Below are 264,489 nucleotides of genomic sequence, written 5' to 3'. Positions count from 1 at the left end.
TGCTGGGGATTCAGCAATGAACAAGACAAACACAACCCCTACCTACCTGAAGCTTGCCCCTAGAGCCAAGGAGACAGATACTCAGTAATTACACAATTTTTCTGTTACCACCTTCATAAATATAAGAAAGAAGTACAAGATGCTGTGAGATTGTAAGAAGGGAACCAGATGTGGTCTGTGGTTCAGGGAAGGCCTAACAGATGAGTTAGAATTTGCCTAAGTGCCATAGATGAAGTGGAGGAAGGTACCAGTCAGAGGAAATGTCTTACCTAAAGGTTTTATGATGAGAGAAATGTAAGGCCAGAGAAGCAGGGCAGAGTGTCCCAGTGGAGACTGGTGAGATTGACAAGGCCTGTGGCCCAAGAAGGGTTCTGACTTTTATCCCAAGAGAGATGGGAAACCTTGGAAAGCTTTGCTTTCACCGTAAGGAAACAAGGAGAGACTGGCGGAGGCCGTCTTTGGGTTAAGGAGATTCACCATGTTGCTCTCTTTCAAGTCACAGGGCATTTAGCCCTCATAATAAAAGATTTCCTGCATAGATGTCTGCCTCACTGATACCTGATCCATGTTCTACAAATCCAAAGAGCTTATAAAGAAATACTACATCAAAATCCCCTCTAAGGACTTGAGAAGTAGGATGTCTTGTTAGATTATGCTACTTAACCTGAGACCTGCTAGGATTATCTTAGTTACCTAAGAGGTGTGGATTCTAGTATCAGGCTGTCCTCTCCACAGTTAAACTAACCTCCTGATGGTTGTGTGACCTTGGGCAAATTATGTTACCTCTCAGTCATCTGCGAATAGGGATTAAATGACAGTATCTACCCAAGAGGATTGCTGTGGGGGTTAAAGGAGTTAATGTGTGTTTGGCTCCCAGAAAGGTACCTGCCTACTACATGACAAGAGCTCAGAAGTAGTAGCTGTTGTTACCATGATGCTCATACGTGAATTTTAAACAAGTTTTATCATAGAATTATGGGAGACTAAAATACACTTCAAGGTCAAGCTGTGCCTCATGTTTCTTTGATGATTCAAGCCCTGAAATACACAGAATAGTGAAGGTGTTCATGTCGACCCTGTAGTGTATCCCAAAAGGTGTTTTTTAGAATAGTTCCCTTAGTCACCATATCTTACTTGATTGGCTTCCATAGGGTTAGGAAAAATTTGGTAATTTCAAATCTCTTATTGTTTAGAAAGCCAGATCAACAGAAGTTTACTAGGCAAACTTATGCATGTAGCTTAAATGTATCTTAAATACTTATGATAATACGCAAGTACTTAATCATAAATTTATATTTGGAAAGTTTCTGAAAAATTAGTATACCAGATTAACCATCTCTGACAGGAGATCTGGGCCATATCTTTATTTTGAGCATTGAGACAGTGTCACAGGTCTGCCTCTCAGTAGGTATTTACTCAGTGATCAGCACAAAGAGGACAGGGATCATCAGACATTCTGCACTGGTAAGGGCCCTCTTATTGGAACTAACCACAAACCATCCCTGACTAGCCTTAGCAGAGAAAAGGACTTGGTCAAAGATTTTAGGTCCATCTTCATGAAATACCCAGGCCCTATCAGAACTAAGAACTAAAAGGCTCAAATGTCTTCATGTCTGTCTCTGCCTTTGTGTGTGTGTATGTGTGTGTGTGTGTTGGTTTCATTGATCTTTTGCTTGCACATCAACTTTCTTCACCTGGTCACTGACAGCCTCAATGTCCACAGTTTTGGTCACTAAAGAAAGCCGACTCTCTTTTTAAGTCCCTGTTACCAAAGTCTTAGGCAAGGACTCTGGGATCGCAATGCCCAGCTGGATCAAGTGTTCATCCCTGGAATTATCAAACAGCCAGGAACAGGTCACCATGCACTGACATGGCAGCTCGGGGAGGGGGCTACGAAGCTGAACGGTTGTCTTAGAACACCCTAACCTTCGTAAGTGGGTCCAATGCATGAAAGAGAAAAATCTCACATGGTTTAAACTTGAACAGTTACTAAGTAGTGTGAATGTCCATTATAAAGCACTTCACCCCATGTCGGACTTCCTTATCCCGTGAGTAAGGTGTCACCTGTGCCCTTAAGAAAAGTACGTATCATTTGTGTGCACAGGGGTGGCTGTGTACCATGAGAGCACATGAGGATCGGTACAGACCGACCACACACATGAGAGCTGCATGCATCTGGGGCCTGAGGCTAAGTGCCTGCCATCTGTGCATATAAAGGTAGGTAAGTGCCATCTATATACATAAGAGAAGGCTATGACATCATGCATGTCAGGAGAGCACATCTGTATCTTTTGTGGGCCCAGAAGGGTCTTATATCTTTCCTCCACTGGATATGCACCAATCACCTGCTACATAATAATTGTAATGCAAATTATTCCAGTGCCTATGAAGCACCAAACTGAAGCTGAATGGGTATTTGTTTTTGTCTTTTGTTGTTGGCTTATGTAAAATCTATAGGACACCGGTTTCCATCACAGCAGTGGGATGGGCTTTGGAGACAGACGATAGTGATGTTGGCATTGTATTGGACGTAGCTAAAGCTGTGTTCCTCATCTGTAGAGAAGGTGGGCAGTACACACCTCATAGAGTTGCTTTAACGATTAAGTAAACTGACATGGAAAGAAGCTAGCAAGGTGTCTGGCACATGGGAAGCACAAAAATAATTTGTCCTTCCAAAAAGCATTTGCTACCTAGGACCCAATTCTTGGTTTCTTTTCTAAGAGAGAGCATGTGACATGTTCATGCTGAGCAGGGGAAGGAGCAGAGGGAGAGGGAGAGAGAGAATCCCAAGCAGGCTCCCCGTTCAGCTCTGAGCCCGACGCAGGACTGACCTCATGACCCTGAGATCGTGACCCGAGCCGAAATCAAGAGTCGGACACTTAATCAAGTGAGCCACCCAGGCACCCCGTTGTTTTCTTTTTCTTTGCAAGGCTTCTGGGGAAACATCTGGGATTGGGAGAGACAAGCACTATTTAGCAGTCTTTATGAAGACAGGGACCTTTCCCCCCCCACCGCTGTGAGTGACCCCATTTCTTCAGCCCCGGGGAGCTGCTTTGAGGCCTGGAGGATTTGTGTTTTTGTAAACATCAGGAATCTGCCCCCTTGGCCAGGGGGATCAACTCTGCAAAGAAGCCGAAGTAGCGCTTGTGCCGAAGGGCCTGTCTTCAAGAGATCTTGATGGTGGTCAAGGGACCGCGTTAGTGGTGCAGGGCCTCATGGTGGGGCTCCAGGAGCTGGCCAAGAAATACTTGGTGAGGGCGGTTGGAGACTTGTTCTCCTGCTGTTAAAGAGACCCGAACAAACCTACAGGTGGCAAGACTTGGGGAAACTTGAGAGCCAAAACAGAACATTTTCTCTTGCTTTATCTTGGCTAAACTACCAGTGAAACCAAGGGTACAGCAGCCAGAACAGCTTGTGGGGTCAGAGCATGTCTAGGGCAGAGAGGAAAGAGGAAAGGAAGTGGGACATGATGGAGAAAAGCTAGAAATGCCCAGTACTCCTGCCTGCTGGCCTAGTGGCCACTCCTTCCCTTTTCCACGTACCCAGATCCTCCCCACCCCTCAAGCCCCAGGCCACTCTCAGTTTTGCTAACTCTTCCAATTCCTACTGGCTCTCTTCTTTCTTCTCCGTGGCATAGGATTTAACATTAAAATGCACACTGTGGCGTTTTTTGCTATTCTCCTGTCTGCTATACTCTGTTTTGATTTTATAGGAAAAGAAGGTTCTGTTTTATGCACATAACACTGTGCCAGGTACTTATGAGGGATTAGAAAATGCATCGGGGGGGGGGCAGTGAGGGTATCTGTCCTAAATGGGGACCTGGAAACCGGGGCGGGGGGGTAACACTACGACATCTACTGCAGTCCCCTCTTCCATGGCTTGAGGCCACTTATTACTTACAATAAATTAGTCCCACTTGTGAAGAGCTTCTCTAGGATTCTGAATGGTCCCATTTCCTGGAAAGATTTGCTGCCACCAACCTCAAGGCTACATCCATATTTGTCACTGGCCTCCCCTACCACCCAAGCTAGAGTTTCCATACCATTGGCTAGCACCTCTTCTGGTCTAAGTAGCTCACCCGCCGAACGGACGCACACCTTCCACCTTGAGAAATCTGTACTCTTCATTACCATGTCCTTTTAAGCCCTGGCTACCATGTTTGTCATTTGCCATCAAGATTTGGCAGAGGATCATTAATGCAAAAGAAACACAGGACGAATAAGCCAGAAACTAATGAGATTGGTCATCTACAAGGGTGGATGGAATTGGAAAGAAGGTAGAGTAGATGAGGGGGAGAGTAAATGTACCTTTTTGAATAGCTCTGACTCTGAGGACCATGGTCAAGTTTCACACACCCCAGAAATAAATAGATAGTTGACGCCAACCAGGATGTGGGAGGGACCCAAAGTAAAATACAAATAGTAACCAATGAACCTAACTGCACTACAAATGAACAACATAACCACACTGTGGCTAACCTGAATTTCTAACCTGAATAACTTTAGAAAATAGCATTTGGATTGGATAAGGGTAATGGCAAAAATAACTGGACACAATTAATATGCACTAGTTACTGATTTTTTTTTAAAGGGATAGGGTAGCAATTGCACAACTATTTTATGTACATGCTAGGACCAAGCAAACAAGTAAATACATTTGGATAATGAGATCGAGTTTCTCATTGTTGGAGAAAGAAGTTACAAATAAGAGGAAAGGAAGGCTAGAATCAATCCTGTGGTGTTGGGTTGGAATCTGAGATTAGTAGGATGAATTCATGATTCGTAGTATATACACAGATGGATAGAAAGAGAAATAAATACAGATATGTGTAGGTGTGTGTGAGAATGTACTTATGTGTGTTCTCTAGCCTTGTCCACTGAGAGGACCCGAAAGCAAAAACAGCCCAGTAGTAATGATGCCCCCTAGGGACCAAATCATGGTTTCTAAATATCTTCCTTCAGTGAGCGGAACTAGGGTTCGTTGGTTAAAGTGGTTGATTCCAGAATTGGGCAGGAAAACACAAAAAGAATCTGGCACATCTCCTGGTGCCAGGAAGTAAAGAAAGGCTCAAAAACTGATGGAGACACATCACAAGAACTTAGGAGTTAATTTGAAGGAGTTCCCAATGGCCAAATCTGGGACAACCAAGTAACTGAATAAATAATAGTAATGAATTATAAGTTGCAGAATAAAATAAATAGCTATGAGTTAATATTGACATACGTAAATAATTTGAATAACCAAATAAATCACAGAAAAGAAACAGCTCTTCCTCATAACAAATTTCAATTACTAAATGTGGGAAGAATTATTGAAATAGCAAATCACCTTTAGACAAGCACCACTGTAATAACTGGTGGGAATGAATCATCAATGCAGGTTAAAATCAATGGGTGAAAATGAGAAACAGGATGTTTGCATATTCTCAAAGTATCTCCTCACAAGATACTTACTAATAACATAACTGACTGGTACTCTTAAAAAATGGTCAGGGGTGCCTGGGTCGCTCAGTCAGTTAAGCAACCGACTTTCAATCTCAGCTCACGTCTTTTTTTTTTTTTTTTTTAAGATTTTACTTATTTATTTGAGAGAGAGTATGAGAGGGGAGAAGGTCAGAGGGAGAAGCAGACTCCCCGTGGAGCTGGAAGCCCGATGAACAACTCCATCCGGAGACTCTGGGATCATGACCTGAGCCCAAGGCAGTCAACTAACTAACCGAGCCACCCAGGTACCCTCAGCTCACGTCTTGATTTCAGGGTCATGAGTTCAAGCCCCGTTTGTGCTCCGTGCTGTGCCAGGAGCCTACTTAAAAAAAGAAATAAAAGAAGAAGACGACGACGACGAAGTAGTAGTAGTAGTAGTAGTAGTAGTAGTAGTAGTAGTAGTAGTTAAGGTCATGAAAGACAAAGAAAAGCTGAAAAATTGTCCCAGATTAGAGGAAACTAAGGAGCATTACAGCGAAAGGCAACAAGGAATGCTAGATTGAATTTTAGACCAGAAAAAAGACATTAGTGGGGTCACTGGAGAAAACTGAACTGGGTCTATAGATTTACTGCTACTACCAGGTCAATGTTAATTTTCTATTTCTGACCACTGTTCCGTGATCAGATCAGCTTTTGCTGGGGATTTGGGAGTAAGAAACAGCCAGGGTGCGCAAGAGACTGGCGCCCCTCCCTCATCCCCTGTACTGCCCACGGCATTGCTTAGGCAGATACCATTGGTTATCATTGGCAGGAAGGAGCCAATGGCTAACAAGAGGTAAGACTTCCCAAACACAACAGACAGCAAGAAAAATTTCCCTGATTAGCAGCGATTAGCCTGCCCCACAGCTCTCATAGAAGTTAGCAAGTTACTTCCCTGTGGGGTGGGAACCTGCTACGTAGAGGTTATTTAACTTTGACTTCCAGGTCAAAAACAAAGGAAATGACTGACAAAATTGATCACATAAATATTTAAAACTTCTAGCTATAAAAACATATAAATAAAATTAGTAACAAATGAGAAAATAGAGAAATATTTGCAATATATAAAAGGTATCAATTTCCTTATCATATAAGAAACTTAAAAATCAATAGTCAGGGGCGCCTGGTTGGCTCAGTCGGTTAAGCAGCTGACTGCTGATCTCAACCCAGGTCTTGATCTCAGGGTCTTGAGTTCAAGTCCCACATTGGGGTCCATGCTCCACGTGGAGCCTACTTAAAAAAAAGAGAGAATCAATAATCTGAAGATGAACGCCACAGTGTTAACAAGGATATCAACAGGAGTTTCACAAGAAATACTAATGACCTGAGACATGAAAAAATATCTTTTATTAAACAAATGCAAATCAATTCAATGAGATGCCATTTTATATTTTGATTATAAATAATCAAAAAACATGTTAATAAATGGTAATAGCAAGAAGATAAATTGGTCAGGGGGAAAGCAATTTCATAGAATCTTTCTGGAAGGCCATTTGGTCATTTGCAATAAAAACCCTAGAAGTGTGTGCATCCTTTGACCTAGTCATTTCAATTCAATCATTTATTCTGAGAAGATCATCACACATGCAGGCAAAGATACAAGGAAGTACATTATATCATTGTTAACAATAGCAGATAAAGAATTGATCTAAATGTCCATTTTAATTAGCCCCAACCAGTGGTGACCAAATTCTCAAAACTCAGCAAGAAGAAATGAAGGTGATGCTTGGTAGAAAAGATATGCCTAACATGGGTAATTGCTTAAAGGAACAGGATGATGACTTGAACTATTACTGGGTTTTGTCTGTTGTTGTTGTTGTTGTTTCAGTCACCTTTCTTTCTTTTGTCTTTTTTCCCTTGAGGAACTGAATGCCTGTTTGTATGGATTGTGCTGTAATTTGACCATTAGTGCACAGAACTCTATCCATCCCCACCTGATCTCAGGTGTTGATTAAAAATGTTCTCCTCTGGGCTGTCTGTTGTTTGAAGAAAATCAAGATTAATTACTTGTGTTCCTTCTTTCAAAGAGAGATACACACTTTGCTTTGGAAGAGATACATATGTTGTAAATTCTATATGATACTATGTTCCCATTTATTGAATTAGTTTATACATACATGTTACATATAGTTTATATATATATAGTTATATATAGGTGCAGACTCTCAAGTAAGAATTTTATACTTCTAAGTCAATTTGACGTTATAAAGATGAATCGTATTAGATTCGTTCTTCTGTATAAATTAAACTGATTGATACCTAGTCTTATATAAGTGTTTTTATTCTTAACAAGGATTTATACAGTGAAATACATGTGAGTTATATATGCATTCTAATGAGAAAATTTTTATTAGAAAAAGTTGAATAACTTTATAATAACAAAATACTATATTTAATAAAGTCTTTTGTATTTCTAGAAAGCATATGTTTCCTTATATTATCTGAAGTACTGTATTTGAATGTTGTAGGGTTGGAAACTTATAAAAAACAGAATTATAAATACTATAGAAAGTCACAAAAAGTCACCAATGGGTGGAAGCAACCCAAAAATCCATTGGTGGGTAAATGGATAAACAAAATGTGTTATATCTACACAGTAGAGTACTCTGAAGCCTTAAAAAGAAAGAAATCAATCAGAGTCAATCAGAGAAAGACCGTTATGGTAAGATTTCACTTATATGTGGAATTTAAGAAACAAAACAGAGGAGCATAGGGAAGGGAGGGGAAAAATAAAACCAGACAAAATCAGAGAGGGAGACCCTTAATCACAGGAAACAAACCGAGGAATTCTGGGCAGGAGGGGGTTCAGGGCATGGGGTAACTGGATGACGGGCATTAAGGAGGGCACGTGATATAATTAGCAGTGGGTGTTATACAAGACTGATGAAACACTGAACTCTACCTCTGAAACTAATAATACAGTACATGTTAAGTAGTTGAATTTAAATAAAAAATAATAATAAAAAGAAGTAAAAAGAAAGGAAATCCTATAAACATGCTATGTGGATGGAACTTGGAAATATGACACTAAGTGAAACAAGCCAGTCACAAATGACAGAATCTGAACAATTCCATTCTGTGAGGTACCTAAAGGACTCCAGTTCACAGATGCAGGACATAGGGTGGGGGGAGGAGAAGAAAGAGTAATTGTGTGATGGGTATGGGTTCTAGCTCTGCAAGAGAAAACATTCTGGAGATCTGTTTCAAAACAATGTAAATGCACTTTATCTCTACTAAGCTGTACATTTAAAAATGGTCAAGATGGTACATTTTATGATAGGTGTTTTTTCACCACGATAAAAATAAACAGCCTTCTTTAGTTACAAAAAAAAAAGAAAAGAAAAGAAAAGAAAAAATCACAGATGATGCTGACTTTCCAGGCTATTACAGGAGCTATTGACTCTCTTATTTTAAAATCTATAGACCATCTGCTATGTGCTAGGCATTTTGCTCCATGTCAGTGTTAGATGGTGATTAGGAAATGATCCCTGCTCTCAAGAGTTTTCAGTCTAGGGGTGCCTGGGTGACTCAGTGGGTTAAAGCCTCTGCCTTCGGCTCAGGTCATGATCTTGGGATCCTGGGGTCGAGCCCCGCATCGGGCTCTCTGCTCAGCGGGGAGCCTGTTTCCCTTCCTCTCTCTCTGCCTGCCTCTCTGCCTACTTGTGATCTCTCTGTCAAATAAATAAAATCTTTAAAAAAAAAGAATATTTTTTTTAAAAAAAGAGTTTTCAGTCTAGTTGGAGACAGGGAGAAATACGCAGTGTGATATGGTAAGTCCCACATAGTAGGGAGAAAGCGCCAGGTGCCAGGGAAACACAAGGAAGGGGGCCTCATCTGGTCTTGGAGTGGTGCAGGTCAGGAAACGCTTCCCGTCTTCTCGCTGGAGTCCAGGCAGTAAGTATGAGCGAGCCAGACAAAGGTGCAAAACGAAAGACCAGGGGAGGCACAGAAAGCCAGTCATGGACATTGAGAAGCAAGGTGTGAGCAGAGCCTGGGGTTGGAGAGGGCTGAAGAGATTAAGGAAACTGACAGCGGAGGCCTTGCCAAGGAGTTTGGATCTTATCTGAGATCAATAAGAAGTCATGAAAGCTGTTCAAGGAGAGGAAGGATGTGTCCAAATTCGCAACTTCAAAGGATTGTTCCGGCTGCTACAGTGAGAAACAGATTGAAGGAGAGCATGATCAGAGGCAAGAATATTAGTAAAGATTTAACAGGTGACAGGCGACCTTGGCAGCAGACTGAGAAACGAGTGGGCGGAGAAGAAATGATGAGTTTAGACAACTTTTTCTACAAGTGTGGCTTTGAGCAAGAGGAGATAACAGGATAGCTGCAGAAAGTGTGGAGTGAAAGTGTGTGTGTGTGTGTGGGTGTGTGTGGGTGAGAGGGACAGGCATGTGTAAACACAGATAGGGAGGATGGACAGGAGCAATTCCCTAAGGGGAATGGAGGGCATAGGACCACATCTTGCTTAATAGAGCCTGGGAGGGGGAGGAAAGGACTGTCCTCCCATTTTAACAAGAGGAGGCGAGGAAAGATTAGATTTAGGTGCAAGTTTGTAAGTTTGCCGTTAGGAAGTTGAGAAGTTCTCATATTATGGTTTGTTTTTGCAAATTAGAAGGAAAGTTCATCCCAAAGGAGTCAATGGAGAGATGGTGGTTTACAGAGATGTTTAAGTGGGAAATTAGAGCTAACAAGAATTTAGGAAAGAGAATTGACTCTGGAAAAGTGTAACGTCAGAGCATTATGGGGCCCAGAGGAAGCTGGAGGCAATAATTCTGTCCAGTGTATTTTCGTGGTCATTGCTAGGAAGGCTAGCACCAAAAGTTATTTCTGCAGAATCTACATGCTCCGCCTGGCCTGAGTTTTTTAAGACTCAGAAGACCTTAGAAGGTACCCTCTGAACTCACCACAGGCCCAGGGAAAAATACTGAACAGGCACTAGTCCTACCCAAAAAATCAAAATATACCCTTAAGTCATAGCTATTAAAGCAGTGGCATATTCATCCAAGACCAGACAAACAGACCAGGGGAACAGAATAGAAAACCCCAAAGCAGAAGTTACATGTGGGAATTTAGAAGATGCAAATGGCCCTTTAAGTTCCTGGGGGGAAAAAAGAATCAGTCAACAGATGGGAGAGTGACGACTGGCTGTTTGTTAGATGTCTACCACACACTACTCACGAAAGAAGTTCTGGATGAGTTAAGGATCTAAGTGTTAGAAAAGACTTCTTCAATCATCACAGTAAAGCATTTTCCTATATACATGGATCAGGGAAGTTTCTCCTAAATAATTCATGAGACCTAGAATTTAAAAAGAAAATATCAGCAGATTTGACCATGTACAAATTAAAAAAAACAAAAAAGAAATTGCATAACTGAGAAAAGAAAAATTTAAGCTAAAGGGTTAAAGAATGAGCTGCAAATGGGGACAAAATATTTATAACATATATAACTCATAGAGGATGACTGTTAATATAGGAGCTTCTACAAACCAAATCCACTACTCTGTATTTGTCACTTTTATTATAAATTAAGGGTCTATATATGTGCAGATTTATTCCCAGACTCCCTGTTCTGTGCCCTTGGTCTGTTTGTCTATCTACCCTTGAGCTAATACCACAATGACATATTATGTTGACATAGTAATATCTTTATATCTGGTACTGTGAATCCTCCAAATTTGTTCTTCAAAATAAAAAGTGAAAAAAATAGTGATATGTTCTTTTGCTTAAATTTGATGGGTACATATTCTGATACTCATTATGCCAAAGATTAATTTATAGCTGCTCAGTGTTTTATTTTTTTTAAAGATTTTATTTATTTATTTGACAGACAGAGCTCCCAAGTAGGCAGAGAGGCAGGCAGAGAGAGGGGGGAAGGAGGCTCCCCGCTGAGCAGAGAGCCCAATGTGGGGCTTGATCCCAGGACCTTGGGATCATGGCCTGAGCTGAAGGCAGACGCTTAACCACTGAGCCACCCAGGCGCCCCAGCTGCTCAGTGTTTTAAAAACGCCAAAATAGGGGCGCCTGGGTGGCTCAGCCATTAAGCGTCTGCCTTCAGCTCAGGTCATGATCCCAGGATCCTGGGATCAACCCCCACATCAAGCTCCCTCTTGATATGAGGGAGAAGCTGCTTCTCCCTCTCACACTCCCCTTGCTTTCCCTGTCTCTCTCTCTCTGTCAAATAAATAAAATCTTTAAGAAATAAAAAAATTGAAAATAAAAAACACCAAAATAGAAAATAAACACCAAAATCAAACGCTTTTATGCGCCTAGTGACAGCACTGAAATTTGGAAAGCTGAAAGTTAGAAATATAAGGGGAAGAAAGCACAAAACCTCATTTTTAGTGGGATATTTTAATATACCTCTTTTTTTTTTTTTGACAGGTCAAGCAGATAAATATTTCAAAGGCATGGCATTGAAAGGGCCTACATGGTGAAACAGACAAAACCTTCAAAGCTGCCATTAAAATATGTTCAAAGAACTAAAGGAATTCATACTTAAGGAATTAAAAGAGAGGATGATAGCAATGTCTCATCCAATAGAGAACAGCAGTGAGGAATAAAATTACTTAAACAGCAACACAGGGGCGCCTGGATGGCTCAGTGGGTTAAGCTTCTGCCTTAGGCTCAAGTCATGGTCTCAGGGTCCTGGGATTGAGACCCACATGGGGCTCTCTGCTTAATGGGGAGCCTGCTTCCCCCTCTCTCTCTGCCTGCCTCTCTGCCTACCTGTGATCTCTCTGTCAAATAAATAAAATCTTAAAAAAAAATAAATAGTAACACAGATATTCTGGAGTTGAAAAGTACAATAATCAAAATGAAAACTTCACTAGAGAGACAGATTCAACAGGAGATTGAACTGGCAGAAACAACTTGTTGAAAATAAAGACAGATCAACATCCATCTACAGAGAGTAAAAAAGTAATAATAAAGAAGAAAACAAAAAAATAACAGAGCCTTGGAAAAAAGTAAGATTCTATTATATGCACCAAAATATACATAAAGGAATTAGCTGGAAGAGAAGAAAGGAACATTAAAAGTATTTGAAAAGAGGCGCCAGGGTGGCTCAGTGGGTTGAGCCTCTGCCTTTGGCTCAGGTCATGACCCCAGGCCTCTCATCAGGTTCTCTGCTCAGCGGGGAACCTGCTTGCCCCTCTCTCTCTGCCTGCCTCTCTGCCTGCTTGTGATCTCTGTCTGTCAAGTAAATAAGCAAATAATCTTAAAAAAAAAAAAAGAGTTCACCATCTTTATTTAAAAAAAAAAAGTATTTGATAAAGGCACATCAATCTATCAGCCAAGAAGCTCGAGAAACTCCCAAGTATGATGACCAAAGAGATCCACACCCAGACACATCATAGTAAAAATGTTGCAAGACAAAGACAAAGATAAAATCATTAAGGCAGCGAAAGAAAACGACTCATCGCATACAAGGATTCTGCCGGAAGATTAACAGCTAACTTTTAATCAGAAAGAATGGAAGCCAGAGATAAGTGGGATGACACAGTCAAAGTGCGGAAGGTGAAGTATTGTCAAACCAATAATCTCATATCCACTAAAATTATCTTTAAAAAACGAAGGCCAAATAAAGATATTCTGAGATATACAAAACATGAGACAATTTGTTGATAAGCCCACCTGCCTGACAAAAAAACATTCAGGCAGAAAGTAGGTGACCTCAGACAGTAATTTGAATGCTCAGTCACGCACACACACACACGCGCACACACGCGCGCACACACACACACAGAGCTTCGGTAAAGCTAATTATGTAGTAATTGCAAAAGACAGCACATAATTACATATTTCTTTTCCTGTTTTCCCTAAACTGATTTATAAAGCAATGTGTATATAATTGTATTGTTGGGTCTATAATAAATAGACATGCAATATATTTGACAATAACTTTACATAGAAGGAAAGTAGGAGCAAAGCTATGTGGGGGTAAGGAAAGGACACAAGGTGGTGATCTGAATCTGCAGGAATAAATGAAGAGAACCGGAAAGGGTCAACAAGAAGGTACTGTAACAACTCTAAAAATATACACAGTTGACCCTTGAACAATGCCAGGGCTAAGGGACATGGACACGCCCATACAGTTGAAAATCTGCATATAATATTGATTCCCCCAAAACTTAGCTGCTACTATCCTACTGTTGGCCAGAAGCCTTACTGATCACATGCACCATTGGCTAACACCCATTTTGTATGTTCAATGTATTATCTGCTATATTCTTACAATAAAGGTAGCTAGAGAAAAGGAAGTGTTGTTCAGAAAATCATAAGGAAGAGAAAATACGTTTGCAGGACTGTACAGTAAAAATATCCACATAAAAGTGGACTCATGCAATTGAAACCCATGTTGTTCAAGGGTCAAGTGTACTTGCTTTCCCTTCTTCTCTGCTCCTTGAAAATACGTGAGACTACATAATGCATTAATCGTAACAATGCATTATTGAGTTTTTAACACATAGAGGAGTGATATTTATAACAATAATAGCATAAAGAGGGGACAGAATGGAGTTTTTTAGGATTAAAGTGCCCTTTACTGGGACTAAGTCATTATAAACCTGAAGTAGATTTCAACATTAGATTAAAATTAGAATATAGTGGTGGTTGTACAGCCTTGTGAATAGACCAGAAAACTTCAAATTGTATGCCTCAAAATCAGTGAATTGTATGAAATGTGAATTGTGTCTTTTATTTTTAAAAGACATGAAAGTTCTACATAGGAATATCTAACTGATTTAACGCATCAATTGTGTTAGTGCTGTATGGCTCAAAGAACACGCATTCTTTTCAAACATGCATGAAGCCTTCACACACACACAAATTTACATTAGGCAATAAAGGACATGTGAATATATTCCAAAAAAGTAGAACGTCTATTGTCTGCCATGCAATAAAGCTAGATATTAAATAAGAGGATCAACAAAACAACTGAATAACTTACGAATCAAGAGAAAAGTTGTCTTGAAAAAAATCTTTTGGGTATAATAAATCTTTCAGATATAATAAAAATGGCAATTTCAGTTATGCTCAGAAAATAATTATGAGAACAGCATATAATAAAAATCGAGGATACAGCCAAAGCTTTAGTTACTCAAGAGAATTTATAGTTTTAGGCTCCAGTTCAAGATTAGTCTTGACTTATTGGAAAAGAATAAATGGGCCATCATTCAGTTCTGGGAAGTAAAAGGGGATTTCTTTATCCAAAGCCTGATATTTACAAAGTTGCTCAAAGGATCCAAGATAATCATAACATGAGAGTATGAATGGCCATGGATGATGAATTTGCCATGGTCGAAATTAATTCTCCCTTACACATCTCCTGAGCCAACAGGGGAGTGATTTCGCCTTTCGTGTGACTCTCTCGAGGGGTGAGTCCTTTGGGACAATGGACTAGCATCCATGTACAATAAATCCAACCTGGTGTGAGATTGCAAAAAAAGGGGGGGGGCAGATTTCACAGTCTGTGAAAGTCTATTGATTGCTTGTATCACAAGCAAAGGGCGAGTTTCGGACAGGTGACCAACCGAGGAAGGGAAATTGCAGGATAGAGGAAACTGACATGCAACAGAATGAGTTTAAAGCAAAGGGAAACTCTTGGGAAAATGAGTAAAGTGACTCTGTCATCGCACTGTCACAGTCTAAGGGACAATCCACAGAGTATCATCATGCACCATAAACAGAACCTCGCCCTTCAACACCTGACCATTCTTTGTTTGTTTTAAGAACTGTGCGTGAGGGCGCCTAGGTGGCTCAGTTGGTTGGGCGACTGCCTTCGGCTCAGGTCATGATCCCGGACTTCCAGGATCGAGTCCCGCATTGGGCTCCCAGCTCCTTGGGGAGTCTGCTACTCCCTCTGATCTTCTCCTCTCTCATGCTCTCTCTCACTCATTCTCTCTCAAAAAAAAAAAAAAAAAAAAAAAAAGAACTGTGCATGATTATGGTTCCACCACAGGTTTTCTGAAACAGAAAGCAAAATTGACTTTCCTGAACTATAAAAGAAAATATAAACGAAATGCTTGTTTAATATTCCAGGCAAACCCTCGATCATAGCTTTTTTTCACTCTATTATGAAATTTTGGTTCCTGTTTTCAGGAATTTTAGATTCATCCCAATCTTTAGTAGGGATTGGCTTGGGTGGCATGTGATACTCTTTATCCTAGGATAATGAAGACCTCCCACAAATTAACCTTTCCTCCGCAATGGGTTGTGTAGTGTGAATTTCTTTTTCAGATTGTTGTCAAAGTGCAGGCAAGAAGCTGGGGCACTTTGGGAATAGCCCCCCATCAGAACGGCTTGGTGCTGGGGCCACGGGCCGGTGGGCAGGAGTGAGGGGGTCCTTCGTGGTCCACGGTGCACTGGAAAATGGAAGATCAGCCCTAGACCATCCCCAGCGCCATTGACAGCGTGGCCTGTGTCGGACACGCAGGTCCAAACACCGATTTCCCTTGAATCATCAATGATCTTCCCGTGGGAGTCCATATTTTGACCCTACCCAGCTTCTGCATTAATATTGCCTTACTGCTCAGCTCTCTCTCACCTTACACGGGCATCCTCCTCGGGCGAGACCACGGATCACAGCCGATCGTAGGAAACACGGCTAGAAGATGCCCCATTGGCAACAGCACCCAAACCCCACAGGGAAAAGCTCTCTTGCCTTTAGAAACCACTCAGTTCACACATGAGAATTATCACGGAGCTGACTCCCAGTGTCAGGATCCAAAGTTTGGACTGACACACAGTTCTTTTCCTTGGAGCCGTGAATTCCAAACTTCTGTGCCAAAGAAAAGATACGTCTGATAGTCCCCGTGGCATGCTGTGGCCTGTCCTAATACTTCTTTTTGCAGTCGTACTCCAGACCTACATACCACCACTCAACTTTGACTCGGATGGAATTTATGGTGTTATTTTTTAACCTGGTGGACCAGGTCTTTTCAGGGGGTAAACTGCAAGGGTTTGGCTCTCCACTGTGAGAGACATATGGCTGCCACATTCTAGCTTTTTAGGTTTTAAGGTCGTTTTTTTTTTCTCTTATTCTATGTTTAAAGCTTATCAATGCATGGAAAAATCAAGTATTTTTTAGGTTAACTGCAAATATGAGTCATAAACGCTGCATTCCTTTTTTGATGCACACTCTAATGCAGTCAGTTAGCTCCAAGTGAATGCCACTGGGCATGGGGGGATCTCTCCAATGGCCAAGAGTCACTGGCCTTCGACTTCCCGTGTATCATAAACTGGGAGGAACCCACCTCTCAGCCTCATCAGGTTCAGTCACCCACGGATCTCTGAGCTGTACCATCCTTGGGACCTCCCCCGCTTGCTTTCCCCAGCTGTGGGATTTTCTAATCTAATTGGGGGTACAAAAAACCACTCACACGATTGGATAACCCAACTTGTGTATTTTTGCTTCAAGGTACTACCTCAGGATTTTAAATGTTTTACATGAGATATTGAATATTTAATACATGATTAAATTGATGAGTCACTAACAAACATAACTTGATTTCCCTATGGGGGTGCGCCTTCCCTTCTTGTAATTCACCCAGCACATATATCTGTCATGACCCAAAAGGGTGTGTGCAATTATTTCAGTGTGGGAGAATTTCAGATGATTAGTTACAACCTCAATGTTTTGAAGGTGTGACTGTTGTGGGCAAAGCCAGATCATTAATTAGATTTGAACAGTCTGTGTGCCCCATGTCTGTCCTTGAAATTAACTGAACCTCTTCCAGCAAGAAAAAAGGAGAAGAAGAAGAAAGGATTACTTATGTCCTTTGGAACATAAATCAAAAAAACTTTAAAATGTTTCAATAATTCTTAAAATGTCTGTAATTGCCCTAGTTCCCTGTGCTTAAAGGGATTTATTAAGAATTATTTTCCCATGACAACTTAAAATAAAATAAAATAAAAAACAAAAAACCCTGAGTTGAAAAAAAGGGACTGGGAATAATTGGCTTTGATGAATTCAAATTACAGTTGCACACTGTAGTTATGGGTGCAGGAAGGTTAAAGGGGTAGATGTGTCCAGAAAATATACTCTGGGAATTAACACGTGACACTGTGCAAGGTAATGAAGAGTGCTGGGGCGTGCAGCCTTCATTCACCCAATAAATGGGTCATCCCAGGCTTCATTCTTTGATGGTTTCAGGACCGGGCAGAGTGATGTGGTTTTGCAGATAAGATCTTGTGCTCTGGGCCAAAATATAGGAAAGCCTCTCCCTGCATCATCCCACAGAGCAAGATGGGCAGGGTCCCCAGCGCCCTGGCGTTGCCCTCCTTACCGCCCGAGCCCTGTTCAGCCTGGGGGCCTGAGCTCGCTCATGACTCCATGACTCCTGGCGGCTTCAGGAAACTTCAGAGGAGAACAGAATTCTTAGGTAAGAATCAGGCACACTCCGACTGATGGACTAAGTGAACACCCGTTTCCTAAAAGGAGACTTCACCCTCTGATTCAGTGATGGGTGTTCCTAGAATGGTTTTTCTCATGAACTATACCCATCCACGTTAAGTTCTAGATAAAGGGTAAAGGGAAAAACACACCTTTCCTGTCAAGACTGGACAAGAAATTTAGGACTATGTCACCTGCAAAGGGGTTTGTGGGAAGATCTTGTAGGCTTCCGGACTTGGGAGGGGTTGAACCTGTTCTCAAGGGCCTGTATCACTGACTCATCCCAGGAGCAGCCAATCAAGATGAGGTCCTTTGGTTTGACCTCTATCCACCATCATCATTGCTGCCTACCCGTGGCCTGCCATCTTTGTGTTGCTCACACAAGACCCAAGGTGCTGGCCACTGGCTCCACACTTGCTTGTGCCATGCCTCCTCACACCCCACCAGAATCTAGGAGAGGAAGGATTTGCCTCCCTGGTTTCCACAGAGGCTGGGGGAGGGGGGCGGGCAGGATACAGCGGCCTACAGTCACCCCTGTGCCGAGACCGCACAGTGGGGAAAGGTCACTTCTCACAAAGACTTGAGGTGCCACTGTGAGGGGCAGATAGAAGCTGAGCTCCAAACTCAACCCATGGCCCTGTCTGGCCGAGAAGGCAAAGGGGCACACCATGAGTAGGGCCAAGAGCCCAGCCCATGAGGGTTCCTCTCTCTTCGGAACTCCCCTAGCATCCATGTGGGTCTCACTCCTCTGTTCACATGGTCTCCCTGGGGTTCATGAGTGCCTCCCAGTGAGATGGCAGGCTTCTTAGAGCAATCTCCAAGGAAGCCAGCACAGGGCTAAGAACATAACAATTACTCAAAACATATGTGTTGACTAAGAATACGAAACCAATGACATATGTGGATATCACGTGGAATGGCATTGGGTGCTTTTCTGGAGAGCTAGCCAGCATCTGGGGGTAGACCCTGGGGCTGAGATCATGTAAAATCTGTGTGACCTTGGGCCAGGTCGTTCTCCTTTTGGGGCCTCAGTCTCATCTATGGTTGTGGGTGGTAACGCTATCTTGAAGTGTTGTTGGGGGAAATTAGAGGTCTGGCACACACCGGGCATCTTCTACACGGTTTTACCAATCATAATGGGACATGTACTTTTCATATGCGGTTCCTCACACAGACACTTCATGCCATGATTAAAGACAAATGTGTCGTGTCTTTGAGTTCGTCTTCAGAAAATCTTCAATTAACCCCAAAGTTGCTTGACATCACAGAGGATGTATTTTTACATATGTAACCTTTTTTTAATTTCCAGAATTTTTATGACCTTCATATTAGATCAATATTTGTTAATAATAATGTATTTTAAGCAGCGTTATGAAAAGGTAGGGTAGTGCAACCTGATCCCATCTCTGGAAAATGTTAGCATATCCTTTGGATGACAGCAAGGACTGGGTTTTTTTTTTTTCACCAAAGTAAAATTGACACACATGTTAGTTTCAGGGGTACAATGTAGTGATTGGACGGGTCCCTACATTATACTATTCTTGCCCCAGGTGTAGCTACCTTCTGTGACCATACAACACGATTACAAGACCATTGGCTCACCTCCCTACGTTGTACCTTTCACCCCTGTAACTGATTCATCCCAAAACTGGAAGCCTGTACCCACCCCCTTCCTTCACCCATTTTGCCCACCCCCTCTCCTTCCCTCTGGCCACCATCAGTTTGTTCTCTGTATGTACGGGTCTAGTTCTATTTTCAGGAAAGACTTTGTAATCAAAGTTTTCAGTTCAAGATGAGGCAAGAATAGGAGGCTTGGCATTTGGTTAATGAAGGTACCGAATTTCCAAATTGTCCACAAGCATTTATTGAGTGCTTGTTATGTGCAAGGCTTGATCCTAGGCGTTTAGTATGTACCAGGGAACAAACCGGAAGGAGATCTTTGCCTTCCTGGGGTCACATTCCTCCCTGTACTAAAAGGTGATAAATCTTGGTGGTGGGGGAAGAGTATAAGGAGGAAAGGCTGTGGCACTGAGTACATTTAAGTAGGATGGTCAAGGTGGGCCTTGATGTGTGGGATCAGATTTGTAGAGTAATTAAGATAATCAACTCCCCAACCCCAATGTGCCAAGACAACACAATTATCTAGAATGGCTGTCTATAGGTGTCGCATTACCCTGGGAGCTGCCAGGTTCATTTTTCCTCTTAGGACGCACTATTGTAGATATAATCACAGTCATTCTTTAGGGAAATGTCTTCTCCCTTCCTCCCAGCCCTGCTTTGCAAGGATTATATGCGGATGTGTGCTCAGAGAGGCAGTCTGACTAAGGAAAAATTCAGTCCCTGTCTCTTGACATGAAATTTGTTCCTTCAGGGAGATTTTTTTTTTTAATTTGAAGTTTAAGTAAAAGCCACCCAAATGACATACTAAATGAACTGTGTCTTAAAAGGGACCTACCGGTCCATTATGTGTCTGAGCAAGAGTGAGAGGGACACATCTGGGAGTAGAGCGTGTTCTCTCCTGTGGGCTCCGGAAGCACCATACTTACTTCTTTTTTTTTTTTTTTTAAGATTTTATTTATTCATTTGACAGACAGAGATCACAAGTAGGCAGAGAGGCAGGCAGAGACAGAGACAGGGGGAAGCAGGCTCTCCACCGAGCAGAGATCCTGCTGCAGGGCTCAATGTGGGGCTCGATCCCAGGACCCTGGGACCATGACCTGAGCCAAAGGCAGAGGCTTTAACCCACTGAGCCACCCAGGTGCCCCACCCTACCCTTGACCCCTGCCAGGATTTTGTTCTCCTTAACCTGGAAAAGCAAAAGACTTGTGGCCTTGGGCCAACGAGGCACGTGTGTAGGAGGAAATCCCCACCAGCGATTCCTGGGTTTTTCATAAAACTGAGATTGTCCGAAAATAATTCTGGTTTTGATACAGAATTGAATGAAAGAGCCAGATACTTCCAGAATCACATGAGGAACACAGATGCCAAATTTTAAGCATTCCAAAGGTAACTCAATTCTTTTTTTCCTGTTATATCAAAACTAGAGACCACAGCTCCCAGCGCTCAGCTCTGCCCTGCGGGGTCCGGAAGAGGCGGGGAAGAGAGGGCTTTGGGAATGGGACTGCAAACTAATGCCTAAATTCAGCTGAATAATCAGTTGGGAATAAGGTATCTAAACCCTTAAGAGGGATCCATGCTGAAAATTAGTTTTAGTTCCTTTGGGGATGAAGGCACTGCCTGGGTAAATTTGTTGAACTCTATTCTTGTCTTGTTTACCCAGGCTCTTTTCTCTCCTGAATCCTTTCTCAATGCTGTCATAAAAAGTAGTCCCCTTCCCTAAGCTCCTCTTTCTAAGAACAGTCAACTTAACGTTTCTTTGTCCATGGGGGTGGTAGTCTCTGGGGAGAAATTTCCCAAACCTGCCGAGGAACTGAATTCAGAGTGGGATCAGCAGCTAGGAGAGAATACTGCCAATTTGTCCTCGCGGCCTCCTGCCTGACATGGACAGAAAACAGGGACATGGTCTTTGTCCTGATAAAAGTGGTTTTTAAAATCTGTTGCAGAGGGGCTCCTGGGTGGCTCAGTGGGTTAAAGTCTCTGCCTTCAGCTCAGGTCATGATCCCAGGGTCCTGGGATCGAGCCCTGCATTGAGCCCCACATCAGGCTCTCTGCTTCCTCCTCTCTCTCTCTCTGGCTGCCTCTCTGCCTACTTGTGATCTCTGTCTGTCCAATAAATAAAATCTTTAAAAGCAACAATTTAAAAAAATAAATAAAAAATAAAATAAAATCTCTTGCAGAGCTGGCTCAGGTTGGGTTAGGGGCTTTATCCTTATTACTGGGCTAATATACCAAGGAAAACTGCACAGACTTAAGTGCCAACTCAATGGAATTGCGCCAGGCGAGCACCCAGCTCAAGGGACAGAAGCCCCCCTCGTGTTTCCCAATCCCCAGTCACTTTTCTTCTCTCTCCTGAAACACCTGAGCCATCCAGTTGCCCCTAAAGACAGGGTCTTTAAAGAGGTAATTAAATAGTCATCAGAGTGGCCTGGGATCCACTATAACTGTCCTTATAAGAAGAGGAAATTAGGGTCCCTGGGTGGCTCAGTTGGTTAAGCGACCGCCTTCAGCTCAGGTCATGATCCTGGAGTCCCAGGATCGAGTCCCACATTGGGCTCCCTGCTCAGCAGGGAGTCTGCTTCTCCCTCTGACCCTCCCCGCTTCGGGCTCTCTCTCATTCTCTCTCTCTCCAATACATAAATAAAATGGTTTAAAAATTAAAAAAAAAAAAGAAGAGGAAATTAGGACACTGATATACACAGAGGAAGACCATCTGAAGACACAGGGAGATGATGGGTCCCCGCAAGCCAAGGAGAGAGGCCTTAGTAAGAAACCAACCCAGCCGACACCTTGATGTTGAACTTCCAGCCTCCAGAATTGTGAGGAAATAAATTTCTGCTGTTTAAGCCGCTCAGCCTGTGGTGTTGTGTTAGAGCAGCCCTACCAAATGGATATACTCCATTCTACATCCTACCATGTCGTATCGTCAGTCATTGTTATTTTAGCCATTCAGTGAGAATCGGGGGTTTACAGAAACAATTCATTACCCTGTTAGTTTGCGTTTCCCTGATACCTGATGAAACGGAGCCACCATTGCCAACATGTGGGGGTTTGGGCATTGTTTTTTTATTATTGATTTCTAGCTTAATTCTATTATAGCAAGAAAACACATCCTGTATGATTTCAGTCCTCTAAAATTTGGCCCACAATATGGCCAATTTCGGTAAATGTTACCACATTCTTTAAAAGAACGTGTACTCTCCGGATGTCAGGAACAATATTTTATAGACATCAATTAGATTAATTTGTTAATCCCATTGGCATGTTACATATTCTTATTGGTTCTGTGTGTCCTCTCAGTTAATGAGAGACATGTGCTAAAATGTTCCCACTACGAATGTGAATCACCTTTTAATTCCATTTCATTTGCTTTATACATGGTGAGGCTATGAGACTAGATGCATACAAATTTAAATTGTCATATCTCCTTGGTGACTGACTCTTTTCTCATTAATCCTCTTTTGCCCTTGTAACGCATTCTGTCTTAACACAGATTTTGTCCGATATTAATAGAACTGCACCAAATTTGTTTTGGGTGTTGTTCACAGTGTCCATATTTCCCATCTTTTTATTTTTAATTTTTCTGGATCTGGATGGAAGGTGTGTCTCTTGTAAGCAGCATTTTTGGGCGCTCTGTTTTTCAATCTGATCAGCTTCATCTTTCAACTGGAAAACGTAATTCTTTTACATATTTTGCAATTAACAATACATAAAGATTAAAACCTACTATCTTAGTATTGGTCCCCCCATTCATTCCACTCCTCTACACTCATCTTTTCAACTTTTCAATCTTCTTTTTGATGAATCCAGCCATTTAATCAATCCTTCTTCCCTTCCACTAACTTGTCAGATACATATAATTTGACTCTTCAACCTCCAAAGATAACAGTGTGCATCTTCTGTTTACTAGAGTCTAATATAAATTCATTCACTTATATTTTTTCCTGGATGATTAAAAATAAATTTTGAAGTTTGAACTCCCTTGTTTTCTGTAGTACTTTCTTTGCCTCACCTAAACCCCCTTGGCATTTACCATTTCCATGCCCATTGGCTCAATGTACAACTTCCAGCACCCATGACTTAACCTGGCCTGAGGGTTTTTTTGGATGCTGGGGGCAGAGGAGACTAAAAGTGCCAGGAAATTTTAAATTCCCTGAAGTAATCCTCAACCAATTACTGACCGGAGAAAAGTGAGCAACTATCCTAGCTCTCTTGCCCCTGAAGTGGAATTAACTCAGGGGTGCCTATTATTTTTTTTTAAAGATTTTATTTATTTGATAAAGAGAGACACAGTGAGAGAGGGAATACAAGCAGGGGGAGTGGGTGAGGGAGAAGCAGGCTTCCCACCGAGCGAGCAGAGAGTCTGATATGGGGCTCGATCCCAGGACGCTGGGATCATGACCCGAGCCGAAGGCAGAGGCTTAACCCACTGAGCCACCCAGGTGCCCAGGGGTGCCTATTCTCCTCTGGTCCTAGAGTTTCCAAGCACGATTAAGCTCCGATTACACACAGTGATGAATGACTGGGTTATGCACATTTCCTTGTTTTTTTTTCCCTTCCCACCTCACTTCCCCAGTCCCACAGTGACATTACCAGGCTAAACTTCCCGAATCAAATATTTGAACTCAGATCTTTGTTTCAGGTCTGCTCTGATAATTTCCCCTCCCACCTTTCATGGTCTTGTGGCCATATGTTTTTATTCTACGTGTATATAAAACTCATCAGTCATTATTATTTTGTCTTATGCAGTCAGTGTCCACTTAGACGTAAACACGCATCTTCTCTCTCTGCTGCTTTTGATCCTTCCTGAATTTCCACCCTTAACTCTGGGACTATTTTTCTCGTGCTTCTTGAGTTTTTCACCTTTTACCATTCGTACTACAGTGAGTATACGTGTGATTAATTCTCTCTAAACATTTGTCTGAACATTTCTTATGGTTGTTTGTCTAAACATTTATTCACTTCACCTTCATTTTGAAAGCATATTTTCACGGGATATGGAATTCTACATTGGCAATTATTTTCTTTCAGTGTGTTAAAGATATTATTTTGGGGTTTCCCCACCCCTGGTTTTTATTCTTTCAATCAAAAACTAAGCTGTCGGGGGCACCTGGGTGGCACAGTTGGTTAAGCGTCTGACTCCTGATTTCAGCTCAGGTTGTGATCTCAACGTTGTGAGATCAAGCCCCGTGTTGGGCTTTGTGCTGGGCATGGAGCCTGCCTAAGATTCTCTCTCTCTCTCTTTCTCTCTCTCCCTCTGCCCCTAACCCCTCCTTAAAACAAAACAAAACTGTCAATTTGGAAGATAATATGTCCTTTCTTTTCTCTAGATACTTTCCAGGTTTCTCATCATCTTTAATTTGAGCATTTTCACTATGATGTGCCCGGGTGTGGCTCGCTTTGCAAATAGTGACTTGAAATCCATTCTCTCATGCCTCTTGCTCTGGGACCCCAATTATATGATGTTAAACATTTTCAATATGTCTTTGACATCATTTTCTGTTTTCCCTCTTTCCCTATTTCTGCCCCTTGTCAACTTGGCACCCACGGCATCCCTTAAACCAAGTGAATCTTCAAATAAAAGCAATCATAATTCCACCTAACATGATACAACCGCTCTCCATACCACTGAAAACACATTAACCCCTTTCCCAGAAGAGGGGGTAAAGTCCTTGAGGGATGTTGACTCTTCTTGATATCCTGTAACTTAAATACTACGATTTCAAACGAACACTACTTAAATAGTATAATAGAAAGTCAATACACTTCACGTTACATTAAAGAGAATAAGAGGGAGGAAAAACAAAGACATTTGCTACGCACACGTACACACAGTCACGCACACATGTATTCATAATAAAATCAGGAGGAAATACTCGCGACGGTGACAGCCCTCCTTTCTGTAACCAGCTCTCTGGTTTTAACGGGTGTTTGTAACTACCTTCTTCTGCTATTGTTTTTATACTACCTTTGCCTTCAGCAAGCACCTCAACTGGTCCTGATTCTTTACCTGGTGGGGTGACCTGAACCCTATTTCTGAAGGCTCTGGGCCATTAGTAGTCTTCCTGGATTGGGCTGTAGTTTTCCACTGAACTTTTAATCACAGGGCATGGTAATGCTAAGAGATGCCCTAAGGGATCTCCTTTATTCCAGACATACCCTTCCTTACCTCCCTGGTGGAGTACAGCCCAACTTCCCCTTGGTGATTGGGACCAGTCACCCCAGCCAACACAGTAACTCCTTTCTTTGCCTGTTGATTCAGAAGAACAAGGAGCCCAAAGTGGCCAGGTGGCAGTCCTAACATCCAGGTCAATGGAATCATTGTGTGTCCCGGTAGAAGCTTTCCCCCCTTCGGAACGAAGACCTCTGGGCCGGCCGAGCATGCCTGTACGGAGCAGGAAACAAACATTTCACTAGTAGGTCACCAGGGGTAATACAAAGTGGTGCCACTCCCATTTCCTCCTCCCGATTCCTGGACCCGTGACTCCTGGCCGTGGGAGAAACAGCACCCTATACAGGATGCTGATTCCAAGTACTTACACTCTTCTGGAGAACCTTGCCCCGGCCCTGTGAGATTTGCCATCTAGCTGGTGCTGTGACTGAGTCTTCAAAGGCCATTCTACATTCTGTCAAACCAGCTACTTCAAGATGGTGGGAAAGCATGGCAAGGCCAGTGAAATCCACCAGCATGGGCCCATCGCTGCACTTAGGTTGCTGTGCAGTGAGTTCCTAGATCAGAAGCAGTGTTGTGTGAGATGCCGCTTTGGGGGAAGCATGGTGCCCGGGGAGAGAAAAGCCATATTCCCAGAGAAAATGTCTACTCCAGTAAGATTTTATTTATTTATTTGAGGGAGAGAGAGAGAGAGAGCGTGAGCAGGGGGAGGAGCAGAGGGAAAGGGACAAGCAGACTCAGGGCTCCACGTGGGGCTTGATCCCATGACACTGAGATCATGACCTGAACTGAAATCAAGAGTCTGACACTTAACCGACTGTGCCACCCAGGGGCCCCCACACCAGTAAGAACAAAACACGGCCTCTTCCATGTTGGAAGTAGTTCGGTGAAATCAACCCTCCATCAGGCAGCCAGCTGACCACCCTGGAGGGGAGGGTGGTAGTACTGCCCATCTCTGCTGCTGGCAGACTGGGCACTCGGGGGCAGCCATGGCCAGTTTGGCCTTAGTGTGTGGGAACCCACGTTGCTGAGCCCAGGCATAACAAATTAACCCCAAAGTTTGCAGCTTAAAACAAGAAACACTTATGATCTCACCATTTCTGTGGGTGTGGAATCTACATGTGGTTTAGCTAGGTAGATCTGCCTCAAGATTACCTCCTGAATTCAGACTGTCAGCTATGATGGTGGCCTCATCTGAAGGCTCAACTGGGAGAAGATCAAAGTCTAGTGGGAGATTGTTCATGGGATTCAGATCCTTGAGTTGTTGGACTAAGACTCCCCTTAGTTCCTTGCGGTATAAGCCTCCCCACTGTGCAATTCACAATATGGCACCAGCTCCCCTCCCAGTGAGAAAGTAAGAGGGAGCGAGAATCTGGGAGGGAAGCCAGTTTTTTGCAACCTAATATCAGAAGTGACATTTTTATCACTTTTGTCACATTTTATTCATTAGAAGTGAGTCATGAGGTTCAGTCCATACTTGGGAGAGGAGAGGTGACTAACCAGAAGCATGAATACCAGAAAGCAAAAAGGACTGAGGACCATCTTAGTCCCTACCTACTATATATGTCTTCTTTTGTCTCTGGCTTCTTTTGCACAATATTATTTTTGTGAAATTTGTTCATATTGTTTGTCTGATTATGGATAATTCATTCTTATCACGGCATATAGTCTTTCACTGGTTTATCCACTCAGTGGTTGGGGGCATTTGGTAGCTTTCAGCTTGGTTGCAAAGAGTGCTGTTAGGAAATATTTTAGTACGTAACTTTAGGTGAACATTTGTGGGTATTTCTGATGGGTATATAGGTAGGAGGAGAATTGTTGGGCCATAGATATGCACATGTTTGGCTATACCAGATATGGTCAAGCTATTTTCCCAAAGTGGTTGTCATAAAGGATATTGAAGAGGTTGGGCATCTTTTCATAAGTTTATTGAACACTTGGATATCACCTTTTAGGATTGTCTTTTGCCCGCTTTTCTGTTAAGTTGTCTGGGTGTTTCTTAGTGGTTTGGTGATCTTCACATCGTCTGTGTGAGTCTGTCTGCTGTACTGATGGCATGTATCTTTCCTCACTTGTGTGTGTTACCACTCTCCTGATACTGTCTTTGTTTCAAATTTTAATATAGTCAACTTTCTCAAATTATTTTCTCTTACAGTTATTACTTTTTATGCCCATGCCTACTCTGAGGTCATAAAAATATTCTCTTACAGTTTCCTTTAAAAGCGTCATTGTTGGGATGCCTAGGTGGCTCAGTGGGTTAAGCTTCTGCCTTTAGCTTGGGTCATGATCTCAGGGTCCTGGGATCGAGCTCCGCATCGGGCTCTCTGCTCAGCGAGGAGCCTGCTTCCTCCACTCTCTCTCTCTGCCTGCCTGTCTGCCTACTTGTGATCTCTCTGTGTCAAATAAATAAATAAAATCTTTTTTTAAAAAGCGTCATTGTTTTACATTTGCATTTAGATAAGCAATCGGTTTGAATTTGATTTTCACGTAGGTAAGATAGAAGGGGAAAATTTTTTTTTTTCTGTACAGGTATCTGATTTGCCCAACATCATTTGTTGAAAAGATCATTCTCCCTGGGGAGCCTGGGTGGCTCAGTCAGTTAAGCATCTGCCTTCAGCTCAGGTCATGACCCTAGGGTCCTGGGATGGAGCGCAGCATCTGAAGGGAGTCTGCTTCTCCCTCTCCCTCTCCATCTGCCCCTTCCTGCCACTTGTGCTCTTGCTTAGTCTCTCTCTCTCTCTCTCTAAAATAAATAAATAAAATCTCTTCTTTAAAAAAGAAGGGATAATCCTTCTTTCCTCACTGCACTACTCCATAACCTTTATCATAAATCATTTGATGGTATGTGTGGCTGTTTCTGGATCCTACATACTTTTCCACTGGTTCATTTGTCCTTGTGCCAATACCACACTGTCTTAATTACTGTAGCTTTAGATAGGATGCAGGGCTCCATCTCAGGACCCTGGGATCAGGACCTGAGTCAAAGGCAGATGCTTAACCGAATGAGCCACCCAGATACCACTTAAGTTATACCTTTAATTTCTTTTTCTAGAAAGAAAATTATACCTTTAATTTCTTTTCCTAGCTAGGACCTCAATCAGTTTTTTAAAAGTTCATTTCTGATATTCACAATATATGGATCCCTTAAGGATCTGCTTATACTACTTCCTTATACTACTATTTTTTTCTTTCATTTTAAAATTTTATTTACTATTGTCTATTTTTCTATATGCAATCTAATTTGGTTATAACGCATAGGCATCCTGGTGATATTAGACTGAATACAAGTTACTATGTATGACAAATAATGTAAATAATTTGGCGCTGTGGTGAATGTTATCATCCTTCAAAAAGGGTTTAATTTTTCCTCCTGACAGGCAAGTAGATAAGAGCTAATTACCTTAATCTAGATTGGGATTGAAAGACGTCTTAAGTGTGTGTTCAGTTTTTTTGAGAGGGGTGTCTGTTTCCAGTTTACCCTTTTTGAATGTAGTGCCTCCTGGATTTTAAGTGACAGTTTAAATTTTTGGTTTCCCAGATTCCTAGTCACTGATTTCTGTTGGGCAGCCCACCTTCATATGATCTTGAATCAAGAAGTGCTTCAAAGAGCAAAGGACTACAGAATGTTGGGCTCATCTCAGCCTTCTTCCTCCTCCCTAGGACTCTGACCCACGTTATCAGAAATGGAAAATGACTGATGCAATTAATTTTTTAGGTATATGCTCAGTATGCTTACTACAAATAGAACAGCAAAGAGTATAAAGTAAGATGGTGGCCATATGCCCACAAATCAAAATCACCTATTAAATTACATTTATTATAGACATGATGCACACCTATTGAAATATGAATATAATGCAGAAATTTATAATGCAAAAAGTGAAAATTTTCTGCCCCTTTATCTGAGCTCTTCCTCCACAGGGGTAATTACTGATTTAATCTGGGTTATGGGAGTACATGTTTGCACATAGTGTTCTCAATTTTTAAAATGAGAATATACCATTCTGTAACCTTATTTTCAATTAACAATATGTCCTGGACATACTTTCATGTCCTTATAGACTGATCAACTTCGTATCTTTTAACAACTATACAGTGTTTTCGGGTAATGAGGTTATCATAACTGATTAGAACATTTACTGATAGACATTTATGATATTTCTGATATTTTGCTCCTACAAACAATGCTGCGGTGAGTATCTTTGAACACATACAATTGCTATGATGTGTGTGCTTGTGTGTGTGTAATTGTATTTTTTTCTGTAGAATAGATGTCTAGAAGTGGTATGTGTGGGTCAAAAGGTACATAATTATATTTAGATAGGTAATGGCAAATTTGCCTATAAGATTCCTATTATCTTTTAAATTACCTTTGTTTGTCATAATGAGAATATACCAGGTAACTGGGTCACCAGAAAGGACTGCAGATTCTTTTGTTCTTCTATCAGTTTTGGTCTAGACAAGGATTAGCAAACTATGGCCTGTGGGTCAAATGTGGCCTGCACCCTGTTTTTGCAGACCCATGAGCTAAGAATAATTTTTATATATTAAGTTTTTGTAAATAAATAAATAAATAAATAAATAAGAAGAGTATGCAACAGAGACCGTCTGTGGCACATGAAGATGGCCCATGGTGGGAAAAGTTTACTGACCACTGGTCTAGTCCATGAAGTAGTGACTGAACAGAACATCACTTACCACATAGGAGAATCCCACTGCCACAACCACTGCTTACAAAAGAACAGTCGAACGTAAGGATGGCAACTTCGAGATATGTTATATTTTAATGTATAAATATATAATGTATATAATTTATAAAATACTATATATAATTTATAAATAAATTAATAGGAAAGTATAACCCGATTTGCCAGAAGAAAGTTACTTGCATGTTGAGTCCAAGCATTTATTGGTGACATAGAGTGAAATAAACTTGGGATTAAACATGGGTGGTGTGGATTTTCTACTCTTCTGGACCTTGGCTCCACTCTTTGTTGCCTTTTTAAAAATTTTTCAAAGAAATTTTGATTGTGGTAAAATGCACATACAGAATTTACCATGTTTGCCCTTTTAAAGTGTATCATTCAGTAGTGGTAAGTACACTCACATTGTTGGGCAACAGATCTCCGAAGTCTTTTCATCTTGCAACACAGAAACTCTACACCTATTAAACAATCGCTTTCCACCCCTGCCTCCCCATAGCCCCTGCCCACCAACCCTTCTACTTTCTGTCTCTCTAAATTTGACCACTCTAGGTTCCTCGTATAGGCAACACCATACATCGTTTGTCTTTTTGCGACTGGCTTATTTCACTTAGCATGATGGCCTCAAGTGTCATCCAGGTTATAACACGTGTCAGCATTTCCTTCTTTTTTAAGGCTGAGTAATACTCCACTGTATGGATCGAAACACATCCTGAATTCCCATTGGTCCATCGATGGAGATGTGACTTGCTTCTGCCTATTGGCTACTGTGAATCATGTTGCTATGAATATGGGTGTAGAAATATCTCTTTGAGGCCCTGCTTTCAATTCTTTCGATGCTGTGCCCGGAAGTAGCATTGATGCATCATGTGACAATTCTATTTTTAATTTTTTGAGGAACCATCGTTCTGCTTTTCGCAGCAGCTGCACCACCTGACATTCCCACCAGCCATGTGTCAGGGCTCCAAGCTCACTACATCCTCGATGACGCTTGCTGTCTTGCTTTTTAAAAATGGCCATGGCCACCCAAGTAGGCAAGCCTGGACGTTCTAACACTCACATCTGATTTGGGACGGGTAGAACTATAACCTGTAAATCTTTTCAGAGGGTTCTGAAAGTAGCCATCGTGAGTGGTTGGGATCAGGAGAAGGTCACAGAGCAGCTAGTGTCAGAGAACCCGAAAGAGACAGCCAGAGCCATGGCTGCCCAGATGAGGGAAGGCTGGTGGAGCCACACCCAAAAAACCGTGCTTAGCGAGGGCTGCTTTCTACCACAAGTATGTAGGGAAAAGGCTGACGGGGTGTAAAGAGGAACCGAAGTTATTAAAAGAATGGAGGAATTGGCCCATAGCAAAGACGAAAGCTCCAAGGGGGAGTTTGGGTCATTGGTGTTCCCTGTTTACAAACACACGATGGGCAAAACCAGCAGGGAATTCTTTCTTGAAGAAAAGAAAGACGTTAAGGAGAGGGGGAAATATCCTCGTGTGAGATCACAAAGCCTTCAAAAGAAGAATCTGGGTTCAATATTAGATGAAAATACTAAGATAAAGCTGTCCCAGAAAGTGAGGAAGTGCTATTTTTGGAAATCCCTCTGCTGAAAGTAGTTTTGTCTTATTGGAGGGAAAGTCAGTCTCTCTACAGGTCAGTCAAATCACTGAAGAATGTTCCATCTCCGGCTTCTTGAATCTATATTTTTTAAACTTTGTCATTCAAAGCAAAGAGTTCCCTGTTCCGAATTAAGTTCAGAAAACCCTCAAATTCCAAACTCAGCATGTCTGAAATCAAACTCATACATTTCCTCCCGTCCCACTCTACCTCTTTAAAAACTCCCACTGGCCACAAGGCTTTCCCTGCCCAGGTGAGGCACCTCCACTCCTCCTCCTCACCTACCCAGTTGGGTGGCTCCTTCCAAATGGCTTTCTGAATCTGCCTCCTGCCTTCCTTCTCCCCTGCCCCAGATCTGATCCTGGCCAAGCCTGATCTATATATAGAGTGGCAGTGACTCCCCCTGCCCATGAAGATTGCCCTAAGCCTCCACCCTCACACCCTCCACGTCCACGCCCACCTCCAGCACTCCCATGCCCCAAACCTGTCCACCACTCACGGCTTCCCAAAGAATAACTCGAAAACCTTAAGATGGTCTTCAAGGCGAATTAACCTCTACCCCCTAAACCACCACCACTTCCAGGACTCACCCCAGGTGTTTTTAAAAAGTTACACGATTGGTAAAATGATATTCTAATAGCAACAAACATTCAAGGCAAAGATCTCCCACAATGCCATCAGCTCTCTAAACCACTATTTCTACACATTCTTGTCCATAGGCTCAGTCCGTGTTGGCAGGTTCGTAGTCATGTCCCTAGAGTTTTCTATCTTCCTATTTTACTTAACATGCCATTGGGAACAATTCTCCATTTTGTTACAACCTTTTTCTAATCTCCCCTTTGATTTCTGATATTGCAAAAAGTTGCTAAAATACCATCTCGGGGGTAAATATACTTCCAGGCTGGTCATTTTATACCTATAAGAGAGATTCTTAATAGTGTCGTTTCTGGGTCAAGAGGGACATGCATGTTCATTTTAATAGACGTTGCCAGATTATTTCCCAGGAGCATTGCTGCAATTCATGATTCTACCAACGACGTGTGAGAGTGTCTGGTTTCATACATTCTCGCCAGCCACTCTTTTATTTGTCCCAACTTCATGAACTTAGAGGAAAGAAGGGTACCTCGGTTTCTGCACATGCTTATTTGCTCTCTGACCTTCTCGTCCTGCGGAAATCCCGTTAGATCCCTTGCTTATTTTTCTTTTGGATTTTTTTGTGTTTTTCCTCCCAAGTTGAGGATCTTCCCACTTGGGGATCTTCACTTTTCATCCACCATGTGTATTCCAGGGACTTTTCCAGCATAGATCTCTGGGGCCCCTTTTAGTCCTAAGTCAGGAAACTAAATACCCCTCATCATGTCACGGGAGAATGCGTCTGATCTGCTGCTTCCTTGGGCACCTTGTTCCATTGTCCATCTCCTCCTCAATGGGTGAATTTCCCGCAAAATGGAGTGATGAGTAAGTCCTTGCTGGTGTGAAAGGCCGGAGGTAAAAAGGCTAGGGGGTGGGGGGTGGAGCTCTAGATTGACACCATGTGTCATTAGAGGGATGGAGAGGAGCCGGACCAGGCAGGAACTCGTAGGATTTATTTTAAGAGTAAGGGGAAGCTATGAGCTGGATTGTGTTTAGGGGAGGATGTCTGTAGCCGCTGGATGGAAGATGCATCGTAAGGAAGCAGGACAGGAAGCAAGGAGCCCAGCTGGGGGATGTTGTGGTCCGTGGGAGAGTCCGTGGTTTGGACTAAGGTAGTGGCCCTGAGCATAAGGAGAGCTTGATACATTAACGCTGAGTCATAATGATATGGTCCGTAGATGATGCTACGAGATCAGACATGGAGCAGGAAGAGATAAGGAGGCGTAGGGATCGACTCTGGGATTTGGGCTTAAGTAAGTGGAGAGAAGGAGCAGAATGTGGGGGGATGGGGGGTGCTCAGAGGGAAAACAAGGTCCAGTCTTAGACCCGACAACTCTGAGATCCATGGACAGGCAAGATGATAGAAGATGGAACTCCGACTTGGCACCGGGCTGGAGGCTCAGATCTGCAATTAAACAGCAAACGTGGTGTTGAACACCAGGGGAGAATCTGAGGTCGCCCAGGAAAAGAGCGTAAAGCAGGAAGGTGGGGCTACTGCTGCCCGAACCTCAGAGACGAGGAGCCGATCAAGGAGACGGAGAAGCAGCGGATGGAAGCCGAAAGAAGAAAGTGCTCCCACGCAAGAGGCCAGAGATGCTGTCGGGAAGGGAAAGCAGGTGAGGGCCGCGAGGGCTGACCGCAGAGCGCGGCTGGAAGGCACCTGCCCAGAGCCGTTTCAGGGACACACCTGCTCTGCGGGGTGTGCACTGGGCTGCGTGGGCAAACTGATGACAGGCGAGGAAGGAGAGTGGAGACCCCTTTGTCAAGAAACTACTTGGGAAGAAAGAATTGAGAAATAGGGAGGTGGGTGGAGAGGGTGCGGAGTCGAGAGAGAGGCGCTTGGTTTCCTTCAGTGGGGAGAAGAGCGCGTGGCTGAGTGCTCACGGACGGGCTCCTGCCGGGGAGCGGGGGTCCAGAGTAGGAGAAAAGGCCTGGACCTGGGCAGGAGGAGGCCACCTGCCTGGTCACAATGGAGGGGAGGAGGGCGAGACAGGCGGGTGAGGGGGTCCTATCCAGTGAGACTAGAGTGGGGTGCTGGCACAGTTAAGACACAGGAAGGGGAGCAAGAGGGGAATGGAGAGAGAAGGGGGTTTCGGAGAGAAGCATTTATAGAGCAGACGAATGGACATGGCCCTTAGGTTGCTAAGAAGAGCCAAGAAAGAGCCCATCTCATGAAATTCAGAATACCGAAAACGAAGATAAAATCCCCGAAAACAGAGACAGAGGAGAGGGATTACTGGAGTCCCCACACAGGAGTGACCATCGTATCAGCCTTGTGTCTCACTGGCAACACTGGTCACTATGAGACAATGGAACACTACATGGATCGTTCTGGAAAAACTGGTTTTTAAACCTAGAACTCTATACCAAGTATGAGTAGCACCCAAATGGAAGACATTAAACTAAAGACATCTTCAGGTCACCTAAAGATTCATAAAGTCACTCCCAGACAGCCCTGAAAATTTGCTAGAAGATGAATTCCAGCAAGTCAGAAAATGAATCCACGAGAAAGATACGTGATACTAAAACCAGTGATAAGCAAAGAATCAGGGGATAGAGGGTGTGCTTATAATTAAATATAAATAATTTTAAAAATTTAAAGATTTTATTTATTTATTTATTTATTTATTTATTTATTTATTTATTTATTTTAGAGAGATAGAGAACATAAGTGGGGGAAGGGATAGAGGGAGAGGGAGAAACAGACACCCCGCTGAGCAGGGAGCCCGATACGGGACTCGATCCCAGGACCCTGGGATCATGACCAGAGCCAAAGGTAGACGCTTCACAGACTGAGGCACCCAGGTGCCTGTAATGAAATATAAATAATTGCTGGCTATTTTTTTGTTTTTAGGACAGTCTGAAACTCAAGCTCAGATCAGTTAACATAAAAGATGGTGGGGAAGAGAGGGAGGAAGGAAGTGAAAGTTCACTAAGTTCTTCATCTTGTTCGGGGGGAGGATATAGATAGTGATAGAAAATGTGAGTTAGAAAATGTAATCATAATCCTGGAAGAAGAGAAGATGTATAAATTCTGTATATTTCAAATTCCCAGAGGGAAAAGAATGAGACAAAGGAAATTCTATTCACTCAGAGCAACGAAAAGTTTTTCTTAATGAAAAAAAAAGAAAAAATATATATATTTCTATTCAGAAATATAAAGATAAAACCCAAAAGAAGATGGTATAAACCGTTCTAAACATATCTCATCGAGGAACGTGGATGAGTGACTTATTACAAAAACATAAGACAGGGGCGCCTGGGTGGCTCAGTGGGTTAAAGCCTCTGCCTTCAGCTCAGGTCATGGTCTCAGGGTCCCAGAATCAAGTCCTGGGATTGAGTCCCGCATTGGGCTCTCTGCTCAGCAGGGAGCCTGCTTCCTCCTCTCTCCCTGCCTGCCTCTCTGTCTACTTGTGATCTCTATCAAATAAATAAATAAAATCTTTAAAAAAAAAAAACATAAGGGGCGCCTGGGTGGCTCAGTGGGTTGAAGCCTCTGCCTTCAGCTCAGATCATGATCCCGGGGTCCTGGGATTGAGCCCCGAGTCGGGCTCTCTGCTTGGCGGGAGGCCTGCTTCCTCCTCTCTCTCTGCCTGCCTCTCTGCCTACTTGTGATCTCTCTCTGTCAAATAAATAAATAAAATCTTTTAATAAATAAATAAATAAATAAAAATTAAAAATTAAAAAAAAAACATAAGACAGTTTCTGAGCCAGGTTGCCTTCTCTTTTCCATCCCAATTGGACGGTATTGAGGAACACTGCTAAGCCTATTTTTATTAATAAATAAACCAATGACTATGGCTGCAAAATAAATTATCCCAAAACTCAGTGGCATGAAGCAACCCTTTATTTTGCTCATAGGTTGTGTGAAGCAGGCACTGGGGACAGGACACAGCGGAGATGGCCTGCCTTTGCTCCTAATGTTTGAGCCTCCGTTGGAAGACTTGAAAGCTGGGTTGGCAGTCGGTGCGGGCTGTGGCCTGGGAACTCCCTTGCCCCTCGTGTGGGCCTCTCCTTGTGGGCTGAGGCTGGGCCTCTCCATGTGGCCTGGGCTTCCTCACACGAGGGCTGAGTTCCAAGGGAAGCATCCCAACAGGAAAAGAGCCAGCAGGAAGCGGGAAGGGACACAGCATCACTTCTGTCTGTTAGAGATGAGTCTCTGAGGCCAGCTCGTGTTCTAAGGTGGGGAAATTAGACTCCACCTCTCGTGAGAGAAGGGTCAAAGAATTTGGGGACGTGTTTTTCACAGTGGAATTGTTTATGATAAAATTTTAAATGTTCTATATAAACAAACTTTGGTTTTTTGAAGATGTTATTTATTTATTTTTGTGAGATAGAGAGAATGTACACAAGTGGGGGGGGGGTTGGGCAGAGGTGGGAGCAGACTCCCTGCTGAGCAGGGATTCCCAATAAGGGACTCGATCCCAGGACCCTGGGGTCATGACATGAGCTGCAGCAGACGCTTAACTGACTGAGCCAACCAGGTGCCCTCTATATAAACAAACTGTAAAACTAATTTTGTAGGGGCACCTGGATGGCTCAGTGGGTTAAGCCTCTGCCTTTGGCTCAGGTCATGATCTCAGGGTCTGGGAATCGAGCCCCGCATCAGGCTCTCTGCTCAGCGGGGAACCTGCTTCCCCCTCCCCCTCTGCCTGCCTCTCGGCCTACTTGTGATCTCTCTCTCTCTGTGTCAAATAAATAAATAAAATCTTTAAAAAAACCAAACTTTAATTTTGTAGCAAAACAGAGATAACATACAGTTAGCTGTACAGACAGATATTTAAACATTAGTCTTACTGATTTGTCATTAACAAACTCTTTGTGAGGTTTTGCAAGTTTCCTTTTCTCCGGCTCCAGATCAGGCAAATCGATGAGATCTGCAATCAAGAAAATCTAACTCTTTGTTATTTACAAGAGATAACGACGAAATAAAATCCAAGGATAAATGAAAGGGATAAAAAATATTTTAGAGGGTTGTGAAAAAACATACCAGATCTCTTAAGAAAAATAATTCAGAGTGAAAAAACATTAGGGAATTCAAATTCATTAACCTTACAAGTAATCAGGAAAACAGAAGTTAAAGCAACAATGAGATATCAAACAAATATTTTTTTAAAAAACTCTCTAATTTTTATTTATTTATTTGACAGAGAGAGAGATCACAAGCAGGGGGGGAAGCAGGCTCCCCACTGAGCAGAGAGCCCCATGTGGGGCTCGATCCCAGGACCCTGGGATCATGACCTGAGCTGAAGGCAGAGGCTTTAACCTACTGAGCCACCCAGGCACCCCAAACAAATAAAATTTTAAAGTACCAGCAATGTCCATGGTTTGCGTGGGTGTAGAGAAGGGAATATATATACATTCACTATTGGTGGGCAGGTGAAAATGTTCAGCTTTTTTAGAGGACAGTTGGCAGTATCTGCCAAATTTCAGACCCCATACCTTTCAACCCAACAATTCCCCTATTGTGTGTTCAGCCTACCTCCGTCTTTACTGATGCAATACTTTACAGGAGGATCTACACATAATGACATGGAAGGATTTCCAAAACACAGTGTTAAATGAAAAAAAACAAGCATCAGAACAATACATACAGCATGAATCCTCTTATTTTTTTAAATTCCAGAACTAAATTATGAATATACATCTTGTTTATGTTCATGCATGTGCAAAGACAAAGAAACACGTGAACAAATATTTGCATTAAGCTGATAACAGTGGGGGCGCCTGGGTGGCTCAGTGGGTTAAGCGTCTGCCTTCGGCTCAGGTCAAGATCTCAGGGTCCTGGGATCGAGCCCCACATCGGGCTCTCTGCTCGGCGGGGATCCTGCTTCCCCCTCTCTCTCTGCCTACTTGTGATCTCTCTCTCTCTGTGTCAAATAAATAAATAGATAGATAGATAGATAAATAAAATCTTTTTTAAAAGCTAATAACAGCGACTTCCTCTTAGGACTGCAATAGGACTTAGAATTTGGGGTTCGATGGCAATTTGGTGTTTTGTCCCTTTACATCCTGCTCTATTTGGAGTGTCGTAAGTGTGAAATATACATATATTAGCTGTATAATTTTCAAAATTGTAAAATATTATAAAAAAAATAAAACGAACTTTTCCCTTGTTTTGTAATGTTATCGGTAACTGCTTTGTTGAGACGTAATTCCCCTGGCACACAATTCAGCCATTTAAAATGTGCAATTTGGTGATTCTTACATTCACAGAGTTGTGCCACCATCCTCACAATTATAGAACATTTTCTTAAGCCTCAAAAAAGGCCACATATCCTTTAGCTACTACTTCCAACACCATCCTCCCATCTTCCGTGTCCTAGGTAACCACTAATCTATTTCGTGTCTCCATACATTTGCCTATTCTGCACACTTCGTATAAATGGAATTCTATAATATGTGGTCTCTTGTAACTGGCTTCTTTCCCTTAGCATAATGTTTTCTCCTTTTTTAAGATTTTATTTATTTATTTGATAGAGAGAAAGATCATGAGCAGGCGGGAGTTGTAGAGGGACAATCAGACTCCCCACTGAGCAGAGAGCTCAATGCGGGGCTCGATCCCAGGACCCTGAGATCAGGACCTGAGCTGAAGCAGAGGCTTAACTCACTGAGCCATCCAGGTGCCCCTAGTCTAATGTTGTCCAAGTTCATCTGTACTGTAACATTAATAATACTTCATTCTTTTTATGGCCAAATAGTAGTCCATCCTGTGAACAGACCACATTTTGTTTATCCATTCAGCAGGTGAACATTTTGGCTGGTTCCACCTTTGGGTTATTATAAATAATGCCACTGTAAACATTTGTGGACAGGTTTTTGTGTGGATGTATGTTTTTAATTCTCTTTTTTAAATTATTTATTATTATTTTTAAAGATTTCATTTATTTGACAGAGAGAGATCACAAGTAGGCAGAGAGGCAGGCAGAGAGAGAGAGGGGGAAGCAGGCTCCCCGCTGAACAGAGAGCCCGATGCAGGGTTCAATCCCAGGACCCTGAGATCATGACCTGAGCTGAAGGCAGACACTTAACAACTGAGCCACCCAGGCTCAGTTTTTAATTCTGTTTTTAATTCTCTTAAGTATATACAAAAGTATGAAGTTGCTGATCAAGGGGCAGACCTATGTTTAACTTTGTGAAAAACTGCCAAGGCTTTCTCATTGGCTGCATCATTTTACATTCCCCCTGAGCAGTGTATGAGTGTTCCAACTTCTCAGTGTTCACACTAACAGGGGTGCTTGGGTGGCTCAGTCAGTTAAGCATCTGCCTTCAGCTCAGGTCATGGTCTTGGGGTCCTGGGATTGAGTCCCTCACAGAGCTCCCTGCTCAGCCGGGAGTCTGCTTCTCCCTCTTCCTCTGCCTCTCCCCCTTCTCATGCACTCTTTCTCTCAAATAAATAAATAAAATATCCTTTTTAAAAATTTTATTTGATTTTTTTCAATGTTCTAAGAAGAAATAAAATCTCTTTAAAAAAAAATTCTCGCCAACACTTATTATCTGCCTTTTAGATTTTAGCCATCCTAATCTTCTTGAGATCTGGTTTCGCATTGAGGTTTTTATTTGTATTTCTCTGGTAATTAATAATATTGGACATCTTTTCATGTACATATTGGCCATTTGTATAACTTCTTTAGAGATATGTTTATTCAGATCATTAACCCATTTTTAATGTATTAATTTATTGTTGAGTTATAAGAGTTTTGTATGTATTCTAGATACAAGTCCCTTGTCAGATATACGATTTGCACATATTTTCTCCATCATGTATGCTATCTTTTCACTTTCTTAATAGGGTCATTTAAAGCACAATTTTTAAAATTTCAATGAAGTCGGGTGCCTTGGTGGTTTAGTCCCAGGATCCTGGGATCACGACCTGAGCCAAAAGCAGAGACTCAGGTCGTGATCCCAGGATCCTGGGTTTGAGCCCTGCATTGGGCTCTCTGCTCTGCAGGAAGCCTGCTTCTCCCTCCCCTACTCCCCCTTCTTGTGTTCCTTCTCTCGCTGTGTCTCTCTCTGTCAAATAAATAAAATCTTTAAGAAATAAAAGTAAAATAAATAAAATTTTGATGAAGTCAAATTTATCATTTTTTGTTGTTGTTGCTTGTGTTTTTAGTGTCATATCTGAGAAATCATTACCTAATCCAAGGTCATGAAGATTCACCCCTGTGTTTTGTTTTCCTTTTAGAGTTTTTGCTCTTTCATTTAGGTGTTTGATCCGTTCTGAGTTAATATTTGTATATGGTATGAGGTAGGGGTACAACTTCATTCTCTTGCATAGATATCCAACTGTCCTATCACCATTTGTTGAAGAGACTGTTCTTTCCCCCACTGAACAGTCTTGTCACACCCTTGTCAAAAATCAATTTACCGGGGCGCCTGGGTGGCTCAGTGGGTTAAAGCCTCTGCCTTCAGCTCAGGTCATGGGATCGAGCCCCGCATCTGGCTCTCTGCTCAGCGGGAGCCTGCTTCCTCCTCTCTCTCTCTTTCTCTGCCTACTTGTGATCTCTGTCTGTCAAATAAATAAATAAAAATCTTTAAAAAAATCAATTTACCATAGATACTTGGCCTTATTTCTAGTTCTCAGTTTTATTTTATTGATCTATCAGTCCTCATGCCATGACCACACTGTCTCAATTACTTTTGCTTTATAGTAAGTTTCAAAATCAGACAATGTAACTCCTCCAAATATTATTTTTCTTTTCAGGATTGTTTTGGCTACTCTAGGTTCCTTGAGTTTCGTATACCTCAAGGATCAGTGCATCAGCTTCTACAAAGAAGCCAGCCGAGATTCTGAGAGGGGTTGTATTGAATAAAACAAACTTCTAAATGGTGTATTAATTACTATGTTGCTATTATTATTTTATGGAAAATGGGAATAGGGTAGCATTCACCAAGTGGGTTCATAACACAACTTCGAGAGTTAGTAGATATCAGTGTGTGTCATCATCTAGATCCAGAATTGCTGAATTCTCCCTATAGTGCTTCTGAAGGAACCTTTCAAAGCAATACTTCCTTCTCATCTATCTTCTCCTCTCCCAGTTTAAGCCTCCAGCATTTCTAGTCTGCATTACTGAAGCATCTTCTAAGAGTCACTCTGCCCTTACTCTGGTCTCCTCTAACCCATCCTCCAGCTTGAAGTCAGGATCTCAGAAATGATCCTCATGATCCTCCTTCCTCCTTCCCCCGCCCCCGCCCCAGCTCTCCCCTTTTGAAAAACACCTCAATGACTATCCATGGCCATAAAGATAAAGCTCAAATTCCTTAACATACGTATAAGGCTCTTCTAAGTCTGGCTTCTACTCATCTGCTTCTTATCTTCAATCCCTCCTCAGTAATTCCAACCCAACTCTATATTTCAGGCATGCCAAAAATCTATGGTTCCAGAATACACCAGGTGCTCTTATGCCTTCCTCACGGGCACACACATGACCTTTGTCTGGAATGCCTTTCCCTCTCATCTCTCTGGAAATCTATGATGATGGTGATGATGATGATAAAACAGGCATGTATTTAGCATTAAAATCTAAACCATAAGAAGTATATGAAATTGAAAATAAAAGATCTCCTACTTTCTTTTTTTTTTAATTTATTATTTGACAGATAGAGATCACAAGTAGGCAGAGAGGCAGGCAGAGAGAGAGGAGGAAGCAGGCTCCCTGCTGAGCAGAGAGCCCGATGTGGGGCTCGATCCCAGGATCCCGGGATCATGACCTGAGCCAAAGGCAGAGGCTTTAACCCACTGAGCCACCCAGGTGCCCCAAGATCTCCTACTTTCAACCTTCAGTCACATCATTTTGTTCTACCAAGTTTTACTTTATGTATTTTGAGGGTCTATTTTCAGGTGCATACACATTGATGACAATCATATCTTCATAATGTATTGATCTTTATATCATCATGGAAAGCCCCCTTTTCTGATAATATTCTTTGCCTTTGATACTATTTTATGGATGTTTTTGTAACTCTACCTATAACTTTATCGCTCTAATCTTATGTTTAAAATTTACATGATACATCTTTTCCCACCCATTGAATTTTCAACCTGAGTCTTTCTATTTAAAGTGCATTGCTTCTAGACAGCATGTAATTGGGCCTTGCATTTTTATTCATTCTGACAGCCTCTGCCTTTTAATTAAAATACTAATCCTTTTTATTTAATATAATGATTTATATAGTTAGATTTAAGTCTATAATTTCACATTTGTTTTCTGTTCACCCCTCCTGTTTCTTTTTCTGTTTCTGTTCCTTCCTTTTAAGTAACTGAGTATGTTTTAGAAATTCCATTTTAACTTGTTTCATAGCTGTATTTTTTGAGGGTTTTTTTTTTTAGTTATTGCTCTAGGATTACAAGATACATCCTTAATTTTTCATTGTCTGCTACGAGTTTATATTGCACCACTTCACATAAAATGTAGAAAGCTTGCAATCATATAGGTCCATTTATAGCCCCTAAACTTTATGCTATAATTGTTATAATTATTACATCCACATACATTATAAACCCCATAATACCATGTTATATTTTTTGCTTTAAATAATTATTTATATTTTAGAGAAATTGAGGATAAAACTATATTTTATAGTTCTCCACGTATTTATCATCTCCAATGATGTTCATTTCATCTTACAGATCTGGGTTTCCGTCTGGTTTCACTTTCCTTGGGTGTGACAGACTTTCTTTGACATTTCTTGTAGTACATGTCTGTTGCTGAGAAATTCTCTTACCTTTTCTTTTATCTAAAAATGTCTTTATTTCACCTTTATTCTTGAAAGATATATTCATAGATACAGGTTTCTGGGTTGACTTATTTTGCCTACCAGTATTTTAAAGATGTTCCACTGCCTTCTAGCCTCCTTTGTTTCTGATAGAAGTCCAAGGTTGTTTGAATGTTTGTTCCCCTGTATGAAATGTGTCATCTTATCTGACTACTTTCAAGATTTTGTTTTCATCCAGTTTTCAGCCATTTGACTGCAATGTCCTAGGTATGTTGTTGTTTTCAGGATCCCACTTTGGAGTTTTCTGAGCTTTTTGAATCTGCAAATGTATACCTTTATCAAATCTAGCCATTTCTTTAAACTATTTCTTCAAACATTTTCTGTCCCATTTTTTTCTCTCTTCTCCTTCTAGGACTCCAATTACATGTATTACATGTATGTTAAATCTTCTGGTATTTAATCACAGGTCTTTGAGGCACTCCTCATTTTTTTCCCAGTCTTTTTAAAAAATGTGATCTTCGGGATGGATAACTTTTATTGATTTTTTCTTCAATTTCACTGAGTCTTTCCTTTGTCATTTCTTTTCTTCTCTTAAAACCCTCCAGTGGATTTTAAAATTTCTAATGCTGAATTTTCCATTTCTAATATTGACTTTTTATTTCTAGAATTTCTATTTGATTCTTCTTTATAATTTATATTCTGTTGAGATTTTCTATCATTCTGTGTATGGACAAACATGTTTTTCTGTATATCCTTGGGCATAGTTACAATAGCCACATTAAAATCCTTGTCTGCTATTCTGGGGGTGACTAAATGGCTCAGTTGGGTAAGTGTCCAACTCTAGATGTCAGCTCAGGTCTTGATCTGAGTAGTTGGGTAGTGAGTTCAAGCTCTTGCTGGGAATGGAGCCTACTTAGAAAAATAAATAAAAACAAGTAAATAAATAATTAATATAAAAATAAGATCCTTTTCTACTATTCCAGTAACCGAATCATACTGGAGTTGGTCTCCAATGGTTGTTGTTTTTGTTTTGTTTTGTTTTGTTTTGAATGACTGATGTTTTCCTGTTTCTTGGTATGTTAGAGAGTTTTGATTATATCCTAGACATTGTGAATGATACATTGTAGAATCTCTGGATTCTGTTATGTTCCCTTGGGGCAAAAAAAATTGATTTAGATTTTAGCTTTGTGGTAAATCTGACTAAATTCACACTGTAAATTTTGTCTCCTCTTTGGTGGGTGGCCTTAGCTGACTGCTTGGTGTCTGTCCCATGCCTGTGCAACTTTGGAGTCAACCAGAGATTTGGGTAGAGTTTATGCACAGAATTTGGGTACCACCCATCCATTCTTGGATCCCTTTCCCTACTTTCCAGTGACTGTTGTTGTCATAAATTGTGTCCTCGGGTTCATCAAGCCAATAATATTACAGACTTCCTATCAGAATTTTAGCTGCCTTGCGTGCACAGATTGGGGCCTGCCTTTAGGCTAACTCCTTCTTTAAAAGAAAGAAACTCTCTCCATAATGTTCTTCTCTTCTAAATGTCAACCTTCCTCCAGCATCTGCCTGCTTTTTTCGTTCTCCAGTATCTCTAGTAATTGATTTCATATCTCCAGTAGTTGATTTTTAGATTTTTTGTCCAGAGCTTGTAGTTAGATATATTATTTTATTTTTGTTGACTGATTGTAAAGAAGTCTATGGCCAGGGGAAAAAAAAAAGTGCAGGAATCCCTGATCTCATTGCAAAAGGGATTTTGATGTTTAGTACTTATAATAAGGAATTTTCTAACACCCCACATTGGTCTTATTTTGTACCTTTACTGGGAAAGTTGATCCTCAACATTTAAGTGCTCTTAATGGCTTATTGTATTTAGTCCTCACAACTCCTCTGTTGGGCAAAGACGGCTTTATTGCCTCCATTTTAGAGATGATAAAACTGAGCAAGAAAGCTTAAGCTGCTTGTCGAAGTCACTGTGCATGAATGGCATTCAAACCAGCAACTTATTCCACTGTTGTTCTTCTCCATCTGGCTATGAGACATGGCTCGGAAAGAGGGCAAGGTACCAGGACCAAGCCATAGCTGGAGAGAGAAGGTGGGAAGAGCCATCTGCGACTTTGATCTTGGCCCAGTTCTCGTTAGTCATCCAAGGCAGAGACTTATCCCAGCTGGGCATAACCAACAGAATCCACACTAACTAGCTAGAGAGAATGAAATTAAAGAAGAGTTCAAGAAAATATTAGGAAGTTGGCAATATCTCTAGAAGGACCAGAGGATCCAGAATAGAGACTGTGTGGCCAGCTTCCATGCCCATAGCCCCCTGGACACTCTTGGTCGTTCTCCCAGAGTGAAGTCCAATGGCACCTGTTCCTTCACGCCTCTCAGTCCATGCCCATGAATCTTATCAGTGTGTACGTTGTCAACTCTTCTTCACGGGCTTCATCCCAGCTGTGAGAGGGCGGTTCTGGCTTCTGCGTGGGGAGGTGGGACATCCCCAGATGTTGGAAGGGTGTTCTAATGGTGCTGGGGAACCAAAGAATTCAATCAATGTGCACATTCCATGTCAGTGAGCCATTGGGCAGGTCCCGTGTGACCTGCTTTTCTTATAATAATTTCTCCCAGTAAGAGGCCAGAACAACCCCTTTCTATGCTGCCTGACTTTGAGTTTCCCTCGTTCAGAGAAAAGCCAAACTCTGTAAGCAGACAGTTTTATAGGAGCATGACTCATGCTGGTTTTTGTTTAACTGTTATTGTACCTTGACTATGATAAAATGCCTGCATTTGGAATGTAAGCTGGAGTTTCTAATTGATTATAATAAAAATCAGATTCTAAAGATACACTTGTTGAAAGGCTCCTTTTGCTCAGGGTCACTTCTAATTATCAACCAAGTGGACGAGGCTTTGTAACAGCATTCCCCTGGTTCCCAAGACTCTGTGCTGGGATCTGGGCCGTGGGGGGTTATCTAGCCAAAGGGGAGTGTCTGGACAGCTTAGTGGCTTATGTGCTTTCCAAGTGACCTTTGGAATTTTGACTGAAAATGGCAGAGACGGAACCAATTGGAGCGATGGGAAGGGATAACCCTGCCCCGCCCACAGGCCCTGAACTGCTTAAATCAATATGGACAGGAAGGCAGCTCCATATTTGGGGTAAATTAGTTCATGTTGCATGAAAGAATTTTACTGTAACTGATTGGTTTATAGATTTTCTGGGGGACAGCAATGAAAATAAAGTACTGTTTGAGCTGTAGCGGTCATTTAGTTCTGTTCAATTTTGTAAAAGCTAAGTTAAACTCCCTTTTTTTTTTTTTAAAGATTTTATTTATTTATTTGTCAGAGAGAGTGAGCACAGGCAGACAGAGAGGCAGGCAGAGGCAGAGGGAGAAGCAGGCTCCCTGCTGAGCAAGGAGCCCGATGTGGGACTCGATCCCAGAACCCTGGGATCATGACCTGAGCCGAAGGCAGCCGCTTAACCAACTGAGCCACCCAGGTGTCCCTAAACTCCCTTCTTATTATCCCAAAACTACTGTTTTGGGGGAATATTCAGCAATCATGTTTTGCAATTTTTGGAGCAATCCCAATTCCTCATTATGTAATTGTTGTTTAATTCTTTTATATATCTTAATGTATAATAAAAATTTCTCACCCACTTGCAAGTCCTTCTCTAGTCTCCCTGTTTACGTGTCCTTCCTGAGATGTTCTAGGCCTAGATGAGCCTGTATGGAGACTCTCCCCCTTCTTTTTACACAAATGGGGACATATTATACACATTCTCTGCACTGTATATGTAAATGTATATATTCATATCCATGTTATATGCGCATTTTATATGGATCATTATGTATGCATGTATGTATTTTATGTGTATATGTATTATATGTATGTATAAATGAATGTATCAGCGCTTTCTCATATGTGCTCATACAGATTCTCATCCTTTTCAACTGAGACATAGAGGTTTTTCTTTTTTTAAAAAAAAGATTTTATTTATTTATTTGACAGACAGAGATGACAAGTAGGCAGAGAGGCAGGCAGAGAGAGGAGGGAGAAGAAGGCTCCCCGCTGAGCAGAGAGCCTAATGTGGGGCTCAATCCCAGCACCCTGGGAACATGACCTGAGCCAAAGGCAGAGGCTTTAACCCACTGAGCCACCCAGGCACCCCTGAGACACAGAGGTTAATTAACCAGCTGTCTGTCGTCACTTAACCAGTCTCCTATTATTTTTTTTTTAGATTTATTTATTTATTTGAGAGAGAGAGAGAGAGAGCAGCACGAGCAGGAGGAGGGGCAGAGGGAGAGAAAGAGAAATCCTCAAGCAGACAACCCACTGAGCACGGAGCCCATGGTGAGGCTGGATCCCAGGACACTAAGATCATGACCTAGGCTGAAATCAAGAGTCAGACAGACGCTTAATCGACTGAGCCACGCAGGCACCCCAACCACTCTTCTGTTAATGGACAGACATTCTGTCGTTTCCAGCCTTTTGCAATTATAAACAGTGTTTTGGTCAATATCCGTGTATGTAACATATATGTACATATGAGAGTTAATGGGATTAAATTTCTATAAATGGAATTGTTAAGTGAAAGGAAATGACACTTTCAAATTAGACAGGCATTTTTAAGTTGTCCTCAAAGAGTTTGGATCAATATATAATCCTACCTGTTTGCTCCATGTAGCTGAACAGCAAACTATCCAATGTTTTTCTCTCTTCTCATATTATCCAATGTTTTCCCCAACTGACTGGTGTAGCTTTAATTTGTGTATCTTTTATTCAGAGAATTTGTATTTTTAAACACGTTTTAAGATGCATTTGCATTTGCTGGTTTTTTTAAGTTGATAAACTCTCTGTATATGCCCATTTTCTTTTGGACTGGGATTCTTTGTCACATGGATTTATGGAAGTTTATATACAAATACGTGCACTTTTCTCATTTAAGATAAGGCTGACTTGGGAAACACAGAACTAAACATGATTCAGGGTCTGTGACTAGGTATGGTTCTCCGTATGAGCAAATTCACAGATCACACCACAATTTATGCTTAGAGCACATGTCTGGATTTCTCAATTTGGAAAATAAGGCCATTAAAAAGCATTTTGAAGTTATTTACAAAACTCTGCAATCCATTATGGCATTATATGTTTGTAGAGTAAATTAAGGTGACTTTAAAACCTTTTATAGTTTATAAAACTATAAAAATTATAAAACTGTAAAATTAGGGCAACTTAAAATATTTTTATAGTTTATAAAACTATAAAAGTAATAAATACATACTCCTCTGTTTAAAAAGTCCCATATACACAAGTGTATAAACAAAAAGAACAAGTTCTCTCCCGTCCTACAAAGGAGGAACCACTGTTAACAGCTCCTTGTGTATCTCTCCTGACTTCTTTCTGTACACGGACTATATATAGATATTTAAATAATTTTTCCCCCGGAGAAGTAGAGGCGGCATACTATTCCCAACCTTGCTTTTTTTTTTCAGGTAAGGATTAATCCTGGGTGCCAAGAAGGGTAACCTCTGCAAATCCTTTTTTTTTTTTAAGATTTTATTTATTTATTTGACAGACAGAGATCACAAGTAGGCAGAGAGAGAGGAGGAAGCAGGCTCCTTGCTGAGCAGAGAGCCTGATGCAGGGCTCCATCCCAGGACCCTGGGATCATGACCTGAGCCCAAGACAGAGGCTTTAACCCACTGAACCATCCAGGCGCCCCTCTGCAACTCCTTTTTTAACTCCAGAAGCTGACAGTACCTTACTGCAGCCCAGAGCTGATCTCAGCCTTCTTGGGGAATCATCTAGTGGACTACGGCAGAGGGGGTCTTTGGAGAGCCTGGGTAGCCCCACCATGTGCAGCTCGCTTCTCCTGTTAATTCAGTGTCTGTTTTACCCACAGTGCAGAGAGGCTCAGACTTGGAGGGAAACGGAGTAATAACCACAAGGAAAGAGGACTAAAGGTTGAAGCCTTCATGAGCCGGCCCCTAAAATCTCTCTCTTTGATTTTCAAAAGATTTCATTTCTCACCTCGTTTAAGGGTTTGTCTGTTTGTTTGTGTTTAAAGATGCACCTAGGGGCGCCTGGGTGGCTCAGTGGGTTAAAGCCTCTGCCTTTGGCTCAGGTCATGATCCCAGGGTCCTGGGATCGAGTCCCGCATTGGGCTCTCTGCTCAGCGGGGAGCCTGCTTCCCTTCCTCTCTCTCTGCCTGCCTCTCTGCCTACTTGTGATCTCTGTATGTCAAATAAATAAATAAAATCTTTAAAAGAAATGGGGTCAAAGATGTAGGTGCAGGGGAGAGCGGAGGGGAAGGGTACCCCATCTCCTGGGCTGTGGGATTCTGTCGGATCTACACGCTGAAGTCGGGGCTGCCTTCCATGTGAGCCCACAGGGGGGAAGGTCCGATCTTCCAGGTGGATCTGATGTCCGCTCATGCCCCAAGGATGATGCCTTGCTCTCCTGGGGCACCCTCCCCAAAGCACCGTGCAGACAGAGCGTGCCTCAGGAACCAAGGCACAGGGGTGATGGAGGGCTGAGCATTTGCACTACACAAAGGAGCCCAGTCCAGGAGGACTCCACGCACCGAGCCTTGTGTCCTGGCTGGGCTGCATCTCTCCAGAGAAAGGGGCCCTTTTCCCTCCTGGCAAAGGTACTTTCTGCTTGGCCACGCCCCTGGGGGCCACATCTGCCTGAGGGGCTTCTTTTGAGTTAGTGCAGAGGCCCCGTGCAGACTCTCCAGGCCCTGACAGTCTTGCCTGGCAGGCCTTCAAGATGCTCTAGATGGGCCTGCCCTGGGGGGAGCCCTGACTTAGGGGGCCAGGTCTTCCCAAGCATCTTCGGGGACCCCTGCTGCCCTCCTAGTCTTGGGAAGGAACCGAGTTCTGGGAGGGTGACCGGGTAGCAGTTTTCTTGAATAGAATCCATTCTGTGTTCATTGGACAAATATTTGAGGCTCTCCCATATGCCAAGGCCTGTTCTAGCTCTGGAAATAGGCAGAACAGGACAGACAAGGTCCTGTCTTTGTGGAGCAGGCATTCTAGTGAGGGGGGAGGGGAGCCAGACAGGGCACAAGTAAAATAAGTAAACAAGACCATTTTCCAGAGAGTGAGAGGAGGAAACGAGAACACACAGTGGCCTCAGGAGGGACGGGGGGGAGTGTTGGCTCGGGCGCCACTCGTACCTCAGAGGAATCTCTTGGAGAAGGTGAGACACGGATGGATGACGGGAAAGGATTGGCTCCAACGTCAGGGAGCAAAGTGCAATGCCCAGAGGCTGGGAGATGCTCAGCTTGGCAAACAGGGTAGTGGGGAGCCAGGAGGGAGTCTGGAGCATAAGGAGAGGAGGAGAGAGCCAATTTCTGCAGGAGCTCGGGGCTAGGTTGAGACATTCATTGCTGTCTTCTCCCACATGCCGTGGGAGGGCACAGGGGTTGGCCGAGGTGAGTGACACAAACCAAGTGCCTGTTTAATGGGGCATTTGGGCTGCTTTGGGCGAGGTTGGGAGAGCTGGAGGTCAAGGAGGCAGGGAGGGCAGCAGGGAGACCAGTTATAGGCTACCGCTGTGGGACCGGTGCAGAGGTGGGAACCAGGATAATCGGAGGGAGGCAGAGACAAGGGGTGGACTGGGGACGCGGGTTGAAGCCTTGTGCTGGGAATCTACTCCCACCCAACAAAGGACCCTTCCAGTGGGGGATGGCACAAGGGTGGGAAGAGAAGGGGATTGTTGGCTCTCCGGGCACCACCATGTCCCGGAGATTCAAATTCTAAATGTAAACCCGGCCTTCTAGGACATGACAGAGATGTATTTGTCAAGACAGAAAGGTAGAACATATTGGATCTAAGAGTTTGTTCCTCTGACTGATAAGTTTTAGTGTTTAAACAGATGGTACGTGGGCTACCATTCGATTTCTTGTCCCGGATCCCACAAAAATGTGGAGTGGGCCTGCCCACCTCATCCACTGTTTGCTTTCTGGAGTGTTCTCTGAATGTGGGTGGGGAGTTCTGGGGTCCATCATCTACCAAGGGCATTTTCTAACAAAATAGAATACGAGACTTGCCCCCTAATTTGCTAAATAAACAACATTAAGGCAATGGATAGAATTCTCTGAATTTAAAATTTTTTTTTAAAGATTTTACTTATTATTTGTCAGAGAGAGAGAGGGTACAAGCAGAGGGAGGGCACAAGAAAACTGCAGGCAGAGGGAGAAGCAGGCTCCCCGTTGAGCAAGGAGCCCAATGTGGGACTCCATCCCAGAACCCTGGGATCATGACCCGAGCCGAGGGCAGCCGCTTAACCGACTGAGCCACCCAGGCATCCCTGAATTTTAAATTTCAGCTCAGTTTTATCTTTCTAAAATTTTTGGTGCCTGCTAATGTTTATCTGCCAGCAGTTGCAAGCAAATGAGGTAAACAAACAAGGAGGGGAAAAAACATACACACATCACAGTCAAAGAAAATTAAGAGAAAACTGGAAACCGGCTGATTCTCATGAACCTGACAGTGTAGATCTTCTACAGATCAGAATCCTCCCAGTTATGATTTCACATGGTATACATATAATCTAGTTACCTTTCCTAACAGCTCCATAATTTCTAGCTCCTGCTGATGCAGTCAGTTATGCCTCGTGTGACTTCTGCGTGCTTTGCCCTAGAACAAGCCGAGAAATGCATGCGTGCACGGAAGTAAGACGGAGGCTCAGAGACATTCAACTTGCCCAAGGTCACCCAGCTAGGAAGAGGTGAGGGAGGGACTATAACAGGTCTGAAGGATCCCCCATATCACCAGGCCTCCTGCTGGGACAGGGTGTATATAATCTAATGAGGGATAAAAATGGTTTCTCCAAGTGCCCAGAGACTGTTGGTAAAAAACAGTAGACTTTTGCTTGAGTGTCCCTTGAGTTCATACACCGTACCTGCCAATATCTAAAACATAAAACGAATTAGTGTAAAACTCATTCACCAGTGCATTTGTCCATGAAGTAAATTTGTCCATAGAGTAAATTGCGCTGTGTTTTGCGTGTCTACGTTTTAGGAAGATCTTTGGGGGGTATTTTACTGAATCGCTGTGTTAGACATATTGTATGAGATACTCATGGCCCCTAGTCAGAGCACAAATTGTCCTGGAAAGTGTAGCTCTTGTCTTCTGTCTTATCTTCATTAGTCCTCATAATTATCTTAATTAGTCCTGCTTCGAGTGACCGATCTTATATCCATTAAGCTGTTGATAAAAGAAATCAGAAGGGTTGGGTTCCAGTCTCACTCTTCAGAATCTGATTAAGTTTCACACTTATATATGAATTCTTTTGTGTGTGTTACATTAGGAAGCTTGGCTCAGAGTCAACCCAAAACTTCCCAGGGCTCTGTTTGTCTTCTCGGAATGGTCAGCAATGTGAATGACCCTGGACTCGGGCTCCATCCCAAAGCACCCAACACTCAGCACCACAATACGTGGAGGGAAAGGCTGTCCTCACCCCACCCGACCTTATGTCCCCCAGCTCCGCAGAGCCTCCCTCCTCTTGTGCGCTCACTGGAGCACAGTTCACACCTATGAAATGCATTTTCACCTCTGTTGCTGATTTTCTCCCTTGTACAAAGGACAGTCAGGGACAGAGCCTCTTCTCTCCCCTGGCCCCTGCGGGGGCGGAAGTCAGGCAGGGTGAGCCTGCGGCCTGGGTCCCTGTCCCCCTGGGGCTCCCTGCTGAGCGTATCCAGGCCAAAGCACACTGGAGAGTTCTCCTTCAGGTTTCTCCTCGGGAATTGCCCAGTGTCATCAATTAAGACAAAAAAGAATAGTAGGAGGGCCTGGGTGGCTCAGTGGGTTAAGCCTCTGCCTTCGGCCCAGGTCATGATCTCAGGGTCCTGGGATCGAGCCCCGCATCAGGCTCTGCTCAGCAGGGAGCCTGCTTCCCCTCTTCTCTCTGCTTGCTGCTCTGCCTACTTGTGAACTCTCTCTCTCTCTGTCAAATAAATAAATAAAATCTTAAAAAAAAAAAAAAAGCAGTAAAGGTGGTCAGAAGATTTCCATGCAGCTCTTATTACTGGTTCTGTCTCGATTCAGCACGAGCCACAAGGCTCGTCTCCCTCCTGAGTGATTCCAGCCAAGCTCTGACTGCACACACGTCCTATGAGGCCACAAACCCCCGCCCGCCGTGGGCACCTCCCGTGGAAAGCGACTCCACCCACCGCGGGGTCTCACCCAGGAGCTGTAGCCAGGTTTTGTCAGGGCTCGGAGAGCTCCAAGACTCCTGCTCCAGGCTCCTGGACGCTCCCACAGCTCAGCCCCACAGACCCACCCAGAGACCACGACTGGCTTTCTCCTGTCCCCACATGTTCTCTTGCAACAGGGAAATCTAGAATACGGCCAGGTAGATCCTGACGACCGTTCCTGGGCGACTGTCCTCTTCTCCAGAGCCACAAAGCAGACAGGTAGGTGTCTGGCAGGGGAGGAGACCCTGCGACCCTGAGGAGTTTTGGGTGCAGCCCCTCTATTTTCCCTGCATTGCATATGTTGGGGGATGGTAGCCCCAGCCAGAAGCCAAGCTTTCAGCTCCCACCCCGGACTCTAAGTCCTGACATTCAAAAGCATCCTTTCCTGCACCCCCCTGGGGCCTCGGGGCCTCGGATCTCCACGGTTTTTCCTGTGGTCCGCCCTCCCTTCTCTAACTCCTACCACAGTCTCCTTTCAGGCGCCCAAACTGGATCACAGTGCTCACCTGCTAAGAGCTGAACAGCAAAAGCTTTTGAAATAGGCTCTGTCCTGACCAGAAGCGGCCTTGGCCGTGAACCCAGCCCTGTCTGTGGATCCAGCCTTATCTAGGCCCCTCCCCAGCCATCCCTGCACTCCAGCCCGCCACACATCTTGTCCTTTGTCACCAGAGCATGCCATGCACTCGCAGCCTCTCCACCTTTGCACCTGCCATTCTGTCTGCCCATCCGTCCAGCAAATCCCTGCTCATCCTTCAAGGTGCAGCTCAAAGGTCTACTTCTGCATGAAGCCCTCTCTAACCACCTGTCTTAGCTCGGGCTGCCATCCCCAAATACCACAGACAGGGGGGGTTTTAACAACAGACATTGATTTTTCTCACAGTTCCGGAAGCTGGAAGTCTGAGATCAGGGGGCCGGCATGGTCAGGTTCTGGTGGGAGCTCTGTTCCTGACTTGTACACTCTGTCTTCTCTCTGCCCTCACGTGGCAGAGGGAGGAAGGGAGGTGGGGGGGGGGGGGGACAAAGAGAGAGAAAGAGAAATATCTCCTTCTTTTCCTCTTCTTATAGGGCCATGACTCCTATCAGATTAGGACCCCAACCTTATGACATCCTAAAAACCGCATCACAGAATACAGTCATATTGGGGGTTAGGGTTTTAACCTATGAATTTGGGGGGGGCACAGTTTAGCCCAGGGTAACTCCCCAGACAAAGGTAGTTGCTGCCTCCCCTCAGAGACCCATATTCACCAGGGGAGGGTGTCTCTTTCTTAGAGCACCCCCAGCCATCATCCCCATTTGTGTCTCCCAAACCAAAGGACCAAGTGCTCCTGCCCCATCCCATCCCCTGCTCTTTTGGGGTCACCCTCTCTGTGGGAAGGCCACTGTCACATAGCAGACTTTGTGTGCTGACCTGTCTCCCCAGCTGCGCCCAGAACTGAGAGGGCAGGGCCGCCTCTCACTCTTCTCTGGGCACTGAGCTGGCATGAGGAGAATTCTGGTTCCACTGTGGGAGGACCAGAGATGCTGGGAGTGGGCCCCACTTGGTACCTCTCCCCCCCACAGACACCACACTCCCTTATTATAGAGCCCTTATTCCTCCCCAGTGCAGAGAGCGTCTGCAGTGGCCTCCTGTCCTAAAAGGGGACATTCCTGCTGCCTATCCTGGCAACAGCAGCCCTAGGCGGCAGACCAGGTGTGCATTCGAGGTACAGGACACCTTCCGGAGCCTGTGCTTTCCTACTACCCTGCGACGGGCTGGGTTTTTGCATCGCAGAAAAAAAAAAGAAAGAAAGAAAATTCTACTGAGCGTTTTCTGGTTTCTCTCCAGGTCCCCACAGGGGCATGGTGTCGAACTGGGTCCTGCCTCTGGTTCAGAGAGCGGATCCGGGCGCACAAAGGTTATTTATTTAATATATTTACTTTTACTCCCAGGCCGAAAGCTTAAAATACACTGCGTATGAGCTCTGGACCAAAAAAAATTAAAAATAAAAAATAAAAAAAATGAAGCAGTTGGGCCATTAATCATTGGGAATATGTTGAATAGGAACTTGATTAAAGCACAGTATGTGTTCCCCAGACGAAGCTACTTCTTTACAGTGACCACAGTGGAAGTCTGGCCTCCCGGGGCCGGCTGTGCTTTTGCGGGGCCCCTCCTCGAGGGCTCCTGGGCGGGCTCTGGCGTGTTGCCAGGGTTGGGAAGGCCGCCGGCAGGGAGGGGGTCCTGACCTGCGCAGGCCGGCTTTTCTCAAACAGGCACACCTCCAACCAGCACCCAGGCAGTGTCGGGCTCCAGCTCACAAAGTCGTAGGGGGCGGTGGGAGGGGTAGAGGCGGGGCGACCTGCGGGCCCCGGAGGCCCCACGGGAGCCCAGCGGCGCCCCCCGCCCCCGCCCGCGATCCCGGGATAGAACCGCGAGGCGCCACGTGGCTGGGGAGACGCTCTGCCTTAAACCCATTCCCCCAGCAGCAGTGAATGCGGAGGCGGCGGCCAAGGGGCACCCGGGCCTGGCCACCTTGTTCCTCAAGATCGCGGTAACCAAGCGCCCCGCGAAGCAACTGCAGGGTCTCCCAGTAGGTGCTCGGATTCTGGGAGGCCGAGCTCCCGAGGCCCCGGTTCCCTCCGCACCCCGCTCCCATCAGAAGAGGGGTGAACAGTGGATCCCGATCCCGTTGACCGCCAACCCCCGCTTTGGGATCGCTGTCCCGAGTCAATTTCGCCCCCTCCCTCTATGCGCCCCACCTCACCCCGGTACTCCAGCCCTGGAATCCAGCTCGGCCCGTCCCGCCAGGAAGAAACTGGCGGCCCAGGGGCGGGTGGCAGCGCCAGCCCCGCGCGCCTAGCAACCCTAGCGCCCCGGCTAGGAGAAGTAATTAAAAAGAAAAAGTTTTCCAGTCCAAGCGGGTGAACCGGCCGGGTCCTCCTGGCTCCCCGGGCGCAGCCGCCTCCCATTCCCTCCGCTCCCCCGCGGGGTCCTAGCGCCCGGCAGTGCAGAGCCCGTGGGACCCCAGAGGACTGGGAGAGGCGGGGCGGGAGAGAGGTACTTCTGCGAGGAATCCGTGCGATCCTGCGAGGGTCCTCTGGAGATCAGAGAAAAAGAAGCAAAATCACCCGCGCTCCGGGACGCTTCCCTCGGCCTCCCCGTGCCGCTGTTTGCGCTGGGCCACACGTCCCAAACTGTTCCCTGCCTCCCACCCCCGGCTCCGGCCCCTTCTCCACGCCACCGCCTAGCAGAGACGCAGGTTCCGAACCGGACTAGTTCTAGCACCTCCGTAGCTCAGAGACCAAGACTGGCCCTCCACCTACAGCCCCCCCCACCACGCCCCCCCCCCGCAGCCCCGCCCCGCGCAGCGTCTGGGTGCTCCCGGACTCCCCGACCGTTGGCTGGAAGTGGGTGCCTCGGGGAAGCTAGAGGAGGGGGCCCAGTCACCGACCACGTGTGTGCGGGGGCGACAGCTCGGCCCAGGGTGGGGCATCGCACGCGCGTCCGGGTCCAGCTGGCGGGGCAGGGGGTTAGTGGGCGTTGCGGCGGGGCCTCTCCGGGCCAGCGCTGCGCTCCGGCCCCACTCACCACCCCCTGAGAGCGGCAGGCGCTAAGACCCAGGAGGCGCCGCTCCGCCGTCGGACTCTAGAGGGCGACGCCCCCGGTATAAATGCGGGACCCGCGCGAGTCTGGCCATTCGCGACCGGGAGCTGCGCGGGCGCGAGGGAGTCGGGGCTCCGGGTGGGCGGTGGCAGCATTGGCGCCCCGCGCAGGCTGGAGGCCGCCGAGGCTCGCCATGCCGGGAGGACTGTAGCTACCCCATGGAGTCGGCCGACTTCTACGAGGCGGAGCCGCGGCCCCCGATGAGCAGCCACCTCCAGAGTCCCCCGCACGCGCCCAGCAGCGCCGCCTTTGGCTTTCCCCGGGGCGCGGGCTCCGCGCAACCCCCAGCCCCACCTGCCGCCCCGGAGCCGCTGGGCGGCATCTGCGAACACGAGACGTCCATCGACATCAGCGCCTACATCGACCCGGCCGCCTTCAACGACGAATTCCTGGCCGACCTGTTCCAGCACAGCCGGCAGCAGGAGAAGGCCAAGGCGGCCGCGGCCCCCGCAGGAACCGCCGGCGGCGACTTTGACTACACGGGCGCCCCCGGGGGCCCCGGCGGCTCCGTGATGCCCGGAGGGGCGCACGGCCCCCCTCCTGGCTACGGCTGCGCGGCGGCCGGCTACCTGGACGGCAGGCTGGAGCCCCTGTACGAGCGCGTCGGGGCGCCGGCGCTGCGGCCGCTGGTGATCAAGCAGGAGCCGCGCGAGGAGGACGAGGCTAAGCAGCTGGCGCTGGCCGGCCTCTTCCCCTACCAGCCGCCGCCGCCGCCTCCACCGCCGCACCCGCACCCGCCGCCCGCGCACCTGGCCGCCCCGCACCTGCAGTTCCAGATCGCGCACTGCGGCCAGACCACCATGCACCTGCAGCCTGGCCACCCCACGCCGCCGCCCACGCCCGTGCCCAGCCCTCACCCGGCGCCGGCTCTCGGCCCCACTGGCTTGCCAGGCCCCGGCGGCGCGCTCAAGGGGCTGGCCGCGGCGCACCCCGACCTCCGCGCGGGCGGCGGCGGCAGCGCGGGCAAAGTCAAGAAGTCGGTGGACAAGAACAGCAACGAATACCGGGTGCGGCGCGAACGCAACAACATCGCCGTGCGCAAGAGCCGGGACAAGGCCAAGCAGCGCAACGTGGAGACACAGCAGAAGGTGCTGGAGCTGACCAGTGACAATGACCGCCTGCGCAAGCGGGTGGAACAACTGAGCCGCGAACTGGACACGCTGCGGGGTATCTTCCGCCAGCTGCCCGAGAGCTCCCTGGTCAAGGCCATGGGCAACTGCGCGTGAGGCGCGGGGCGGCGGGACCGCCCTGGGCTGGCCGCTGGCTGTGACCCAGGGAGTGGTTTCGGGTCTCCGGATCTCAAGACTGCCCCCGCGGCGCAAGCCCGGACTAGGAGATTCCGGTGCCGCCAGAAAGCCTGGCCTGCAGCGCGCACCCCTTGCCTTCCTCTGCGCCAGATTCGGTGCGTCTAAGACGAGGGGTCAGGCGGTGGTTTCTCCCTGCAGGAGGGGAGAAGTGCCATGGGGCTGAGCCGGAAGCCCCGGCAACTCTAGTATTAAGGAATAACCTTGTGCCTTGGAAACGCAAACTCACCGCTCCGATTCCTACCGAGTAGGGGGAGCAAATATGTGCCTTGTCATTTTATTTGGAGGGTTCCTGCCTCAATCGTGAGACTGCAGGGCCCCGGGAGAGAAGGCAGTGTGCAGGCCCAGGGCAGGAGGGAAGGTCCAGGGAGCAGAGATCCTGACAAGCCGGCCCTAGCCTCTCCTCCAGCGCCTGTCCTTGGAAGGGAGGAAATACAGGGACTTGGAAGGCTGTTCCCCCAGTTCTGCACTAGAGGGTGGAGGGTGGAGGGTGCCTAGTTCCTTGCCTCTAATCTCCCAGCCTGCAACAGGCTGGGCTTCCCTGGGCAGAACTCACTTAGTTGGGGGTCACCGGTTGACCCATGGGAGTCCCCTGCCCCCAGTCAGACCAGAAAGCTAGGACATGGGTTACCTCTCCGGACATGTGTTCATGGGAGTGGCGTCCTGGTGGCGCAGGGGAACCTAGAGCTCTGGTCCGGGGAGGGTGTGGGGGCTGGGGTGAAGGGACCCTGGGACGAGCCGCCTTGTCCTGTGTGTTGCCAGCATTGCCGTACAAACACGGAGCACAATCTGTCCATCCCAGAGGGACCGAAGTTATGAGAAGCTTTCCAAATATTTTGCTTTATCAGCCGATATCAACACTTGTATCTGGCCTCTCTGGGTCCCAGCGGTGCCTTGTGCAATGTCAATGCGCACGTCTATGCTAAACCACCATTTTATTTGGTTTTTGTTTTGTTTTGGTTTTGCTCAGATACTTGCCAAAATGAGACTCTTTGTCAACAGCTGCTGCAAGGGGGGTCTGCGGCTCTCTTTCCTTTTGGTTTTTGGGGATTGCTTTTGCCCCCCGGGGGAACCAAAGAGGTGAGGTGGGCTTCCTCTTTCCCTGGAGGGAGGGGACCTGTGGGCCTCGGTGCCCTCTGGCCTGGGCTGCCCACAGGCCTGTCCCCTCAGAGGCCCTGGCTCCTGGTCTGGAAGGGAGGCGGCCTCCAGCCAGATCGCCGGGGCCGGGAGCAGGGAAGGACAGCTTGGTTCTCTTCTTTGGGGGAGAACGTAGAGTTTCATGCTAGATGTTTTATGTATTATATCTATAATATAAACATATCAAAGTAAATTTTGGTGTCTTTTTAAAACCAGAAAAGCTACTTCCAAGGTTTTCTGTGGGCCAGGTCACATTTGTAAGTAATCACAGCATATCCCCTGGCTGAGCTCCTGACTTTCATTGGCTCTCCCAACCTGAGCCCCTCTGTACATTAAGGGGGTGACTTCTCCCAACCAAGGCAACTAAATGGCAGAAGGAGGGCAGGCTCCAAGCTGAGAAAGCTCAAACCTGGAGGAGAGAGTCTCCCAGGGGGTGGGGGACACTTTTGAGGGGGTTCACAGGGCCTTGCTTGGTGTGGCCTTCCGTAGGCCCCTGGGAAGAGCAGGGGGGCTCAGAGAAGGATCCCTCTACCTGACATGGCCATGGGCTCTCTGAGACTTGAACGGGCCTGGTGCAGTGGCTCCAGGCTCCGGGGGCCCTTCGGCCATGCTTGCTTCTAGATCATTCACAGCTCTAGCCTCTGTAGCAGCCTTGCCCATACCTCTCCTGCTATCCCAACCGGCAGGACCCTGGGAGGGCAGGGAGAGGCCTCAAGCGGCCAGCCCCCCGCCCCTCCCCACTTGCTCTGGGCCGTGTGGCTGTAGCCTACCCCAGCGGGGCCCCCGAAGTGCAGTCTGAAGGCCAAGCACCCCTCTGCCCCACTTTCCATTCCTTCCCCAGCCAACCCCGGGAAGTCCTTCACCCAGACCACCCGGCAAGGAGCCAGCTCCAGCACCCACCCTCCCTACTGTGCCCACCCTGGACCAAGTCCCCCACTCAGACGACTGCCCTGTGAGGACAGGCACCCCCGGTGCCCCCTTGGCAGCAGTGATAGCCAACCAGAGGGGCCCACGCTCACGCCTGATAGAGCAAAGCCTGGCAGGAAGTAGCACAAGGGACTGGCTGGCCTTTCGGGGTTTACTGTCACTGAGAGTAGAAGGCGGACACTCTTTACCTTCTATTTTCACCCCAGAGGACTCACTGAAGCAGGTTACGGTGTATGCCACTGTGGGCTGGGACAGTTGGAAGGAATTACACACTCCTTTTCAATTCCGACAGCTTTAACTTTACCTGCCCAGTGTGGTTAACAGGGGTGCCTTGCCCCCTTCCCGCCCCGGCCCCCGCCCTCTCTGTCCTGTGTCTTGCCGCCTCCTCACCTATGGCTGCTCTTGGCAGAGGAAAGGCCACGAGCGCAGTGTGGAGGCGGCTGCCTGCCCCACCGCCCTGGGAACCAAGGAGGCAGAGCCCCACCGCCTGCCTAAGGCCTAGGGCAGGCCCCGGCTTGCTAGGCCCCAGCAAACCCTCTCTGAGTTCAGTGCTAATTCCAGTTTTTCTTGTTTGAGGGGGCCAAACCTCAGCCTCCCCCTTCGCCCCCAGAACGGATCCCAGGATGAGCAAGGGAGGGTCACCCCTCCAGCCCGCCCTCCTCCCCCTCCCCTCCTACTGCCTCTTCTCCCGGGGTTTCCTCTTTCAAAGCTGTCAGCCTACTAAGAGGCACCCCTCCTACTGTAGACCCTGAGATCCAGGGCAAACTTTGTTGGGGACAAGACAGATCCCACCAAAGCCAACCCCAGGGAAAGAATGAGGCCAGCGGGCCCCCCCCCCCCCGGGGACAGAGCAGCAGGCGGAGGGGAGGGGGCGAGGGGGGTGAACCTGCCAGCCATGCGCTCTGTGCCTGGCCAGAGGGGCCCCCAGGGGAAGAACTGCTCCTAGCCACCCACTGCCTCCTGCAGGGCCCCCATGGTTCCCCTCTCGATTGCAGCCTTTGTGAAGAACCCCTCCAAGAGCCTGGCACTGAACACACCCCAAGTATTTATTGGCTGCCTACTGTGTGCCAGGGCCTGTGCTAAGGATGGGTCACTCAGCTGGAGACAAGCAGTCTTGACTCCTACTCCCCGGAGCTCACAGTCTTGTGCTCCCAAGATGTGTTTTAAGGGCGACAAGTGCAGTCAAGGGAAGCTCGAAGTGTGACTAGATGCCATCAGGGAAGGCTTCCTGGAGGCAGCGGTCTGATCCAAGATGCGGTCATGGACCCAGTCCGACATATCCGGATGCCACTGCCTCATACTCTCTCGGGAGAGGTAGCAGGGACCCCACCCCCTCGGTGGGTCATCTGAGCCTGGTGGCCCCTGAGATCGCTGTTCAGAAGAGCCAGGCAAAGGTAAAAGGGAGAGAGGGAGGTGTTCCTCTGCTGCCAGATGCCTCCTGATGGTTTAGCACTGTCACGGATGTCATCCTTATCTCCTGGATCTCCTGGGAATTTGTGAACATGGGGTTTGGCCCTGACACCTGTGATGAGCCACTGGGACTGGTGAGGAGTGTCTGCCCCTCCCAGCTCTCCCGCCCCCTCCTTCCCAGGCAGGAAACTGCCAGGCCTCCTCCAGAAGCTGTTGATTTCATGGGAGGACAGGGGGCAGTGGGGAGAGAAAGGGAAGCCGGTGGAGGAAGAGCAGAAACCCTGACCTTGCCTATCCATGAGGCCTGTCCTCCCAGGCACCCACAGCCTTTCTGCAGACTCGGGGTAGTGTCCTTGCCTGGACAGCGGCTCTGCCCCCTCTGTTTAGTTCCAATACTGGGGGGTGGGGGAAGGCCTTTCTCTTCCTTAAATAGAACGAAACCACCAGCACCTTTGAAAGATCTTTCTTGTCTCTGTGCAAGATTATACAATCCCTCTTCTCTTGAGGCCCACCCCCCCCAACATCTCCCCTCCCCCAGCCCCTCTCTGTGCGTGGAGCATTTGACGTAAGCAGGGACATAGGAAAGATACCAATTCACTATCAAAGCATCCTAGCCCCATCCCAGAGCAATTAAAAAGCCAGATGGAATCTCTGAGAAAACGGCATTAATAACGCGAACAATCTGTGCAGGCCGGCAGGGACCCAGGAGCTGCGGGCGGGGGCGGGGGGGGCGGGGGGGGCGGTAGGCTGGGATGCAGGAGCGTGAGTTCGCAGTAACGCGTCAGCCACGTCGTGGCCGTCCGGGGATGGGGCCATCTCAGGGGTATGCATAGATCTGGCCGCAGCTGGGCTCTCCCCTCCAGCCCCCTGCAAGGCCCGCTCTGCGTCCGGAATCCTGGTGGCTGCAGACAGAGCCAGACAAATGTGGAACCCATTACTCAGCCAGCCACAGCCTCCGCCAAACCCATTCTGGCACCCAAGAGCTCTGCTTCCCTTCACTTTTGTTTTTATTTATTGTTTTTCTAGCCTTCTGGCCCCACCCACTGGGAACAGGACTCTCCACACACAGCTTCCAAAGATTCCCCCTTTCTCTTCATTCCCTGTGCCCAAGCCCACCCCATGCCTGACACCAGCAGAAGGTGATGTCGGGCACCCCACGGGGCCTGAACCCTAGAGATTCCCCTTTGATCGCAGAGTGGGTGGGCACTTAGGGCAAAAAGACCAGCTGCGTTCCCAGAAGGAGGCACGATTGCTAGGGAAGCAGGGCACCGGGGTTCACACTGCCTGACTGCCTTGGGGGGCCCCAGGGACTGGACAAAGACCACAGAAAAAGGATCTTCTGCTGTTCAGAAGCCCTTTCTAGGCAGAGCCAAAAAGTAGGACCCTTTTTTTTTCCTTTGGGGAGTGGAAGTAGTCCTGTTTATTTTACTTCATTTAATTTAATGTATTTTATTTATTATTTTATTTTATTTTGTTTAATTTTTATTTTACTTAAGACCCTTCCCTATCCCCATACTCCAGACCATGGCTGGAGGCCCACCTGAGCCCAGCTGAAAGATATACAGTTTTCTTATAGCAATCAAGTTGGGATAGAAAATGGTGGTTGTTTTTTGTTTTTGGTTTTTTTTTTTTTTTTTTTCAAACATCCTTTGTGGTTTTTAAGTACCCGGAGAGCCACTTTCCGATCTTCATCTTCCCTGTCCCCACCCTCCACCTTCACCCTCACCCTCCCTGGAAACTTCTCCCCAAGGTCACCGTGAATTCCTGCAGCCAAATGACATGAACTTGCCTGGGATCTTGTCTTTCTTGGCTTCCTGCTAAATTTGGCCCGCGCCTGGCCCACGGCAGGCCTTCAGCACATGTGTCTGAATGCATAGCTCGCTCTGCAGCTCCTCTCCCTCTCCTTGCTTAAGAAACATCCTCATCCCCTCCTTTCCACGCGAGGGTCCCCTGGGTTGGCCTGCGGTCCGCTCGAGGGGCTCAGGGGACCTGGGTTCACCATTATGGGAGCAAGGAAAGGTCTAAGAAAGGTAACCTATCTGATTCTAGATCAGCCTCAACACCTCTGTGTGATTAGCTTAGCACCAGAAGCAGCGGCTAGCAAGGCCCCAAGAGACGGTCAGCTTCATAAGGAGGGTGGACAGGAGGAGGCAGGCTTTCCAGAAGGAAGGAGAGGGCTGGGGACGGGCAGTGCAGTATTCCCCAAGCTTGCAGAGCTCCTCAGACACACGGGCACCTGGGATCACGGCGTTTCTGCTGTAAAACTCTCAAAGGTTTCTTTGTGTCCTTCCTCTTGTCCCCACTCCAGGATGACTGGCAAAGTCAATATTGAGGGACCACGGCCTGAGGACAGGATCACCAGTGGCCTAACACGGTGGCCTAGGGCCAGGGCATGTCACCCAGTGACCCAGACAGGGCCTCAAGGGAGCCATCACAGCCTGTCCCAGGCCTTCTAGATCTGATGATACTTCTGCTCCTTGGCAAGTAGCCACCAACCTCTCACCAGAAAGAAAGCCTCTCCTCCCGAGCAGCCTTTGTCCCTTGCCCTGCCCAGCCATGGAGGCCTCAGAGTACCCCCCCTTCCTACCTCCCTCCCAAGCCAACCTGAGCACTCTCTCGCTGCCCCCCAGGAACCCCGGCCGGCGAGGAGACATGGCTGAAACATGGCGACCCTGAAACATGGCAGCCCTGCCCTCCAGTCCGTTGGGCAATGGTGTCGGCTGGACGTGGGGCATAACCCCTGCCCAGAAAGCAAGCTGGTGTCAGAGGTGTCTGCCTGCCCCCAGAGAGGTGCTGTGACCTTCCACGTCAGGTTCGGACCCGTCTGAAGTAGCCTCCTGGAGTGATTTACAATTTGCAAACACGTTTTATTTGATTCCTCCGTTTTGCTAGAGCAATTACAGTGACTAAGCATGACAAATCAGTCCCATCACGGTGTCTACTTGCTGTTAGGAAATGTGTTTGCTTCACTATTTTGCCTGGTGCGGCAACATTTTAAAAATAGACTCATTCACTGTACTTGAAGGCAATTTGTTCCAAATTTTCCCACTAATTTGATTTTAATCTGATATTTAAAATTTGTGTGACCACATTCCCACTGATTTATAGGGAATAAGCCCTACCTGGCAGCAGTTTAATTGGCCTTAACCCAGAAGTCCACAGGACAAAGGCTTTAGCCCCAAACAATTTGAAGACACCGCTGTCAGTGATCCTTAAATGTCTGTCTAATTCAGCATATGGCAAGTGCTACTGGCCTGGGGCCACTAGCAGTGAGTGTGGGCCGAGGACCTCTGTTGCTCTCTTGCAGGACCCTGGCATGTAGTAGACCAACAGTCTTCTCCAGGGAGATGCATGGAGCCCAGATGTCCTGGCGTGGTACATGCCTGGCGGATACACAGAGTTGGGGTCTGGGGGAAAGCCCTTGTTCCCAGGTGATAACCGGAAGTTTCCTCTTTCTCCCATCCCATGGTCAGGTTGGGTCCTGGGAGAAGGGCCGTGCAGCTCCAGCAACAACTGCGTCCTGGCTTTGCCTGCTACTGACCTACCCTGTGGCCCTCACCACGTCTGTTGATTTCTCGAAGCTTCCGTGTCTCCTTTTAGGCAAAATGTATGCAAAACTAGCGCCCTGTCAGTCATCCAATTGTTGTGAAAGGTAAACAGACAAAACTTGCGAGACACTTGGCAGGAGGCAGGGTGGGTGGGGGAAGACACACCTCGGTCCCTGAAAAGTCCCATGGAAGGAGACAGTCGGAATAATTAGGACAAAATCCTTGTACCCGGAGTAACCAAGCTCCTGAAGTCATTTTAATGTTGCTTCGATTTGTTTTGTTTTTTGTTTTTTTGTTTTTTATTTTTTCCCAGGGGTGCCTTTTATTTGCTTAGAAGCCACTTAATGTGATTCTCCCAGGTCCGGAGCCGTTCTGCCTGTGACCTTGAAGGCTGAGCACGGTGGTCAGACTCTCCTTCACTGAGAGCCCTGGGGCCAGCAAGGGTGTCCTAGGAGAAGGTTCTTGATCCAAGGGCAGACTCCTCCGTGATGACTTCTGGTCAATGAGAACATTCTCCCTGGGGCGTCAGCCTCTCCAAATCCTGAAAGACCACCACCCCCCTCTCCCTGCCAATCCTACAGACCTCCCGTTAACTCCTTTCTATTTGGAAAGCTGGGACCTCGGTGGGTGCAGTGGCCCTGACTCCCTCTCGCCGGTGGCAGGAGAGAAGGAGGACACGCCGTGCGTCTTGGGGAGACACCTCCTGGCTCTTCGCCACCCTCTGTTCCCCACTGGGTCCTCTCAGCCCTTAGCCAAACAGTTGGTTCCCATTTGCCCGAGCCAGCTCGAGCCCAGGAAGTGAGGAGGGAGGCTGCCCTCTGCCCTATGGGGAGAGGCCTGACTGGGATCCCGGAGGGGTGAGGAGGGGCCGCAGAAGCAGGTGGGAGGAGGCCTGGGCCAAGCTTCCTGGGAGCTGGGGCCACCAGCAGCACAGAGCTCTGGAAAGTGCCCTTGCTTTTCCCCTCGCTACCAGGAATGCCAACATGAGAGTAGCTCAAGTTAAAGAGCAAACTCCTCAGGCAAGGAAGGCAGGCGGCTCTCAGGCCCCGCCCCACTCACCCCTGCTCAGGCACAGACAGCAGCTGGATGGCACTTGCCGAACCAAGGGAGGGCAGAAGGTATGGAGAGAGGCCAGGAGCCCTGAAATCATCGGCCAGCCGGGCTGGGAGCAGGGCAGTTGCTGGAGAGAAGGCAGCCATGGGCTGCCAGCAACTTCCAGGGGAGAGGGGTACTGCCCGGGCATGGGTGCAGGGGTGTGCGGGGTACGTTCGAACCGGGAGCTGATCCCGAGCCTTGGGCTGCAGGAGCGTTCGTGCCCAGGAGAGCGGAAGAGTCCTCCCAAGAGCAAGGCCCAAGTTCACCAACACTGGACCTCTATTTGCGGAGTGGTCTCACCTGGGAGAGGTGGAGGACTGAGTCATGGGCCAGGCCCCTGAGCCCCAGGGAGGAGGGGACGATGGCTCCCAGCCCGAAATGTGTCAGGAGTGCGATGAGCATCTTGAGTGATACGCAGTTTATGTAATTAAGTGGGGCAGTGCTCTTCGGTGGGGCGTGTGAGAGACAAACGAGAAAGGAGAGCAGCATCGTGCCCGGGTCTCCTACCTCCCCGGCGGCGCCCCAGGCTCAGAGAGAAGCCATCTCTCAGGACCGGCAACAAGACAGGGCAGGGGCGGAATCGGCACCTGGGCTCCTACACATGTGGACCGGTGGGAAGAGTTTGACCCTCTCCACCCACAAATCCACCCAGGGGAGGGAAACGCTCATGTTTTCCTAAGACTCTCTTCTTTGGCTTTAGTCCACGACACCCTCCCCCTGCCCCGCCTCCACCCAGCATTCCTCGACTTAATTTACTTTAGTTTTTTTAATTTAAAAAAATTAAAATCAACTGCATATTATTTGGAACATCTTGGAGATGTTCAGAAATTGGAATGGCATGTCGGAGACATTGCAGAGCCGGATCTGGGGGGGGCCCACATGACCCCCCCCAATCTTCATGCATCACGGGCTGGGAGATGGCTGCAGTTGGTGGTCTCTGCTTTCCCCGTGAGACAAGTCTTTGTGGCTGGTACCCCTAAAGCACAGCGGTTTGGAGGCACCTGCTGCCAGGGGTGCGGGAATCTGGGGCATCCCAGAGGGCCAGGGTGGGACCTCGGCCTCAGTGAGCCTGCACTATGGCTGCTCACAGAACTCAGGTCCCGATGCTAGTTACACAAGGGCTTGGCCTGCATTCCCGCCCACTGGGGGCGTGAGACCATGTATGTCCTGTCCTCGCCACACACCTGCTGGGTGACCAGGCGCAGGTTCGGCAGCCTCTCTGTTTGAGCATGTCTCGGAGGAGTGCCGGGATTCCCAGAGGCAAGATGATGAATGGGTGTCCCTCCAGAGCAGATCAACCACAAGAACCTGATCCCAGGACGAGTCACACTGAGGAGGACCCGCACCAGACCTCCTGGAAGCCAAGAGGGGAGCATGAGTCAGAAACAAACTACCCGCCTGCCAGCCCGGTCACTCTTCTGCTCAAGAGAGCTCAGGGGTGGGAGCCAGAAGCCCTGTAGGACCCAGGCTTAGGTGATTCCTCTCCTACCTCTGGAGCCCAGCTTCTAGATGCTTGCTGTCCAGATCATAGGTGGTGCTGGTGGGCTGGACAATGAGGGACATTAGTGCTCCTTGGCCCATGTTAGAGGACCTTCAGGTGGGGCTGGCATCATCATCAAGCCTTCTTCAGCTATGGCAAAGAGACATTCTAGCATCCTCCTCTTTAAATCCTCCTGCCCTAGCCAGGACTGGACAGTACCTGCCAGCTGGTCAGTAAGTCTCCCCCAAGTACCCCTGAGAGCCCTGACTGGAGAGCAGGGAGACTGGAGTTAGAGAAGAGAGACGCACAGTATCTAGGAGGAGGATGTCTCCATTTGTACTGAATCAGGGAGGGACAGAGGCCTCCCTCTTCCCACCCAGCCATGCCACTGCACCCCCCAATCGACTGTAGAGGGACCCTGGGGAATGGCATTCTGCTTTGTCCCAGTGACCGGGCAATAAGGCCTGTGGGAGGAAGAAGGAAGAGGAAGATGCAGCTGGGGGTGAGCTGCAGAGGCAGAGACAGGCAAGAGCTGATTTCTCACCCTTTCCTTGTGTCCTTGTGTCTTGTGTCTTGTGTCCAAGAACAGACTGGGTCCAGAATCTCCTATCAGTATCTTTTGAGCTCTGGGTTGTCTGAAACATGGAGTTCTACCACCAAACCATAACTGACCGTTAAATGGTTCAATGCATCCTGCAATTATTCATTCACTGGTTCCAGAAAATTCTTGCCTATTAATGCTTAAAACACTGCCTCTACTCCATTTCCTCTCTCTCTCTTCTCCCTCGGGAATAACATTAACCATACGTTAGACCCTCTCTCTTTCCTTATCCCATGTCATCTCTTCCTTACTCTCCTTTTGTCTCTACATTTTTTTTTAAAAGAAGATTTTATTTATTTATTTGACACACAGAGAGAGAACACAAGCAAGGGGAGCAGCAGGCAGAGGGAGAGGGAGAGGCAGGCTCTCCGCTGAGCAGAGAGCCCAACACGAGGCTCAATCCCAGGACCCTGAGATCATGACCTGAGCCGAAGGCAGAGGCTTAACCCACTGAACCACCCAAGTGCCCCTTGTCTCTACATTTTTGATCATTTCTTCTGACTCCTCTAATTCCCTGATTCCCTTCTCAGCTATGCTAACTGTGTTATTAAATCCATCCATTGAGGTTTTTACTTTGGTCATTGTAGCTTTTATTTCTAGAAATTCCACTTGATTCTTTTTTCAGATCTGCAATGTCACTTTTTATAGTTTTCCGTCCTCTGCAGTTATTTCTTTTTCTTTTTTTTTAAGATTTTATTTATTTGATACAGAGATAGATCACAAGTAGGCAGAGAGGCAGGCGGGGGGGGGGGCGGGGAAGCAGGCTCCCTGCTGAGCAGAGAGCCCGATGCGGGGCTCGATCCCAGGACCTTGAGATCATGACCCGAGCTAAAGGCAGAGGCTTAACCCACTGAGCCACCCAGACGCCCCTCTGCAGTTATTTTTAAGCATGTCTTATTTCTTTAAACATTATTTGAATTGTTCTTTTATAGTCAATAGTTTGAAGTTTTAAGGGTCTATTTCTGTTTTCTGTTGATTCTTCTAGTTTCAATGCATAATATCTTATTTTTCTTGTGTGTCTGATCATCTTTGATTGTGTGCTGGTCATCGTTTTAGGGGGAGAAAAAAAAAAAAGACGTTTGAAAGAAAAATTTGAGATTTAGGACAAAAGCACCTTCCACCAGAGAGCAATTTTTACTTGCTCCTGCCAAACATTGAGGAATACTGCTAGTCCAGGACCACCTTAATCAACCTTAAGGCTTGAGTTTCCCTGGCCCATCCAGATGAGAATTCAGATTGCAAGATTATATGAGGGCTGGTCTACTTCTGGTTCACCCTTATCCTGAGGGTGTAGCCCTTTGGAGTTCCACATCTATGTGGGATGGTATCTTATTATATGCCCCACCTGTGTGTGCCCTGGGGTTTGATATCTATCTCTTTCATTCCATGAGGCTGTCAAAATAGAACTCAGTTTCACTGAAATCAGAAAACACCTCAAGAAAAAAAGTGGCTTTTCTTCTTGCCTACCTGTCTGGATTCCTTTTCCCACTCTGTTTTGGCCCGGTGATTCCCTTTGACACAGCCAAGCCTTCAGTGCCTAGAATATAGATATATATATTTTTTCAATGTATGCAGCATTTTTTATCTGATTTTAGTGCAAGGTAGGCCCAAATAGTCTGGCCTGCCATCACCGGAAGCCGGAAGCTCTCCCTTCGGTCACTCAGTATTTTGGAGCGCCTACTATGTGCCAGGCACTGTGCTGAGGCAGAGAAGGAAACCAGACAGACAAAGCGGGCTCTTGGAGCACTCACAAACTCTCTGGGGAGACAGACAATAAACAGACAGTTACTCAATTGATTATTTCATTCCAGTTGTGACGCATACTGTGAAGTAAGGAAGTTCAGGGGTGATGAGAAAGAGACTTCGCCTACTTTGTGGACTCAGGGAAGTTGTTCTTGGGAATGTGACTTTTAAGCTAAGATCTGAAGGACCTGTAGGGATTTGAAAGTCACTGGGTGTTGAATCAAGAGAATCTAGGCAGAGGGAGTGGCAAACACGAATCTCAGAAGTGGGAAGGGACAGGACATTCTACGTACGGAAAGATGTCCAGTGTGGCCACAGTGCATGGAGCAGGGCAGGGGGGTGGAGGCCAAGAGGTGAGGCTGGAGGTCAACTGCGTCAGACTATCAGACTCTCACGAGCAGGATTTCAGACTTCAGTCAACATCCCGAGAGCAACAGTAGTCAGAGAGGGCACTGGGGTCGGGCTTGCTAATGAGGATCAATGTGCGAAAGGGTGGTGGGTAGACTCCAGTGGGCAGCAGGACATTTGTGAGGCCAGTGAGGGGGCTTAGTGGCACGGAGGTGAATGGATTCAAGAGATGTTTACAGGATAAGAAGATTCACCACCAAGCCTGACCACAGAATTGTCCCAGAATGCCTCCCCCAACCATGCTGACTATTCTCCATTTGCTCCCTGGATTCACACCATAACTAGTCTCTGCCCTAGTCTGGGAGTCTGGCTCGGGTGGGCCACACCAAGGGCCTCCTGTGCCTCTAGGGCCCTGTTGGGTTAGGCCAATGGTAGGCACCAGCAGACCAGAGGGAGGAGAAGAGAGAGGTTGGGTGTTCCTTCTCTACTCTTTGCTTGCTTTAGCTCCCCAACTGCACACCCCCAAGGCTACAGTCTCCGTTGGGTAGCCTGGCCTCTGCGCTCCGTGGGCCCCATTCTCACGAGGCTGTGAAACCCCTTGCTTTGCCCCTCGAGCTTGATAGTGGTGACGGTCGCTCCTGTGGCTAGTCTCTGATGACTTCAACATCCCTTCTTGGTTCCCTCAACCCCCATCACACTCCCACAAACTGTTCCTTTGTTAACCTCCCTTCACTGGAACCATCAGGGGTGAGTTTGTTTTTCTGTCAGGGTCCTGAGCGATCACCAAACTCGTTGGTGGGGGGGGGGGGGTTGTTGGTTTTTTTTGTTTGTTTGTTTGTTTGTTTTGAAGAATCCAGGAGGCAAATCTGTCAGAGAACCCTGGAGGAGGGCCAGTCCCTCGTGGCAGCCAGGGGGGTGGCGTCAGAGCCCACATGAAGGCCTGCTGCCGTCTGTGTTCCGTAAACAAACACCCGCGTGTGTGCACAGCGAGCCGGAGCCAAATGACAAACACGGCTGTGATGATTTTATAGAGCCCCAGTATCAGAGAGGACAGAGGTGATTAGGAAAATTATAAACATAGCCGGTGTCTTCTGTCTGGCCACACAATCCGGGTGTGTGTCTGCTGGGGTGCTGCTCGGCATCCGCCTTCAGAGTCGGGGTCCAGGCATTCTGAGAAGAAGTGTCCGAGGGACTAAGGTCGGGGGGTCTGGTTTCTGGGGTGACCGGTGCCGCGCGTGGCTCTGGGAAGGACCCCAGCTTGACTGCCGAGCTCCATTCCCTCACTCTCCTCTGGCTTTCGCTTCCCGCCTCCTGAGAGGAAGTTCGCTTCCCTTCACTTTCACTTTGGAGATGGGAGCTGCGAACACAGGCATCTCCTCGGGGGTTGACAGATGCCAGAGATTCGTGTTCCCAAAGGCCTGTCGGTTCATTCCCTCTCTCTCCCCACGCCTGCCTCCAGGATGAGGCCTCGGGCACAGAGCCAAGCTGGGGGAGGAAAATGAAGCTTGACCCAATGGCTGAGGTTACCCGGGTGGTCAGGGAAGGCCCCCCTGCAAGGAAGCAGTGTTCAGTGGAGACCAGGGTGTCGAGAAAGATCCTGGCACTCCAAGAGCTTCTCCAGGTAGGGAAACAGAGCAAAGTCCCAAGGGAAGGATGGAGGGGTTAGGGGAGGGGCAGAGACCAGCTCCTAGTTTGCTTGAGGAGGTCCTGGTTTACTCCCACTGTTTTAGCATAACCGTTGATAGCATCCCTTTTAACCCTCAAAAAGGGTCCCTGATGGCTTAATAAATGACACAGTTACCCGACTTCAAGGGCACAGGAAGACGTCAAGGTTTCATTTTAACTGCAATGGAAGCCATTGGAGGATTCCAAGCCGGGGAATGAGGCTACCAGACTTACCTTCATTCAGCAGATACCGACTGAGTGCTGGTGTCTCCTTCGCTCCGGGACACAGCAGTGAGCCACACTCAGACAACCTCTGCCTACATTCCGGTGCTAGAAATGCCACCAAACACCCAACAAAATTAACTGATTCTCCGCCGTTCTCAGTGGCCCTCGGCAGGTCAGGGTGCCCGAGAGACAGAGAGAAGGACGAAGGCAAAAAAAAATGCCTTGCTGGTTCCTTTTCTAAATTTAATCGTCAGAACATCATAGACTATTTCCCAGGAAGTCTGCTCCCAAATTCACCCTCAAGGGTAGTGTCCACAGGGAGCCACATACAGCGTGGGTCTCCCCTGACCCCCTCTCACCCACACATCCAGGCTTCGGTGGTCAGTGAACCCAACTGTGTGCTGGCTGCTCGGTCGCGGTCCTCCTGCCAGGCTAGGCGTCAGCTCTAGGTAACCGGTCACCCACGCTTATAGAACCCCCGCTCGAATGGCCTGAGCAGACAGGAGCCCCTGATGCTGGCACATCTCACCGGAAACTCCTGCCTCTGTGCCCGGGACTCAGGCATAGAATTGAGTGCAGTTAGGAAGGCAAACCATGAAAGGGTATGGCTTCAGGCATGGCTGGATCCATCAGCCAGACTATGTCATCAAGAGTCCTGGGTCACCTGGGTGGCTCAGTGGGTTAAGCCTCTGCCTTTGGCTCAGGTCATGGTCTCAGGGGATAGAGCCCTGCATCGAGGTCTCTGCTCAGCAGAGAGCCTGCTTCCCCCTCTCTCTCTGCCTGCCTCCCTGCATACTTGTGATGTTTCTCTGTCTCTCTGTTAAATAAATAAAATTAAAAAAAAAAAAAGAAGAGTCCTCTGTCACCCCTGCCATCCTTCATGCCAGCTCAGTCTCCTGCTGGAGGTTCCCAGTAACTCAAGGCCTCCAGATTGACACCCAGCAACCCAGAACAGAGCTCCAGTCTCTGAACAGTTCCATCTAAAGTCCTATAATTGCGTTCTGTTGGGACCATAGGCTCGTCATGGAACCAGCCACCGTACCCTGGAGGATGAAGGAGGAACTGGCCAATCCTGAGTCACGTCCTTACCAACCCCCTCCCCTAACAAATAATTTGGAAGATGGTCAGCCCCACCCACACTGCCTGGAATGAGAGCAGGGGAGGGGAAGTTCTCCAAGGAGAATCTGGGTGCTGTGGCTAGAAAGAGAGAGGATGAGGCAGGAGAGCAGCTGGTGTCTGCTGTGCCGGCCGGTGGCCCTGGGAAGAAATGGAACTTGTGCAGAGTGAGCCTTCTTTACCATCGCTTCCAAAGGAAAAAAGCAAGTTCACGATCCTGGTGGAAGAAGGTGGTAGGTTTCTGCAATCCGCAAGCCCACGTGATTCAGAGCCCACATTTGTTCCTGACTTGTGCCCTGCCTCAGGCTGCCGGCAGTCTCTGCCCGCGGGCAACACCAGTCCCCTGGGCCCCAGGTTGTCCACGGGATCTGTAAGTCCAGCCCGAGGAGGCGGGGCTGCAGGGGACACGGAAGAGACTTCAGAGGGGCTCTAGGCAGAACCGGTCCTTGCTGTTCTCACCCAACACCTGCCTGGGAGGAGATAAGGGGTGGAGAGCTGTAAACTGAGGCCTCGGAAGCCCCTCGTGGGGGTCTGGAGCTCCATGGCCCTAGCCCTCTGAGTCCTCCAACCCTTGGGGTGGGGATTCTGCCTCCCCTGGGACCGGAGCTGGAGGGAGGGTCCTGAGTGGGGGGGGTGGGGCTTGCTGGCCACAAAGGAGGTTAGGAGAGGACCTCTGCCCTTCTGGCCTCGGGGAAGGCTTCTAAAGGAACAGATTGCCCCTGGTGCCCCCATCACCTGTACTCAAGGCTGCTGCTTGATGGTGGGGAAGGAAAGCCTCCCGCTGAGCCCCAGCGGCACGCTCGTGCTCTCTTAAATCTCTCCTTGTACGCCATTGGCTGCTCCAGGGCTGGTCTCACACCCGGCAGGCCTTTGGATGTGGGGCGGGAGGCGCCCTGAGCACCTCCGGACCTTTCCCAGATTCTCAGACGGTGAATGGCGACTGGCGAGGGCAGGACCCACCATGAGGCCGCCACCCTTCACAGCCTCACTCCGGCCCGCCTAAAAGAATGGGCGGCGAGGTTAGTGGGGGGGGAGGGAGAGGCCTGGGGGGTGAGCAGCAAGGCCTCCGCAGCAGCCACAGCCCTCACCTCTTCTGGGGGGCTGGCAGCCCCCAGCTCTGGGAGAGGAGGGAGCTGCGGCGGCCCAGGCTGGTGAGCAGGGAGCCCCGCCAGGGACCAGGAGGAGGGCTCTCTCAGTGTCTTCATGCCACAAGATGTAAAATAATCCCCTCGGCTCAGAAAAACAGAATTTTATGGCTGTCTGACTCATTTCCCACAAAGCTAGGTTCAGCGCCCCCCCCAAACCCCACGTATAGAGCTTTTGTTTTGAAAAATAAAAAATATGTTGAAAATTTCAAGATGACTTTTAGCCATAAATAGTTCCCTTCCTCACCCTAGTCCCAGGCCCCCCTCACCTAATTTCCCAAACGCTGGCTGCCAGAGCCTTGAGGGGGACCCAGTCCAAGTGGGTGTGAGATGACTCCGGGCAACACAGCCCCCGGGGCTGGGCCAGCAGATGTCCGCTGGGCACTGAGATGGGCTGAGGGGCCCTGTAGGGAAGTGGGCCTCCCTGGCATCTGCTGCTGTGCCCCTGATTCTCAGGTTTGGGGTCCCAGGTGGGCCCCAACAGCACCGCCACCCACTCCCAGCCTTGTAGCCTCTCCAGGCCTGGGTGCCCTTCCATAGCTTCCAAGACGCAGGTATGTCCGCTCGTGGCTCTCCATCCTGACACTCTAGGCTGGGGGGGGAGTTCCACCGAGGGACCTCAGACACCCAGCTGGGACATAGCCCCAGCCCGCGCTGCTGCATTTTTCCTCCCCAGGTCAGCGAGGAGTAGCGTTGAGTCTCCCTATCCCTGGAACCCCACAAGGGAAGCATAGGGGTCCTCCAGTCCCACAAATACATCGGAATTGTCGATTGCCTGCTCCATACTGGGGCTTGTCCTCCTAGCTGTCCCCAACTCTGCCATTCCTTTACTTTCCCAGCAATCCCGGACCACGGGTATCGGCATCCCCATTTCTCAGGCAGGAAACAGCAGCAGACGGCACATGACCCGTGTCAGCTGAGGGAAGCCTCATGCTTCCTGCTGACTCCCCAACCACCCAGAAAGAGCACCCAGGTCGGAAGCGCGGGGCTCAGATGGAGGGCCTTCCCAGGAGGTCCCGGGCTTCTGGCGCACGGCATAGACACGCCTGGAGCACACAGCCCCCACGGAGCCGCCCTCCCCTCCCCGCTACACAGCTGCTGCGGCCTGGTGCGCTCGAGGCCCTCCACGCTGTGCCCAGGTGGCCCCCACGCCTCACTACCCCCTTCCCGGAGGACAGCCTCCAGAAGCCTCCCGAAGCTTCCTAAGAGTCACCAAAGGAGGGGAAACAGTCTGCAGCCAGGCAGGGACACTGGCCAACACCAGCATCCATTGAACGGGGAACCCCAGCCAAGCGGGAACCTGCTACTCCCCAGCCAGTCACCCCAGCCCATGGACTCAGGCTCCTCAGATCCGGGATGAGACAAAGTCCCCATCCCTAACTGTAGTGACCCCCACTTTGGCCCAAGACAACTGGCCTGTGGGCCCCCAGAACAGGACGCCCAGAGAGCTGCCTAGGCCATAGGTCTGCCCATGGTCCGCTCTGGGGTGCACCCCCGGTTCCTGGTTCCCCAGGGCACCCGACCTCCGACCTCCACCTAGAAGCAGGAAGTGGCTGCAGGAAGCAGCAGGAGGGCGGGGGGCGGGGCGTGGGCATCTTACTGTCAGGGGCTCTGCCAGGAGGACCCTGGGGGGAGCTGGGGACAGACATGGGGGGTGGTGTGGATCAGGGTCCCCCAGGCTGGCTGGGCCATGGGCATCAGGGGAAGGGCCAGAGGTGATCTGGACTTCCTTAGCCCCGAGAAAAATGACTCAGCTAAATTGAGGAAGATTTCCGTTTCGGCGGACTACTTTTTCCACTATGGTAAGAGCTTTTACCCACAAGCTCCAGAGGGGCTGGGTACCCCAGAGAAGGGTTTGGGGAGTTTCGATTTGAATAGTCAATGCTGATTCTTAATCATTATTTTGAAAAGACAGCTCTTGGTTTTCCAGCAGGTGGTTGGGTCCTGGGGAGCAAAGCCAGCTTGTGTGTGTGTGTGTGTGTGTGTGTGTGTGTGTGTGTTTGCAAGCAAGTGCATATTTGTGCCTTGAGGATGGGGGTGCCCAGGAAGAGGGAGATTTACCAAAGCCTTTCTCCTTGCCTGCTGGCAGGCCTGGCCCATGTCTGCAGAAATGACTTGGATTCTCCAGCCCTCCGAGCTGGTTGACCAGAACAGGGCTATGGACTACCCTGATTGAGGGCTAAGTGTGTGCCAGGCAGCAGGCTGGGCACTGACCCCCATTACCCCACACCTCTGGGAGGTGAGACCCTCTCCAAGAGGGGAGACTCCAAGAGGGAAAAGGTGCCATCAGACCCCCGGCCAGATGTGAACCCAGGCCACCTGACACTGCCCCCCTCCCCGAGCCTGCCGCCCTTTCTTTAGTTCCTGGCATCTCCTGACACTGCCCAGAGTCACCTGCTGTAGCAGCTAGCAGCCTGGGATGCAGCAAGGGCCAAAGGCTTCTTTCTAGGGGCCTGGCTCAAACCCCAGCCCACGGTGATCGGAAGCTGGGCCTGGCCCCTGTCAGGGCATCTCCACTGCAGCCAGGATTCCCACCGTGCAGCCCAGCCCCTCGGCCAAGGCAAGCTGGATGGCAGATGGGACCTTCCAAGAGTGGGGCCCAACTCTGTCCCCGCAACTTCCACCCTAGGGAGGATGAAGGCCAGCTGCTTTGGGCTCCCCCCACTTCTGGTCCAGCCCAGGAGAGCTTCCTGGAGGCAGGTGCCAGCAGGCTTTGGCCAGGATGGCAGCGGTGATCTCGGTGAGGGCCCCCAGCACAGTGACCACCCAGGCTGGAAGGTGCTTCTCCCATCCCGCCAGATGGAGGCCCTTGTGTCTGCTTCCACTCTGGCAGGATCCACGGCTATGACCAGTTCCCTGTTTCGTGCTCCCCCTTACTGGGCAGGATCTTCCCAGAGGCCTCACGGAGGGGATGTAGGGTTCCTCTTCCCACTGCACTGCTGGGACCTGGCTTCTCCTCGGGGCCTCTCCACCCCCTGGCTCCCCCTGACTCTTGCTCTGACTGGGGTTCAGTTTCCCAGCCTGAAGGGAGGTAGGAGTCCACAGCGGCCCAGGGCTGGGGGCGGAGCCTGGCCCTGGGCTCCAGGGATTTCAGGGAAGGGAGCTGGTCCTGAGAGGTGTGGCTCTGCGGCCGGGGCCAGGACACGTGTCCTGGCTCCGTGGCCTCCCCGCGGCCCAGCCGTCTGGCCAGCCTCCAGCCAAGCAGCAGGGGCTGCAGCAGCTGGGGGCGGAGGCAAGGCCTGCAGCCCCCCTGGGTTGCTGGCAGTTCCAGGGCAAAGGGTGAGAGGGCTGTGGCCAGACTGGGGAAGCAGGGCAGGGAGCAGCTTCAGGCAAGGGCCCGGTGGATGACCGTGGGGCTTGAGGTCTAGGCCTGGCTCCTCTCTCGGGTGCCCCTTCCTGGAGACGAAATGAAAGCATCGGAGAGAGGAGAGGCCAGGAGGCGGAAATGGGGAAGGGGCTGTAACAGTCCACAGCCAAGGCAGGGAAAGGAAGAGGAACAGAGAAAGACACCAGCAGAAGAGCCACTTGGCAAAAACTCCTAACCAGCTGTGAAGAAGGCAGAGCCCCAGGGGTCAGTCAGGACCTTGGAGGGGGGCTTCCCTATGGATTACGCCTGCTCCCCACCCACACGGAGGGCCCCTACCTTCCCCACCCCAGGGCTCACAGCTGATAGTGATCCGAGAGCGCGTCATGCTGGTGCCGTGTGTAAGCACACCCGTGTGTGTCCTCATGTAAGCATGGTACATACCTGTGTCTGAAGCCCTCTGCCTCTGGGACTCATGACTGCCCAGGCATAGAGGCAGCCTGGACCCCAGGACAAGGGCCTTCCCTGAACCCGGCCCCATGAGACACACGAGGGCAGCCCTCCTTGGGTGCCGTGGGGATCTTCAGTGGGGCTGAGTCTCGGCTCCTCCAGAGGCCCAGACGTCCTGTCTACCCTACAGTGGAGCAGAGGAGATGACCCCTTCTCCTCGGGTCTTCCCTGCCTGGTGTGGTTCTTGGGCTCCCAGGAACCACACAGTCCCAGGTAGACAGAGGGCCCCACTGACCAGAGACTCCCGACTCACACGTTTGCAGAAGAAGCTCCAGGCCTCTGCAGGGGACAGACAGCCCAAGGGCTCCCACAGTGGACCACAGAATGTTTCTTGCATGCAAAACTCAAGTGTGTGTGTGTGTGTGTGTGTGTGCAAACACAAGCATTCACATGCGCCCCCTTGTTGTCAGCCTCTACCATTTACCCACCATCTCCTCATCCAAAAAACCCTCAGTGGCTCCCAAGGGCCCGAGCTCTCTGCCTGACACTGACATGACCTGGCCCGGCCCTTCCCCGCGCTCACTGACTCCCCCCTTCGAGCCCCTCACTGCAGCCAGCTTTCCCTACCAGCCCTGCTCTTCATTCCTGTTTTCTGTGCCCACGTGAGCAGTGTGTGTTTGGGGGGGGGGGGGCATCTTCTCCCTGCAGGCTGAGTATTGTGTGAGAAAGTGTGAATGAAGGAAAAAAACCTACCGAGTGCCCCGTGAGCAGGAAAGGCACATGACAGCTCTTGTAATGGAAAAGCCGGGGGAGGGGGTGCGGGCTGGTACCAGCTTCAAGCACTGCTCCATCCCAGCTGTGGAAATCCGTGCTCCGTATCAGCTCTGCTTTCCCTTCCGTCCCTTTGGCTTTCCTACAGGCCCCCAACCAAGGAACCACAAGGCTCCCATTCCCCTGCTTTGCCACCTGGGAAAAAGAAACCCATTTCTCCCGGTAGTTCCAGCAAAAGTCTCAGGGCAGACATCCATTGGCCGTGCCCAGGGCACGTGACCCACTTCCGGAAGCCCGGGCCACAGCAGCCTTGCCTGTGCAAACCAGGTGACCTGAGAGAGGGAGAGGTCTGGTGCGCCAAAGGAACACCAGGACGGCCCTAGAGGAAGGAAGTGGACGCTTGGCAGCCAGGGACGCAGGGGTCCACAAGATGACTGTCCATGAGTCCTTGCAGTAGGGTGGGACGTGTGCCGTTCCCGTCCTCGGTCACCCCAAATGGGGTCCAGAATCCTGGAGCTGGCAAGCCCTGGATAACTGCCATTTTTTTATTATACAGATGGGGAAACTGAGGCCCAGAGAGTCAGGGCACTGGCCAAGGCTTACACAGCCAGTTAGAGGAGTGGCGGAGCTAGAACATGGACTGTTAACGGGTGATCCTGACTGTCGTTGGGGCCGCACACTGGAACCACTTACCTGGCCTGCCCCTGAGAGTCTGACCCGTCACGCATATCCTGGACATCAGAGTCCACGAGAGTGACGGCGAGTCCCACTCTGGCCACAGCGGTTCAGCATCCAGGAGCTGTGCTGAGCCCCCAGATGACACACCCGTTGGTAAGCCCCCATCCAGAAGAGGCGCTGGCCCCCAAGGCCATGCAGAGGCAATAGGGTCTGGGGTGGGAAATAGGAGGGAGGCAGACAGGGTGCAGGCCTCCAAGAGGCTGGAGCATCCAGACCACTGGTCATTGCCCCAGCGCCACAGCTGAAGAGGGGTAAGGAGGCCTGGACCACAAGGTCAGAAAAGGTCAAGGGGCAGAGAGGCCATGAGGGGCCCAGCAGGCTCCAAGAGGCTCAGGACGCTTGGCCAGAAAGGCCTGTTTACTCAGAGGCCCACGAGGTCAAGGCCCAGGCCCAGGGTTAATTATTAATGAACAGCCTCCGGACTCGTGGCTGCCCGGCGTGGTGTGGTCAGAGCCCGGAGCCCCGGCACCCCCCCAATCCCACGGGCGTCCGCCCCGGAACCCTCCCTGAGCCCGGGCTTCCCAAGGCACCGACGCTCTGCAGCCCCCTGGGACTCTTGTACCCTCCTCCCCAACTCAGGGCAGACCTGGGCCAAATCCTGGGGGCCCTTGAGGTGGGCAAAAGGGACCCCCCGAGGTTCCTGTTCCCTCCCACAGCCCAGCTCCTGGGCTACCACACACCACGGGGGTGGGAATGGGCCGAGGAAACCTCTCTCACAAGGAGGATCAAAATGGGTGCGAGGGGTTGGGGAAGACTGTTTTTCCGGCAGGGCGCAGACTTGGTGGCCGTGCTGTTGGGGACAGACACCCTAGGCCTGAGCTCATGGGGCCAGGACTAGAGGTTCTTTGGGGAGCCCCGTGGGCACCCTGATCAGGGACAGCTAAGATCCACATCTTCGGCCTGGTTCGCACCACCTCCCAGGAGAGCAGGACCTCTGGCTCCCCGCACCCCGGGGAGAGTTTCTTCCCCATCCCCGGAGCTGGTGCTGACAGACGAGCCGAGCCCAGGCGCATTAGCGGCCTTTGGGCTGCAAATCCCCACTTTGTCCTGCAGATTAGGGCCTCACCGCAGGCGGGCTGGCTGCCCACCTTCTCCAGCCTCCTGAGCCCCACCCCGTCAGCCTCGGGGAGCAGGGGAAGGCCACGCCCCCCTCCTGGCAGCCTTGCCCTCAGCTTGACCCGAGATGGGGCGCCTGCAGGATGGGGGAAGGCTGAGGTGTTGGGTTCAGCGGTTCCTCAAGGGGACAGTATTGAGGGCCCGGGGCTGACCCCATGGGTCCACAGGGCCCAGGACTCTGCATTTCTCCAGAGCTCCTGCTGGAGCCAAGGCTCTGGGTCTTCCTGGAAGAGCCAGGGCTTCAGAGGGCCTCTGCAGCATGGAGCTGTCCTCCATCCTTCACTCCCCCTTAGACTGACAGCCTGGAAGATTGTCACCTTATCTGTTGAGGCCCTGGGGGGTAAAGGGCAGGAGGGCCCAGATAACCTGGGCTGGCCCTGTGGGGGGACGAGGGACAGCCAGTGGGGAGGTTGGAGGACCGTCTTCACTCATGCCTCGCTGTCTGTGGGGTGTGCTGGCCTCCTCATCACACCTAGAAAGGGGGCTCCAGGCCAGGCCCCCTCATCCCTGCCACCCCCAGCTACATGGCTGTGGTAGGGGGGCATTAGAAAAGGACTTCAGGGCACTGCCTGTGGGATTGCTCATGGGGAAAGCCTTTCTTGTATGGCCTCTGGAAGCCCAGCCTAGGCGGGCACATGGCCCGGTGGCCTTGGACAGCACAGGGCCCTGCACAACCCAGGCCCTTCAGCATCCACTTAGGACACAATTGTTCCCTTTCCAAGGCACCACTTCTCCCCAACCAGGAAATCCTGAAAGAAGGCTGCCCTTCCCTCCCTGAGTCAACACTTGCTGCAAAGGAGGGCGGGGGGAGCAGGAAAACAGGCCCCAGGACTCTGCTCCAGAAGTGCGGGCCGCATAGGCACACACACACTCACCGGCACAGCTATGCACCCAGGTATGCACACACGCACACACACAGACGTACGCACGCACACATGCTCACGGCCCCCCACGCCGCTCACAGTCACAGACGCACACATGTTCGGGTCCACAGGTGCACATGCATACGCGCACGGTCACACACACACACACACACACACACACACACGAGCCCACACCTTGTCCCAGTGCTCATTCAGTCACACACGTCCACACGGACCCATGCACGCCCAGCCCTTCCTGCCCCCAGAAGCCCAACACCAGGACTGGGTCCTCAAACCTCACCCAAGTTTCTTGTCTTTGGGGCCACATGCTGCCCAGGATGTCCTGGGGCCCCTGGAAAATGGGGGCTGGGAGGAGGAGAGGCAGCAGCTGACATCCCTCAGCCTGGCCAAGCCTGGGCTGGGGCTGGAGGTGCGGGGGTTGGGGGGGGGGCTGGACCCGAGGCAGATGCTGTTCCCTGTAGGTCTGCAAGGCTGGATGGACCCTGGGACTGGACTGGCGCACAGTAGGCGCTCAGTAGGGAGTGGGTGGATGACAGAACAAAAGCCTGGTAAGGGTGAGAGGTGCTCTGTCCCCTAGGCCGGATGGGCCCAGCGAGGTCCCTGCCACCCAGCACCCGCCGTGCCTCCTCATTGCTGAGAGCCAGGCCCAGGTGAGCCAGCCTGCCTGTGGCTCCTATCTCCGGGCGGCGGGCAGGCAGCCCCGGGACGTGCCCACACATGGCTCCCCCGCGGCCGCACGCCAAGCCAACGCCAGAGTCAGGCCAAGAGCAGCAGTCTCCGGGCCTGCCCACCGCCCACGGCCTGCCCGGCCTTCTGCGCCTGCTCCAGCAGGGAACCTGGCCCTCGACTTCCCGGCAGACTCCTGTCCGTGCGCTGGCCTCCTGGTGCGTCTGGGGACAGGAGTCTGGCCCTGCAGTCCTGTCCTCAGGTCCTCACACGGACAGTGGCAGCATCCAGGAATCTGGGCAGACATCAGCGGGATCCCATTCCCAGGCTGGCTCTGCCCCTCCCCACCTCCACACTCATCACTCTGCTCCTTTCTCGGGCTGTCGCTCAAGCAGCTTGCTCCTGTTCCGGGACTTGGCGCCGTGGTGCCCTGTGGATCTGTGTGTGGCTGGGCTCTACCGCTGGGGAGGCTCTCGGGAAGCAGCCCCAGTCACTGCCCAGGTACCTACTCAGGTCCTCACGCTCTTCAAAATGGCCCCACTCTTGGCCTCGCAGGCGTACCCATCGTTCTGCTTCCCTGTTAGTCCCAGGAGATGGGAGCTATGTCTGTGTCGTCCACAACCTCCACGGGGCCTGACGGGCAGGTCGCTGGGGGTCCACCAATGTTTGGTGGGTGAATGACTGACTGAGAGACTGACTGTTAGAGGTGGGAGCAGGCCTCTATGAGGCACGTTGGGGCCTTCTGGGGCCCATGGGTTCACTCCCGCCATCCAGGAGTGGGTTAGGGCTTAACCTTAACCTGAGTGGATTAGGGCTAGGGTTAAGACTTGGACTCACCCGCTTTGCTCCCTGTGGGATTAGGCTTAGCCCTGGCTTCTGTCAGCCGGGACAGAGAGGGGACCCTTGTATCTAGTCTCCTGGGCTGTGGTCCCATACTCGGGCATCCTACCTCTCCACCTTTGTCTAGTACATTCTGATGCCTGGAATGTGTCCCCTGGCAGCCCTGACAATCTTTCCACTGCCCTAAGGTACAGCCAGGTCCCTCCCTTCTTGGCCTCAAAGACCCCACAGCACACACAAGCCTGAGGCGGTTCCCTGCTCTTCCTCCGGCAGCACCCTTAGCCTGGCAGTGATGAGTGCCCGTGAGCGCCTTCTAGGCATTCCGTGGGTTTCTCTCGAAGTTCTCACCACCTTGGGCTGCTTGGGGGGTGGATGAGGGCCTGGCCAGAAGTCAGGAAGGGGACGGCTGGGCAAGAAGTCAATGAGACCGGTCAGAGGACAAGGAGTCCATCGGGGCTAAAGAAGCCCAGAGATGGGATGCCTGGGTGGCTTAGTGGGTTAAAGTCTCTGCCTTCGGCTCGGGTCGTGATCCTAGGGTCCTGGGATCGAGCCCTGCATCGGGCTTTCTGCTCAGCAGGGAGCCTGCTCCCCCCCCCACCTCTCTCTGCCTGCCTCTCTGCCTACTTGTGATCTCTGTCAAATAAATAAATGAAATCTTTAAAAAAAAAAAAAAAAAAGAAGCCCAGAGATGGGAAGGGGTACCTCCAAACCCAAGAGCTAAAGGCTTGGTTAGCTGGTGACTTGGTTAGCGGGCAGGTTAGTCAGCCCCCTCGTGTGTTCGCGCCCTTCATCTGTTGAGCGCGCAGCACGTCCGAAGTGGGGGCCTCAGGGAGGACTGACCAGGCCTGGCTCAGACAGGGTGAAGGAAGCATCCGGAGCAGTCTGGCCACCGGGCTTGGCACAGCCGGGGCGGTAATGTTGATTTTTCCATTTTTTTAAAGGTGAGAACAAGTCAGAAGAAGAATCGTATTCCATGACCCGTGAAAATGATGTGAAATTTATAAATAAAGTTTTATTGGAACGCCGCCACGCCTGGTTGTTTATGGACCGTCTGGATGCTTGTGCCCCGAGATGGCAGGTGATGGTCACAATGGTGCCTGAGTGACTAAAAGTGGGGTGAAGAGCCCTCGGAGAATGGGGTTGAGGATTCCGGGGGTTGCGGTCTGTCGCTGGGGGAGGTAGCTGTCCTCTTCTAGCTCACTCGTCCTTCACTCCCGTAAGTAGGAACTGAGCACTTTCTCCGTGCCAGGCAGGGGCTGTCCTGATCAGGACCTGCTCTCAAGGGCCACACACGGGAGTGGGGCGGGGGGGGGGGTGGTCATGGGGACTATTTTGGGGTGGGAGGAGCAGAGTTCATAGAGCACAGAGGAAGGACAGGAAACTCGGCCTGGAGTGCTCACCTGCCTCCCCGGGAGGGGTGAAGCCCCAGCGACATCTTAACATTGAGTCGAAATGGGCTAGGAAGAAAGGAGCAGAGAAAAGCATTGTGGGTGGAGGGAACAACTTTCGCAGAGATGAGAGCGACAGGCCTAGACCCGGTGAGCGTAGAGGGGAGCCAGATAATGGGGGGTTTGGGACGATCAGAGGTCACCCCTCATCACCAGCCCCACCTCACCCCAACCTGGGTTTGGCTCCAGGCTGGCAATGGTGCCTGCCAAGGGAAGGGAGCCAGGATCCGGCAGGTGAGGTGGAGCACTGAGGACATCCTTAGGACCTCACTCCTGGCGCCCTGCCCACTGCCAGGGTGTGTGTGTGGGGGGGGGGGTGTACCACGGCAACGAGAGGAGACAGCTGGTGGGTGAGGTCTGGGGGCTCAGCCCAGGAGTGTGGGGGCTGCCGGGGCAGGGGCCCCTGGTCCTGCCCCCTGCCCAGGGGAGTCCAGGAACCAGGCAGGCTGCTACAGGAGGGGAGCTGGCAACAAAGGCCTATTCTTCGGAGTTTAAAAAAGTCTTAAGACCCGTCCAACTTTCTTTTGTTAGATGCTCCAGGACGATTCCCCTTTGGAGGCTGCTAGAGATACCCTCGCTGATAAGGGGCTGATTTGTGAAGACTTAATTATGGCCCCGAGCCCTTGCTGTAAACAATCGGTGAGTGTTTATTCGACTGCCTCCCCTCCCTGCTAATGGGGAGCACACACCAGGTGCCGAGTAGTGGGACTTGGTGACCCCGGATTCTGGGGTTCCCTGAGCTGTCTCCCCTGTGGGAGGAAGGCAGCCGGGCCCAGATTCTGGCTGCCCAGTTTGGAATCCAGGCACCGCAGACCCCTGACAACTTCCTGCCCACCTGTAAGGGACAAGGATGGTCATCAGACATTAAAGGAGACGTCAGGCCCACAGCAAGTGCTCAGGAAATGCCGGATAGCAGTGCTGGGGAGGTGGCACTGTCCCAACCTTGACCATGGCCACAGTCCCTGGGAAGAAGCATCTGGATCCTCAGGTCCATCCTGGGCCAACTGGGAGAGCAGTGAGGTGGCATGAATTGAGGTTCTCAGCAGCCCTGCCCATGTCCCCATGCCCTATCCCTAGACCACCCAGGGGTGTCTAGGAGGTACCCAGGCCTGCATGCAGCGGCCCTTTTTACTGGCCTTACGGCCCCCGGGGATCACGGTGATTCCAAGGCAGCACGCTGGGGGACTGCCCTGTGTACCCTCCCTGGCACACGCCAGCATATCCTGCCTCCCACGCCCTGGGCCCTGTGCAAGGCTGGGCCCCACACCCACCTGAGGCACCCTTAAGGAGTCAGTGGGGTCAGGGAAGCCCCCTCCCTCCAGGGTGGGCTCAGGGGCTCTTCGAGACACAGCTTACCTTCATTTAAGGGACAAAGTCTGCGCAGGGTGCTGGTTAGGAGGAGAGAGGCGGTACCCTCTAGACACGCAGGAAAGCACGCTCACCCAGGGAGACCTGCACACTCACACACACGTGCACATTCCATAGGATCCCACACGCTCACTGGGGCACGCACGCACCCAGGCACTCCCCGGGCCAGGCCGCCCTACAGCTCTGCTCCCGGTGGGGCCATGCTGTGTCCACACCCAGGGCCAATGCCTTGCTGCCCACGAGCAACACTGCCAAGTTCTAGTCAAGTTCTAGTACGCCTGGGAGGAAGCAGGAAGACAGGAAGAGCGAGAGATCCTCCTGGCCTTCCGTCTGAGGCAGGAAGGGGACACGGGGGCTGCTGAAGGTCAGTCCAGCAGGACCCAGCCCACCTTGGCCCTGAGCAGCACTCACGCCGGAAGCTGCATCCAAGGAACCAGCAAAGTTTGTTCAGGGAGACCTGTGGGAGGGGCCCGCTCACACCTCCGTGGGCCCACAACATCCGGGGGTACAGAGCCCCTCTCCCCCTCCCTCTCCAGCTGGCTCTTGGGCCGGGGTGACCAGCCCCTCACTGGGCCTCCAACTGAGACCAGCAAGCCATTTTGAACCATGATGAGAAGAGGAAGTGCCTGTGGCCCCAAAACAGAAACAGGAAGCCGGGAGGGGGTACATGGATAGGGAACGGGAAGGGGGACAGAAGCACCCAGCAGATGTACCCAGAGCACCCTAGCCTGCCTGGGCCCGGCCTGCACAGCCATGTCTGGGCATCTCCGCCTGACCCCTGCACGGTCATCCTCATCCATGCGTAGTTTCATTCCCCTGAAGGGCAGACTCACGGAGGCTTTCTCAGACGCTGGCTAATTGTCCACCTCCCTGTGTTTCACGGTCCACGCGCATCTGGTTCTGCTGAGGGGGCTCCGAGCCACCGCTGGAAACTTCCCGTCCACCCAAGCGTGTGTCTCTGGTCCTACACCTCTCCCTGGCCCCCGAGTGTTGCCTGGAGGACTCCCTGCAGGGCCGGCCCGACTCTCCCCCACCCACCACATCCTTGTGACCACCGGACCACTCCCCTGACTGAGCACGCGACTGTCTGTCTCCCTGGCCGTGAGTCTGGTGACTCTAAGCCCTGGCTCTGTTTTCCCAGCAGCCCGTCCCCAGCTCTGCCCTCACTAGGTGACTGCACACAGGACTGTCCCAGCGCCCTCAGCAGAGGCCGGAAGCTGGGGCTCTGTCCCATACACGCCACTGCCTCGCTCTGCCCCCTGGAGCGGGAATGTCCCCTCTCTGCTATGTGGGGCGGGAAACGGAGGGTCTGAGGAACATGCAGGAACCCCGCCCACCATACCCCTGAACAGAGAGACAGCAGGGTGTAGGATCTCACCAGCCGGGCCACAGCGGGTGGGGGTATGGAAGACAGGAAAGCAGGGCTCACCCCGGGAGGACATAGCATGCGGTTCCTCCCAGGTCTGGAGGCTCCTGCAGGATGACTCTGGGGTGAGTGGGTGGGGGCCGGAGCCAAGGGGCCAAAGAGACAGATGTCACCAATTTCAGTTCTGCCCCAGCTGGCCTGAGGGCGCTTGGGACTTCCCAGGGTGGAAGGACAAGCTGGGGGGCCAGGCCACGCAGAGGCAGGGCTGGGCTTGGAGGACCCCTTCCCCAGCCCAGCTGGGTGCTATCTGCGGGAAAGGCATCGGAAGTTCTAGGGATCCGTGGTGGGCGCGTTTATCCCCCTTGGGTCCCTCCTCTCTCCCTGAACCCCCATAGTAAGTCCCTCTAAGTACCGCTGCTAGTCAGCTCCAGCCCAAGAGTATGGCGATAGAAGAAGTTTTTGGCCTTTTTGTCCCCACAAAGGAAGGCTTTAAGGGGACAGCTGCCCCGGAGGCATCTGAGAAACATTTCCAGAAGGGGAGTGAGAGGGGCCAAGTAGATACCTCATCGGATGCCACAGCCTGAGGCAGAAACCCCAAGAACCCCCCAAAATGTCTCATCTTCGAGCTCCCTGAGCTCATCCCCCAGAGAAGGAAAGCGGGGAGCAGGTGGGGTGGGCCAGTGAAGGCCCTCCCCTCCGCCTCGGCCCTCCCCTCTGGACCCGGCCCGGCGGGCGGTCAGCACCGGAGCCAGCGGGAAACTGGGCCCCCGGGCGGGGAGCGCATCTGACTGGACCATGTTCTTGGGAGATCAGTTGTGAAACTTGCTTCAAACCCCCAAACCACAAAAACGGCCGATTTTCCCAGCCCTGTTCTCACGTTTCTCAGATCAGCGGAGGAGTCTTCAGCATTTCCATCCAAGAGACGCCCGGCCAGCCACTAGGCCCTGTGGGGGGATGAGAAAATGGTGTGAGGAGACTTGAGCCCCGTGGAAACCCCTCCCGCGTTCACGGGAAGCACACGGTGCTCACCAATGTGTCTGTAAACGTGGGGTCCGGGAAAAGGGCGAGGCCTGGGCCTGATCACGAAAGCTGGAACTCAAGACTGAGGGACCCTAGAAGACGCTAGGACTGCCTTGGAAGGAATATTTGAGAGCACCTTCCACAGGGGAAGACGGTACAGGGCTGGTGGACGGTCAGAAGCCAGGGAACTGGGCAGACGCCCTTCCGTTTCCAGAAGGGTCACATAGCCTTCCCCCGTGCCTGGTGGACAGCAGGCACACTGGGCCCCAGTTCTCTTCGTTCAGGGGCCGGTGAGAGCAGATCAGCAGGCTCTCACCAAGCAAGCATGAACCAGGGGACCCCCAGAGATGAACAGAAACCTGAGGAGGGACTCACCACTTTTCTCAGCTGGGGGGTAATGACAGTAAAAACCATCTTAGAAAATGAAAAGCTGTTGGTAGGTGCTGGGGATGAAAAGCTGTCTTGAAGCTTCGGAGCCCCATTTCCGCTGCCGGAAGTGCAGGCCACCACGTCTGGCTTTTCCGACCAGACGCCCATCCACCTGCCCCCAGCTGGAGCCAGGGGAGGCCCCTCCACGTTCCACCTGGGGGCCCTGCCCCACCGCCCTCCTGCCTCCCATCCTCACCAACCACTCTGCCTGCGGGCCTGTCCGCTGCAGAGACCACCGTCCCTCTCCCAGGCCCAGATCTTCACCCTCGTCGGCCGCCTGTGTCCAGCTGGAACCTCGTGGACCTGGGACAGAAACCCTGACTCACGTTCACTTCGGCGCTGATTCCAAAACAAGAGGTTGCTGGGGAAAATGGCCAGCTTCGGCACCGAGCGTGCTCGCCTGATCCTTCCCCTGAGCTGTCGCGTTTCTTTCAGATGCTATCCAAGAGGTGCTTGATGCCGCTGCACTTGGCGGACCTGGGACCTGGGACTAGTTCTCCGAGGCCAAGGCCACGGCAGCCGAGTCCGGGAGGCGGCACTGACAGTGATCCTACCTGAGGGGCAGGGCTGGGGGCCCACCAGCTGGTGAGGTGCATGGAGTACCCAGAAGACAGCAGGCGTGCGTGCGTGTGTGCATGTGTGTGTGCACGTGTGCATGTGTGTGTGTGTGTGTCTTCCTGTCTGTGCGTCCACCTGAGCATCTACGTGGGAGTTTCTGTGCATGGTCTGTGGATGTATTAGTGTGTCTCTGTGTGCACACCTGGGTGTCCATGTCTCTGGGTGTGTTTCTACGTCTGTCCATACCCCTGTCCAGCGTGGCCAGGTCCAGCCCAGATACCGGACAGGCGGAGGAGGCCGTGATCTCGGCCTCATTGTCCACAGTCTGGAGGGAGGTGGCCAGTAAGGAGTCCCTCCCGGAAAAGCGTAGTCTCTGCGGGGACAGGAAACCCTGTGCCATGAGGGCAGAGTGTGAGGGGCCAGGGCCCGGAGACAAGGGACCTGATGGGGACCCTTGATGCTCTGAGGGGGTGACATGAAAGCTGGGTGAGCAGAGGTGTGTGCGTGTCACACAGGTGGGAGGCGGAAGAAAGTGTTCCAGGCAGAGGGAAGAGCATGTGTTGAAGCTGGAGCACTAAGGGGTAGTAAGGAGACCTCGGCTGCGGGACAATGACAGCTGAGGAGCGGAGGGGCAGTAGCAGGGGTGGGACAGAGTGGGGGCCGGAGCTAGACACACAGGCCTGGAGGCCACAGTGACGACAGTGGGCTGATCCTGAGGCCCTCCGGACGACTTGGATAGGGAAGTGGCCAGTCCCATAGCTGTTTAACGGGGCCCCTCGGTCTGCTCAAAGAGCAGGGCCGCAGGGTGCCCGGAACGAGGCCTGAGCAGAGCAGCCACCCAGGGAGGAGTGACGGCAACCAGGGCCCAGGGATGGGCTTGCAAAGGCAAGACAAGGGTGAGGTGTGAGGCTCGGTGATGGGTGAGATACGTGAGCGTCCCAGGGGCTCCCCTGTGTGTGCACGCCTGTAAGCGTATGTGCACAAGTGTGAGTGTGCACACACCCGCAGAGGGCTGAGGGCCAGGCCCTCTCCAGCCTCATGCCCGCGTCCCCACAGCCTTGCAGCGGACCTGACAGTGACGGTAAGAAGGGCTCGGTGTTGCAACTGCATTTCCTCTCGAACCCAGGGCCGCCCGAGATTAGCTGAGAGCCCCGTGTGCACCGGGCGATAACACCCCCACTCCCCCGTTTCCTAATCTCTGATTCATTTCCAACTGATAACAGGATGAGGGCCCGTGGGCAGCTAAGAAATGCCCCAGCGGGGTCCCGCCAAGCGTGGAGCCGAGCTGCCGGGGTGGGGGAGTGGGTCGGGGGGTGCTGGACAACAGAGACAGGAAGATCAGGGACAGGGGGAGTGTGGCGGGGAGACAGGGCAGGGGGACAGGGAGACAGACACAGATGCAGTAGAGCTGGGGTCAGGGTAGGGTGATGAGGAAGAGAGATAAGGAGGGAGAGAAACATGGACAGCAACAGCCAGACAGACAGATGTATAAATAGAGACAGAAAGGAGATGGGGGTCCCGGGGTTGGAGGAACTTAGTGAAGAGAAAGAAAAACAGAGAGACAGAGAAAGAGAGAAGAGGTGACCCAAGGTCAAGAGAGATGAAGAGAGTAAAAGGAGGGGGCAAAGATAGAACACAGGGGTGGGGGTGTGGGGAGCCTGGCCCTCCCTGAGCACAGCCCAGGTCTGAGCACAGGGGGGAGGGCAGGGTGCTGGTCCTGCTGACTTGACCCTTCCAGGCATAGGCCCTCAGTGGGACCTGGGAGGCAGGAGCACCAGCTCCATCCCCTACACCCCACCCCACACCCACCCTCACCTTCCGGGGAGCCCGGTCCCCTGAGACCTTCAGGAAGAGAGGAGAAGCATCCTGGGGACTTGATGGGGCCAGGCTCCCGTCCACAGGGTTCAACCAGAGCAAGAGGGACAGGGTAGCCCTCACACCCAGGGTTTCTTTGTATCCCGATGGGGTCTGGTGGGGACAGAGTGAGTCTGCAAAGTCAAGGTGGGGTGGACTGAACTCAACCCAGAGGAAGATGGCAGGGACTAGTAAGCAGGGGGCCAGCAGCCCTCCTGGCTGAGCCTGGCGGGGAGCCAGTCGCCCCTCTGTTACCCTCCTGGACCAGGCATTCCTCTGGGCTCAGCACCTGGGCTCATGCTCTGCGGTGCTCAGAGGAAGGAAGGTGGGCTGCGGGGACTATGGAGTCCCGGCCACCTCCCTCACAACTCAGGCTCTGCTCTAGTCCTCTCCCTAACAGGGGACTGAAGGTACAGACAGCTGCCCGCTCTCAGGGGCACGAGGGGCGCAGAGCAGGCTACGGGGCTCAGGCCTTCCTTCTGGGAAGGATGGATCCCCCGGAGCAGCCAGACCAGGGGCAGAAGCCTCCCCAGAGCAGAAGGGGCCATGGGCCACCCCTCGGTGTCTAGGGGCAGGCAGAAAGAGGTGTGTGAACAGGACAGGCAGCGTCTAGAGATCATGAGAGGCAGGGAGCAAATCCCCAAGCTCTGGTGGGCAGAAAGGAGCTCCAGGAGCCTCCCGGACAGGGGCACCCGTGGTCCCATGGGGCTTCAGGGAGTCCCTCAATCCCCAGGGCCCCCAGCCCAGGCTGGTGAGGGACAGCAGGAGAAGTGCCCTGCCCTGGTCCTCCCGGCCCAGGGCCTGCGGGCCAGGGAGGGCTCACCTCGCCTCCTCCCTGGGGTAGGCCAGCCACCCCTCTGATTTGCCGTGCCCGCCCTGATGCCCTGACTGCCAGCGACCACAGGAAGCGCTGCCCCAGCGCAGCACTTCCCTTTTCTGAAATCTGTCCCCAGCAGCCTGGTGGCCAGGGAAGGCAGACTTCCCGCTGCCCCCACCCCTGGGCTCTTCCCACCAGTCACAAGTGGTTTGTTCCTGAGTTTCCCTGGGCAGAGGTGACCTTCTTGCCTCAACCACAGATCAGTTATTTATCAGAACAGGAAAGATGGCACCAGAGATATATCGTCCCCCAACCCAGGAGGGCCTGGCCTGCTCCAACGACCGCATGCCTGCTCCCCACATCACACGGGGCCTGCTCCCCACATCACACGGGGAAGTGTGCCCAGCGCGTGCGGGCCACCCTGGGGGAGGGAGCCGAGCAGGAGGGCTCCTGGGCAGGTGGGGCAGAGTGTGTGACCAACTCTAGCCCCGGGCCCCCCGAGGAGGCTCTGCCTGTGAGCTGGGAGCAGTGTGGGCCTCTGGTGTCCTTCCAGGTCCCATAAGACTTACCCCTCCACAGACGTGCTCTCGGCCTGCGGCAGGTCCTAGGGCTCCTCTGTCCTCCCCCGACGGGGAACACCCTGGGGCCCTGGTGTCAAGCTGCTCTTCTGCCCGTAGCAAACATACACCCTGGGGCCCTGGTGTCAGGCTGCTCTGCTCTTCTGCCCATAGCAAACATAGGGTTCATCCCCTGAGGATTCAGGACCCACTTGTGAGAAAGGGCAGAAGAAGCTTTCGAGTTTCAGTAGCAGTCCTACTGACGTTCTAGGCTGGGTCATGCTTCGGTATGGTTAGGGCTGTTCTCGGCTTTAGAGAATCTTTAGCAGCGACCCTGGGCTCTGTTCACTAAATGGCAGGAACATACCCCCTTCCGCCACCACCATCACCAGTCACAATGACCAAAACTGTCTTCAGACATTGCCAAATATTCCCTGGGAGGACAACGTTGTTCCACATCAAGAACCACTGATCTAGGTACAACGGAAGGCCCCGGCTGCCGAGGCTAGAAAGTGTCAGGGCCTCTTAGAGTTTTGTACTCGAAGGTCATGGTCTCTTAGAGTTTTGTGCTCGAAGGTCATGGTCTGAAGGGACGGTAACTGGTCAGAGTCTGGGGATCTTGGAAGCAGGAGGGTGTGTCTGAGGAATCTGTGTTTCCGGGCTCCCTCTGGGGTTCTGGGTGTAACTGCATCACAGAAAGGGGGGCCAGAGAGGGGAGCCCCTGGGACTGGAAGGGAGATGGTGAAGCTGGGAGGTTTCCTTGGAGGGGAGGTCAAGATGTGCTACTGGAGGGTATGAACTGAGTTGCCTTAGGCCCATAAAGGCAAACATTTTTGATATAGGACAGAAAGAGTGGGAAAGACTTTAGAATCAGGGTAGGTGTCCTGGATTCCCTGAGGTGGTGAGCTGGAGCTGACCTCCTTCCAGAAAGCCCAGTTCTGAAAAAACTGTCCTATGCAAAGGGGACTTGCAAAGCTGACCCAAGAAAGTGCAATGAAGCCTTCTATCCGAAAAAGTCATCACCTTTGAGAAATCAAAACCCTAGCCAGAGCCATGAAGAAATGTGGGATTCAAATGATGCAATCCAAGTCTTCTAGAACCCCAAATCTAGAAAATAACATAAAAACAGATATAAGACTGTGAAAGAAACTTACTTCCACTGACTTTGTATGGGTACTTACGCAGCCCAGGACAATGACCACGGTGGGGAGGGGAGAATCCTGATAAAGATGAGCTCACAATAAAAAGAAGTCACGAATGACCCCAAAAAGCAAATCACTATGTCAGCAGGAGATCTTAGATCTAAAGATATTAGTGCAATTTGAAAAAGACGACATAATACATAAATTTTAAATTATCCAGGAGATAGAAGAGGGAGTAGGAAACATATGAAAATATTATCTAAAATATTATATATTTTATATAATAAAATCTTATATATTTATATAAAATATTATCTCAAAGGCAGTTAGATTACTAAGGAAATGAAATGGTCAGGAAAGCGTAAAGTAAAAATTCAGGGGACGGATTCATCACAAACTAATGGTGGGCAAAGGGGACTGGAAAACTGGACAACACGTTTGAGGAAATTTTGTGAAATGCAGCACAGAGACATAAAAACAAAGGAAAATGAGACTGTAAAGACCTTTGAGGAAAAAGTCAAGTGGTCCAAAGAAGTTCAATGCATATAATAAGAATTCCAGAGGTGAAAACAGGAAAAATTCAAGATGTGATGACTGAGAAATTTCCAGAACTAAGGAATGAGTCTTCACATGGGACCTTAAGAAGAAGAAGTAAAAATAAATTCATACCAGAGTAAAACTACAGAACACTAAAAACAAAAAGACAATCTTAAAAGCATGGGCCATACCACAGATATATTGCAATATATTGCAATAAAGCAAGTCAAATGACATTTTTTGGTTTCCCAATGCATAGAAAAGTATGTTTACACTATGCTGTAGCCTGTTAAGCATGCAATAGTATTATGCCTTTCAAAATGCACATATCTTATTTTTTAAATTTTATTTATTTATTTGACAGAGAGAGAGAGAGACATCGAGAGAGGCCACAAGCAGGGGGAGTGGGAGAGGGAGAACCAGGCCTCCCGTGGAGCAGGGATCCCGATGTGGGGCTCCATCCCAGGACCCTGGGATCATGATCTGAGCTGAAGGCAGATGCTCAACGACTGATCCCTGCAGGCACCCTCAAAATGTATATATCTTAATTAAGAAAATACTTTATTGCTAAAAAATGTGTGCCATCACCTGAGCTTTCAGCAAGTCGTAATCATGGATCACCGTAACAAACATAATAATAATGAAAAAGTTTGGAACATTGCAAAAATCACCCAAGTGTGACCCAAAGATACAAAGTGAGCAGATGCTGTTGGAAAAATGGCATGGACAGGCTTGCTCGACATGGGTTGCCACAAAACTTCAATTTATTTTTTTAAAAAATGGTATCTCCACAGTGCAGGAAAGTGACACATAATAAAATGAGGTATGCTTGTGAATGAGGAAGAAATGAGGGATTGTGCCAAAGGAAGGACATTTAGACCGATAACGGACTTCTCATCCACAGCAATGGAATGCCAGCGAAGTGGAGAACGACATCTTCCAGGTGGTCGGGGAAGTAACTTTCCACCAAGAACCCTCTACTCCACTAGACTAGAATGGCATCAATAATCAGGTACCAAGAAGTGGGCTTGAGGCAGGATCTGGGGTGAGAAGTTTCTCTTCATTCCGTCGGGAGTAGGACTGATGGTCTTCAAACTAGGTCATGGATGGCGGTGCAGAGTGGGAAAGATGGGCTAATCTGGTTTTTTGGAGGGTGGCTTCACTTTCCTTAGGTCAGAGACTGAGATCTAGTCCAGAGAAGAACAACATCAAGTGGCGAGAGAAACCCAGGATCTGGCAAGATCAGGAGGATAAGGTCAAAACTACAAGTGACCCTTTTCACCCTGGAGCCATGCTGGCTTCCAGGGAGAGCCACACCTTCCCTCATCTCCATGTGACCCATTCCTTAGACTCCACTTAGATGTTACATTCTTTGGCGTGTTTTCCCCAACCCCTCACCAGACACACCTTCTCTCCCTGTGAACCTCCCCTATGAACTGTCTTAGATAATAGTATCTGGACTTCTGTGTTCTCTTTCACTATGAGACACCCACCCTGGATCCATCGAAACTCACCTGTGCTCCCCGCACAAACTCCTCTGGCTCTCCTTCCCTGGTGGGCAGGCAGGAAATGTGCACACTTCAGCCACACTCCAGCTGCCTTCGGTCCAAGGAAGGCTTCCGTGGAGCCAGAGAACCAGAATGCCTACCACTGCCCAAGGAGTGCTCTGAGAAGCTCCCATCTCGGTGCCTGAGACACGGGGTCAAAGGGTCCTCTGGGTTGCCCTGGAGAACGGAGAGTAAAGGGTCAGCAGCCCATTATGGTCTAGGCCAGCTGTCATCACTTTCTATTGTCCCCAGTCTGTCCTCAGGGAAGATGTGAGGAGGAAGTCCCAGTCCTACGACATACCGATCCTTGGATGCAGAAACTGTCCATTCACTGCAAGGTCCAGCACACCTTTTCTGACTGCAGCTGCAAGTGGCAACATAGGCCTATGGACGGACACCCAGTCCACTTAGATCTGGGGACTCAGATGACTCAGGTCATCTAGTTGGTGTGGCCTATATCTTGGAACCACTGTTATCTGGCTCCTGTCTGTTCTTGAGACACTCCAAATCTGTCCCTGCCACAGGGCTTTTGCACTGGCTATTCCCTCTCCTGGTACACACTTCCCCCTTATATGGACTTGGTCGGCTCCTTCCAAGGTTCGAGTCTTGGCTCAAGTTATCACCTCTCGGGGCTGGGCCTCACCCTCCTTACAATTGGTTCCTTGCTGAAACAGTCCTAAGTTCAAGTCCTTAAACTGCCAGTGATTGGCGGTGGGACCTTGAGCAGATCTCTGGGCCTTGGCTTCCTCATCTGTAACCTAGGCCTCCCTGGCAGGGATCCTAGGGAGATTAATTGGAACAAAGAGCAGATGCCTTCGGCAGAATTAAGTTCCTAAGGGTGCCCCATAAGAGGGGAGGGTCAGGAGGCGGCTGCAGACTGACGGGGCCCCCAGGCTGGAGTGGGCTTTGGCGGGGTGGGAGGGGGGTAGTCCAGCTAGGAACACAGGGTTCCCAGCAGCCGTTGGCGGGTGACTCAGGCCCTCCAGGAGCAGCCACCCCCACACCCGGGAAGAAGGGCAGGCAGTACCCGCCTGGCACCGGAGACCACTTCCTGTTTTCATCCCATCCAGGCTGTGCGGACAGGCTGGCCTCCACAAGGGCCAGAGCTCGGGGTCTGCAGCTGACCAGAAGGGGGACCGGGGCCTATCAGATCCAGGCATGGGGGCTTCCGAAGAGAAGGGGCCCCTCGCCTTCAGCACCCCACGGGGCTGTGTCCCCTCCTGGATCCTGTAGCTGGCAGGGGGCTCCCCTCAGGAACCCTGAAGACCTTTCTATCTTTGTGTGTCCAGCTCCTTACTCTAAAGACCCAGCAGCTGCTACCACTGCCATCATTGGCCCCTTGCTCTGCCAGGAGGGAGGGGAGGGCACCCCGAGAGACACTGCATCAGCGGAAGCCCAGCATCTGCTCCTCCGTTTGCAAGTCTGAGCCCCAGGCAACGAAGGGATAGCAGGCTTGATGCTACAGAATCCCACTGCCCACCACGCCTGACCTCTGGGAAGACCCCCATGGACTGATGAAACCCAGCAACTCCTGGGACCCAGCCCACACCAGGCCCCACCTGCCTTCAGCACCCCCGGCCCTTCACCTCATTCGCGTATGGTCCTGGAGGCATTCACGTTGTAAAGGAGGCTTGGGTAATTTGCAACAGAAGAATCTGGCTCCGGTGGTGGAATGTCCGGCAGAGGGAGTGGGTCAGAGGTCTCTGGGGCCCTGCTCTCCAAGAGGGACCTCTGTCTCCACCAGCTCAGGCTGGCCTGGCCGTGGGGTCTGGGAAGGGCCCTCTTCATGTCCTGGAGCAGATGGTGGGTCTTTGCCCAGGCCCCTCGTTCTGGGCGCAAGATGTGGGGACTCCTCCCCCTGGACTCCTGTGTTCCAAGCCGGGTCAGCAGGGTGGTGGCTCGGGAGACCACCTCAGATCAGCCATGACAAAGTACGTGGGGAGTCAAAGACAGGGACTTTTTTGTGCCCACCTGCCCCCCAGTGAGGTGGAGAGTTATTTCGCCCTGGAGGGGGCAAGAGGTCCCTCAAGGCAGTCCCAAGGAGGTGACAGCCCCCACCCTGAAGGATGCAGGGAATCCTTCATCCCTCGCCCCAGGCCTCAGCACCTAGCTGCCCACCCCCAAAGTACGCCCTAAGGCCGCAACCACCCCATCCCCATGCTGCCATACATCCTTCCTGGAAGCACCCACTTCCCCTCTGAATTTCTCCTGTTAGGCATTCGGCTGGGGACACCCTGTCCTCCCTGTGCTCCAGGTTCTGCCAAGTGGAGGCTGAGAAACCTCTGGGTCGGGAGAAGGCCTGTGGAGCCCCAGGGTTCCCGCAGGGGGACTGGGCCGCTCTGAGTCTGCGTGACGGATGTGGGCGGTCAGAGCTCCGTCCGTGTGCATCTGGGGGCCGGGGCAGTGTGTGGTGTGTCTGTCGGTGTTTGGTGTGTGTGTCTGAGTGTGATGTGTGTGTCAGTGATGTGTGTGTCAGTGTGCCGTGTGTGGTATGCAGGGTGTGTGTGTATGTGTGTGTGCATGCGCGCGCTGTCTGTGTGCACGCGCGCGCCGTCTGTGTGCATAGGGCAGACCGCGGGGATGACCCCCTGGGCTGGGTGTCTTGTGCCAACACCGGGACTCCGCAGGGAGCACCAGGGGCCCCGGGGGTGCCAGTTAGAAGGAGGAAGAGCTGAGGTTCCCCGTGCGGCTGCCGAGCACCACCACCACCCACCCCCCCCGTCCCCGGCCTCACGTCTTCAGGGGGGTGCAGGGCATGACGGGCACACCTCAGGGGCTGGGGTTCTGGCACTGTTCGCACCCCAGTCTTCTTCTGTCCACATGTCCAAAACCCCAGGGGCCCAGTGAGCCACACGTGTCACCTTTGCAGCCCAGACAGGGTCCTGGGCGCTGAGCAGGGAGAAGAGCCCGGCTCACGCCCATGCCCCAGCCCAAGACCCTCCGCCCTCGTGGCTCGGTCTGCTCTTCCGGCGGGATTTCCTATGCAGGGGCCTGCAACTCCCAGCCTCGGGTTCGAGCCCTGCTCCGTCTCCGGGGAATCTGTCATTCTTCCTCCGAGGCTGTGTTCCCTGGGCCTGGGGGTCACCAGGCACCAGGCTTAGCCCAAGGCAGGCAAGGAGGCCTCGCTCAGCGCAGGGAACTCAACTGTTGTTCTTCCAGACCTGAGTCCCGCACCCCAGGCTGTTCCCACCTGCCTGGCCCAGGTCCCAAGTACAGAAGAAACTAGGCCCCCAGACAGCCCAGAAAACTGCCTGGGGTGGGACGGGGGTGACAGCAGGATGGCCAAAGGCCTCAGAAGGCTGTGTTGGGAAGGGGGCCGGGGGGGGGTGCCTGGGTGGCTCAGTGGGTTAAGCCTCTGCCTTTGGCTCGGGTCATGGTCTCAGGGTCCTGGGATTGAGCCCCACGTTGGGCTCTCTGTTCGGTGGGGAGCCTGCTTCCCCCTCTCTCTCTGCCTGCCTCTCTGCCTACTTGTGATCTCTCTCTCTCTCTCTCTGTCAAATAAATAAATAAATAAATCTTAAAAAAAAAAAAAAAAAGGGAAGAAGAAGAAGAAGAAGGCTGTGCTGGGACCTTCTGGATGCCCCAATCCCACCCACTGACCTCAGGGTCTGCTGCCCACACACCCACCCAGCCTGTGCCCACATGACCAGTCTTCTGCCTCAGGCCTGGTCGTCCCTCCTGGCTCCTGAGCAAGGCCCAGGGTCCCTGCAGGGGGTCAGAATCCCACCCCCTCCCCTCCCCGGGCACCTGCCGGAGGTCTAAGGGGAGGCAGAAGGAGTCGGGGGAGAAGAGAAGACTCCACGACCCTGGGGTCAGGCACACCTGAGCCCACTTCCTGGCTACTCTCCTACGTGCCTCTCTGTCCCCCCTGCAGTTACAGATAGACCCAGGCCAGAGGGCTGCTGGGCCCTATGGCTCTCAGAACACCTGAGTGGGGGACGGGGTCTCCTCTTAGAAGCAGGAGCCCTTAGAAGCAGGGAGACATTCCAGGTACCAAGAAAGGCCCCCAGGTAAGGATGACACGGTGTGTGACCGGCCCATCCTATTGTCCTGGCCAGACCCTCTAGAACCGGAGTCTTAGGACACGGGTATCTGCCTAGGAGCCCAGGACCCCCCACACTGCCTTCCAGGGTGGTTCGGAGGATTTCAGTGGGATGATGGGTTGCAGCAGGCTGGAAGGACAGGCCGGGGAGCCCAGAGCAGTGACCTTCCGGCTGCACTAAAGGGGTGGGGCTACTCTGGGGGCCTCTGCGCAGCCCCTTCCTCTTTCTCGGTTCAGGGCCGCTGAGACCATGACTGGTCAGGGGGACTGGCTGTAGGGAGGGAGCCCGTGGGATAGGGGGACAGGGCCCTCCACCCCCCAGACGCTTATGGGCTTGTGCCCTGGCTATGGGGCCATGCCTGGGTACATACTCCCTAGCCTGGGGGTTCATCTCAGCCAGGACCGTGCTAAGGGGGGGACTTCTGAGCCTCAGGCCTGTGGCCTGGGGCAGAGTAGTTTGTGGGGGGTGAGGAGGAACACCTTTTTCAGCCTCAGATAGGCGACAGGACCCCCAGAGTCCCTTCACTGTCCTCCCAAGGCCCCTGGGGCCCCAGAAAAGACGCAGAAGGGACCTAAAACCCTTCATGCACAGCCTTCGGCTCTTTGGCACATTCGCAGCCCTGCCAAGGAGGCCCCAGGGCAGCCGCTGACTCCGGCCCTGAGTGTGGCGTGAAGAGAAGAGGCTGGGCCTGGAGGCCGACATGGCCACACTCCCTTCCCCTCACAGCCCGTGCTGCCGCTGGGGGTCGCCTCACCTCAGCCACCCCAGAGACCGGGGCAAGGATTGGTGGAAAGACAGATGGGTTCAGGGGTCACAGTGTGTGGCCGGGTCAGAGGTCAAAGATTTGCTGACAGCAGGCTCAGAGGTATTTATTCTATGGGGGAGGTGACAGAGTTCTACCGAGGGCTGTGGGCACGGGCTGGTGTCGGCGAGCTAGATACAGCAGAGCCCAGAGCAGGCCCCTCGGGATGAGGGCCCGAGGGCTACAGAGCACCCCTCTCATGGCTCTAGGTCTCTCAACACACAGGGGCTCAGGGGCCACACCACTGGGGATGTCAGTTATTGCTCTTGGGCTGATGGTCCAGCATGCCTGGGCCTGTGTGGCCAGGGGACAAAAGGGACCAGGAGGTCTTGTGCCCCAGCCCCCAAAGCCCTCAGAGGTTTGAGGTGACCGTCACTAAGGCAGCTTTCCCTTGGACAGGACAGCAGGCCGAGGGCTGGACTGACTTCCTGGGGGGAGGCGGTGACAGCTGTAGGGACCCTCAGAGCCTCCTCCGTATTCCCTTTCCCAGGGAATGGGCCTGGATGCTTCCAACACGACAGCACCTCCAGAGTCAGGCAGCCCCTCCTTCCCCCCCCTCAAGCCCCACACCCTGCTCACTTCCACGGGAGGTGGGCGCAATCCCAGAACGCTTCCACTCCAGAGAGATGTCCCTGAGGTGGCCAGACGCTCCAGTGGCCCCTTCCTCCTCCCACAAACATCCAGCCACAGGCCGGGCTGGGACAAGGCTGGCCTGGAGGGGAGGAGCTGCTGTGACTTGGAGGGAGAAAGGGCACCTCCCCCAATGGAACTGATCCCAAAGGTGTGCTCCTCCGTCCCCGCCTGGGGAAGGTGTGGGGAGTGGGTGACCGGGCACCAGTGCATGCGGAGTGTGTGTTCTGCGTGTGTGTGTGTTTATAGGCACCAAGGACACATGTGGACACACAGTTGTGTGCACGTGTGAGCTGTGTGATTCTGCTCACACACGTGCACATTCTCTGTGTGTGTGTGTGTGTGTGTGCGAGTGTGAGTGCACTCACATGTGCTTGGCCCGAGCCCGAGGCTGGGCTGGCCCCCTTCCAGGCGCTGACTGGAGAGACACTCCAGCTGTCCCTTGGAATGGCTGGATCTGGGCTTCGCCAGAAACCCTTATCCGTCCCCGTGGCCCCAGCCCTGGCAGCTGTCCGAGAACTGAGGGCTCCTGACCAGCCCTCGCCAAGCCGGCTGCATGGCCAGAGGGCAGCTCTGTCCACTGGGGAGGCATGCGGTGGCCCCTGGCACAGAAGGGACCTGGACTAGAGGTCACTGGCACCGAGGCAGAGGTACATGCCCCTCCCCGGGGGGGGGTGCAGTCTGGAGCTGTCCTTGACGCCACCAGGCCTGGCTGAGACCCACCTCCCAGCACTGACCCTTCCTGGGAACATCAGGTAGTACAGACGGGCTTTATAAGCCATTGCCAGGAGAAAGGGCACCCTTCACTGCAGGGCTGTCCCCCACTCTGCAATGAGCAGAAGGTTGAGGTCTATGGTTCCAAACCATGCTCCCCGGAACCCCTGGGGAGTCCCTTCAGGTCCCTCCAAGGACTCCCAGAAGTTGATGCTGCCTCATCTTCCTCCTCGAAAGAGCACTGTTTTTTAAATATTGGGCTTTTGAAGATATTTCCCCCCAAATATTTTTAAATTCCCAGGCCAGATTTTGCCCTTTCATCTCTAGGAGTCCGTTTATGAGGGTACAGGAGCCAGATCTTCTTTTAAACAATTCACTGAGTTTTTACCCCATCACCTCCTGCTAGGTGTTCAATACTACCTTGAGGTGGGCGGGGCGGGGGGGGTCCCATTTAAATACCTCTTGGAAACCAGCCATCAAATGCTATTTGCAGTTCACAGGAGCGTAAAGCCAGGACAGATCCTCTGTGGTCGGTGGGTCGGCCACCCTGGTCCCAGTCTGACCCGCCACTTCCAGCTGAGGTTGGTCCTAGGAAGCTCCTTAGGGAATGGGGGGCCACCTCGCCCTCTCCTATAATTCCCTCCAGGGAAGGTGGCAGGACCCACAGCAGACCTGGCAGAGTGTGACAAAGCCTGGGGACCGCCGGGGCCCTGCTCGAGGAGGGTGGATATCCCGTGATGGCCAGACGGGGTCAGGAGGGATGGAGACAGGCTTGTCCCCACTCACATCCATGAATTCTTTCATTCAATCATTCCTCGAGGATTTGTCGCTATGTGCCCAGTGTTGTCACTCCAGGGAACAAAATGGACCATTTTGGTCAGGTAGAAAAGCAGGACTTCGAAGGGAGGTGATGTGATTTGCAAAGGAAGGGACAGAAAGTACTTCCCAAGAAGAGGCTATTTGAGCAGCTCTGAGGGAGCTGAGGAAATGAGACAACGATACCTGGAAAGAACATTCTAAACAGAGGGCACCCCGAGTGGAGGGGCCGTGAGGCAGGCGTGTACCTGCTTAAGGAACAGTGTGTCTGGAGCCAAGCAGGTGACAAGGAGAACAGCGTACAGGGTGAGCGAGCTTAGGGGTCTGCATATAAGGTCATTGCCATGGTAAGGTCTTTGGATTTACTCTGAAGGGTGGAGAGACACTGCAGAGTGGTGAGCAGTCAAAAGACTTAGGACGGGAACCCTGTCGCCTTTCCTTCAGCCCTACCTACCCCATCCCTTTGCTCCCAGCCAAAAAGACAATCCAGGAGCCTGGGAACTGAGATAGACCAGCCCTGCCCTTGTCTGCTCTGGGGAGACCTCGACCCGTGGGGAAAGGGTCTCCTGGGGTTTTAGCTGCTCCTCAGCCCGCCGGGATAGGAGGGCTGGGTCCTGTTAGATTCCGCCCTGGGCTGTGGTGCCTGTACTTTACCAGCCACGAGCAGGTCCGGATGGAACAGGCTCTTCAGCCACATCCCAACAGGAAGATGCAGAGGGGGTGGCCTCTGGACATCTCGCCCCACCGAGTGTCCTTGGGGGAGAAGAAGGCATTGTGGCCAGGAGCCCTTTCTGGTCTCTTTCCTCCCACCCTCCAACCTCTGTCCCTGAACCCTGTCCACACAGGCCTCCGTGTTTCACTAATAACAGGTTTGGCTTCTTCATGCCTCAGGGCCTTTGCACATACCGTTCCAGCTATCCTGAATGTTCTTCCATCTGGTGTTCACATGTGTAACATGTGAACATGAGCCTCCTCTTTGCCTGTTCATAACCACCCCCCAGAGTCGCCATCCCCACAGCCCTCCCAGTTACTTCATCATCTATGTCCTCTGTGACTGTGTCTCCATCACAAATTCTCTGGTTAGTTTATTTGGTGACTTTAACATTCCGTAGCTCCCGAGCTCCCTGGGGTGGAGTCCAGTTGTCTTGTTGGTGGTTGGATCCCCAACACCTGGCACACAGTAGGTCCTTGCTGAGCGCCCTGTGAATGCGCGGGTGAGTGGGCAAACACATCTGCAAATGCATGGTGCAAGGGCGGGGCCTGGGTCTGAGCGGGCTCACAAAGGCTGAAGAAAGCTGAGTGGGGCTTGGGGAATCTAACTGCCATGCCAGCAGAAAGCAGGCCCTCTGCAGCAGGGCCAGGTGAGGGCAAGGGAGCCGGGAGCTACACCCAGCCCCAACCCCCCAACCCCCACCCCCGCAGCTATGCCCTCAGCCTGCGTCTGTGTGGGCAGGAGTCACAGGCAGGGCAGCCTCCACGGGAAATGTCTCCTCCTGGCTGGGGCTTTGCCACCCCCCAGCTCGACACTGCTAGTGGATGATCGGACAGACCCGGGAGTGCCCCCACCCTTTGGAGTGGACATACCTGGGAGGACACGGGGCTCGGGCCACTCACTTGGAGCCCTTCTTCTGTCCCGTGAGTTGGTGTCCTGGTGACACCTAGTGGCCAGTGTTCCCGATACACTGTTTCCCTGATCCCCCAAACTCCTTCCCCGGATCTGTCCCCCCAAGAACAAGGACACTCCTGTCCCTTCTCACGTTCTCACGGTCCCCACCCCCCGTGCGGGCTCTCCGGGGCTCCCACCCACACATTCACTCTCACACCCTCTCTCAAGGCTCATCCCTCCCACACACCATGACAAAGCCACATGGGGCCCCTTGGGGGGACCCTGAGTACCTCTAGGCCGAGGGTCTTTTTCCAGCACCTGCAAGGACCAGCTCCTGCCCTCCGTCCGCACCCCATCCCCAGGTACACCGTGCCCAGCTAGACCACCCTCGGGAGGGAGGCCCAGAGGACAGACCCGACTCTGCCCATCTCCTCCCGCTGGGCCTCAACAAACGTGGGGCAGAGGCACAAGACCAAGGTCAAGAACCAGAGAGAACCCAGGAGGCTGGCGCCCTGACTAGAAGCCTAGGGAGAACCAACCCCCAGGCAAAGCCCACATGAACAAGGGAGGGGACCCTTGAGGATAGCAGGCAGGGCAAAGGGGTCTGGGAACCAGGCCTGGCCCAGGAACCGGCATGTCCACATCGGCCAAGAACAACTTCAGCCAAAGCCAGGGCTGGGCTGTCTGCGTCATCAAGAGGAGCCTGAGGAACTGGGGGAAAGGCGTGGTAGGCGGGGTGCCCGGAGCCAACCGAGGCAGGGGGCACGCATGACGGAGCAGTGCCAGGAGCCTGAGACCCCAGACTTCACGGGCCTGAGAACCCCAAGGCAGGTACACCCCCAGCCTTCTCGGTGCCACCGGGAGAGGAAGACCAAGGTCACTTCCCCCATTTCCCAGTTGGGGGCCCTGGGCCTGGCAACAGAGACAGGACTCACTTCCCCGGGCAGCTAAGCCCCAGGGTCTCCACCATCTACCTCCTCCCAGGACCCAGGCATCCCTCACCACTGTGCACCCAGCCCTGCCAGCTTAGAGATGGCCTTGGCCACCAGTGCACCCATCCCTGGCCCTCCCCCCACAACCGGCCTCCAGTCCCTGCACCACACTGAGAAGCTGACCCAGCCAGCAGATACCCACAGGACAGGACGGAGTCTCTGCCCAGGGCTGAGGAGAGGCGTGAACCCCGATCAGGGATGCACAGGCTGGTGGGCGGATGACGAAGGTGAAAGCCAGCCCAGGGGCCTTGAGTCACTGCCTGTGCCCAGTGCTCTGTGCCCCGGAGACACCTTAGTTGCTGGGAGTTCAGGCTCCACAAAGGGTAGGCACCACTGGACTGGAGGCCAGCCTCCTAAGGGGTCCCCTGGGTAAGAATCAGGGTGCCCCTCTGCCTCCCTAGTGCTTTCCCTCAGCCCCACTTGGATTGGAGCCAGTCTTCCCCGGTGGGCACTTCCGGCTGGAGAAATCCCAGTGTCCCTCTAAAGCCGCTCCCCCCCATCTCCACAGGAGAAGGGGGCCAAGCACTGGGCAGGGAGACAAGATTCCAGGCCCCACCACCCCGGGCTGCTGTAACCCATCGCTCTCCCAGACCTGCCCCTTAGCTTGAACCCCCCTCCGATTCGGTGGGGGGGCATAGGAGTCCTCAGTGAATGAAAATAGAATGGAACAGAACCACAGCCTCAATCATGCCCCCTTCTTGGAGCCAGACTCTGATGACGACGGTGGGGATGGGGCAAGGGACCGAGGGGAAAGTGGTTTTGGGTGGATGTCACCATGGGGACTGGAACACCAGGAAGGAAAACCTGCCCAGCTCGTTGCAGGGAAGGGGACGGCTCAGGGAGGGTTCCCCGGAGAAGGACGCCTCCTTCTGGAAGAGAAAACTCCTCCAGACTCTGACAGAGAAACTCAGACTCTGCTGAAGAAAAGACAGAATCCTATGCCAAGCCGCTAGAAGGAGGAGGCAGGACTTAGGAGCAGCCGGAGAGGCAAGGCGGGCAAGGACGAGGCGGGAGCATGGAGACAACGGGGGCTGTGGCAGCCATGGACCGGTTGTCTCTGCAGGAGCCGGTGAGGAGGCGGCGATAGGCCCCGCGGGAGAAATCAGGACAGCAGGTCTTACAGAGTGTGCAGGGAAGGGGCTTCCGGACCCCTGGATTGGAGAACCGGGGAGGTGAGAAGCCTGCCACAGGGGCTTGTTGCCCCCCCGGGGGAATTTCAGAAATGGTGGGAAACGTTGCCATGGAAACGGGGTGCTATAAGCATTTGCTGGTTGGGGGGACCCTGGGAAGCGAGCGGCATCCTGCCCAGCAAGGGTGATTTCGCCAGCTGGGGGTCTGGAGATGGCAGGGAAGCCACCAGAATCCTGGTAGCAACAATCAGAGTCTGGAAGCTTCCTCCACTTTCCAACACAGAATTTCCTAGGGATACAACACACCTGAACGTCTAGTGGAGATGCAACCTCGTTTCCTTTGGAAATGTACCAAGAGTTGTTTGCTGTTTGGAAAAATCAGGTCCCTGAGACGGCACAGTGGCCTCAGCAGGCATGCAAGCCTGTCTTTGCAGAGGCTACAGCCCGGCAGCTTCTGTGTGCCCAGCATCGGGTCCTCTGGAGGTCAGACCCAAGCGATCTTCAAAAGCAAAGACACGTTAGGAACTTACATGTTACTTTCCTTTATTTCTCCCTCGTTTTTAAGTTAGGACATTATATTGATTTTTTTTTTAAATTATGAAGGCAAGTTATACTGGCTACAAATTTTATTTTGGCAAGAAGACATTTTAAGATTCTTTATAGAAGGGGCAACGAGTCTGATTGGATGGACCAGATTTAGGTGCTCCTGGGAGATGAGGGATAGGAAGATGAGGAGAAGGAACACCCCAGGGTTCTTGCCTGAGCAGTGGAGTGAGGAAGTCTCTGGATAAAGGTAAGAAGGGAAGCCTAAGCCAAATCCATGCTTGGAAATTCCCCAGGGTACTCTCAGCCTCGCCCCATCTCCCCCAGACAATGCCCCATTCCTGTCCCCTGGCCTGGCCCTGGGGACCCCACCCAGGGGCAGGCTGGAGCTCCCTGAGGCCCTGAAGACACTCGCTTCACATTCCTCTCTCCCTGTGAGATGAATCCCAAGAAAACACACCGTCTCCATTTGGGAAAGGTTTCCAACAGACTCAAGGGCCCTGGGTGATGATGCTGGATGGACCGGAGACTCCCAGCCCTGCTGGTGACACGTGTCAGGACAGGGGTGGAAGGAGAGATTCGCAGCCTCCTCTGTTAGCGATCTCAGCCCAGCCCACCAGGGGTGGCTGGTGCCCATGTTCAGAGAGGTGGTCCCAGGAGGGCGGCCAGGGGCCAACAGTAGGATGACCCTTCTGACACTGAAACTGTTCCTCTTCAGACCCTCCTAGGGGGCACCCAGGACCCTGCAGGCCCTATCCAGACAGGATCCCTGGAGAAGTGGGACCCCGTTTCTCCGGACTGGCTCCACCCCACAACCCAAGGCAGCCAGACCCCCTTGCCCTCCCCGCCAGCCCTGACACTGGTCCGCACAGCAGACATCCCCACAGGAGGGGGACCTCGGTGTGGGTGGGCGGTGGGGGCAGCCCAAGGGCCGTCCTGTCCAGCATGTCATGCTCAGACCTTCTGTGTGGTCCCCGGGTGACGTTCCACACACGGTCCCCAAGTCCCCCGCAGGTCTAAGGACAGTCCCCGCCTGTGGAATGACACATCCCGCAGCGTCCCGGGACCCGATGCATTCTCAAATCCGAACAGGACCTGGGGATGTGCAGTCTCGTTTTTACGTTTAAAGTGCTAGTTTGTTCGAACTACGCGCTAGAGGGCCTCAATTTTTTGCAACTGGTGTTTGACCTTTCTTGGTGTTTTGAGACACCAGAGCTCCTCGGAGGGGCCTGCTGGGCACCCGCTCCCCTCCAGTGGTACACATTCCACCGCCCGCGCCTTTCCCAGGCCCACGGCCCCCCTGCCTCTTGGGCAGGTGGGGAGGCTGGGCCCTCGGGGCCTGCAGAGCCCCTGCCCACCGGGCCATGGTCGGCCTGTCAGGGTGGCTCCACTGAGCTGTGAGAAAGGCCGGGGCCCATCAGATAAGGCTCTGGGCCCTCCCCACGCCACCTCCACGGCAGGCTGCTCTCTTGCCTTCCAGTCCCTCCCCAGCCCTGCCCCAGGCAGGTGCGCTGCACGGAATGAATTTCACTACGAGATGTCTCTGGTTTCACTATGAGTTTCCTGACCCAGGCCAGGGCTCACAGCCCCGGGGGCCTCCCCTGTGTCTCTTGGGCCCAGGAGGCAAGCGGCAGGAGGGAGCCTGGGCAACCCTTGGGAAGGACTTCCCTGCCTCCAAGGTGACTCCAAAGGTCCCAGGAGAAGCTGGGTCCTGGTCTCAGGAAGCCAGTCCTGCCCTGCCCAACCCCCTAGGACAAGGCCCCGCAAAGTCTTGGATTGATTATTTGACATCAGAGAAAGGCGGCCACCACCAGGGTTCATCCCAGGGAGAGGGAGGCTGCTCTCTGGTGGCACCCTTTTGGAATGGCAAGTGTCCTTGAGTGAAGGCCTCCTGGCTGGCCAGCGGGACACTTCTGGGAGGATCAAGAGAGACAAGAGAGCCCAGTTCCACAGCAAAGACCCAAAGTCCCAACTTTTCATGTTTCCAGCTGGTCCCTGTTCCTACACCTGTCCCCGACAGGAGCTGCACAGGGTCAAGCTCATAGGGACCTCAAGGGAGAACAAGGATGACATAGGAAGACGCAAGAGTCCCAGACTCCCCCAAAGGTCACCCGTTCCCTCCATTTCCCTCTCCTGACCAGGGGGCCCAGGATCCTCAGGGTCTGGACAAGTTGTCTCCCCACCCCCACCCCCAGGACAGCTCTGGGCCCTGAAGACTCCTGTACCTCTCCCACTCCCTTAACCTCACAGATGCTAAATGACTCATTCTGTTTAGAAGTCAGGGCCACAGCGGGACCAGGTCAGACACCGGGCATCATCGTGAAAGACCTACTGTGTGCTGGGAGTAAGGCCAGACCTCTGCCTTCGAGGAGGATCTGGCCCAGTGGGGGAGAGAAGCGGCACACAGAGTTGGTCACCTGGGCACAGAATAGGCCCACCATCCCGCCTGAGGACCAGGGTGGGCTTCCTGCAGAAGGCGACAACCAGGCTGACTCACAAGAGACAGATGAGCAAACAGGTGGGACGGGGGAGGGGGAGTGCAGGCCTGGGAAGACAGCGTGGGCCAGGCCAGCAGGGGACCAACCCCTGCATAGGTCAAGGGCCTTAAAGGCACCGACCCCACACTCCAGCTTGCTCGGCCTCCCTGGTTTACACCTGTGATCCTGGTGTACACTCACAGAACCCCCTTTCATTTTCGAAAGTGTCCCAGGGCGGTCTCCCTGCTGAGGTAACAGCGTGCAGGACTGGCCCGCACCCCAGCTGGCTGCACTGAACCAGGCCGGCTGAGTACGGAGTGGGGGGTGGGGGGCCCTCGATTTGCCCTCTGGAGATATCCTGGGCTGGCAAAGAAGCTGCTGTCAGCACAGAGGAAAGGGTGGGTGGCAGAGAGTGTCAGGTGCCTGGGTTGCGTGGTACGGAGTGGTAAGGCCCAAGGTGGGGGCAGCCCGAGTTCGGGAAGCAGAGACAGCAAGGAGTGGGCGAGGACCCTATGGGGCAACACAGCCTTCCTTGGTTCATTCTAGAAGCCCCGCATGCACAAATTGACCCCTTAGTCCTGGGCGAGGGGATCCTTCACCATAGAGCCCCCTGACACACACACACACACACACTGACCACAATGTCACCAGCATCAAATATGAAGATTTTTGTTGTAAATTCACTGTCATAGGACATTTGAAAGTGTGGTAATTCTAACCGAACAAAGGTCAATTGTGGGAGAGGAACAGGTGTAATACAAGCACCGCCCTCCGCCCGGGCTGGAAGATGCTGGGCTAAGAGCAGTGAGCGTGTGTGTGTGTGTGTGTGTGTGTGTGTGTGTGTGTGTGTGTGTGTGTGTGTAGGGGGCGGGCATAGCCTCCGCCTGGGAAACCAGAAAAAGCGATGGTACTTTCATAAAGCTAGCTGCCCCAAATCACCAGAAAGAGCGATCAGGCAGGCACATTCCCCGTAAATGTGCTTCCTCCACCCTCTGCCCCTTGGTGATGTCTGGAGAAGGAATTAGAAACGTCTGGAAATCCCAGGTGGAGAAACGAGAAACGAGGTGGGGGGAAAGGGTGCCCAGGCCAGCCCCCATCCCAGGTAGGTGCTCATGCTCAGTAGCCTCGGGCACTGCCCCAGCTCCCGCCCTCCCCTCCCTCAGTTGACAGTGGCCTTCAGGACCGGCCTGGGGTGTGAATGAGGGCTGGACCATGGCAGAGTTTCATTTATAACTTCTAAATAGGTAGCCATGTGAAGGGGCGCCTGGGTGGCTCAGTCGGTTGGTTTCGCCTCAGGTCTCATGGGTCATGGGACCGAGCCCTCCACTGCTCCTGACTTCCTCCCTCTCCCTCTTCTTCTGCACCCCCTGCTCGTGCTTTCTCTCTCTCTCTTTCTAAAATAAATAAATCTTAATATACATATCATTTGTACTTCTGCCCAGGGCCTGCCATCGTTAGACATGAGTTGGGGCTGTCCAGGGAAGGGGCAGAGAGAGAAGGAGAGAGAAGCCAAGAAGGGACAGCCACAATGTCTGGGGCTGGGAACCCCATGAGATGGAGGCAGAGAGGGGTCCCCAAGAGGCGTCATCAAAAGATGCTTGAGACTGGGACAGGGAGAAGGGAGATCAGGGCGATCAGGGAGAAGCTGAGGTTGCGCAAGAGGATACTGGGCTGGAACACGGGAGCAGAGAAGGGTTGAGGCTGGGACAGCTGTGGGAGCCCTGAGAGGGCTTCAGTGCCCATGAGGAGCAGACAGAGAAAGAGCAGGCTCAGAGACACCCCCCAACACACACACACCCCAAGCAGATCCTGTCCAACCCGGGGACCCTGCCTAGGACACGTTGAATGTCCTATTCTTGTAAAATGAGTGGAACCTACCTACAAAAATATTGCACAAATCCTTAATGTTCTGCTCGACGAGTTTTCACTCACTGAGCATACTTTTATAATCAGCACCCAGAAAAAGACGTGGACTGTGACCGGCACCCCAGAACCCCCCTTCTTGCCCCTCCCCCAAGCCCTTACCTCCAAGGGTGACCTCCACCTTAACTTTTAACAACATGCATTGATTTTGCCTGTTTTAGAACTTCATGTAAATGGCATTACCTCAGAATGTAATATCACATTCAGCTTCTTTTGCTCAACATTATGTGTCTGAGATTTATGGGCGTCGTGACCTGGTAGACATTTGTTTATCTGTCCATCTGCTCGGTGCCCATTTCCTGTGTTCGTCTCTTCCGGAACCTGAATGTACTTGGAAGTATTTATCCATTCTATGGATAATGGTTCAACAGGTTTCCAGTCTGGGGCTGCTAGGAAGAGCACAGCCATAAATACTATTGTAGACGTCTTGTAGTGCACTTATACATTATTTCCTTTGGGTATATCCCTGGGAGTGCCTCTTAGCCTGCAGAAACAGTCTCAGGCACAAGTTTAGGTGGTGTTTTTTAATTAAGGGATGCAATCACAGGGAATCAAGAGGGAGGGGGAAAGGGAATGAGGAAGGCAAGAGAGCCAATAAGGAGATGAGTTTCAGAGCTGGCCATCACGGGGCCCCAAAAGCATCCCTCTCTGGGCCGGCAGGACCCTCTCACAAGAGACTTTCTAACGAATATGGTTTGTGACAGTCCATCTGAGACGAGGACCGGGAAGCATTTAACTGCGGGCTCCCATCCGTCATCACCAAAGATTAAGCCCAAGGGTGTTAACTCCCCTGCACTTTGGTTACAAGTTTGTGGGCACTGGGGGAGGTCCTTCATTATCTCACACCTCAGGGCTTGCAGAGAAGCCCCAGGGCATGATGGGAGGAGGCAGGAGGTTGTGCTGGAAATGGGAAACAATGTAGCAAGGTGAGGAGAGAGGATTGGAGGTGGTACCCACAGGCAAATGATACAGAGGAGAGATGCTGGGCCATGGGTACTTGGAGATACAGCAGATGGTGCCAGGCATGGGGGCGCCAATGGACACCCTCCCCCGGCACCGTATGGGAGTCCTGCGTTTCTCCACACTCTTGCCAACCCCAGGGCTGAATTTTAAACCCTCTGGTGAATGTGCAGTGGTAGCTCTTTCTGGTTTTAAGTGGCACTTCCCTGATGACTAATAAGGTTGAGCACCTGTTCAGGCCCCTTGGGGATCCTTTTTTTTTTTTTTTTTTAATGAAGCACCTACTTAAAGTCCTCTTCCTACTGATTTGTAGTGACTTTCACATTTTTTAGATACAAGCTCTTTATCAGCTCTACGAATTGAAATGACTTCTCTCACATGGGATTTACTTGTCCCTCTTTAATCACGCTTTTTGATTAACAGAAGTTTCTAACGCTAATCGAGTCCAATTCTTTTTTTTTTTTTTTTTTTTGGCCAGTAGTGCTTTCTGTGCCTGTTTAAGAAAGTGAATCTATTCTCTCCCCTATGTCTTCTTCGAGCTGCTTTGTTGTTTTTACCTCTCAGGCGCACACTCCACTGGCACAGCCAAGGACTTTGTGTTAGGATGTGGTATAACATAGAGATAAAGTGTTTTTTTTTTCCCTCCAATATGGATACTTTCTCCATCGTTCTGCAATGTCAGCTCGTGGTGGTACACCAGAGCTGGATGGGTTTATTTCAACAATGTCTTCTTGGTGCCACTGGTTGGTTTGTTTATCCTTGTACCATTAACGCAGTTGTTAGCGGTAGTAAGTCCTCCAACTTTGTTCTTCTTCATATGTATTTTAGAATCAGCCTGTCAAATTTCACTACCCTCCCCCCTTCCCCAAATCCAAGCAAATAACTGCAAAACCCCTTGGGATGAATGTGAGTGCTTTGGGTTTCTAGATCAATTCTATAGATCAACTTGAAGAAAACCAACATCTTAAATTCTAATCCACAAACAGAGTATACTTCTCAATTAATTTATATGTTTTACAATTTCTCCCAGTGATGTTTTATAGTTTTCTGTGTAGAAATCGTACACATGGGGCACCTGGGTGGCTCAGTGGGTTAAAGCCTCTGCCTTTGGCTCAGGTCATGATCCCAAGGTCCTGGGATCGAGCCCTGCTTCGGGCTCTCTGCTCAGCAGGAAGCCTGCTTCCCTTCCTCTCTCTCTGCCTGCCTCTCTGCCTACTTGTGATCTCTCTCTGTCAAATAAATAAATAAAAATCTTTAAAAAAAAAAAAAGAAATCATACACATAATTCACTACATTTGTTTTTAGGTATTTTATTTTTATGCTGTTACAAATTGTATTTTCTAATTATTGTTGGTACAAACAGATACAATTAGTGGGGTGCCTGGGTGGCTCAGTTGGTTGAGCATCTGACTCTTGGTTTCACCTCAGGTCATGTTCTCATGGGTCATGGGAGTGAGCCCCACATGGAGCCCTTCATTGGGCTCCACACTCGACAAGGAGTCTGTTTGGGATTTTCTCTCTCTCTCTCTCTCCCTCTGCTGCTCCTCCTCTCGTGCTCTCTGTCTCTCTCTCTCATGCTGTCTCTCTCTCCCTCAACAAATAAATAAAATATTTTTTAAGGAAATATGTTTTTACCCATTGAACTAGTATCCAGTGACTTTGCTAAATTAACTAATTAACCTTAAATTTACTTGTTTTTTAATTTTTTTTACCCAATATTGTCATATGTAAGAGATAGTTTATGTCCTTTTTTTTAAAAAAAGATTTATTTATTTTGAGAGAGAAAGAGAGTGGGGGGGCAGGCAGAGGGAGAGAGAAAGAAAATCTAAAAGCAGACCCCCTGCTGAGTGCAGAGCCCAATGCAAGGCTCGATCTCACAACCCTGAGATCAAAACCTGAGCCGAAATCAAACGTTGGACACTTCGCCAACTGTGCCACAAGACAGTTTTACGTCTTCCTTTCCTATTTTCATGTCTTCTTATTTCTTTTCAGATTAGCTTCTTTCCCTTAATAACATGAGTTTACGTTTCCTCTATTTCTTTTCATAGTTTAACAACTCATTTCTTCTTAGCACTGAATATCGCTCAACTGTGTGAACAGACCACAGGTTATCCATTCACCTAGTGAAGGGTGTCTTGGTTACTTCCAGGTTTGGGCACTTTTGAATATAGCCATTATAAACATCCATGCACAGGTTTTTGTTTTCAATTCCTTTGGGTAAATACCCAGGAGCAGGACTGTCAGATTGTATGCTAAGAACATGGTTTGTAAAAATCTGACAAACTGTCTTCCAAAGTGGCCATACCATTTTCCGATACCCCCACAAGCAATGAATAAGCATTTCTGTTGCTCCACATATTCACGAGCATTGAGTGTGGTCATTGTTCTGAATTCTGGCAACTGAACAGTGAACGCTTTTACTTCTTTTTCTTGCCTTATTGCACTGGCTAGGACCTCCAGTGCAATGAATGAGTTAACACTCTGGAAGCGAACGTTCTTCCTTGTGTCCAGTCTCAGTGGAAAAGTATTCAACATTTCAGCATCAAACGTGATGTTACCTATAAGGTTTGGGGGTTTCGTTTGTTTCCTGCAGGGCTTGGGGTTCGGGTAGAAGCCTTGATCAGTCTGAGGAAATTCTCTTCTGTTTCTAATTTGCTGAGTTTTTTGTTTAAATCATGGATGACTGTTTTCTGAATCTATTGAGAAGTCCTTATGGTTTTCCTTGCTTTATTCTGTTAATGTGGGGGTTTCTGATTGAGTACTGGGGAGTACTGATTTAGAGGCAAACCAATCTTGCCAACTTTTAATTCCAATCGGGATTTGCAGATTCTAGTTCCATTCCACTAAAATGTCTGCTAGAACGGTGGGTCTGGACGATAACATGCAAATTCCATCCTACCCGTGGCCTAGAGTCACTCCTTCTCTTCAAACACATATTCCACATTTCAGGAGCCAGACTCAAAACCCACAGGCTCCTGGCCGGTGCGTGGGGTTCGCCCCAACCCCCGAAACGCACTAGCCCTGGCTGGACCCTCTCCCGGCAGACCGTAGCGTTGCAAAGGCAACTGGGTGGGGAGAGTGGAACCGGCAGGTCGACACCCCAACCCCCCACCCCACCCAGCGACACCAGGGCTCTCGGGAGCCGTGCCGCCGCCTCCACCCCGCCCCTGCGCGAGGCTCCTTTAAGAAAGCCGGCTGCTGAACGCGTCTCTGGGGCGGGAGGCAGAGGGCGCCAAGAATGCCGGACTCCGACGGGAGCGCGAAGGCAGAAGCTTCGCCGGTGGCCTCCCCCGCCGCGTCCCCCCAGCCCTCCACCCGGGGTCGTCCTGCTCCTTACCCCAAGATCCCTGCCCCCAACTTCGAAGTTCCCTCGCCCGCAGCCAAACTCCCTGCACGGCCCCGCTCGCACCTGGATGCTCCGCCCGCAGCCCGGGACCGGACCCCAGCCCCCACCCCAGCCTGGGGGCTGCCCGGAGGCCGTCGGACCCAAGCGGGGCCTTCCGCCAGCCCCGAGGCCGCGGGCTGGGGCAGGGCGGGGGAGACGGGGGCGCCCGGAGCGGCCTCATCCACATGCAGGGGACGGCGCGGCGCGGCGCCCGCCAGGAAAGGACAAAGGCTGTTCCGCCGCCGGCCGCACCGTGCCAGGCTCGCCCCGCCCGCCGCCCCGGTGGCCCCCGACGCCGCCCCCCTTGTGTCTGCTTCTCGGGCCGGGGCTGCACAGGCCGGACGGCTTCCGGGAGGAGGCGGCCTCCTTGTGACCCTGCATGCCCCGACGTCGTCCGCGACCTCAGGAGCCACAGCCCCCTTATCCGTGCCTCCTGGTCAGTTGAGCCGGGCTGGAAGTTCTAGTCCACCGAGCCCCCACTCTCACCTGTGACCCGGCATCTGCAGATGGGACCTGACCGAGGCAGCCCGGAGTGCAGCCGGGCTGGGTGGGGAGACAGGTGGGGGAAGGGGTTGGTCAGAACTTCTTCCAGGTCTCCCCATAGGGTTCTGGATGAGGGTTAGAGGTCAGACTTTTGATGGTGGGTGCTTAGGGTCTCCTGACCCCTCCCAGAGCTTCCTGGACGCACCCCTCCTAGAGCGATATCTCACACCCCCCACCACCGTCTGGAAGCCAAGGAGGCATCAGAAAGAGTTTGCGTCTGGGCCCTGCCACTTGCTCTGTGAGCCTCCTTACGTTATCTCTGGGCCTCAACTTCCACCTGTAGAATGGACGCAACCTTCACCCTTCCGTCAGCCCGCGCCAGGATTTAAGGTTTGGAAGCGCCGGCCCGCAGAGGGTCCCAGTACACAGACAGCTATTATTCTGGCCAGCTTCCTCAGTCTCCTTGAGGGCAGGGGCACTCTTGCCTTTGAGCTCTGCTCCCCCACCCCCAACCCACCCCACGACTAGATGTAACTCAGGCAGTGGGAGGGCCTCTTCCTTAGTTCAGCTAGAAAGTTCTTCCTAGGTCTGCCCCAAGTCCTCTCCTTCCTCCCCAGGCAGGGGGGCGGGGGCAGTTCCCTTTAAGGGAGGTGGGGGAGGGGGGCTGCCAGCCGGTCCTCCTTCCGCCCCTCCTCTGCCCCGCAGCCTGGGGCCCAGGGCCCGGGCCCCGCGCCAGCGCATGCGCCCGCCTGTGGGCGCTGTCCGGGCTGCGAAGGCGGCGAGCGCCGACAGACGGACGGACCGACGGACCCGCGGCCGGTCGGACAGCCTGGGCAGCACAGGGAGCGGGGACGCGGCGGTTGAGCGACATGGCCGGCCACACGCAGCAGCCGAGCGGGCGCGGGAACCCTGGCCCTGCACCCTCGCCCTCTCCCGGCCCGGGCCCCGGCCCCGGCCCCTCGGAGCGGGTGGCGCTCAAGAAGGAGATCGGGCTGGTGAGCGCCTGCACCATCATCATCGGTGAGAGGGGCCGCGGCGGGCGGGTGCCTGGGATGGCCAGACTAAAGGCTCGGGGTGCACTGCTGCCCAAAACAAGGGGCACCCCCGCTCCGGGCGCTCCTACCAGATCTGCGACTGTGGGACACGTGAGGGGATGGCCAGAGCACCTGCGGGTGTCTCACCTCACACAGCGGCAGGAGGGCTTCTTGTTCCCACCTCCCCAGGCCCCCAAAGTTCTGCACCTGAGGGAGGTGAGGGCCCCATCCACCGCTGGAATTCCCCTGCTGCCTTTATTTTGCTGTGCGTTTCAGCAAGGCAGAATGCTCTCGGTTTTCTCATCTATGAAAGGGAGGTGAGGATAATCCTGCCTTGAGTGCCAGGAACCCTGTAAGTGTGGGGACTGTGTGGGGCTAGGCTTGACCCAGGTTAAGGCTCCGGGTTCTGGACTGTGGCTCTAGTCTCCAGGTGCCATGCAACGTGGGTGATTTATTCTTCTAAAGCAGGAGACCCCCAGCCCACCAGGTACCCTGGACTGGTAGAGCCAGCCCCGAGGGGGAAGAGGTTCAGAATATATGATTAACTGCAGAGTTTGGTGGCAGGACCCTGGGGAGAGGGTGGAGCCGTCAGTGACTGGGCAAGCCAGCCACGGGGTGGGCACAGCAAGCCTGCAGAAAAAGCCAACCTGCTTGCTGGGCTGGGATCCCAATAGGCACTCACATCTTCTGGCCTCCTCTTCCCCACTGGAGAATGGGTCCTCCATATGGGGACTTCTGAGTAGCCACAGGACTCAGGGGACAAGGTGCAAGTCATGGATGCTGACTCCTGAGGAACTAGGTAACCCAGATCTGTGTCCACACCGAGGGCCTCAGAGACCCTCCTGGGAGTGGTCGGTTCCATCCCGTGTCCCAGGAGACACAGACTGGGTGGATGGATCCCAGGCATCTGGACTGCTTTATTCTATTGCCGGCCGGGTCTTCCCCTCCCCAGCCAGTGGGATCTCCTTGCGCACCCACCGCCCACCCATCCTCAGACCCCTGGAGATGGAGAAGGTTGGAGGCTCAGGTGGGCGGACAGGGGTCTTCCCCTCCTCCTCTTCTGCCCCCACACAGGGAGCTCCTGCACTGGGGCTGGGATCTGGCTCTGAGCCACCCCCACACTCACACTGGAAGTTGCCCTAGAACACAGCCCCTGTGCTGGTAGCATCCCTGCTTCACCCACTTGCCCCTGGAATGGCGTCTTCCAGGAGTGGCTCCTGCAACCTTCTTGGCATAGGACATCCCTGCTCCATGATCTGCTGGGAGGGAGGGCTGGGTCCAGGGCTTTAGCCAGGATACTGGCTAGAGTCTTGCCCTGGCCCACACCCTCTCCAGGATCTGTGCTCCCAGGAACAGGAGGCCCACACACGATGGAAGGACCATGGAGTCAAGAAGCTGGCCATGTCTGGAGTTAGCTGCCGTGCCAGCAAGGTGCAGGGAGAGACACAATTCTTCCCGGGCTGCCTCGGTTAAGCGGCCATCCTTGAGCTGTATTTCTGCTCTGCTTCCTCCCACATCCTATATCAGCTTCAGGTCAGGTGGAGGCTGCTGGCTCCTCTCTCCTGGAAGGAGAGCCCCGGGTGGTGGCGGTAGGAGAGGAGGAGGCTAACTCCACCATCCCCTGCGCCCTGCGAGACAGACCCACGCGCCCCAGCTCGGCCCTTGCCGCACCCCCATTCTTCAGCCCATCCCTGCTGTTCCAGGTCCACTGCTCCCTCGGCCTCCAGACCTTGAAGTCTGAGCAGGGGTCAGAGGGGGCTTGGCCGAGGGCCGCAGACTTGGGAAGGGAACCCAGAAGACCTGACCCCAGCACGGGACACTCAGGGGTGGTCCGACGACCCTGCTGAGGGAGCTTCGAAGAATTCCAGCGGGCAAGAGATGGACGAGGGGAGGACGGATGTGGACCAGAGGGGAGAGGACATGAGGGAGGAAGCCTCTGTGGGCTGAGTGCGGGTCTGCCCAGCCCCTCCCACCTTATGCCCTGGAGGCCCCGCCCCCCCTTCCTTTGTTACCAGCTCCTACCTTTGCTCTCTCCAAAACTTCAAATAGCCCCTCCCAGAAGGTCCTATAATTCTCTCTCCTTGTACCCTCTGCCCTGGCGTAGGCCGAGGAGTGGGGCTTTCTGGAATGGGATGATTTGGAAGGGCTTTGGGCTGGAGGAAGACTCCACCTGAAGTGTGTTTGGGGCAGCACCTGCTGGCCCTAGCCAGCACACCTGCAGGGAGATGGGCCGGCCTTGCGGGGAGGGCAGCCAGCTGGGCGGGGCTCCATAAGACACTGCTGCATCTAATACCTCTTCTGAAAAACGCCTCTTATTACATTATGAAATCGTGTTCTCCCTTTATCCCATTTGATTCTCATGCCCACCTTGCGAGGCGGGACTGTTTATACCCATTCTACAGGCATAGAAACGGAGGTTGGAAGTTAAATGGCACTTCTGCAAGCAGTAGATCTTGGGATTTGGAACCAGATTTGGACCCAATCTTCCAATTCAGTGCCCTTCCCTATACTGTTCTGGTGCTGGCCAAAATTGGGGCCAGATTCAAAGCCCTCAGTGGGGGAAGGTTGGGATTGACCCAGGTCCGCACTTCCCATGGATGGATGAACAAAGGGACAAAGGAATCTCCCCTGACTCCCCACCCCCGCCTAGGGCTGTATGCACAGAATCTCTCATCCTGACTCAGGGCCCCCAGCCAGCGCCCTCTCCCAATCCACACCCAAGGAATGGGTGTGCCCAGGTCCAGCGGAGTGAGAATCACCCTGGATCCGCTGACCAGGCTGCCCCGTCCTCCACTCTCTCCCTTCAGCTCAGGGATCCCACCTATGCTGGTCTTCATGTGTCAGGCTCAGGTATGTTCAGGGACTCAGAGGTCTGCTTCATGAACCCTGTCTCCTTAGGCGACAATCCCTGCTCCTCCAAGGATGGGCAGGCCCCTCTCTGTTGTCTCCAGGGCTAGAGGTGGCTGGGCTGCTCAAAGGATGGCTCTGTCCACAAGCTCAGCCCCTCCTCATAGGGACCCTGAGAAAGACCCTGTCTGTGTCTCCCAGCCCTGATCTACAGACGAGGAAACAGACTGAGGCTGCAGCCAGCCCAGAGGCAGAGGCCCTGGGTGTTGGGGGCCGAGGCCGCTCTGGCTACAAGGTGGGGGCCTGCCAGCACTGGACACACTCATTCATCGATTCAACAATTAGGTACAGAACAGGGCCAGGCACTGTTCTAGGTGCTAGAGACACAGCAGGGAAGAAGACAGACAAACGCCCTGTCGTCTTAGAGCTGATGTTCCAGCGTGGAAGTCAAAGAGTAAATGACGAGCAGCCAAATGTTTAGCCAATGGATGATGATAAGTGCTAAGGTGAAAAAAATAAGGTGGGGGTGGGGAGGATGGTGGGGAGGAAATGAGTCAGGAGTGGGATGGGGCCCAGCTGGTGTGGACTTTGCCGATTGCAGTGAGAAATGTGTCTCTTCAAGGTGGGAGAGGGCTTTGAGCAAAAGAGGGTGGGATTGGACAGGATCAGACAGGATGGCATGAAGCGATGTGGGATATGGTAGATGGGATGGGATAGGATATGGGATGGGATAGGACAGACGGGATGAATAGGATAGGATACGGGATGGAATGGGAGAGAATGAAGTGGGATGGCATGGGGCGGGAAGGGATAGGATATAATAGGGTATAGGATGGGATGGGATGGGATGGGATAGGCTATAGGGTGAGATGGAAGAATGGGCTGGGACGAGATGGACGGGATGGGGTATTTGGGATTGGATATAGGATGGCATGGGGTAGGCTATGGGATGGGATGGGCTAGGATAGGATGGGGCCCACCATAGAGAAGAAGCTGTGGGCACCAATGGTAGAAGCAGGAAGCCTGGTCAAGAGTGTACCTGAGTCCCTCGTGTAAGAGATGATGACGGTTGAGAGCAGGGTGGCCGCGATGAGGTGCTGAGGGGAGGTTCAGTTCTGGGTGTGCTTGGAAGACGCAGCCAAAGGATTTGTAATGAACTGGGTGTGAGGCGTGGGAGAAAGAGAAGAATTGGGGCAACCCCAGGTTTGGGCCTGAGCCTCTGGAAGCCCCGTTTGCTGTTTATCGGTCCAGAAAGAAGGAAAGGAATAGGTCTTGGGGGCAAGGGGCTGAAAGTCGGGGATCTCGTTGCGAACATGTGAAACTTGCAATGCTATTTGCTGAGTAATTAGCTGGATACCGAGGTTTAGTTCAGGGAAGAGGTCCATGCTAGGCATATAAATTTGGGAGTTGCCAACAGAAGCTGGGGGGACTGGTGGAGGCCTCGAAGGAAGAGTGTGTGGAAGGAAAGGGGCAGAGGCCCCAGGACTGCGCCACGGGCACTCAACGTCTGGAAGTCAGGAAAGAGAAGGACCAGCAGAAGCATCCAGAAGGAGCAGCCCACAAGATGGGAGGATGGGCAGGAGGCTGAGTGTGGAGGAAGGGCTTCACCTGCCAAATGCCACTGATGAGGCAGGCAAGATGTGGACTGGGGGTGGGCGGTTCGGTCCAGCGCAGTGGAGCTCATCGATGACCTTGACCCAGCCTGGCGACTGGGCACAGGCGGAATTTGCTTGGCGGGCCGGGCTGGACCGAGCCAGGCAGAGCGAGCTCCACACTTCTGCTCATCCCTCTCTTGAAAGGAAAGTGGGTTAGGCCGGAGGTGCCCGCGGGCCAATTGGCAATTCCAGACGTGTCCTGGAGGCATCCCCACTCACCTCCCTGGAGTTCTGCCAACACCCTCAAAGGGCACTTCTCTCTCCTCGGAGGGATGCCCAACACACGCTCATTAAGGACACATGTGTGTTTGGGGGACAGCGGGGCCCCCAAAGCAGAGCTCTGGCCGTTGACCCCAGCATGTTTGAGGTCCCTTGGGGAGTCCGGTTTCCAAAGGCCAGATTGGGTGGCCTGGGGTTTCTCCAAGCTGGAAGACAATAGTGAGATTAACAAGCACTTCCTGGGCCTCTGATGAGCAAGGCAGGTGGGGAGCACACCCCCTCACTGCCTCCTCTCCCCACTTCACAGATAAGAAGACTCCTAGAGGCCAAGTATCTTGTCTACAGCACCCCGCTCCTGCCCCCACCACGAGGTATCTGGGATTCGAACCCAGATCTAGGGATCCTCAACTAGCATCAGGATCTGTGGCCTCGGGGACCTACCGATGGGAATGTGGAGCTCTTTCCCAGAGGACTCATGGGTCATTCCCTAACAAGAAGGTGCTGGGACTCACTGCCCAGAGCAGAGGAGGGAGGCCTGGCCGATGGCCAGCCCCTGATCAGACCCAAGAGCCCTAGAGCTATTCTGTCTCGGGCCAACAGGCCAATGTGACAGGAAGAATCCCCATTGTGGGCCTGCTAGCTAAAAGAGGCACAGCTAGGCAAGGCGTATGTAGATGACTTAGGCCCTGTGGGTTCTCTGTCCTTTGGGGGGCTCTGGCTTCTCATTGCAGCAGGCCAGGGCACCCATGCAAGGTGGCCAATGAAGAATCCCTTCCTCACCATCCTCTCGGTACCATGGCAGTGGGCCAAGGTGGGAGGTCAGTGAGGGCTTCCTGGAGGTGGCGCAGCTTCTGGGAATCCAGTGAGCTGAGGAGAGTTCTGCCACCATGGGGGACAGGGGCCCGTAAGCAGACTGTGTTTCCTTAGGCCTTCTGCAGATGTGCAGAAAGTGTCTGCCCCGCCCAGCGGGGCCTCCACCAAAGTCAGGGTTGAACCAGCCCTCTGCTGCCCCCTAGCTCAGTGGCCCTACCTTGCAAACGGGGAAACTGAGGCCCAGAAGGGCAGCGCTGGCCTGAGATCACATAGCTAACTCCCCAAAGTGTTTCTAGCGATGAGGGGTTGTGCCAGCAGCGTGGCCTGCCAGGACCTCCCTGCCCACTCCCAAATCAGACTGCACTTTGCCCCCATCCACACCCAGGGCAGCTGGCTCCTTCCACCACCATGACCTCCACCGTCTACCCTGTGACCTCCATAGTCAGCCCCTGCGTCCCAGAAATAGGTCACAGCACACACAGCACACACCGCAACAGCCAGGAGAACAATGGCCCTTTCTTCGTTCCTCTGTGGAGCTGACTAAGCCCCATCAGGCCAAACATCTTAATGTGATAAAAACCACCCAGTGTGGACTGAGGGGAGAGGGATGGGAGGGGACTGGGGGGGGCGCCTCCTGGTGGGGGCTCACCTCCTCACCCACCTGTGCGGGAACACTGGCCCTGCCACCGAGGACCTGCAGGGACCACAGAGCAGCCACGCCAGTGGGTGAATGGGACCGCAGAGGCCTTGGAACCTGCATTTCTCTAGCCCGCTGTCCTCAGACACCTGACTGGATGCTCAGTAGTATCTCGCAGACCATCCCGTGTTCCCTGGTTCCTGCCCCTCCTCCTCTTCTCCCAGAGCAGGTTCCCCCAAGGGCTGGGCTTGTCCACTGCTGTGTCCTGAATCCAACAGGGCTGATTCTGCTGGACTTGAGCATGAGGGCTGAGAAGGGAGGCCTGAGCCCACCACTACTGCGAGGGCTGGGCAGGCCCCCCCGCCATAACCCTTACAGCTCCGTGGTCCCTCCTCCAGGCCTCCTGTAATCATTCAGATGCTGGAGGTCCCCACCCCTGTCCCCAGTGTCCTCCTCCTGCCTTCTGCCACTCACCCAAGCTCATGGCCCCTGTGGCTCCTTGCAGAGCCCCACTCAGCCCACGTGGTCCCCAGAGTGGCCAATGGACCTCAGTGGGGTCTTCTGCTACCTTCCGGCACAAACCTGGGGCGGACGCCAAAAGTTGTCCAGGCCCAGAAGGAGAGGCCCCCGAGGACCTCAGAGACACCAACTGGCACACATGTTCCTTTCAGCCACATGGGCCTGCACTATAGGCCAAGGCCATGTGTCCACACAATCACGATCCCCCGGACCATCCCCCAAGTGCCAGCATTGGAGTCTCTAGCTCCTGGGCACAGGCTAGTGACACATCCCTTTCAGACCCCAACCTGGGAGGACAGGATGCTAGGTGTGACTTTCCCAAGGGCTAAGCCCATGAGGCCCCGCCATGCTGAACTCTATGGAGTGCTGGAGTCCCCATGGGCTGGGTTGCTCAGGTCCCTGGATGCCCCCAGCCTGAATGCACCTAGCTCCTTCCAAGGCCACCCAGCCCCCGCTGGCTTCCAACCTCACTGGCATTTGGCAAATCCCACTCCACCAAGCCCTGAGAACAGAGGCTGTGCTGCTGGATAGAGCGAACTCAAAGACCATTTAGAAAGCGGAGCCAGGCCCAAGCCCCTCAGGGTAGATAAGGGAGGTGCCCCCTCTCCGGCTGGAAGCAGGCTGACGGGCTCAGCTTACCTCTGGGGTCTGGGGGACAGGAATTCTTTGGTCCTTATCTGGATGTATTTAGGGCTCCTGGGATGTGACTAGAAAACCAAGTGGGGCACCGTGGCCGTCCAGACTGGAAATCTGTGTCGGCCGGGGGTGGGGTGGGGGGTAGCACCGTGGACAAGGAATGCATGCAGATTGGCAGCCTTGGCCGTGTCCTTGGCCAGGCCCGCCTGTGGGCGTGGCAGGTGGAGCAGGCAGGCTCTGCCTCGATGGGCGTACATTCTCCCGCCGGACTTGGCAGGTGGGGTCATCCTGTCGAGGGACAGAGCGTCAGCTCCTAGCAGCGTTGCTTTTTTATTCATGGGGCCTGGGCATTCTGGGATCATTTCCTCTTGGGCAGGTCCTCGTGCAAGCCACCAACGATGAGACCTCATTTGTGTGCACAGAAGGTGAGACCAAGGTCCCCCAGAGCATTGCCCTTTTTACCCTAACTGCCAGGGAGCTCACAGCTCAGTGGGCACTCAGTCTTGCTCACCCTGAGAACCTGCTCTGCAGACCATGGCTTGGCCCTCTGAGCATTCAGACTGAGCATCCCCAGATGCTGCGGGTCAATGGAGTACCCCCTTGTCACAGTACCCTTGTCACAGTCACAGTACAGTACCCTTGTCACAGTCCGCAAGACTCCAAGTCAGCCCAAGGACAGGGCAGGCCTCCGGTGACCCTGGCAGACTCCCTTCACATCTGAGCCTCAGAGGCTGTGACCGCCCCCCTCCTCCTCTTTGCAGTGCCTCTCTAGGAGAGCGGAGCAGAGACGGCTGCCCCCACTTCACAGATGGGAAATTCAGTCTTTCGGGTTAGGACATCGGTGCCGCTTTGGGCATCGGGCCATCCGTGCACCCATTCAGTTTAATCGACAGATGTGTAGTGAGCACCTACTATGTGCTGGGGGTTGGAGGTGAGTGAGAGCAGGTGCAGCAGCAGACGCACCCACAATCACGCAAGGATGCCGATTACGTCTGGGTCCAGCTGTGAATGAGCAGGGGGCTTCCTCTATGGTATCTTGCCGAAGCCTCACAGAAACCTCTCGTACAGGTAGATCTTGAGAGGTGACCTGAGCCCCAGCAGAGGTTTCCCACTGTGGTGCTGGGATTGGAGCATTGACTCCTCTCTGCATCCCCCAGGCTGTCTCAAGGAGAGAGGCGGTCTTATCCAGACCCCGGGCTGGCCGCGTCTCTGTCAGCCTGCCATTGCCTTCCTTCCGTGATGGCTGTTGACTTTCCCCAGCTGTATAAATGCACTCGTTCCTCTCCCTCTCCCACACCCCACCGGCCCTTGCCCAGGACCTGAAATATTTCAGCGGTGCCAGGAAACAAGGTCCCTTCAGCATCTGTCTGCAGTCTGGGTCCTAGGTCAGGGAGGAGTCCAGCAAGCAGGTCCCTGAGCTGCTGAGCACCCCCCCCCCCTTCATGTTTGCCGGCCTGCTGGGAGGAAGCAGTGGGGTAGGGGGACAGAGGAACAAGAACAGGACTCATGTCCTGAACTGGGTGGACAAGGTGCCTCTTCCCACGCCAGAGCCTGGGGAAGGGGAGATAATGAGCCCAGAGTGGGATTTGCAGGGTTGGAGGCCCCTAGTGGCATCCACAGGCCTGTAGACCCACCTTCCCTCTCCTCCTCCTCCTCCAGGGAGCAGCCTGGGTTTTCTTTCTCACTGTAGCATCTGGGAGCCTGAGAAGGCTGGGCTGTCTAAGGGGATCCCAGACCTGATGCCTCCCCATCTCTCCCCACCCCAGGAAACATCATTGGCTCGGGCATCTTCATCTCCCCCAAGGGGGTCCTGGAGCACTCGGGCTCCGTGGGTCTGGCCCTCTTCGTCTGGGTCCTAGGTGGAGGCGTCACTGCCCTGGGCTCCCTCTGCTACGCGGAGCTGGGAGTCGCCATCCCCAAGTCTGGTGGGGACTATGCCTATGTCACTGAGATCTTCGGGGGCCTGGCTGGGTGAGTGTGGGGCACCAGTGGGGTCGGTGGGGGAGGGGATGACAATCTGGAATGGAGGGTCACTTGGGCTCTGGACTTCAGTTTCTTCTTTTTCTCACATCTCAGGGAGGTCATGGGATGGATAGAGGAAAAGAGGGTGGGGGTGTTGTGCAGCCTTCCAACGCCAGAATGGGCTGGACACTCCGGCTGGCCCCTTGACCTCTCTGTGCTACTTTCTAAATGTTTCTTGAAGCCTACTCCCCACCTGGGTGACGCTTGCAACAAAGGAAGGGCAGCCTTGATTTCAGTCAACCCACATGTGTGTGGGGGGTGCATATAATTCCTACCATCGCCCTGCAAGAGGGCCCCTTTAAATAGCCCCCACCCCCCGCATTCTTTTATTCACAGATCTACATTAGCTGAGCACCTACTGTGTGCTGGGGACTAGAGATAAAAGGATCTATCCCTGTTCTCAAATTGTTCACAGGGCAGAAGGAGAAAGCCCCTCTGTACTTGGGGAAGACCTAGAGAATCCTTGCTTTGTGGTGTGCGTGAGGGGCAGTGGCCCAGCGGCCAAAAGAATGGGGTACCATCACCTAGTGAAGGCTTCTGGGAAAAACAACATTCGCACCAGGGCTTAGAGGGCAAGCCTGATGCCTCTGGTATGGCCAGGGGCAGATCAGATCCACGGCAAGTGCCAGAGTTTGGAGGCCCTGGGGCTGCCTAAGGGCACGATGGGGGATTAGAGCTATGGCAATTAACCCCCTGAGCCATGCCAAGGGCCTGAATAAAGGTGTAGGAAGATTCCAGAATCATCCAGAAGACAGGGTGGCCTGAGGGAGAGGTGGGGGCAAAGGAGGTGACAGCCACTTTCCCACTGGATGGACTCCATGGGAGGGAAAGTTTTGGGGTCGGGTTCCCATGCTGGTGGGGTATGTGGCATATCTGGGGAGATGGTCTAGTCTGGTCTGGGCAGGAGGGTGTCTGGAGCTCAGAGGAAAAGTCTAGGCTAGAGTATCCAAAATTTGGTTCTGGGGAATGTGGTGCGGGGCCTTAAAGGGGTAGCGGTAGATGGGGTTTCAGGGTGTGTCCATGGGTGCTCTGCTCTGGGGAGAGGGTCCTCAAAGGGGACTGGGACCTGAGAAAGCAGAAAAATTGGGCTGTGTGGTTAAGAGAATACTTGAGAAGTGAGAGCGGGGGAGGGCCCAAGGCCCAACCCCAGGGGGGCCTGTCTTCTAAGGCTGGCAGAAGGGAGCAAGGGGAGGCCACCGAGTAAAGGAGAGGACCAAGAGGAATCTACCAAGCCCGGTGGTCCAGGGATCACTGTGTCCCTGGATGCGGCAGTCCCCATCCTCAAGGTCTAGGAGCATCCCCACAGACAGGCCCTCCCGAGGGTGCAGGCAGAGCCCCTGGGAAGAGGTTGGACCTCACAACATTGAGTACCCACTGTGGGTACTCCACAGTGGTGATATTTGGGCAAAAGGGACATAAATCGCTCCCTAACCCCTTCCAGGGCTCCTCGCGAGGTCTGATCCCCCAGGGGCCATGGCTCAGAGCCAGCTACCTGCAGCCGTGGGCTCTGCTGAGAGACCCCGCTGGAACCATAACCCAAGGTCCCGGGACAGCCCGCCCCAGCTCGGGAAACAGCCCATGGCCAGAGCTCGTCGGCTATTAGAAAGGTGGCTGTTTCCCCAGTCCTTTTCGACACCTGCCCAAGGTCAGCCTGGAGCTCTTTAACCGTACTGAATGCCATCTCTGTTGCAAAAGTCCATTCTTAGAACAGAATCGGCCCTGCCCTCCTGGCGCATCGTGCGCCCTCGCCACCCCGGGTGCCGCGGCCTGAGGAGCAGCCCCCACCTGGGCTGGCTTGGTTGGGAGGGTGCTGCTGCCTCTGCCAGTGGGGCCCTCCCTCGTTCCAGCTTCCTGCTGCTCTGGAGTGCAGTCCTCATCATGTACCCAACCAGCCTGGCTGTCATCTCCATGACCTTCTCCAACTACGTGCTGCAGCCCGTGTTCCCCAACTGCATCCCCCCAGCCGCCGCGTCCCGCGCACTCTCCATGGCCTGCCTGAGTGAGTGCCCACTCTGGACCCGCGCCCTGCTCGCTGGTGTGGGAGGGCTGTGCATGTGCGGGAGGGTGCGTCCCTCCACCTCCCGGCCCCCTGGGAGCTCAGCCTCAGGGGGTGGGCTGCTGGGGGGGAGGGGGCTGCCGCTCTCCTGCAGCCATGGCCCACCCGCCCTCTCTCCCTTCCTCCCCAGTGCTCCTGACCTGGGTGAACAGCTCCAGCGTGCGCTGGGCCACACGCATCCAGGACATCTTCACCGGCGGGAAGCTGTTGGCCCTGTCCCTCATCATTGGCGTGGGCTTTGTCCAGATCTTCCAAGGTAGGGCAGGGGTGGGGCCGTGGACAGGGCTGCGGCGACAACACTGATTCCTGACCTCTGGACCCCCAGGACACTTCGAGGAGCTGAGGCCCAGCAATGCCTTTGACTTCTGGATGACGCCTTCTGTGGGTCACCTGGCCCTGGCCTTCCTCCAGGGCTCCTTTGCCTTCAGCGGCTGGAACTTCCTCAACTATGTCACTGAGGAGCTGGTCGACCCTCGAAAGTGAGTGGGATGCCCGGCCGAGCCCTGGGAAGGGGAGGCGTGCAGCGGTGGGAGAGGCAGCCTCCCTGCACAGGCCCGCTGCCTCCCGGGGCCCCGTCTGGTCATCCGCCTGACCATGCTGCTGCTGGGACACCAGCGCTCCCTGCGAGGCTGTGGGCGGGCCATGGCCCCTTGCCGTCAATGCATCCAGCCATCTGCATTTGGCCAAAATTTATACGTGTGCGCACGACATGCCCTATGGATGAAGCCAATGGCTCCCTCTGATGCTTAGCCAGGGATCCCAACAGTGAACCGCTGGGAGCTGGGGCTGGGGCTGATAGGGCATTCCAGGGGGCGCCCAGGTCTATGCACTGGACTCTAGGGGCACTTTGCAAGGATTTTTAAGGATTTTCAAGGCTGATTTTGGCTGTGTGCACTTTTCTCTTTGTGTACTGACAGTAGAGGTGCCCCTCGGGGTTTGATGTGGCCCTTCCCCCATCGGTCCCTCCTCCCACCTGCCTGTGCCCAGGCTTGAGCTGGGGGGCAGCAGGGGGACAGTAGTGCTGCCCTTTCCCTGTCCCAAGGCCCCCAACAGACCCAGACCCTGGAGATAGAGACTCCAACTGCTCCCTTGCTGGGTCCTCTGGGCCCCGCCTCCCAGCCCCGCCACCCATCAGGACTGACGCTGACATACTGCACTGCTGCCCCCAGGAACCTACCTCGTGCCATTGTCATCTCCATCCCGCTGGTGACCTTTGTGTACACCTTCACCAACATTGCCTACTTCACTGCCATGTCCCCCCAGGAGCTGCTGGTCTCTAACGCAGTGGCCGTGGTGAGTGGGGTCCCACTTGTGCCTGGCTCCCGCCCACCCCGCCCTGCCTCACGCAGCCCCTCTTCTTCTGTGCCTACTCAGACCTTCGGGGAGAAGCTGCTGGGCTACTTTTCTTGGGTCATGCCCGTCTCCGTGGCACTTTCCACTTTTGGAGGGATCAATGGCTACCTGTTCACCTCCTCCAGGTGACTGGATTGGGGAGGGGCTCGGTCAAGGTGAGGCAAGGCAGGTGCATGCAATCCGTGCCAGGGGCCAGAGGGAGTCAAATCCTGCCTGGTGGGTCTCACGTGAAGCTGGGACAATGAACTCCCCAGTTACAGGAGTCGGACCCCAACTCTGACGTCAGAAAGCAAAAGGGAGGTGGGGCAAGACAGGGAAGAACTGCCCAGTAGGGCTGCCGGGGCCCAGAGCAGGGGTCAGAGGCGACAGCTCTAGAAGGATGTCACGTCTGGAGCAGAGGTCCAGGATCTGGTTGGTAGGAGGCCCGTGGCCAGACTCACGGCCACCACCCATCTTTGTCCCAGACTGTGCTTCTCGGGGGCCCGAGAGGGGCACCTGCCCAGCCTGCTGGCCATGATCCATGTCCGACACTGCACCCCCATCCCTGCCCTCCTCGTCTGTGTAAGTTGTGGGGTCACAGCTGGCCGGGAGGGGAGCCGGGGCCACCCAGCAACGTGGGGAATGGCGGGGATTTGTCTCGGCCCTAGGGGGCAGCCCACAGAGGCATCGGGGAGGGCCGGGGCTGATGGAGGCAGGTGGGAGGCCACGCTCAGCCCGGTCCTCTCCCAGTGCGGGGCCACAGCGGTCATCATGCTTGTGGGAGACACATACACGCTCATCAACTACGTGTCCTTCATCAACTACCTCTGCTACGGCGTCACCATCCTGGGCCTTCTCGTGCTGCGCTGGAGGCGGCCGGCGTTGCACAGGCCCATCAAGGTGAGGCCCGGGAGCGGGACCGGGCTGGCACATGTGGTCCAAGCCCCACGGTCATTTGTGCTTGGGGAGAGGGGGAGGGGAGCAGGTGAGGACAACGACTAGGATTCGAGTTTTAGCCACGTGCCGGGCCCTGCTCAGGCTGTGTGTGCACTGATGTATTCAGCACCCCCCAACCGCCCCACGAGGGGGTGCTGGGACCACTTGCAGCTTACAGACAGGAAAGTCAGGCTCAGGCGCTTGCTCCCAGTCACACGGAATCCCAGGAGCACGTACAGGACAGGAGACAGGAGAGCATAACCCAAGCTGAGTGCACATACTCTGTGTGCATATAAATCCTGGAGCCAGGCAAGGGCTCAGTGCCTAAAAAAGGTGACACACCGAAAAAGACAGAGACGTCCAGCCCGATGCAAACAGCCAGGGACACATCGTTGCTGTGTGCAGCTCAGGGCCACGGAAACTTCAACAAATCCTCGACCGTTTGGCACCCTGGCCATCCCCTGAGTTGGCTTCTAGCTTGTTGGGCTAGAGGGGGAGACCTCACGCCCCAGCTCCCAGGAGCAGGTGGGAAGCACATGGGACACCCCGGGGTGGGGGTGCCATGGGCAGTCCGGCTGGCTCTCCCCCAGGTGAACCTCCTGGTCCCCGTGGCATACTTGGTTTTCTGGGCGTTCCTGCTGGTCTTCAGCTTCATCTCGGAGCCCATGGTGTGTGGGGTCGGCGTGATCATCATCCTCACAGGGGTGCCTGTTTTCTTCCTGGGGGTGTTCTGGAGAAGCAAACCAAAGTGTGTGCACAGACTCACAGGTGAGCCGGGCAGCCTCCCCATGGCGGTGGGACCCAGGGATGCGACCCTCTTAGGGGCTGGCCCTGGAGCAGGGCCCCCCCGACCCCGGCAGCTGCGGTGGCAACAGGATCCAGCCGCCGTCGGAAGTCTCCCCAAGAGGTGACCCCAGGGTCCAGGATCCGCCTGAAGGGAGCAGTTCCCTGAAGACCCCTGCCCCACAGACTCAGACCCAAGGTCTATCTGTTTGTCCGTCTGTCCTCAGAATCCATGACACGCTGGGGCCAGGAGCTGTGTTTCGTGGTCTACCCCCAGGGTGCCCCCGAGGAGGAGGAAAACAGCCCCTGCCAGCCGCCCCCACTGCCCGCCACGGACAAGCCTTTGAAGACACAGTGAGACATTCGTGGAGCCCGAAGCAGCTGTTTCTGTTTACATGTTGTTTATTGAGGAAGTGTTTTTGCAAAATAATTTTTTTTGGATTTTTGTTTTGTTTTGTTTTGTCCTGGAAAAAAAAAAGAGAGAGAGACAGAGAGATCCAACACTTGGAGGCCTAGGCTGAGGGAGCCCTGCAGATGTGGGCTGGGCTCCCGGTCGGCACTGCCCCAGTGGCTTTTCCTGCAAAGGTCTATGAATAAAACAGGGCTGGTGGGTGGTGTGCTTGTCTCGGGTGAGTCCCTGGTGGGCATCACTCGGCGGGGCTTGCGTGGTGCTGGCTGCGGAAGGTGCCCCCGCAGGCTCTGGAAGAGGCCTTTGGTGTTTGGGGGCTCCGCCTCCTGAGCCGGACACTTTATCTCTCTCCCTCGTGGGGTCCGGAGCCAGCCCTGCCCCAAAGGAACGTCAGGATCGGGAGACACCTCCCCAGGACCCAAGGGTCAGCCACCCAGGAGGGTCTGGGCTTTTCTGTGGGAACTGCCTTTTTTGTTTTTTTTCTATAAATCTCCATGGCGTATCAGGACTTGGGAGCCCGTGGTCTCGCTCTGGTTTACAGGGAGAAACTGAGAGTCTGAGACAAGATGGGATGGATGTGGCCACAGTCAGTTGGTGCTCATCTGCTGTCCCACAAGAAAGCATCCAGCAGCCTTTCCTGGGTCGGGCTGGGGGGGTTTGGGGCCTGCAAGAGACTGTGGGCTTCCTCTACCCTGTGCCCACATTCCCAGCCATGCCCTCCTGCCCTTGAGATTAAACCCTCAGCCACAGGGCAGAGGGCAAAGGGATCCTGCCTGGCCAGGCCCACGCTGACACCACAGGCATGAGGACGGGGACAGAAGCCTCTTTGCCTCTCCTCTGGGCTGGCTGGGGGGATGGGAGGAGGGCTGAGCACCGGCCTACGACCCTCCCCGGACTAGTCTGTTACATCCACAGTCCTCCTTTGGTCTGGCACAGCTCTGGCGCCCCGGAGGGTGAATGAAGTGAGAAGCCACAGAAAACTCTCCAGAGAGCCCTGCCCTAGCCCTCCTGCTCCCCGGAAATAGATCCCCAGAATGGAGGAGAAGGAGGGAGAGGGAGACCCCAGGAGGCCTGCAGCAGGGCTCCTGACCCTACCCACCTCCTTGCTCCAGCCCCGTGAGCCCCTGTCCACCATGCCCACCAGGGCTGGGGCTGCCGATGTAGCGAGCCGGTGGCTGGGCTTCCGGACAGCCTCTCTGCAGGAAAGAAGGACTCGGAGGCAGGGTAGAAACGACTGTGTATTCCCTGGTTACAAAGCGGGGCTGTGGCGGTCACCAGCAAGTCCAGCGGTCAGCAGACCAGCAGGGCCTCATCGTCACTGGCCTCCAACGTTGGGGAGCAGGGCGGTGGGGGACTCCTGCAGACACCCAGTGGCTCTGGTGGGTGGGGGCCTAGGGTGCTGCTGGCAGTGGGAGCCGGGGGGTGAGGGTCCTGGGCCGAGCAGGGGTCCCGAGGCATGTCCCCAGGGGCCGGGCTGTCCACCAGGGGGTCCCTGCCGGCTTTTCTGTCCTTGTCCACCAGCCTGCACTCCGGGTCCCGCAGGCCCGAGGAGGGTGGCACAGAGGATCCCACTTCTGGCCCGTGGCCTGGGGCACCGGGGGTCCCATCCCCAGCCGCCACGGGGCTGCCTGTGTCCGTGAGGGGTGCTGGGGGGTCCGGGGTGGTCCCTGATGCAGGCTGGAGGAGCCCATCACCCAGCACCGTCTGTGAGGTGCGCGCGGCTGTCAGCAGTGGGATCTGTCCCCGCGGCGCCCGAGGCCGGTGAAAGAGCCTGTTCCAGAGGCGGCCAAGGCGGCGGCGGGAGGGCCCTCGACGGGAGGCATGCCTGCGCATCTGTCGCCGCATGGCTGTGCGAAGGTTCTGTAGCACCGAGGCCTGGAGGGCAGGGTGGATGGCGGACAGGGCAGAGGTCAGTGCCACCCCAGGAGACCAACTCGTTCCCCCCAAGCTGGCCGTGGCACCCCCTCCTGCCTCCCTTGAGCCTTGGGCCATGCGGTGTCTGACCTGGCCCTGCGGTCTCCCCTTCCGGCCGTTCTCAGGGGTCCAAGTGGGAGCCTGGGTCTCAGGCACTCACCTGGGATGCACTGTAGACCGGGAAGTCCTCCACGGGCGGAATGAGGCCCTGGGCGATGAGCTGCCCGTAGGATGGGGGAGCCTCCCGCCGCACAAACTCAGCCTCCAGGCGCGTCATCTGGGTCTCGAAGGCCCTGACGGCAGCAGAGGGCGGGAGGGCGGCATGGCGGGGCTGGCCAGCACCGCCCCCCGCCCCCCTCCCGCAGGCACCCCGTCCCCCGCCCTCCAGCCCCACCCCGCGACGCCCCGGGGAAGCCCCACCCGCGGACCGCGCAGCCGGCTCCTGCCCACCGGTACTCCTGCGTGCGCAGCGAGTAGAGCTTGAAGGCGCAGCCCAGCGCGATGACCAGCAGCAGGCCGCACACCAGGCTGCCGATGAGCGCCGCCGTGATGACCTTGCGGGGCACGGCCGCCAGGCAGCCGTGCTCGTCGCTGCCATCCTGGCAGTCCTCCTGGCCGTCGCAGCGCCACGTCTCGAAAATGCACAGGTTGGTGCCGCAGTGGAAGGTGCCGGGCTGGCAGGAGAAGCAGTTCTTCTCGTCGGCGCCGTCCGGGCAGCTCTTCTGGTTGTTGCAGCGGTCGGCGCGCGTGTAGCACAGGCCGCTGCCGCCCTCGCAGGGGTACTGGTCCGGCGGGCAGGCGGGGCAGCCCTGCTCGTCGCGGCCGCTGGCGCAGTGCCACCAGCCGTCGCAGCGCTGAGGCTCGGAGAAGCAGCCCTGCTCGCCCGCGTCGCCAGCGGCGCCCTCGCCGCCGCCCCCGCACGGCTGCTCCCACGGGAGGCAGTAGCCCTTCACCTGGTAGGTGGCGTTGAAGCCGTGGCCGGCACTGCGGGCGCGCGCGTGGTAAGCCACCGTGAGGCGGCCCTGCGCGGCCTCGAGGCTCACGGGCCGGTGGTTGCTGCGGTAGGACAGCGTCTGCAGCAGGCGGTCGCCGCGCTCGCCCAGCCCCTCGTACACCTGCACGTAGTCGTCGTAGCCCAGCCGCAGCTCCAGCTGCAGCAGCACGCGCCGCGGGTCCTGCGTGTCCACCAGCCACGTGCAGTGCAGGTCCGACGGCCCGCGTGCTGCACCGAACAGGTCCGGGGAGGCGAAGGAACCGTAGAAGCTGCCCAGGCGCCGGCCGCACGCCAAGTCGGGGCAGCCGGCCTCGTCGGAGCCGTCGCCGCAGTCCTGCGTGCCGTCGCAGCGCCGCTCGGCTGGCAGGCAGCGCGTGGAGCGCGCCCCGCTGCAGGGGAAGGTGCCCCCGGGGCACAGGCTGCCCGGCGGCTCAGAGGCGGGCGCCGAGCAGTTGCCCTCGTCTGAGCCATCGCCACACTCGTCCACCGTGTTGCACTGCCACGGGCCCGGCAGGCACTTGCCGTTGTCACAGCGGAACTCGTCGGCCTGGCAGGACGCCTGGCCCAGCTTCCCTGTGGGGTGAAGAGTGCGGGGTGGACGGTCAGGGAAGAGCAGAGCCTCCCTCCTGCAGGGACCGGGGCCAGGAGCAGGCAGGTGGCTCTCCTGTCCCAGCCCGACCTCTGTAGGGCCTCTCCACGCCCACTCGAGGGGCCGAGACCCCTCAAACGCCAGGGTGGCTCCTCCCTGACTTGAGCCAAGGGTGAGGGGTGAGCCGCCCACTCTAGCCAAGTCTGTGAAGTGCGGTCCATGAGCTCCAGGGGCTTCAAGGCACCCTGACGCCCAGTCCCCCAATGGATGGGGCTTCTGGGGGAGACCCAGCAGGGAGTAGGCCAGGAGAGGGTGCTGTAGGGATCTTGGGAGTCCATGCACCCATGGTGCCCTGCCCTGCCCTGCTGCCAGCATCACCTCGGATGTACGACAGACGGAATCCCTGGGCCTGGCCAGAGCTGGAGGCGTCAGAGTGGAAGAAGATCCAGACGTGGTCCCGGGCCGAGATGAAGGCAGGTGGGATGGCGGAGCCGCAGAGTCGGAAGGCCTCCTGGCGGGGTGGGGCTGCTGGGCCCAGCATGAGCCAGTCCAGGGAGCACTGGTGGGACTCCTCCACATCAAAGTTTCGGAAGCTGCAGGGCCAAGGAGAATGAGGACCGCCAGGGTGGGCGGGCAGGCAAGGAGCCTGCAGATCTGAGCTCACAGCAAGGGTGGCCCGCACTCTGGGCCTCTCAGTGGGACCCCTGCTGCCACCCAGGGGCCTGAGGGTGGCTCCAAGAAGCACCAGCACAGCTGCAGACAGCCCCGCTGCAGCTCTGTGAAGGCCTCACCTCGTCCTCTGCCCTCCATCAGCACACTCAGAGCCCATTCCAAAGCCAAAGTGGAGGGGGCATCAGAAGCCCCATCAGGGGCAACGCCCTCCCCCAACATGCTCCCTCGAAGGGTCCAGATCCCTCCCATGCTGGCTCTGCTGGGCTAGACCCAGCACACACTCACAGGTCTATGCAATGAAGGAGTAGATGCCCACGGGGCTGGCCTAGCCTGCAGCTGGGTGACAGCTTGTCACCTGGGGAGAAACACCGGGGCCGGGTCCCCCAGCCCAGGCTGGGAGGCAAGCAGGCTACAGGACCAGGGAGGACTCTACAAGTGGCCAGTAAGGGTGGAATCTTTGAAGGGAGAGTGCTTGGGAGCCATGGCCCTGGGGGCCACAGGGAAACAGGCACAGAGACCAAGACAGCCCCTGTTGGTGCCCATCATGCCCCTGTGCTTTGGAGCCAGGGAGAACACGGGACCTCTGGGCTTCGGCACCCTGACAGGATACCCCACAGCTGTCCCAGGCCAGGGTTCCAGACTCTGCAACCTGGATCTTGCCACCTGATCCCAAGCCCCCTCTGCACGTCCCTGCAGCTGGAGCTCCTGGGCCCTTGCCTGGCTCCCTCTGCTGCCCAGACTGCCCCAAGGCCCCTGGGGAAACTCTGATCTGGGCTCCATGCCAGCCTGGCCTCAAGCCCCCTGCAGGACGAAGAAAACACTTCTACCACCTCAGAGCCGGCTGGGCCACACCCCAGTCCCCGAGGCTTGTCTCCCTGGCCAGGCTGAGGGGATCCATGGCCCCACGGCCCCTCAGAGAGGCTCACACAACAGAGGTCCAACAGGAGAGGTGGCCCACTACAGGGGCTCACAGACACCCGGGGAGTTGGGCACGCTCACATGCTCACACATGTGCACACGCAGACGCACACATGCACCTGTACTTACACACACACCTGCCCTCTGCACCTATCCATACATGTGCTCATGTAAGCACTCACACGCACCTGCCCTCTGCGCCTGTCCATACGTGTGCTCATGCACGCAGACGCTCACACACACCTGCCCTCTGCACCTACTCCTACACGCGCTCACGCACAGGCGCCATGACACATGTGCGCACGCTCTCACACCCACACTTCCTCAGCATGTGCCAGCCCACGGAGCTCCCTCCTGACGTCCTGGGCCCCCTCACCTGATGGTGATCATGTCCCCGCGGTCACCCTGGATGTACCAGCTGCAGTTGGTGCCCGGGGGGTAGTTGAGGGGCCAGGCCGGGCTGTAGATGACCCCGCGCCGCTCCGTGTGCTGCTCCAGCTTCCCGCTGCAGGCGGCTGTGGGGACAAGAGGCTGGGAAGTGCCGGCCTCCCCTCTGGGTAGGAAGTGAGGTGGGGTTGCCCTCGAGCCCTGCCGTGGCTTGAGCGCAGGTCTTCCCCGCACTGGGATCAAGACAAGGGCCACACAAGGGTGGCCATGGCCAGGGTGAGACCAAACATAAGACTTCACGGAAGTGTGTATGGGGGGCTGAGGACCCACAAGGGCTCAAACCAGCCTTGGGCCCAAGCCCCACCCTGTGCACCGGAGGGTAGGTCCTATCCCCCAGCCCCCTTGGCCCCTCCACGATGCAGCCTCCTGGCCTCAGCTCGGTGGAGAACTCTGCACCCCTGGGCCTGTGGGGCCTGCGTGAGCAGTCCACTGTGGTTCCCTGCCTGCCCCCACTGGGACAAATCCAGGCCTCAGCCCCGGGAAGGGAGGGGCTTTGCTCCCCCAGCACAGATTGACTGAGTACCTACTGAGCAGCAGAACAAGTGCTAGGCATGCTGAGTAAGAGACTCAAAAGCCCTGCTCCGTGGAGGCTGCAGGGAGAGCAGACGTGCTGATCTCTGAGGGGAGTGAAGATCATAAGACAGGCTTGCACGGAGCCGATGTCCAGTTGGGGCTGGAAACGCAGGCTGGGTCTGATCACACTTGTGTGGCACTGGGGTTTCATCCTGAGTATCAGTGGGAAGCCACTGGACATCGATGTCATAACCAGACAAAGAAACAGGCTCAGCGAGGTAAGGGCCTGCCCATGGCCACACAGCAGTAAGTGACAGAGTCAGGAGCACCCGTGGTCCCCTGGTGGGATCAGCCTCTCACTGCTGACCTTGAACCAGTGCATTTATGAAGTGTGGACCATCTGCTGCACCAGTGACCAGCACAGGCTAGCATCCCAGCCAGTGCGATCGAGGAATGCCACCAAGCCCAGCTCTGCGGGCCTCCCTTTACCCACTTCAGTACTCATGCCTCTGCTTCCTGGGAAGCCAGCCCAGCCAGAAGACTCCAGAGCCTACGCTGGTGTGCCCTGGCCTTCCCGGGACAAGGCAAGGCCTCTGCACTTGACCACAGCTGCCCCTTCCAGCCCCCGCAGCCCTTCACCACACCGCCTCGTCTGATCGGCACAAAAGCCTGTGGCAAGGGCAGGGTCCATTATACAGATGGAGAAACTGAGGCCGGTGACACCACATCTTCACTCTCCCACTGCCTGGCCTCTTCCACTGTTGCCCTGCAAGCTGGAGTCTCTCTGTTGGCTCTCAACAAGACTCTTTGGGACCCCAGCTGGCACGGCTGCAGAAAGGAGCCTGGGGAGTAGAAATCCTCAGCTGCTTCCTGTCCTCTTAGGCCTGTGACGATGGAGGTCCAGGTGATCCAACACTGTGACTTACAGGGAAGCAGAAGCCCCTGCCAACAGCTCATGAACGCATCGAAGGACTAGAAGAGAAAACACCCACACTTGGCCCTAAAACAAGGCTGGCCACCCGTGGGTTGCCATCAGAGCTCTGAGAGTCCCTGGTCAGGAAGGCATCAGCCGGACTTCCTGCTTGGCACTTACCCGTGGCCTGGAGGGCCGGCCTCCCTGACCCGCAGATTTCTCCCCTGTCAAACAGGAGCAGTAAGAGCACGCAAGAGGGGAAGGACTAGAACCCCTTCCCTCTGACACATGAGGCCGTCGGCTTTGTGGAACTCACAGAGACCCTGGGTGCTGCCTGGGGACCTGGGAGGTGTGACGTTATGAAAGCCAGAAGAGGTTTCTCCTTCTAGATGGTGCTGGGCAAGAGGTTCATGGGCAGGGAGAGCCTGGCACAGCCAGGGTGCCTCCTCCCCCCACATCAAATCCACACGGTAAACCTGAAGTCAGGAGACTCGATCAGCCAAGGCAGGAAGCACCCTTTGTTGCCCTGTCCTCTCAGCCCCTAGGACAGGGCCGGGGGCAAAGCAGGGCCTCGTCACACGTACCCTGGCTGGGAAGCCGTCCTCAGGCACAAAGAGAAAGGCCAGTTTCCTCACCCGTGAAGCCTACAGGCATCACCTGCCCCAACCAGAACAGGCTTCTAGACCTATGTCTGGTCCTACTTTCCAGGTCTCTTGGACCAGCAGTCAAGTCAGGAGCAGACGACTAGAAGCTGCCAGCCCAGCTCTGCCTCTCAGCAAAGCCCCTGACAACATGTCCCTCCAAACAGCCTCCTCCTGAGTCGCCCCCAGGGCTGCCCCAGAAATAGGCACATAGGAGACAGCGAGAGATCATGATTTCTGCAGTCATCCGCCTGGACCACGTGGAGTGCACATGCAGCAGGAGAAAGAACAGAGTGCATGTGGGGCGCTGGGAGCTCTGGTCAGGGCCTCCTGACTGGACATCCACTTGGCCTTGAGCCTGGAGGCAGTCCCCAGCTCACCCTCCGTGATGGCAGCCTCGCTCCCAGCCCAGAATCCAGGCACAGGTGAGGGAAAGGCGTCACAAGTGCACCCCCAGGGCCCACACAGCCAGGCACGCCGCTCCACCCCAGGCCTCAGCTTGTCCCAGGAGTAACACGGAGTCTGTGGGTGCTGCTTTTCTGGGAGGGTGGTTGGGAAATTCGAGAAAAGGGGCAGTCTCCAGGCAGACATTCATGTGCCGGGGCAGTGGGCGTCCGCCCTGCGGAGGTGCGGCTCTGACGGAGTCTGTGATGCTGGGTGGGCAGTGAAGGATGTTGAGAGGACTGTGTGTTTGCAGGACAGGACTTGGGGGTGCTTGGGGGCTCTAACTGCCAGTGACCTGTGTTACTGCAGCAGAAAACGACTTGGCCTTCCGGTCAAGGTGGGCTGCTCAAGGGGGAAGGGATGACCAAGCACTTTCAGACCAGCAGGCGCCCTTCTTTCGTGGTCCCAAGAGTCAGGAAATACTCCCGAGGCAGCACGAGCAAGGCGTGATGGAGCACAACCTGCAGATCCGCTTTCCAGAGGCGCTCCGTACTCTAGACAACCGGCCTGCTGTAACTACGCGGCCGGGAGCTGGGAGCCCCCGACCCAGCGCACCTGGGGCAGGACCGGCGCTGGGAGCCAGACCTCGTGAGGTCTCCAGGCGGTCCACCCGGGCCCTCAGGAGTGTCTGAGTGGGCAGCTCAGGCAGCCAGCAGCTGGTGTCCACTGCTCTGAGCAATGCTAGAGGCACGGAGCCAAACTCCAGGAGAGCTAGGGCCCCTGACCACTGCCCGTGGCCATGCAGGCCGTGCATGCAGCTGAGGCCTGGGGGATGCCACGCACGGGCACGCCGGCATGAATGGCGGCCCCAGAGGTTGGGCAATGTGGGCCCTGCTAAGAACGACACCGATGCTGGCTAAGACCTACCGAACGCGCAGACCTGAATGCTGTCTTTCTCTCCCTGACTCTCTGAGCAAAGCTTGTCCCTAGAACATCACTTTCTAAACCCGGGGCACAGGCACGTGGCAGACATCTGGAGGCCACGTGGCCACCCCCCAACCAGCAGGAGGGCTTTCCTGGGGCTCACATCTGTAAGATCTGACCCCCCCCCAACCCTGCCAGGTCCCTACCCTCCCACTCTCTACCAAGGCCACAGACCCCTGACCCCAGTCCGTCTCCTCCTGGAAACTGGGACCGGGCGACTGGGCAGTTCACTGTGGGGGCCTGGACACCAGGTGGCGCTGAGGCTGGCTTGGCACTGAGCAAGTCAGGGCCCTGGGCCAGCTGCGTCAGCAGAGGAGGCCAGACTGCTGGGAGCAGGGGAAATCAAGAGGGAGCCTGAGGAGCTGAAAGTGAGAGATGCGCCTGCAAAAGCAGCTTCTGTGGACCCCGGGCCTCCCCATCCCAGATACCACGACCCGCAGAGAGCCCCCTCCCTGAGCCGGCCACAGTGGCTTTTGGCTACAAGGTCCTGAGTGGAATGAGAAAGCCCGGGTGCCTCCAGCCCACAAGGCAGCACCAGCAAACAAGTCACAGGCCTCCCACACCAGAGACCGCACATTCTCCCCAGCTCCCTAAGGCCCTTCTCAGACGTCTCCTGGTGGTCCCAAGGGCCACGAGGCCAGGGCTTCCCCTTGGCAGTCCCCTCAGCAAAGAGCAAACACCCTTGGATGGGCTCAGTCGCCCGTCCCATTCCTGACAGTCTTCGAGGTGCCTGGCACAGGGCCCAAGTGCAAAGATGGTCTATGGATGGTTGGACCCGCTGTGACAGGCAGGGGAAAGGTGTGGAGTTTGGCCCGAGTTTCTTAGATCCTGTGGGCCACCACTAATCCCAGGGCCCAAACACCAGCCAAAGTATGAATCTCTGTCCGGCACACCAGCTTGCCTGGGGATTGGTCTTGCTCAGACAGACCAGCTGAACCCAGGCTGAGCCACCTTCTTTCCTAATTTGCATACCAAGCTGGTATTTCCCCTGCCCTAGGTGATCCCAGGGCCAGGTACCAGGCAACCAGAGACCACCCCTGTAGCCTCAAGCCAGCCAGAATTCTTCAAACTAGCCAGTCCTGAGCTGTTTTCCCAGCCCTGCCTTGCCTTTCCCACGGAAACTCCAAGAAAGGCTCTGGCCTGGGCCTTCCCCCGACTCCTGCATCGGCCTGACCTGGCGTTCTCCCTGTGGGGTGTGTCCCTTCCTCTCAAGACACATAAAAATCAAATTCTTCTGTCAATGGCATTGGCGTCTCTGTGTCATCGCTCGGCCATACCTTGATAAGCTGAGTTTCAAGTATAACTTTAAAACAGGCCGGCATCTCATGGTGCCTCGTGGCCTCGGGGCACCCCACAGCCTACAGGAAGCACAATGTGTCAATTACGCTAGACCCGTGACAGTTTGCTAGTGCCATTAAGCCACCATGTGTCATGGCCATGCTGAACACCTTGCTTTGTGTGCCCATTTGACCCTAATAACCAGGCTTTGAGGTAGGTCCCATTATTGCACCCATTCTACAGAAGAGGAAACTGAGACTCAGGGAAGTGTAAACTTGCCCAAGGCCAAATGACTCCTTCATGATGCAGGATAAATGCACAAGTGCTGAGGTTGGAAGGGGCCAGCTGACTGCAGGGGTGGAAGGGCCCTGAAGGCCCATCCTCGGAGGTCACTAAAACCAGAAGGGCAGGGAGGAAGGAGAAGCATCTGACTCACCTAAGGCAGGAACTGCGCTGCTGAGTCGCCCGGTGAGAACGATGTTTACTGTGGGAGACACAAGGAGGTGTCACTGGTGGGGGGCAGTGGCGCTTGGGGCCCAGACACCTGCTGTGGGCCAACAGCAGCCCTAGATGGGCACAGCCAAACTCTGGGCCGCCTCTCTTCATCTCACAGGGCTGGGCCCAGAGTGCTGCCAGAGACTTCCACTCCCACCTGGTCCTGCTGGGATGGGCAGAGGGGAGGACCCTCGAGGGTCTCGGGACCCCACCCTCTCTCAAAGAGAGCCAAGGCACAAACCTGGCTCCAGCAGACCACTCCTGCTGCCCTCCGTGGCTGCCGATTCTGACTTGTGTGGGAAGGGGTGTGTTTCTGTCTCCCCTCTCCAGCTTGGAAACGCATGTGTGAGCCACCCTGGTTCAGCCTGGGTAAGGGCTCTGCCTTCAAGGCAGCCCTGACCTCTTGGAGGAATCCCTCTGAGGGGCCTTGCCAGCCACCTGGTCTACCGGCAATCCAGGGAGGGAGGAAGCAGTTCTGATTACCCCCATTTTATAAGGATGCACAGATAGCAGGATTCAGGGTCCCCCTCACTATGCCATGCTGACCTTGAGAAGAGGGGCAGAGAACTTCCCTGCCACCCATCCCCTCAAGTATCCACCTCCATGAGCTTTGTCCTTTGCTTTCATCTATGGCTTTCCTGCAGCGGTTTACAGGACCAGGACGAGGATACAGGCAAACTCAACTTCCCAGGGTTCAGGGTGCCCCCTTCCCCCAACATCAAAGACGCCAAGGGAGGCAGAGAGCATCCCTGCAGGGTCAGCCCCCACCTGGTGAAGCTGCAGGGGCAGATGCCCTCTCTGAAAACCCCAGGCTCTGCTAGGCAGAGCCCGGGGCCACATCCGGGAAGCCAACGGGCCTGTCCTCCTGCCCTGCTCACCTGGGAAGCCCAGCACCCAGCAGCTCAGAGCCCAGAGCACATGACCACTAACAGACTGGGCAGTGGGCACTTCACCGGGGGTGGGGGTGGGGGGTGGTCCCATCCATCACTAGACTTTCCCACACCTGAACCAAGGGGCCTTCCACAGGACTCAGAGCTCCCTGATTCTGCACCCAAGAAGAGGGTGTAGCTAAAAACAGGCAGGTTTCTTTTTCACTGTGTCCTTTCAGTTGCTTCAAGCAAACCTATTGGGCTTACAGAATCTTCACTAGTGTCCCAGTAGGGTGTCCCCTAATGACCCAAGCTTGGCTAATGGCCTCCCTCCTTCATCATGGTAAATAAAGGAGCCATGTGAGTTGAGGATTTAACTCCTTTCTTCCCCTCTCCCCCAAACAGGGCCGTGGAAAGGTCGACAGAAAAACTCCTGGACAGGGCAGGCATCCCTCCCACCCAGATGCCAGGCCTGGACAGGTCCCAGCGCCCTCCCCAAATACACCCCACTGGGCTGAACAGACCTGCCCCGCTGGGTCTAAGAGACACAAAGGGAAGACAGGAGTCACTCTCGCAGCAGCCTCCGGCCCCGGCATCCTGACCGCGGCTCCCGCTGGCACCCGCCCCCACCCAAGTCCCGGCAGGAAACAGTTCCTTCTTCAGGGGACAGCCGGCCGCAGACCCGCCCGCCTCGCCTTTGTCCGCAGCTCCGGAGGCCCCAACCCCGCCAGGCCCGGCGCAAAGCCACCGCCTGCCCACCCCGGCCGCCCGCACCGCCCCGCCGCCCGCACAGCCCGGCCGTCCCGCGCCCCGCGCCCCGCTGCCCCGGGCTCCACGCACTGTTCCGAGCCGGGCGGGAGCCGCGGCTGGGCTGCCAGAGTCGCCTCCCAGGCCGGAGAGCGCGGCAGGCCGGGGGGCGCGGGGGGCCGCCCTCTCGCGCAGGGCCCGCTCCGGGAAGCCCCGGCCGGAGCCCGGGGGAGCAGAGCGGGGCAGGCCGGGGACCGTCCCGGGCGCGGCGCGGAGCTCGGAGGCCGGACCCGCTCGGCCTGCGCGGCCCACTCACCCAGGCAGACGACGGCGAGCTGAGCCCGGGCGCCCGGCGCCCCCTCCGGCCCCGCGGCCGCCCGCTTCTCCATGCCGGGGCCGGCCGCCCGCGGGCGCCGCCTCCTGCCTCCCCGGCTGCGGCAGCGGCTGCGGCTCCGGCTCGGGCTCGGCCTCCGGCTCGGGCTCCCGCGGCGGCCGCCGGCCGGGTGCGGGCGGCTGCTCGGGCGGCGTCTTTGTGAGGCGGCGGTGCAGGCCCGCAGCGCGCGCGGGGCCACATCGGCCGCGGCGTCACGGGCCCCGCGGGGGCTCAGCGGCGGCCGCCAGGGAGGACCCCCGCCCGCCGCTGCCCCCGCGCCCCGGGCGCCTCGCCGCCGCCGGCCTGTGCCCGGGGGCCCCCGGCGCGCCCATGCCCCGCGGCGCGCAGCCCGCCCGGCCCCGGCGCCCCCCGGCCCACGCGGCCGGGTGCCGTCGCTGGTGCGTCCGTGGGTCTGTGGGTCCTCGCGCCCGCCGGGAGCCAGGAGGCCGCGCCGCGCCAGCCACGTGACGCGCCCGCCGAGCCGCAGTGGCGCTGGCCGGGCGGGGGAGGCGGCGGGGCGGGCCGGGGGCGCGCGCCCCGCCTGGGTGCTGGACAGCTCCGCGCGGCCGCCCCGGCCCGTCGGCGCCTCCAGCCGTCCTCCGCCCTGGAGTCAGGGCCCCGTCAACTCCGGCCGGGTCTGCTCCCGGGCCCACGAACTGGTCCCTCCCGGAGCCCGCGGGGCCGCCGTGCCCGGGAGGGGAAGAGAGTGGAGGGGAGAGAGGACTGGTAGAAGGCGGCTGCTTAGGGGACCCCAGGGCAGGACCGCGCGAGGTGGCGCAACGCTCAGGGCTGTCTGCCCCGTGAGGTGTCCCTGTTCTAGCCCAGGGGCCCCTGGCACATCCCTGAAATGCATCCTTCTGTGCAGAGCAAAGCTTGTGAGGAGATCCTGGGAAACACGTTAGACCTATGAAAATTCACCCCTTCGGGGACCCTGAGCCCACCTAATCACCCCATCAGGCCCCCAGGGAATGGGAAGGAGGCTCGCTTTGCAGGCTTGGGGCTGCCACCTGGGAGTGGTGTCAACCAAGGGGCTGGTCCCAAAGAGGCAGAAACCTGGGACAGAGACAGGACCCAAACAGGGTCAGCCCTCCTTTCCTGAGACTAATGTTCGATCTGAGGTCCTGGCCTAGAGGCTTGGTATGAGCCCCCATGCCTGCCCCAAGCTGAGGCAGGACCCCCTCTTCAGTTACCACCACTCCCTTCCCTAGTCTTTTCTTCCGAGAGAAGGTAAAGAGAAACTGATATTGTATTAGTGAAAGTTGTAGACCGTGTAACTTGCTAACTCATTTTTACTGTGTAGGCCAACTGGATTTTAATTTCAAAAAAAAGGAAAATACCTTTTCGTTTTTCTGGGTGGGTGGTGTGTGTTCTCTCTCTTCTAATTTCTTTGGTGATTTTTCAAAAGCCGACTTCTTGAGAGATGTAGCAAATGATTGAAGAATCAAATAACAAGATAAATGACTCATTTATGGTAAAGAGCGCGAGCCTACCATAATCTGGTTTCAGAATTTCCCGAGACTGCTGACTGCTCAAGTAATGGGCATTTATGCGTGGCAAAAAATGTTCAACAGAATTGCAGAGCTGGCAGGGAGGGTCTGAAATTTTGTTTCTATTTGAGGATGCTTTCTAGATGCATGCTTTCCAAGCTATGAGAGGGATCTATGGTGAACACTGAGGCCACAGGGAGTCCTACTGGAGCCTGAGGCAAAAAAGAAAAATGTAAACCCCTGTATACGTTTATCAGAATAACCTCTCATATTCTGAACTGAGTGGAAAGATCAATAAAACCTCTACAATCACAAAGTTGCCCAATGTGTCCACACCCCATTGTCAACCCTCCTAAGCCCACGTGGCAGGGGACAGCCCAGCTAGCTACCGGGAACTTTGGGCTGGTTAGAAGCAAGTGTCCGTGGCACAATAGTGCAAGATCATAAAACAACCAAGCACCACTTACCTGACCTTAAACTTTTGATATTTTGCTCACTGTGGATTTTTTGCATATATTTTTTTAAATAACTTTAAAAAAAAACATGGTTTGTCTTGATTAATGAGTTTTTTGGCAGAAAGCTACTCCTTGCTCATATGGAGGTCCGAACCACCTGATGCCCCATTTCCAGTTTAGTGCCCTCTAGAGGCTGCCAACCCAGGCAGAGGCCTCGCTCAGGTTCCCCAATGTAGCCCTGTTCTAGTCCTCGTCCCCAACCGAACCAGCCACCTCTGGAATGGTTCCTGGCAGCCCAGTCTCTGCTGCAGGACTGGACACCCCCGCTCAGTGACCTTGCAACTTTTTAACAAACATGCACCCTCCGCTCCAGCATCGGTTGTAACCACGAGTTTTCAGTCTATCACAACCCAGACTCTTCCAACTAGGTGAGAATTCAGTGCTGGAAAGAGGGTGATGTCAGTAATAGCCCCAAGAAGTTGCACACCGCTGGGGCAGATGAGGGAGGCACAGGGTGGAGGGGCCGAGGCAGGGGCTCAGGATCCTCCTGGCAGGAAGGTGGTCTTCGGAGATAGGAGGAAGCAAAGCTGCGGACACTCACGTGTATTTCATGAGACTCAGACTGTGGGCCACTGAGGCCTTCAGCTGATCTGCTCCCAGAGTGAGGAGAGGGAAGGGGCACAGAGTTGTCCCACATAAACCTCCATCCAGAACAACGGGGTTGTTGCCAATACTCACGTGACCCAAGACCCCTGCAGGACAGGGAGGCAGCCAGGGAGGAGCTGGAGAGCTCCCCGTATCTTCCTCCATCATTTGCCTGCAGGAAGACTCAAGTTCAAGCCCTCTCTTATCCAACTGGTTGCCAAGTTGAATGGTCATTGTCTTTCTTAATTTCAAATAGTTAGAAATTACTTGGGTATCAAAGGCTAAAAGTGACTTTGGCAAGTAAAGCCAAAGCAGAAGGGGAAACCCTTTTTTGTCCAAACTTCACTGTAGACTAGATACTTCTCACTCTGCAGTCTACACTTTCCCCTTGGGCCCCACTCCGTTCATGGTCACATCATTTACTGAGTCAATAATCCCTACCCCAATCTCCCAACACCAATCCATCACTAAATCTGGATAGCTAATCCCTACCATGTATCTCAAATCTGCCCCTTCTCTCCATCACCGCGGCACCTTCCTGGCCCCAGCCATCATCTATTTCCTCTCTTGTAGATCTCTGCAGAAGCCTCCTACAAGCTCCCCTGCATCCTAATCAGCACCTCACATTTTCAAAGTGCAAAATCGATCATGTCCCCTGTGGAAAATACTCCAGAACAGAACTCAAAGTTCTTAACCTGAGCTTCATGATCCTGTGGGACTAGCTCTGTCCATCATCCTCTCCAAGCAACCCCACCTGCCCCCAGTTCATCCTGGCCTTAGAACATCTCCACTCTCCCCAGAGCGAATTTCTACTCTTCCCTCCTTCTGCCGGGAGGACAGCCAGGCGGCAGAGCGGAGAGCATTTGGAGAGCTGCGCTCAGCCCCATGAGCAGCCCCTCCAGCATGTGGACATACTGACTGACCGCCTAGGCTTCAGGCCCCCCTTGGGGAGAAGCACTCAAACCCCCAGGCCAGCTAAATCACTCAAGTGATGAGAAGACAGTTGGGTCTGCATTTTGAGCCAAACTCTCCTTAAACAGAACCTGTCCTTGGGCACTTTCCAAGACCCCTTTCTGGGACCCCAGGGGAGCCTCACAGGTCAGTGTCTCCTAAATGGCTATTTCGCTCCCATATACATTAGAATCCATGTTTCTCAAATGGCATTTTGAGAACTCAGCCATTTCGGTAGAAAGTAGCGTGAAAACCCATGTCTGAGGGATTTCTGAATGGTACGACTTTTGGAATAGGATGACAGGAGGACAGGAAAAGAGGTAAGAGCAAAAAAATAGCTTTAAAGAAAGGGAGTTACATGGTTTATTTGAATTTAAAATACTAAAAATATCAGGAGTACCTGGGGGGCTCCGTCCGTTAAGCGTCTGACTCTTGATCTCGCCGCAGCTCTTGATCTCCAGGTTTTGAGTTTGGGCCCTGCGTTGGTCTCCATGCTGGGCATGGAGCCTACTTAAAAAAGAAAACACTAAAATTATCAAAAGCACAGTAAAATACCACTTTCCATACATTAAAATGACTATAGTTCAAAAAGGGAAAGGGGCACCTGAGTGGCTCAGTTGGTTAAGTATCTGCCTACAGCTCAGGTCATGATCCTGCAGTCCCGGTGATCAGGGATCGAGCCCAGCACTGGGCTCCCTGCTCAGCAGGGAGTCTGCTTCTCCCTCTCTTTCTCTGCCCCTCCCCCTGCTTATGCGCTCTCTCTCTCTCTCTCTCTCTCTCTCTCTCTTGCTTGCTCATGCTCTCTCTCTAGTAAATACATTTTTTAAAAGGGAGAAAGAAAGAACATAACAAGAATTGGCGAGAATGTGGAAAAGTTAGAACACTTGCACACCGCCAATGGGGACGTACGATGGTGCATCTCCTTGGAAAACAGGTGGGCCGTTTCCCAAAAGCTTCAACATAGAGCAGCCACGGGACCCAGCAATCTATCCCCCAAAGAATGGAAAGCAGGAGCCTCAGGGGGTCCTTATACATGTTTATAGCAGTGATAACACACGATAACCACAGGGCTGGAAGCCACGCGGGCGTGGACTGGATAAACAAGACGTGGAGAATCCACACAATGGAATATTCCTCTGCCCTAAAAAGGAAGGACATTCTTTTCTTTCTTTTTTTTTATTTTAAGATTTTATTTATTTATTTGACAGACAGAGATCACAAGCAGGCAGAGAAGCAGGCAGAGGGAGAGGAGGAAGCAGGCTCCCCACTGAGCAGAGAGCCCAATGCGGGGCTCGATCCCAGGACCCCGGGATCATGACCCGAGCCAAAGGCAGAGGCTTTTAACCCACTGAGCCACCCAGGCACCGCAAAGAAGGACATTCTGACACATGCTACAGCACGACTGAACCATGCCAGACGCAAAAGGACCAATAGACAGCATAATTCCACCAATAGGAAGGACGTGGAGGAGTCAAATTCATAGAGACAGCAAGTAGACTGGTAGTTGCCAGGGGCTGGGGGGGAGGAAATAATGGGAAGTTCGTGTTGAAGGGGTACAAGTGTCTCAGCTTCAGGGGAAGGTTGAACAACCACGTGCATATACCTATGTCACTGACCCACACAATGTGGTTAAAGTGGTTAAAATGGTAAATTTTGTGTTATATATATACATATATATATATATACTTTTTTTTTTTTACCATAGCAAAAAAAATCACTAAAAATAAACTGGCAGAAGAAAAGTCAGGTTTGTGACCACTTTTCCACCTACGCTTCATGGGGGTGCGGCAGCTGGTCTGGGTCCTGTTTTCGATCAAGTGTGGCTTCCTGGTGCCAGGTGCCCCCCTAGAGCCTTGGTCAGCCAGAGGATGCTGAGGGAAAAACAAAGCTAGGGTCTGAGTGCCCATCCCACCCTGCAGGGTCCCCAGGCACCAGCCCCAGCCTGCCTGCTGACCCGGCCCCCACCATACCTGCAGATGTGTCCCTGGGGCTGGGCTGGGCATGGCCTCAGACACTCTCCAAGGCAGTGCTGATTCTTATGACTTTAATAGACCAGCAGCAGTAAAACCATTTCACCTTCGGCATTGAGCAGTAATTTAAAAATTATAGGCCTGGAACAGTGATGGTAAGTATGTCGTAAAAGCACCACTCCAAAAAAAAAAAAAAAAAAAGAGGAAGACTTTTATTGCAATAAAAATGTTAGCACCAGGTCACCCTCGGTTTACATAACCCTCTCCACAGTAATTTTGGATGATGAGTGCAGTTCCAATTTTCAATCAAAAGCTCCCCTCGGCCTTGCTGAGCACTCAGAAGTGCCCCGAAACAATAATCATTTGTGTATTGATTTGGGGGAGAATCAATCCAATTCAGTCCACCTCACTGAATTATTAATGGAGCAAAGCACATCAGAGCCCTGAGGAGGGTAACGGATGAGGTCCGTTCTTTAACCCTGTGGCTGCCAGAGGATACACGTGACAGGTTGCAAGTGTCTGAGTCCAGAGGGACCCCCAAGGCTGCCGGGATGGATTAGGAAAACCAATGGGACAAGCCCTCACACCCCCAGGCGTGGGTCCAAGTGGGGTAGAGAGGAGGCCAAGCTCACTTCCATCCTCCAGGTGAGGGCCCTCGTCCCTGTTAGAGCTCCTAGGACCCCCCCCCAACCTCGGGGGACACAAGACAACTAGTGCAGTGCTCCCCACTCACCAGGGCTCGGAAGAGCCCTCCTCCACATGGTGGGCAGCAAACCTTTATTATGGACTTAACGGTTGTATTTCAATCAGCTCATTCTACCCTATGTAAGCCTTTCTACCTCAAAAGGAAATTCTGTGTCATCACCTTGAAAGCAGATCCAGACTCTTGCTGTAAATAGAGAACCAGAAATAGAAGCGGGATCCTAACAAAACATTGCACACTTTCTTGCCTGCATCCCTGTCTGTCTGTCCGTTTCTATCTGTCTGTCTGTCTGTCTCTGTATATGTGTGTTAATCTCCACCAAGGAGATTTAAGAAGTAGTCGGGAGCATTCAAGGCACAGCTAGCATTAAAACTGAGAATTTCTCCTCTGTCAAATGAGAAAAACTAGAGGAGAATTGAAGATCAGATAATGTCCTTGTATTGTGGTTTAGAGGTATTTTCTGCAAGATGTGACAGTCTCGACCCAGATCATTCAGGTCCCACTGAAAGTCGCCTCAACCATCCCACAAGCAGGAAAATAGGCCTGATTAGGCACAGACACTGGAACTGACCAGCAGAGGATTCATTCTGGCTTCTCAGCTCACTCTCCAATGCGACAGGCTTCTGAATTTTTATGAGCCTTGGCTTCCTTACCTTTTAATAGGGGCACGATAGGACCTACCTCACTAGGTCACGGTAAGAACTGAAAGTGTTAATACCTGCAAGGCACTTACAGTGGTGCCTGGCTCAGAAGTAAACATGAGCCATTATCCGAATGCCCCCCTCTGGGAAAACTCCTATTCAGTCTTCAGAACCCAAGCCAGTCATCTCTCTGCCTTCCCCATCTCACTGCTCCTTCTCTACTTTGAATAGGCTTCTGGGGCTGCATACATCATCCTCTTGTAAGTTACAGGCTCATTTTCATGGCCTTCTGTGTCCTTCAGCCATCAACTCCTTCCTAGAGGTGTTAGTATGCCCTCTATATCCCCGTCATCCAAGGCAGCTCTGCTCACACCTAGTGGGAGATGGTCAGCAAGTGTTTACCTACATCAGTTGAAGCAGACTATCGCGTGGCTCTGGCTGTGTCCAGAAATACCGTTCTTTCACCCTGCCTCTCGTGGGAAAGAAGTCCCACCAGCGTCCCTGAGAATCAGGCGACACTGCCAGTGAACCCCACCCCACCCCATTCTCCCTCACTTGACTCAGCCAGAGCTCAGTTCTCATAGATCTTCTTCTTCATTGTTATGCTTTTACTACATACGATGTACCCATGGCCAATGGATCATAAGGCTTTGTGTGCTTTAAACTTGGATGTAAGGGGCAACATACATTCATCCAGGAGCCATGAAAATGCATGACTCCCAGTCACACTCCCATGCCACTCCCAGCACGCTGCTGAGCATGGCAGGGGTTCAAATGTCAGCCCACTGCTTCAAGACTTGGGACCCAGCTAACGGCTGGCTGACAGCTCAGCCAAACCTTTCTTGAAATGTGCCGCGGTGGGAACCTCTTCCTACCTGCTCCTCCTCTTGGGCCGGGGTCATGCCCACATCAGACCGGGCGGCTATCCCTCCTTTATTGTTCAGGCATTTTCCCCCAGGAAACATCTTACAGATCTAATCCCATTTTAGTGTCTGATTCTCAAAGAATCCAAACACACGATTCCTTTTAACATTTTCATTATTACTCGACTACACAGAATGCCACCACCTGTGTATGCAGTATATCCTGAGGACATTCACACTGTTTCAGTGTTTTGCTATTGCTAGGAATGCTGGTACCATGTGATGGTGTCTGAGCCATGGAGATGCACAAATGGGCTTTTCCTCTTAGGCTGGTGTCAGGGGATTTGTGGTCCACAATGGCCCTCACGGATCCCAGACTCCTGGGAGTCACGCTGTTGTGGCCACCTCTCCCCTTGAGCATGGGCTGTGGCTAGAGATTCTTGTCTACGAGTAGCAAAAGTGATGGATGTCACTTTCAAGTTTAGGTTCCAAAAAATCATGGCCTCCTCCTTGAGCTTCTCTCTCCCACCACCTCTCACCCAGGCACTTGCTCACTCTACAGGAAGCCATGCTGTGAGCTGTCCCATGGACTGGCACATGTGGCAAGGAAGAGGGAGGTCCCCAGCCAAAGCCACCGAAAACTGAATCTCCCCAACAGCCAGTGCGTGAGCTGGGAAGACGATCATCCCCCAGTGGAGCCTTCGGATGAAACTGCAGCCCCTTGATTGCAACCTCCGGAGAGATTTTGAAACAGAGGCACCCAGAAAAGCAGTTTCTTGACCCACAGAAACTCTGAAAGCTAAAAATATATCAGTTTTGGAGCCATAAAGCTTTGTAGTAATTTGTCATGCAGGAGTATGTAACTAATACCAAATCTAAATGTATTCATAAGCATCTGCCCAACACTCCAGAATTGCTCCTAGGCTCTTGCCTGTGATGAGCTATGGCCACAGTCCTCTTACAATTTCAGGTTCATTTCATCCTCACTCAGCCTCAGAGGCTTCTGGTACAGCACCATCACCATGCTGGACACACCTGTCAAGATCTTAACTCCATTGGTGCTCGCCCTCCCTCCCTCTCTTTCTTTTCTTTCTTTTCTTCCTTCCTCCCTTTTCTTTCTTTCTTTCTTCTTTCTATCTTTCCTCCTTCCTTCCTTCCTTCTTCCCTTTCCTTTCTTTCTTCCTGTCTCCATTGATTTTCTTTCTTTCTTTCTTTTTCTTTCTTCCTTCCTTCCTCCCTTTTCTCTCTTCCTTCCTCCTCCTTTCTTTCTTTCTTTCTTTCTTCCCTTTATCCTCCAAATATCTTTGAACCTTCCTCATGCACCAGGCAATGTTTTAGGCAGTTCCTCTCTTCCACAGCAATGGAGGAGAGATCCAGAACCCTGCTTGAGGACGGCTATGGGATGAATGGTGTCCTCTCCAAAATTGTATGTTGAAGCCCTAAACCCCAAACTCAGAATGTGACTATATTTGGACCTAGGGTCTTTAAAGAGGTTTAAATTAATTCCCACTGAAACCATTGTGTTGGGTCCTAATCCAATGTGATTTGTGCCCCTCTAAGAAGAAATTTGGACAGAGATGTGTGAGCCCATAGACAAAAGGGCCACTTGAAGACACAGTGAGAAGATGGTCTCATGCTTCGGTTTTCTTTTGAGGCTGCTGTGCCCCTTGCTATTGCGAGAAGTCCAGAGGGCTATTGATCAACATGTTCAATCCTGCTCCCTGCAAGCACTGACATGCATGTGACCGAGGTCAACCAGTCACCCTCTCTCAGGTGCTGGTTCCAGAGCAGAGAGAGCAGGGACCGGAAGTGGGGACAGGCAGGGGGACAGCTCGCCCTTGGGACCACCCATTGGTTCTGCCGGTGCCACGCTGGTGGTGCCAAGCCGGTGGCTGGGAGTTTTATGAACTGCCCCCCAAATGTCCTCCTCTCCCCAGCAAATTCCCCCAGTGGCTAGGACAGGGAGTGGTGCCCACGTGGGTAAAGGTTGTCTCCAAAGGCTGAGACTGAAGTTCTCCTGGGCCATGTGTCAGGACCCATGCCCGAGTCTGTCCCCTCAGCCACTCTCACGTAGAAGTTTGGGGAGGGCATAGAAAGGGAAGGGGGAGCAAGAATTAGATATCTGCGTTGCGGGGTGAGTTTGACAAACAGAAACACCCGAGGGAAGGTGTGGAGGCAGGATCCAAGACAACAACGAAAAATATATAAACAAAAAATACAGCCATTCGATGAATTCACAGCTCACGGGGTGGCCAGGAGAGGCTCACAGAATATAGACGTAATAGAGGCTTGTTGTAAAGAAAACAAACAAAAACTAACCACACAGACAATAACACTGTTATTTTGGCAAATATCCTTTCACCTACCTACAAAAAATTTCAGGGTGGCTCAGTTGGTTAAGCAACCAAGTCTTGATTTCGGCTCACGTCATAATGTCAGGGTCCTGGGATCGAGCCCCGCCTCGGGCTCTCTGCTCAGTGGGAGTCCACTTCTCTCCTCCTCCCTCTTCCTCTGACCCTCCCCCACTCACACACGGGTGCTCTGTCTCTCTCTGTCTCTCTAAAATAAATAAATTTTTAAAAAGATTTTATTTATTTATTTGCCAGAGAGAGAGGGCATGCACACAGGCAGGCAGAGCGGCAGGCAGAGGCAGAGAGAGAAGCAGGGCCCCGCTGAGCAAGGAGCCCAATGTGATACTCGATCCCAGGACCCTAGGATCATGACCTGAGCCGAAGGCAGCGTCTCAATAAAAAAATTTTTTAAAGATTTTATTTATTTATTTGACAGAGATCACAAGTAGGCAGAGAGGCAGGCAGAGAAAGAGGGGGGAAGTAGGCTCCCTGCCGAGCAGGGAGCAACACGGGGCTCGATCCCAGGACCCCAGGATCATAACCCCAGCCGCAGGCAGAGGCTTTAGCCCACTGAGCCACCCAGGCGCCCCCCCCAATAAAATTTTTTAATTGTGGTAAAATCTACATAATATAAGTTTACCATTTTAGCCATCTGTAAACATCAGAGGCATTAGGTACATTCACATCGTTGCGCAGCCGTGACCTCCCACCACCTCTAGTACTTTTCTTCTTTGCCCCAACCTGAAACCCTGCACCCATGAAATGAAAACTCTGCTTCCCACTTCCCCCCAGGCCCTGGAAACCATCATTTTACCTTCTGTCTCTATGAATTTGACTCCTTCAGATGCCTCGTGCAAATGGAATTTGTCATTCCGTGCCTGGCCAGGCTACTTTTCTAAATGCACGTACAGATCACTTGACGGAAGTGGAGTCACAGAGAAGCACAGTTTTGGAACTGTTTTTGCTTGGCAGTACCATGATGGCCGCTGCCACATTCGCATACAGAGCTCTGCCCCCTCATTCTTGGTGCCTGCCCCACACTCCGCAGAGAGCCCTCCGTGTCATTTGTCCAAACCTTCCCTGCTGATGGACATTAGGTTGTTTCTAGTCTCTTTCCCAAGCCATCTCAGTAAAAGACCTCAGTCTTCATCCCTACAAAGGGACCAGTCAGGTCTTTGAAATAAATGCCCACAGTGATAGTTTCTGAGCCAAAGGGAGCAGTTGAAACACGGATGCCCATTGCCAGTGTACCTAGAAAGCAGAATATAAAAATGCTCATTTTCTCAGCATCTCTGGGAGTTACCATCAGCCTTTATATAACATTTTCTCGTTTGGCTGGAGGAAAAAAAAAATCTCACTGCTTCAATTTGCTTCTATTCAACTGAACATCTATTCATATGTTTTCTTGGCCATTTGCCTTTCTTCCTCTGTGAATTGCCTATTTCTACTTTTTACAACTTTTTCAAGGAGAAAAAAAAATATTCAGAAATAGAGAGGTATGTGTGCTACCTCCAGACCAAGACCAAGTAAAATTGTGCCTCCTAAAGCCTCTCATGAGGGCACATTTGTCAACAGAATGAACGTGCCCTGAAATTCCTCCTTTAGCTGGTTTCCGGGGCATTTTATTTGTTCAATATGTGAATCATTAGCATCACAGCAGCTGAAATCATCAGAGCCAAGAAGCTTAAATGTTTCCTTCCAGCTCCTAAATCTCAGATAACAAAGAAAAAAAGGCAAGTTATCTAGCACTGGAAATACAAATTTACATTTTCTCAGGTAGCTGAGGCCAAGTGCAACTTCACATCATGTGGGCACCTCGTGAGCTGTGTGCAGAGAGGAAGTCACTGAGATCCTTGGGTGCGCTTTCTTCCACTTGAATCCCTCTACTGTTAACAAAGGAAATTGTGTAAAACACAACTGAGGCATGTGGGTGTTGTGTTTTTTGTTTTTTGTTTTTCAGAGAATGAGCATCAGAAATGCCCATCGCAAAAGTTCATTCAAATATTTATTTAGATAACATTCTATGTCACTTAGAAAATGAAGAGATAATGCTTTTTACATTTTCCTTTGTTTTGTTTTTTTTTTTAATTTTTATAAAGAGGAGAAAACAAGCCCAGTTTTCCTAATTTTGTTGGCAAGAGCCGAAGTCTCACTGGATTCCATCTAAAGTGCGGCTGCAGGTAGCCGTGTTTGAAGTAGTCAAGTGTAGGAGGCAGAGAGAACACGGACACACTCAGAAGCACCACCGTGAAGTCAGTGTTCTGTCAAATCTAATTCCAACAATCACAACAATGACAGTAACAGTAATATTGTTCTCAAGGGAGTTGGCATGCCTTCAAGGCAACAGGTGCCTTTTCTGCTCCAAGGTAGGCAAAAATCCCAAGTCATTATCCCCATTGTCATTGTCAGTCTTTTTTTTTTTTTAAAGATTTTATTTATTTATTTGACAGAGAGAGAGCACAAGCAGGTAGAGCAGCAGGCAGGGGGAGAGGGAGAAGCAGGCTCTCCATGGAGGAGAAAGCCTGATGTGGGACTCGATCCCAGGAACCTGGGATCATGACCTGAGCCGAAGGCAGACACCCAACCGACTGAGCCACCCAGGAGCCCCATTGTCACTCTTTGATACGTCTCAGCCCCAAATTCAGATCCTCTCAAGGCACGTCTTGGTGTCCTTCCTTACAACAGCCTTGTCCTGGATGCCCTTGGAGCACCTTCCCTGTGCAAGATCCCTGCAGGCAGGAAGTCAGAAAGGCTTTTCTTCACTTTCTGAAAGATAAAAGTGAGGAGCACTGGGGTGTGGCTTGGTCACAGCTGCCCAGCACTTAGACTAAAAAGGAAGGAAAGTAGCAGGTGATGTAAAAAACTCCCCTCTCTAGAAGAAAACAGGACGGTTTCTAAGGACATTCATTTGAGCATTAGAATACTTTCAGCGGCAAGTCACAGAAACCCAACTCAACTCTTCCTCGGGGACTCTGGCCTGGGGTGTGTCCCAAAGCCTAACACGGGAATGTATGAGAAACCTGGCAGCAAACCGTGGGCTTTGGGTCTCTCGTCCCAGCCTCTCTCCCTGTGCCTGAGCTCACAGCACCCACATTACAGACGCTCAAGTTCCAAATACTATGGAAGGGCTCTGATTGGCCCAACCTGGCTAGCTGCTCTACCATATAGGTCATCCTGGGTCAGGTTCCAGCTGTGGGCAAGGGCTAGCATTGTCTGGTCTTGAAGTCCTGGGAATTGGCATCAAGCAGGAGCCATTCCTTGATTTCCCTGCAGTGTGTCCTACAACTTGCCATGAACCTCTGAAACGAAAGTTTTTGGTGTGAACCCAGATTTTCAATTCACCTGGGTAAGACTGGCAGGCTGTTTGGTAAATGTATGTTTAACTTTGTAAGAAGCTACCAGAGCTCACTGAAGAAGAAATGGATAAAGTAAATAGTGTTGTATCTATCAACGACATTGAATTTTTAAGGGAAACTTTCCAACAAAGAAAGCTTCATGCCCAGATGGTTTTGTTGGTGAATTCTACTAAACAATTAAAGAAGAAGTCTTATCAATCCTACACAACCTTTTCAGGAGCATAAAATAGGAAGGAAACTTCCCAGCTCACAGTATGAGACCAGATTTTTCCTGATACCAAAACCAGAGAAAGACTTGACAAGAAAAGAAATATGTCATACACAGATGCAAGATTCCTCAGCAAAACAGTAGCAAACTGTCCAGAAATATATTAAAGCGATACTATGTCACAACTAAATGGAGTTTATCTCAGGATTGCAAGGCAGGTTCAACACTGGAAAATCAGTCCGTGTGATTTGTCAAAAATCCATAGATCTTTATACCACAAAGAGTAAATTTTACTGTGTGCAAATTTTTAGAAATCACCCATAATGTCAGGGGAGTCCAAGATGAGACGCACACAGTGACAAATGAACCTGTTTACAAACGGATGGCGTAAGCACACCCAACCTGGTAAGAAAGGGAGGAGGTAAGATGGTGTTTTGACCAGATTCTCTAAGGAGAAAGAAAAAAAGAACTACACATAAACTTGTGTTTCAGTTGGTAAATTTGTTTCTCAAACAGATACAGGCTATGAATTCCAAAGCTATTTTACATGTACAGTAGAGTTGAACAAATAAGTAGATATTTGGAGATGATATTGGAGATTAAAAAGAGGTTTTTAAATGACTGAGAAAGAAGTTACCAAGAAAAATCAATGGGGGGGGGGAGGGGATGCCAGAATGAACACCATGGTGCTGGATTGGAGTCAGAAATATCAATATGAACCCACTTGTTGAAGTACGCACACAGACAGAAATAGAGATACATGTATTTGCACGTTTAGATTACATAGCTAGAAGTTCCTAACTCAGGGATCCTGGGTGGCTCAGTTGGTTACGAGTCTGCCTTTGGCTCAGGTCATGATCCCAGGGTCCTGGGATCGAGCCCCACCCTGGGCTCCCTGCTCAGCAGAGAGTCTGCTTCCCCCTCTCCCTCTGCTTGTGCTAGCTCTCTCTCTCTCTCTCTCTCTCTCTCTTCCTCCACCCCCAACAAATAAATAAATAGCATCTCGAAAAACTAAAAACACAAATAGAAACCAGTACACACTTATTAGAACACTAAAATAAAAACATTGACGATACCAAATGCTGGTGAAGTTGCAGGGCAACTTGAGTTCTCAAAACTGTCGATGTGGCATTATGGAAAAAAGTGTGCGGTTTCTCATAAAGGTAAACATACCCTTACCCTATGATTCAGCCATCCCACTTGTAAGTATTTACCTTGGAGAAATGAAAACTTAGGTATACACATATCTGTATTTGAATATTTATAACATTTTATTCATAATGACCCCAAACTGGAAATAACCCACATCTTCTTCAATAAAATCAACTGTGGTACAGAACAAAATGTCAGAACAAAATGGAATATTACCCAGCAGAAAACAAGGAACAAACTATCAATACATAATAACATGGCTGAATCTCAACATGGAGGAAAGAAACCAGACTCAAAAGGGTACGTACTGTATGCGTCCATTTATACAACACACTCTGACAGAAAAACTGCGATGGACAGTAGATGAATGGTTTCCAGAAGCTGGGATTTGTGGAGGGGTTAACTCCTAAGGGGTTACAAGGGATTTTGGAGGCTGATGAAACTGTTCTTTATCATGATGGAGGTGGTTATATGACTTTGTGCATTTGTCAAAACTCAAAACTACACACACACAAAAAGTGAAGTTTACTATATGTAAACTATTTTTAATTAAATTTTAAAATTTGTCCAGTATATATAAAGCCAAAGCCCTCTTGACACCTCATCCCAGTCTCTTCCCTACCTTTCCAGAAGTAACCATTAAAATGAAATTAACATAGGTGGTGGTTGTTGTTTTTTTACATACTTACATGTATACGCATCGATAATATACTATTTGTGGTTTTTTTAAAGCATAATGAACACGATCACATTGTATATATCCTTCTTCCTCTAGTTTCTTCCCTCAGTAGTTGAGGGGATTTTCAAGGGTCCCTTCGGAGCTCTCTGAAGCCAATGGGGGAGCAGAGGCTGAGGAGGACACTGTGAGCTCCATCCATCCTCCCTCCTTCCTCTGGGCCTTCAACACCTTGGGGGGTTCAGCCCAGGGGGCAGGGGGAGCTGGCCAGCCACACCTCAGGGACCTGCCTGTGCGGCCTGTGCCAATCACCGCACCTTCCCCTGGTCTCCGAGAACACATTCAAGGAAGACCTGAGGCCCCACCCTGCTCTCAAGATGCAGCCCAAGATTTCAGAGCCGTGGAAAACTCTCCACCCTGAGTTACTGGGGCAGTGGGCTGTCAGTCTGGAGCCACCAGCAGCCCGTTGCCCCCTGACACGGAGCCAACCGCAATGGAAGCAACCCTCAAGGGTTGGAGAATGAGTTCATGGGTCCTGAAAACATTGCTGGAGACCATGAAGCCACCAGCAGGAAGCCAGCACCACCTTTGGACTTCCCAGTGTCAGGAGCCAGTGAAGGGCTCGTTTTCTTCAGCTGGAGGAATCCTGAGGAACACGCATCCCATGCACCAACCGCAGAGCCCGAAACCAAGCTTTGGCTCCTGGTCACCTGTCCCCTACCCCCACCCCTCCCACCCTGCCCAAGAAGAGCCTGGTTTTAAGCCCTTCTCCCTCCCCTTGGATTGGACCGGCCTCCAAAGCCACTGATGGCAATGCAATGATGTTAAATAGTCAGTTATTCCCTCAAGCAAAAATGGTGCTTTATGAAAATTGTGGCCGTGTCCTCTAACAACGCAGGCACAAGTACTGCTTCTCGAAAACAACTCCTGTACCTCAGGACTCCCACAGACATGCTTTCTGCCTACGTCCCATTTCCTCACACAGAGGATTAAAAAGTTGTGTGCTTGAGTATCTAGAGTTAATAAAACTAATAATGTTTACTGCTTCATAAAAGACATTCTTAAGGGAAACTGGCTTTTTCTTTTTCCCACAAAAGTGCTGGTGAAGAAAAAACACAGTGACAACTGGGGCCCTTTGGTGCCCCTGCCTTGATTCCTGCTAAGGTGCGAGCAATTTTCCTCACCATTGCTTTTGCACACCAGGGCGAATGTCAACATAGTAAAAAAGGCAACAAACATCTGTGTATCGTTATGAAAATCGATTTGACCACCTGAAAGGGTCTTAGGTGCTCTTACGGACATTTTGAGAAGTGCTGCATTACGCTATTTAAAAATATGGACTAGTTGTCCAAAAACCTCAAATTATGTAATCCAATCAAGATAATAGGATCCATTTTTTAAAAGTCACGTGTCCACAAATGCCTACCATGTTTCAAACACCATTCTGTGCTGGGGGTACGGAGGTCAATATAGGCATATGTGGGGGTACCTGGGTGGCTCAGTTGGTTAAGCAACTGCCTTCGTTCGGCTCAGGTCATGATCCTGGAGTCCCAGGATCGAGTCCCACATCAGGCTCCCTGCTCAGCGGGTAGTCTGCTTCTCCCTCTGACCTCTCCCCTCTCATGGTCTCTCTCTCTCTCTCAAAAATAAATAAATAAAATAAAATAAAAATATATATATATAGGCATATGTGGCTCCCTACGCCTTAGGGCTTAATTTTATTTGAGGAGACAGACAATAGACAAAAAAGACAAGTTTAGACTATGAAAAGGCTATTAAAGGACATAGTCAGTACAATGTACTGGAGGCTGGCCTGGGGAAGTCCTTGTCTCCCCCAGGAGAATGGCCAGGGGAGGTTTCCCAAGGCATACCCTTAAAGAAGGCTAGAAAATGAGAAAGACCCATACCTGCAAAGGGCCCAGGAAACAGCATTCCAAGTACAAGACACAGAAAACACAAAGGCCCTGGGACAGAAACAGCATGGCATTTTTAAAGAACAGGAGGGCTAGCGTTAACCCTGGCCCTATTTCTCTTTCCTGCCTTTGCTCACTGCCTAAGGGTGCTCGCCGAATCTGATGGGTTCAGGGTCATCAGCTGCATGCATGGCTGACGGCCACAAATGCTTTTCTTCCGCTGACCCTCCCCAGGAGCCAGCCTTACGCACCCAACCCACATCGGCCACCAAACAGGCCAGTGCTCAAAACTGACACGGCATACCTCAGGCTAGCAGTAAAGATGCGCCAAGGAAAACCATAACCCCACAGCGACTCAAGCCCTATTACCACTAAACTCACCTCTGATTGGATTGGGGACAAGGCGCCCATCCGAACTGCAACTGACCCCCCAAACAAGAGAAGAAACAGACAATAACCCCAGATGCATGGGAGAGGTAGGAAGAGAGATGCTGCTTCTGGAGGAGATGAATTTGGCTCTTAGGAACACAGGCTGATCCCGGAACTGCCATCTCTACAGCTCCTTGGGACTGTCCTGTTGCTTCTGACATGAATTTTGTTGAGTCTGACCTGCGTGTTCCTGGGTAACTGTTTAAAATTCCAATGCCTCGCTGCACCCCCAGGGACTCCAGTGCAATCGATCAGGGTCAGGCCCTGCAGCCCTGTATTTGTGCAGCAGCCAGAGCCCCGGGCCTCGGGGGTGTGCTTCCCACCTGGCCCCTGGGGATACAGACTCTGATCGCCCCGCTCAGCCCAGCAGCGCGGAACGCTTGTCCTCGCTCGCCGCGGACGCGGACGCCACCTCCCGCGGAGACCTGAGGCAAAAGACTCTGCGGCGGCAGAGGGCGGGCCGAACTGGCTTCTCAGGTTCACCTTCACACACCCAAAGTGAGAGGGGCGCGGGGTAGGGCAGTCGAGCAAAAATGTGCAGTGGTAAAAAGAGAGCCGGGACGCTCGGTTGAGGCACCGCTGGGATTCGAACCCAGGATCTCCTGTTTACTAGACAGGCGCTTTAACCAACTAAGCCACGGCGCCGCCCGCATGAATACCGCGAGAATCTATTCCCCATCACCATTTATTCCATCCACCGTGAGCGTGCGCATGCGTTCTGCCTGCAGTCGGCGCATGCGTGGTGTCCGGTTCGGCTCAAAGCCGGGGCTGGAGCGAGAGGGTCGGACGCGGAAACTCGGGAGCAAGTGGCGCGGGAGACGCCGGCGGGCTGGTCTTCCCGGTCTCTGTCGCGTCTGCCCCCAGGCGCGGAGCCCCGTGGCCAGGTGTTTGGGGGACGCCCGCGCAAAGTCGGGCCTTCTGCCCTCCAGACCAGGCGCGGGAAGCCCCCCAGCCCGTCCCGCGAGGCCGAGCCCCGGGGGTCGGGTTGGGGCTCAGACCCCGCGGTGGCTACGCCGCGCAGTGATCGCTCCGGCGCCCTGAGCCCGGGAGGCGGCGGCGCTCCGGGGCCGCGCTCGGGGTCGGCGGCCCTTCCCGCCTTGCGGGCGCCTCCAGCCGCCTGGCGAAACCGGCCCTTCCGTGGTGCTGCTTCTCCCAGGACACCGCGGGCGCCTGAGCTGGCCCTGCGGGACCGGGAGCTTCGAGAGGGCCCCCGACGCCGCCCGTGGGGAGGTTTGTGCTGCGGGAGCAAGCGGGGCCCTCCCCGCCCAGGCCTCCCGCCTTCTGCTTCTGGGTCTCCTCTCCCGGACACGGCAGCCACCTCGTCCCAACACTCGTTAGAGGGCCTGGGAGTAACGACGAAACCAAACGCGGCTGCCCGCTTTACCCAACGGCGCCTCCGGCGGGAGAGCCTCAAACACGGAAATGTTAAGTTTCTGCAAGTACGGGCGCACGGGACGGGTCCCTGGAGTATCACCTGCAGTAGCAAAACCCGAGAAGCCACGTGTGTGCCCATCAGTGGGGCACTGTTGGCACCTGCAGCCCGGCCGCGCCCCACAGCGGAGAGGGGGACGCATCTGTTCGGGGCGAGGGAGACTGCTTAGCAATGGGACTTCCCTTCCAAAGACAGCCCGGTTGCTGGGAGGGCGCAGAGTGGAGCTCTGACATGTTCATCCATCATGGGCGTGAATAAAGGAGACATCCTGAACAGCCATCCCCAGTCTGACCAGTCACCAGGGTGACGACTGAGGAGGGCAGCACCCAGCCCAGGACCTGCCCAAATAGTGACCAGCTTCTGGTGTCCCCGGGCAGAGTTCTGGGATGCCAGTCAGTTGACACGAAATAAACCAGGCCTGCAGTTAAGTTTTTAAGACAAACCAAGGGGCATTCTCCTGATTGACGGAAATCACGTGAGCCATACCAGATGGGAAAGGAAGCCCTTCCTGTCTGTTAACTGAAACCTTTGTGCCTTCCAAAGTAATTGATTTGTGGAGTGTGGGTTGCACTGTGGAAGCAGGGATAGGACTGTACATCTGCCTGGGCATTCTGGAAATGGAAAAGTCTGGGGTGGAGAGCATGAAACATTCTGTGATGGCAGTGCCCTCCATCCACCTGCCTCTGACCTTCCTGTGCCCTGAGTCGATGGCCATCTGGGAGCACTAGCCAGTGAGGTACCCACAGTGCCTTGCCTCCTCCGCAGAGGGGTCCCACATATCTTCCTATTCATTGGACCAAGCTTTCCTCAGGAGCTGTGGGTGCTGGCCTGGCTGCCTCACAGCGCAACACCAGAGTCCAGAATGTGTTCGTAAAAGGAGACAGAATGAACTCCAAGACATGAAAGCTTAGCAGTAGCAAAAGTGCTTCTAGAATTCACATGCACACTTGTTTTCTAAAGGAATCGAGATTTATTCTGCATGAAATCTAAAAACAGTGTTTGATCCCCAGGGGGGCTGTGGAGCTGAGGCCGTGCCCCTGCCCCAGTCTTACACGCTCACCGGGGCTGGGTCCAGCCGTACAGAAAGTTTCCTTCAGAGCCCCAAAACCTGCTTCACAGGGGACCCGTGCTCAAGTCAGTCAGCAAGCCCCGTGAGCATCAGTCATTGGCGGTCGGGCTGCACTCCTGTGACGGTGAGTCTTCCCCTCCTAATGATGATGAGGCCTCTGTTAACGAGCCTTTTGCATCCATCCGGCAGAACACACATTTGGTGACTGTTTCAGAAAAGATGTCACTTTCGTAGTTGGAGAAAGGCCTGTCGCATACTTCACACTGACGTGAAGTATTTAAAAAGAGTAAAAGCAAGTGCTGGTCACAGGGAACCAAGACATCCAGGTAGGATTCTCCCACCAGAGCCAAGCCCCCTGGCTGGGCCAAGGCAAGAGCTGCCTCTCTGCTCTGTGGTCTCTGCCCCCACAAGCGTGGACATTGCAGGCCACTGAGAGAGAATGCACACGGGCTTCTCCCTCTCTTCCCTCCGCAGATACTATGCAGGTACAACCAGCCCATCCCCTGCTATGGGAATCCTGGGGGCAGGAGTGGCAAGCCACTGGACAGCAGAGAGGATGGGGGTAGGTATCTAACCCCATCCTCTGCCCTTCCCAGAGCACAACTCTGGGGCCAAGGGGCTATCCTAACCCCCTGGCATCCCGGGGACCTAACTTACAGAACCATAAGAAGCAAGTAGGCAAGATTTCTGAACAAAGCAGTACTTTTTACTGGATGATGAAGGTGCTGAGCCTCCTCCTCCATCTCAGCCTGTTTCTGGCCACGGCGCACAGAGAATAGTGGCTACAGTGGCACAGCTCACCCGCCCTGCCTGCTTCCCACACACAAGTGAGCAACACCACAGGCCCGGCTATCAGGCCACGGGCAGGGGTCTTAGGGATGCCTCCCGCAGCAGCATCCCCCTGCAAGATGACATGCCTCTGCCCTGGCACACCAGGCCTCTGTGCTCTGCCACCTTCGTCTACTCAGGGCACTAAGGCCTTTGGGAGAGGCAGCCACATCCCACCCAGGGCAGGCCCTCTGGGAAATCTGGCTTCTGAGGTTTCTTATGTTGATTTTGAGCAAGACAAACGCAGAGGGCTCATCTTTGGAAGAGCTTCAAGTATGTCTCTTTCTTTCCTTTGTTTCGTAAGAAAAAAATTTGTTCCTTTACCTACCTTATTCTGCAGCATAATTTCCCATGGCCCAACCCCAAAATGGCAGGGCTCAGAGCAGGCAGCCCCTGGGGACCCATCCCAGGGGACAGGTGGAAGACACAGGCAAGCACTGCTCTGTAGCCAATCAACTTCTAGGGTCCAAGGGCCAACATGGCCACACAGGCCATGAGGACCAGCTGGCCACAAAGACAAGGTCCATGTTGGTCCCACCCCTCATCTCCCTGCCCTATGGATTAGCCATTTCTAGCAGCAGCTCCTGGCTGGGCCTTCTAAGAGGAGACAAGCCTAGGTGGCTTCCCCTACAGGGAAGGAGGACTCAGAGGACCCACCAGGGACTCCTCAAGCCTCTCAGGGTGCAGCCAAGTGTCTGTACTGCAAGGCCCTCATAGGGACTGGCCTCCAGCACCCAGGGATAGACTCTGTGGCCATCCCTGGCCAACACCTGTTGAAGCAGATGTGTCTACCCTACTACCACCATCCTCCACTAGAGAAAAACAGGCAGCTGAGTCCCTTCCCTGGGAAGGCACTGGGCAGTGGAGGCCTGACCAAGGGGTCTGCTGCTAAAGCTTGGGAGGCTAATGCCGTGTCCAGCTGTGTGTCCAGCCATGCCCCTCTGACTTATTTCACTCCTCAAATACTCCAGGCTCACTCCTGTCTCAGAGTCTCCACACTGGCTCTTCCCCTAAACATCTGCACAGCTCACTCCCTCACCACCTCAGGTCTTCAACAAATGTTAACCTTGTCAATGAGACCTATCCTGGCCATCCTTTCAAGTGTGACCAGCAGGAGAACCTGAGTGGCTCAGTGCGTTGAGCAGCTGACTCTTGATTTCAGCTCAGGTCATGATCTCAGCATCCTGGGATCAAGCCCCACATTCAGCTCCCTCCCCTCTCAGCAGGGAATCTGCTTGAGGATTCTCTCTCCCTCTGCCCCTCCCCCACCTGTATGTGCTCTTTCTCTCTCAAATAAATGAAGTGTCACCAGCATTCCCATCCATTCCCCTTTCCCTACATTATTTTTCTCCAAATTATTTATTGCTATGGGATGTACGACATATTTTTCTTGCTGCTTTTTTCATGGCCTCCTCTTTTAGAATATAAGTTCCCTCAGGGCAAGAATTTCAGTCCGTTTGTTCATGGTTTTATCCCCAGTTGCCCAATAAATGTTGGTTCAAAGAATAAACTCACTTGTGGAGGAAACTAAGGAAAGCCTTCGTTGAACTTAATATTACCCAGTACCAACCTGTTTCACCTTTAAGCCCAGGGCCTTTTTGTACTTGATTACCAGAGGAATTTCGTCAATTTCTTCAATATTCCATAGTCTCATGGTTTTGTCCTAAAACAAGTTAAACAGCAAACCAGCAGTCACAAGATGGGCCCCTTCAGCTGGGAGGCCCCAGGAAGGTGCACTGCATTTATGTTACAACGTGAAGAACCCCATCATGCAGAGGAGCAGAATTAGGGTGACCTGCTTCCTCCAAGACCATCCCGCCTTTCACACCATCAAGTCCTACATCCCAGCAAACCCATTCCAGGGCCCATAAGGTCCCACTTTTCAGCAATGGATGTGGAAGTTTGAGGGAAAGGACAGAATCCCCACAGTGGCCCCAAAATAGGAACTGAACGCAAAACTGTTTTTAATGACAAATGGATATGCATAGCTACATGATCCACCTTCCATAGTTGCTGTCAGTTTTCCATGGCGTGCAGTTCACCATGAGTTCCCACTCATGGTCCATCCATGACTGCAATTCACACAGCGAAACTGCATCGTAGTCACAACTGTTAATGGACTGCCTTTGATTTTACCTATGCAACTGGTGTGCTGTGTTTCAAGATCTTGCTAGCAACATTTTTAACATTGTGAATATTATGATCATGTTTTCTAAGAGTTCAAATCGTGAAGATGAGAATAATTACAAGACAAATGCCACCATGACACAGACATCACCAGAAGCAGAGGCTGAACAGCTGTGTTTAATGACAGATGGCCAGACAAATAAAACTAGATTGGGAGCAGGGGCAAGGTGATAATTAGCCAGAACATGTCATACTGCAGGATATGAGGAAAAGAATTTGGAATTGGGTATGGTGGAGAAGAGAATGTGAAAGTACATATGGACACTGAATTTCACAAGCCTGGTATGAGACGGGCAAGTTCTAAATCAGTTTTTCCATATTCCAAAAAGACACCAATGTGAAAGAAAATGAAATGTAAGCCATCCGGATTGGAAAAAAAGTAAAACTGTCTCTATTTGAACATTATGTAACTTTGCATATAGAAAATCTTAAAGAATCAACTAAAAAACTATTAGAACTAATAAATAAGTTCAGTAAGGTTGCAGGATACAAAATCAATACACAGAAATCTATTGTATTTTTATACACTTGCAATGAACAATCTAAAAGTGCAATCAGATATGCAATTCCATTTAGAATAGCATCAAAAAGAACAAAATGTTTAATAATAATTTTAACAAAGGAAGTGCAAAACTTATAGACCAAAACCAAAAAAAAAAAAAAAAATACATTGTTGAAAGAACCTTAAAGATGTAAATGAACAGAAAGTATCTCATGTTCAATGAATCAGAAAACTTAATATTGCTAAAATGAGAATAATCCACAAAATGTAATACAGATTCAACACAATCTTTATGAAAACCCTAGATGACTTCTTTGCAGAAATAAATACACTGATCTTAACATTCGTATGGGGAGCACCGTGTGGCTCAGTCATTAAGCATCTGCCTTCAGCTCAGATCATGATCTCAGGGTCCTGAGATGGAGTCCTACATTGGGCTCCCTAATCAGAAGGAAGTTTGCTTCTCTCTCTCACTCTGCCCCTGCCTGCCACTCGTACACAAGCTCTCTCTCTCCCAAATAAATAAAATCTTAAAAAAAAAAAAAACTGAAACAAAAATTGATTAGTGTTCCTAGCTAACATAATAAGACCAAAAAAGGAAAGAAAAGGTATACATAGTGGGAAAGAAGAAATAAAACTCTTTGCTCACAGATGATATGATGGTCTATGTATAAAATCTAAAAGAATCAACAAAAAATATCTTGGAATTAATAAGTGATCACACTGGGTTGCAGGATACATTGTTAACACACAAAAGTCAATTACTTTCCTATATGCCATCAATGAACAGCTGGAACTTTAAATTAAAAACACTACCATTTACACACACCCCCAAATGAAGTACTTAGGTATATATAGCAAAATATGTACAAGATCTATATGAGGAAAACTACGAAACTCTTCATGAATATGAATTTTGAATATTGTCAAGATGTCTGTTCTTCCCAACTTGACCTATGGATTCAATGCAATGCCAATCAGATGACTGACACTACCCAACTTCAAGATTTACTGTAAAGCTACAGTTACCAAGACACTGGTATTGGTGAAAGAACAGACATATCATTGGAACAGAATGGAGAGCCCAGAAATAGGCCCATATAAACATAACCCACTTAACAAATGAGCAGAGGAAATACAGTGGAAGAATTATAGTCTTTTCAACAATTGGTGTCAGAACAACAACATCCACATGCAAAAAAAAAAAAAATCTAGGCACAGACCTTACATCCTCTACAAAAATTAACACAAAATGGATCACAGACCAAAATGCAAACTTATAAAACTCCTAGAGAATAACCTAGTAAAAAAATCTAGATGACCTTGGATTTGATGATGCCTTTTAGATATAACATCAAAGACATGGTCCACGAAAGAATCAATAAGCTAAACTTCATTAAAATTTTCTGCTCTGCAAAAGACACTGAGAGATACTACCTGCAAAAGACCTATCTGATAAAGGACTATTATCAAAAATCTATAAGGAATTCTTCAAACTTAACAATAAGAAAACAAAAAACCCAGTTAAAAAATGGACCAAAGATCTTAACAGCCTCCTCACCAAAAAAGGCATACAGATGGCAGATACACATGTGAAAGATGTTCCACATGGTATGCAAATTTAATTTGCAAATCAAAGTAACAAGATACCACTAAGCACCTATTATAATGCCTGAAATTTGGAACATAATCAACAATAATGCTAATGAGGATGGGGAGCAACAGGGACTCTCATTCACTGCTGATGGGAATGCAAAAAGGTCCAGCCACCTGGTGGCTTTTGGCAAAGCTAAACATCCTCTTACCATGCAATCTAGCAATCAAACTCCTTGATATTTATCTAAGGGAATTTAAAACTTATGTCCACAAAAAAAAAACCCTCCACAAGGATGTTTATAGCAGCTTTATTCATAATTGCCAAAAGGTGCAAGCAACCAAGGTGTCTTTCAGTAGATGAATGGATAAACTGTGGTACAACCAGACAATTGGCTATTTGTACTAAAAAGAAATGAGGTATTAAGCCATGAAAAGACATAGAAGAAGACATTAAGCCATGAAAAGACATCAAATGCATATTACTAAGTGAAAGAATCAGTCTGAGAAAAGCCATATACATACACATCCAACTATATAACATTCTGGAAAAGGTAAAACTATGGAGACAGTAAAAAGATCAGTGCTTTCCGGGGGTTTGGGCAGGGAGGGATTATAGTCTGTGAGTGTAGGTTCATCAGTTATTCTAAATGTCTCACCTGGAGGGAGATACTGATAATGGGGGAGGGCCACGTATTTGTGGGAGCAGAGAGTATATGAGAAATCTCTGTACCTCCTCTCAATTTTGCTATGGACCTAAAACTGCTCTAAAAACACAGAAGAGGGGTGCCTGGGTGGCTCAGTCAGTTAAATGTCCAACTCGTGATTTTGGGTCAGGTCATGATCTCAGGGTCATGAGAGCTAGTCCTTCACCAGGCTCTGAGCTCAGTGTAGAGCCTGCTTGGAATTCTGTCTCCCTCTGCCCCTCCCCTCACTCGTGCACTCTCTGTCTCTCTCTCAAATAAATAAATATTACTCAAGCATCGAAAAGAATGAAATCATCTTATTTGCAATGACGTGGATGGAACTAGAAGTTGTTATGCTAAGTGAATAAGTCAGTCAGAGAAAGACATATCATATGATTTCACTCATACCTTGAATTTAAGAAACAAAACAGATGAACGTAGGGGAGGGGAAGGACAAATAAGATGAAATCAGAGAAGGAGATAAACTATAGGAGACTCCTAACTATAGGAAACAAACTGGGGGTTGCTGGAGGGGAGGCAGGTGGGGGGATGGGGTAACTGGGGGATGGGCATTAAGGAAGGCACATGATGGAATGAGCACTGGGTGTTATATGCAACTAGTGAAAGTGATCATTAAGTATTATTAGGACCTGTGAACCTAATAATAAGTAAATATCTTATTTTTTAAAGATTTTATTTATTTGACAGACAGAGATCACAAGTAGGCAGAGAGGCAGGCAGAGAGAGAGAAGAGGAAGCGGGCTCCCTGCTGAGCAGAGAGCCGATGCGGGGCTCGATTCCAGGACCCTGAGATCATGACCTGAGCCGAAGGCAGAGGCTTTAACCCACTGAGCCACCCAGGTGCCCGTAAATATCTTTTAAAAATAGAAAAATAAAAACACAGTCTACTAAAAAGATTAGTGGTTGCCTAGGACTGGGAAGGATAGGGTGATTGGAGGTGATGGCTCAGTGGTGCGGGGTTTCTGGGGGGGTGGTAATATGTTCTAAAATTGATTGTGGGGATGGATACACAATTCTGTATGATAAGCCATGGGGGGGGAGAAAAGCCATTAAGTTGTACATTTTAAATTGTATGGTAAGTGGATTATATCTTAAAGAAACTGTTTAAGAGAGAAAGGACACTTTGACAGTTCCTTACAAAGTTACACACAGTCTTACCATGTGATCCAGCAACCACACTCCTTGGTATTTACCCAAATGTCTTGAAAACTCATGGCCACACAAAAACCTGCACACAGATGTTTATGGCAGCATTATTCACAATTACCCCAAACTGGAAGCAATCAAGATGTCCCTCAAGAGAACAGAAAAACAGGGGCGCCTGGGTGGCTCCGTGGGTTAAGCCTCTGCCTTCGGCCCAGGTCATGGTCTCAGGGCCCTGGGGTTGAGTCCCACATCGGGCTCTCTGCTCAGTGGGGACCCTGCTTCCCCACCACCCTCTCTGCCTGCCTCTTTGCCTCCTTAAGATCTCTCTCTCTCTCTGTCAAATAAATAAATAAAATCTTTAAAAAAGAGAGAGAGAGAACAGAAAAACAAACCATGGTACATCCTGACAATGGGATATTATTCAGTGATTTTTAAAAATGAGCTGTCAAGTCATGAAGAGACATGAAGGACCCTCAAGTGCATATTGCTAAGTGAAAGAAGCCAGTCTGCAAAGGCCACAGACTGCATGCATGCAACTATATGGCGTTCTGGAAAGGACAAAACTAGAGACAGTAAAAAGTTGCCGGGGGTTCCGGGGATGAAAGGGAGGGATGAACAGGTGGAGTACAGGGAATTTTTAGGAAGGGAAACTTCTGTATGAAACTGTCATGGCAGATATATTACATGCCTTTGGCAAAACCCATACAGCATAAAGAGTGAAATGTAAATTACGGACTTTGATTCATAATAATGCATTGATATTGGTTCTTTACTTGTATCAAATATACCACACTTAATGCAAGACATTACTAATCGTGGAAACTGGGGAGAGGAAGGGACTATACGGGAACTCTCTGTACTATTAGCCCAACTTTCTGTATACTTAAAACAGCTCTAAACAACAAAATCTATTTTTAAAAAAAGACACCAATACTCCTGAGAGAATGGTAACTGATAAATTAGTTTGGGAATACTGCTCAAATGATCATCCACTATCATATCATTCCTTTGATTGTGTTTATGGAATGGAATGTAGTCAGCAGAACAATGCCCAGAAATCCTCACCCTAATCCCCAGAGCCTGTGAACATGGTAGGTGACATAACAAAGGGGAATTAAGGTTGCAGATGAAATTAAGTTCGCTGACCAGCTGATCTTACAATAGGGACATTGTTCTGGGTTATCCAGACAGGCTAGACATAGTGATAAATGTCCTTAAAAGTGGGCAATACAGGGACACCTGGGTGGCTCAGTCGTTAAGCGTCTGCCTTCAGCTCGGGTTGTGATCCCAGGGTCCTGGGTTCTAGCCCCGCATCGGGCTCCCTGCTTTGTGGGAAGCCTGCTTCTCCCTCTCCCACTCCCCCTGCTCATGTTCTCTCTCTCATTGTGTCTCTCTGTGTCATATAAATAAAATCTTTGAAAAAAGAAAAGGTGGACAACACAGTGAGAGGAGGATGTTCTATAGAAGAAAGGCACAGAGAAATCTGATGTTCTTGGCTTTGAAGATACAGGAAGATGAACAAGCCGAAGAATGTGGTGGCTTCTAGAAAGGGTAAGGAAATGGATTATCCCCTAGAGCCTACAGAAAGGAATACAGTCCTGTGGATGCCTTGATTTTAGCCCAGCAAGACCTTGTCATACTTCTGTCTCACAGAACTGGAACATACTCAGCCTTTGCTGTGTAAGGGGTAAAGTGTATGGTGATTTATTATAGCGGCAATAAGAAACTAAAAAACTGAGTAATGTTCCATTTCCTGAATCGGCAAGGGCAACTAAATGCAACTAAATGCCATGTGGGAGAAGAAAAGGGGCAGTGATCCCATCAGTGTTGGCCCCTTGCTGTGTGGAGCTGTCAGCTCTCCAGGGATTGTTGGTGATTTGCCAAATCCCCAGAACCTAGCCCTTGAGTACTTTGATTCAGAAGTTGGGAGTTTCAGATCATCTTCTTGATTTCTATGAAGATTTTAGTGAAAATGCAGAAAACATAAAAGCGTGTTGACATCTCATCCGAATACAAACTAGACATTGCTCATCTATCCACATGTTCAGCAGACAATGCAGATGTAAATTCTGGAAAATTCCATTCAGCCTATTAACTTCTTTCCAAAGCAAATGAAAAGAGCTCACCCACTAAATGGACTGCATGTCATGCACACCACACTGCACAAAACCGTGGGGTTAGCTCACCTGTGATGTTGGGTCTTTTTTTCTTTCTTTTTTTTGGGCTGGGAGAGAGAGGAAAAAAAAAAGCAGGGGGGTGGACAGAGAGAGAGGGGGAGAGGGAATTTTTTTTTTTAAAGATTTTTATTTATTTATTTGACAGATGACAAGTAGGCAGAGAGGCAGGCAGAAAGAGACGGGAGGGAAGCAGGCTCCCTGCTGAGCAGAGAGCCCGATGCTGGACTCGAGCCCAAGACCCTGAGATCATGATCTGAGCTGAAGGCAGAGGCTTAACCCACTGAGCCACCCAGGCACCCAGAGACAGGGAATCTTAAGCAGACTCCCCACTGAGCATGGAGCCCGACTCAGCTCGATCCCATGACCCCAAAATCAGGACCAGAGCCAAAACCAAGAGTCAGACATTTGCTCTACCGAGCCACCCAGGAGGTACCCCCGAGGTCTTTCTTAATAGTTTTTAGTCGCCTTTCCCATTCCTCAAAAAGTGGAGAAACGCTTTATTAAAATGATGACTTTGTAGAAATGGAAGAAGGTGTGTTGCTTAAACATTTACCTCCAAGATGGCTGTTATCACTGTCAGCTCTAAAGAAGATGTTTAAAACATGGGCCTGCCAAAAAATCGTATGTTTAACGTGTGGCATAAGAAGAATGTCCTCTGTTTTTTTTTTTTAATTTCTTTTTTAAGATTTTATTTATTTATTTGACAGACAGAGATTACAAGTAGGCAGAGAGGCAGGCAGAGAGCGAGAGGTGGGGGGGTGGGGGGAAGCAGGCTCCCTGCTGAGCGGGGAGCCTGATGCGGGGCTCAATCCTAGGACCCTGGGATCATGACCTGAATGGAAGGCAGAGGCTTTAACCCACTGAGCCACCCAGGCGCCCCTGTCCTCTGGTTGTGAAATGCATTGAGGATGAGAGTGGAAGAAAGGGATTACAATAGAATTACAAGAAAAGTTATGGGGCACCTGGGTGGTTCAGGTCAGATCCCAGGGTCCTAGGACGGAGCCCCACATCAGGCTCCCTGTTCAGTGGGAAGACTGCTTCTCCCTCTCCACTCCCCCTGCTTATGCTGCTCTCGATGTCACTGTCTCTGTCAAATGAATAAATAAAATCTTTTAAAAAAAATTTGAAAGTATACTCTGTTTCTCCAACACTGTTTCAGGATCTTCAAAGAGGCCACAGTGAGCCTAAAGAAGGATGAAGTGACTGCCCCTTGGTTGCAGGTTGTGACAAAAATTCATACAGTGAAAATAGGGGTCACTTTTTTTTTTTTTTTTAAATAAGACAGCTACAGTACTTAAAAAAAAAAATCATCAGAAAATGGCAGTCATGCCAAACAAGACATTCATTCTCAGTCTCTGTATCTGGGATCCAACGTTATTATCCCAAGTTCAAATGACCTCTGTGCTTTAAGGCCATTTCCCTGAGAAAGAGAGGCCGGAGTCATGACAGCGTGCACTGTACTTCAGAGCCTTTTACAGTAATGGCCACTTTAGACACGGCCGGCCTACACCATCCACTCTCGTGGCAAAGGACCCGGCTGACTGACAAAATGCCTTGGCCACTAAAAGGTTTGCAGACTGAGTACCTTCGGACAGCTTTGGAGAGCCAGAAGTGAATTCCTGCAAATCTAAAAACCTGTGAGCTCTAGAGAGACCCCGAGGACTCCAAGACCCGGGGCTTTTGCTGAGAGGATGTTTTTGCCTGGTGGCCTCCCCAGGGCTGACACAGGAATCGGTGAGAAGAGGTAAGAATTGGTAAGGGCAGAGCTGCAGGCCCAAGAGGGGTTCACAGTTGTCAGTGTTTGGTTTTGTTGCTACTTCAAAAAAAAGCCCCAGAGGCTGGGGCAGTCCAGGGCACTCCATGAGCCCCCTAAACCTAGGCTATGTTATGTGTCATTTATAGCTTAATAAAGCTGGGGAAATAAATACATGAATAAATAGAAATAATGTTTATTGAATCAATCTTACTGTACTTGTATTCTTTTCTTTAAGTCTTACATTTATGTATTTTCAGCACACATGATAATATAGCCTACAACGTTGGAATATCCAATGAAGACTTTTTTAAAAGTCCAAATAAATTGCCATAAGAAAGAAATATTATAAAGTATATTATCAAATACATTAAAACATTATAAAATATAAGATATATAAAATATAAGGGTGCCTGGGTGGCTCAGTCAGTTAAGCATCTGCCTTTGGCTCGGGTCATGATTCCAGGTCCTGGGATCAAGCCCTGCATCAGGCTCCTTGCTCAGCAGGAAGCCTGCTTCTCCCTCTCCCACTCCCCCAGCTTGTGTTCCCTTTCTCTCTCTCTCTCTCTCTCTCTCTGTGTCAAATAAATAAGTAAATAAAATCTAAAAAAAAACCAAAATGCTTTATATAAAAATAAAAACATTACAAAATATAAAACATTATAAAATATAAAAATAAAATTAGTTCTATTATGAATTACTACTAATTGCTGCCGTTAAGTAGTCCAATTATTACTGTTTCAATACTAGTATTGATGTAACAGAGAAGTAAAAAAACACTGAATGAGACATGCATTTCAAATAAACATTCATTTTTCTTATTTTGGTTTGCACTTTCAGTTTTCTCCAGCTTTACTGAGATAGAGTTGTCATAATCGTCTTTCATATTTTTATATTAAAACAATAACACGGGCGCCTGGGTGGCTCAGTGGGTTAAAGTCTCTGCCTTTGGCTCAGGTCGTGATCCCGGGGTCCTGGGATCAAGCCCCGCATCGGGCTCTCTGCTTGGCAGGGAGCCTGCTTCCCTCCCTCTCTCTCTGCCTGCCTCTCTGCCTGCTTGTAATCTCTGTCTGTCAAATAAATAAATAAAATCTTAAAAAAAAAAAAAATAACACATCGGCATAGAACTTTTATTAGGTGTTCTGTTATTATGGTATTGGGGTCGGGTGTGGCAGTGTCTGGGCTGGCTCTCTAACATGTTGTTCATGGCAGGCTGAGTCTTACCCACGGTCCCATGCACCCGGAAACCCCCAGACCACAGAATGGCATGGCTCTAATAAAGATCAGCAGGGGGGCAAGTTGGGACCCCTCCAACTACTCTTGGGCTCACCACACCTGAAAGACAGCTCTTGGGATACCCTTGGGCTTGCCCTTCTGTGCCATCGGCATGGTAATTCCAGGATATCGTGGTGCAAAGAGGGAAGGCCCACCTGGGAGCTCAGGGTGGTCTCTGCTGCTTTCCAGTGAGCTTGACGCCTTCCCCCCGAAGGCCCCCTGTTGCCTCCATCACTCACTGGTCTGGGCAGGCCCTTGCTCCAACAAAGCTCAAATGTCAATGGTCGCAGACCCAGAAATCCCTGGCAACTCCCCACTTAAGCAGACATAAGGACCTGCTTCCCAGGGTCCCAGCCAGCTCCCTGCATTGAGGATGGCCTGGCGTGGTTGGGGGCAGGGGTGGGGCGGGGGGTGGCGGGGCTCAGACTGAGCCAGCCCAGGAATTTAGCATGACAGTGACACTTCTGTGAACACCAGCCCTGAACGTGAGAGAGACTGTAAGTCACTCAGAGGTTGGCCACTTTTACCTTTGAAGCAGACAGGACCCATTTCTTGTTGTTGCTAATGGCAACGTCTGTCACCCAGTCACCATGGCCCTGAAGAAAAATAGAATTTTAACAAGCGCCTAGAGGAAAAACCTTAGTAAGCACAACAAAGAGAAAAAGGCAAAGTCAGGACCCCAGGGATGCCTGCGTTTAAGAGCAACTAATTGTGCTTCCCGGACGTCACCCGTGACGTGTAACACGAAGTGTAAAGGGTGTCAATGCACGTGTGCGTGACGGCACTGCGCTCTTTAAAACAGAACTCCAGTGTTGAGCAGGATGGAAGAGGAGTGACTATATTCCCAGCTGGCCCCAGAGCACCTCTTGCAGGCTTTCGTTTGCCTTCTCTGTTCTAGGAAATAACCACTCCAGAGGTCCTCCTGGAGAAGGGGCTTTTGCTTCGAGTCACCGCAAACCTATCCCCTGTGGCCTGAGCAAATGGGGGTTTATTTTCCTCAGGTAAAAAGGAGCTCAGAGGAGAGAGATGCTTAATGATGTCAGGGTATGGGAGCACTTGGCACGGAGGCGCTGCTGTTGCCAGTCCCGGGACTGCCTAACCTCTCTGGGTTCCTGCCAAGTTGGGACAATCCATCCCCTCATCATAGAGACACTCTGAGTCGAGTCTCCTCTAACTTGCAGGCGAAAGCACTCAGAGACCCACCATTCTGGAGCCCAGAGCTATCTGTGCATGTCTCATTATGGCCTTCATCTTTCTGCAGAGTAATTTCTACTGTTCTTAGACACTTTTCCACCTCTGAGTTTTTGCATTTGTTGTTCCCTCTGCCTAGAATGCCCTTCCCGCATGCCTCATTCACCCAGTCTTTCCTTGCCTTCAAGTTCTCAGCTCAAATGCCACCTTCTCCAAGAAGCGCTCCCTGCCCACCCATTGTGGATTAGTCCTTGGGGTCTATCTCTTTCACATCACCCTGTTGTGGTTTCTCTGTTTCGCTCATCATGGTCAATGATCTGCTTGTTGGTTTCTTGTCTGTTCTTCCCCACAGAGGTGTCAGCTCCAGGGGGACATCAAGGTCTGTCTCACCTACTACTGTATCCCCAGCACCCAGCACCCAGCATGGACCCTCTGCCTGATGCTGACATCGGTACCTTCAAGGAGAGCTTCCGGTAACCTCCTCCTACATCCCAGATAGCCACAGTCCTGTCGAACCCTCCAGACACGAGAACAGAGGCTAGAACACAAAATGATAACATTTCAGAGAAGGGGGGGTCCTCTTCTCCCTGCCAGTGCTTCCCCTTTCAGCAAGGTCAAAGCGGGCTGAGGTTGCACTGGTGTGATGACACCATGGTTCAGTCCAAGGACACTCCAATCCCTTCCTGGGGTGGTTCGATGACCCCCAGCCAGTTACAGTCCATTCTCATTATTCACGGCAGTGACATTCCGTAAAGCCACCACAGATGCTGAATTAGACAATGGTGAACAATTTCTCCTAGGGGACCTATAGGGTGAGGTTCCTAGGAGCCTCTCTGGTCCCAACATTTCATTAACCGATCAATACATAACCCCGTTTTGGATCTCCTTCTGTTGAAACACTCTGTAGTTGACATACAGTGCTTATTCATTAGCATTAAATTCACGGCCATCAGTGCGGGAGCTCACGCCTGAACCCGGCTTATCCAACACCTGGGCTTTCCCTGTAAGCCACGCCACCACCTTCTTGCGCTGAGGAGCACCGGACAGCAAGCACTCCAGCCCTGTGCTTGGGGGCTCTTTAAGAACAGAGTCACCAACCAAGTCCACCAAATGCAAAATAACTAGGCACTCAAGGGCCTGCAAAATGACGCCAGAAAGGGAGCTGAAAAAGAAAGCAGAGGGCCACCTTGTCCAGCCGCAGCTGGGGGCGTGTGGGTAGACTAACTCACACTCTTCGCTGCCCTGCGTGTGTCCACAGCCCCTGCCGCATCACAAAAGTACCACAAAGACTGCTTTTAGGGTTACGAGTAAATTTTATCCAGTATGGTAATTCACAAATGCGGAACGCGTGAATAAGGATAATGGACAGTATGCAACTCTGAACCCCAAAAATACAAGGACAGAAACTGGTGGGATGCCCCCTAATGGGGTCTAACTCACAGAGACTGCTTGTGAAGAGGTAAAGTTGTTCAAAAACACCCCAGCATTTCGCAAGCCAGGCTCTGATTGCTTCTGTACTGGCTGGGGGCCCCCGATACACACACACAGAGCGAGCCCCACTTCCCAGGAGAATGGAGGAGGAAAGCCATTGGCTCCTGAGTGTCAGGGACCCTCACTGAGGCTAGTGGCCTGAGGCCACTTTCTGTCATCACCTCTGTTGGCATCCGTGCCCCTTCATTTGTCAACAATGCCCTCATTTCCCACAAGGAAACACCCCACACAATCCCCTCATTCCCTCTGGTTGGAGGGTACTGACTCCGACCTCTAGTTCAGGGGGTGGGCGAGTCACTCAAACCTAGCCAATCAGAGCCTTTCATCTCCTGGTAAAGTGATTGGTTCCGAGGTGGGTGTGTGTCCCAAGCTGAGCCAATGAAGCACTGCCCTGGGACTTGCACTAGTACCAAGGAAAAGAAGGGTCTTTCTTTCACCAGGACTGGCTCCCTAACAGCACTGTCTTGAGTGTCTGGACCCAGCCACACCTGAAGTGAGATCTGCTCTTGGACCTCCCCATTCCAGGGGCTAGTAAATATATTTGGCTGCTAAGCCACGTTAAGCTGAGTCTCCGCTACTTGCAAACTTCTGCCTATGATGTCCCTCCTGGCTTGTGTGTTCTCATCGAAAACAAATCCACCCTCACCATTGGTGAGGAATTGCCTCTCTTTATGATGGCAAGTCCAGGGGAATGGAACACAAGATCTGCCCCAGCACTCCCATAGGTGTGAAATCTTTCTATGTGTTCATTACTCACTGTCTCTGGAAAAGTGGCAGGAGCTCACAGAACCTTCATGGCCCTTCATCAGAGTCACACAGGCTCCAGAGTTCCGAAACTCCCCCGTATGGACATTCCATATTTTTAAGGTTTTATCCCAGGAGCTTGTACACAGGAAATGGCCGCTGACGGTAAAAGAGCAGTTTGAGATTGCACCGGAATGTGCCCTGAAACACAGATGGAAGGGTGCACGCATCAGCACCTCATGCCTGGAGAATCTGGGGACAGAGCTGAGGTAAGGGGCACTGGAGCTGACCTGGTTCCCTGTGACCCAATGGACATCATTCCTTTGATCACTGCCTACCATGGTCCAAATCTTTTTTCCCCCCATTTTATAAAAATTTAAATTCTAGTTAGTTAACGTATAGTGTAATATTGGTTTCAGGAGCAGAATCTGGTGGTTCATTACTTACATACAACACCCAGTGCTCAACACAGCAAGTGTCCTCCTTTATGCCCATCACCCATTTGTCCCACCCCCCACCCACCTCCTTCTATCAACCTTCAGTTTGTTAAGAGTCTCTTACAGTTTGCTTCCCTCTTTCCTCTCTCTTTTTCCCCTCTTCCCCTTTGCTCATTTGTTTTGATTCCTAAATTCCACATGAGTGAAATCATAAGGTATTTGTCTTTCTCAGACTGACTTATCTCACTTAGCATAATACACTCTAGCTCCATCCATGTCATCGCAAATGGCAAGATTTCATTCTTTTTGACGGCTGAGTAAGATTCCATTGTATATGTATTCCCAAGGCCCAGATCTTAATTGCTCTATGCAATATTCTAGGATTTCTCAATCATGGCAACACTGACATTTGTGCTACCCACAATTCTTTGTGGTAGGGGGTTGTCCCATACACTGTAGGATGTTGAGCAGCATCTACTAGATGCTGGCAGCACCTACACTCAGCTACGACAACTAAAAATATCTCCAAACATTGGCAAATTGTCCACTGGGGGACAAAACTGCCCCTGGTTAAGAACCACTGCACTACTTAGAGCTACCTGAGACTTGATGGAAAAGGGCACCAGAAAATCTGTTAGCAGTGGTCAACAGAAAAACAGCCCTTAGGGTCTCGTCCTGAGTCACACTTTCAAAATGGGTTTCTCCTGCTCACGCTCCACCTCCTTTCTCCCCAAGACCTGGAGGCCCCTCCTTCCCCCACCCCTCTCTCACCACCTTCTCCCAGTGCCCTTCTCTTTTCTCTCCCTCTCCCTCCATCTGTCTTCAGTCATTAAAGCATATTTGAATGCTGTGCATTCAGTTAAGTGTTTAGTTATCCATTCTCAATTTTTGTCTTTTTTTTTAATCTGTCCGAATTCAGCCGTTTTTGTTTCGTTTGTGTTCCTCAAAGTATTTCCCCCATGAATTTCATCTTCCATTATAAACAGTTTTCAAGAAAACCTATGAATATAGATGAGCATCTCCGAGTGGCCTGATCATAAAATCAGTCATTTCGCTTGAAGGAAAGCCTGAACAAAACTGTTTTTTCTAGAGCTCAGGCCAGAGTTTTCAACTCTGCTTTTGTTCTTTGTAGTGCACAGACTAAGAGCAAAGGAGAAGAAATGTCAACTTCCCAAGGTTAGGAAAGTCAAACTTTCCAAATCCCTGCGGCTGTTAGGTTAAGAGCCATCCCAGCATATACTGGAGATGGATAAAAAGCCTTCGCTCGAATCCAAACACAGTGCTTAGGATTTAAACCAGGGATACCTCTATTTTCCAAGAAAATAGAAATTCCATTACTCATATAAGATTGTGGTACTTAACAACAGTTTGGGGAAAGTGCTTATGTTGCACTTATGTCTGGGCAGAATGGAATTAATGCACTCTTCCCTATTCCTCCTGCTAAGTACAACTAACAATCCTGGGCATTTATAAAGCAAAGAGGAGACTAGGAAAGATGGAGATAAGAATGCAGACCAGCATGACATCTTGGGACCCAAGAAGGCATGCTGTGTGTTCCTAGGGTTTTACTTTCTTCACCTATCCTGTACTGAATACTGGGAAAGCCTGTAACCCAAGAAACAATGGGGGGCCATAAAAAGGCCCTCAAGAAAAGCCTGTTCTTTCTAGCCAGAGAGATAGCTGAGCAAGACAGAAAACTTGTAGCCACAACCCACCTTATTCCAGCCAAACATCTCAGGAAAACCTGCATCCCATCCCCACCCCTGCCAGCAAGGTCCAAGAAGGAAGCCTAGACTGCCATCCTTGCCAGACTCTACTGAGATGGCCTGCTAGAACAAAATTTTAGGACTGAGAGTTTTCTAATATAATTAATACACACAACATCCATGACACAACAGGAAATCACTCGTCATACTAAGAGCCAGGAATATGTCATTGTGAATGAGAAGATAATCAACAGATGCCCAACAGTGAGATGACACAGACATTAGAATTATCTGACAAGGATTTTTAAGAGGCCACCATAAAAATGCTTCTATGGACAATTATAATCATGCTTGAAGCAAATGAAAAGATAGAAAGCCTCTGTGAGGAAATCGGAGATGTGACAAAGAGCCACATGGAAACTTTAGAACTGAAAAGTAGGAAATTAAAAATTAAAAATTCAATGAAAAGGACAGAGAAAAAGAATCAGTGAATATGGAGACAGACAGTATAAATTAAACAGTCCAAAAAATAGACTGGAAGGGGGGAAAAAAACAGCTTGAGAGACTTGTGGGACTATAACAAAGGTTCGAAAATTTGTGTCATCAGAGTTCCAGAGGGAAAAGGGGGTAAGCGCTGAAAAAGTAATCAAAGAGATTATATCTGAAATTTTACCAAATTTCTCAAAAGAAATAAACCTACAGATTCAACAAGCTAAATGAGTAGGACAAACCCAAAGAAATCTATCCCCTGACACATCATAATTAAACTTCAAATGCAATACTTGATCTCTAGGTCATGAGTTCAAGCCCCCTGCTGGGGGTAGAAGTTACTTTTTAAAAATGAAATTAAATAAATACTTAGTTAAACTTCTGAAAACTTAAGACAAAGAAAAAAATCTTGAAAGCAGCAAAAGGGAAACACAATTTGAATGGCAGGAAATTCTTCATCAGAAACTGTGAAGGGGTGCCTGGGTGGCTCAGTGGGTTAAGCTTCTGCCTTTGGCTCAGGTCATGATCTCAGGGTCCTGGGATCGAGACCCGCATTGGGCTCTCTGCTCAGCAGGGAGCCTGCTTCCCCCCCCCCCACCTCTCTCTCTCTGCTTGCCTCTCTGCCTACTTGTGATCTCTGTCTGTCAAATAAATAAATAAAATCAAAAAGAAAAGAAAAGAAACCATGAAGATGAGAAGAAAGTGACAGGAAAGATTTCAAATGATGAAAGAAAAAAAAGAAAGAAAAAACCCTGTCAACCCCGATTTTTATATCTGGCAAAAATACCCTTTAGGAATGAATGGGAGGGGTGCCTGGGTGGCCCAGTCAGTTAAGTGCCAGACTCTTGATTTCAGCTGAGGTGATGATGTCAGTGTTGCAAGATCGAGCCCTGCCTGGGACTTGCACTGGTCATGGAGCCTACTTGAGATTCTCTCACGCCCCACCTCCCCCCACGCCTTCTGCCCCTCCCCCCTCCTCTCTCTCCCTCTCCCGCTGCTCCTCTCTGCCACATCTCTCTAAAATAAATAAATCTTTTTTAAAAAATGGTTAAAATGAAATTTTTATGTTATATATAGTTTTACCACAATTTTAAAAATGTGATATTCCCCCAAACCACTGAACTATACACTTGAAATGGGTGCATTCTCTGGTTGTGCATTATATCTCAATAAAGCTGTCAAGAGAGAACGAAAGACAGGCAGGAAGAAGGGAAGGGGAAAGTGAACGACCAAGAGGTAAGAGCGATTTTTCACTAGAGATCCTTTTGTTCCTTTTTAATTTTGCACTGTGTTGCACATTTTACATTTTCAAAAAGTAATTTACATATTTTGGAAATAAAAACACACAAGGCCCCTTGTTCATAAACTAAGAATTTAAGGACGTTGACAGCAGAGCGTGACATCAAGTGTGGGCTGCTCTGTATGGGGGGCTCTTAATCTCTTCCTTTATCTTTTCTTGCTAAAATCTACATTCTCCCCTCCCAAAATCATACAATTGGGTTGATCAAAAATACCAATAAACATTTTGCTCATTTCTCTTTCCACCCCCATGGGGAAAACAGAATGCAGTGGGCTGTGATGCCCACAGCAGGAACCTCGGCCACCTCTGCTCCCCACACGTCTCACTACCCCAGGGAAGTGGCCCACAGCACCCCCGACCCACATATCCCTGAGAGTCCCTGTGAGTAACAGAGCATATGCTGAGCACGCACTGTGGGGCCCGTGCTGAGGACCTGCATGTGCCGTCCTGCTCAGACCTCACCTCTGCTCAGTTTGCAGGTAAGGAATCTAAGGTCCAAAGTCACAGAGGATACAAACCTGCACACTCTTAACCCCTGGCCAGATCCCCAAGGGACAGCCTGTCCCAGGCCAGCAGCACTCGTCACTGAGTGCAGCTGGCAGGGTGATGGGGCATGTACACATTCTGGGACCCTGCCATCCAGGGTCTGCTGGAGAGGACTGGGCCCCCACCTGGTGGGGGCCACCTGCCAGGAAACTCTCATGCACCCTGAATGATCAGATATTCCCCTTCTACAGAAGATGCTGGAAATTCACATTTGGGAGGGAGGTGGGGGAGCTCTGCACCATGTTTTCCAGAGTTGGCTCACATGGAAACAAATGCACCTGAGCCCTATCCCCACTCACAAGCCACAGCTAGTGATGCCCACCGCCCGCTGCCTCCCTCCTTCCCTCCAGCCTCCTCTGAGCACCCTTGGCCAAGCTGGGGAGGCCCCATGTGGACACCCGATCGCAGGCCTAAGGTGTGCAGGCCAAATCCAGGAGGGCATGGATGGGGACTCGGGCCCACCTCCCAGCTGCAGGATTGGGCCCCTCCTCACTTGGTGATGGTAAGCAGCGTGGCCTGGGATGTAATATCCCAGATCTTGATGCTTTTGTCCAGTGAGACAGAAGCCACCTTCTGGCTGTCAGGGTCAAAGCAGCATGCTGTGAGAGACCGGCTGTGATGATCTGAGGCACAGGGAAAGCAACTCACTACCTAGCATTCCACGGGCCTCCCCGGGGGCAGCGACCATATCACAGCAACACAATTCCTGCTTCACAAGGCACTCTACACTCACACAATCATTTCCCGGGTGCCGACCGTGTGCCGGGCTAAGGCTGGCCTGGCCCTGAGAGGTCGAGGAGGGACCTTAAAAGTTAGCAGGGGAACCAGAATGGGAAGAGGACCCCCAGAAGAAGGAACGGCAGGTGGGAAGGCCTGGAGGTGGGACAGAGCATGGAGAAACGGGGTGTGCAGCTAGAAGCTGGAGGCTGAGGACAGGAAGAGGATGAAGGGACACGTGAAGGAGAGAGGTGTAGCCAGGGGACAGCGCCCACGTGCCAGGTCCGCGCTCAGCCAGCAGAAACACAAGGTACACATGGGAAGTAGGTGTGGGGTGTGTGAAGGCTCCTGCGAGGTCAGGAAGGCCACCCAGCAATGTGTTGTTAAGAGCAGACACCCCAGCGAAGGAGACAGGATGCAGAGAGCAGCCTTTCACTTCTTAACTTTATATGCTTATCGCATTTATTACAATGATTACATTTTTTTAATTATTTTACTTTGAGAAAACCGTCGATATGCATGCAGTTGTCAGGAATAAGGAAGGGAGATCCTGTGTACCCGTCACCCAGTTTCCCCCAATAGAAACAGCTTGTATAACTGCAGTACCATATCACAACCAGAAAATCGGCATCTGATGCATATTATCTTTATAATTGAAAAATACAGATAAAAATGTTATGAAGGCGGGGTGCCTGGGTGGCTCAGTGGGTTAAGCCTCTGCCTTCGGCTCAGGTCATGATCTCAGGGTCCTGGGATCGAGTCCCACATCGGACTCTCTGCTCGGCAGGGAGCCTGCTTCCCCTCTCTCTCTGCCTGCCTCTCCGCCTACTTGTGACCTCTCTCTGCCAAATAAATAAAATCCTTTAAAAAAAAATGTTATGAAGGCTGAGCCTCCACTCAAAGAAAGGTTGGGCTTTAACTGTCTACGTGGCACTGGACCAGAACACTGTTTCATCTATGACAAGCATGGGGCTAATCCTGTCATTAGCCTGAACCGATAAGACTCGGGCCAGGTCTTAGCTGCTGGTGTTTTGTCAGTGAGGGTCCCGTCTCTCATGAGGTGGCTCACTACAGCCTCAACAAATAGGGCCACTGAAAGTCACTGTTGGTCAGGAGATAAGTGGCTGGTACCGCAGCAGACAGAACAGAGCAGGGTGCCCCTGCAAACTCACTTTTGATGTATGACACGGTGGTGGCGTTTTCTGCATCCATTATAGAGATGGCCCGGTCCACGTCCAAGGCTGAGACCACATATTTGCCATCAGGAGAAACCTTGCAGGAGGCTATGAAGGTTTCGTAATTGATCTTCCACTGAATAGGGAAACAATCAAAAGGTGATTTTCTCTCTAGCCCCTCGGTCCAGTAGAACTTTCTTGGATAACAGAAATGTTCCATCGATGCACCATCTAATACATTAACTGGTCTCTGGCCACACAGGGCCATGGGGTACTTGCAATGGGCTGGTGTAAATAAGGAACTGAATTTTAAATTTGGGTTGGTTTTAATTAATTAAATTAATCAATGTAATTAATGACTCTGTGTCCAGGACAGATGGACAAGGATAGGTACAGCATCTAGTGGAACTGGCCACAAGGTTCTCCTAATGGCCAACTTTCATCCTACTCAGTAGGGTTGGCAAGTGTTTATTAAGTGTCTGCCCTGTGCCTCACACCATTGACAAGACACCACAGCCCAGACCCTCAGGCCTCTCGCATTCCCCCAGGAGAAGCTGGCAGCAAACCTCAAGAAGGGGACAATGAGCCACTCAACATTCTAGGAAAGGAGGGCCTCTCTGTACATTACTAATGATAGTATTGCCACCATGACGGTTATAAAATACACCCACAAATTCTCTGACAGTCTTCCTTCCAAAAGGTAGAGCCTAATTCCCCACCCCCTGAGCCTGGGCTGGACTCATGTCCAACGAATAGAATATGGCAGAAGTGACAGTGTGGGACCAGGTCATAAAGGAAACCGTGCCTTCCCCCTTGCTCTGTCTTGGATCACTCACTGGGGGAGTGAACTGCCACGTCCTGAGGACGCTTAAGCAGCCTTCGGGGGAGAGCGACTGAGGGCTCCTGACCAAAATCATGTGAGGGCGCCATCTTGGAAGGGGAGCCTTCGGCCCCAGTTGAGCTTTCAGATGACTGTAACCCCTGGTGACCTCTGAACTGTGACCTCATAAGAAACCTGAACCAGAACCACCCAGCTAAGCTGCTCCTAGATTTCTGTCAGAAAGTGGGAGATAATAAGCATTTGTTGTTTCAAGCTGTTAAGTTTCAGGCTAATTTGTCAAACAGGGGTGGATAACTAATTCAGTTAGTTGGCAAGTGGCACGGATCGCTGGTGCACCAAAAATAAATCAAAGCACTAACAAGATGTTTAAAGAAGCAAAAGAAAAGCATCGCAAACAGCAAAACTGACTGGAGACAAGAGCAGGAAGTGTACAAGAGAAGAAACAAACATTTGGAATAAACGCTCCAAGTCGGGAGTGAACAACGCTAGTCTCATTTTTCCACCAACCCAAGTGGCTAAAATGTTTTAAAAATCATGCTGTCTAGCTTGTAAGATAGTGAGTGTCCCTCCAGTGCAGTGGAGAGGAGCTGGCACAGATGTCCAGAGGATAGTTTCTAAGAGGCCATGTTTCTACACCAAATTAGCAGTAAAGTCCAGCTCTATTTCCTTAAAAATATTGCGTTGTGTGTATAAAAATTACATGCCAAGTTTCCCCATCGTAGTGTCGCTTATGAGAAAGAAAAGTAAAAACAGCCTTAGTGTCGTACACCATGGAATAGTGCAACACAGCCTGACTTATCCACGCCATGGAATCCACGCGTCCATGAGAAAGGATGACGTCAGTGTGTCCTTACCCACCATTTATTTTTGAGGGAAAAAAAAAGTCAAGATCCAGAAGGTATGCACAGAGTGATGATACTTTGCTAACAGAACATACTCACTTGTGTTCATCTGGAAATGTGTGCGGACATAGGAGAAGAGATGTCAAGATATAAACTATAATGTCTGGGGTGTTTACAGTGAATCTAAGTGGATCTTTGCACGGAGAAGAAAAGAGGGGCAAAGGGAAGGTGACGAGCTCCCTGGGGAGCCCCTTTGGCAGGGCCGGGTCTGCAGGGGCACTGGACAGAGGGGGAGGGAGTCTCAGGCTGGTTTGGATGGTTGGATGGCAGCCCATCCAAGCTCCCCAGAACACTCGTGTTTTCACCACGTGGCCTTTGTCCCATGGCCTCAGCTCTACTTCTGGCCCCATCAAATCCCAACACCCCCATGGAGGAGAGAGACTTTTCCTGCACAGTCCCCTCAGCCTGGAATGCCATGTCTCATTCTCCCTCACTCCCCCTCCTTGTGTATCCAAACCCTTCCCATCCTTCCAGCAAAAGCCCTCCTCTGCCTGCCCCAAGAAGCTTTCCTTCCCCGATGCGCTCCCCCCCCCCCCAATCACCCGGTGTCCCTGAGAAAATTCTCCTTTTCTGAAAGACTGGCTTCCCGTCCCATCCCAGCCTCCACCCCCGAAGGAGCCCCTCCCAGGCCCAGTCAAGGGACTGTGCTGCCGCGCTGGGCGGGCCACACTCACCAGCAGCTTGCCTGTCTCAAGGTCCCAAGCCTTCACCGCTTTGTCATAGGACGCTGTGATAATTCTGCCAAGAAAATGACCCCGACAGTTATGGCTATGGGCTCTATGAAAAAAAAAAATACATAGAAAATTCTTCATAGAAAATGTAACTTCGGACCAAGATTGCAAGTAATGCCTGAATCTTTCTCAAGATGTTCCCTGAGCCCCTCCCATGACCTCCTTGGAACCAGGTGGAACCCCACGCCAGGCACCACTGCACACTCTTCCTCAGTCCCTTAGCCACCCAGATACGTTCCTCCATCTTCAGGGCATTAAAGGGACTGTGTCTCCTCTCCTGCGGACGATGGTCTTCTTCTGAGGGGACACTTACCACAGACCACCCCTTTCCTTCTCTGCTCACGGGGCTGTCTTTTTACAGAAACACTCTGACGGCTCACTTCATTCTAAAATGTTTTCTTGTACCTTTAGCAACATAACACAAATGTACCTTTGTCCATACTAATACACGTGTACCTCTCTCCCGTTGCACGTTTCTGTGACAATCCGTGTGCCCTGTGGAAGCCGGATTCCCATGCGAGTTTTTACTGGCTTTGTAGCTGCTGCCCGGGGTACAAGAAAATCTATTTTAAAGCAAAGCCCCTTGGGACACTGGGTGGCTTAGTCAGTTAAGCATCTGCCTTTGGCTCAGGTCATGATCCCAGAGTCCTAGGATCAAGTCCCGCATCGGGCTTCCTGCTCAGCAGGGAACCTGCTTCTCCCTCTGCCTGCCTTCTCTCACTCTCTGTCTCTGTCAAACATATGAATAAAATCTTTTTTTTAAACAGCACCTTGTGTTTTATTCATTTTTTAAAAGTGATTATATTTATTTATTTGTCAGAGAGAGAGAGAGAGGGCATGAGCGAACAAAAGCAAGGCGAGCGGCAGGCAGAGGGAGAAGCAGGCTCCCCGCCGAGCAAGGAGCCCGATGCGGTACTCGATCCCAGGACCCTGGGATCACGACCTGAGCAGACGCTTAACCGACTGAGCCACCCAGACATCCCAGCCCCTTGTGTTTTAAAGGCCATCTCATGCCCTGGCCTCTGTTTCCCCTGTGAGGTGCCACCTAGGACTCAGTCCTCGTGGCCCCCTGCAGCTTCAGCGGGGCCACGGGTGTGACCACAGAAAAGCAACTCTGTGAGGGAAAGGCAGACTGGCTTTGTCTGAGCCACCACACACACTGTCTTTTCAGTACTTTTTCCAAGAGTGGCCATATCCCCTGGACCCTCACAGCAGAACACGGGAACTGTGGGGACAGAGGTGGGAGAGGGGGAACATAGCTGCCAAGAAGACAGAGCAGCGTCCCTGGCGTGCCGCACACGGGCTTGCGCCCTCACTCCACCTGTCCAGCGCCAGACGAGGGAAAGGTCACCTTCTGCTGTCAGCCGTCACGCTGCACTCCAAGACGGGAGCTTTGGGCTTGTGATCAAAATCCCGAATAACGAAGCCATCCACAGCATCCTCAAACCAACAGGAGAGAAGGAGAGAGAGAGAGAGAGAGGTTACTGAGCTGCTGGTGGATGTCATGCACTGAGCTTGTCTCAACAGCAAAGTGGGACAGCCCCTGGTCCCATGGCCCGCACCCCGCTCCAAAGGGCAAAAGAACTTTTCCAGCCTCTCCCCAGAGTAGCAAGGGCACCCTGTCCATCCCCCCCACCATGGTGTCCCTGGAGAACGCTCCCTCCCCTGCACAGGCACAAGACCCAAACAGCCCCTCTGGGGGGCAGGGCCGGAGACAATTTCCTCCATCTCTACTGGCCCAAGGGGCTTGGCAGAATCTCGCAAGACATTTCAAGAACTTGTTAAAAGTTCACACCCTGGGGCGCCTGGGTGGCTAAGTGGGTTAAAGCCTCTGCTTTCGGCTCAGGTCATGATCCCAGGGTCCTGGGATCGAGTCCCGCATCGGGCTCTCTGCTCAGCAGGGAGCCTGCTTCCTCCTCTGCCTGCCTCTCTGCCTACTTGTGATCTTTGTCTGGTGAATAAATAAATAAAATCTTAAAAAAAAAAAAAGTTCACACCCTTTGACCCAGCAGGGCTACTCTGCGCGGTTTCTCCTAATAGGCAGAACTGTGGTCAAAGACTTGAGCAGAAAAAGTTCGCCGGGCGTTAGAGGGGATGACGGGCACACCGGCCCGGGCCACCTCAAGGGAGCAGTTAAACTGAGTTTCAGGATGCCAACAGTGGGCGCCAGCCACGGTTAGCAGGTCGGCAGTTGGTGACTGGAGAATACGATGAGATCGAAGCCAGGCAATAACTCGAGAACAGGGAAAGAAGAAAACAGGGCGCCGAAGTGAAAAACGCCCGTTGTGGCAAAGGTGAAATATTTTCAATTAGAAACGCGCCAGGAGCTTTTCAGGATAAACTGCGGGGGAAAGTCCCCGTGAAAAACAGGTTAATGGTAAAGCAATGAATTCCTAGAAAGGTGGTGGGTTGCGGGGTGAAAATACGGAGATTGGGAGCTTCTGGGCTGATGGGGGGGCAGGCCTGGGACAGTACTTTCAGACAGGCAGAGCCCACTGTGCGTGGAGAGCCCAAGTCGAGGGGTGCCTGGGTGGCTCAGTTGGTTCAGCGTCTGCCTTCAACTCAGGTCATGATCCCAGGGTTCTGGGATTGAGTCCTGCACGGACTCCCTGCCTCGGCCTGCTGCTCCCCCTGCTTGTGCTCACTTTCTCTCTGACAAAGAAATAACTATAATCTTAAGAAAAAAAAAAGAGCCCAAGTCGTGCTGGGGGACAAAGAACCCTATGTCAGGGGTCCCCAAGACCACCCCCAGGCTCAGTGATTCTCCAGGACCGCCACAGGACCCTGCAGGTAGTCAGACTCACAGCTAAGATTTACTACGGCAAAGGACACAAAGCAAAATCAGCAAAGGGGAAGGAGCCTGTGGTGAAGACCAGAGCAAGCCTCCAAGAGTCTCTCCCACTGGGTCACACGGGACACGCCTAATGTGGTAACACATGTGATGTGTCATCTATCTAGGAGACATGCCTGAGCCTTGGGGCCCAGGGTTTTGGGGGGATTCTCTAGCATACACCAAAATCCAGACTCCCAGAAGGAAAGCAGGTGCTCGGATTGAACCACGGCTTATGCCAACAGTCTGGGTACCCTGAGCTCTCTTTATCACTTAGCGGATTGCAGGACACCATGGGCCAGTCCGGCTCCCAGATGCCAGCCAAGGCCAGCCTCGCAGGCAGTCTCACACCTGCTAAGTGAACCCCATTCTGCATAGACACAGGCCTTCAACCCCCTCTCTGTTAAGACCTGAAACAGTGGGGGGTCGTGTTTGGGGAACCCAGCAGGCCCTAATCAGAAGTAGGGGGAGAGAGCAGGAATCCAAAGAGGACCTTGCCAGGGCAGGACACATCCAAGCCACAAGCCTGGACTCACAAGTCTACTAGCTCGGGAGGAGAGAACGAGTCTAGGCAGCCTGCATGCGATCCAGCCTCCCTGGCTGGTGCGTGACTCTAGCACAAACATGGAACCAAGAAAACGATCACTGTGGGGCCTGGGACTGCGGTCTTCGCAGAGTCCCCGGGCAGGCTAAGGGCAGCCCTGGAATGGACCAGCGTCCCGCAGGGTCCATGTGCAGCTTCAGCGTGTGATAGTGACACCTGCTGGCCAAAACAGGAACAGCACCCGTAGACGGAGAACCCTGTTGGAACAAGTGCACTGCTGTGAAGAGAATCCTTCCGCGAGAGGCAGATGGCAAACAAGCCAGATTTTGTTAGGGAAATCCAAAGCAGTGGAAATGTCTCTGTTTCGTACTGAATGTTTCTTGAAATAAATAAGCGCCCTCTTCACCTGGAACTGTGAGGCAAGAACCCCTCTCCGGACTCAGATAATTAACTCAGATAATTCAAGGCGGGGGGGGGGGGGCGGGGAGGAGGAACTGGTCAGAGTTTCAATGAAGGGGAAAGAGGGGCTTTCCCCCCCCCCAATAAATAGTTGGAAAATAGGGAAATGTGACAATACCCACAGCTCAAGTTTGAAACGGTTATATAAACAGTGTTTCTTAGTGGTCTCAATTTCGTAAACATGGGTATACATGTGGAAACAAGAAAAAAATAAACTTATATTCCAACATTCTCATAGCACTTAACTCCTGGGTTGTGAAATGATGGCTCTTGTTTTTCCTCTGAGTTGTGAGAAAGACCACCAAAGTTGCTATTTCTTAATGACTGGAAAGAGGCATGCCAATACATTAGAGGGATGTTCGGTGCAGGATTAAGAATGATTTTTCCCAGGGCACCTGTGTGGCTCAGTCAGTTAAGCATCGGACCCTTGGTTTCCGCTCAGGTCCTATCATGATCTCACAGTTGTGAGACTGAGCCCCACTTCTGGCTCCGCACTCAGCACGGAATCTGCCTGAGATTCTCTCTCTCCCTCTCCCTCTGCCCCTCTGTCCACCCCCCACTCTCTCTTTCTCTCTCTCTCTCAAAAAGAAATGATTTTTCCCCCAGCTTCTTCATACATGCATGGACTTTGCAAACTATTCACAATGGTCCACAGTGAGGATGAAGGGAGCTTCCAAAAGATTAAATCAGGTGCTTGGGTTCTGGGTGGGGCCCAAGAGGAGGGACAGGAGATGGGAGATGACAGGAGTGGGGAGAGGAGGGAGAAGCAGGGGGACATTCTGGCAACAGGAGAAGGCAGTGTATACCGGGCAATGGCAGGGAGGGCTCAGGAACGGCAGCGGCACTGGCACAGGGAGAGCCATGGGAGGAGCCATCCAAAGGGCAAAGGTGAGGAAAAGAGAACCAGGAAGAGGAAAGAGGACTTCTTGGAGGAGGTGTCAGTGGGGCTAGCCAAGGCAGACAACTGGTGACTCTGGTGGGGGCCAGGGGTTGGGGCATGGTGGGAGGCACAGGGAGGGACCTGGGGAAATTGGCAGAAGCAGGCAAGGCCATGAGCAAGGCTGGTATTGGGACACTGGGACAGGCTGAAGCGACTGTATCTTGGATACACTGGTGTGGGCTAGGCACCCGGGCCACTCTGCAGAACCAGGGACACCTCAGTGGATGGTCTCTAATCTTGGGACAACAAGAGAAAACAAGTGATCTCCCCTTTTAGAGACAAGAGCCTTTTGGCCCCAAAACAGGCAGATCTCCCCTTTTAGAGACTTTTGGCCCAAAAGGGAGTCCTTCCACTGATTCAAAAGGTGAGAAGAATGTGGCAGGGAGCTGAGCTGGCCAAGCACGATGCATACTTGTAAGCTGCTCTCCCCCTCCCCTGGGTGATGACAACCCACAGGGCCCCCTCACCCCTGGCTTCTCAGTCTCCCCAGGGGGTTGGGAAAAGCTTTAAGACTCTCAGAGGAACCGAAAGTGTTCCCCGAAGGAGCTCGTGGGCCGCAGCTGAGGTGAGGAGTGGATGCCTGTTGGGGCCGGGCATGGCCAGGCCTGCCCTGGGGTAGCCCCAGCATGAGCTGGACCTGGAGAATTTCAGGGAGGGCCAGGAGGTCACGTGACCAGCCAGAGTCACACAGCTGAACAACCTGGACCATCCCCAAACCCTCCTGCCTCATCTGCCTGGCCCTGGTACCCACTGATGACACAGAAGATGACCACTGTGGTCATCTGGAAGGTGAGGAGCTATCCTTCACCTGATTACCCAAACCAGAACCCAGGAACCAGCCTAGATTCCTTTCTATCCCCTCTCGCCCCGGAAGCCAGTGGAGATGACAAAACTCAGAATGGACTGTCGACCCCCATGGGCCCAGCCCCAGCCACACAGTCATCTGTGGCCTGGCCCCTGAGGGCCATTGCCATCCCCCATCCCTGTTCCCTCATCACCCCCCCTCACTGACCGGCAATACCCCCAGACAGGTCTTCCAGCACCTGCTGGCTATGCCCAGAGGCTTTGAAAGAGTTCTCAGTGGCCACATCTCTGCAACCTCATCTGACCATCTCACATCTCTGTTCCTTGTGCCGTTTCCGGAACGTTGGGGCACTGAGCCATACTCAAGCCTGCCCCTCCCAACCAGCCCTCATGGACAGGTCCCCAGCCTGGCCATTTTTCTGTTTTCTGTGACCACCTAGGCCTGGCCATACCATCTCTGTGAACGGAAGTGACTTTTCCAAATGAGAAGGAGACCCAAAGAGAGGCCACAGTTCAGAGATCCCAGGCACAGTGGGAACTGTCCAACAGTAGGTGGGGCAGGGGGCAGAGTCCCGCCAGGGGTCCCCATCCCCCGCTCCTACTGTTTCCAAATCAACAGGCTGCCAGCAACCGCATTAAATTCATCTCTCTCCAAGGGCTTGACACTAGGGTTGAACCCTCACTTCTCTTCTCCTTCTGCATTTTGCTCAGAAAGTTCTCTCCAAGTCTTTGGGATCCTTGAGCATCTGGGAACTCTCCATAAGATGGGGCCCAGCTTCTCTCCTCTCCTGGGATGTTCTCATCCCACCCACACCAGGCCACCTACCCACAGCTTTAAGGTACTGTCATGGGAACAGCTGAGGAACTTCGTGTCATCTGCACAGAAGCTACAGGAGCTCACAAGGTCCTTATGCCCCCTCAGAATTTTAAATGGGATCTGAAAAAAGAGAGAGATTGAATGAGTGCAGCAAGTTACAAAATACGAATTAATATTGAAAAACCAATCATCTTTCTATACAACTGGAAAAAAAGAACTAAAAAGAATTCCATTAAAGGCATCAGAATAGGAATACATTTAATTAAAAAATAAAAGTGTAAAACTTATACTCTGAAAATCACAGAACATTGTTGGAAGAAATTTTAGAAGACCCAGAGACATGAGAAAGCAGCCCATATTCACGGATTAGCTATTAGCTTACTATTGTCAAGATGAGAATACCTTCCAAGATGATCGACAGAGTCGGCAGTGTCCCCTCAAGATCCCAGCTGACTTCCTTTCCAAAACTGACAAGCTGATCTGAAAACTTATATGCATGCTCAAGGACAGCAAAATAGCCAAAACACTCCTGGAAAAGAACGAAGGTGGAGTACTCACAATTCCCAATTTCAAACCTTATCACCTAAAAAAAAAGTGACCGTAATCAAGACAGGGTAGTTACTGGCCTAACAACAGAATAGGGATGGGTGGAACAGAGTTGGGAATCCAGAAATAAGCCCTCGTGTTTTAGGTCACTTGCTTCCTTAACAAGGGGGCCAAGTGATTGAAAATGGAGAAATCTGTCTTTTCAGCAGATCATGCTGAGACAAAATCCACCCACAAAAGAATGAAGTTGAACCACTGCCTCACACCGTCTACAAAGATTAACTCAAGTTGGATCAAAGTTCTCAACGTGAGAACTAAAACCACAAGACTCTTAGACGCACACAGAGTTGTAAATCCCGGGGAACTCCCGTTACATAGTGTTTCTTTAGCTCCCACCCCACATCCACAGGCAGCAGCAGCAGCAACAATGTGAAACTGGGCATTATCAAAATTAAAAACCTTGCCCTTCAGAGGGCACTATCAGGAAGGTGAAAAAACAGCCCACACAATGGAAGAAAACTTTTGGAAATTGTATACCAGATGAGAGACTTGTATCTAGAATACAGAAAGAACGCTCAAAACGCAACAATAAAAAAAAAGAAACAACCCGATTTTAAAATAGGCAAAACATTGGAAGAGGCATTTCTCCAAAGAAGGTATGTCAATAAGCTCTAAGCACGTGGAAATGTGGTCAACATCATTAGCTATTAGGAAACTATAAATCAAATAAAAGTTGAGGGGCACCTGGGTGGCTCAGTCTGTTAAGCATCTGATTTTGGCTCAGGTCATGATATTGGGGTCCTGGGATCCAGCCCCAGTTTGGGCTCCCTGCTTGGCAGGGAGTCTGCTTCTCCCTCTCCCTCTGCCCCTCCCTCCACCCAAGCTCACGTGTTCTCTCTCTTTCTCAAAAAAATAAAATCTTAAAGGGGAAAAAAAGACCATATTGAGATACAATTCATATCCACTAGGATGTTACAATAAAAAGGTCAGATAACAAGTGTCAGCAAGAATCTGGAGGACTCGAACTCTCACACATGGCTGGTGGGAATGCAAAATGGTGCCATTCCTTTGGAACACTGTTCAGTAATTCCTCAAAAAGTTAAAGCATATGTGTTCATATATGACCCAGCAGCTTCACTTCTAAGTCTACACCTAACAGAAATGAAAACATGTCCACACAAAAATTTGAAAACAGATACTCATAGCAGTATTATTTGGAATAATAAAATAAAATGGAAACCATTAGAATATCCATCCCCTGATGAAAGTAAAATGAGACATATTCCCACAATGAAATATGACTAAGCAATATGACAGGAGTGAAGGACTTCTGATTTCTGGGCTACCATGTGAGAAGTTTGAAAGCCACTGCTCCATTTGCACAACTAATTAAAAGCCGAGCAAACTGAGAAATCAACAACTCTTCCTAGATTCATGACTGCTGCCCTCAAAATTGGAGAAATGGGCAAATACAAAGAATCCCATATTATAGGGCAGAAATCCAAGAACAGTGACCTCCACGGGAACCAGGCCCAGAATCGGGAAACCTGACCTGTAACGGACAAGTTGCTGGGGGTGCAGCGTGGTAACATTGAGAGTTAAAAACTCCAGAGGGACCCAGCCATGAGGGGCCCTCACTCACATTCATATTAGTGTTATCTCCAGTAGCAGACATGGTCCTACAGTGGCTGGAAGAGGGGGTAAAGAATTGCTTTGAAATATTCCACGCAGCACTATCAAAGCCTAACTGACCTGGGGAAAGGGAACTATTCAACCCTTGCCAGCTCTAGCCGTACACATAGAAGGAGGGAAATACCCAGCTCCCAGCCGCTCTAGCCATCCAATCCCACCTAACCTCAGGGTGGGGGGCAGGAAGTGCAGACTAAAAAGCACCATGACATTCACAAGCCTGAGGCAGAGGCCCACTGAAAGACTGAGACATAGTCATAGGACTGTAGACTTCTCTGCCCGCTACATGGTAGCATCACATTACTAAAGGCTTATTTACAGCTGTTCCTTTTACCCAGTACATTATGTCTGGCTATCAAGAAAAAAAAAATTCAATCCTAAGAGGCAAAAAACATAGCCTTAAGAGAAAGCACAAACCTAAAAACAAAACCAGACCCAGATGTGCCAAGGATGTTGGAATTATCAGACCAGGAACTTAAACACCTGTGGTTAATATGCTAAGGGCTCTAAGAAATGTAGTAGACAGCATGCAATGTAAGCAGAGATGGAAATTCAAAGATAGAACCAAAGAGAAATGCTAAAGATCAAAAACACCATAACAGATCAAGAGTATCTTTGATGTCTTCATTATTAGACTAGACTGGCTGAGGAGAGATTCTCTGAGCTTGAGGATATATCAACAGAAACCTTCAAAACTGAAAAGCAAACAGAAAAAAAAAAAAAACACACTTAAAGAAATGGAACAGAATTTGCCAGAACCAGGGGAGAACTACAACAGTGTAATATATGCACAATGAAAATACCAGAAGGAGATGAGAGAATGGAAGAGAAATATTTGAAACAATAATGACTGAGAAGTCTCCCCAAATTAATTTCAAATGCCAAACCATAGATCTAGGAAGCCCAGAGAACACAGAACAGGATAAATGCAACAAACAAACAAACAAACAAACAAAACCCCACTATACCTAGGCATATCATTTTAAAGATCCAGAAATTTTAAGATAAAAGGACATTGCTGAAAGCAGCTAGAGCAAAATCATGCCTTGCCTATAAAGGAGCAAAGATAAGAATCACATCCACCCTCTCAGAAACCATGCAACCAAGAAGAGACTATAGTGAAATATTTAAAGTATTGAGGGGGAAAATTCCACCAACCTAGAAATTTGTATCCTGTGAAATTATCCTTCAAAAGTGAAGGACAAATACTTTCTCAGACAAAGAAAAATTGGGGAAACTTTGATACCAATAGTCTGTCTTGCAAGAAATGTTAAAATTTCTTTAGAGAGGAGGAAAATGATATAGGTGAGAAACTCAGATATACACAAAGCAAGGAGAGCACCAAAGAAGGAGTAAGTGAAGGTAAAATAAAATCTTTGTTCTTATTCTTAATTGATCTAAGTTTGTTCAAAATAATAATAGCAATAATGTAAAAAAAGCAACAATGTATTATATATAATTGATATATGATATATATTCTTATAATAGCAACAATATATTATATATTATATAATTAACATATGATTATATATATTATATATTTTATGTATATATAATGAATGACAGCAATGATACGGTGGACATGAGGGAGGACTTAGAAATATTTTGTTATTTTAAGTTACTGACACTACCCAGGAGTGGTATAGTGTTGTTTGAAAGTGGACTTGGGGGGCTCCTGGGTGGCTCAGTGGGTTAAAGCCTCTGCCTTCAGCTCAGATCATGATCCCAGAGTCCTGGGATCGAGCCCCACATCACGGTCTCTGCTCCACAGGGAGCCGGCTTCCTCCTCTCTCTCTCTGCCTGCCTCTCTACCTACTTGTGATCTCTGCCTGTCAAATAAATAAATAAAATCTTTAAAAAAAAAAAAAAGAAAGAAAGTGGACTTGGATTAACGGCAAATGTATATTGCAATTCTTGGGCAACCACTGAGAAAAGAAAAAAAGTGTATCTGATACGCTAAGAAAGGAGAGAAAATGGAATCACATTGAATCCTCAGTTAAAGCCTCAAAAACTAGAAGAGTGGAAGACAAAAATAGGAACAATAAACAAAGGCAACAAATAGAAAACAGTAACAAATATGGCAGATATTCATCCAACTAGATCAATAATCACTTTGAATCGTCTGAATGCACCAATTAAAAGAGAGATTGAATGGTCTGAATGTACCAATTAAAAGAGAGATTGTCAGAGTGGATGAAAAAATGGGACCCAAAGATATGTTGTCTACAAGAAACTCACTTTAGATATAAAGACACATTCAGATTAAAAGCAGGAGTGTCTGGGTGGCTCAGTTGGTTAAGCATCTGACTCTTGATTTCGGTTCAGGTCACGATCTCAGGGTCATGAGATCGAGCCCCACGTCAGGTTCCACACTCAGCAGGGAGTTTACTTGAGGTTCTCTCTCTGCCCCTTCTCCCCCACTTTCACTTGTTCTCTCTCTCAGTCTTTAAAAAAAAATGTAAAAGGATGGGGGAGACTGGGTGGCTCAGTCAATTAAGTGTTGACTCCTGATTTCAGATCAGGTCATGAGCTCAGGGTTGTGAGATCAAGCCCCATGCCAGGCTTCATGCTGGGTTTGGAGCCTGCTTAAGATTCTCTCTTTCTGGGGGTGCCTGGTGGCTCAGTCGTTAAGTGTCTGCCTTCGGCTCAGGTCATGATCCTGAGGTTCTGGGATCGAGCCCCGCATCGGGCTCCCTGCTCAGCAGGAAGCCTGCTTCTCCCTCTCCCACTCCTTCTGCTTCTGTTTCCTCTCTTGTTGTGTCTCTCTCTGTCAAATAAATAAATAAAATCTTTAAAAAAGAAAAAAAGATTCTCTCTTTCCCTCTGCTCCTACTCCTCTCTCTCTTTGAAATTTTAAAAAAAAGGGTAAATGGGTGGAGGAAAAATAGACCATACTAACCCTAATCGAAAGAAAGCAAGACTAGCTATATTAACTTCAGATGGAGCAGACTTCACAGTGGGAAAAGTAACCAGGGGCAAAAGGGGGCATTCATAATGACAAAGGGGCCAGTTCTCCAAGAAGATATAATAACCCTTAACATATATGTGCCTAACACCAGAGCACCGACAATGTTAGGCAAAAGCTATTAAAATTGCAAAGAGAAGTATGTGAGTCCATTATCATGGAGACTTTATCACTCTCTATGAGAAAGGAACTGATCCAGCAGGCAGAAAATTAACAAGGACATAGTGGAACTCAACACCACCATCCGTCAGCTGAATGTATTGGAGACCTACAGACTACATCCTCCAATAACAGCAGAATAAATATTCTTCTCAAATTCATATGAAACATTTACCAAGACAACCAAGACAGACCATATTCTAGGCCATAAAACACACCTTAACAAATTAAAAAAAAAACAAAACAAAAACCCAGAAACCATACAATGTCTGCTCTCAGAACACAAGGGAGTTAAATTAGAAATCAATAACAGAAAGAGGATTGGAAAATACCAAAATACATGGAGAGTAAACAACATACTTCATTTTTTTTTAAAAGTAGGCTCTGTGTCCAGCCCAATGGCGGGCTTGAACTGATGACCCCGATTATTAAGACCTGAGCTGAGATCAAGAGTCAGACACTTAATTGAGCCACCCAGGCACCCCTAAACAACACACTTCTAAATAACACATGGTTCAAAGAAGAAATCTCAAGAGAAGTTTTTAAATATTTTGAACCTAACGAAATTAAAATAGGAAATCAAAATTTGTCAGGTGCCGCGAAAGAAGTCCTTAGAGGAATGTTTATAACAATGAATGCATTTATAAAAAAGGAAGGATCTAAAATCAATCATCTAAACCTTTACTTTAGGAAAATAGAAGAAGAAGAGCAAATTAAATGCAAAGTATGCAGAAGAAAAGAAACAACGACAACTAGAGCATAAACCAATTAAACTGAAAGCAGGAAATTTACAGTGAAAATCGATGAACCCAAAAACTGTTCTTTAAAAAGGATCAATTAAGGGATGCCTGGATGGCTCAGTCGGTTAAGCATCTGCCTTCATAATCAGGCCATGATCTTGGGGTCCTGAGTTCGGGCCCTGGGTTGGGCTCCCTGCTCAGCAGGGAGTTTGCCTCTCCTTCTCCCTCTGCCCCTCCTACCCCACTCATGCTTTCTCTTTCTCAAATAAACAAATTCTTTTTTAAAAATCAGTAAAATTGAAAAGCCTCTAGCTAGGCTAACTAAGAAAAAAAAAGAGATAATACAATACTAGTATCAGAAATGAAAGATAGAGGCACCTGTGTGGCTCAGTGGGTTAAGCCTCTACTTTTGGCTCAGGTCATGATCCCAGGGTCCTGGGATCGAGTCCAGCATCGGGCTCCCTGCTCAGCAGGGGGCCTTCTTCCCCCCCTCTCTCTGTCTCTGCCTGCCGCTCTGCCTACTTGTGATTTCTCTCTGATAAATAAATAAAATCTTTAAAAAAAAAGAAATGAAAGATAGATTCTATTGACATTAAAAAGATAGTCAAGGAGTATTATGAATAACTCTATTTCCACAAATTTCATCACCTGAAATAGACTAATTTCAAATCTGAAATGAAATGGACTAATTCCTGAAAAGACACAATTAGGCAAAAATCACACAAGAAAAATTAGACAATCTTAATAGGTGTTTATGTAATAAAGAAATTGAAATAGTAACTAAGGTTATTAGTTCAGGCCCAGATGGGTTCACCGGTGAATTCTACCAAACCTTTAAGGAAAAAATTATACCAATTCTCTACAATCTCTTTTAGAGGATAGAAGCAGAGGGAACACTTCTTAACTCATTCTGTGAGGCTAGCATTACCCTAATACTAAAACCAGATAATGACACTTAGAAGAAAAGAAAACTACAGACCACTATCTTTCATGACCATAGACATAAAAATCCTCAACAAATATCAGCAAATTAAATCCGACAATGTATAGAAAGAATTATACATCATCATCAAGTTGGATTTATCCCAGGTGTGCAAGTCTACTTCGTTATTCAAAAATCAATTAATGTAATTCATCACATCAGTAAGCTAAAAAAGAAAAAATCACATGACTATATCAATAGGGGCAGAAAAAGCATTTGACCAAAATCCAATAGCCATTTATGGTAAAAACTCTCAGCAAATTAGAAACAGAGGGGAACTTCTCAGCTTGCCAAAGACTATCTACAAAAACCCTACGGTTAACATCATACTTAATGATGATAAGTTCTGTCTTTCCACTAAGATCAGGTACAAGGCAAAGGCTTTCCCTCTCACCACTCCTTTTCAACATTGTCCTGGGACTTCCAGCTCATGCAATAAGACAAGAAAACAAAATAGGAGATATAAGATTGGGAAGGAAGAAACAAACCTGTCTTAATGAACACATGACATTAGCACCTACATAGAAAATCCAAAAGAATCAACAAAAACTCCTGGAACTAACAGCAGATTTGGCAAGACTACAGAATATGAGGTTAATATAAAATACAAAAATCAATTTTTGCTATGCCAGCAATGAACAAGTGGAATTTTTTAAAAGATTTTTTTTTAATGTTTAAAAGACTTTATTTATTTATTTATTTATTTGACAGAGAGAGACACAGTGAGAGAGGGAACACAAGGACGGGGAAAGGGAGAAGCAGGCTTCCTGCAAAGCAGGGAGCCCGATGCGGGGCTCCATCCCAGAATCCCAGGATCATGACCTGAGCCAAAGGCAGACACTTAATGACAGGTGCCCCAAGATTTTATTTTTTTGAGAGAGAGAGAGAAAGAAAGGGAGCACAAGCAGGGGGAGGGGCAGAGGGAGAAGCAGACTCCCCGCTGAGCAGGGATTTCCCCATGCAAGGCTCAATCCCAGGACCCTGGGATCATGACTTGAGCTGAAGGCACACGCTTAACCAACTGAGCCACCCAGGTGCCCCAAACAAGTGGAATTTTAAATTCTATCCCACAAAATTAAATATTTAGGCATATATCTAACAAAATATGTGTAAGAGCTATATGAGGAAAACTACAGAACTCTGATGAATAAAATCAAAGAATTAAATCAATGGAGATCTATTCCCTGTTTATGGATAAGAAGACTCAATATTGTCAAGATGTCAGTTCTTCCCAACTTGATCTATGAATTCAATGCAATCCCAATCAGAATCCCAAAAAGTTATTTTGTGGATATTGACAAAGTGATTATAAAGTTTATGTGGACAGGCAAAAGATCCAGGAGAAAAACAAAGCACTGACACTACACCACTTCAAGACTTACTCTAAAGATATAGTGGTCAAAGGGCTCCTGGGTGGCTCGGTGGGTTAGAGCCTTTGCCTTTGGCTCAGGTCATGATCTCAGGGTCCTGGGATGGAGCCCCACATCGGGCTCTCTGCTCAGCGGGGAGCCTGCTTCCCCCTCTTTCTCTGCCTACTTGTGATCTCTGTCAAATAAATAAATAAAATCTTTAAAAAAAAAAAGATACAGTGATCAAGACAGTGTAATACTAGTGAAAGGATAGAGAAACAGATCAATGGAACAGAATAGAAAGTCCAGAAATGGATCCACATAAATAAAACCAACTGCTCTTTGATAAAGGGTCAAAGTCAATACAATGGAGAAATGATAGTCTTTCAACAAGCGCTGGAACAACTGGATATCCATATGTAGAAATATCTACCTTACATCCTTTACAAAAACACAAAATGGATCACAGACCTAAATGCAAAACACAAATTTAAAAAACTCCTAGATAATAATATAGAAGATCTAGGTGATCTTGGGTATGGCAATGACTCTTTAGATACAATGCCAAAGGCACAATCCATGAAAATAATAACTGATGAGCTGGACATAAAATCTGAAAACTTCTGCTCTATGAAAGACAGTGTCAAGAGAATGAGAGACAAGCCACAGCCTGGGAGAAAACATTTGCAAGAGACACATATGATTAAGGATTATCATCCAAAATTGTCAAAGTTTAATAAGAAAATAAACCACCCAATTAAAAAAAAAATGAGCCTAGACCTTAACAGACACCTCACGAAAAAAGATACATGTGAATTACATGTTATTTTACAAATAAGCATGTGAAAAGATGTTCTGCATCATTTGTCATCAGGGGTTTGCAATTAAAACAACAGTAAGATACCACTACACGCAGGCCACCGGGGTGGCTCAGTGGGTTAAGCCTCTGCCTTTGGCTCAGGTCATGATCCCAGGGTCCTGAGATCGAGCCCCGCATCGGGCTCTCTGCTCAGCAGGGAGCCTACTTCAACCTCTCTCTGTCTGCTCGCCTCTCTGCCTGCTTGTGATCTCTGTCAAATAAATAAATAAAATCTTAAAAAAAGATACCACTACACACATACTTAATGGCCAAAATCTGGAACACTATCAATACTAAATGTTGGCAAACATGTGGAGAAATAGGAACTCTGATTCTTTGCTGGTGGGGATGCAAAGTGGTACAGCCGCCTTTGAAGACAGTTTGACAGTGTCTTATAAAACTAAACATACTCTTCACATACAATGCAGCCATCATACTCCTTGGTATTTATCCAAAGGAGTTTAAAACTCTGTCTACACAAAATCCTGCACATGGATGTTTATCCATAATTGCCAGAACTTGGAAGTAACCTTGAAAAACCTGAAGATGTCCTTCGGCAGGTGGATGGATAAATAAACTATAGTACATCCAAATAATGGGATATTTTTCAGTGCTGAAAATAAACAAGTCACCAAGCCATGAAAACACACAGGAGTCATTCAAAAAAAGGAGGGGGGCCTGGGTGGCTCAGTGGGTTAAAGCCTCTGCCTTTGGCCCAGGTCATGATCTCAGGGTCCTGGGATTGAGCCCCACATCAGGCGCTCTGCTCTGCAGAGAGCCTGCTTCCCCCCCACCCCCGCCTGCCTCTCTGCCTACTTGTGATTTCTGTCAAATAAATAAATAAAATTTTTAAAAAACCCCACATTCGGGAAACCTAAATGCACGTTACTAATGAAAGATTCAGTACATTCATTCATAGACTCAGGACACTTATTAGCAGACTTTAATTTACTAATGAAATTACTAGTGAAAGAAGCCAGTCCGAAAAGCCCACATAATGTATGCATTCAGGTATAGGACATTCTGGAAACTATAGAGACAGTACAGAGATCAGTGGTTACCAGGGGTTGGGAGCTTTGGAGAGAGAACAGGCAGAGCCCAGAGGATTTTTAGGACAACGCAATTACTCTCTGTGATAACATGACTGTACGCATCAGCATATATTTGTCCAAACCCATATAACGTACAACACCCAGAGTGAAGCTGTAAGATAAACTGCGGACTTCGGGTATCATTGTAGGATCGTCAATTTTCCATGTATTTCACTTAGGGGAGAGCGTTGATGAGGCCGTGCATGTGTGGAGGCAGGGGATACAAGAAATTTCTCCATCTTCTGCTCACCTTTGCTCTGAACCAAAAACTGCTCTAAAGAACAAAGTCTATTTATGATCCATAGAACATGTATTTATTATACGTGTATATATGGACTTTTAATTAAAGGAAGTACAAGTACCTCCTGCAGCATGGATGAGCCTCGAAAACATTATACAGAAGGAAAAGGAGCCAGTCACAAAAGCCCACATGCTGTTTGATTCTCTTTCTAGGAAAGTTCTAGAAGAAGCAACTTTATAGAGACAGAGAGTGAATCAGTGGTTGGCTCGAGCTGGGAGGAGGGCCTGAGGAGAAATGGGGATGGGGCTTCTTTTCCAGATGATGAAGTGTTCTACAGTGATGTGGCGCCGTTGCAGGACTCTGGGAATACGCTGAAACCCCACACTTTATATGGGTGAACTGCGCACTATGTGAACTACATCTCAATAAAGAGGTATTTTTAGGGACGCCTGGGTGGCTCAGTTGGTTGGGCCGCTGCCTTCGGCTCAGGTCGTGATCCTGGGGTCCTGGGATAGAGTCCCGCATCGGGTTCCTTGCTCGGCGGGGAGCCTGCTTCTCTTGCTGCCTCTGCCTGCCTCTCTGCCTGCTTGTGCGTACTCTCTCTCTCTCTGGCAAATAAATAAAATCTTAAAAAAAAAAAAAAAGAGGTATTTTTAGAAGGGAATGGGGATAGAAGGAGCAGGCCTGAAATGGTCCACTGCCCACCCCCCATGATGTGCAGGGGATGTGTGTCCCCCAGACACGACCCCTTCTGTCGTGGGTGCCCGGATCCCTGGCCATCGGGCGGCTGCCTCCAGCTCCATGTTCTGCAGCTGCCTCGGTCTCCAGGCCCAACTCGTGGTCTTCATTCTCTCGTGGCAAAAAACAGAGCTTAATTATGGGCATAAAAACCAGCAGGGGGGGCGCCTGGGTGGCTCAGTGGGTTAACCCTCTGCCTTCGGCTCAGGTCATGGTCTCAGGGTCCTGGGATCGAGCCCCACATCGGGCTCTCTGCTCAGCAGGGAGCCTGCTTCCCCCTCTCTCCGCCTACCTCTTTGCCTACTTGTGATTTCTGTCAAACAAATAAATAAATAAAATCTTAAAAAGAAACACACAGCAGGAATGGGGTGGGGGGCATCCATTAACCCCATCATCCTTTCTGGGGACGCCCGCCCGTTAGGCGTTTTTTTCTGGGCATAGTATTTTCGGGGTTCACTAGGGAAAGAGCCCCCAAGGCGCTGCGGAGAGACGTTCCAAATACACAGAGACATATTCGGAGGCACTAACAAAAATGGCATACAGAGGACAGTCCAATTTTTGTAAAAACCACAAAAAAAATCAGTTTTTTTAATATACGTAGCATTCCTTCATTTGATCAATAAAGACGTCATAGCCTCGTTGGGCCTTGATCTAGACGCTGCAGGACCGGTGGAAACCGAGGGGAAAGACCCCAGGAAAGGGCGAGAGTCCAGGGCTCATGGGCGTGGCAGGCTCTTCCTGCTCCCTAAGGGAGGTGGCGTGGCTGTCCCACAGCCAGCTCGCAGGGCCAGCTAAGGGCCCAGAGGGGCCATACAGGCCTTGATATCCACAGGTCACAAGGCAGGCGGACAACAGGGAGATGAGCCATTTGTGAAAGAGAACACGGGGCGGGGGGCGGCTGCAGAGGGAGATTGTTTCTCTTTTTTTTCTGTTTGCTGGAGAACTCCCCTGAGTAACTTTGTCCTCAAAGAGAAGCATCATTTCTTGAGTCTTTGCAGGTCTGAAGAAAATGTCCTTCTGTTGGCTTCGCTGGGGATCAGCAGTTGGGTCAGGTAGAGAATGTTCAGGTCAGAAACTTTCCTCTGGGAGAAGTCACAGACCTTCTCAACTTCTGTTTTCTTCATGGGTCACCAAAATCTTAGGTCAAAGAAAATCATAAGCCACCTGCATGTGCATCCACAGGAGACTGGTTAAAGTCATTAGAAGACGGCCAGCTGGTGGGATACTACCAGTAAAAAGGAACAAGAAAGTTGCTTCTTTATGATATGGAAAGATCTCTAATATATGCTAAGTCAAAAATTTTAAAACTATGTGCATAAGGGGTCTAAGGTAAAGGGGGAGATATACATGTATGTGCTCAGAAATGCATAAATTATCTCTGTAGGGATGGAGAAGAACCTAGAAACATTTCTTGCCTCTGTAGAGAGAAATGGGGCAGTGAGGGCAAGGCTGCTATGTTAGGGAGACCTATTTTTTTTTTTTTTTAAAGGCAGAACATTTTAAATCTATTGAATTTGAATCTTGGTGGTGTTCTATTGAGAACTTCTGTGCTGTCCTTTAATTTTACTCAAAAATCAGAAGAAATATCATGACTAAAAGCGCTGACACACACTTTGCTGGAAGAGATCACACAGCCAGTCAACAATCCTCATTGTGGGCTCTGCTCCCAGGTGTCCTGAGGGCCAGCCACAAAGCCCAGCATTTCAATCTGATCTGTTGCTTCTGGACCTAACTGCTTCATGGGTAGGGAGGGCTCCTTCATTGTCCCTGGGGTATGCACTTGGCAATGTCACCACGGGGACATCTGGAAGGCTCAGCCAGAACCACAGTCTGGGTGGGGTCAGGATCCCCCACTTTGGAACACTATCCTCCCCCCAGGACAGCCTTGTTTTCGCAGAGACAGCAGCCCAGGGGCTTCACTGGGGGTCCCTGGCAAAACCAAGTGGCACCCCACGGCTCCCCTTAGCCAGCTCACTGCGACCTCCCACGTATGGGGCTCAAGTCTGCATTCCTCACCCCCAGCCCTGTGGTCTGACCTTGGAGAGGGTCTCCTGGTCGCCCCAGAACTTCTTCTCAGACTTTGGGTGCTCCTCGGGTGGTGGAGAGTCCTTGCTGACCTCTAGGGGGTCAAGGGGAGCCAGCAGCCGGTTCTGGCGCGCCTCCAAAGTCAACAGCTTGAAGCGGCCATAGGCCCTGATCACAGCCGGCAGCTTGTGGAAGAGGTGCTCCAGGTCGCTGGAGGGCATCGAGGGCAGCTTCACTCTGCGCAGCTCGGACACTGTCTTCAGGTCATCATCCAGGGATTCCGAGCACGAGGGGGCGGACGGCGGTTGGGAGGCCATCTCGGAGCCCAGCCTGCTAGTGGCTGGCACCCAGCACCCAGTATCCAGCCGGGCCAGAACGGTGGTGCCCTGCGCCTGCGCCCTGGGCGGGTCTCCGCAGAATCACGTGCCCTCCCCAGGCGCTGCGATCCCCCTGCGTCCTCTCCACGCCGAGCGCGCTCATTCCCAGAAAAACGGGGTTTGAGCCCAGGCGCAAAAGGGTTGAGGCCAAGCATGTGAAACCAGCAGCCCCATCCCCACGGCCTCCACTTGGCTCTTCCTGGCTCCGTCTCCCAGGATGATTTCTGGGTAGCCCTCTGCCTGTGCGGGGGCTCCTGGCCAACCCACTTGGTGTCAACAACAGAGAAATGGACACTAAGTTACAGAATGGGCCCTGGATGAATTCAGATGCAGCTGTCCGGAGTGGGGACACACAATATATAAGAGCATGAAAGAAATACTGTCGCACTGTCAATGACAGGAAACAAATGTCACCTCTAGCCCAGTAGCAGCGTCACCAACAGAAAAAGACTGGGTGGGAACACCTGGGTGGCTCAGTTAAGCGTCTGCGTTCTGCTGGGGTCATGATCCCAGGGTGTGGGGATGGAGCCCCACATGGGGCTCCTTGCTCAGTGGGGAGACTGCTTCTCCCTCTCTCTGCCTGCCTCTCTGCCTACTTGTGATCTCTGTCAGATGGATGAATAAAATCTTTAAAAAATAATAATAATAAAAATTTTAAAAAAGAAAAAGAAAAAATATGGGTGGATATTCCCAAATACTAAGGGTTATCATTTCTGGGTAGTAGAAGTAGAAGCGGTTTTCTCCTTCTTTCTACTTTGGAAATTGTTCTGCTCTTTCTATAATGTCACTTTGAACCCCTGCACTTTTCTCAAAGGTCTCATCAGTGCCGATGAGGCAGCATCCAAGAGGGGACCCAGGGCTGCAGAGCAAGGACCTGGAGACCGTGGGACCCAGGGTGTGGGCTCGCACTCCCTGGCTCTTGCTCTTGGAGACTGGGACACTTTGGTGACATCTACCCTGAAAGGCTGAGGCCACCCGCTAGGATTGATGCTGGTGCTGGGCCACCCACTGGGCTCCTGGCACCACCACCCACCAGGAGAGGCAGGAGCCCCGTGCCTGAGAAGCAGGGAAACCACCACCTCCTTCTCTCCCACAAGCCCTTAATTAAGTCCAACTGTCCTTATCTGGACTCGGCTTTCTTCATGAACAAAATCAGAGAGAACCCTTCATTTTTCATTTCTTTTTAAAAGTTTCAGGAAATAAAAAAATCAAGAAGAAAATAGAAAAATTCCATTTTAATTAAACTGTACAGTCTGAATTATTTCCTCTGACACTAACTGAAGTTAAAAATAGAAATCAATTTCTGCAACCTTTCAAGGCAGCCTTTGAAATGTCAAGGTCTTAAAAATTATTTTACAGCATGAATTTACATATAAATACAATCTGTACAATGTATTAAGCGAGCAGTCAATGGGTTCCCATCACAGAGGAGATCTGGTACTGGGACAGGCCATGGCAGAATCCAGTTACTGCCTCCTTAGTGGAAGACTTTTCAGCCTGGAAAAAGAAATAAAGGAGAAAGGACAATTAGGGAAGAACTGAAAGCCAGACAGCTCGGTGGGGGCCAGGCATGCCAGACCTCCCCGAGTCCTGGTGGCACACGGGTACCCACGGAACACAGAGGAGGGCCACAGGCCATGGAAGCATCATTTAATCCACCTTCTTCAAATGCTTCTCTGTTGCCCCCAGAGCACACGGGGAGACTCACACCCCACACCTTGTATGAGGGCCTGTTTATGAAAGCAAGTTCTGATCCTGGTTTCACCTATCTCATGTAGGAGCTCTGGGAAGGAACTGGGGGGAAAAAAAGAAAAAAGAAAAACATGTCTGTTTCCTGAGCTGACAGTCTTCAATCCCGGCTTTGGACACATGATGGCATTCATCAAGTAGAGCTGGGCCACACTGGCTCTAGATGCTTCCTCGACAGCCCTAGTAAAAAACCAGATGTCCCCAACAGAAGAGATGAATACTCTGTGGTCCCATAAAGGGATACCCCACAACAACGAGGACGAGCCAGCTGCCGCTGCTGGAATCACGTGGGGGACTCCCACAAGCCCATGCAAGAGTCCAACTCCACGGTTCCTTTAGGTTAAGTCCAAGCGCTAGGGTAATCAGTGGCGGCAGAGGCCAGTAAAGGGGCTAGCCGTGGGAATGGGGGTAGGCAGGCTAAGTGGGAGGAGACACAAGTGGCCGTGGGCTGCTGGGGTATCCTTGATTGGGTGACGAGAACGCATGGAGCTGAAGCGTATGGTCTGTGCGCATATATGCATGTGTGTGCACTACAGCATTTACTGAACCGTAGGATTCTAGGTCTATGAAGTTCTAGAATGGGCAAGACAAACTGACAGAGACAGCAAACAGACCCGCATCTCGGGGGGAAAGGTGGAGACAGCAGACTGCGACTCCACTCCGAACCAAGCTTCACGGTCCCAGAAAAAAAGCACCAGGGCCCTTCCCGAGAGAGACACTCCATGCCAGGTGCTGGGAATGAAGACGAGACCCCTGTGGTCGTGAGGCTCCCGCCACCCCTTCTAGAAGATGGGTGTAGACAGGCAACGCACAGAGGGGAGTGAGACACAAAGGATGGGGGGGGCCCTCCAGGCTCCCGGGGGAGAACCTAGGAGGCTCAGGGTCGAGGAGCGGTGGGGACCATCCCTGTAGCAACAAGGCTCAGATAAGGGCACGCCACACTTCTGACCCTCCCTCCCCTGAGAGAGGTGCTCTCAGGGGCGTATGAACCCTCCAGCCCTCTTCCAGTGCAAGGACGTACATATATGTGCACACAGGGAAAGCCAAAGGCCTGAGGACATTTGACCATCAACAGCACCGCCTGTATACGCTGCTCCACAGCTCTGGATCTCTTGACAGTAAGTTTTACATCCAATCAGTGCACAGCTGTGTGCCCAGTTTTCCACCTGCTGCACAGTGCCCACAGCATGCCCCTGCTCCGGCCCTCCCACCACGCCCTCCAGACGGGCACTGACAGGCTTCCCCTGCAGGAACAACTCATCAGATGGCTCCAGATGCTTAAGAGTGAGACCCTCCAGTGTTGGTGAGGTTCCATGGGCCTGACCACGTGACCCAGCCTCCCTGGGCTTGGCTGTCCCACCTACGAGACAAGGGGCCGCAGGTGTCTGCCTCACAGGGGTGCATGCAGATGAAATGAGCCATGCCCAGGGTGTGCTCCTCCCCTGTACCCCCACCCCCACCCCGCCAAATGCTGGTGTGCGGGACGACAGGGAGACAGGAGTGGGCAGAGCCACTGCAGGAGGCTTTGCTCATCTCCTTTGTATTTTTGAATCATGAGAACATATCATCCATTCTGAAGGAGTAAATGGAAAAGAATAAAGGGGTGGCACTTGTATTTCCAGACACAAGATATGCGTACAAGGTCAGAGTAATCAGAACAGGGTGGACAGAACAGTATCAAATGGCTAAGAAACCAGAGAAGAGTGGCCCTCAGGTGGCTCAGCCGGTTAAGCATCGGCCTTCGCCTCAAGTCATGATCCCAGAGTCCTGGGATCGAGCCCTATTTTGGGCTCCTTGCACAGCAGGAAGTCTGCTTCTCCCTTTCCCTCTGCTCCTCCCCATGTTCATGCTCTCTCTCATTCTCTCTCTCAAATAACTAAATAAAGTCTAAAAAAGAAAAAAAGAAACCAGAGTAGGGAACGGAGCAGGCCTGCACAGGGACTGAGGACCTGATCAAGATATTCTTCCTTTAATGAGCTGGTTCTGCGTGTAGCGCTGACATGGCCAGGGCTCACCCGTGCCTCTCCCCCTTCACCCTGAGCCCAAAGCTGGACTTCTCCTGCCCAGCCCCATGGTGGCCAGGCCATGCAGCAGTGAAGGCTGCGACATCCAGGCAGGACCACAACCACCCCCAGCACCGCCCTCCAACCATTCCCTCCCAGGAGGGCTGTGCACTGAAGCAGAACGAGCTGGGGTCCTGAGTACCTTTCTTGGTTTTCTTTTATTGATTATTAATCTCTTTTCTTTAATTAATTAATTCTTATTTTAAGTACTCTCTACACCCAGTGCAGCTCCCAGTGAGCTCAAACTCACAACCCTGAGATCAAGAGTCACGCGCTCTACCGACTGAGCCAGCTGGGCGCCCCCCTGGTTTTCTTTACCCTCCACTGTGCCACTGGGATGCGGGAATTCTTCCTCATTGGAGCTAGTTCACTCCTCTGACTAATACAACTAGCTATCCATTTGGAGAAAGGGAACCTAGATGCCTACTTTACTCCGGTCAAACACACACACACACACACACACACACACACACACACACAAAATCCACACAGACTAAACAAAAACAAAACTATAAAAGCGGGAGACTAGCTTACATACATATATAACATCTTGGGTTAGGGGAGGCGTTTAGGAGACAAAAATACGAAACATACCCCCCCCAACCGCAAACATCGGTAAAACTGAGGGCACCAAAAATTAGAGCTTCTGTACAACAAAGACAGTTAAAATCCACATGATAGGTAACACACTAAAACACAGGTGGTTCATAACCAGAATTATTCTTTCTTAATTCCTAAAAATCAGTAAAATAATACCTTACTCAACTGACACAAGTAAAACAAACAATGTAACAGAAAACAACACCGGGCGAAGAATGTGAGCAAGTTACTCACAAGACAGCGTATGGGCAAAGGCTGTCCTCCAGCCACTCAACCCCAGTACGAGCCCCAGAAATGCAAATTAGAAGTCAGACGCATTCTCCGCCCATCGTGCTGGCGAACATTTCTGAACTGTTTGTAACTGATGTAATAACAAGGTGAAGTGGATTCAGTCACTTCTGGAAGTAATCTGGCAGTATTTCTTCGTTCCGCATGTTCATACTCGGTTGATTTACGCTAGATAAAATTGTATTACTTATTTCAAAAATGCGCAGCAACAAAACATGTGTGTATGTATGGTGTGTGTGAGTGTGTGTGTATGTGTGTGAAACACTGAACAAAAAAGTCTTGAAATACACAGGAAGCTGATGGCAGAGGCTTCTGGAGAGAGAGGTTTGAGGAACTGCTCAAGAACCACTTGAAGCTTTATCCGTAAGGTCTGAATTTTCACAGTGATAACACATCAAGATTCCAACAAGCCTCCAGAAGGTTTCTGAAGACCACCGTCCCGCACTGCCTACCTTCTCAGCAGCTCCTGCGGTGACAGGTCTGTAGGCCCCTCCTCATCGCTCTGGCTGTCGCTGCTGTCCGTGCTCTCAGAACTACTGCTCTTCTCTGACTTTTTATTCTTTTGCTTGCCTTTGTGTTTGTGCTTCCGGTGCCTCTTTTTCTGAAAAAGAACAGTGAGGAGGGGGTAGGGGTGGGGAGGACAGATGGGTGTTTCCCACCCAGATTCCTACGGACAGGCTAAGGAGGCCTTTGGTTGCTGGAGTCATTCAAGAGCAAAGACAGAACACCGCACTGGGAGTGAGCCTCCTATGGGACAGCTCGAGACACGGGGCTGTGCGCACTCTCCAGGGCTCACACACACTCAGAACTGGTCCTCCAGCGCAGACACAGCAGAACCAGGCAGATGCGGGCAGCACGCCATCTTGCCACTTAGCTGCCATCTTATCCCAGGTGACCCTGCCACCTTCCCATGACCTCACCGGTCCATGTCTTTAGGCATCTGTGATCAACTACGTATCAGAACAACAAGCACGGTGGAAAGGCACAAAGAAGAAACCAGTATAAGGTCAGAGAAGTGCAGACACACTGGTAAGAAACAAATGACTTTGACTTTCAACCCGACAGCACCGTTTTGTTTTTTTTTTTTTTCCTGTCACTATGAAAGATCTTCCATCATCTTCCATGCTCAGGAATGCTTTCTGTCGGGTAGCCAATCATGGAGCTGTTTGTCCTCCATTCCACCACTGCCCAGAGCACTCTGGGACCCAACACTCACATTAACCAAATTGAAAGCCTGTGCCATCATGAAACACATGGATCACAGGGGCAGAGGTATCAGGGGAAAGCACACATACCTCCTTCAAGTTTCCCTTACCTCAAATAGCAACCTATGGACCCAAATCTCTGTTTGTAATGATGACAAAGTCGTGGAGAAAAAATGTTCAAAATAATATCCTCATTTAATATTGAATGAATGACTAATTAATGTTATTCTATTAATATTCAACCCTTACTCTAAAATATTCAAATGTCTTTTTCACAATGTTCACAATAGAAACTGTTCTGAGTGCAACTGAATAATTAAAATATTCTGTCTGAAAGAAAAACAAAGTTCTTGAAAATTGAAGCCTTACATGAATATCAGCATTTCTGCCAAGGTGTGCAGAGGCCTGCCTGCCCCGATCTGGCCAGGAGATATGCAGGCCAGATGGGGGGGCGGGGCGGAGCTTGTCTGCAGGACAGAAGCAGGCACATCGGAGCCTATATCCAGTCCCAGGACCCCCAGAAGGTACTCACCTTCTCTTTTCTCCGTCTGTGCTCTTTCTTGGTCTTGTGTTTTTCTTTGTTCTTTTTATGTTTCTCTTTTTGAGGTGCCTCAAGCGTCTGACGGACATCTGAAACGCAAATGTAACATACCCGTGATCTGCTGGGGGAAATGAAGACTGACTGACTGAACTGGGAAGGTGACATAGGTGAATGTTTAACATGAAGGTGGAACTCCTGCCCCACCTCACTGATAAACAAACAGATTAGCATGTCTACCTGGTGGCTCTATATTTAGAAACCACCAGAAACCTCAGTACTCCACCAGTGTCCAACCAGTACCTGGCCACAGCCTTATCTGCTGGATGAGTCAGATGGACCAGACTGCACAAGCCTTTCGTATTTAACATCCTCGGGCAAGCTCAGAGACACACCAGAGTCTGAACCTCAGCTCGAGGTTGCCAGCAGCGGCTCTGTGACCTTCCGTTCATTGCTCAACTTCTCCAAGCCTCAGTCTCCCCACCTATGAATAGAGACAGTAAGAATCCCCGCTCTCTCAACAGAGGGTTGGACGGAACCAGGCCCATGAAACCCAGAGCCTACAATTTGGCACATAAATGTCAGCTCCTCTCACATCATCCTCCCTTTATGAAAGCATATTATATATGAATTTGTCTTATAAGCCTAAACACTAGAAAACAAGCATCAAAAGAACACAATGTATGTAGTCATCAAAAATGACCAATCGGAGTGCCTGGGTGGCTCAGTGGGTTAAGCCTCTGCCTTTGGCTCAGGTCATGATCTCAGGGTCCTGGGATCGAGCCCCACATCGGGCTCTCTGCTCAGCGGGGAGCCTGCTTCCCACCCCCCCACCACCACTACCTCTCTGCCTGCTTCTCTGCCTACTTGTGATCTCTGTCAAATAAATAAAATCTGTTTTAAAAAAATGACTAATCAAGTGGCATAGGCCTCAATACTCCACCCCCAAATGCTGAACAAAATGTTTTCATAGGGCATTAATTTCCAGGGAACCAAATCAGCAGAAATTAACAATAGTAGAAACAGTGTAGATCATTAAATCAGCTTTTTCCACCTAAAGGAAAGGTGTTTCAGAAGCATGGATATTTTCCAAACCCAGGTAACAGGTGCCTATAACTCTCCAGTCCCATCATTTGGTCAGATATTTTAAAATCTGACCTCACAGGTGCCTGGGTGGCTCAGTGGGTTAAAGCCTCTGCCTTCGGCTCAGGTCATGATCCCAGAGTCCTCGGATTGAGCCCCCTACATCGGGCTCTCTGCTCGGCGGGGAGCCTACTTCCCTTCCTCTCTCTCTCTGCCTGCCTCTCTGCCTACTTGTGATCTTTGTCTGTCGAATAAATAAATAAAATATTTTAAATTAAAAAAAAAATCTGACCTCCCCAACCTTTTTTTTTTAATGCTCATTTTTTAAAAACCATTTCCCCTTGATAACCCATAGACAAAATCAAGTTATTAACTGTTACAAGGCTCTCAAGGATGGTCCAGAAATGGGCATAAGTAACAGCTTTAGATGTTGAAGCATGTATTAAAAGCTGAAGATCTGAACAACTAAAGCATATAAGAAATACATTCGCCACAGCTTTTTAAAACCTCACACTTTTTTTTTAATCACCTCTTTGAAGGCTGGCTTCATTAATCAGTATTTATATGTGGGTGCTATAGGGAACTATAAAGTAAATAACAGAAATATGTCATCTATATTCCTGGACCGGGTTATCAGATGTTTGCTAAGCTGGCCTTCAAGGAGAGGATAAGCCAGTCTAAATATTTTAACGAGATGTCGATTCAAGACGTTGCTGACTGATCCTGGGGGAGGAGGATGGACGGGGTTTACTTCTGACAGAATTACTTTTACTGTATTTGCTGCATTAGCCAAACTATAAAAAAAAAAAAAAAGTCTCTGAATACCCTCCTCCCTGCAATTCCTCACCTATCTTTGTGTCCTAAATTTTTACTGCTTTTATTTCTCAAAGTGACATCTGAGACGCTCAGGATGCTACTGTATTTATCTAGGTGTTAGAAAGAAAAAAACCTGAAAGGTGTCTGAGGCTATAAAGCAAGCGCTATCATTCAGGCACTCGGGGGAAACGATGAGATTCAAAATGTGGATGAGAACAAAGAAACCAGAAACAGATGTGTGGATTGTTTTCGATAAGCCCAGTACTATACAGGTATTTTCTCTCCTTATGATTTTCCTAACATTTGCTTTTCTCTAGCTTACTTTAAGAATACAGTACATAATATATATGAAATACATAAGAAGTGTTAACCAATTGTGTGTGTGATTGGTAAGGCTTCCGGTCCACAGTAGGCTATCGGTAGTTAAGTTTTAGGGGGAGTCAAAAGTTATATGGCAGATTGCCGACTGTGCGTGGTGTTGGCGCCCCTAAATCCTGCCTTGCTCAAGGTCAACTGTATGTATGTGGTTGGCCTTATGTTGGATTACGTTGGTAGAGGTGATAACACGGTTAGAGTTGTCACAGCTCAGGGGAGACACAGGTGCCGATGCAAACGGGTGAACCAACGAGCTCTCAACTCACTGGGGCAGAAGACAGGAGGCAGCCGTGGGCCGAAGGCTTCTCTTTCGTCTATCTGCAGCTTTTGTATCGGGAAGCAAGGTGTGGGCTGCTGGGGTGCCGGCTCGCTAGCTGGAAAACACCAGGGTATTAATTTTGTCTATTTATATTAACAATAAATACTATTATACTAATACTAATGTGTTTGATTCTTCAATTAATACCTGTTGCCACCAGATAATGTGTGCTTTTTTTCACCACTTTGCTTAACCAGCTCATGCCAAGCACTGAGGATACAGCTGTGAGCATGCGAACCTGACCGCCAACCTCGTGGACATCTGAGCTGGGAAGTCAGTCACACGGGGCCCTGCAACCAAGTGCACCAGCGGCTGCAACACAGGGGTCTGCACAGCACATGCTCGGGACCACCTCACTGACACCTGAAGGGTTATAAGATGGCCTCAAGGAAAGATGTCATCTGAGGATAACAAAAACTTACAAACAGGGATCTAAGACTATGTCCCAGCTCAGAAAGTTTAACTTCACTCAAATTAAATTATCAAAGAGGGGAAAAGCTGAATACAAATAAATTACCATATTCACAGTAATAATCTCTTTTTTTTGAGGACTATGTTTTCAGATAGTGGAAAGAAAAACACAAAAAGTACGGAAAAACACACATCAAAGTATTAACGATGTTTATCTCGGGGAAGTAGGATTCCAAGGGACTTAAGCTTTCTCCGTTTATATATTTTTAAGCTTTTACAATTTAAGCGTAAATCATTTTGAAATAAAAATTAAGTTGGGTGGCTTTTTCCCCCACAGAAATGTGAAATAGGCATTTGCAAATCACATAAGAATAAACAGTATTTTATACCTCTCCGTAACTTTTTGGTTAAAGGCAGTAAAAAAATTACACCCAAGTCCACCACACACTGACAGAGGCAAGCAGACCACCCAAAGGCTGAGATGGAAAATTTTGTTCACCCACCCAAGCATCTGGAAAGTCTCTCACACTTGCAAGCATCAAATGGTCTCCTTTTCTGTGCCAAAACTCCCGCCACGGGGAAGAGCCCCTGTATACCTCAGACCCAAATGTTGCCCATAATCCTAGTATCTCATCATCAAACAGGTAAAAAAAAAAAAAAAAAAGAATCTATTTCTTAAACAAAAATTTTACTAGTTTTAATTCTTCTCAACTAGGGGAAGTAGGAAAATCAATATTATCAAACACAGCTACCCTAAAAATACACCAGAAATTTATATCTGATGCCACCATTAAAAATGTGAAAGATTTGGGGCAACTGGGTGGCTCAGTGGGTTAAGCCTCTGCCTTCGGCTCAGGTCATGATCTCAGGGTCCTGGGATCGAGCCTCTCATCAGGCTCTCTGCTCAGCGGGGAACCTGCTTCCCCCTCCCCCTCTGCCTGTCTCTCTGCCTACTTGTGATCTCTCTCTCTCTGTCAAATAAATAAATAAAATCTTCTTTTAAAAATGTGAAAGATTAAAACACCATTGTTTGCTAATTATCCTGGGTTAGAACTGCACACTAATGTGATGTGATGAGCACTGGGTGTTTTACCCAACTGACAAATTGTTGAATGCGACCTCTGAGACTAATGATGTACATATGTTGGCTAACTGAATTTAAATTGACAACAAAAAAAGAACTCTACACCAAACAAAGAAGCAGCTTCTCTAGAGACATCCTCATTTGCTTATTTCGATCCCCAAATCCGAAGTATCCACGCACCACGTGCCGCAGATGAGGTTTCCGCCGAGTCAGTCTCGTGGGAGCTTTTGAAGTCGCCATCCCCAAGACCTGCCTGATCATCCTCGCTGTTGCCCTGCTCATCGTCAGAGGATGAGGACTTCTCATCAGACGAGCTGGCAAAGATGGCCTTAAATAAGTCCATGGATGGGCGGCTCCCTTCTCCTTCAGTCTGTGAATCCACACCTTTGCTGATATTCTGTATTAACAATGAAGTAAGAGTCAGGAATGAAGTAAAGGTGAGGGGAGCCAGACCTTCTGGACGGACAGACACACAGTCAGATAGACACACACACGTTTATACTCAGGTACATGGGTTCTACACCCACGCTCTGCCTAACTAAACGATGACTGCTCATGTGACATTTATTTTTGTGATGTTTCTGATGCAGCCACTACAGAACGAGCCGACCGGTAGGAGCAGCTGAAGACTTTCCTTGACATCAGTCATGCATCAGAGAGGCAAAGGACCCACAAAAATGCAGGGCGGACTAGCACAGTGCCTCTGGCCTGCTTTCAAGAGTCAATCAAGCCTTCAGAGGCCCAAGATTCATGAAGGCCATTGGAAAAAATGCTGGCAAGAAAACTGAAAGGGCGCTGGGAGCACGTGGCTACCATGGACACAGAACTTCCCTCTGCGATCACACGTGGCCATTCCTACAAGAAGCCCAGCTGTGGACAATCAGATTCGCCAGAGAGACAGGCGGTGACTTGGGACAAACTCAATTAAATCAACAAGGAGCAAAGGCATGAAGAAGACACGACCCCTCCCCGCCAACAGCTTCTCCCCAGACAGGCGTGGGGTAATCCGATGTGCTAAGTGCCAACAGCAGTGACCAGACAGAGAGCCCCGGGTCTCAGAATCCACTCTAGTCCTTCCACTGTGCCCCTCAAGAACCCGGGCCAGAGACACAAGGACACACTCAAGGTGCAAATGCATGCCAAAGGGGTGGGTCTGGACTCTCCCACCTGGTTTTCCTCACTCTCAACGGGGTCACTCCCCGTACCTTGTCACCTCCAGTTTCTGGAGCAGAGCTACAAATACCCACAGGAGGAAAACTGGTACAAGATACTGACGTTTGGGGTCTTAAACTCTCATCCCAGAAAAAAAATTAAAGAAGAAAAGTATACCATTCCCTCCTAGAAATAACCAGGGCACCTTGGAGAAAGGACTGATTCCAGAGCTGGAATTGAGAAACAACACAAAGATGAGCCCAGACATCACTGTGCCCAGACAGCAAAGACAAACTCACAGAGTAAGAGGGACATCCTGAAAACCACAAAGAAGCCAACCTGAAGGAGCTCCAGTTGGCCAAACTAAGACCATCTGAGCACTGAAATAAGTAAGGAGAGGACTGAGTTAGCCCTTCAATAAAACAGGAAACCGTGGGCCCACAGTTTGATGAGGAACAGGATATGTATATATTTCAATGCTCCTTGATGGTCATTAAATAAGTTAGTAAAAATTAGGAATAAATGAATGAATAAAAGTACTTCCTAAGTACAGAGGGAGGAAATTAATTAACTTTACCATGGAGAAGACTGGCAGACACCACCTTACTCAAGTGACCAAATGGAGCACCAGCAACGGGACAAGTCGACGCCACACACCACCTGATGGGAGGCAGTTCGAGCCCAGCCTTGGCCCCTCTGAGGTAGTCTCCCCAAAAGGGCAGAACCTGAATCCAATCCCTAGGAAACATCAGAGAGGCCCAAACTGAGGACACTCTACAGAATACGGGCCTATAATATTCTAAGCCTCAAGATCCTGCAAGACTAAGGAACTGTACGAGGCAGAACGAGACTAAAGGAGCGTGACACTAAATGCTACAAGTGACCCCGAGCTGCATTTTCTGCCATAAAGGACATTATTAGGACAAGTGGTGGAACATGAATGGGTCCAAGGATTAGACACAGCAGGAATGTATGGGCACCGATTTTCAGACCTTGATGGACCAGGTACTGTGGTTCTACAGGGAACGCCCTGCCTTGAAGGAAACACAGCAGAGCCCGGCATCTGGTTGGCAACTTATGCTTAAGTGGTTTGGGGACAAAAGTACCTAAATTAGGTTTAAGCTTCTGAGACTGCTTCAGAATTGTTCAAAATTATATAAGAAGTCAGGAGAGAGAGGCTGACAGGGAAGCCCAGGGACTCACGGCAACAATTCTCCAGGAAAGCCAGAAATCTGCTGTCTTTCTGGCAGATATGAGCGTCACGTGCGCAGGCTATAACTGAACGCCAGCTGGCATATACCCGTGTTCACAGACAGTTCTGGCCCTTTACACTACGCCAACTCAGAAAGAGTTTTCAAAGAAAGAAATTAAATAACCCAGAGAACGGAAGCCAGATTCCTAAGGTCACCTGGCTAATAAGTGAAAAAGTAAGAACCAAGACTTTTCAGGCAAACTTATCTAAAGACTATCTCGACACGATTTCTGGGAAAATCTAGAAGGCTTTCTCACCCAACCACCATAGCCCAGGGCCAGAATCCCTTAGTAAGGTTTTATGCCATTTAAAAAATCACAGTCAAGGGGCACCTGGGTGGCTCAGTGGGTTAAAGCCTCTGCCTTCGGCTCAGGTCATGATCCCAGGGTCCTGGGACCCAGGCCCGCATCGGGCTCTCTGCTCAGCAGGGAGCCTGCTTCCACCTCTCTCTCTATCTGCCTGCCTCTCTGCCTACTTGTGATCTCTGTCTGTCAAATAAATAAATAAAATCTTAAAAAAAAAAAAATAACAGTCGATACTCCATGGAGAGGTTTCAAATCCTTGGTGGTGGCACATGCCAGGCTCTGACGGACAGGAACCCTCTTCTCTGACCAGAGAAGCTGTGGCCTCAACAATCTGGAGCAAATCCCACTCCTTTTTCCCCCTTCTTTCCCTCTTGCGCTTGACTCCAGCCACAGATAAAGTCATAGGAAGTGTAACCCAGAGCAGGAAAACCAAGTGCCAGCCTTCTGATTGGAGGGTGTGAGGGGGAGCCTGAACGTCCGACAGGGTCAAGAAGATCATGCTGAGGAGCTCAAGAGAGTGATCCTAGAGAATGTTTGTGAGCTTCTGGCTCTCCTCTGAGCTATACAAGTGTAAATCTGACTCTAAAACAGCAAACCAAAGATTTTGATAACAGACCTAGGGAATTAACTACCAACCAGGTCCCAGACCAGCCACTGGGAAGTACATGTGCAGGAAAGATCTAAAGATAGTCTGAAAACTGGAATGACATTTGAACCCAGATGGGTTGGAACGTGTAGCCTGAACCTAATTAGGTCAACTGTCTGCTAAAACAAAACTTCACCATTCTCTCTAGAATTTAAACAAGACCTAAAGTCTCATAACATAATGTCCAAAATGTCAAATGTCTAGGATGTAATCCAAAATTACTTGATATACGACCACGAGGAAACCCTCAACTTGCAAAAGATAATCAACAGCCAAAAGTGTTAGAATTATGTGGCAGACTTTAAGAGCAGCTATTACAACTGTGCTTCAAGACTAAGGTTAAACAGATGGAAAAATAAAGAGGTCTCAGCAAAGAAATAAAAGATATAAAGATAAACCAAATGAGAATTTTACAAATGAAAAATACAATAACCAAAATAAGAAATTTACTTGATAGGCTTGATAGCAGAATGGAGACAATAGAAGAAAGAGTCAATGAATTTGATGACAGATCAATAGAAAGTACCTGATTTGAACAGAGAGAAAACAGATTGAAAAGAGAATTGCGGGACAATATTGAAAGGTCTAACATTTATGTCACCAGAGTCCCAGGAGAGGCGTGAGAGTGTGGAGCAGAAAATATATTTGAAAAAAATGTCCCAGATTTGGTGAAAGACAAGATTCAGGAAGCTCAGCAAACCCCAAACAAAAGAATCTCAAAGAAATCCACGCTCAGACGCATCATAATCAAAGAGTTTGAAAACCAAAGATGAACTGAAAATCTTGAGATCAGCCAGAAAAAAAGTCATGTCATGCTAAGGAGAGGAAAGACAAGCTGAACAACTAGATTTGTTATCAACAATCAGGAAGGCCAGAGGGAAGTGGCACAACATTCTTAAAAGGGCTAAAAGGAAAGACCTGTAGACCCAGAATCCTATATCCAGCAAAACACCCTTCAGGAATGAATACAAAACACAGACATTCTCAGATGAAGAAAAAATTAAAAGGATCAGTTACTGGAACTGCTCTAAAATCTAATCGGGGCACCTGGGTGGTTCATTGGGTTGAGCCTCTGCCTTCGGCTCAGGTCATGATCTCGGCGTCCTTGGATTGAGCCCCGAGTCGGGCTTTCTGCTCAGCAGGGAGTCTGCTTCCTCCTCTCTCTCTCTCTGCCTGCCTCTCTGCCTACTTGTGATCTCTGTCAAGTGAATAAATAGAATCTTTTTAAAAAATTAAATTAAATTAAAAAAATTAAAGCTAAATACATGGGAGTTCCTCAGACAGAGGAAATGGTAGGAAAGAAAGCTGGCTCTTCAGGAAGGAAGAGCAACAGCAATACTAAATAACCAAGTAAATAACACTGATTATCAGGGCGCCTGGCTCAGTCGTTAAGCAGCTGTCTTTGGCTCAGCAAGGTCCTTAGATCGAGCCCCATATTGGGCTTTGCTCAGCGGGAAGCCTGCTTCTCCCTCTCCCACTCCCGCTGCTTGTGTTTCCTTCCGCTCTCCCTTTCTCTCTCTCCCCCTGTCAAATAAATAAAATCTTTAAAAAAAATAAAAATAAAAAGGATTATCAGCTCATCAGTTCTTTAAACATGTATAACAACTGAAAACAAAAATTAGAAAACTCTCCTAAGGTTTTCAATGTGTTTGCATGTAATACATAAAGCAACATCATAAAAAGCTAGGAGAGTAAAGGGACCTAGATGTAAAGATTCCACACTCCTCTTAGGATGGTATAATATCAACTCTAAGTAAACTGTGAAAAAGTAGGCATGTATATTGTAGAACAATCGTTAAAAAATAGATCTAGGGGCACCTGGGTGGCTCAGTGGGTTAAGCCTCTGCCTTGGGCTCAGGTCATGATCTCACGGTCCTGGGATAGAGTCCCGCATCGGACTCTCTGCTCAGTGGGGAGCCTGCTTCCCCCTCCACCTCTGCCTGCCTCTCTGCCTACTTGTGATCTCTGTCAAATAAATAAATAAATAAATAAAATTTTTTTGAAAATCTAAAAATGTAATAAATGAATTAAAATAGTAGACTAATAATTATTCAAGTAATATAAAAGAAGGTAAGAAAGGAGAAAGAAAGAAAAAAAAAAAAGAAAAGAAAGGAGAAAGAGAGCAATAAAAAAGAGTGGGAACAGACAGGAAACAAAACTGTAGACCAAAATCCAAATATATCAACAAATTACATTAAATGCTAATGGCTAAACCACACAAAGTAAAACATACAGATTATCTAAATGTATTATTAAAAAAGGACACACAGACAATGACATACTCTTTACCAAAGATCTACTTTAAACACAATGAAATAAATAGGCTAAAAGTAAAAAGATGAAAAAATACATACTGTGCAAATTGCCAAAAATAAAGAGTAATATTACATAATGATAAAAGACTTAATTCAGCAAAAAGATAAAATAACACTAAATGTGTGCACTTAACGGGAGAGTTTCAAATACAAGAAGCAAGAACTTTGGTACAAAGTTTAGCAGTTTTTTTCTTTTTTCTTTTTTCTTTTTTTTTGGGCAGTTTCTTATAAAGTGAAATCTACATGTGTACATTACCCAGCAATCCCACTATTGGGTATTTAACCTCGAGAAACGGAAACTTATATTCACACAAAACTCTGCACACGAATGCCGAAAGCAGCTTTACTTACAAGAGCCAAAAGCTGGAAACAACCATACGTCCTTAAAGGGTGAACGACCAAAAAACTGTGGCTCACCCACACAACAGAGTAGCAATAAAAAGGAATGAACTATTGATATTACACTACTGATAAATCTCAAAGATACTGATATTGAGTGGAAGAACCCAGTCTCAAAAGGTTATATATGTTTATTGTCTGATTCCATTTAAATAATATTTTGGAAAGAACAAAACTAGAGAGACAGAGATTGGTGATTGGTAGGCATTTGCAGAGAGGGGAGGGTATGACAGGAGGGAGTTTTTTGGGGTGATAGTACCACTTTGCTTCCTGATTGTGGTGATGGTTCCAGAGTTTTTTTAAAGATTATTTATTTGAGGGGCAGCTGGGTGGCTCAGTGGGTTAAGCCTCTGCCTTCGGCTCAAGTCCTGATCTCAGGGTCCTGGGATCGAGCCCCACATCGGGCTCTTTGCTCAGTGGGAAGCCTGCTTCCCCCTCTCTCTCTGCCTGCCTCTCTGCCTACTTGTGATCTCTCTGTCAAACAAACAAATAAAATCTTAGAAAAAAAAAAAAGATTACTTATTTGACAGAGAGAGAAAGAGAGAGAGCACACAAGCAGTGAAACAGCAAGCAGAGAGAGAGAAAAGCAGGCTCCCCACTGAGCAGGGAGTCCAATGTGGGATTCGATCTCAGGCCCCCAGGATCATGACCTGAGCCAAAGGCAGACGTTGGCCAAATGAGTCACCCAGGTGCCCCTCTACAAATCTACATGTGTATAAAATGTCACTGAACTATACTTTTTAATGCATGTTCATTTAAAAAATAAAATAGTAATTTTAAATGAGGCTACTAGAAATAAAACTTTTTATTAAATTCAACTTGTAACTATTAAAGCAGTTATTTTTTAAAAACCCAATATATATTTCCTTTATATTCTCTACAAAAGGAAACTTTGAATTTTATTTCAGTGGTTGATGCTGAGTGAAAGCCATTCCTGGCAGAGAAGTTTATAATCTTTCCTCATGATCAAAGATATGATTGAAACTACTATAATGGAAAGCAGGTACTGGCCTGCTTTTGACCCATACAGCCTATGGGTCAAATCCAACCCACTGTCAGCTTTGTAAATAAAGTTTTATTGGAACATAGGTGAACCCAATCTTTTTCACATTTCCTATGATTTCTTTCACATTCAAGAGCAGAGTGGAGTGATTGTGATAGACACGATATGGCCCACAAAGCCTAAAATATTTAATATCTGGCCCTTCACAGAAAGTCTGCAGACCCCTCCTATCCAAGGATGACAAAGCACCATCACAGAGAAGGACAAATACCACAATCAGCCTGGAAAGAGAACCTGGGACCTCCTGATACCTTATCTGCGAGTGATTCCGTCACACGCTCTTCCTCTTTGATTACTGACGGACTGGACTCTTGTTTAGGCGGGCCAACTTTTGATCTAGCCAAACTTAAAAATTCACTAATGGAATCTTCTTTCTTTTCTTGTTTAGATGTATCCCATCTGGATGGTTTTCTTGATTCTGAAAGGTAGGACACAGATGTAATATCAGAATTGGCCATCAAAGGGTGCCTGGGTGGCTCAGTGGGTTAATGCCTCTGCCTTTGGCTCAGGTCATGATCCCAGGGTGCTGGGCCCCGCATCGGGCTCTCTGCTCAGCAGGGAGCCTGCTTCCTCCTCTCTCTCTGCCTGCCTCTCTGCCTACTTGTGATCTCTATCTGTCAGGTGAATAGATAAAATCTTAAAAAAAAAAAAAAGAATTAGCAAGCAAAAGGAAAGCTCTCCATGATGGCTCTTTAATTCATCCCAGAACATCAGCAAACCTGTAGGTGCTGGGAAGGTGGCAGATGCTGAGGCAGTGCCCTGACCTCAAACAGTAGACATCTGAACTCCTACAACCTGAGCTAATGTAGTCACACGAACAAGTCTCTAATGGAGAGAGAGCTTGCACTATGTATACCCTTAAGACTTTACTTCTGTTTTCCCGATGGGATAGGGGTTGAGAACATGGTCAGCACATGGATGCAAGGAAACCCCACTCACTGTCGGGACCTTGATGTTTTGGTACTTTTTCACTCAAAGCTTGAGTTGTAGGCGAGGATGCTGTCTCTGGGAGCGTCAGAAAGTTGAAAACTGAGTATTTGTCACGTTTTATTCTTGGTAAGCCAACCAAAGTTGAACTGTGTGGGTTGAAAAGAAAACATACATACATAACAACTATGTTGTTAATAACAACTCATGTTATGAAATAACATCTCACGTTTTTCACCACTAGCTCTTCTACCTGCTAAGAGGTCCCTGAAGGTTATTTTGCTTCTCAAAGCAGTATAAGAATTTGGTTGACTGACTTTAGGGCCAAAGAGGTTTTCCCTAGTAAGAGCCCTAGGTTTTTTTCTAGTAAGATCTAGAATTTAACTTTGAAAATGTATTTCCAGAGTGCCTGGGTGGCTCAGTCAGTTAGGCATCTCACTCTTGATCTCAGCTCAGTTCTTGATCTTAGGGTTGTGAGTTCAAGCCCTGCACTTAAAAAAAAAAAAAAAAAAAAAAAAAGGAAAAACTGTGCTGCTAAAAATATACCTAAATGTTCTGACAAAACCTCTGATCAATTTTATATGCTTTTTGGTAGTGTTTATAATCAAATAAGTATCAAGCTTTTATAAAGAATTAGCATAAGTAACCTTTTAAATGTAAACCTATGTGCATCATTAAAAAGGCAGCAAATTAGACATACCTGAGTTTTGTGTCTTCAATATAGAATAAAGTTTGCTTCCTCGATGTTTGCTTATTTTTTTAGTAACAAACCAACGGTAGTTAAATCTACAAAATTTGCAACTCTAAGCATTTACAAGTAAATTCCTCTAGAAAAGGGGAATTTACCTGAGTCGGTGAGAGGGAAAGAGAGCTTTAATATGGGAGAGTGAATACTGATGTAAGGGCAGATTTCCTCACTTACTCTGGATAAGGGTCAGGGACGTTAAACCTCTTACACAGAAGCTTGTCAGGGTGCCACTCAAATGTGTCTCGGGTAAGCTTCCCGAACATCTTCATTTTCACAGCCGACTGCTTGTCGTTGACATCATTCTGAGAAAAGACATTTATTCTCTTTCATCAAGTGGTCACGCCATTAACCTGACTGCTCTCCCACTGAAAGTTTTCAAGCAATCTTTCAAAATTACAAAACAGCTCTTATGCTACAACGTTTTTTTGCTAAACTATATTGAAAGCTAAAAGCAGAAAATCAGTTCTTATTCTATAATGCTGTGTATATTGTGATCATTCCACTGAGGGACCTGAAATACTTGTTTTAATTTTAAAATTCAAGGGTGCCTGGGTGGCTCAGTTAGTTAAGCATCTGCCTTCAGCTCAGGTCATGATCCCTGGGTCCTGGGATCGAGCCGTGAATCGGGCTCCCTGCTTCTCCCTCTCCCACTCTCCCTGCTTGTGTCCCCCCCTCACTGTATCTCTCTCTATCAAATAAATAAATAAAATCTTAAAAAATAATAAAATGCAATAAAATTCATCAGGTAGGGATGTGATGGCGACAGACCTCTTGGTCTCGAGGGACTTCCACCTGATCTGAATCCTCCTCCTCCTTGGCATGCGTGAACCTGGAGGATAAGGTTGAATGGGAAGACACATAGAGTAGAGCTGCCCGAGCAAACTCATCCCGCTCGCGGCCTCGCTCCCACTCTGTCATGCTGGGGTCCAGACAACGTTCCAGGGCATCTATGGAACAAGAAACAAGAAATTGCTTCACTCTTAGTAAGAACATAGGGCTCAAAGGAGAATATCCAGTGGGTCCCGCTGTATCCCTATAGATTTTACCAGAAGGGACACCAATCCTTCCCCAGGTTTCTGAGAGCATGGTAGGAAGTACTTGTCAGGTAATAGTGCTCACCCCCTCAGCATGATTCTTTAGTTGAATTCTGTCTACCTCACAGAACAGAGAAAAACATCTGAGGCCTAATGCTTGTTAAATCTTCGAAGCCAGGAAATTGGTACCACTCCCAGACCGTGATAAGTTCATCCCAAGTATATTCCTAAGTTTTGGCAGAAAAACACTCCTTTTTCTAACTTTTTTTTTTTTTAATTTAGTAATTAACATCAGTGGGTGGGTTCTTAGCAGGCAGTGAAGATACAACAGACTGCCATCTGCTTTTGAAAACTGATGTCTCAGGGACACCTGGGTGGCTCAGTCAGTTAAGTATCTGCCTTTGGCTCAGGTCATGATGTCAGGGTCCTGGGATCTAGCCCCATAGTGGGCTTCCTGCTCAGCGGGGAGTCTGTTTCTCTCTCTCTCTCTCCCTCTGCCCCTCCCCACCGCTTGTTCTTTTTTCCTCTCTCTCAAATAAAATCTTTTAAAAAAAAAAAGTAAGAAAGAAAACCGATGCCTCAGATCTGTTGACGACTCTCACAACAACTACTATGAATGACAACAATCCCTCTCCTCACTCTGCCCCAATTTACTCCGTAGACTGGAGAGTGATTTTCCCCCCCTCCTAAGGGTTCAACAGCCAGCTACCTTTTCAAATCAAATTTTAGACCATGATTTAGGGCTGGCTGATTAGGATTTTAAGACAAAGTGGGAGATGACCTTGTTCTCTTGGTGTGAAATGCAATGCTTACAGAAGGCAAGCATTTGCAAACAGTACATGGTCTGTGGTTCAGCATTAGCCATGGCCAAGACGTGTTCTCTACTTAAGACAGCTATCTTTGGGACCTGAGATATGGAGAAACACAAGCTACTTGTTCTTACTTTCTAAGGTCAAGAGCCAGGGACTACAATCTTTGCACTGTTTGCAGCCGGACAAAGCCAAACACTGGCAGAGTGGGGGATGCTGCAACTTCAAATCCAGGACTCAGGCCGGAAGAGCAAGAGTGCTCCCCCCGGCCAAGGTCTGGGGGACCCAGACCTAGTACCCACCTTTCTGACCCCGTTTCATATTTACTAAAAACTCTTCATATCGTTTTTGCTTTTCTGGATCTTTTGCGAAAGGTTTGAAGTTGCTGGCTCTCGTAGAGGCTGTCCCACTACTCAGGGCCAACTGCCACGAGCAGTGTCCGACGTCTGGAGAGGAGGGCTGGGGTCTGCTGCGTGAGGCATTCTGGGCCAGACTCCTGGCCTTGAGTTGAGCTGCTTTCAGGTCAGTTGCCTGCTTCATTTCTTTGATCCTCTCTTTGTCTTTTTGGGACAGAAACTCCAACACTGAAGTACTCGAACCTAACAAAAATAGTAACAGGAAGAGAAGCGAAGTATCCTAAGACAGCTATATTGACATGTCATGGTACAGGCGTGTTCAATATCATAAAGGTATGTCGCTGGCGTATTTTACACTGAGTTTCTCATCTGTATTCCTATCATCCCTGTGAACTAGATAGTGATGAAGTAACAAGACTCGTGTTTCACTGCGAACAAAAGTGTAGGCCAATGTGCGGATGTTTATGGGGGGAGTGAGTGGTCCTAGAATGAAGGAGCTGACATCCCGGGCTCCAGATGCCAGCCCGAATGGCCACCACCTGACAGTCCCACCTGGCACAAGCCCCAGTTCAGAGCCAGCTATCCCTGCAGTATTCACTCCTGTCACAGTGCCCCTAGAGCACTGGCCTGGGCCACGAGGACACCATAGACAGGGCCCTGCTGTCACTAGCTGGCGGCATGGGCCTCAGAGAAGCCCAAAGTCAACCCCGGAGGATGGCTATGAGAGGAGGACCACAAAGGAAACAGGGTGACACCACCAAAGGAACTTAGAGACGAGGGCTGGGACTGGGGCGTGGGGAATCACTAGCACGTGTGGGGGCAGGGAAAGCCTGGAAGTTCCCTCCAAAGAGATCATAGTTGTGGTGAGTTAAGTAAAAGAAAGAGCTGAAGTTTGACGGAAGAGCAGAGGCAGAAGAAACAGTGAAAGTCAAGGCCCCAGTGGCTGGCACGTCGTGGTAGGTGGGGTCAGATGGCAGAAAGCAGGGTCACAAGACTGCACCTCAGGGGGTTATGGGAGAGGGGGACAAGACATGGCCTGAAAAGGAGGCAGGGCTGGATCACACAGCCTTGGGCAGGGACGGGGGCGAGACGGCGGGCGGTGTCTGGATTTGTCTTCAGTGTGAGAAGGACTGGGATGTTTTAAGAGGGGCAGTGATAATTATTCAGTCCATCCCGCTGCCAGTCAGGGGAAGAGACTGCAGAGAGGAAGGTGGGGAAGTAAGGAGACAAATAATGAGGCCCCACAATGGTCCAGGTGAGGAAGAATGTGCGCTCGCTCCTGGATGGAAGCAGCGGAAATGCAGACACAGCGGGGTCCCCCGCATGTTCAGGGCAGCGCTGAGAGGACTTGCTGGTGGACTTGGGGCGGGGGCAGGAATTAGGATTCCGACATTCTGGTCTAAGCAGTGGGTCACTAACAATGGGAAGATCGGGGGAAGAGCAAGTCTGGAATAGGAAGTGGGGAACCACAACTTCCACCCTGGTCTATTATATTTGAGATACCTATCAGGCTCCCAATTGCCAAGTCCAAGTTCACCTCTCAGATAGGTCTTTCTGTGCCAACCTGCAAGAGATTCTCCACGCTTGTCCACACTTTCAGACTCACTCGTTCCTTTTTTAGGCATTCAGGAAAGAGCTACAGTACCCTTTCTCCTGAGGAAAAAAATCACACGTTCCCAGGCTCTGTAGGGACAGGGAAGGCACCCATGTCCTGGTGTGTACCACATTCCTGGCAATTATTCCCAGTCTGAAAACTGCTGAGCTTAAGGCCAGGGTTGAGATCTCAGAGGCACACCCAAACTTATGTTAGAAGAAACAAGTCTCAAGAAATATGGGATACGGGGGCACTGGGGTGGCTCAGTTGGTTAAGCATCTGCCCTCAGCTCAGGTCTTGATCTCAGGGTCCTGGGGTTGAGCCCCATGTCTGGCTTCCTGCTTAGCGGGGAGTCTGTTTCTCCCTCTCTCTCTGCCTGCTGCTCCCCCTGCTTATGCTTGCGTGCGCTCTCTCTCCCAAATAAATAAATAATTTCTTTTAAAAAGTAAGGAATACGTACACTGCTATCTGTGCCATTCACAATACACAATTTTGTTCTCCCCATGTGGGAATACTAAACCACCTAAAACCACCTAAAAGGTTGGTCATTGAGAAAACAACTGTCCATTTTGATTTTGGTAACTCCAGTCCCTATAAATGTAATGCTCTTCACCTTCTTCGTGGCACCTACCTTGAACAGGTGTTTCTCCCAGCAACTCCCCCCTCTTGGAGGCATTCAGTTGGTGCCTGCTGCAGGTCCCTGGGTCAGGCACTGGCTTTCTAGCTGACTCGGACGATATCTGGAGTAAGTGGGAGTTCTCTGAGGTTGCAGCTACCACAGGTCTGAAGTAATGTACTGGTCGATAGTCTCTTGGCAATTCAGGTGGTGGGTAAGTCTTTACAAAAAAAAAAAAAAGAGAGAAGAAACAATCAGAAAAGACAGGCTGTGAGATGTCCGTGTTTGACTTAACCAAGAAAACCCATAACCTGTGAGTGTTGTTAAGCCTGCCCTCACCGGCCCAGCCTCTGGCAGGGAGGCCACACTGGACACAGCCCCTCCAGGTGTCCAGCCAACATCCATTCTGGATCTGGAGGGCCACTGGGAAATGCATCTTTGTAATGGCCACACATTTCTAATACTACCCCTGCCCACTTCTACAGAGAGATGCAAATATGCTCGTTCTGTGTGATAAGAAAGATACAAGAGTTAACACAATGTACTGGCTCACACGCAGAACTGGCCGACTGTAAATCAGAATGTAATTGAGAAAAGTATGATTCAAGACTTAGGGAAAAAAAATAATAACTTTAAATAAGCTGCTTTTCAATTCAGAATTATTTTTCTAATTATGTTTCAGTTCCAAATTAGAGCTTGAGGACTTATTTTTTGATCTGAGGTAGTTTTAATTCAAAAGCTGAAATTGAAATGTATTTGAGGAATTCGGGCACTGATGAGGACAGAAAAGATACATTACAAGAAAAGTATCAGGCACTTTTAAATCACTGTGCTGAATGGTCTTCCCTGCTCCAAGTCTAACAAACGTATTTACGGACAGTCTTACACAAGCCATTTCCAGCTACCTGAAACCCTGACCTCTGTAACCAGGGCTGCACCAAACGCTCTCTGGCTGCGGTTCTGGGGCCCGGCTGCACACAGGGCTCCCCTGAGGGTTTAACAACACTGACGCCGCGTCCCACCTCAAGAGTTGGTGCCCAGTGGGGTCCCCAGGTGACTGAAAGATGCAGTCGGGGTAAGCACCTGGCACCGTGACAACCCACGGAAGAGGGCTGGCATCTCTGCCAGGAGATCTCATTTCTTTATCATCTCAGCTTGGCCACCTTCTCGGAATGCGTGGACTCCCATAGCAGCTGGCGAACCTTCCGTTACAGCCGTGACACAAAAATCCAGAGGGGCTGGGCAGCAAGTGTGCAGCCCGGCTCTTCTTAATGCCCTCTGGGGGGATTCAAAGCATTCCCCCCTGCTCCGCTCAGTCTCTGCTGTTTGGCCTCTGGATGCAGAGGCTGGGCTTCTGGCCACGGTGTAGAAAACTGGCCTGTCTGTGAAAGGCTAGGTGAACAGAGCCCTTCTCTGAGTCGCTCCTGCCCAAAGCACTACTCCAGCAAGCAGTGCTTCAGGAACCGCCAATGCCTATCACCCCGGTCATGAACCTGGGCCTCGCTAGAGTGAATTCGTGCTTCGGGCGCCCTCCCTGGGGGAAGGCTGCACTTGGGGGCCAGGAGTTGGTCCTACTGAGCCCTGGGTCAAGCGAGTACTTCTCAGCCTTTTTTCTGCTCTCCTTTTAGACACTTAAAAACAACAACAACAACAAAAAAAACCATTCTCCTTTAATATTACTTGACATTTCTGGCAAGAACAGTGGCTTATGATGGGCCCGACGCTGTTCTGATTATGTTCTGCTCATTGTTACTACACACCATCACAGCTAAACAAATCAAAGCCGCTATAACCTAGAATGTGGTTCTTAAGGCTGCACTGCCCCTGGTCTCCCCTGTTCTGAAGAACCACAGGCCAAGTCACAGGGATACTTAACAAATGTTTGCCGAATACAGAAACAAAGAGCAAATTAAAGTATGGAACCATCTAAAACGGGCTGCCAGGGGCGCCTGGGTGGCTCAGTCATTAAGCGTCTGCCTTCGGCTCCGGCGATAATCCTGGGGTACTGGGATCAAGCCTCGGGCTCCCTGCTCGAGCCTGCTTCTCCCTCTCCCACTCTCCCTTCTTGTATTCCCTCTTGCTGTCTCTCTTTGTCAAATAAGTAACATCTTTTTAAAAAATTAAAAATTAAAAAATGAAATGGGAGGCCAACAAGGCAAATGGCCAGGAGCCCCACCTGAGCCACCAGCACCCGTCACCCCATGATGCCTGCCCGTGAGCACTTGTGGGCAGGGAGAGTACTACTCGGCCTAATCTGTACAACGATCTCACAAAACAGGACTCTCTGGAAACGTATGCGGAGCTCTCCATGGGGCTTGACCTGCAGGCACGTGGCCTCTCTCCCTTCTGTTTGCCTAGACAAGGAGTCCAGGGAACCCTGTCCACACTAGCCAACACTCTTCATGGCGTTCAGGAGGAGGCAGGATGGGGGCGTTTAATGACTTCTTGAAATTTTCTACATTTCCTTAAGTTACACTGCCCTTGGAATTATATCAATTCCATTTTCCCCTCCCCCCCAGTTTGTAATGTAATTCTTTTTTTAATGGAAATATAACCACTTACTTGGAGCTTGGATTAAAAAAAACTAGCAACTTAAAAAAATAAATAAAAGATCAGCAATTAGGTAATTTGGATGCAATGTGATTACTGACTGACATTTCTTATGCAGAATATGTTTACCTAGATACCTGGACAATCACTAGTAATTATATTATTGCTTTTTAAAAATAGAATTTATTTATTCTTCAATCGTTAATACAATAGCTCAGATTACATAGCAGCAAATGTTTTAAGAACTAAACCAGTAAAATAAAGAAATAAATGTTTTCCTTACTTTCTTGGAAGATAAAGGTTTAGAAGCCAAGGAAAATCCATCCAAAATTTTGCCAATGTATCGAAGATCTTTCTCTGATTCTACAAAATGATGTCATTGATTAATTTCAGAAACAGAGAAGATTACAGTAAGACAAAAGACGTCAGTTTTTTATCTCCAAGAACACAAATACTATGAGTCACACATGATTAACTCGCAGAGATAAAAGTCAAGGGGAGAGAAGAATGGTACGTCAAATCCTCACACCTCTGTTGACTCAGTGACTGGCAGTCTGGCCACAGCACCCTCGGCTGATTAGGTGGCCCCGGATGTGAGGCCACAGCTCTCCCAGACAAGTATCTCAACACTGTTTCTAGAAAAAGCACCTTAGGTCCTAAGCTAAGCCTAGGGGCACCAAAGAATAGACTCTGGAGTAAAAGATCTCAAGAAAGGGGCGCTTGGGTGGCTCAGTGGGTTAAGCCTCTGCGTTCCTGGGATCAAGCCCCGCATCCGCATCCGGAATCTCTGCTCGGCAGGGAGCCTGCCTCCCCCTCCTCTCTCTCTGCCTGCCTCTCTGCCTACTTATGATCTCTGTCAAATAAATAAATAAAATCTTAAAAAAAAAACTCATGAAAAACCATCAAGAGGACAAGTATGGTTAAAAATAAAATCATAACCATGAAAGAGCCATTTCTAAAACCAGGTGAAGAACCAGGGGGAGACTACCCCCCCCCAATTTCCTTAGCAACTATCCAAATAAAGCCACAGAAGACAATACAACCAGGTTAGCCAGTAATCTAATCCCAGCTCAGATTAAAATGTGCTTTTGTTTTTTTTCCCAGACAAAATTCTAACAAGAGAAAAGATCACCAAAGATCACTCAGGAAACAGAATGACCAATCCCCTCTTAACCTGGAGCCAGGGATCGGCCATTGGTTATGGAGACAATCTCATGGATGGGGCTCTTTGATTCTCAAAGATTTCCTGAGCACAGTGGTTATGTCAAAAACCCATATGCAGGGGTGCCTGGGTGGGCTCAGTCAGTTAAACATCTGCCTATGGCTCAGGTCATGATCCCAGAATCCTGGGATTGAGTCTCGCACAGGGCTCCCTGCTCAGTAAGGAGCCTGCTTCTCCCTCTCCCTCTGCTGCCCGCCTCCCCCCGCCCCTGGCTTGTGCTCTCTGCCAAATAAATAAATAAAATCTTTTAAAAAATCCATATGCACGAACTGCATTCTCTGTAGCCATAATTTCCTTCTGCATGACAACCACGAGCACGTACACAAGCTGGCTATCTGGTCCTGAAGCAGACATGGCCACCCACAGCATAGGTGGGACTGAAGTCTGCAGCCACTTATAACGCAGCCTAGCCCTGTAACTATCCTTCCCCTACAAAAGCATCCTTTGTACTTCAACTCATGTTGAGCTTTTGTACCAGCTTCTGAAGTTCCTAAAATTCTGTAGGGTGATTTGGGATTAATTTTCACACACTCTTGGCACCCCTATGTTTATCTTATTAAAAAAAAAAGAAAAAAGGGACACCTGAGTGGCTCAGTTGGTTGGGCAGCTGCCTTCGGCACAGGTCATGATCCCAGCGTCCTGGGATCGAGTCCCACATCGGGCTCCTTGCTCAGCTGGGAGCCTGCATCTCCCTCTGCCTCTGCCTGCTAGTCTGTCTGCCTGTGCTCGCTCGTTCTCTCTCTCTCTCTCTCTCTTGCTCTCTGACAAATAAATAAATAAAGTATTTTTTTTTAAATAAAGTATTTTTTTAAAAAAAAGAAAGAACGAAACAGGTGATGGGGATGAAGGAGTGCACCTGTGGTGATGAGCACCTGTTGATGTATGAAATTGCTGAATCTTTTTTTTTAAAAGATTTTATTTATTTATTTGACAGACAGAGATCACAAGCAGGCAGAGAGAGAGGAGGAAGCAGCCTCCCTGCTGAGCAGAGAGCCCGATGCGGAGCTTGATCCCAGGACCCCGAGATCATGACCTGAGCCGAAGGCAGCGGCTTTAACCCACTGAGCCGCCCAGGTGCCCTAAATAAATAAAATCTTAAAAAAAAAAAAGAAAGAAAGAAAGAAGAAACAAATGTGCATAAAGACAGAGCTACAGAATATTCAGAATATTTATTATACCCATAGGGACTGTGAAAAAAAAAAATGAGTAGTTTAAAAATCAACCATGAAGGTACCTGGGTGGTTCAGTGGGTTAAAGCCTCTCCCTTCAGCTCAGGTCATGATTTCAGGGTTCTGGGATCGAGCCCCACTTCGGGCTCTCTGCTCAGCGGGGAGCCTGCTTCCCCTCTTTCTCTGCCTGCATCTCTGCCTATTTATGATCCCTCTGTCAAATAAATACATAAAATCTTTAAAAAAATTTAAAAATTAAAAAAAATAAAAATCAACCATGAAGATTGGCTAAATTTAGATTCACTCAATGAAAAACCTTAAGGTTAAAACTATAGTTGTGCCTAGGGTGGGAGAGGAGAGGGGGCCATAGCAGAAAGGAGATAAGAGGAGCCTGGGGAGGTTGCGGAAAGTCACCAGCTCAGGCTTGACGAGGGGGCTTGATGAGGGGAAGGGTGGAATTCAGTCAATAGGCACAAAGGTGTTGTATAAAGGAAAAACCAAGGATTTGCCCTGGGAGGCAGATTTCAATATGTGTATCTATTACAGATTTGTAATTATTATATAATCAATATACAATGATATTTGTATTACATAATTAATACATATTAATATATTATAATAGAGTATTATGTTACAGTATTAACATAATCAATATAAATAATTAACATGTTAGTATAATCTATAATACTAATATATTAATTTTTTTCTTTTCCTTTTTTTTTTTTTCAAGAGAGGGGCTGGGGAAGGGCACAGGGAGAGGGAGAGAGAGAGACTTAAGCTGGCTCCATGACTAGCAAAGGGCCTGATGCAGGGCTCCATCCCACGACCCTGAGATCATGACCTAAGCTGAAATCAAGAGTCAAGACGCATAACCAATTGAGCCACCCAGGTGCCCCACACATTTTCTTCCAAGTTATAAAAATACATAGTCTTAGCAGCAAATTTTGAAAATAGAGGTAATCAAAAGGAAGTGGTAACACCAACTAACATTTGGGTGCACGCTCTCCCAGCATCTTGTGTAAAACCCTAGATTCTTTTTTGGTGATGAGGACAGAGGCCACTGACACTTACAGAGGCACCCGGCATGTCTTAAGCCTTTTCCATCCATTACCAGCCCCGTGGGTGTGCCCTGGTCATGCCCACTGTCCATGCAAGGACACTGAGGCAGAGGGAGATGAAGCAGCCTGCCCGAGGCCATGGCTGAGAACCGGGCAGAGCCTGGGCTAGAGCGGAAGTGGTCTGTCTTCAGAACGTGTGTTCACAGCCATGAAGCAAACTACCTCTAAAAACTGTTTTGAGCCTTTTTGTCTTCCAGACACGCAAAATGGGTATCCTTTTGGGAAGTTAAACGCTTGGCTTACTTAGATTATTCCAACATGTATGTTTCAGATGTATTTTACAGGAGTTTGATCAGATTTGATGTGAGGACAGTTAGAAATGTCTCCGTAGATGGTTTATCTCAGCAATCGCCTCCTTACCTCACTTAGGTGCTTCTTACTATTCTAACCAAAGAAGAGTGGGTGCTCTTTATTCCGTCTTTGGCCAGGTACTGTGCCCAGCATGGAGTTATGCCACTTAACCCTCACAATGACCCTCAGAGTGAATTTGATCATCACTTTACAAATGATGCCCAGAGGGGTTATGAGCCTCGCCCAAGGTTCCCCCCACCCCCGCCATCCAAATCCAGTTACGTGACACCAATTCACACGTTACTCACACCAGCCCCACACTGTCTCCTCCCTAAACCTTTTCTGGAAAGAAACACTGAACTACTACTTAGAACCATATGAGCCAAATCCCTATAGACTCTGACTTGAAATCTAAGTTGCGTTGAGAGGTGTCCGCTTCCTAGCCCAACAAGAGCCTCCTAAGAGCCAGGGACTCCAGTAAGAAGACAGGGTGGGTGCCATGCTCCCCTTGCTGTAGGCCCCCATGTTCAGTCTCTGACCTGCTGCCTGAGCTGGCCTACCTTGACCCACTGCGCAGGTCCTCCAGCTTCCCTCTGACCCCGTGCTACCTCTACCCCACAGCACAAGCACCTGCCCTCATACTCACTCCTTCCCTGATTCCAGACCTCTTCCCCCTCCCCACCTCGGCCTCGTCTTAACAGCTGGCTCTGGTTTCCACTCCACCCCACCCCCGGTTTACATCTAGCTTCTGCCTTACCCCCTACACTGGGCCTCTCTTCTCCCCATCTTGTTTCTCACTCTGCATCTTTTACCCACAACTCCCAACTCCACAGAGGCTGACACTCCAGCATCAATGCTGCAACCCCTTCTTCTTATAATACCTTGACATGTGGTCCTACCACCAGTTGTGGGTCTGTGGAATTACCTTTCTGACTTTTATATTGCCTGGGTGCTGTCCAGCCATACAGTCCATCTCCAGGCTCCTCATCCTTCAAAATGGTGTCATATTTGGATAAAGTTTCCGTGGCATAGATGTCATCATCTTCCTCTTCCAGGGCACCAACACCAAAAGCCTTCAAAAACAAGATTCTGAACTGAGCAATTACAGGTTTTAGGGTGTGTCTCCGTGGAAGGATAAAGCTACTTTAAGGATGTGACCAAACAGACCACATCAGCACCGCAAGATCACCAACAGACAAGGGAAGTGGGAGACTAGATCGACACACAGAATCAAGTCATCTTGGAAACAATGGCCAGAAGTGAATGCCAGGCCTCCAGCGGTGGGGCTGTCCTCTGGGCCCAGCGGCAGCTACGGTCTGGGTCCTAACACAGGAAGGTGTGGAGAACACATCCAAGCAGCAATGCAGGAGGAGAAGAGGGCGTCCAAAAGAAGAAAGGCAGAATATTCATCTACTGTTCAGTGTAGCCAGGGCTGGTGAGCAAGATCTGAAGGCTACCACTACTGAAACAGCTACTGTGAGAGCTCCCAATCATTGTGGGACACGGCCTTCAACAAGCATCACTTTTTGTTTAAAAAAACTGGGAGAAAACAAGTATAGGAAAGAAAAGGCAATGACAAAATCTGCTAAATACAATTTAAGAAAAAGCCTCTAAATTAATGTGAGAGCACAGGCCATCAGGGAAAGCTCTCCATTTCCTCAAAGGTAAAAAGCAAGTCTCCCAAGTGAAATGTACACTCGTGTTCCCGATGTGGGGCTGGCAGCACTAGGAAACAGTCTGAGAGGTAGTAAAACTTGGACTTGAACTTGGAGAGACAGACTGCAATTTGATTATTAATTAAATATAAGGGGGAAGCGTGCTTTTTCTGCTCAGCCCCACACGGGTGTGGGAAAGCAGTCCTCAGTCCTGGGAACACACAACTCCATCAAGAACATTAGGTCACAGGATGTCAGCAGTAAAATCAGGAAGGTGTGCTTTACATGTCTTCAGAAAAGACTGTACAGAAAACAGAACCATTCTAAGTCTTCCTGTTAGTCAATGAATAATGAGTGACTACCATATATATAATATGATATGGAAAGCATTCTCACTGTCGACACTTCCATGTTCATGAAACAGAAACTTCTACCTGGCCTGAGATTCCCAGTTTTCTTCCTTTATTCACGCCAATCTCTCCAAGTAGATTGCTGGTCCCCTGGGGTCCCCCACCGAAAAGATTAAAATGTTCTCCCGAAGTTCCAAACAATGCTTGGTGGGGATCCAGGCCCTTGTAAGCCAGTCCATGCACATTATCTTTAGGTGTGAAATCCACAGGTGTGACATCTTTGGGGGCAAAGGTCACATTTTCAGGCACATAGTCATCATCTTCCTCCTGCTCACAATGATGAAAAAGTGCAATGAAGGTGACTCACTGACTGGTGCAAAGTCCTGTAAAATACTATTTTCAAATGATTAATTCCAAACACAACATTGACCGAACTTTCTTTTCCTCTATCACAAATCACTAAATCAAGTTCTTGATACTAACACAAACAGCGCCATTTTAACAATCTGAACAGACTTGGATATGTATGGTGCTGGCATGTTGCTGAATGCATTCTCTGATGTGAAGGTAGATTTAGGGTGGGAGTATTTCACTGTAGTGGGATCTAACTGATTTCTAAAATTATTTCCCACCCTAAAATTTCATGTTCATAAGAAAACAGATGTTTCTATACCAAATTCAAGGTCAGTCATCCCATACAATACCTCAGATCTGTCAGAGCCTCCAGGGGGTAAGGCACAGCCATAGATTTTTACTCCAGGATCTACAAAAGAGATTTCAGATACATTGGTCACGAGCGACTGAAAATAAAGAAACCGGAATTGCTGACGCTGTTTAGAGGTTCGCGGAAGCCCTTATGAAAGCTGCTCTGGCTCTAGGGTCAGAGACAAATCACTCAGGAATTGTGTGCCACCCACACTCCGGCAATAATGTGCTCCATGACTAACCACTACTGCCCCAGCACCATGGAGAATCCGAAGGAAGCTATTTCTGTCACCTGGCTGGGGAGAGCAAGGGCAAAAAAATCAACAGAAAATCACCCTGTCAAACTGTGACACAATTCTGACAAGAGTAGGAAACGGTTTCACGTGGTGCTAGCAGGAATACAAACTGGTACACTGCTTCCAGAAGGCTGTTATGCATGACACACAGAAAGCCTCAAAATACAGTTGATCTCTTGGGAACGTAAACTGGTAGAGCCACTGTGGAAAACAGTATGGAAGTTCCTCGAAAAATTAAAAACAGAAACACCGAGGTGCCTGGGTGGCTCAGTGGGTTAAGCCTCTGCCTTCGACTCAGGTCATGATCTCAGGGTCCTGGGATCGAGCCCCACATCGGGCTCTCTGCTTGGCAGGGAGCCTGCTTCTCCCCCTCTCTCTGCCTGCTGCTCTGCCTACTTGTGGTCTCTCTCTCTGTGTCAAATAAATAAATAAAATCTTTTAAAAAATAAATAAAAAATAAAAATAAAAATAAAAACAGAAACATCATGTGATCCAATAATTCCACTATTGGGTATTTATCCAAAGAACAAAAAAAAAAACACTACTTTGAAAGGATACAGGCACCCCTATGTTTATTGCAGCATTATTTACAACAGCCAAGATACGGAAGCAGCCTAAGCATCTGTCAACAAACAAATAGATAAGAAAGATGGGGTACATCTAAGTATGCAATGGGATACTACACAGCCATAAAAAAGGGTGAGATCGTGCCTTCTGTGGCATGGACAGACCTAGAGGTTATTATGCTAAGTGAGATAAGTCAGACTGAGAAAGGTAAGTATCATATGACTTCACTCATATGTGGACTCTAAAAAAAAACCAAACAAATAGCAGAATCAGGTTTATAAATAGAACAAACTGATGATTGCTAGAGGGAAGGAAGCAAAATGGGTGAAGGCAAGTGGGCGATACAGGCCTCCAGTTACGGAATGAGTAAGTCACGGGACTAAAAGGCCCAGCACAAGGAACAGAGTCAATGATATTATAATAGCATTGTGTGGTGACAGATGGTAGCTACGCTGGTGGTGAGCACAACATAACGTTTAGACTTGTCAGATCACTAGGATGTACACCTGAAACCAATGTAACACTATGTGTCAACTGTACTCAAATTTAAAGAAATTTTTTAAATACAGTTGACATTTGAACAACATAAGTTTGAACTGCACGGGTCCATTTATACACAGACTTTTTACAGTATAGTTAATGTAACTATATTTTCTCTACCTTCTGATTTCCTTTATAATTTTTTTTTCTAAGGCTTACTTTACTCCAAGAATAAAGTATAGAATACATATAACATACAAAATACGTGCTAGTCGACTATGTTATCGATAAGGCTCCTGGCCAACAGTAGGCTATTAGCAGTTAAGTTTTCGGGGAGTGAAAAGAAATATGTGGAAATATAACACTGTATGTTAATTATACTTGAAAAGAAGCAAATGAACAAACAAACAAATAAACATTATATGTGGATTTCCGACCACCCACAGGGTTAGTGCCTCTAACCGCCTTGTTCAACAGTCAACAGTACAGGCATACAACTTGACCCAGCAATTTTATTTCTAGAAACATGGAGCCATTAAAAAGTATGCTACAGGGGCACCTGATGGCTTAGTCAGTTAAGTGGCTGACTCTGGCCCAGGCCATGACTTCAGGGTTCGCAGATCAAGCCCTGCAATGCATGAGATGCCCTGCTCAGCAGGGAGGCTGCTTCTCCCTCTGCCTCTGCCACTCCTCACCCCCCCACCCCCTCACCCCCCTACATCAGCTCATGTTCCCTCTCTCACTCTCACTCTCTCAAAAAAACAACAACAACAACAAGAAACTATGCTACGGAATGAATGGAAATCAATATACATACCAGGTTTCTGTCGGCGTGGTTTTCTCTTTACTCGAGGTCCGACTCCTTGTCCTTCCTTCCAACCCATTTTTCTCAGCAATTCAAAACCAATAGATAATCTAGGATATCAAGGTACTGAATGTGAACTTCCTTTTATGATACTAGAGGACAGTAGGAAATAAGCAGCCTGTGGGTCCCTGTCCAGCTCACACCCTTGTCGTGCCTGAGCCCTTAAACACAGCCCAACCCCCCTCCACATCAGCCCCAGAAGGCCCTGCCGTGCCAGCCACAGCTGACCAGATTTGGGTGCACGCCCAACCTGGGGAAGTTGATCGGAAGCCCCCTCTGCTGGGCCTTTGGAATGGACACCTAGGGACTCTATATGGTCCTGGTCAAGTCTGTGGCCTGGGAAACCATGCGTCTGAGGCAGACACATCAGCCCACACGCCCAAGAGCAGAATAAGGAGATACTCAGAAAGAGCGGGTAGGATGAGGCAGACAGGAGAGAGCCCTTAAAGCTTCTGACAGAGAGGGAGGGAAGGCACCCCAGTTCCTAACAGCACACCAGCCTCCGTAAACCCCAGCAGCATAGCTACTCACTGGAGCTCTAGAACACACCATATGCAATAAAAATGCAAAGATCCTCTTGGCAAAACCCCCTTGTGCACTCAAGCTAGGCTTCTCCCACTTGTAACCAAACTACTCATAATTAGGATCATTATACATCTGCGAAGCAGTGATGCCAAGATCAGAAAAGTCAGAATTAAATTCTTCTCACTTTGCTGGTGTTATGAGGTCATCAAGCAGAGTAGCTCCAGGAATGGGGGCAGTAGCAGCTGCTAACTGCCTGGCCTTTTCTCGTATTCTATCTTTGGTTTTGGAAGCAAAATCATCCGTGGTAACAATCGCTTTAGGTGCTATCCCAAATTCACTAAGATCCTTAAAAAAAAAAAAAATTCAGACAGAATTACTTACATCATTTGGTAAGTGATTAACTGTAATACATCAGATGCCTTTATTTCTTAAAAGAAAAAAAAATATTAAAACTGCACAACTGATGGGTCACCTGGCTGGCTTAGTCAGAAAAGCATAGGACTCTTGATCTCAGGGTCGTGAGTTCGAGCCCCATGTTGGGTGTAGAGATTACATAAATGAGTAAATAAAAACTTCAACAAACAAACAAACACACAAACAGAAACTACACAGCTGAACTGGCGATCAGTGGAGCAGCTAACTTTACATCTGACTTTGGCACCCTCGCCTAAGCTAAGGACAGTGGCAGAGGACAGGGCATGACAATGGCCACTCACTGAGCAGACAGGAGGCACAGCCAAGCTAAGAAGACAGGAAGTAATTAAAATACACTAATTACTTTTACAGTAAGTAAGTGTGTTCCTCTTGGACAATATTTCAAAGGTCAGAGTGCAGGGGGCAAATAGAGTCACAGCCAGCAAGCATTCCTCAGCGCACCTACATGCTACTTTGAAGTGTTTTTGCATTTCCTGTTGGCTGCCTTTCCAGCAGTCTGTGCCTCTCCCGCGTTCCTCACAGAGCTCTGAAGTGTGCAGGTGCCTGCCTTCCTCTCTGCCACCATGCACTCCCCGAGTGGTGTGCCGGTGCGTGTGCTGGGACCAGAGGAGGGCTAGTGAATGGGGGGTGATGTCTTTTCTAAGCCAGTCTTTGGAGCCCATTTCCTTTGCCAAGGACTGCTTTAAGAATGAGCAGGTAAAACAACCTGCCCGGGGCACCTGGGGGGGGTGGTGCTCAGTTGGCATCTGACTCTTGGTTTGGGCTCAGGTCATGATCTCAGGATCGGGAGATGGAGCCCCACGTCGGGCTCCCACTCAGCGGGGAGTCTGCTCAAGATTTTCTCTCTTCCTCTCTCCCCTCCTCGACCCTGTGTGCTCTCTCGCCTTCTCTAAAAATAAATAAATAAATCTTAAAAAAACCAAAACAAAACAGAACCACAATCTGCCCAAGCAGACATGAGGGAAAATCCACAGCAGGACTCATGTGAATGGTTTCCTTGCTCTCAAGAAAAGATAACCAAGGGAAAAAGTCCTCCTTCCAGTGGATACTGGCATCCTGGATATGCCATCTGGAACTCCCGCTGCCATGATGGCACCACAGGGAGGGCTAGTATAAGGACAAGCTGACTTGCAGAATATGACTGAGAAGAGAGGACCTGGGACCTCGCTGACATCTAGACGTCTTGTTGCATGAGTCATGCTTCCTTATAGATTATGCTAGTCAAATAGGAAGGGGACCTCGGCTTGCCTCTTACCTGCAGCCTAAAGCATGTTAATAGTGTTTGATTTAATCTTTATCACAAATGAATCCACAACTAGGTTTTAAGGCAACAGAGGTTTAATTTTAAAACAAACTGGAGCCCATCCCGCAGGCCGGTAGGACACCTCCCCCCCACCAGCCCCAATTTACCCCTAAGAAGGTGGCAGTCATCATTGCTTTAATGATGGGCCCAGATGCCCGCATGTGGCTCCCTTTCACTCTTTGCTGGTCTAGTGGCTCCCGGTTCCTTCAACTGCAGCATGCCCGGCAGTTACTGTGGAAGCTCCGTGGGTGCTGCACTGAGGGGGCTATTGGGGCCTTTTCAAGAAGCTTGCCTATAAATGACTTTCCTCTCCACTCTTTTTTTTTTTTAACAGATTTATTTGTTTATTTATGTATTTATTTGACAGACAGAGATCACAAGTAGGCAGAGAGGCAGGCAGAGAGAGAGAGGGGAAGCAGGTTCCCTGCTGAGTAGAGATTCCCGACGTGGGGCTCGATCCCAGGACCCCGAGATCATGACCTGAGCCGAAGGCAGAGGCTCAACCCACTGAGCCACCCAGGCGCCCCTACTCTCCACTCTTAACTTTAAGAAACTGGCCCCAGCGTAAGATGTCATCCCAGTGAACACGAATCCATTGATGTACAGAGCACACTAGTCCAAATACGTAAAAAATAAAGCCTCGCAAATAAAGAAGGCATTGTCCACTGAACGTTCTGGGGAGAGCATAGGTGCTACAACAGCCAAGTGTACACATCCCACTGGCTAAGTGGCCATCAAAGTTCTGCATACCCACCTCTTCATCCATAAAATCTTCCGGACCAAGAACAGCTTTGTCTGCCCTGTTCTGTCGTGAAGACACGAAAGAAGAGGGTGTCCATCCTTGGAAGGAAAGCATTTAGAATATTACAATTTTGGTTTATAACTAAATTATTCAATAACACTGCAGTTACGGGCTGGAGACCCCCCGATACCTATAAACTCTTAGCTCCTTCCCATCTCCCTGCTCCTACGGACATAATTACATAATAATCAAATTATTACAGTGAAAGTGGAAATCTTTTCACGAGTAGATGTGAGTAAAAAGGTGCAAGGTCACCTTAAAAAGCAGACTACTCTGAGACCAGCAGGACAGCAACAGATACCAACTTATTTAGCATATCGCCGGAATACTATGTCAGGGTACCTGAGTCAGCAGTGAAAGGGTGGCTAGAACCAGAGTCGGAGAAGCAACACAGGGAATACTCAGGGGCCCCTGGCCCGAGGACTCAACCTGGCTAGTCTAAGTGCAGCTGTGCCTACCCAAGACCCCCAGTTCCATCCCAGTCCAGAGTCCTGTAACACCACCTCTGCTCCCTGTGCACAGTCACCAAGCGTGTGCCATGCTTACACCGTGAGAACGGTCTGGAGGTCAAAAGATACAGTTTTTCAGTTTTCTCTATGACTGACACACCTCCTCTCTCATTTGCTACGAGAGTCTTATGGACCTAAGGAGTATGCGGCAGATCCCCTGTTGGTCAGTGAGCAGAGCAGGTTTCCGGGCAAGTGTGGGAGACACCCCCAGCTACCCAGGAGTGGGGATCAGCTTTCCCAGGCTACTGCCTTCCTCCACTTTGGAGTTCTGTAGTCTCTGCCCAATTTCTGCACAGTCCTCCTCAGGGTAGAGATACTGCAGAGTATTAACCTATCACAGTCTACCCGACAATCACTTGAGCTGGTCTTACTACAGCGGACAGCACGGCTATAACTGCAACAGTCAGCAGTGTATCTGAGTCCTTCTTCCTTCACAAACCCTACCGCCATTTTTTACATTTTAATGTTAAAAATAAGTATGCTAATTTAATAGTGCCTTAGTCACTTACCTTGGCCTTTTCTAATAGTAAGGCTGACTATTCCATAGCTTTTCTAGCATTTCTGGAGTAGACTGGTCAAATACCTTAATCATTTGTTCACTGAACTGCTCTTTCTGGATACTGAACTTGAAATCACCTTATCAACCCCAACCATTTTTCTCACGTGGCTTGTTCTTGCTTTCCTGCACTGCTTTTTTCGTCTTTACTGTACTGTTGTTCTATACAAGCTATTGTATGTATCTATAAAAGAACTGCTCCACCTTGTTCTTAACTGCTGCTATAGGAATTACTCGGTTCATCCTACCCTCGTATCGGACATAAAAAAGCCATTTTCTTCCAGTGCCTATGTGAGAACATTTTTTAAAAACACACATTACTTTAAACAAGGCAGAGCTGATTAACTATTGCGTAATGTGAAAATTTTAACTGATTTTTTCTTCCGGTCGAGAGCAGGCGCTGACAAGTGCTGCTGTGGTCCCCAGTGTCAGGAGGGAGCATCTCTGACCCTCAGTGGCCTCATCCACACTGCAGCTCTGACACCTGTTCTCCTCAGTCACTGAGTCGTGTGAGATGAAGGTTACCTGAGTGAATGCATGTGACAGCACTTCGTGTGTTGCCGGCAAGATGGGGTAGACAATGGAAGTCAAGATCATCATTTAAACATCTGGTTAGAATGCATCTTTTTTTTTCTTTAAGTGAAGGAAAACTTTCCCTCTCAGATTGTAATGAACAACACACCAGTGGACTCTTGCAAACATGCCAAAGGCTGAAAGAACACAAAAGTCTATGGTGTGTGTATATTAAAGTGTTTAAAGAAGGTTGTTTTTTGTTTGTTTTGTTTTTGTTTTTAAAGGGAGAGGTGGAAGAGGGGGAGAAACTTATGCTATTTCAGTCATTTGCTTCAGCAATTTTAGAGCTCCAAGCAGGAAAATCATTACCTTCCTTTGAGCCAACAGTGTTGAAGTACCCAGCAGAGAAACCTCCGCTAAACGCTCCATGAAATCGTTTATATCTTCCTTTTTCATCTCTGACAGTCTGATCCTGAAGAGGAATTGGTTTCTTTGGTCTTTCACCTGAAAAAAATATTTCGGGCGAGAGAGAAGGGGATGGCGGATTAGAAAAACTTTAGACAAAATGTTATTTCTTAAACATAATGAACTGTTCACTTCTTGTAATTTCAAGTATAACAATTTCTTTAAAAGAGTTATTTATTTATTTGAGAGAGAGTGGTGGGGAGGGACAGTAGGAGAGGGAGAAAGAATCTGAAGCTGAACGCACACTGAGCACAGAGCCCAATGCAGGGCTGGATCCCACCACCCTGAGATCACAACCTGAGCTGAAAGCAAGAGTGTTCAACCGACTGAGCCACCCGACTGTGCCCCCCAAGTATAACAATTTTAACTAAGTTTCTTATTCCTAGACTTTACCTACTTATATAGTTTAGGAAGTAACACACGGTATCAAGCTTCTTTAGAGTTCTAAAGCAAATATAGATATTTCTTATCTGCATCAGATAAACATTTTAGCAAGAATGGCCTGATTCCCACAAAATTCCAACATGTAAACCGAATTACATGCTGGTTGGTGGGGAGGTTCCAACAGATGGAGGTAAACTCTACATGCAGCACTGGAGACAAATCGCTGGGCTGACACTTGGCACACAGAGCTTTGGGACAGAAGGAACACTTCTGTATCTCTTCTAGAACTTCACAGCATCCCGAGCCCAGATTTTTTCCTTTGATATTGCCTGTTCTCCCCAAATCTTAAGAGTTTCCTTATTTCTGGCAATCTCCTGATTCTATAGTTACTACTCTTTAGACTTAATCCTTTTCCTGCTCTCCTGCACAGGGATGGGTTGCTACAACACACAAGCAAAAAGGAACTCAGTAAAGTCTAAAAGTTCCTTAAGTTTAAACTTTCAGGCCCTATGATATACATTACGGCCTCATTTTATCAACTGCAATTCAGAATTCTGAATCTATTTAAAATAAAAAGTAAACATCAAGTTATTTTCAAACATTCAGCACAGAAAGCAGGTAATAGAGCAGTTAAAGGCGGGGAGTTGAGAGTCACAGCGCTCTCACCCGACCTTCCCAGCACCAGGACTTCCATCATCATGACTTCTCTTTGCCCCCTGACACAAATAGTAATAGCTATTTCATAGAGTTGTTATGCAAATGGAGTAGGATAATGCCTATAAAATGCTTAGCAAGAAGAGAGATACACAATAAACACTTTTAAAATACTAGCTGTCATTATTATTATTATTATTACTATTATTATGACGATGATATACAGTAGGAAAGCCCATGTGTACCTGTTATTTCAATAATTAAGCCAGTTAATCCTTCTGGAAGGTGGAACAAAAAGTAGAGGAACTTATGGCCTTAGAGTCCTAAATTCTTCCTAGTAACTTTTGAGGTCTTTAAGTCATTTCTGGAGTATAACCCCTAGCAGGGCAGTCAAAAGCTCAGGTTCTGAAGACCAGGAGATCTGGGTTCAAATCCCCCTCTCTTATTACTGCTAGCTTGGTAAACTTGGGCAAGTTACTGGAGCTCTCTAAGCCTCACCCTACACAACTGTAAAAGTAGGGAAGGGGGCGGTGGGGGAATGAGGTAGCTGAGTGATGGGTACTGAAGAGGGTACGTGCTATGATGAGCACTGGGAGTTACACACAACTAATGAATCACTGAACACTTCAACAAAAACTAATGATGTACTCTACAGTGGTTAACTGAACATAGTAAAAAATAAATAAATAAGAAATAAAAGTAGGGTAAGGAACAGAACCTACCTGGTAGGCTGGCGCACATGCAGAGGCCTGAGCACAGTGTCTAGTCATAGCGAAGCTCGGTCAATATCAGCTACAATTTCATTTCACTCTAAAGAGCCGAATTACAACTTGGGCCCCCTAATCCAAGATTGTCACTGTTGCTTAGAAATGCGTTTCACGGGATCCACTACCATGCGTGCCCCTGGCATGATTCCTGGCTAAGGCAAGGTTTCTCAACCTCAGTGCTATCGGCAGTCAGCACTGGCTGATTCTTTGTGGTAGGACGGTCCCGTGCACTGTGGGACGGTCAGCAGCATCCCTGACTTGGAACGCTAGACCCCAGCCAGGAAGCATGGCTCCCCCCGCCCGGCTTGACAACCAAAAATGTCTTCAGACTTTGCCAAATGTCCACTGAGAGGCAAAATCAGCCCCAAATGAGAACCACTGGGCAGGGCCTGCCAATGTGAGGTGCTATTCTTACTCGGTTCTCAAGGTGCTCTTAATCAGGAGGGGGGATAAGATCTGCAGACAACTAGGTGGAACCTGTGGCGGCAGATCCTGAGGACTGACCAGCACGGCCGGCAGGAGCCCCAAATGGAGACGCCACCTCTAATCACATCAGGAAAGAACTCCGGGGAGGAGGTGACATTTTAGCCAGGCCCTCTTATAATTACTGCTACTAATAACTAATCCCTTCTTTTCACACATATTATCTCACTCATCGTACCTGATAAGAACGCTCTGATTCAGTAACTGCCCCAATGTCCACAGCTAATAAGCACAAAGTTGCAATCAGATCTCAATTCTGCTTCCAAGCCAGAGACATCACCCAGACTATCTTTCACCATGGAAGCAGCCCTGTACCAGGCTCTGGGTGTGGAAAACCAACCACAACTCTATCTCTGTTTCCAGGGCCCTCAGAGCCCAGCAGAGGAGACCTGAATATACAGGAACTCTTCCGATGATGTCCAAGAACCACATCATAGTCTCCCTCAGCATGAGCAGGATCTGATAGCTACTGATAGAGACACAATTCCCAACAGAAGCATTAAGTCCACCGGTAAACAGGAAGTCTACAAAGATAACATCAGATGTTTTGAAAAAGTAGCCTAGTCTGACTGGAAGGCAGGCAAGGAGCAGAAGATGGAACTAGAAGGGCAGATAGTGCAGAAGGCCTTGAACCCAGTGCTTCAGGGTCTGCGGTATGTCCTGGAGGTGGTGGGAGCCACAGATAGTCTTTTTTTTTTTTTTAATTTATTTATTTATTTGACAGACAGAGATCACAAGTAGGCAGAGAGGCAGGCAGAGAGAGAGGAAGAGAAGTAAGTTCCCTGCTGAGCAGAGAGCCCTATGCGGGGCTCGATCCCAGGACCCCGGGATCATGACCTGAGCCGAAGGCAGAGGCTTTAACTCACTGAGCCACCCAGGCACCCCTGCCACAGATAGTTTTAAGTGGGAGAGTCATAACATCAAGGAGGAAAATCGTCCTTAAGTTAATCTGAGTACAGGATGAACCAGAGATGAGGAGAACTCCAGAGGCAACTAAAGTATCTAATGAGGGAGGTAAGCACTGGTGCCCTCTTCCCTCCAGGCCAGAGAGCCTATCTATGGGTCTGTGTGTGACAGACGGTTTGGCCACTGTCTCTTAACCAGTAAACCTTCCTCTCAGGAGCAGCAACTTTAATTAAGTAGTAGAGTCCCTCCTCTACCAATGTTTATCTAACCTGTCACTAAAACTTCAAAGCAGAAGGAAAAGTGATTATTGGTCTAGTATGTTATACTGTAAAATGCACTCAGAGTGCATTTACACTTCAAAGTGCATAGGAAACAATGACTCAATCTTCAAAAACTACCAATGCTGAGAAGTTAAAGAACGATCTCAGGCTGGGGGGCAGAAAGGGTCTACAAATCCAATGCCCCTTGCTTCCATTTCAAAAGTGTGGTTAGGTCATTAGACTTCATTTCAGATTCTGTGCATCATCAAAGAGGAAGAATTAGAAGAATGTAGGTCAAATAGTTGATGGCTTACAATATGTCACTCACAAGGAAACAAGTGTGAACCAGAAATATAGAAATGTATTAACAGCTGCCCAACCTGGCTGTAATAACCTTCACCCATGCATGTTTAACCCCTGCCCTCTTTCTGAATAGCGAGATCTACCAGTTTTCAAGGAATCCCATCCTGCTGTCTCAGGGTTCTCTGCCAGCTTGTGTAGGCTATTTCCTGTCTATATCATATAAGGTAGCACTTACAAAACTCCTACTTTTGTTTCAACTAGATTTAAAACTCTTCCAATACAGGATCTCTGTCAACAAATTCTTTGAGATCACGAGGTGATGTGTTTGCCGGTAAAGCTAATGTGATCCTAGCCTGTGTTAAAGAACTACAGTCTAGGGCACCTGCGTGGCTCAGTCAGGTAAGTACCTGGCTTCAGCTCGGGTCATGATCCCAGGGTCCTGGGATTAAGCCCCGCATTGGGCTCCCTGCTCAATGGGGAGCCTGCACTCCCTCTCCTTCTGCCTGCTGCTCCCCCTGCTTGTGTGCTCGCTCGCTCTCTCTCTGTCAAATAAAATCTTTAAAAAATAATAAAAATAAAAAATAAAGAAGTACAGTCTAGAATGAAGGACATACCAATGGTAGCCCTGCTCTACCCACACTCTGGTCCCATACTTAGAGAAAGGCTCTGACAAATTGGGGTTTCCAGGACTTTAAACTGATTATATTGGGGTGCCTGGGTGGCTCAGTCATTAAGCGTCTGCCTTTGGCTCATGTCATGATCCCAGGGTCCTGGGATTGAGCCCCACATCGGGCACCCTACTCAGCGGGAAGCCTGTTTCTCCCTCCACTTCCCCTGCTTCTGTTCCCTTTCTCGCTGTACCTGTCAAAAAATAAATAAAATCTTTAAAAAATAATAAACTGAATATATTAAAGGGTGTTGAGTGCAATAAAGAGATGTCTTAGAGGAAATCCAAGAGCTGTCTTCAAACACATAAGAAGCTTTCAGAAGACTAGTGTCCCTCTGTCTTTTGTAAGCAGAGAGTAGAAGTAGGGCCAGCAGCCAGTAAAATTTTCTAATGATTGGAACTGCTTGTAGGAAACAAAAGGGTAATCAGTGGAAAGTACAGAAGTACAACTAACCTGGTAAAATGTGGTCAGGGTGGAAAATAAGATCCCACCAACAGAAGGCTTGCAAGTAACTCCTAGCCACCATGCTTCCTTGGTCCTTCCCACAGGACTAGAACTGCCATCAGTCCTTACTGGGCACTCAATACATTGCTGAACAAATCGAGTCATTAACGTATCAGCCCAGAAACATGAGAGAGAACCTTACCTCACCTTACCCTCACATCTATATTTCAGCAGCAAGTCTGGTCTGCTCTGCCTTCAACCTACACCTCCACCCAGACCATCACTTATCCCCTCCACTGCTAACACCCCAGTCCAAGCCATCATCATCTCAAGACCTCTTTTTCTTTCTGCTAATCTCCCTCAATCGGTTTTGCCCACCACCCCCCAGCCCGCCTATTCTCAAAATCGAGGGCTAAATAATCTTAAAAATATACATCTCTCCCTTGTGTAAAACCCCGCAATGACTCTTCAACACTTAGTATAAAATCCAAACATCCGTACATACTAAGTAGATGCAGCCCCTGCCTCCCCCTCTTGCATCATCTCTACCAGTCTCCCACTGGAGTCGTCGGCTCCACCCACACCAGTCCTGCCTGTCCCTCAATTTGTCAAACTGACTTCAGAAATTTTGCACCCGCTGCTCCCTCTAATTGAAATGTTCTCCCACCCAAATCTTCATATGGTTGGTTCCTTCCTCTGTTTCAAGTCTGAGCTCAAACGTCCTCTCCTAGGGAAGACAATGCCCGACCACCCACCCCGGTTCTCACACAAGCCTGTTTCGTCATCTTTCTGTTTCCCACCCCTCAGGGTCTCTTATCCATCCCTCCAGAACGTGAGCACCCCCAAAGCACACCGCACGTCTCTCTCGTCTCTGTTCCCGACACCAGTAGCGAGAGAGCCTTGCCCACGGGGCCACCCGAGGTCCGGCACAGGGTTGAGCGGTTTTGCCCGGAATCCTGGACCTGTTTCTCACAGACCCCAGAGACCAATCTGGCCCGCACCTTCTTCCAGTGGCTCCAGGCCTGTCCCATAGCTGACTAAGTCCTCATCGCTGTCACTGTCCAACGCCGCCATGCCGCTCCCTTCCGGGCCCCGCCCCCTCGCTACGGATGCCTCGAAGGGCCTAAAGCCTTCAGCCCTTTCTCCGCGAACCTAAACGAAGCTGTGAGTGCAGGTGCAGGAACGTGCCAGCGGGCCTGCCTCTCGCCCGGCGCCTGGTATTTCTCCACCCCGTCTTAACCAGAGCCGGACGCAGCAGGCGTTGCCTCGGGGGCTCTGGCAGCCACGATTTCCCATCCTAGCTCCGCATTGAGCCGGTCAGGAGGAGGCGCTTGGGAGAAGCTGGAAGCCACCCAGAAGTCCCGCCGCGGGGCTGGTGCCCGGTGTTGTATGCCCGCCCACACCCGTTGGCCCCCCACCGCCCCCCCCACCGCCCCCCCCCCACCTCCCTGCCCGCAACCTCCGGTCCCACCTTCACTCCCACCCCCACCCCGCCACCTGCTGGGAAAGTGCCTGCCCTACGCGCTTTGTATATATCACTCTTAGGTTTGCATAGGTGGAGTCCCCTTCCAAACCTCCGGAAGGATTCCCAAACTCTGGAACTCCGATGTCCATGGTTAAGGGAACTCGGGAGAAAGAGAGAAAGAGAGAGTGTGTGAGAGAGGAAGGAGGGAAGGAAGGAAAAAGGAAAAGAAAAGGGGGAAGAATATTAAAAAGAGAAAGAAGACGAGAAAAGGGAAACAAAAAGCCAACAGACCTGTAAAAGGCTGCTGTGAGGGGCAGTGGGGACCCTCAGGACGTCCTTATGGAACCTAAAGAAAGAGCCATTTCTCAAATGGGGTGCTGTCATCCCAAACCCCCAAACTCCTTTTTACAGAGGGGAAAGATGAAACTCAACTAGTAAGGGGTGAGGTTGAGATGAAAACCAGATCTGGAAGCCCAGGTTTTCAAAATGAGGGTCAGAAGCTGGCATGAGTCAGAATCACCAGGGTGTTGTTAAAATTCCCTTTATCCATCCCCCAGGGCTTCCAAAGCAGAATCTCTGGGAGTGGGGCTGTTGCTTGAGCACTCACTCTAAGCACCCTCTGATCTCAAAGGCTTTGCGTTCACTCTTCTCTTGGCTTGGAATGTCCTTCTCCCAGATGCCACATGACTCATTCCCTCACCTTCTTCAGTTATCTGCTCAAAGGTTACTTTCTCAGTGAAGTCTTCTCTGACCCTATTTTAAAAACAACCCCTATTTTCTCTGTGCTCAGTGGGGAGTCTGCTTCTCCCTTTCCCTCAGCCCCTCCCCCACCCCTAGTGCAGGAGAACGTGCGCCCGCTCACGTTCGTTCTCTCTCTCTCTCTCTCTCTCTCTCTCTCTCTCTCTCTCTCTCTGTCTCTCTCTCAAATAAACAAAATCTCTTAGAAATAAATAAAAACAACTCCCATTTTGCTACACTATCCCACCTTACCCCACTTTACATTTTTCCACAGCACTTCTCACCTTTAATACTCTGTATAATTTGATATACTTATTTATTATGTCTATTGTCTTTCTGTCTCCATCCAAACTATAAGCTCCACAAGAACATTGATTTGGATCGGTTTTTCTTATTTTCTTTGCTGTATCCTCAGAGCTTAGAACAGTGCTTGGCCCATAGTAAGCACTGAATAAATAATTTTGAAAAAGAAAAGGGATGAATAACTAGCCGTGTACCATAAATCACGGTTATGGTACATGACTTTAAAAAACAAAAGATGTAAAAAAAAATTAAAAAAATAAAAATAAATAAAAAGCAAAAGATGTCTTAAAATAAGCTTTAAAAATAGCCACAGAGGGACGCCCAGGTGGTTCAATTGGTTGAGTGGCTGCCTTCCGCTCAGGTCATGATCCCTGGGTCCTGGGATCGAGTCCCACATGGGGCTCCTTGCTCAGCGGGGAGCCTGCTTCTCCCTCTGCCTCTGCCTGCCTCTCTGTCTGCCTGTGCTCACTCTCTCTGACAAATAAATAAATAAAATCTTAAAAAGAAAAGAAAAAAAATAGCCACAGAATTGTTTGACCCTCCCATTGAGAATAGAGTCTATGTCCCCTTCCTTGAATTTAGGCTCCATAACTACTTGACCGAAAGATTGCAGTGAAAGTCGTAACAGTACCTCTCCTATACCCAAGCTTTAAGAAATTTGCAGATTCAGTTTGGGATGCTGGCCCTGGGAATCCAGTCTCTCAGCTGTGAGGAAGCTCAGGACACAAGGAGAGGCTTTGTGTAGGTCTGTGACCTAGCCTGGCCCCAGTTAACCATCATCATCTATGGCCAGATGTTTGCGTGAGGGAGATTCAAAATGACTCCAGTTCCAGCAGGAGCTGCATGCATGTCTACAGCTGCATGCAAGACCTGGTGGCTGAGTTCAGTCACCTCTGGGAACCCTGAGAGATAACAGTAAGCTAACTGTTCATATTTTAAGCCATTATAATTCGGGGTGATTTGCTAACAGCCATAGGTAACTAGAATAACCCATGTGTTAGAATGGTCTAAGTCATTAAAAAAAATACTGGTGAGGCATGATCTCCAACATTTGCTGTTAAATGAGCAAAACAAGGGCTGAGATAGAGTACACAGGGTGCTGCCAGTAATAGTGAAAGAAAACACAAATAGCCGAATTTATTGTGGCTACTATATCCACAGTGTGGGTACATCTACATATGTGCTATGATATGCATAGTGTATCTCCAGTAAACTCCCTGAAGAAACCAGCAACAATGGTGGCCACAGATCAAAGGAAACCAGGGTAGAAGGGATGCAGGTATACAACATTGTGCCGTTTGAGTTTTTGCTTTTGGCTACATCTCTGGGTTGTTTTTTGTTTCCCCAAGACATTTTTATGTCAGTGGCTTGGTTTTGATTTTAAATGTATGTATTATGTGTACCAATGTACTAAGGGAAAGGCATATTTTTGTTTCTTGAACCTGAAGGGCTCCAGGGTCATCGGCCCATCAACTGTCATTATGAGTCTAAATGTAGATATTGACAGTAAAGAAGATTGGCGACTAATCCTTACACCCAGACAAATCATGAAGGTCCATGATTTTATTTCTAAATTACCCAAACCTATTTTCTTAGAGTTTATAGCTTTTAATGAGGCAAGAAAAACACAATAAAGTCATATTGAGAGTTTTACTCAATTGGATCCCTGACAATCATTAGCATTTGGTAAAATGGTAAGAACCACTCTCTGATTCCTGATCGCTAAGGTTCAGGGCAACAAGGGCCCTTCTGAGTCCCTGTAGCTTCCTCAAAGAGTGGCTCTCAGTTGTCTCCTGGGTATTTTTAGGATGACTGGATGCTCCATCTGTGACCCTGGTCCCTTACAACCTCATATTCCTGATTCTCAGCAGGAGGAACCTAAAGGCAACATGTGTTTTATACAAGCCGTAGCAGCCCAAGTGCCCCAGACCCTTCCTTTCTTACTTAGACATGCAAAAAGGGACAAATCTCAGGATCTTATCAGAAAACTGCAGATAGGAAGATGTGCTGAATCACCTAGGTATGGAGTAATTTCTTCCTCGTGGTCCATACATCAGTGCTGGTGGTGGGATGGTCATTTGTGACAAAGAGGAAATCTGCTTTACATACTTTGGAATCAGTGTCATTCGTTTTCCTGCACTGAGTTTTTTTTTCTTTTCTTTTAAGATTTTATTTATTTACTTGACAGAGAAAGGGAGAGGACAAGCAGAGGAGCTGTAGGCAGAGGGAGAAGGAGAAGCAGGCTCCCTCGCTGAGCATGGAGCCCTACAAGGGGCTCCATCCCAGGACCCTGGGATCATGACCTGACCCAAAGGCAGACACTTAACGACTGAGCCACCCTGGTGCCCTTGCATTGGGTTTTCTTATTGAACCATCACATATAGGGCCGCCTGGATGGCTCAGTCGGTTAAGTGTCGGATTCTTGGTTTTAGCTCAGGTTATGATCACATGGGTCACGGGATGGAGCCCCATGGTGGGCTCCATGCTCAGCGGGGAGTCTGCTTGAAGCTTCTCTCCCTCTGCCCCTCCCCCCATCCGTGCACACTCATGCATGTGCACATGTGTGCGTGCTCTCTCTCTCAAATAAATCACTAAAAAAGGAAATATCACATATATACAGAAAAGCGTAGAAATCATAAGCACACGGTTCTACTCATTTTCACAAAGTAAACATATTCATTATAGGCAGATCAAGAAATGCAAATTTTCCTGAGTCCCAGAAACAGAAAGTCCCAGAATGGACTAATTTTGTTTTGCCTGCTTTATACATTACATAAAATGGAATCATACAGTATTTTCTGGCTTCTTTTCCTCAATGAGATCTCTGTGGGCAAAATATGTTGTTCACAACATAGTCATTGCATTCATTTTCATTGTGTAAAATTTTTCATTATGTGAGTATGCCACAACTACTCATTTTACTATTGGGTTGATGGGCATGTAAGTATTTTCTAGGTAAGGGCTATTTTGAAAAGGACAGGGTGCCTGGGTAACACGGTTGAGCACCTGCTTTCAGCTCAGGTCATGATCCTGGGGTCCTGGGATCAAGTCCCACATCGGGCTCCCTTTGCCTCTCTCTCTGTCTCTCATGAATAAAAAAAACAAAAGTTTAAAGAAAGAAAAGTGCAGCTGTGAACATTCTTGGACATGTTTTATCGTGAACACAACCTAGGCAGGCATTTCTGTGAGTTATCTACTACAGTTGCAAATGCTGGATCACAAGTTAGGCATATATTTACTTTAGATATATTTAGAAAATGCCAGTTTTCCAAAGTGATCCTAAGGATATATATTCCCACGATGTATGAGATTCTGGTTGCTCCACATTGTCACCAATACTTGGCATTTTTTGCCACCTGTCACTCATTTATTTTACTCCTTAATCACTTCTTCTTAGTATGCCAAAGTAGCCTTCCTTTTAAATCACAGGAACAGTGTAATGTAGCATTGTGTATGATACAGCACCAGACAGTCTAGCTTATCAGGCTGGTGACTTCTGAGCCTCAGCTTCTTCCTCTGTGAAATGGGCATGCTAAGTACCCATTTCTAGGGTTGTGGGACAACCAACTGAGATAATGCACACAAAGGGCATGGCACGGTGCCTGGCATAGAGTAAGTATGCAGTAAACAGCTGCGTGTAAGACCATAGTTTATAGGGATGCCTGGGTGGCTCAGATGGTTAAGCATCTGCCTTCGGCTCAGGTCGTGATCCTGGGGTCCCAGAATCCAGTCCAGCATTGGGTTCCCTGTGGAGCCTGCTTCTCCCTCTGCCTCTCTCTCTCTCTGTGTCTCTCATGAATAAACAAATAAAATCTTTAAAAAGGTGGGGCGGGGGGGGGGCGCCTGGGTGGCTCAGTTGGTTAAAGGATTGCCTTCAGCTCAGGTCATGATCCCAGAGTCCTGGGATCAAGACCCCAAACAGGGCTCCCTGCTCAGTGGGGAGTCTGCTTCTCCCTCTGACCCTCTCTCCTCTCACGCTCTCTCTCTCTCAGATAAATAAATAAAATCTTTAAAAATAAATAAATAAAAATTAAAAAATATATACATATAAAATAAAGACCATAGTTTATAGCTAGGGAAACTGAAGCCACAGGGGGTTAAAGGATCTGGCCAAGGTGACTCAGTGGCAGAGCTTGCCAAGCCTGAGGTGGCCTCTGTCATTGGCATACTTCCACGGCACCATATGGCTTCAGTTCCTAAGAATTTTTTAAAAGATTTTATTTATTTATTTGACACAGAGAGAGAGAAATCAGAAGGAGGCAGAGAGGCAGGCGGCGGTGGGGGGGAAGCAGACTCCCTGCTGAGCAGAGATGTGGGGCTTGATCCTAGGACCCTGAGACCACTACCTGAGCCGAAGGCAGAGTCTTAACCCACTGAGCCACCCAGGTGCCCCAGTTCCTAAGAATTTTTAAATAAGAATTGCAAAATCTGGTCTATAATTTACAATGAATTTTAGTCATGTAAGGATTACCTTGTAATTTCTGCTTTTAATTTGGCAAATTTCATAGGATTCTCCCAGAGGAGATGTACATCAGAGAAGCCAATGTTCCTTTTGTCAAAGAGCAGGTATTAGGTGGTGGGATTTGCATTTTACTTGGAGGAACTGGGTCCCTGGACAGTCAAGCACTGGCCTCAGTCAGAGGGAAAGATGAGGACTTGACAAAAACTGTTGTTTGCAGTTCAGATTTTAACCTTATGCCTACCTCAGAAATTCTCACCCCAGCTTTTTTGTTACAGACACAGGGGCTCCTTGGCAGGTCTTGTGACACATACCACCAGCGGGGGTGGCAAATTGAAGGCTAGATGTTACTCTCCTGCTGGGTCAGCAACAACAGTTCTCATTTCCTGATCATAGTGGGATCAGGGATATGGGGTTCAGGCCATGGGACCCCCGGCATGAGCCATGAGAATACTAGAGATATCTGATCACACATAGCCCCAAGGAGTGACTCTTAGGTGGCTAGCGTGGCCTGTTGGGACTCACAGAAAAGTGCTCCTTTTTCTCTGAGGACACCCAGGAGACAGCGTGAGGGTGGGCTGGTGTGTTTTTAACATTATGCCTCTTTCTCTTGTTTTTGCTTTTTAATCAAAAAAGCAGCTCAGGAAGGCAATGGTGTCAGGCTGTACTAAATAACAGATTTGGGGTTTTGCTGTATTCATTTTTTTTTTTTAATAGAGAGAGTACACGCCTGAGAGGGGGGAGGGGAAGGGCAGAGGGAGAGAGAGAATCCCAAGGAGGCTCCTCCTCCACGAGTAACCTCACGCAGGGCTCATTCCCATGACCTAGTTCATGGATCATGACCTGAGTGGGGGGATCATGACCTGAGCGGAAACCAAGAGTTCAATGCTTAACTGATTAAGCCACCCACACATCCCTGTATTCACTTTTTAAAACAAGATCTTATTTATTTATTTGAGAGAGAGAGATCACGTGAGCAGGGGAAGGGGAAGGTGCAGAGGGAGAAGCAGACTCCCTGCTGAGTGCAGAGGCCCACATGGGGCTCCATCCCAGGGCCCTGAGATCATGAACCTGAGCGGAAGTCAGACACTCCACAACGGAGCCACCCAGTTGCCCCCCTCCCCATTTACTTTTATGTGTTATCTCCCCATAGGGCAATATACCCCCGGTTTCCCACTTATGGTTATGACATAGTTGTGTTTTCAAATAAAGTCTGTTTAAATAAAGTGAGTAAATTTTAAGGAATTCCATTAAGTCAGTAATAGTGCAAGTGACACATATATGTGACATATTGTAAAGGCAATTGGGGCTTCAAGGTGGTAGGAAATGACAAAAATCTGAAGGTGATAGGGAATGACTGAAGTCATTGAACCAAAACCGATCTTACCCACTAACAGGGAGAGTGCCCCTTGCCCACTTCACTCTGCTGAGTCTTGGTCTTCTCCTGGGTCAAATGAAGATTATTTAATCCTTTTATTGCCAAAAGTTCATGAGAATGAAACATAATCTCTATGAACTTTCAATGACTAGAGCAGAGGTTCTGTTATTAACTTTATTATTGGTAGTAGTAATAGTACAGATGTAAGAGAAAGTGACCTGTTTCCCTAGGATCCTTGAAACAGAAGAGACTGTTTTCTTTTCTTTTTTAAGATTTTATTTATTTATTTGACAGACAGAGATCACAAGTAGGCAGAAAGGCTGGCAGAGAGAGAGGAGGAAGCAGGCTCCCTGCTCAGCAGAGAGCCCGATTTGGGGCTCAATCCCAGGACCCTGGGACCATGACCTGAGCGGAAGGTAGAGGCTCTAACCCACTGAGCCACGCTGTTTTTAAACTCGCAGCAGCACGTGATGCGTTTCCAAGGCAATGGATTTATTACAGGATGGCCGACATATGCTGACATTAGTTTAATACTCATTTCTGACCTTAAGAGAGACGGGGAGTTTTTGCATCAGTCAGAGTTTCCTGAACACCTGTCCTAGCCCTGAGCTGGTTAAGACTCTTCAGGTTCTTAGAACTAAAACGGTCCTTTCTGGAAACGCCTTTTCTTGCGCTGCGTCTCAGAGTTCTGCAGGCAGTGGTGAGGAGGTTTTTTTGTTTTAGGGTTCTTTTGTTTTTTGTTTTACATTTACTCGATCGTTTGTCCTTGGTTGTTGCCACTATTTACTTTAAAACTCTTAAACAACCCCTGATGCACACACTTCGCCCCCCTTCCCCTC

At 49.9% G+C, this 264,489-nt stretch overlaps 5 protein-coding genes across 6 annotated transcripts; 2 read left to right on the top strand and 3 right to left on the bottom strand.

Moving 5' to 3' along the window:
- The first annotated feature begins 57,150 nt into the window (after nucleotides 1-57,150).
- On the top strand, nucleotides 57,151-59,766 carry CEBPA (CCAAT enhancer binding protein alpha). Its single transcript, XM_080827797.1, has one exon. The coding sequence runs from the start codon at nucleotides 57,291-57,293 to the stop codon at nucleotides 58,356-58,358; it is 1,068 nt and encodes a 355-aa protein (XP_080683923.1). The 5' UTR covers nucleotides 57,151-57,290; the 3' UTR covers nucleotides 58,359-59,766.
- Nucleotides 59,767-117,531: 57,765 nt separating this feature from the next.
- Nucleotides 117,532-132,639, top strand: SLC7A10 (solute carrier family 7 member 10; the record flags this gene model as incomplete). The annotated part of the gene is made up of 11 exons (XM_080827977.1): nucleotides 117,532-117,812; nucleotides 126,919-127,123; nucleotides 129,022-129,173; nucleotides 129,361-129,486; nucleotides 129,556-129,709; nucleotides 130,400-130,523; nucleotides 130,605-130,708; nucleotides 131,048-131,144; nucleotides 131,313-131,462; nucleotides 132,089-132,266; nucleotides 132,509-132,639. Exons 1-11 carry the CDS (start codon nucleotides 117,662-117,664, stop codon nucleotides 132,637-132,639), a joined length of 1,572 nt encoding a protein of 523 aa, XP_080684103.1. The 5' UTR covers nucleotides 117,532-117,661.
- Nucleotides 132,640-132,748: 109 nt separating this feature from the next.
- LRP3 (LDL receptor related protein 3) lies at nucleotides 132,749-145,437 on the bottom strand (the record flags this gene model as incomplete). Of its 2 annotated transcripts, none has more annotated exons than XM_080827981.1 (7): nucleotides 132,749-134,565; nucleotides 134,765-134,897; nucleotides 135,055-136,171; nucleotides 136,566-136,780; nucleotides 138,154-138,328; nucleotides 143,374-143,421; nucleotides 145,365-145,437. In XM_080827981.1, 7 exons carry the CDS (start codon nucleotides 145,435-145,437, stop codon nucleotides 133,981-133,983), a joined length of 2,346 nt encoding a protein of 781 aa, XP_080684107.1. In that variant the 3' UTR covers nucleotides 132,749-133,980. The 2 variants fall into 2 exon arrangements, with proteins under 2 accessions (XP_080684107.1, XP_080684106.1); XM_080827980.1 differs by having other exon boundaries at nucleotides 138,154-138,292.
- A 20,374-nt stretch (nucleotides 145,438-165,811) lies between these two features.
- WDR88 (WD repeat domain 88) lies at nucleotides 165,812-210,255 on the bottom strand (the record flags this gene model as incomplete). Its single annotated transcript, XM_080828529.1, is given in 11 exon segments — nucleotides 165,812-165,985; nucleotides 168,121-168,213; nucleotides 178,400-178,486; nucleotides 179,537-179,619; nucleotides 181,330-181,517; nucleotides 186,288-186,417; nucleotides 187,684-187,822; nucleotides 190,104-190,167; nucleotides 191,512-191,600; nucleotides 196,564-196,674; nucleotides 209,950-210,255. Coding segments are annotated over 11 exon segments (1,464 nt in total).
- A 1,277-nt stretch (nucleotides 210,256-211,532) lies between these two features.
- On the bottom strand, nucleotides 211,533-256,417 carry GPATCH1 (G-patch domain containing 1). Its single transcript, XM_080827969.1, has 20 exons — nucleotides 256,309-256,417; nucleotides 250,343-250,477; nucleotides 248,348-248,433; nucleotides 246,040-246,200; nucleotides 245,283-245,380; nucleotides 243,122-243,180; nucleotides 242,502-242,744; nucleotides 241,338-241,485; nucleotides 236,896-236,975; nucleotides 234,078-234,282; nucleotides 231,799-232,095; nucleotides 230,422-230,600; nucleotides 229,828-229,955; nucleotides 228,918-229,054; nucleotides 228,230-228,396; nucleotides 221,027-221,243; nucleotides 219,299-219,406; nucleotides 216,753-216,850; nucleotides 215,468-215,616; nucleotides 211,533-211,812 (listed from the first exon to the last, which is right to left on the bottom strand). Exons 1-20 carry the CDS (start codon nucleotides 256,379-256,381, stop codon nucleotides 211,782-211,784), a joined length of 2,799 nt encoding a protein of 932 aa, XP_080684095.1. The 5' UTR covers nucleotides 256,382-256,417; the 3' UTR covers nucleotides 211,533-211,781.
- Between the last annotated feature and the right edge of the window lie 8,072 nt (nucleotides 256,418-264,489).

The sequence above is a fragment of the Martes martes genome (assembly GCF_963455335.1).
Source record: "Martes martes genome assembly, chromosome: 17".
In the NCBI taxonomy this organism is placed as follows: Eukaryota; Metazoa; Chordata; class Mammalia; order Carnivora; family Mustelidae; genus Martes; species Martes martes.
This window is presented reverse-complemented; position numbering and strand designations above follow the sequence as displayed.

Bases quoted from the DNA above. Each gene is read 5' to 3' on its own strand.
- GPATCH1 (XM_080827969.1), bottom strand. From the start codon at position 256,381: ATGGCGGCGTTGGACAGTGACAGCGATGAGGACTTAGTCAGCTATGGG. The intron at 230,601-231,798 runs GTGGGTACTAGG...CTTGTTCCATAG, and splicing joins TATGAAACGGGGTCAGAAAG to ATGCCCTGGAACGTTGTCTG. The intron at 229,055-229,827 runs GTAAGTGAGGAA...CAACCCACACAG, and splicing joins GTCCCTGACCCTTATCCAGA to TTCAACTTTGGTTGGCTTAC.
- CEBPA (XM_080827797.1), top strand. From the start codon at position 57,291: ATGGAGTCGGCCGACTTCTACGAGGCGGAGCCGCGGCCCCCGATGAGC.